This window comes from Mauremys reevesii, linkage group 9, assembly GCF_016161935.1.
Source record: "Mauremys reevesii isolate NIE-2019 linkage group 9, ASM1616193v1, whole genome shotgun sequence".
Classification (NCBI taxonomy): Eukaryota; Metazoa; Chordata; order Testudines; family Geoemydidae; genus Mauremys; species Mauremys reevesii.
The window spans coordinates 37,668,151-37,956,508 of NC_052631.1; positions in this window are offsets into that span (position 1 = coordinate 37,668,151).

Here is a 288,358-nt window from a genome sequence, read left to right on the forward strand (position 1 = left end):
GTTCTGGATAGGAAGAGAGTTTCTTGTTCTTCCTTGGTGGCTGCATGTCCTCTGAACAGTCTGCTCTATGGTTAGACAATTTGTCTATGGCTAGCCTAGACTAGACAATTTGCATTTAGAATATTAGCATATATAAAAGATTCATGAGTGCCCAACTACATAATATTAGAGTGAAGGAAATATTGGAATTTCCAAGCCATGGCAAATTCTTATGTTTCAACATTTTGTTTTTGGTCTGACAAAAGGCTGAAATATCAAAATTTGTCATACAATGAAAAGTTCCAAAAAACTTCAATTTGAAAATGGTGAAACATTTTGTTTTTGCATTTTTGATTGAAATGAAGCATTTTGATAGTCCCAAATGTGTCATTTCAAGTCAGTTCAACATTATATATTGCATTTTCCTATGGTGGTACAGTACCCCTGGAAGTTGTAGTTCAGGTGCTTGATACTCTCCCCCTGCCTCCGCTATAGTTCAGGCTGTCACTTGGCTCTAGTTGAGCCTAGTGCAAGGCACACTTCTTTGACCTGCCTTCTCTAACAAAAACTCAGAATAGCAGGCACACTAAACAACAAAAATAAACAAGACAATCCCACCCAGAAACAAAAACCTGCCAGAACAAAACACTATAATGTGCACACAGTTCTCTCCCTGGGGACAGGATGAGAGAGACTATGTGCTGTTTTTCACAGCATACAAACAGAGAAGTAGATAAAAACATAAATATTCTTCCTGGAAGGTTGCAATGTAATACTACATTTTTTCTTAGAATTCAGAACACACAGTAACACAAAAACAGAGGGAAACAAAACAGGCTGCTCCCTAAAACAGAGAGACACAACTCACCCCACCTTGTTTTTAGACTGATGACTGTGTCTGCTCCACACATTACTACAAAGCCCTCTGCAAGCAGCACTCAGACCCCGTCCTCCGCACATGCAGTCTTAAAGTGATAGCTTGCAATTCCACAATAGTCCTCAATACTCCACAAAATGAACCATACATTACATATATTAATTATGTCAAATGATGAACTGCTGGAAGGAGCTCAGGTACTACAGATATGAGTGTGGTATAAGAATCTAGAATAGGATCTCTTTGTAAGAATTCCAAATCTTTATGGCAACTCCATATAGGGATTCATAACACCCTTGCTGTACCCTATTAAAAAAAATCCTCCAATAAAACAAATGTGAATTTCCACTCTCCTTTAAAATGAATTTACCATGAATGGGAGTCATTAATTCATTTTAGAGGTGAGTGCCATGCTTACCACTTAAGCAAAAGGAGCTGGCTGACAAAACCTTCCATATTATGGTTAATTGCATGCACTACTACTACATAAAATTCATGTGAGGCTCCCGGATGTTTGGCAAATCCATTGTTGATCTGTTTTCCAGTCTCCCTGCATATTATATTATTACATACCTATTTGTACGTGATTGTGTTTTTAAAAGTGCATAATTGCCTACATAGCCCAGTGCAGTAATACATTGAAATAAATATATAAATGCTTTCTTCTTGCTAGTAAATACAATGGAAGCTTTATGAGGTGCAGCCACTCTTCTAACACTTTGGGGGAAAGTGTCATGTTACAATCTGACTGTAACATAGCCCCCAAGAATTTTCTAATGCTCCTAGACAGGGACTACTGTGGGGGAGGGATAACTCTGTGGTTTGAGTATTGGCCTGCTTAACCCACAGTTGTGAGCTCAATCCTTGAAGGGGCCACTTAGGGATCTGGGACAAAAATCAGCACTTGGTCCTGCTAGTGAAGGCAGGAGGCTGGATTCAAGGTCCTTTCCAGTTCTAGGAGATAGGTATATCTCTTACTATTATTATTTTATTATTACTACTGTCTAAAAGATGTGGTTTGCCACTCTTTGCAAAGATCCAGTGCATAGTATAGAGAAGATGCAGTATGCTTTCTGCATGGTGGGAAGGGAATAACGTAGTCTTCGCTTTTGTTTCTGTTAGTCAGATGATAAATCAGAGAGAGCTCAGAAACAATCACAAATATTTTTCCAGTCTAGGCAAAATAGGTGGATTCAAGCTCATTGAAGTCAATGGGCATCTTTCCATTGTCTTCTTCAGACTTTGGGTTAGGCTTCAAGGGCAATTTTTCTTAAGTTTCATTGACTTTGCATTAGTCTTAGGCATCTAAGTCACTTTTTAAAATGGGATCTAAGCTCCAAGGTCACTTAAGCACTTTTAAAATTTTTCTCTTATCATTCTCTTTGTCCTCAGTTGGAACTGGATTAGGGCACTCTTCTTAGGCAAAATTAAGTTGGTTTTATATCATGATAGCAGCAAATGCCTCCTGCCACCAAGCTCAGAAATTGGTTCAGATATGGTATTCGTCCACAGGAATAATTTCACCTAATGATTTGCCAACAGTATTTCCTGTAGTAACTGAGTTTTTAGTAGAGGTCTCTGAGTCCTGACCATGCCCAGCTTATTAAATCTAATTTGCTGTCTAGCACAAGCTTCATTAGCTATTGTAACACAAGCCTGGTACTTAAGTAAATGAATTGATAATTATTTCTAATGTGGAGCAAAGTATTTACAGGAAATGTGAATTGTTTTCTTTATTGTTGCTAAAATGTCATTCAAGAAATTTAGCAGGCACTAATTTAAATTAGGAGGATATGATTCAGGAATAATAAAATACATGAATAATAATGTTCTGTCAGTAGTAAAATGAAGGTTTGCACTGAATCCTTGAACAATCTTTATTTAGTTTTTGATGTGTTTTTTCCATCTAAAATATTATTTAGTATGATCTGTTAATTTGATTAATTCCTTTTATACAGTGTTTTTAATTTGATATTCCCATTTTAGGCACAATACTCAGCTCTCTTATTCATAAAAATGAACTAATTTTTAAAAATGTAAGAACTAATTTAAGGCCAATGCTTTTACCAGACCATTTCAGAGACATGAATATGCCCAATTTCCAGTGATTTAACAATAGCATTAACTTTTGTTGGCTTCATTGCTTTGTTGGACAGGTGAATTGGGTGGCGATGTGTGGCTCCTATAGGCCATAGTACAGCAAAGTACATGAACATGTGTGTAAATTTAAGCATATCTTTGAAGTCAATGGGACCACTCACATGCTTAAATCTATGCATGTGCTTAAGTGCTGCATTGGGTCAGGAACATAATTTCCACATTAAGTAAGGCGGTAGAGGCATTTAGTGAAGTGCACTGAGATTTACTATAATTGTGAATGAATCTGGATTTTGGAAAGCCAACTTCCAGGACTTGAATTTTCCCCATCATGATGAGAATGGCACAAAAGAGCCTTTTCTCGGTAGGCTAATTAATAATTTTGGCTGTCCTCAAAAGCTTTCTTAGTTCATTTCAGATAAGGTCCTAAACATCTGTAAGTTTAGCTGAACCATAGCAAAATTTATCAGAACTTTCTAAGCCTCCCAAATATCCATCCTTCTCCTTCTTCCATCCTACTGCCTTACATCAGTATCTCCAAAAAGATGCCTATACCTGGATTCCATCCTTTCCTGTATGATCAACTCTTGGTAAATCTCCCAGGGCCTGTCCAGCAACTTCTTTTATCTCTTTGCTTATATTTTTCCCATTTTACACTATTATCTTTACTCTTCCAGCCTTCCCATTCCCTCTCTAAGCTGGTGGAGTGGTTTCACCAGCCAAGGAATAGAAAAAAGCCTCCAAACCTCACTCCCTTCAAGGACTTTTTCTAAGGGTTTGTGTATTGGCTCTCAAACAGTCCAATCCAATTTTATTATTAAATCACATGTGACATATGTCTTGTGCGAACACCAAAAGAAAAACATATACAAATGACGCTGTCTCTATAATACATACAATACATTAAAATGTCACTTAGAACTTAGTAAAAACTCTTCTTCAGCACAGCATTAAAAGGGCAAAAATTGCCACAGATTTAATTACTACTAGGGATTAAGAAAATACTAAACAAAAATTGAAATGGTGATAAAGATTCTTTTTTATACAAAAGAGGTAAAATCCAGCGCAGTCTCAGAAACTGGAAAATTCTACAGTCCAAAGGATAATGAGGTAGCTCTTCAAATGCTTGAGATTTATATGAGCAAAAAACAGATGTAAAGGACTTTTCCATATCTACCTTTAAGGACAGAAGTTTCCATGGTTTGGAATATAACCCTTATATAAATGAAGATTTGAAAACTCATTCAAATACAGTTCAAAAACATGGGCCATCTTCAAAGCAGAAAACCAAAAAGGCAAACGTAGAATTGCAAATCATAGCCAGATCTTTTTGTTGGGTAATCTCTGTCACTCTCTGTTTTGGTCAGTTGATTACATTGATTAAAAGATATTGAGAAAAAAGTGAGTAATAGAAATAGCCAACCTACTTATAATAAATTGAAAGGTCTTATGCCATGGAAATAAGGAGTACACAGGTTGTTCCTCCATCTCCTGAAGGCAAAAATGGGGCAAAAGAGTACAGATCTTAGACCAAACTTTAGGAAACACAGTACAAGCTCTACTACTTACAGAAAAAATACTTACCTCATCATTTTAAAACAAGGCAGAGGTAAAATTGGGGCCTGAATGATGGAACTTTATCCCTAAACAAGTAAAAGCAGATACTTGTTCTACAAAGTGGGATTCTATCTTCCACTCAATTTGAGGAGCATGTTACGGGTTTGGTCACAGAGACCCCCTTGGGACTGTTACCTGATGTGTTGAAACTACCTCTGAGCCCGTTTTCCCTGTCAGCTTGGGACTCCAGAACCCTGCCTTTTTTGAGCCAGACACGCTAGTCTGCTGCAACACAGACCCACACCCCCAAAGCTGCAGACTTTAACCAAAAACTGCCCAGCAAATCACTTATCTCCAGCACACAGACACCCAGCTCCCAATGGGATCCAAACCATAAATAAATCTGTTTTACTCTGTATAAAGCTTATACAAGGTAAACTCATAAATTGTCCTCTCTCTATAACACCGACAGAGATATGCACAGCTGTTTGCTCCTCCAGGTATTAATTACTTACTCTGGGTTAATTAATAAACAAAAGTGATTTTATTAAGTATAAAAAATAGGATTTAAATGGTTTCAAATAATAACAGACAGAACAAAGTAAGTTACCAAGCAAAATAAAACACGCAAGTCTAAGCCTAATACATTAAGAAACTCAATACAGGTAAATCTCACCCTCAGAGATGTTCCAATAAGCTTCTTTCACAGACTAGACTTCTTCCTACTCTGGACACAATCCTTTCCCCTGGTACAGTTCTTGTTAGTTCCAGCTCAGGTGGTAACATGGGGATTTCTCATGACTGACTGCCACCTTTGTTCTGTTCCACCCCCTTTTATATTTTTGGCACAAGGTGGGAATCTTTTCACTCTCTGGGTCCCTACCCCACCTACTAAAAGGAAAAGCACCAGTTTAAGATAGATTCCAGTATCACGTGACATGTTCACATGTTCTGTGAGACCCCAAGCCTCCATTCTTCCTGGCCTGATTTACAGGAACACAGGAAGGCTGCAAGTAAACAGAGCCATTTACAACCAATTGTCCTAGTTAATGGGAGCCATCAAGATTCCAAGACACCATTAATTGCCCACACTTTACATAGTTACAATAGGACTTCAGAGTAATACTTCATATTTCTAGCTTCAGATGCAAGAATGATACAAATCGGATGAACACACTCAATAGATTATAAGCTTTGTAATGATACCTTACAAGATACCTTTTGCATAAAGCATATTCCAGTTATATGTATGAGTGTAAATATAATGTATTTCCATAAATATATGGAGTGCAACATCACAGAGTGTTCTTCCCGAAAATCATGACCTTAGTCTTATAATTGAGAACTAGGTCTTGAGAATTACAATAAGAGGAAAAATGAGATAATAACCGTCAGAGGCCTCTGGGAGTTGACAATAAAACAACCAAGTCATTGGCATATAACAACACTGGGATGGATTTAGGCTTAATTTGTGGCTTAGAGAAATTTTCTTCCTTTAAAACATCCACCATAACATTGATATATAAATTAAACGAAGGAGGTACTAGAAGGCATCCCTGGTGTATGCCTGTAGAAATAGGAAAAATGTTAAAACATTCTCCAAAGAGTCTGAAAAACAAAAAACAAATCAACTGAAAACTATTGGGAAATAATCCCACAGAATCTTTCCTCACTTCAGCCAGCCACAAGAGAAAGACCACACTTTCCCTTTATTTTATATTCTGTCCTGAGCAGCCATGTGACCCACAAGCACTTGTTTAACCCTTTACAGAATGCAGCACATGTACTTTGTCACACTCTCCCTAATTCTACAAAGCTCCCTTTTTCTTTGGTGATATTTCCATAAATGTGTCAGGATTTGCTGAGTAATTCTAAATTGTTATAGCTCCAAACTTCCAACTGCTCCCTGACCCCTGAAGAGCTCCAGAGACCATGAGATATGAAGATAACAGAAGGTTTAGAAGAGACTGCTGAAAATGGTAAGGCCTCACCAATGAATTGTGCAAGATTTCAGCAAAGGTAATGGAAGCAAATGAACTGTTGATTGGAGAGGGAATTACTTAGTCAAACATTTCAAGTTTGGGTTTAATTCAAATATTTTTGGCTAAAGTTCAGAAGAAATTCCATTTTTTTATTTGATTTGCCTATCCCTACCACAATGTACTGTAAACATACATTGTTTTTCATTTCACATGCTACTTTCTCCCTTCTCGACCAACATGTAATTTAAATTGTTCTGTGTGATTTCATATAGAGGAATTTAGAAAGTTGCATGAAACATAGCTGCAAAATATAAATACAAGTGTCGTAATGCAGCTCCCACATTCATACTCTTTTCGTGTGTGTGTGTGTGTGTGTGTGTGTGTGTGTGTGTGATTCAGTGCTTGAAACTATATTAAACTCAATGTTGAATTTGAGGTAAATCTTCAAAATTTAGAAATTCTCTGTCTTCCTACATAAAGACATGGTTTTATTCTCATTGAAGGAGGTTGATCTGGTCCTAAATGCATATAATACATCTTTTAATTACATTGCTATATCCTACCATCCATTTTTTGTCTAATTATTGTATCCCTCCTATAGAAACCCACGGTGGGGGGGAGAGGGTTCCAAAAATCTATATCACACTTTGTTAAATTTCTGTAATCTCTATTTCATTCAACTGGAGCTGCAGCCAGTGGTTGTGCAGGCATTAGAAATAACTGAAGAACTGTCAGACATCAGAAAAAAATATGTTTTCTCCTTGATAAGAAATGGGTGTCAGGAATGTTGCTAGTCTGCCTCCGAGAACCTCTCCTCCCTCATGTATTGATGTGTGTGTTTTCATTGAACACACTCACTTGAGTTAAAATAATATTATCAGTGTAGGTCGCCGTCTGTATCTGGGCATGTGGAGGGAGATACATTCTTGCTTCATGCTACAGTAGTTAGAGGAATGTTGACAAAGTTCAAAGTCTGAGTGCTGTTGAAACTCATGGCTCCTGTATCTTGCATATGCTTCACAGATGCTGAGTCACTGAAGCCTCTGGAGACTCCCAAGCAACGGCACACCAGGGTTTTGCTCAATAAAGCCTCAAGTGATGTGACACTGTCGAGATGATGGTATCTACGGAAAGTATGAAGATTGGGGACTGATGACCTGAAAACTTCATTCCTCCAATGTGAACAATCTTATTCATTGCACACATTGTGGCTTATAATACAGTTGCTGGATTATAGATAAAATTTTGCTTTTCAACAAGATGCCTGCAAAAGCCTGCTATCGGGCAAGTGACCTTGCTTACGGTTGATGTGATTGAAAACAGTTTACCAAAGTTTGCAGCATCATAGGTCATTATATTTCCATTTTATTTAAATTAGAGCAGTGTAGTTCAGGGGTTGGCAACCTCTGGCACGTGGCTCGCCACGGTGCTTACCCTGGTGGGCTGGGCCAGTTTGTTTACCTGCCACATCGGCAGGTGCAGCCAATCGCGACTCCCACTGGCCGCAGTTTGCCGTCCCAGGCCAATGGGGGCTATGGGAAGCGGCGCGGATCGAGCGTTGTGCTGGCCACGGCTTCCCACAGGCCCCATTGGCCTGGAGCGGCGAACCACGGCCAGTGGGAGCGGCGATTGGCTGAACCTGCTGACATGGCAGGTAAACAAACTGGCCCGGCCCATCAGGGTGCTTATCCTGGTGAGCCGTGTGCCAGAGGTTGCCAACCCTTGGTGTAGTTTATAACCTATGAAGATCTCATGCTAGAAAACTGAGGATTTAGCCTCAGAGAAAATACACATCATTTTTTCATTTCCTTACTCTAGTGCTGTAGGTGGTCAGTTCCAATTGCTGGGTTTGGCACTGGTGGTTTGTTTAGTTTGAAGCCAAGTAAAACAGACAGTGGATAGCTAAATTGAAAAACCGAAATTAATATGCTAAGTATTATGGTGCAGTTTATATAATCTCAGCATTCCCAAGAGTTATGTATTATAGCTGCATTGTTCTTTGAAACAGATTGATATGAACCAGAAATGATTAAAGGGCAGGTAGAAAGATTAGACTTTACTCCTGGAAGAAAAAAATACCTTTAAAAACATTACAAAGCTAATCTAGTCGAGGAAGATGCTAGTGCAGAAATATGTTAATGCATCTGATGGCGACTATGAATTTCCATATTGGCATGGCAGATTGTATCATAATTCACAGTAGTTTCAGGATTGCAAATGGCTTCTAGGTTTTAGTTTACCAATGAAAGACTTAACTTTCTTAGCAAGGAAAAGAGAGAGGAGAAAAAGAACACAGAGCGAAGAAAGACATATTTTAATATAATTGACTTGTGTCATGAAGTTGGAGCTACATAGTTAGGCTATATCCAGTGGAACCAATGATATATTGTAGAACAAGGTAGTAAAGGAAAATGGATCAATGCAGTAGTTATTTGTAATTACAGAATAGCCTCTCTACGAATGAAGCGAATGGTGTTATGTAGCAGTTCGCTGGATACCCTTTAAGACGTGAGCCTCCATCAAATTAGTGTTGTGTGATGATATGTGCAGCAACCTTCATATCATTCAGGCTGTGTCTTGGGCCTTCCTGCTGCTAATGAGTTTTATAAAACATTGCACAGTTTGTTTTGAGCTGCAAGAGATTGCAAAAAGGCATCCAGTAAGCAAAGCTCTGTGTTATAATTTAACATGTTTTGAGGGCGAGATCCTCAGCTCCTGAAAACTGGACTAGCTCCACTGACTCCAAAGGACCTCAGAAGATTTACACCAGCTGATGATCTAGACCTGATTTTCTATTACTTGTAAGCTCTATTACTCGCCTCCGGCACTAACTTTGGTTCCAACAAACAGCGTTCCAGGAATCCTCTTAGGCCGGTTCTACACTAAAGGGGGGATCGATCTAAGTTACGCAACTTCAGCTAAGAACATAAGAAACATAAGAACATAAGAAAGGTCGTACCAGGTCAGACCAAAGGTCCATCTAGCCCAGTATCTGTCTACCAACAGTGGCCAATGCCAGGTGCCCCAGAGGGAGTGAACCTAACAGGCAATGATCAAGTGATCTCTCTCCTGCCATCCATCTCCATCCTCTGACGAACAGAGGCTAGGGACACCATTCTTACCCATCCTGGCTAATAGCCATTTATGGACTTAGCCACCATGAATTTATCCAGTCCCCTTTTAAACATTGTTATAGTCCTAGCCTTCACAACCTCCTCAGGTAAGGAGTTCCACAAGTTGACTGTGCGCTGCGTGAAGAAGAACTTCCTTTTATTTGTTTTAAACTTGCTGCCTATTAATTTCATTTGGTGACCCCTAGTTCTTGTATTATGGGAATAAGTAAATAACTTTTCCTTATCCACTTTCTCAACATCACTCATGATTTTATATACCTCTATCATGTCCCCCCTTAGTCTTCTCTTTTCCAAGCTGAAGAGTTCTAGCCTCTTTAATCTTTCCTCCTATGGGACCCTCTCTACACCCCTAATCATTTTAGTTGCCCTTTTCTGAACCTTTTCTAGTGCTAGAATATCTTTTTTGAGGTGAGGAGACCACATCTGTACACAGTATTCGAGATGTGGGCGTACCATGGATTTATATAAGGGCAATAATATATTCTCAGTCTTATTCTCTATCCCCTTTTTAATGATTCCTAACATCCTGTTTGCTTTTTTGACCGCCTCTGCACACTGCGTGGACATCTTCAGAGAACTATCCACGATAACTCCAAGATCTTTTTCCTGACTCGTTGTAGCTAAATTAGCCCCCATCATGTTGTATGTATAGTTGGGGTTATTTTTTCCAATGTGCATTACTTTACATTTATCCACATTAAATTTCATTTGCCATTTTGTTGCCCAATCACTTAGTTTTGTGAGATCTTTTTGCAGTTCTTCACAATCTGCTTTGGTCTTAACTATCTTGAGCAGTTTAGTATCATCTGCAAACTTTGCCACCTCACTGTTTACCCCTTTCTCCAGATCATTTATGAATAAATTGAATAGGATTGGTCCGAGGACTGACCCTTGGGGAACATCACTAGTTACCCCTCTCCATTCTGAGAATTTACCATTAATTCCTACCCTTTGTTCCCTGTCCTTTAACCAGTTCTCAATCCATGAAAGGACCTTCCCTTTTATCCCATGACAGCTTAATTTACTTAAGAGCCTTTGGTGAGGGACCTTGTCAAAGGCTTTCTGGAAATCTAAGTACACTATGTCCACCAGATCCCCCTTGTCCACATGTTTGTTGACCCCTTCAAAGAACTCTAATAGATTAGTAAGACACGATTTCCCTTTACAGAAACCATGTTGACTATTGCTCAAGAGTTTATGTTTTGCTACATGAATAACATAGCTGAAGTCGACATACTTAGATCAGCTTACCATGGTGTCTTCACCGCAGTGAGTCGACTGCTGCCGTTCCCCCATCGACTCCAGCCTGCGCCTCTCGCCGAGCTGGGGAGTCAATGGGAGAGCACTTGGGGATCGATTTATCGTGTCTAGACTAGATGCGATAAATCGATCCCCGCTGGATTGATTGCTGCCCACAGATCCAGCTGGTAGTGAAGACATACCCTTAGTATATTCCCACCAAAATCCTTCTCTCTGATTACTGCTTCACGCTGACCAATGGGCATTACCTAATGGGAATTCTTCCCCCTACCCTTCTGACCAATCCAGTTTTGTATATTTTGTTTCTCCCTGCTCAGTAATGGCTTCCTCATATTCTGCACCCATTCTGCCCTAAATTTTTCTGTCTCTGCTGACCCCACATTTGAGGCACTGAAAGGATTGTGGGCACAGCTTTCTTTTTCTTTCTTTCTTTCTTTCTTTCTTTCTTTCTTTCTTAGCCCATTGCACAGGGTCACAAACTTGATAGGAATTTTTTCCTTTTGAGTCTAGGCAACTAAGAGCCCAACATGTGCTTAATGAGCAAATGGAAGGTTGAACTTGGATTTTTTTTAGAGAGCCTTGAGGGGCTCTTTTACTAGAGTTTGAATATCTGGCTTGCAGATATGTAACAGCCAGCAAGTTCAATGAGTAGGAAAAGAGCTGGAATTAAGACTTGGCCAAATTTTTCGTGATTTACACTAGTGTAAACCTATGTTACTCCATATTTATACTAGTGTAAACGATGGTAGCATATGACCCTGTGCATTTTCATCTGCTTCATATTATTTATTCAATTTTGTTTAAAAAACTAAGGGTCTCACCCTGCATATCTTGAATTCAAAGGCAAAAATTCCCATTGACTTCAATGGGAGCGGGATTAGGGCCTAACTTTGCTTTGTCCGATCGTTATTTAAATGTTAAGTGTTATAAAGCTTTTCTTTTTGACATCTAAGCAGAATAAGAGGATGAGCAAATGATTATTCCAATCAGCTTAGAATAATGCTTTTCTGTTTAATATTTGAAAGTGACAGCTTTGCAGTTCTATTCTCATTTTATTCATCATTCCTAATTGCAGACTAGAACTCCTCTTTCTCCACTGCTCTGCCACTTATTAGATCATTTACTCCAGGCAAAGTGGGTGTAAAACTACCAATTCTGAATGGCACAATGATCTCTCTCTCTTTCAACACATAATTTTCTCTATTGGAGGTTGATTTTTATTTTCCTCATCTTGGTTTACAAAGAGTCTTAGCCCCAGACTGATCCATTACCTGAACACATTCAGTGGCAACAAGACTAAAGGATATGAAAGTAACTGCATTAGTTAAAAAATCAGAAATGTCAGTTTGAAGCACAATGTTAACAGACTTATGCTGTGGCAGCTCTAACTGTACTCAGAGCTATTTCTCTTTTAGTTAGATTCATGTAATGACCCAGTGATCATGTTTGAGCTAAATATCTCCTATGATTACAAAGGAGAATGCACATTCCAAGTACATAAATGGTCATTTGAAATATAGACTTTAAGGTCAGATAGAAACAAACTAAAATTCTAACGTCCATTTCTACATTTTGAGTCCCCATCCAAGGAACCCAATGAATTTTGAACTACCAAAGAGCAAGCAATAATAAGTTTTTAAACTTATTATTTAAAGTCTAAAACTATTTAAAACCAAAACCACCACATGATCTTAAAGGAAATAATTGTCACCTTTACCATTACAATGCTGCAAAATAGAACACACCAGATCCTCAGCATAGCTCAATCAAAGCTAGTTCACACCAGCTGATGAGCAGGCCACATATCTTTGTACTGTAGACATCACAATGGTGTGTGTCTTGTTTCTGCTGTTCTGGCCCAATGTGTTCCACAGAGCGGTCACACTGCCCCATAATCCATTCTTTCCAGCACAGTGGGAATCCCTACCTAGAACAGCTGGCACCACCAGCTCTCTGCTGCCTTCAGAGACGTCTCAGTGCAGAGGAGCATTCCAGGGCAGGGCCATAGAGCAGATGGGGCAGGGTGGGGCATGAGCAAACCAATGCACCAGCAATTTCCCACTGCCACAAGTCACATAGAGTCTATGGCAGTGGAAGGTACAAGTTAGAGTAGCCCCAGAGATTTCCTAGTGGGCACCTTGATAGAGATGGGGAAGCACAAACATTCTCCCTGCTATCCCTGTACCAGACCCAGCACTAACCAAGAAAGAAATGTGTGCCTATATGCAATAAATAAATAAATAATATTTCTCCTTTTGCACCCACAGTCAGGGGCGGCTCCAGGCCCCAGGACACCAAGCGTGTGCTTGGGGCGGCAAGCCGCAGGGGGCGCTCTGCCGGCGCCGCGAGGGCGGCAGGCAGGCTGCCTCCGGCGGCTTGCCTGCAGAGGGTCTGCTGGTCCCGTGGCTTCGGTGAACCTCCCGCACGCAAACGGGAGGTCCGCCGAAGCCGCGGGACCAGCGGACCGTCAGCAGGCAAACCGCTGGAGGCAGCCTGCCTGCCGTGCTTGGGGCGGCAAAATCCCTAGAGCCACCTCTGCCCACAGTTGATGGTATTTGCAATAGTCAGATTTACAGTGAGTTAATTCCCTTCCCTTTGTGGTTTTGGTGGCTGAATGCATTGATTACATACAATGCAATTGCATTAACTGTCGCTATTATCAGGATTCATTGAATTGATCTGAAGTTGTCCAGATGCTATGTTTTCACAAATTGGTTGGAAATATTCTTTGGGTTTTTTTATACTTAATATGTATGTTATGTAGGGGACTCTGGATCAGATTTATTGATTGCAGGAATTGTGTCACAGTATCACAATGTCTATTTGACTTGTTTGAGTTATCCCGGTGAGTACAAATCTGCTTCTGTGATCAGAGATGCTGAACCAGACCAATAGGTTGAAGTCAGCGGTTCTGCTCTGAGCAGCCGTCGAGTGTAAATATTTCTTTTAAAGAAGATTGGGATGATTTGTCACTGGTTATGCAGCAAATCTGTTCCCCGTGTGAGCTGGTGACTGGGGATCTATGCTTGGGAATCCTCTACAGCAGACCTCAGAGCAACTAGTGTAGTCTCAGAACTAATGTAGCCTCCATGGCCTTTGTGCCTGCCCCTTTTTTGAGAGTAAATGACTGGTGAATCTATGCACTGGCTGACTAATCCACTGTCGCCACATCCCTGCTCACCCCAAGAGAACCACTCTTCAGGAGGCCCTCAGTGAAACCCCCTTAATAGTATGCAGAGGATGAAAACACCCTGCATGTTCTCCCAAAGTCTTGCCCCCAGTGTTGAGGGAAATCAGTTGGATTTCACTGTAGACAGAGACTCCAAACGCAGAGTAGAAAGCGAGACAAGGTAGGCGTAGAAGTGTCAGAGACTTGTCTGCTTCATTTGCAAAATTTGCTCTACATCTTACTTTTCCCTTGGTTCATGTTGATGAGTTTGCACTTCTAGAGGCCTGATTTGCATTTGAGCCTTCAATAAATGTTAAACTCAAATGTGATACTCTGCAATTTGGGCTGAATGTCATTTGTTTCAATTTAAAATCATAAAGAAAAATTAAGCTTTTGCACGGTCCATACTCAAATCCACTAATAACTCCCCCCGGAACATGTAACTCAGGTTAGGATCACTTAAACCACAGCTTGGTTTCACCAAATGGTTCACAAACTTTGGAGAATTTTTTAGCAAACCTAGTTCCATTTTCAGTTTCACAGCTCTAGTTATAAGTGTCTCTTTGTTTCTATTTCTTAGCACTAATAGAAAAAAAAACTTCATTGTTCATGTTTACCAAGGACTCAGTCAGCTGAATCCTACCTGGATGCTCATAGACAAAGAAAACTCGTCGTTATCTTAGGGTACATCTACAGTGCAACTGAGAACATGCTTCCCAGCTCAGTTACAGAGACACTCACTAGCTCTGGTCAAGCTAGAATGCTAAAAATAGCAGTGTAGCTTGGGTGAGTGCCCAAGTACATACACAGGGGTTTGGGTGGGTTTGTACTCAGGCAGCTGTTCTGAGCTGTTTCCTGTGGTACCCCCACCTACATTGCTATTTTTAGCATGATAGCTTCAGCAGAGCTCACAGGTGTTTGCCTACTTGCGCTGGAAAGTATATTCCCAGCTGCAATGTAGATTTACTCTTACACAGTTATAGAAAGTTAAAGCAAGGTCTCATAGTGAGGTAGCTGAAGTAGATAATAAAATCAATAAATATGTTAGATAAAGGTTTCTGTTCTGTATTTGGGGTAAAAACAGATGATATAGTCTCATCTTATGGTGCTATTAGACATGTTAAAATCAGTAGGTCCAGATAACTTGCATCCAAGAATTGTAAAAGAGCTGGCTGAGGAGCTTGCTGGACCATTAATGTTAACTTTCAATAAGTCTTGAACTGGGGAAGTTCCAGAAGATTAGAAGGAAGCTAAAGTTGTGCCAATCTTTAAAAAAGGGTAAATGGGATGACCTGGGTAATGATAGGCCTGTCAATCTGACATTGATCCTGGAGAAGATAATGGAGCAGCTGATATGGCACTCGATTTAATAAAGAATTAAAGGAGAATAATGTAATTAATGCAAATCAACTTGGGTTCATAGAAATAGAGCCTGTCAAAGTGATTTGGTATCTTTTCTTGATGAGATGGGTTTGGTTGATAAAAGTAACAGTGTTGACATAAATATACCTAGACTTCTGTAAGGTGTTTGATTTGGTACCACAAGACATTTTGATTAAAAAACTAGAGCAATATAAAATTAACACTGCATACTTTAAATGGATTAAAAATTAGCTGTTAGGTCCCAAAATATAAGAAACTTTAAAATCATCACTGATAAAGTTTTCAGATGACACAAAAATTGGGGAATGATAAATAATGAAAAGGAAAGGTCACTGATTCAGAATGGATCACTTGGTAAACTGGGTGCAAGAAGACAATATGCATTTTAATATGGCTAAATGTATATATCTAGGAACTAAGAATGTAGGCCCCATCCTTACAGGATGGAGAACTGTATCCTGGGAAACACTAACTGTGAAAAAGACTTGGGGGTCATGGTGGATAATCAGCTGAAAATGAGCTCCCAATGTTACAATGTGTCCAAAAGAGCTAATGCAAGCCTAGAATGCATAAACGGGACTCTCAAGTAGAAGTAGAGAGATTGTTTTACCTCTGTATTTGGCACTGATGCAACTGCTGCTGGAATACTGTGTCTGGTTCTGGTGCCCACAATTCAAGAAGGATGTTGATAAATTGGAGACGGTTCAGAGAAGAGCCATGAGAATAAGTAAAGGATTAAAAAATGTGCTTTCTAAGGAGCTCAATCTATTTATCTTAAAGAGAAGGTTAAGGGGTGATTTGATTTGAGTCAAGATGTATCAACACAGGGAACAAATATTTAACAATAGGCTCTTGAATCTAGCAGAGAAAGGTATAACCCAGGGGTAGGCAACCTATGGCACAGGTGCCGAAGGCGGCACGCAAGCTGATTACCAGTGGCACTCACACTGCCCGGGTCCTGGCCACCAGTCCAGGGAGCTCTACATTTTAATTTAATTTTAAATGAAGCTTCTAAAACATTTTAAAAGCCTTATTTACTTTACATACAACAATAGTTTAGTTATATATTATAGACTTATAGAAAGAGAACTTCTAAAAATGTTAAAATGTATTACTGGCACGTGAAACCTTAAATTAGAGTGACTAAATGAAGATTCGGCACTCCACTTCTGAAAGGCTGCCCACCCCTGGTATAACCGGAAGTTGAAACTAAACAAATTCAGACGGTAAATAAAATGTTAATTTTTTACAGTGAGGGTAATTAACCACTAGAACAATTTACCAAAGGTCGTCGTGAATTCTCCATCATTGACCATTTTTAAATTGATAGGATGTTTTTGTAAAAGATCTGCTCTAGGAATTATGTTGGGGAAGTTCTATGGCCTGTGTTATACAGGAAGTCAGACTACATGATCACAATGGTCCCTTCTGGCCTTGGTATCTATGAATCATAATAAACATGACTCTTGGAAAACTAGATGTGGATGCTACAGGTTATGTACACCTTATTACCATTAGTTGACTGGCGATGGAACATAGTCTTTATAGGGTTAATTGACCATCTGAAGGTTTATTTGAAAGAGAATTTTAAAACATTCATCGACAACCTGATTTATACCTTTTGACAATTATTTTTGTCTTTTTCAGAATATTTTTCCACTGCTAAAAATAGGCTCTAAAGATCTGATCCAAAGTCCACTGAAGTCAAGAGGAATCTTTCCATTGACTCCAATGATCTTTAGATTAGGCCCTAAAAGGCTAATAAAATATTGTGCCCTGAGGGACCAAAACTTCTCTGAACTTGAGGGCTTGTCTACACGGGCAAGTTATTGCATAGCAAGACTGGGAGTAAATTGACAGTGCACCATATTGGCATGATGTAATATCTCATGTGAGGATATAGTAAGCTGAGCTGCACTCTGGGACTTTCAGCGCACTATATCAGAGTTCACACAGGTCATTATTGTGCAACAAGCCGGTGCACTGTAGATTTACACCCTGGCTTGCCATGCAATAATTTGCTGTGTAGACAAGATTTGAGTGACAATGTGTATCACTGAGCTTCTTTAATATTTACCTGTTTATTTCTTTTTCTACTGGCTTTAACTTTTTTATATGAGCTGTAACCTGGCATAGAAATCTAGAAAATGACTTTGCAATTACTATGAAAAGAGATAAATTTCTCTAATTGGTTTGCAACTTCAGCAGGTGATCCTGCCCCTTCTCAGTTTAATATTACAGTTACCCTAAAAGTGCTTAGTTTTCTTCATGCATTGGCTGCTGATAGCACTGATCGCCTACTGATACGCAGCTTGAAATGCTTTCACTGTAGAAAGCCTTAGTGATTTTCAGATGGTAATTGATATACAAAGGTGCTTTTCACTGGTTATCAGTTTGAAATTTTATTAATGATCCTAGCAGGAATTTTAGTATCGTTTTAGACTTCTAGCTCTGAAAAAAAAAAGCACATTACTGCTGCCGACAAAATATATTTTCCTCATTTGAAAGATGTGGCCATGAGAATTATCCAGCATATGTTAATCATGAGTAGACACCATTAAAATAATGATACTGTTGTGGCCTTTCCTGTGGCTTTTGCTCCTGTTTCGATGTACCACATGATGATGAAAATACAAAAGGAGCGCTTAAAGATGATAAAGTCATTGCGGAGAAACTAAATGGATTCTTTGCTTCAGTCTTCACGGCTGAGGATGTTAGGGAGATTCCCAAACCTGAGCTGGCTTTTGTAGGTGACAAATCTGAGGAACTGTCACAGATTGAAGTGTCACTAGAGGAGGTTTTGGAATTAATTGATAAACTCAACATTAACAAGTCACCGGGACCAGATGGCATTCACCCAAGAGTTCTGAAAGAACTCAAATGTGAAGTTATGAACTATTAACCAAGGTTTGTAACCTGTCCTTTAAATCGGCTTCGGTACCCAATGACTGGAAGTTAGCTAATGTAACGCCAATATTTAAAAAGGGCTCTAGGGGTGATCCTGGCAATTACAGACCGGTAAGTCTAACGTCGGTACCGGGCAAATTAGTTGAAACAATAGTAAAGAATAAAATTGTCAGACACATAGAAAAACATAAACTCTTGAGCAATAGTCAACATGGTTTCTGTAAAGGGAAATCGTGTCTTACTAATCTATTAGAGTTCTTTGAAGGGGTCAACAAACATGTGGACAAGGGGGATCTGGTGGACATAGTGTACTTAGATTTCCAGAAAGCCTTTGACAAGGTCCCTCACCAAAGGCTCTTACGTAAATTAAGCTGTCATGGGATAAAAGGAAAGGTCCTTTCATGGATTGAGAACTGGTTAAAGGACAGGGAACAAAGGGTAGGAATTAATGGTAAATTCTCAGAATGGAGAGGGGTAACTAGTGGTGTTCCCCAAGGGTCAGTCCTAGGACCAATCCTATTCAATTTATTCATAAATGATCTGGAGAAAGGGTAAACAGTGAGGTGGCAAAGTTTGCAGATGACACTAAACTTCTCAAGATAGTTAAGACCAAAGCAGATTGTGAAGAACTTCAAAAAGATCTCACAAAACTAAGTGATTGGGCAACAAAATGGCAAATGAAATTTAATGTGGATAAATGTAAAGTAATGCACATTGGAAAAAATAACCCCAACTATACATACAACATGATGGGGGCTAATTTAGCTACAACGAGTCAGGAAAAAGATCTTGGAGTTATCGTGGATAGTTCTCTGAAGATGTCCACACAGTGTGCAGAGGCGGTCAAAAAAGCAAACAGGATGTTAGGAATCATTAAAAGGGGATAGAGAATAAGACTGAGAATATATTATTGCCCTTATATAAATCCATGGTACGCCCACATCTCGAATACTGTGTACAGATGTGGTCTCCTCACCTCAAAAAAGATATTCTAGCACTAGAAAAGGTTCAGAAAAGAGCAACTAAAATGATTAGGGGTTTAGAGAGGGTCCCATATGAGGAAAGATTAAGAGGCTAGGACTCTTCAGTTTGGAAAAGAGAAGACTAAGGGGGGACATGATAGAGGTATATAAAATCATGAGTGATGTTGAGAAAGTGGATAAGGAAAAGTTATTTACTTATTCCCATAATACAAGAACTAGGGGTCACCAAATGAAATGAATAGGCAGCAGGTTTAAAACAAATAAAAGGAAGTTCTTCTTCATGCAGCGCACAGTCAACTTGTGGAACTCCTTACCTGAGGAGGTTGTGAAGGCTAGGACTATAACAATGTTTAAAAGGGGACTGGATAAATTCATGGTGGCTAAGTCCATAAATGGCTATTAGCCAGGATGGGTAAGAATGGTGTCCCTAGCCTCTGTTCGTCAGAGGATGGAGATGGATGGCAGGCGAGAGATCACTTGATCATTGCCTGTTAGGTTCACTCCCTCAGGGGCACCTGGCATTGGCCACTGTCGGTAGACAGATACTGGGCTAGATGGACCTTTGGTCTGACCCGGTACGGCCTTTCTTATGTTCTTATGTTCTTATGTGTGTTTGAAATGGAGCAGCTAGCTGCTTTACATTAATTGCCCACTGTCTGTCACCTAACTTTTAAAATAAAAAGTTGCCTTTCCTTCCAGCTACATGTTTATTGTGGAATTCTTGTAATTATAGTTTAATCCCATTGTTGGTTTGCTCTGAAGTATGAGGCCTTGATTCTTCACTGCCTTGTAGCTTGTGTAGCTTTTGAACTCTTCACCACTTATTCCAGTGGGAGTGTTTTACACCCTCTTTGCATTCGTGTAGTGACTACACAAGGAGCACGGCAACAGAGTCAGAGACCCAGTGTAAGTATTTCATATTGCACTTCCCAGTCAGCTGAGATTATCTCTGAGTCCCCAGCTCCAGGCTTTTACTGATGGCTGGGTGTTAGAACTCCTTTCTTCAGGATCATCAGCCTGCTGTCTCTGTTAAGTGCTTCTGAAAGTAAAAATATAGGCTTTCTGTTTTAATCAATTGATATGTTATGGTATTTATTTTTAAATTCACTCTAAGTTATCTTGTTGATGTTTGTCTTATGAGGTGACCACAGTGAAAGATCAATAGATATTGTGGAAGGACCAAGCGAATTCATTTAACATTTCTCTTAAGTGAGAACATAAGTGGTCTGTGTGACAATGTATCCCATAAGGCTTTATGGAAACATGCTTATGAATCTATATGACATAACTGGAATATGTAAAAGCAGCAAAGAGTCTTGTGGCACCTTATAGACTAACAGACATTTGGGAGCATGAGCTTTCGTGGGTGAATACCCACATGCATGCATCCGACGAAGTGGGTATTCACCCACGAAAGCTCATGCTCCCAAATGTCTGTTAGTCTATAAGGTGCCACAAGACTCTTTGCTGCTTTTACAGATCCAGACTAACACGGCTACCCCTCTGAAACTGGAATATGTTCTGTGCTACATATGTCATGTATCATATCTATGTAAAGGTTATGATCTACTGAATCTATTAATCCTATTTATATGCTTGTATCATTTTGTACTCAAAGTTATGAATATTGGCCATGTGGTACTGGCTTAATTTCTAAATAACCTTAGGCTTTGGCTACACTTGCACTTCAAAGCGCTGCTGCGGCAGCGCTTCTGCGGCAGCGCTTTGAAGCGCTAAGTGTAGTCAAAGCGCCAGCGCTGGGAGAGAGCTCTCCCAGCACTGTCACCTCCTCCCTCCCTGGGGGAATACGCTGGGAGCTGGGCCCCGCTGCCTCCCAGTGCTGGGGGCTTGACCACCTGCGCGCTGCGCCGCGCAATTTGCGCTGGAGGGTGTGTGCCTGCTGCAGCGCTGCAAATTTGCAAGTGTAGCCAAGGCCTTAGTGGAGCATTTGGTCAGTTCCTGGAGAAAGGAATTGGCAAAGTTAAGTGCCCAGTCAGGAAGCCCTTAAGGAACAATGCATCTTGGAATGCTCCAATCCACATAAGAAGTCTTCCTGGAGACATTCAAGATACCATGTGGGCAATGGCTTCTGCCTGTAAAAAACTGTGAGTCATGCATGGACATGTGACTTGCCCACGTGACTCCAGAACTCCATCTTGGAGCTGGACTTTGCATAGGAGAGAGGAGAGGGTCTCTACCCACAAGAGAAAGTCTATTTAACCCTCTGGGAGACGCCTCCATTTTGTCTTCAGCTGGCTAAAGAGAGAGCCTCTCCACCCCCAAAGATACCTGAAAGAAACTGGAACAAAGGACAGTGACTGCAAGGGGTGTGAATGATTGCTGGCAGGGGCGGCTCTAGGAATTTGGCCGCCCCAAGCAGGGTGGCACGCTGCAGGGGGCGCGCTGGCGGTCGCTGGTCCCGCGGCTGCGGGGGACCTCTTGCAGACGTGCCTGCGGAGGGTCCGCTGGTCCCGCGGCTCCGGTGGACCTCCTGCAGGCATGACTGCGGAAGGTCCGCCGGAGCCGCCTGCCACCCTCCCAGCAAAATGCCGCCCCAAGCGCGCGCTTGGCGCGCTGGGGTCTGGAGCCGGCCCTGATTGCTGGACCCAGACTAGAAGGAGATTAGTCTGTAAAAGGAAGCATTCTGGAACTGGCAAGGATCTTATCTGTATTCAGTGTCTTACGGTGTTAGACATAGATTTGCGTGTTTTATTTTATATTACTTAATAATTCACATTGTTCTGTCTGTCACTACTTGGAACCCCTTAAATCCTACTTTCTGTATTTAATTAAATCACTTTTTACTTATTAATTAACCCAGAGTATGTATTAATACCTGGGGGTGGGGCAAACAGCTGTGCATACCTCTCTATCAGTGTTATAGAGGGCGAACAATTCATGAGTTTAAGCCGTATAAGCTTATACAGGGTAAAATGGATTTATTGGGGTTTAGACCCCATTGGGAGTTGGGCATCTGAGTGTTAAAGACAAGAGCACTTCTGTAAACTGCTTTCAGTTAAGCCTGCAGCTGTTTGGGGCAAGTAATTCAGACCCTGGATCTTTGTTAGAGCAGACGGGTGTGTCTGGCTCAGCAAGACAGGGTGCTGGGGCCCCGAGCTGGCAGGGAAAGCAGGGGCAGAGGTAGTCTTGGCACATCAGATGGCAGATCTCAAGGGGGGGTTCTATGATTCAACCCATCATAGTCTGAGTGCCTCCAGAATTTGAAGTGATCATTAAAGTCTGACTTTCACAAAGAATGTAAAGAAAGGGATCTAGGAAGAGGTAGCTGAAGGAATGACCAATGGGTAACTTTCTGTGAAACAGCATGAGAAGAACATTGATTATGGGAGCAGAATAACTAGATGAGAAAAGAGAGGTGTGAAATATGATTGTCTCCATCCACAGCCTGGACAAATCTTTGCCAGGTGCAAGAACTAATAAGAGGAGAAGTATGAACAAGTTGTTGGGCTTTGTCTATACTACAGATCCTATGCCGGCATAGCCCGCTACTGTAGACACTGCATATGCTGATAGAGGGAGGAGTTCTATGGTAAAGGAACACCTCCTCCCTGAACATTAGCTATGCCAGGGGTCCTCAAACTTCATTGTACTGTGACCCCTTCTGACAACAAAAATTACTACACTATCCCGGGAGTGGGGACCGAAGCCTGAGCCCGCCTGAGCCCCGGGCCAAAGCCCAAGCCCCACTGCCCTGGGTGGGGTGTGGGGGGAACCAAAGCTGAAGCCTAAGGGCTTCAGGGGGCTATAACCTGAGCCCCGATGTCTAGGGCTGAAGCTCTCAGGTTTCAGCTTCAGCTCCGGGCAGTGGGGCTCGGGCTTTGGCTTCAGTCCCAGGCCCAAGCAAGTCTAAGCCAGAACCGGCAACCCCATTAAAATTGGGTCGCGACTCACTTTGGGGTCCTGACCCACAGTTTGAGTACCACTGAGCTATGCCAATAAAATCCCTCTGCTGACGACATAGTTGCATCTACCCTGAGGAATTTGTCTTGATAACTATGTCGCTTGGGGGTTTGTGGTTTTTCATACCCCTGACTGGCAGAGTTATATCAGTAAATGTTTTAAGTGCAGACCAGGCCTAGAAATTTTATATCCATATCTTCCTAGAAAGACAGAGTAAAACAGATACCATGATCTCCATTTTACTGATAGGTTACCTAGGTTATCCATAATGTCTGGATATCTCACAATGTTTAATATATTTACCCGCACAACAGTCTATGAAGTAGTGAGAGAAGTACTAATGTTTACATATAGTGCACTGAGGCAGAAAAAAACCTCAATGATTACCTAAGGTCACACAGGATAATCTGTGGCAAACAGGCAATTGAACCTGGCAATAAGTCCCAGTCTTTGGCCCTGATCACTGGACCATCATTCCTCTCCTGTAAAAGGAAGACATTTTTAATAACTTACCCAAGTGTCCTGGAACCCAAGCAAAATGGCAGGAAGGTACCATAGCCTGCTTTACATCAGAGTGAATCCCTCTGGAAACAAGGAGCCCGACTGGCAAAGGGATGGAGGTGTAAATTTATATTTCACTTCTCAAGTAAGAATGAATCTAAGGCCAATGTAATTTGTTATGGGTTTTTCTTCAAGAAACAAATTTGACGCTGTCACTGTCTGACTGTGGAGTTAGCACACTATGCCAGATAAACCAGACAATATAATTTGCAAACATATGAGTTAGAGTTAGCATATCAGGCCAATGGGTCACCACTAGATTGGATTACAAAGTGACATGCTACTAGTACAGCTTGCTGAATTGCATTAAATATTTGGAATGTGTTGGGTTTTTTTAAAAACAGCTCCATTTTCAAATCCCTTAGAATTGGGTGTTTTCCCTGTAAGAAACTTAAAATTATAAACTGTTTGCAATTTTTCTATCCATTGGCAGCTCTGTAATAAACATGTAATTCTCTGTAAGACATGGGATACTCTGTTTATGCTAAGTATCAGAGGGGTAGCCGTGTTAGTCTGGATCTGTAAAAGCAGCAAAGAGTCTTGTGGCACCTTATAGACTAACAGACGTTTTGAAGCATGAGCTTTCGTGGGTGAATACCCACTTCGTCGGATGAAAGCTCATGCTCATGCTCCAAAACGTCTGTTAGTCTATAAGGTGCCACAAGACTCTTTGCTGCTGTTTATGCTAAGGCACTCTATGCTTTCCACGCCAGAAAATCAGAAAAGTATGTGTTGGCATCTGGACAGAACATACAGTGCTGATCATGAAAGGAATGTATCAGAGACTATTCTTGAACTAGTGGGGCTTCTGCCTGCATCCTGTCTACCCATGAGAACATTTATCTGTATAATGCAAAGTGTTTCACGTGTAAACCAAAATAAGCACAACTTGGCTTTTCCCATTTTTGGGGAGGTGGCCTGGGGGTGGGAGGAAGGAGAAAAAAGGAGTAATTGCTGTTGTGGTCTTTCCCCATAATACACAAGTAAAACATGTGCATCACAAGAAAGCTTGGGCTGAATGTCACAGAAATTCTAAATGCTGCATTCATTTTTTGCCAGTTCTTACTCTTGTGATCATGAACTAGGAGTCATCTTTGCCTCCTTCCTCTCTCTTGACCTACACATGCAGGTTGTGTCCAGATCTTGCCACTTCTTCCTCTGTAACATTCCTAAGCCCACCATCTTCTTTCTGCTCAGATAGCCGAAACTATCAGATAGGCCTCCATCATCTCCCACCTTGATTACTGTGCATGCTTCCTCTCTGGCTCTAAAGATCACATCACCCTCTCCCCGTCAATGAGTTCAGAACTCCAATACCTAAATCATTATCCCTGTCCCATACCCCCTTTCCTCAGATCAGTCCTTCTTCCCTTTGCATCACTGGTTCACCCTATTTCACTACAGTTTAGGCTTCTCATCCTTACTTTCCAGGCCCTTCACAATTTTGTCTCTCTCTACTTTGTCTGCTTCTGTCTCTTACGGATAGCTCTTTAGAGGTATTTAAGTGCCTAAAGTACATAGGCACCTAATTCCCAATAGGAGTTTGAAAATCTCACTAGGCACCTACCTGCATCTTTAGGCACCTAAATAACTTTAACAATCTAGCCCTTACTGCTTCAGTCCATATGGCAGGCTTGTCAAAAACCAGCAGGTTTTTGTGATCAGATCCCCCCTACCACATTCTGCACCAGAAACACTGGCTGTTGCATTCCAAAGATCTGTTCATTTGAAGGAAGCACATAATCCACCCACTTTGGGCCATCTGATAATCTCCTGTGCATATAGAACAACTGCAGAAATACAGTATCTACATAAAAAAATCCTGCATGTATCCCCAGCAAAATCCTGTCCTAACCACTCACCCAGATGCTGGATTGAGAGGAAGGGAATATATCAGGAATGGCAGAGGAAGATCCACCATCCCTCCACCCTGGGGCAGGGCAACATGATCTATAATACTCTTTACTGATCACTTTAAAAAAAAGCAACCATGTACATTGTCTTAGAGTATGTCTGGACTGCAAATAAATAAATGCATAAAGCCTCACAGAAGCAAGTCTCAGAGCTTGGGTCAACAGACATGGGCTTACAGAGCTTATGCTGTAAGGCTAAAACTAGCAGTGTAAATTTTTGTGGTAGGGCTGGAGCCCAGGCTCTGAGACCCGCCCCCCTCACTGGATTTCAGACCCAGGCTCCAGCCTGAGTGGGAATGTCAATGGACTCGGGCTCTGGGACTCATTGCCATGGGTCTTGTTTTGCAATGTAGACATACACCCTTAGTGTCTGCTGCCCACTGCATGCATTATGTGTCTGGAAGTCTGGATGTAGAACTGATTGCATATGTGCAGCATATGGATTGCCAAGGGGCATTTTAACCATAGGCCTCTCCCAGCACTCCAGTGAGTGCTAAGCGCATATACTGTCCTCCTGTCCTCTTGCAACCTCTTCTCCCATTCCCAAGTGGAATCTTTTTTAAGGTTTACCAACTAGCACAACTAAGGAATTGTAAATAAGGAAAAGGTTAGCACCTCAGCATAGACTTAATATAGCCCCAAAGCAGCAACTTTAATAGCAATGGATGAGGATGAGAGTTGGCCAGAGGATGACAATTCCATTTCAGAACAACTTTTGAGATTTCAAAATTTGTTTTTGTTCCACATTGGAATGAAAACAAAACCTTGTGAAGGAGTTTGTGGAATGGAATTGTCAAAATGTCCATTTTGGGATTGAAAAGATCAGGTTTACGATCTCTTGCTCATCCTCCAGAAAGTCCACTGTGGACCTGATAAACCTGCCTGTCGAAACTTTGTCAAAATCAACACATGTTTCTGAAATGTTTTGCCTTTGACAAAACTGTAGATTTACTGCCCCTCCAACCTCCGCCAAAAAAGGTTTGAGCCAACTCTACTGTGGACATTCATTTAATTAAGCCATATATGCATCTACATATGAAACAGTAGCTGAATTAGACATCTATTTACATATATAAAGTCAACTTAAATATAGACTAAATTTATATTATGAAGTCAAACAGGACTCAAAGGTTGGTTGAATAACAAAGTTATACATTATAGTAACAGGATTCTAACTTGATTCTCATTATACCACATCTATTAACAAAACGAATTGTGGTCAGAACACAAATGAATAACATTACCAAAAATTAGAAAGTATTTTAATAAATTTTCAATAAATGTGTTAGCCATTTATTTCCCCTATCATCCTATCTGGTGACCTAATAACCTCATCATATTCAAAACCAGAAAATAATTATTTATCAAAAGGATTCATTTTCTGCTGATTGTTAATATTAACCTTTATGAAACATATGAGAATCTAAAAATGGAGTAACCTGGGCTTGATTCTGAACTCACTAACACCAGTGTAATGAGGAGTAATTCCAGTGAAAGCAATGAAGTTACACCAATGTAAAACACATGTAAAAGAGACTGGAATTAGACCCTTTAAGTTGTTTCACTTTGATTAGTCTGCTACTGTAAATATGGTGTAGTCAAGGCTCCCTATTCTCAGTAAGGCCATCTGTGAACAAACACATGGAGTTTGCATCCATCTCCTGCCACATTTTTGGCAGAGTTCCTTCACCATTCTCTCTCTCTCTCTCTCTCTCTCTCTCTCTCTCTCTCTCTCTCTCACACACACACACACACACACACACACAGAGCCACTTTCTGCCAGTCTGAGATCCCCTTCCTCACCTGTTTGTGAGGCTCTATAATCTTTTGTGGCCCTTTCCCTCTTATTTGAACCAGAAAGGCAGATGATTAAGCTGGAGCAGCACTCTCATGAGAGGAATGCTCAGTCTTTCAGAATATGCTGTAATTCCAATAGGCTTCTCTGTTCAGTCTCTCAGGTGGCAGCTTTCCAATCAATGGAATGAATATCTGAGACTTCTAGAACTGCTTCAGACTGTCTTGGAATATGCTCAATGTAAGACAAATAGAAGCAATGGCGATGTTGGTCCCTACTGCAAATCTCAATTCTCGGACCATTACCTGCCTACCTATGCAGCAGATACCATTTTGCTTTACAAAAGCATAAGTAGGGTGTATTCTGGCTTCACCACAACTGTGTTTGTCCCCAGGGACAAGTAACTGGGGACCCCTGCGATTGCATGGGTTGAAGTCCCTTCTTGAGGGATTACACCTCTCTATCCCTCTTGCCCTAGCAGCAGCCATGTGGTCAAATTATCCATGCGGTCCCAGGGAGCTCCTGTGTGTGCCTGGCAGAGGACAGCACCAACAAAAGCTTTCTCTGTCTGGCAGGAAGGGGCTAGGGAGAGAGAATCCCCACTAAGGCAGAGGTGAGTGCATAAAAGTGGATCACCATGTATCCAGGAGAGTGACCACAGATGTAGAAGAGATGTCTGGGGCTGTAGAGCATGAGTACTAAATTAAATACCCTCTCCCATTCAGGCAGGAGCAATAGCAGGGAGCCAGGCTTGATCTTGCTCCTCCACTGTCAGGATCAGCTGCTGCCTGGAATCTAATTGCTCCTTCTCCACTGTGCAGAGGAGCAGTAGCAGAGGAATGGACTGGAGACTCAATCATCCACTTCCAGCATATAAGAGGATCTGACACTGCAAAGGGGACAGGGACTGACACTGAACTCCCTGCCCTCTACCCAGGGATGGCTCCAGGGCTTTTGCCACCCCAAGCGGATTAAAAAAAAAAAAAAAGCCGTGATCGCGTTCGGTGGCTGCTCCACCATGCCGCTTTCTTCTTTGGTGGCAATTTGGTGGCAGGTCCTTCCCTACGAGAGGGACCGAGGGAGCCGCCACCGAATTGCCGCCGAAGAGCCCAACGTGCCATCCCTTCCCCTTGGCCGCCCCAACCACCTGCTTGCTGAGCTGGTGCCTGGAGCCGGCCCTGCCTCTACCACCACTAAATGAGGATCCAGAGGTGAGCCAGGGTCAAGAGACAAGCAGCTTTGCTGCAGCAGGTACTGAGGGATCAGTGGAGTGAGGAGAATCACTATTCTGCTGGTAGGGAGCAGAGCATCTCCACTGCCAATGAGAGAATGGGAGAATGCCTGCTGCTCTTGGTGGGAAACTGCTAGGGCCTGCAGACTCAAAACCCCATCTCGTCAGAGCTGTTCATCCAGAACCTTATTCAGACTGGCTTAGACCTGTATAGAGGGATGAGTCAGACTGGATCAGACCCACCTAGAGAGGAAGAGCAGTCAAAGACTATATGTTCCAGAGAGGAGAAGCCTGACTTTTTGGGATTGGACTAGTGGAGCAACCCTGCATTTGTTGGGGAGCCAAGATATGCCTGTTTAGAGTCATAGACTGTAAGGTCAGAAGGGACCATTATGATCATCTAGTCTGACCTCGTGCACAATGCAGGCCGCAGAGTCTCACCCACCCACTCCTGTAATAAACCCCTAACCTAGGTTTGAGCTATTGAATTCCTCAAATCATGGTTTAAAGACTTCCAAGATGCAGAGAATCCTCCAGCAAGTGACACGTGCCTCACGCTGCAGAGGAAGGCAAAAAGCCCCAGGGCCTCTGCCAATCTGCCCTGGAGGAAAATTCCTTCCCGACACCAATATGGCGATCAGCTAAACCCTGAGCATGTCGGCAAGACTCACCAGCCAGACACCCAGGAAACAATTCTCTGTAGTAACTCAGATCCCAACCCATCTAAAATCCTATCACAGGCCACTGGGCATATTTACTGCTAATAGTCAAAGATCAATTAATTGCCATCCCATCATGCCATCCCCTCCACAAACTTGTTACGCTTAGTCTTTTGCCCCCACTGCTCCCCTTGGAAGGCTGTTCCAGAACTTCACTCCTCTGATGGTTAGAAACCATCTAATTTCAAGTCTAAACTTCCTGATGGCCAGTTTATATCCATTTGTCCTTGTGTTCACATTGGTACTGAGCTTAAATAGTTCCTCTCCCTCCCTGGTATTTATCCCTCTGATGTATTTATAGAGAGCAATCATCTCTCCCCTCAGCCTTCTTTTGGTTAGGCTAAACAAGCCAAGCTCTTTGAGTCTCCTTTCATAAGACAGGTTTTCCATTCCTCGGATCATCCTAGTAGCCCTTCTCTGTACCTGTTCCAGTTTGAATTCATCCTTCTTAAAGATGGGAGACCAGAACTGCACACAGTATTCCAGATGAGGTCTCACCAGTGCCTTGTATAATGGTACTAACACCTTACCTCTACTGGGAATACCTCGCCTGATGCATCCCAAGACTGCATTAGCTTTTTTTATGGCACATTGGCAGCTCATAGTCATCCTGTGATCAACCTGTATGTTCATACCAACTATGTGAACCTTTTAGGTGTGCAAAATAGATCTGGAATTGGCATGAGAAGATCCTTTTTGCTAGCATTTTGATGTTTCTGCTTCAGTTCCCAAATAATTTATAATAAAATTAATTGAACTTCTTCAGATCGCAAACCTTCAGTGAAGTGTTGAATTTCTTTTTTTTAATATGAACTGTAAGCCCCATGGGGCAGATTCTCAGCTCGTGTAAGTTGTCATCACTCCATTCGCAGCTGAGACTGTGCCTCCATAAACGTACATCATGTATACAGCACAGAACATTGTTTATACAAAAGAATTTAATTTGCATAATTTGAGGATACAGTGTAATTTTTCAGGAAAGAAACTGTGACTAGCCAGCAGCAATCTAAACTGTTGTTGAAACGGTATCCTAAAACTGGAAATCTATGGAAGCTTAGACATTTACTTCAATAATCACAGGATTGGGACCCAAGTAAATCTTTGGCCAATGAGGTTGAATCTAATTGTGGATAAGTTTGTGTGTGTTCATGACAAATTGGGGAGGATATTCTAAGACGATGTCAGGATAAAGGGAGAAAAAAAGATGTGCCAAAAGATTAAGTTATGTACCTACATAGAGTGTGTCCAGATTTTTCGGCCCACTGCTGGTATTGATATGTTGTTTTGATGCTTTAATAAGGCTTCTTTAAAGATTGTAGGACTGACATTCCCCATTATGTAGTCATTTATACCCTCAGACTACAATGACTTCACATGGGTGGACTACACAGAGTCCTTGATGTCGGTAGGGCTCTATGCAGGGGCGGGAATCTGCCCACAAGAAGCACATTGCCAGATTGGGCCTTTACACCCAGGCAATGTGAGTAAAACAGTTCTACCAAGTCAGAACAAAAAGAGTTTTACCCTCACCTTTGTCTCAGTTTTCACCAGAGTAAATGATGGCACAAGGCACAGAGCAATGGAGAATGAAGCCCTATGTAACGAATGTGTGCACGTCTGGCATGATGTCCAATTTTGTACTAGATATTGTCACAGAAATTCTTCCCAGACCAGCTCAAAACTGATGAACCTCATTCCTGTTGAATCACTGCAGTAATCAAATTGTTATCCCCAAAACACATGGTGCCTCATGATTTTGGCAGTAGATCCTGTGCTGTGGGAGATTCTGCCATTAATGGGAGCACAGATACTTCAAATGGGCATATAATAAACAGAAAATAAATTACCCCCTCTCTCTTCAAAAGAACTAATCAAGTACTACAGGAAAATGAATGTAAATAAAATATTGATTAAGAACTAAAAGGATTTTAATTATATTACTTACAGAAATAATTTAATTTAACCTAAACAGACAACTGGGAGCAGATATTTTGCCTAAGCATTCTTCAGATCACTAATTAAAATTTCCAGGAGGAAATTTGAGTTTAGTGTCTGGATCTTAAAGATAAACAGTGTTTGTGTTTCTTTTCATTACATTTTTATGAAGGTTTATGCAGGGATGAAATGTAATTTTGCTTGTGCTCTCTTTAAAATAATATGATGACCTGGATGTTTCATACTCCATGCTTACCTTTTAATACGGGAAAGTTGAAAAATAAAACAGGATTTGGATTGGAGATGTGTCACACATATTTCCTTTTCATGGGGATTTATATCTACATTGTTTATGGGATCATGGATGTAAAGGCTTTTTGTTTTGTTTTGTTTTTGCAAGAGAAAAACAATTACAGCTTTGGGGGCCCACCCTTGTTCCCAATGACACAAAGTGGGCATTTTGCCACTAACTTCAGTGAGAACAGGATCAGATCTTTTACTTTAAGCCTTAAGGACCTGATCCAAAGCACACTGAAAACTCATATAGACTTCAGCAGATTTTGGGTCAGGCCCCAAGTGCCTGAAGTATAATGAAGGACATCAGTGAATCTATATATATAGCATTTGGCTTTCCATGCTTCCTCCTGCTTTACAACAGGTTATTTACTAGACTTCTGATTATTTATTTCTACATTACTAAATGGGAAAGAGAGTCAATAATAAACTAATAAATAGAATAGGAAAGAGTCACATAAAGAGGCATCTCATTTTCAAGATTTCTTTAAGAATTTTCATAGCTACCAATTCTGTAGAGATTCTTTAACTATTTACAGCTGTAATTTTACAAATCTGAATAAATCTCTCTTCTTCCTCTCAGGTGGGGAGAAGAAGTGCTCTGTGGCCTCTCATGTGAAAGGTGAATGATAGGCTTCTGTTGAGTTATTCCACCACTACCTCACACATGAAGAAGAGGTGAATGAACTCCCCCTTGTTACCTCTGAACTTCTTTATCCTCAGATTAGGAAGGAGGTAACAGAGAGATTCTTCCTCCCTGTGGATGGGAAGGATATAAAACTGAAGCCCTTCTGGAGTCCACCTACCGTGGGGAAGGAGAATGTGAAGAGGAGAGGGAACAAAGATGAAGAAAGGGGTGGGATAGAAGACCGTGAGGGGCTGCGGAAGAGAGGAGGGTACAGAGAGAGTGAACAGACAGTGGGAAATATGAAGAGAAGGATAGACAATGATGAGAGAAGATGGAGGAAAAAGGGACTCAGAAAGGAGGACAGAGAGAAGAAAAGTGGTGAGAGAACATAGGGAAGGAAAGAGGAAAAGAGCAATAAAAAAGGAACACAAAGAAAAGAAACACAGGGAAGGAGGGGGCTGACTGTGTAATCTTTTCATACACTGGGGAACAAACGAGAAGTACCCAGGGAAGTTAGTTCCATTGAGTAAGTGCTCACTAATGTAAGGACCAGGCACTAGAGCTCAGGGATAGAAGAGATGGAATGTGGAGAAAGTGATTAGGAGAGAGAATCAGGATAGGGAGAGATGACCAGGAAGGAGATGGAGGGCAGCAGTAGAGGCCTATTAGTTTGGTTTTCTCTCTCGAGGTTACGAGATGGCCCACCAGTTTTTTTGCTTATTGTATAGGTTCACACTATTTGTTTTTGGTAGAGCTTCTTTGTAAGGCTTGTCCTGACTTGTGGGACACTGACAAGGATATGGGTTTTTTTATTTGCTTTTTTAAAATAGAAAAAGTAGGTCTTTGCTATAGTGACTAACATTTTTATTACAGTAGCGCCTAGGTTCCCTATTGTGTTAGGTGTTCTGCAAACAAGTAGTATGAAACAATAATCTCTGCCCCAAAGACAAGACAAAGAAAGGGGGGAAGGGGAAATAGAGGGGTGAAGTGAATTGACTAAGGTTTCACAGCAGGTCAACAGCAGAGCCAAGTAGAGTACCTGTGGCCTTCCAACTAACCCAGTGCCCCATCCTCTGGACTACACTGTCTCCCACTAGCCCAAACTTCCTCCATAGACTAGATATGGGTAGCATATGCCATATTGCAGTTGACACATAGTGTATATGTTGTGCATTTTTTAACCGAAATGCATAACTGTCTCAGGCATTATATGAATCAGTAAAATCAATCAATTAGTAGAACAAAGGGCATCTTTTCACCATTTTATCTGAACATGTTTAAAATAACTACACTGGTGTAGTTATATCAGCTATTCAGCCTTCTGTGGTTTATAAACTAAATTCCATGAAGTCTTCTCTGTATGATACTGTCACAAAAAGCTTTGTAAACTCAGGTCCTCTCTGTTCTGCATAGGCATTAAAGATCTCAAGGCAGTTTTTATTGATGAGAATGTGGGCATAGGAGGGGTCACATTGTGTCCATGCCATCATCTGTCCCTCCGCTCAGTGTAGCACATTTTATTTTATGCTATTAGCTGCTGTCTTTGAACTCAAAAGGGGTTGCATTTCAGTTCTACTGGGTGTATATAGTTTTATCTCTCTTGGCAAACTTTCAGAAGTAGTGTGCCGAGTCTTTATTTATTCACTCTAATTTAAGGTTTTGCGTGCTAGTAATACATTTTAATGTTTTTAGACGGTCTCTTTCTATGTCTATAATATATAACTAACCTATTGTTGTATGTAAAGTAACTAAGGTTTTAAAAATGTTTAAGAAGCTTCATTTAAAATTAAATTAAAATGCAGAGCCCCCCGGACCGGTGGCCAGGACCCGGGCAGTGTGAGTGCCATTGAAAATCAGCTCGCATACCACCTTCGGCATGCGTGCCATAGGTTGCCTACCCCTGCTCTAGATGAAAGATACTACTAAACTAATACCATAGTGTTGTGACTGTAGAATTAATGCCGATTGAACAATACAAATAGGGGAGCTGCACCAGTATGCATTAGTACATTGCATGTAAACCAAGTGTGTGTGTGCTGACATATGTGAAGAGGTATATGAGAACTTTGGAGAAAGGGAGAGCTGTGTAATGTGTTGACTGACTGTTTGTTGAGTGTGGTGCATGTACGTGAAGCTGCAATGTTAAGAAGTTGAGAGTGAAGTTGAAACATGAAGTGTAAGTTAAAGGAAGTGTTTGAACTGCTAGATATTTAATGATGTATGGGGAGTCTGAGGTGACATTTGCAAATGTAAGTTGTATAGTCTCTTTTCTTTTCTTGACCCTGTCTGAAAAACAATATTTTCTACCACCAGCCTACCCCAGGCAGAAAAAAAGAAGAGGCAGAATTCTCATACTTAAATCACATTTTCCTTTCTTCTTTGGGTCAGCCCCACTCCATTATTGTAACCTTTATCCGCCTCCCTTTGTATGTGTGTTCTATACACACTGAAAAACATAATAGACAAAAGATAGACATACATAATATAAAATATGGTTTGTATTTAATCATGTATGGACTTTTGTTAAGAAAGGGTTGAAGAAATATGTGGGGTCTTCAATACTCCTTTTTTATTCCATGTAAAGTGAATATCTGTATAAACCAGTCACATTCTTCACTATGATTTGTGTGGCAAATTCAGCCCCATTTTTTCTATCCATGAAAATTCCTGATCAACTTTCTAATGAATTTGATTTGGTTGTTTTTTTGTGGAGAAAAATTGTTCCGTTCCAACATTTACTAGTGTAAGTGGGGGAAATGGTCCCACTATTGTGGGGAACTTTCCTGTCTTATACACTACCCCGGTGAAATGGAATAGCAAGATTCTGAGTCCTTGCTCCCACTTCCTTTACCCAGAGGTCTGCCTGACCTCAAGGGCTCCCCTTCCATTCTCCTGTCTGGCAGAGTCCTCGTAACCCCAACAAGGCTGGGCCCAGAATTTCTGGGGGGCTCAACCCCTAACCTTGTCATAGTCAGGGCAGGGGCTAGGGTGTCCCCACTCCGGGGTGCTCTCCCTGCACTGGATGCTTCCCTAACCCATTGATCATTACATGCAGTTCAAAGCAAATATAATGTATTAAACAGCAATCAAAAGAAAAAATGGGAAAGGTTAAAGGAAAACACGTGACCTCCCCCCCCCCCCCCAGTGGCATGGAGACATCACAACCAGCGTCTCTGGAATGTAAGGGAAGTTCAGTCTGTTCCTCACAAGTCCCAGGCTTCCTGCCCAGGCCCTGGCTGTGCTGCAGGGATGCTGTGGGTTGGACACTTGCTCTGGCAGTGGCCACACGCTCTCGCAGTGGCCACACGCTCTCAGACTCTAGGTGGCAAGACCCTTCTTCCCAGCATCGCCCCCGCACCGTCAGGGTTACGATCCCCCTCCAAGTGTGGCCTGCAGGGCCTCTTGGCTGGGGGCATCTCCCTGCACTGGTCCTGCTGTCCAGGGTCCCCTCGCTCTCCCCAGCTGCTCACCGCACCCTGCTCCAGACTGCTCCAGCCTCAGCTCCAGCTCTGCTCTGCCTCAGCACTGCTGCTGTTGCTGCTGCCTCCAGCTCCCTGGGCTGCTTCTCTGGCCCCTCTGGCTTTGTGGCTGCAGCCCTGCTCTCAGCACAGGTCTGCTCTGTGGGCTGCTTCCCTGACTGCTCCCAGCTCTGATCTGCTTCCTGGGCTGCTTTTCTGGCCCCTCTGGCTGGCCTAGCTCTGCTCCCCAGCTCAGCTTGGGCCCTGCTTTCTCCTTAGCGAGGCCCCACTCTGTCTGACCCAGGCAATTCCATGGAGGACGGGACTGCCCCACCCCAGCCTCCTGACTCCTTAATTAGCCTACCTGTCCTGTCAATCAGGCTGACCTAGAGCATTGGCCTCTTCCCATTGTTTCTGGGGATTGTCAGTCTCAGGATCCTGATTTCCCATTGACTCTTCTCCTTTCTTGTAGTATAGGGAGCTAGCCAACCAAAACACCCCCCTGAGTTTTAGTAAGGGGAGAACAGTTACCTTACAGAAGCATTCATAAGAGCAAAACTTTCCTCATGCAAAAGATCATTAAACATGAACAGAGCTGAATCAAAATGCCATTCTGAATTCACAAAAATGTCTGCGAATGACTTCTATGCCCATTATAGCCCAAACTATGTCCTTAAGTGCTTTTGCTGAATCGGGGCCTAACTGCTGAGCTCTAGTATAAAGCTTGATGGGAGAGAAGGGATGGTCCTGTGGTTAGGGAATCAGTCTTGGATTTGGACAGCTGAGGTTCAATTAATTCCCTGCTCTACTACAGACTTCCTCATGATCACCTGGGGGCAAAGCACTTAGTATCTTTGTGTTCAAGTGCCCCATCCTTAAAATGGGGATAACAGCACTTCCCTATCTCCAGAGGAACACCCATGTGTATTGTGGTGAGGATAAATATATTGAACATTGTAATTCAGCCCAAACATGTACCTAAAATAGATGACCAATGACTCTAACTTGCACTGCTAACAGAATATCACAGTACTTCAAAGAGTGCTTAAAAGCAAATGATGCAGCACGGTGGCTTGTGTTCTGTCCTTTGAACCTGATCAGATATAGCATGGAGATCATTCAAAGGGCCAGAACCTACTCAAGTTAAAGTAGCATTGACCTCAGTGGGAATTTTGTCTCATTGAAGAGAACCTAGAACAAACCTATGTATGCGATTGAGTTCTAAAGTGATCTACACATAGATGGATTTTATTTTAAATCAAGTATGTTAGGGATTACAAGTTGGCTAAGAGAGACCGTAGCATGGAAGAAATCAGATACAAAATACAGTTTAACTGGCTGGTGCTGCAGGATAAAGCTGTGTACTTGAAATAGTACCATTTTATTAACAGGATTTGTGGGTTTTTGTACCTTTGAATTCTGCTACCATTCTGGTACAGCCTCTGATTCTGCTTATCTCTTGCTACAGGTTGGTGGAAATATGTTTGTAATTTTTTCTTTGAAATATTTGCACTTACGCACAAAAGTAAATCCAGAATCCAAATAAATCACTACAAGGATGTACTGGTTAACAATACGTCTTATCTGAATGTGCCTAGTTTGCCTGCATATTTGCCCCTTCATTTATATGGCTGACAACATATCCTCTCAGCAGCACAAAAAAGGTAGCCTTTGTATTGTGACCCTGATGTGGCCTTTCCATAAAGACTTTGCCAATTCATGACTTTCCTAAGTAAGGTGACAGAGGGCATGACCATAAAAATCATCAGATTGGGTATTTTCCCCATGTTTCTAGTAGTTTATCACCATACAGTGATTGTTTGAAGGGAGCTGGGTGGATACTGAAAAAAAAAATCCCCATTAGGATTCATTCACTCTTTTAAGCCAAATTGCTGTGATTGTATTTGCCTGTTCTCTGTAAATATCCTAGTGAGTGATTTTACTATCAGGGATATTATCATAACAGCAGACTTTCAGAAATATTTCAGACTTTTCCTAGGAAATGTAACAGAAGCCTGTCTGGTCTGGCTTTGGGCCTATCCACTGCCTCAATTTCCCTCTCTGTCAGGTTTTCCCAGCTTTCAGCATGTTTATTTTACTCAGGTGCCTTAATCACAGGCTGCTTTTATTTTCCCAGAAGGCCTGTTCCTAGCAATGTGCTCCTCTGTCACGTAACCACTAATTTCCTTCACCCGAACAGGTGAGCTACATCTGGCACAGGTGCAGCTGAGCCCTAGACTACTGGGAACTGGGAAAATATTATTATGTATTATCTGTATTCCAGTAGCACCTAGAAGTCTCAGCTGAAATTAGGCCCCATTGTGCTATGTGCTGTACTTATCCATAGTAAGAGAGAATCTCTGCCCTGGAAAGTTTATAATCTAGGGGCTAGTCTACACTTATGAGCCGGGTCGACCCAGTGAGTTCGACTTCTCGGAGTTCGAACTATCGTGTCTAATCTGGATGCGATAGTTCGAACTCCGGAAGCGATAGTTCGAACTCCGGTACTCCACCACTGCAAAAGGCGGTGGCGGAGTCGACCTTGGAGCCGCAGACTTCGATTCCGCGGCATCTGGACGGGTGAGTAGTTCGAACTAGGGTACTTCGAATTCAGCTACGCTATTCACGTAGCTGAATTTGCGTACCCTAGTTCGACCCCGCTTCTTAGTGTGGACCAGCCCTAGGGCACCTAAATAAGTACTTTCAACAGGATTTAGATACTTTTGAAAATGCCGCCCTAGACTATCTTTCCAGCTTGAGTCAAATGGTGTAGTTTAGCCCTGCTTTAATGGCTGTGCAGAGTTCACTCCTCAGAGCTCCCACGATCAGTAATTGTGCCCATTCTTTGCAAGATGGATGAAGGTGGGGAAGGGAGTTTCTTTCTGCCCCTCTTACACCATGCACCTACAGTGAGGTCAGACAGAAGCTGGTCCTCTATATCCTGGACAGATCCAAGCACATTGCTGATGCTTACATAGTACATAATGATGATAATGTATTTAAGATTGTGAGTGTTCACACTAGAACTCTCATTCTGTGGTGTATGCTAATCCAATAAGGTGACAGAAACTTACCATGTAACATGTGTCCACTCAAAACAGGTTGAATGTTAAGTACTGACTATTCCTGAAGGAATGCTCACGAACAAGTTGCAGTTGAAAAAAATATTTGCAGAAGTTATTCAGAGCCTAATTTCAAATAAGACATGAATATGAGAAAGCTATTATTTGTTGGTACACTATTTACAAACAGGAAAAGAGCTAAAAATAGTTTAATAAATTACTCACCCAGCTCTAGTGTGTTGGCCTTAGTTATTTTGTCATCTTAATTCCCTCTGCTCTCTCTTTTGCTGTTGAAAGTCAGTTTTCACATCAGGTAAGGCATGTTCTGAGATTTTAGCCGCCCCTGTGGAGCTATTATCTGATTCCTCATTGTTGCAGGTATGAATGGGGAAAAGTCAATTATTGTATTCATGACTGTAGTGGCTTTTCTTTCTGTCTAAATGTCAATTAGTCCAGCTATATAGACTTTTTCAAGGATTTCAGTGCTTGCTCCTTAGCTTGTGTGGTTGTCCTAGAGATCTCCCTCAAGCTGTGTAGGCAAAATCCTCAACCATGAAGGAAAATTCCAGAATTTATGAGGTAAAGAGATTAAAATTTAGTTTGTAAAATAATGACCAGACTTAGATACTGTGATTTCTTGTAAGGGAACCATCAACCCAGTTTTGTAGCAGTGTGGTTTGTTTATGACCTCCTAATGATTTTACAATTGGTTTCAAATCTCCTTTTTGTGGAACAAGATGGCTATTCCACATTCCTTATTTAAGATGTGCGAGAGAAACTCACCCATGCTCTTTAATCTCTTGCTGTAAATGATGCATTTCTTAAACATTGCCTTCCATTTTCTTAGATTTTTTTTATGGGACTGTTTAGTCTGTTTACCGCTTTGCAGTGTGTGTGATTGTCATTACATTTTGTCATTACATTTTCTCTGTGCTCTTATCGTTGTGTTCAATCGACAGTGATTACCATAAATAAGATAAGAAGAAAGGAAAATTGATTTGAAAAATAGCAGCAAAGACAGATACAGTATTGTATGAAATGGAGATAGTTGATCATGAAGGTCTAGTAAAACATAAAGCTGAATAAGAATCACTTTCAGAACATTCAAAGCCATGTCCTTCTGCTATATGGGGGTCAGTGAATGCAATTTTAACTGCCATATTTCATGCCATAACATTATAATGGTCCCGAATCCCCTTTGTATGCCTGAGTGATGAAACAATATAATTATATTATACAAGTAGTAATTATTCAAGATACTAGAATTTTAGAATGCTAAGCTATTTCAAGGAACTTAAAATAAAAAGAGGGGTTTTAGTTATGTAAATAGAAAGAGAATAAGGAAGGACAAGGTTTGGCAGCTATGCAATGTGGATGGGAAGGAGTTTAAAACTAATCTAGGTATGGTCCAAAAACTAAATCAATACTTTGCTTTGGTTTTCAATAAGAATGATAATATGGAACATGTGCATGAAGGCAGTATAGCTGATGGAAATGAGTGTCTAAAAATATAAATTTGCACACCTGAGGTAGAAGTATAGCTTAAAGAGTTCAAACTGGGTGGACTGGATAATTTCCATCCCAGAATACTGAAAGAACTGGCCTGTGAGATCGTTACACCAGTATCAAGGATTTTTAATAAATCTATCTATTCTGGGGAAGTATCATATGATTGGAGAATAGCTAACATCATACCTATATTTTAAAGAAAGGGGAAAAAGTCATGTAGGTAATTGCAGATCTCTTAGTCTGACCTCAGTAGTGAGCAAGGCTTCAGAACAAATTGTGAAGGAAAAAATATTTAAATGAATGGAGGTAAAAGGTAAAGGGGATGTAATGAAAAATGGGTTTACCAAAAGTAGGTCATGCTAGACTAACCTGATTTCCTTCTTTGAGAAAATAACTGATTTTTTAGATAAGGGAAGTTCAGTGGAACTAATATACTAGGGGTATACACTGCAATAAACCCCCCCAGCTAGCCTGTGCCACTGGGCTCAGGCTGCAGGGCTATAAAATTGTAGTGTATATGTCCAAGCTCTGGGACCCTCAAGGATCAATCTTAGTCAATATTTTAATTAATGACTGTGGCACAAAAAGTAGAAGTGTGCTAATTAAATTTGTAACCATACAAAGTTGGGATCCATTGTCAATATGGAGGAGGATCGGAATATTATACAGGAAGCTCTGCATGACTTTGAAGACTAGCATGACAGAAATGGGATGAAATTCAATACTAAAAAGTGCAAGGTCATGTATTTAGAATCCAATAATAAGAATTTCTGCTACAAGCTGGGTCTCATCAGGTGGAAGCAACAGAAGGCGAGAAAGACCTGGGTGTGTGAGTCAATCACAGGATGACTATGAACTACTAATGTGTGGCTGTGAAAAAGGAAATGCCTCCAATAGTATATAGGTATTTCCAGGTATAAGACACTGAGGTAAGACCTCATTTGGAATATTCTGGTCACCCATGTTCAAGAAAGATGACTTTAAATTGGAACAGATAAAGAGAAGAGCTACTGGGATGATCAGGGAAATGAAAGGCCTATCTTATGAGAGGAGACTAAAAGCGTTTGGCCTGCTTAGTCTAGCAAAAAGAAGGCTGAGAGGTGATATGATTGCTTTTTATAAATTGATTGTGTGAGGTGGGGATAAACACAGAGAATGTGAAGAGCTGATTTAAATTAAAATACAATGTTGGCACGAGAACAAATGGATATAAACTGACCATGAACAAATTCAGACTGGAAATTAAAAGATGGTTTCTAACCATTTGAGGGGTGAGGTTCTGGAACAGCCTCCCCCCCCCCGGAATTGTGGGGACTAACAACTTAATGAGTTTGAGAGACAAATATATGAGTATGATGGGGTTGCTTTTGGTGGTAGGGGGAAGGGTTCAGTAGCCCTAGGATTCACTTCTGATTTCTGTCTTATGTTTCTAAAAGCTCATGGCGTGGTCAGCAAGGGATTTTCTTACCACCCCCCAATGTATTCTGTTGTTGTTGGTATTGCCATATCTATGGTAACCTCTATCTTTCATAGCTATGTCTGACCTTTGACCATCGACTTGGCTAGGATGGTTAGGGATTAAATTGAAGTGGTGCTATTTATAGGAACGGGGCGTGTCATTTCCCAACTCCATACACTGACCATATGATTATATTTCTGTTTGGTTATCCATGGGCCTGTTTAGAGTTATGGTCTTCCTTCAGATCCATTTCTTCTCTTGTCCTCATTTATAAGAGGATATTATGTTACACCAATGAATGACATCAACACCCATAATGACAGCTACCAAAATTGGTGCACTCCCCTTCTATTTTGCTTAGCTTTAATCCAGTCGTAACAGGGTCAGCCACAATGTGGCCATTAATAAGCTGCATACAAAGTGCCCATTTACACCCTATCCAGCAAAGTACTTAAGCGATGCTTAACTTTAAGCATGTGAGTAATTGTTTATTGAAGTTCTGCTTATAGATGGAAAAGATCTGTCAGAGTCTCTCCTTCCATGTAAATGTAGGGTATAGGGCCTGACCCAAAGGCTGCCATGGGTTTCAGTGGGCTTTGGATCAAGCTCAGAGTCTCCTGTGAAAGGCTGTATTGGATATTAAACTAATACTGCAAGTAATAAAACAGGTCTTTCAGCACGTTGTGTCTCTCACCAGTGAAGGTTAGAGCATGCACATATATATCATACAAATATCTGGTAGTCTTTTTTTTTTATTTTTCTTTTACTCAAAAGCAGATTAATCTTCTACCAATTTCTGCTCTTATTACAATCCTGAATTTATCATAAGCATTAAAAATGCAGTATGGATATTTTTCTTTTGTTGCTATAGTCTATCATAAACAGGCATTAATGTTGTGCCGTTCTTCACTCTATTTTATATAGTATATATATTATGGTATATCTATATTGGCCCTAAGAATTCAGTTTCAGACTGTGAACTCAAAATAAGAAAGAAAACGGATCCAGGAAAAATAAGTTTTATGAAAAGGATCGTAATGGGAAAATGGTACAAAATTACCCACCCTCCTCTATGGCAACTACTGCACAGAAGAATCTATTATTGTAGTTCTCCTTCAGTGCTGTAACAGGGTTCTTCTCAGCAGTTTGTATGAAAGTATGTTCAGTTAGTTGCTAAAGAAGAAGCAGATTATAACATTCTTTTACTAATCTCCTGCCTTTAATCAACACAAATTGAAAATGTAATTAAAAAAGGCCATGCACAGAGGAAGCCAATACTATCGTTCATTTTCTAGGGTCTTATCTTAAGCTTCTGTGTACACAGCACAATGAGGTGTAGCAATCAGTAATTCAATATAATTTTCTGTGGTTTCATTCTTTGACTAAGAGAAAGGTAAATTAATAACTGACGGGGGTGGTGAAATTGTTGCTTTATATGGAGACTCTGGAGGGACTGTTTTATTCAAGTAAAAGATGGCAGAACAGTGATGCAACAAATGGTATATGTGCAGAGCTAAGAACAGAAAGATCTAAACAAACATTGCAAGGTAATTTTGCTCTGTTAAACCAGCATCTAATACTATCCATGTACACTATGTGTCACAGTCACGATCCTTACGGTATGTCTACCCTGCAGTGTAAACCCAGGCAGGGCCAGCGCTACCATTTTTGCCACCCCAAGGGAAAAAAAAAAAAAAGCCGCCCGGACTATGCTGCCCCAAGAACGGACGGAATGCCGCCCTTTAGCATGTGCCACCCCAGGCACATGCTTCCTCCACCGGCCCTGAACCTGGGGTTAGTAGAACTTGAGTTAGCAGACCCTAGGTTTGTTAACACAGGGCTTGAATATCTACACTAATCTGTAACCCCAGATTAGGAATTGTTGAACCCTGGGACCCATCCTGGGGCTCCAGGATCTATACTGCATTATGGGGGCACAAGTCCAACCACTCACATCTAAGACTTCCTAGTGACCTCCCAAAATATGGCAACTCTAGCTCTTTGTTCGTGGTGCAGTGTGGGAAAATTTGACTGTCCAGAGGACAAAGAAAGTTGGCCCTTGATTGTGGGATACTTTTGTTGGACTTCCAGAGCATGAGTTCAGCGGTCTGCATCTATATTGCAAAGCAATAGGACTTGAACCCAGGGTCCCAGCTTGACTCAGGCTCTGACCCAGGGTCTGAACCCTGGGTTAGCACAATTTGCATGTAGATGGAAGGGGAGGGTAGGCTTGAGTCTGAGTTTAAACCCTGGGTTTACACTGCAGTGTAGACATACCCTATGTATTCTGTTGTATGTTGGGGTAGATTCACTCTCTCTCAATCTGCAACAAAATATAGCCTGTGTCATTTTGAACTGAAGAATCTTACTCACCTTTTAGTGTAGGTATATAAGAATACACTTATGTACAAAAAACGGTGTGTTAGAAGATCATATATGGCCCTTAGAATTTTCTTTGTTTAAACTACAGAAAATGGGCAATATTCTCTGCTTGATTCCACTGAAGTCAATGCAGTTACACAGCAGAGCACTATGTATTATATGACTAACCAATATGGTTCAGGCTGCAAGAAAAGTGAATATGGTAAATAATGACCTTTTTATTGAATGTACAATTTTCCTGATTGCTCAACCACATCCAGTCAATTTTGAGGCTAGCTGTCCAATTTAATCTTGCAGCGGACTTTGCTGTAACCATCATGTAGCTTGATCTTGCTCCCATTGGAGTCAACAGCAGTTTTGCCAATGGAAGCAAAACTTGGAACCATGATGTAAATTTCTCTGTGTGTTGCATCAATGAAAATCACAGCAAAAAGGCCTGTAAATATTTTATGTACTTTTTATAATTTGTCAGCAGCTGGAGAGATTTTTTGAATTCATTTTAATTTTGTAAACTCATGCACCTCTCCCTCCCTGCTATATGTTAGGACTGTGGAGCATAAAATATGAACATCTAATTTTTGATTAAGCATGTGCATGGGCACAATGAAAGCAGCTTCAGTGCTGGGTGATCTTCTTGATAGAGGGGGGCAGGTGTTGATTGCTGCAAAGCAGGTTCTAGGAACATTGTAAAGTATTTCAGCCCTGGCTACTGTCTGAATAATTCATTCAAGGAGGCCCCTTTTGGAAAAAGTGGTATCTAGGATCTGTGACATAAAATCACACAAGAGGACAAATGAAAATATTCAAAACATCATAATAACAGTGAAATCTATGAAAACAAGGATGTGCTGCATTTGCAGTTTAGAGGGGCCCTGACTGCATTATAATTTAAATCAGATTTTTTTTTCTGCCTAAGCAATAGGATACTATAGCCTGTGTGATCGTATTAATTAAATGAACACCTCTGGTGCAGGGGGTAATTCCAAGTTTTTTTCGATACATCTGAGAAGCTCAATAATCAGCAGTTTCACACAGCCTGAAGAGTCTAATTATGGTGGTGGACTACAGCCAGGATTTATACAGTGCTTTTATCAAAGATGTGTCCAAAATGGACCACTGCATCCAAACTACTCTAAAGTCCAGGGAAGTTCAGATCCAGATCTAAACATCATGTCTTGTCTTGTGTGTAGAATGAGTCAGAGCTGAGAATTGAATGCAAATACCTCTGAATTTTGGATAAATTTAGATTTGGATCCAAACTTTGCATGACTGGGATTCTCTCTTGTCATTATACACTGGATCACACAATACTCTGGAGCCAGAAGTAGTAAAGTAGGGTGGCACTATAGAGTTGTGTACTATGACATTTATATGTGGGGGAAATGTGTATGAGGATAGAGATAAGTAAAATTAAAAAATGAAATTAAAAAGCAGTACAGTTGTAATTAAGCTTGAGTGCTTAGCTAATATGGTAATGGGTATTCTATAAATTGGAGATTGTGTGTGTGTAAAAGTTCAATAACTGGGAAAGGAATTGTGGGTGGTGCTTGGTGTCAATCATGGGACAAAGAGGAATTTTTTTTTCTTATTCTTTAAACTTCATCTTTGGGTGAAAAGTAAGAAATAATCATGCACCAAGGGGCTCTGTTTCCCTTAACCGAGCACCACTAAACATTCAGATCTATATAGTGATTGCATAAAAGGATGTCCCTCTTACAGTCAGTGGAGTGGTATTTCCACTCCTTTTAGTTTGAGTGGTTTAGGCTAAGTTTTGGGCTCAAGTTTAATTAATGACTCTGTTCGGATTACACAGTGCTGGTCACTTTAACTGTTCACCTGATATGTCTCCAGATGATGAACATCTTCCTCTTAAACACTGGAAAAATGGAAATTTGAGCTTTATCTAAACTAGAACTAGCAAATAGACCCCATCTGGATTTGGGTCCAATCTGGAAGCCAAATCATTAGGTTGAGTTTAGATCCAGAGATTCAAAACTTTAAATGCCTCCAAACTCTAATGGGTAGAGCTTTGGCAATGTGATTTTGGCTCATCTCTGATATTTTCCTTTATATCATCTGAGCTCTGTTATTTAGGATTAAGTAAACATGAAGCTGTTCTGTTATTTTGCTCAGAGTTCATAAATTGTTGGTTTTTTAATCAGCTTAGAGAAATTTGTGAACCTGAATTGTAATAACATTTAACCAAGCTGTAAGAGTACACTGCACTCCAGAGCAAAAGGCTTGTGTCTCATACAGGGATCACAGTCCATTAAATATTATTTAACTAAGAACCATAGGCAGCAAAAGCCAGTTAATGAAACCCCATGCGCATTTCATTTTTATCCACAAAAACAAAACAAAAGCCACCTGACAATACAGCAGCCTGTAATTATCAGATGAGCTGAATTGTAAGATTTTCAAATATACTTAAGACTGGGTGCAATTTAACTGCTCTAGTCTATCACGCAAAAGACAGCCAATTAGCACCTCTTTCAAAGTGCTAAGTGAATGTGTTCCCTTTGAAGTTAGAAATATTAGGGGAAAATTGGCTAATTTAATCTGGTTTCATACTTTCCGTTTAAAGTAAAATATATACAAATGGAGAGGAGTCAATAAAAGGAAACCTGGTACGTGCTGAAAATGCAACTCCAGATCAATCTCTGGCACACTAAGCATCCCTTATTGTTAGGGAAAAGAGAGAATTAAAGGTATTTGTGATCTGGCAAATTTTTCAGCACATTTAAAATCCTAAACATTTGGGTAAAACCTTTTGAAGTCTACCAGGGCCAGTTAGTAACAACATTTTAAAACTTTATTTGGAGACCCCAGAGAAGAATTCAGCACAGACGCAAACACGGCCAAACCACATGGCTCATTCCCGAGCTCAGATTCCAGCACTTTATTTGAAGTCCATAGTTTCCAAAATAATAATAATACTCTGAGAACCCTAATTTACACATTGCCAGTGAGCCACATTGTGTTATTCCTTGTAGCACCAGGGTGCATTGTTCATGTCACATTGCATTTTGTGATACAATTAAAGTCATGGGCTGAGTCTGATGCAGCTGTGTGTGATTGTCACAGAGTACCTCAAGTATTTAAAAATTTATTAAATTATTATTAATAAATAAAGTTATTAAAAATTTATTTAAAAGGTTAATGAAAAGAAATCTGTGGGTTTTTTTTCTCACGTTGGGATGCGTTTAAAAGAATGGTTTTTAGTTAAGAACAAACACAGCCTGGGTCTCATGAGATTTTCTGCATGTTATTTCTTGAGTAATAATGTTTTACTCTCATATTACACTTTCACCAAGGATCTCAAAACCATGTACAAATGTTAATTAACAAAGTCTCACAATATAAGAATAATCTGATGGAATTAAGAAAGGGAAAATATTGGTATAATATCAAAGACACTATCTAGCCTGTGATCAATTAGCCTCTGGAATAGTCTCCTAAAGGAAGTAGTGGAAGCCCATTGCTCGGTACATTTAAAACTAGATTCGCCACAATAGTAGTAAATGTACAATAAAGAAATATCTCACTGATGATCTGATGCCTAATTTTCATAACCAGAGTCTGATTCTATAATTAACTCTGAGAGGTAGAAAAGAATCACTTCCCCCATTTTACACATAGAAACCAGAGATGTCCAGGGAATTCTCCAAAACTGGATGATGACAACACACATAAAATATGGATTTTAGTAATAATAAGTACTGGTAATTAATTATAGTTATGTATATCAGTCGTTATTATAGGCCTGAATCCCTGAGAGAGCCAGAAGAAGCTACTCCTGTGCTTTGCAGATATATGATTTCATATTGAAAAAACAGCTATCTGACAGACAGCAGATTACTGAGCTGAAATGCTGGACTCACTGAAGCCAATAAGAGTTTGCCATTGATATCAACAGGGTCAGGATTTCACCTCTGGTGTATTTGTGACAGAGGAATTACCCCTTTACCTCTTTGTGTGCCAGTTTAAACTGAGGTATAAATGTTCTAAACTTTTAAGATATATATTTCTTATATGTGTTTTACTTGACACAGTAGCTTGGTGAGACAATGTACACATTTCATAGGAAATCAAACTTATATAAAGAACAGGAATAGATCAAAGTTACATAAACTATAAACTATATGGAGTATATATTTATTTTTTTAAATTAGACACTATCCTTTGGATACTATCCTTCCAAGGATTAATACAAGAGGAAATGTTGCTGTTATAAGATCATAACGACATAGTGCAATAAAATATAATCGTTCATTTTAAATTATGACTGGACTAAGATATAACGTTGGTAAATGAATACACTTAACAGATAATGACCATTTGATTAAAACCATTTGAAGTCAAAATATCTTTCTCAAAGGTATGCTAAATCAAACGAGGTGAAACTTTTACCCTGTGTTAAAATCTTCAAGGTAAACCCAACAAAAAATTATTGATAGAGAAGTTGAAGATTTATATAGCTGTTTCATAGTGTTGTAAATTGGTAGCGTTGAACCAAGCTTTGGCATAGGTTGTGATTCCCTTACTCACGTTGGACAGTATCATACACCAGGAGTTAGGAATGCTTGCGCAGTCAGGTGCAACTCAACGTGATCAAGGGCATCACAACCTTAGTCTGCTAGAGAACAGATGATATAAGCGCCTTATAACGGTTATGTTACTAGTGAAAATAAAGAGGCATTAGAAATAGCTTTGAATCATCAAAAGTGACCTACTGAGAGGTGAAGGCTAGGGAGAGGGGAGCAGCCTTGTGTTGTTTCAGAGTTTACACAATTTATTTTCATATTATCTTTCAAGACTGATTTCCATTGTAAATAATCACATGTAACATGTTTCCCCAGCATTTCCCCTTTGCACCAGAACGCTAAGTGGCCCTCTTTTGAAAAAGGAGGGACGGTCTCTAGAACTCAGGGCTGAGTTGGACCTACTTAGAGGAGCTAGTACTAATCCGACCCATTTCTGGCTTGTCAGGAGCCACCGCCACTTTCTGTAACCTACATGTGTCACAGTGCAGTGATTTCAGAACTTATGCTCTGTAACTGATTAATGAAGTCTCTACTGGTAGGCCATCTCCTCCCTTGTGTTGGGAAACAACAGGGGGAGGTGGGGCAAAGAAGTAGCATTGGGAAGGAGTTTCTGGCACTCAGAGTGACTGCGTGCACATAGAGCAGACGTGTATAGGGAGCATGAGGCTCTCCGCTCACTTGGGGTGGTGAGTGATCCAGTGGATTCAGGGTGAGACTATGGGCTATTCTTTTTGAGGGCAGAAGGAAGAGTGGGGAACAATGGAGTGGAAGGAAGGGCTCTTTCTTAGGATTAAAGTGAAATACCCAGGATGAGTCTATTTAGCTACAGTATCTCAGTATAAAATTCTGAGCCCTCCATATCCTAAGCAGTCCTCACCTGCTTGAAGCTGTTAGGAGAAACCTGACATTGTCACTGATTTCATATGGTTCTGCCCTAGTGTATGTGGGTATAACTCCACTGAAGCCATTGGCGTTGCATCCATTTACACTAGCGCTGAATTTAGCCCATTGTGTCAAACAGGCATGACATATGGAAGTTTTAAAAAAGAAAATCTTTCAGAAAACCCTAGTTAGATGCAGTCATTCTCATGCAACATTTGCCTATAAAATAGTATTTGCTAACTATTCCTGAAGCCATTAACCTTGAGTTGCATATCAGATAATGAGCAATTGGATATAAAAATAAACACTCTGCCCAGAGATTGGCAGATATCGTAGTTGTTGGAGGTAATTGGATTTTGGACCAACTATTTGGTTTCTTCCTATTGTTAAGGTACTGAAATATGCTGTCATGTTTAGGGATAGTGAGTCAGCTAATTATGACTGTCTCAGATGCTAAGTGAAATTAATCATACTTTCTATTATAGTAGCTTTGAATTACAAAGCACAGACCCAGTCAGTGTTTTTCTCACTGAAGTGTCTTTCACAAACTATATGGATACAAGGGGTTTGGTTTTTTTGCCCAGAAACACTTTTTTTTTTAAATGCATGGATGTTTAACTTTCAGATATCGTAAAAGGAACAATCAAATACCTGGCTTCCAGAATGTGATACAATTGTCCAAAGGAAAGACTTAAAACAATGTGTGATATTCTAATGTGTATGCAAATTCCTAAATCTTGCATGATAGTAGATAGACTTTGTAGCTATATGAACCAATTCATATATTCAGGTCAAACATATGAACCTGAGAGAAAGAGACTTAGGCAAAAAAATTGCAATTGCAAGTACTGTAAGTCTTATCCAAGTTAACGGTTTTGTCACAGGGAGAGCAAGTTGAAGACTAGGTTAGACATAAAACAGTTCTAGTCTATTAATCTAATTTAAAGGTTTTCAGAGGAAATGGGAAAACACTGATGGATTTGTTTGGAGGATACCAAATCTAAATCCCTTCCATTCCACCCCTGTTATCTTAGGCTCAGTCTTTAAAAAATATGCAGCAGACTTTCAGTAGTTTTGATCACTGTGTCTTGTCTCCAAAGTAGCTATGTTTCTATAAAATTCCTGAGTCTAATTCGACAAATAGAGAACCAGTGATGTTCCATAAAGGGAATACCCACTGACCTGTTGTTAAAACTGTGTTTTGGTAAAACTGTATGAATTTGTATCTCTCCAACATCTGACATGGTGTAGACTTCATTACTTAATAAAATTAGACAATCAACTCTGCAAAGTTATAACTCGTGTTAAAAAATTCATTTACCCTTTTATTCCTGTACATTCTCTTTAGTTAAGCAAATGTTGATCTCAACAGTGTAATTGCTGAGGATGTTGTGGCTAGGCCTGATTTGGCACGTCATTACTAAACTCTCATTTCAATGGATTTACACCAATATACATCTAAAGTGTTACAGTGGTGAATCAGTGCTACTGTATTTTGTGCAACATGGCAACATTTTGTAGGCCTCCAAATTTGGAAGCACATTTCTCAGTTCAGTTTACTGAGGACAGGGTAACTGGTTCTTAAAAAAATAAGGGTTAAATGGTTAGGATAGTTCAGACAGGCATACAGATTTTGGGAGATTTAGTCAAATTGAACTCAAACTGCAAGTTAGGAGTGAGCCTGAACCAAAAACCTGGATATAAATAGAAAAGCTAAGGTGGAAAGGAAGGTTTGGCATTCAAATCTTGATCCAGGTTCTTTTGCCATTTGGGACATATCCAGTAATTCAGATCCAGATTAACACTACTCTGAAATTTTTGAGATTTGCTCACCCATCCCTTTTTAATTACCAGTAGCAATATGATCTAGTCACTAGCAGGAGGGACTGTGACTTTAAAGACCCATGTCCTAAGTTGAGCTCTGCCATTTAACAATGTGTAATCTTGAGCAAATCTCTTGGACCCAAATTCTCATAATATAGTCACTGTGTTTCACTTATTGGAAGCCCAAATGGGGAGACATTTCAGAGGTGCTGAGTCTCAGCAAATTCCACTGACTTCAAAAGGAGTTATGGGTATCCAGCAATTCTGAAAATCAAGACTCCAAGGTTTTCAAAGTTGGGTACCGAAAAATCAATATCCATTCTTGCCTCAGTTTCTTCGTCTGTAAAAAAGGAACAACAATAATGCAGGTGGGTTGTGATGCTGTTTGTAAAGTGTTTTGAGATTTCCCATTGGAAGATGTTATTGAAGGGAAAACTATTTATTATTACTACTAGAATATTCAGTCTTCTTTCTTCCAACTGCATTTTGTGAGCAGAGATCCTGAATTCCATAGGTGGACAGCTTTTACCTATCACCTGCTCTTCAGTGGTGATATGCCAGGGCCAGCGGCAGATGAATGATCACCTCTCTCTGCTTCTTCTGGTCTACAGATGGGTTCTTGGAGATCACGTTTCTTTTGGTCCAGCCTGAAGAAAGCACCTAGCCCACTCCATTTTCATAGGGAATGAGGTGATGACATTTATGCACCAGTGTCATGGCACTGTATCACAATGGCCTGAAAAGTTCCATCTAGGGCTTTATACCATGCCCCAAACTGTGGTGATGGACCAAAGGTGATAGAATCATAAAGTCTAAGTCCATAAGGGATCATTAGATCACCTAGTCTGACCTCCTCTAAATCACAGGCCGCCAATGCTCCCCACAACCAAAATTACACCAAAGTATGACAATCCTCAGGAGACCAAGCTCATGTGATAACAGCCTTGGTCTATGTCTGCCAAAGCAAAGTCAATGTTTAGTGGGAGGTTAGCAGATCTGAATGCAGCTAATTAAGCTGAGCTCAAATTTGCACTCAAACCTCTTCCCAGACTGGCCACTTACACACAGCTAGTTTGTTTTTCCTCCAGTGCAGCCAGGTTATTCAGGTATTGAGATCTCATTACACTGTAAATGATACGAGCAACTTTTGCTGGTCCCTGCATTAGGGACTAGTTTTAAAAAACAAAATCAATTTCTGCCTTTGCAGGGGTTGAGGTCAGTACTGATATAGTACAAAAGATTGTGCTTTCAAGAGCAATTTAGTTCCATTAAGTCAAATACAGTAATGAACTAGAACAAGCTAGTGAATGATTTTCCAGTTGCATTCTTCTCTTTGGTAACATTTTTCTCTCTCAAACTTCCGATTCTCAGAACAACTCTTACCAGCAAAACTCGAATTCCACTGCAAATGACAACTGCAGTTTCTCGATTTCATTAGCGTCTCCAGCCAGCCAGCCAAACTGGCCACTTTGTAGTTTGTCATCATCCTGGAAACTAATTTAATATTGCCCCTTGCAAGGACCCTTTACTAGAATGCATTGCACACCTGCCATGGCTTTTCCATTACAGATACAGTAGAGATCATGTAATCACAAAGGAAATCGTGAGAGCATTGTCAGTGTCAGTCACGGGGGGCATTTTATACTAACTCATGCCAAAAGTGCTTTGAGTATCCAATAAAGAACAGTGTTTCTCCATGACATAAAAAATACTCCAGTTTAGAAGAGAAACCAATTATATAAACCCACTGTACATTAGTTGTCACCTCATCATTGGGCAAAATTAATTTCGGCAGTTCATCCAAACTCTGCATAGGGCAGGTTCTGACATTTCAAAATCCCTAGGAAAGTAAAACATTCTTGGTGTTAAAAAGACGACATGTAAGGGGCAGAACTTTGGCTCACATAACGTGGGAAAGTTGCTGCTACTATTTGAGGGATACATGTTTGTAACATTCGTATATGGCAAACTGAGAAGAGGAGCAGATGCTTATGATTCATCCCTACATTTCCACAGAAATCTGTTCTCTCTGACACTATATTGGAAACTTAGTTTTGAAACTTTTTTTGGTGCAAAGCGCTGAAATTGTACATTCATTATAAAAGCTATAAAATTACATTGCCAATAGAAGATGATACAGAGGAATGAGCAGGCAGTATCCAGAGTAAAAAATAATGATAATTAAACTGTGCACTGGGGCCTGATTATTCAAAAGTGATGAGTGATTTCAGGTGCCTCAGTTTCTGAATAACTAACTTGAGATATCTCAAAAAAGGGTCTGATTTTCAGAGGGCGGGAGCTCAGAACTCTTAAAATCTAGTCCCTTTAAGGGATGCCAAGTTTGGCACCCCAAAAATGGAAGCATCCAAAATCACTAGCTTCTTTCACAAGTATAGGCAAAGAAACATAATTGAGTAGTTTTTCTATTATTGAGTATTATTACAGCATATCAATATGTATAGAGAGAATACATAGTATGGCGGAATGATATAAAGGTATTCCCTGTATGACTTTGGGATCATCCAGCAGCTGCTATTGGCCTGATGGTGTTCTTGAAATCAGTGGGAGGTGCTGGATGCTTGGAATGTATGAAAATCTGCCACTTATTAAAGGGTCTAAATATGGATTTCAGAATCTAATTTTAGTCACCCCCTTATGAAAATTGTTTTTAGATTTGTGGACTGAAGTGACTATATCAAGTGAAATGCTGACATTTGGGATTATAGTGTTTTTCCAACATTCCATTATAAATATAAGGGTAATTTTTATATATATTATTATATATAAATAAATAAAATCGGCATCTTCAGTTTTGTTCAAAAGCATTATAAAAGACAGTGGAGTAAATTATTCTAACCAAAGGGTACATCTTCTACATCTGCATTCACTGAATTGCAACACATCCTTCTGTAACAAAGTTATTTAGTAAAATATGCTTCTTTCCAAAGAGCGTTACATCTGCTAAAGTGAATCTATCCTCAAATAGGTAAAGGTAATGGCAATCTGGGGTTCAGTAATCAGCAAGATGCCAGTGGAACTGACATTTGAGCTGGAAGCTTTGCCAGTGTACATTTTCTACCATAATCTGGAAAGCTGCAGGGGAGAAAAACCTGGAGAATATGATCACATTTAAGTGTAGCAGTTTTAGTAAAGCAGAAGTGCAAAAAGCATCTGAATAATGAATTTTATAATGGAAGTGACAACAGGCTGAATGATAATGGGGCAAACGAAATTATAATTAGTCATCCCAGATGTAAAATGAGAAGCTCATTAGACAATGCAATAAAGGTTAACAGATATAGTCAAGATTATAAATATTTTTGCACAGGTTAATATACATATTTAAAGCAGTTGTAGAATGCTTACCTACCTGTAATGCAGACAGGGATCAGCAGCACAGTAATTGAGCACTACTTTGTGATGGTTTCCAATGAGCATTTAAAAGAGTGTTGATTGACCTTTCAGATATTGTCTGACATTCCATCACTGTGCAGCACAATTTAACCCCATGCACGAGGGTATTCAGAACTACTAACGCTCAGGGGGGAAAAAAAGCATTGACATTTAGGATAAGAAAATCCTGATTGAAGGCACTGCAGAGTGATGGAAATTTAGTTTGGGTAAAAATGTATTTGAAAGTTTTGAAAAATGTTTTCTACCTCCAAATATGGACTAGGCAGAAGGCTATGGCTGAAATTTGCAAACGTGGCTATGTCCTATTGAAAATCAGTGGGATTTAGGAGCCTGAGCCACTTAAGCACTTTTGAAAATTTTACCCTACATCTCTGTTGATTAAATGGCTAACTAATTCAGAATAGCTTCAAGAGACTCATTATTTCAGGTTGATTTTAATAGTTTAATAGATTTAAAAGTTTGGAGGCTTATAAGAATCTCCTTAACTTGAATAACTGTGATCACAGCCAGAAACCAGAAATGAACAAAAAAATCAAATTCAGATGTTTAATAACTGGAGTAAATTCCCTTCACACAAGATAAGTACTTCTTGCTGGTATAGACAGAAGGAGGCTTTTAGCTTTTTATTATGGTATATTGTACTTCTCTTGACATATATGGAATCACAGTCCTTAAACAGGAGACATTTATTAAAGGAAACATCAACAAGTACAGACACAAAGAGGCTTCCACGCAGCTTGAGTTTCAGCTTTGTCTGCTTTGTTTACGAATGACGGCCCTTTATTTGGCCTTCTATGCAGCACACAGAGTCATCTATTGACTGACTAATATACAGCAAGTAAACACAACTGTAGTATTCTGTGGCCTAAATTGGGCCAAAGCTGCAGTATCCAAGACATGAAATTGGTGAGCCCAGCAGAGAGGAGCAGGCGTGAGTCCTGCTGCATGAGACTGAGGAAGGTTTTTGGGGGGACAATAGGCCACAAAACTGCTCCTGAAGAAGGTAGGAGGCTGGGTTGGGCAGCAGTTGATCACTTCAGAGAGCTACATGAGCCTCTAGAAGGGGCTGCCTGCCCAGTACCTATCCTAACCCCAAGAGGAGGCCAGACAGAGATGGAGTGGGCCTGGTGGGAGTTTCATAAAGGTTCAGATCATTCATATAAGCAACAGTTTGGAATGCACCTCTAAAATGATGCAAATCTCTGAACTTGTTGAGGTTTGCCCATCCCCAAAGCTAATCCCACTCAACAGCTGTGATGCAAGAACAAGCACTACAGTGATTCATGTGAGCGAGGGAGACACTGTCAGCAATAAAGTTCAGAGGGTTATTTTTTTCCCCTTTTGATGAAAGCATGGATAGGTTATGTAAAATAATTCAGCTGGTGCTACACTCATGGGAACATATCACTGATGCATCACGACCATTTTACAACAGGCTTTACAAATGCTATGAGGAAATGGGTATTTTGTTCTTCTGCTTATGGATTTATCTTTCCCACAGATGTTTTAGCCAGATATGAAGTAGGGCTCATATACCCCCACCTTCCTTTTGTCCAGGAATCCCTATTATAAACTGGACTTAGTTAGCTAGCCCATGCAGAAGCTGGGCACTTTTTAACTATTAATGACATGTTGCAAAGGTTTATTTAAAATAATGGCTGCACATTAAACCCTAAAGGAAGGGCATGCTACATACGGGCTTAAATATAGTGAATGCTGCTACACCAGGCTAAAATATTTCAGTGCCTTTGTTATACCATATACAGTTTAATTAACCTTTCCCTTTTCAGTAGAATCTTTCATTCAGATTTAGCATCATTTAACTAGCATTTACCAAAAATCCCTCTCATTAAAGACATCCTCCTCAGATTTATTTTTTCACAACACAGAGAATAAAAGGTAAATGTTAACAGTGTGCAAATTAATCTAGACCGAGATTAACATGAAAAGAACCCTGTTGTCATCCCATGCTTTCTGGAAAACTACAAAACCCTATTTTTAATACAATAAAACTTTTCTCTTTTCCCAAAATTTAGTTGACCTTTCAGCTGAGAACAACTTTTGCAATGACTGTCAAACCAAAAGGAGGAGGGAGCTCGTGTCTGAAAATAGAGGCTGATGGTGATTTATGCTGCACTGAAATAGTGTTTGCTACAGAGGCAAGGTGGCTTGTGCCTAGAGATGCTGGGGGATGAATCAGCCCCCAGCACAAATTTAGGAAGCCCTCAGTTGTGCTCCTTATGGGCCATTACAGCATCCCAGAATTGCCAGGGTGGAAGAACACCCTAGACATTTTCCCACATGTTCCTGTTATGCCCCATCCCCTGCATCCAGACCTCCTTCTGCTGGGGCCAGGGCCCTCTGTGACCACAGAAGAGGGACAGGACTTTGCTCAGCATTCGTTTGATATTTTCTCCTTATAAGCATTAGTAATTTGATAAATGAGTCATTTAAAAAGACTTTAAATTAACTGAGTCAGCTCTGGCCAAAGCTGCATTTTGGTTTTCAGCAGATGTCTCTCTGCAATATTGATTGTGTCAGCTTACTAAGTTACACACGTTAAGATGCTAAAAATGATGCATCATAATGTGCCTGGTTATTGGAGCTGTGGGGAAAGTTTTGCCCATAAAGCAAAACTGTCATATATTTTGTTTTCTGCCGAATTTGTGAAAAGATGAAGTGAAAAAAATCAGCTTTTGTTGCCACATTTTTACCTCATGGACTGACAGTCAAAGGATCAATTCCACTAGCTACAACAGGTTTTCATGAGCTGAGTCTTGCCCATGTTATCAGCAGTGCTTATACTTACAACAGAAGAGTTAGAAAGGGAGGGAGAAATTATTTTATAATTAATACACAACAAATATGGGAAAGGACCAACCCTTTCCCCTCTCCAGAAAACCCACACCCCACATGGAGGAGTGTGACATGAGAAGAAGAAGAAGAAGAAGAAGAAGAAGTTCTAATTAGGCTCTTAAAATACAAATATCCTTTACAACAAGAGAACAAAAGACAGTGCAGTTGGAAGCTGTTTACACGATCAGAAGGTTGGAAGGCAATAACAGAACTGAAACCATCTTTTTGATATATCAGCATATGCACAATGTGTCCATCCTTTTGATGGTGTCATCATTAGGCACTCATCAAGGATATGCAACATAGTCTGACGTTGACCGCAGCTGCATTGCGGGTCATTAGAAAATGACCCATTGAAGAGATTGGCTGCACAGTTCCTGTTCGAAACTGGTTCAGAGATGACTGGAGATGTATTGGCAGATCAAAACCTGGTGGACAGATGGTTGAGTAAGTGAAGAGAGAGAGTGATTAATGATTGTCATCACAAACCACTCATTGCAACAAGCAGATTCCACCATCATGTCCTGTGGTGGCATAAATGACCATAAAGGACTAGAAGACAAATGAGCTGACAGGTGGTTGAAGATGTCTGTGTGCAAAGGCAGGTTGCTATTGTCATGAATCTTAGCCAGCAGCATGACAGAGGCCTTCTCATCATGAATATGGGGCAGTGCTATGTTACTAAGTATTGGTAGCCATGCCAACAGAGTTGCCTGTGAAGTCCCAATTACAATATGCATAGCTTTCTTAAGCTCTACATAGACCAGCCTAACGTGAGACAAGTGTCACCAGATAGGAGCGCAGTAGTCTGCTGTTGAATAGCAGAGGGCAAGGGCTGATGTTCTAAGCGTCCAGGCACTCCCACCCCAGGTTGAATCGGCCAATTTTCTGAACAAGTTGTTTGAAGTGCTGACTTTGGCTGCTGTCTTCCTCCAGCAGTTGCGGTATGTTAATGGCCTATCCAATGTTACACTGACATAAACCGGATTTGGATCATGCTGCCAGCATTGGCCGTTGAGGAAAATGTTGAGGAAAACATTTAACTCTTGGCTTGCACTTGCATTATGCAGATTAGATCCACTAGAAACCATCTTAAAAAAGATCGGTTACAGGCACCATCAACTACAATAGTCTGCCATGCGCTTCATATAATCGTTCAAGACCTTGTCAATTTCTCAGAAGGACTGAGCTTGGTAGCTGCAGCAGATGTTGTTGGCATAGATAAACTTGCCTGAGAGCATAGCTGGCAGGTCATTAATGTACTCATTGAATAATATTGGTGAAAGAACTGAGCTTTGAGGAAGACCATCGATCTGTCACTGCCAAGAGCTACAGCAGTTGCCCATGTGTAGTCTAAACCACTTGTTTCGGAAAAAGAGCTTTACTACTTCGACCAGAGAGTTTACGCAAAAGGCCTCTGTGATAAATAAGAAGTTTGAAAGGTGAAGTGAACATTTATCTTGTGTGACAACCTCAGAACAGTTAACTGAATAGCACCTCAGTCTTGATTCTGCATGTCCTTGGGTGCTGCACAGCAAGATTCTAACATAAGTGTGAATGGAAGCTATCTGAGGCTGCAAGGTTGGGTAAGGATAAGGTGCAGTCTTCCATACTAATCAGTAGTAGGTCTCATGCTTCAATGTGCTTGCTTCTGTACTTGTGAGCCTGCAGGGTGGTGAGGAAAAACAGTGGACATGGGTGGAGAACTGGAAACCATCTGTAATGAGGTACTTATTTTTGACTTTCTAGGCCCCAGTCCTGCAGGCAGCTCTGCATAAGTAAACACTTCCATTTGTGTGGATCCCCGTTGACTTTGATCATTGTATAGTTCACCCATTCTAGCAGCTTGCAGGATTGGGGCCTTAGTTCTACTCATTGGCTGGAAAAACTTGGGTGACAGCACTCTCATTAATGCAGGCTCAGGTTTCTCACAACTCTTTTTACCTTGCACCCTCAGGCTTTATCTTCAGAAGGAAATAAGTTGTGTCCTTATATTTGAGTCAAGGGAAAGTCCAAGGTAGTTTGTAGGTTTCACACAAGTTAGCAGGACAAATTAGAGATTATGGGGAAACCTACAGTTTACCTTGACCTGCCAACTCATGTGAAAACTCAAACTCCCTTGTCTAATTTTCCTTCCAGTTAATTGACTCAAGTTAAGATTACTCCATTTTTTTCCTAGTGAAGGCATAGCCAGCATGTTAGCTGTCATTTTATTTGGTTTCTTACTTTGATTGTGAAAGTGCCCAGTGTTTTTTCTCTGTTTTAATGCAATTTATTATTATTATGGGTCAAGACAATCTTCTAGGTTTGGGTCAGCCATGTTCAGAATCTCCAAGTATAGCCGGTCTGTAAGTGTGTGGACTCACCCCTGCAGCGCCTCCTGCTGGTCATCCACGGGAATTAGATCTTCTGGAGTGCCCCCTGCAGGCAGGTGATCCACCTTACCACTGGCTCCTGTGTCCCTCCCAAGACCCCGGTGCCCCTTTCTCTAGGTTGCTGCCCCCTAACAGTACCCCCACAATCTCATGTTCTGGGTCTCCCTACCCAGGGGAACCCCCACCCCACCCCACCTTACCTCAGTGTAAGGCTACTGCCAGTCACCATCTAGCCCCACTCCCTGGGGCAGACTGCAGTATATGCCACTCATCACAGGCAAGGTTGAGTTGGACCTGCTGCCTCTCTTTATAGCTGGGCTGCCCCTCTGCAGCCCCAGTACTGGTCTTAGGCCCTCAGCTAGGCCTGCAGCCTGGGGGTTTTCCAGGCTGGAGCTCCCCAGCTCCTCTAGCCTTCCCCCAGCCCTGCTCCACTCTTAGAACCCCGCTCAGCTCCCTAGCAGCCAGGCCCTTCTCTCTCTACAAGCAGAGAGAGACTGTGTGTCCACCCCTGGCCTCTGCCTTTATAGGGCCAGCTGAGTCTGTTTGGAGCGTGGCCTCAGCTGCAGCCACTTCCCCCAATCAGCTCAGCCTAAGGCTTCCAGCCCTAGCCCTCTTCAAGCGCTAGCTTTTAACCCCTTTCAGGCCAGGAGCGGGTGACCACCATACTACAAGGTCCAATTTATTTATAGGAAAAACCAGTAATTTAATACTTAAACATCCCTAGCCACAGCTGACTGTTTGAGTAGTGTGGATTTTCTTCTGAATTAATGCTGAAAAGACAGCAAAGATTTTATGAGCTGTAGATTCTGTTCCATCTCTTGCCTCATTGATGAAGTGGAATTTTCAAATGGGCGGAAGTATTATTGACTGAAAGTTAATGAGAACCTAAATCCCTTAGGAACTTTTGAAAATCCCAATCAGTGAGACTGTGTAAACCCACTGAAAGCAAGGGGGGCAGGTAGGTATCACGGGGAGTCTAATTTGGGGATAGGTATCAATGAGAGCATAATCTGGTCAGTAGGACTTTTATTTCTGTTGATGTTGAGCCAGGGGAAAAAGAACAGTTTTACTCTCAAGATTCCAGACTGAGTTTTCTGGGCTGGCATTTAGGAAAAAATATATTTTTACTTGTCAACTTAGTATATTTGTCTGGAGTCACTGAGAGACAATAATCATGAAGTCTCAAAGAGTATTTTTAAAGTCACTTTTTGGAGTAAAACTGCATTTTAAGTAGGCTTTGTCCTACTGTTTTCTGGTTACCAACTCAATGCTCCCTTCTTATGACATCCCTATGATAAAAGGAACATTAAAAGCATTTGCCTCTACCATGACAGGAAACTGATTACTGGACAGTTAATAATCCATCCTTTCACTTCTCAAAAGAATTCCAATCTCTTCAATTCTCCTTTCAGGAAAAACACCACCACCAACAACTAAATTACAAACAAATAATAATTTTAAAAAATGCAGGGTAAAGTCATATGACAGTGACATTCTCTGATAAAATCAGTGACTCAGATGAACAACATAAAGAGCCTTCCCCCTCCTCCTTTGAATTGATTGTTAAAAGATCAAGACACAGAACCATCACAGAGTAAACCAGATCTACAGAATTTTCAGTAGGTGTACCATCTGCACTGAACTAATGCCACCCTAAGCAATCTGCCACCCAGCTGTGCAGAAGGGCTGAGATGAGAATGTGGGTTATTGGCTGCTTGACTCTGTTAAAGAGGATTATTATTATTATTATTATTCCAACTAGCGCCAGTGGACATGGCCAGCTCCCCAGCTCTCTGTTCATATTGTCTACATTCTGCCAAGTAGCTGGAAAATGCCAACTAAAGCATGCATGTATGCTACTGTTGAAACATCTATCTCTGTTGAATTGCTGAAGGGGACTCCAATCAGTGAAAACTTGTCACTTAGAAAACCTATCACAAAATGATGGCCAAATATGTAGCACATGCTGTACCAGAATGATAGCACTGGCTAATGTACAAACATACCCCTGTCTGCACACTGCTTATATTTGTTCATCACAGTGAAACTCTGCTAAATGGAATATTCAAAGGAGATCCATACTTATCTTGGTAAATAATGCCTGTTACCACCTGATGCTGCTACTGATTTACCTCAAAATGTTGCATTGTGAGTTAACACCGTACTGGAAGCTACATTCTATCCTATGCACTTTCAGAAGCATCAACATTGACTCTTCAGAGGTCTGTTTAGGCAGCTTGTACCAGTGCACTTGGTGCACCAGCCTTGAAGTGCAGATATGTCCAGCCAGCACTATGGGCCAATCGAAGCAGAACTATGACAGTCCCTTTTTTCCCATCCTTCCCAGTCCCAGGCAAGCATCTAGTACTCACATGTAGATTACAAAGGTATTCTCTGCATCAGGATTCTGGCTAGCCTCTGTGAAACAGTGCAAGAAGGATGGAACCCCTTGGTACCTGTCTCCTCTTGTGCCCTGAGCAAAGTCTTACCACAGTATGGTAGTGGCAGATGAGTCTTACATTGGACTGAGTTGTAATGTGAGCGCAGTAAGACCAATTGGAGCAGTTCTTGTTAATGGGCTGCAAAAAGGACAACAGCCCTATACTCTGTGAAGGCACACATTTATTCTGAATCATTAGAATACTCTTTCCAAAGCTAGCATAGTTGGTGATGGGTGGATGGGCTTTTGAGGGTCATGAGTTATCAATTACGGAGTAGTTTATATGAGTATTGTGCATTTACCTGAAAAATTGGTTACCACACTGGGAAGACATAAACTTGTCCTCACCAATCACCAGTCTGGAATTCTAAGAGCTACTTGGGAAAAATCTCTTGGCAAAATTAGGCCCTTACCCATATGCTTAACTTTGCACATCTGAGCAATCCTGTTGAAGTCACAAAGTTTAATATATGTGTAATTGATTACAAGCTCAGGACTTAACAGTGCTTCAAAACATTGGTCAACCCAGGATGCTGACTTATGAGGAGACAATGCAGTCATTTGCAGCAAGACAGTAACTTTGTTGTAACTACAATGACAATTATGTGGTCACCAGCTTCAGTCTCATTGTGCTCTATACTAAACATGCTCAGTGACATTTGGCATAGCTACATCAAAGTTAGTTCATGTCAATTCATTGTGCTTCATGCTATGATGATGGCAGCATTATATGCAGATGGGAACACTTTCTACAGACCCAGCAGGTCATAATTTGTGAGTTGACCTGGACTTTTTCAGCTGATAGATCACTTAGTTATCTGATAAAATACCCACTTTTAGGCAGTGGAAATAGGGGAATTTTAGTCCAGGTCTTATTTCTATAAATTATTCAGAGAAGAAAGGAGCATGCATGCACCAGCATGATCTTCCTGGTGATTGCCTAGATTATATGGTTTTGATTTTAAAAAATACTTAGGTCATAACCGGGAAAGCAATTCCAAAGGTATTAGTATAAAAAGATAATAGTTTTACCCTAGGAGAAATGTAGTTAGGAGATGAACACATCAGGTAAACACAGCAGGTGTCAAATCTATTATAGACAAAAAAGTAGATGAAGGAATTGAAATAAGGGATTCATTATATTTAGATTACATGGGTGGAAATTTCCTTTCTTGTATGATCTCATGAAATAGGCCAATCTAATAATCTTTCTAGATAATCACAAAAGCACATTGCATTCTGGTTTTACCTTCTCTTACTTGTACAGTTTTCCAGTCCAATGGTTCTTAAAAATGTACACAATTATCTACTTGGTTATCTGAACTAATACATTGGATACAGTTAATCAATTTCTAATTCTGTTTTCGGGGGAAATTACAATGCCTTTATGCCTTAGCTGTTCACATATGGTATGTGTCCCGGCATAAAGAAAGTGCAAATAAGAAAAATCAAGTGTGTTCCTGAGAAATGGGCTATTGGTCGGTGTGCAGTTGTAAGCACAAGGGACTGATCCTGCAGCCATTACATAGGCAAATTCCCATAACTTCAGGCCTCCACATTTCCCTGGTTTCTCATTGTAATCTGATAACAGATTACACCACTGGCATTTGTAGCTGAAGTAGTCACCTGTATGATACACTGATGAAAATATTGTGATTAATTTGTACAAGCAGCTGTATATGAAACTGCACATTATAATGCATGTGAAATGTATTATTTGATGATGTAGCCACATGAATATAACTTTCTTTATTCTGACTATGGTTATTTGAAATGATGCCCAGTTCTTTAAAAGAAACTAAGTTAAGGAGAAAGTATCTTTTTCATCTTTGTAAGGGCACAACGTGCCTTATAGTGGGGATGCTCCTGTACTGTCCCATACTGTGTTGGGAACAGCCCCTACAGAAGTTCTGCTCCCAGTCCAACACAGGTGAGCAAGGGGTGGGCAGACAGATTCAGGAGGTGGATGGAGTTGGATTGTTCAGAACTTGGAAAATGCCAATCTGTATTGCAGTGTTAAGGGTAGTTGTTATTAATATATGCAGTCTGGTAGTACACAAATGCACAAAGACTACCCAAGCATTGACCTTTGTCCTCCTCATCTCCTTTGGGAAGGCAAGCCCACAGATTCCTCTGCACTGGCCAGTGGAGCTAGGCTCACACAAGGAAGAGAGTGTGCTACAGTTTTCTGCAAAGAGCTGCTCAGCTCATGCAACTCCACCACCCTTCAAAGGTTTATGCCTGTCTGAGATTTGTAGAGGTATTTCAATGGATTTTTAAGGGATCTATGCACCTAAAGATGCAGAAAAGTGCCAAGTATGATTTTCACAAGAGTTTGTTGAATCCTAATATTTTGGCTGAGGTTTGTGAGGTTGACTTGCTTTCAATCACTTGTTAGTTGCTTTTTGCAACTGTCGCTTAAATATTTCCTTTACTCATTCTGTGGCATTTCTCAGCACTCTTGCCTTGCTTTAGAGTGCTCCAAAAGTAACAGTCCCATAATTTGTATTGTCATCTACAGCTGTTACCTCCATGAGGCATTTCCATAACAAAAGATTATTCCAAAGACCAAAAGAATATAACATTTTAATCTCAGCTCCCACACTTCACAGACAATGGTTTGACCTGTTCACCAGAAGTAATTTTAGTGAGTATTTATGGCAGGCACAAAAATTGTACAGACCTATTGAAAGAACAGCTCCTCCAAGTCCAGGTGATTGGCTCTTTCCCCCAGCAGAGCAAAGAGAAGTTCAGGGAGTCAAGAAGGACCATCCTTGAAACTATGGAATCTATTCAGTGCAGTGATACTTTGCGTATTTATATATTCAAATGTGAATTGGTGGTGTGGCTACTTGACTCATATTATACATGAAAAAGTAATGTGCCAAAAGTATATTTTGATTCTACAATTAATACATTATTTGCCCTTATACATTGACTTTTAACTGAGGATTTCTAACCACTTTACAAACTATTATGTGATACCACAGTCCCTAACCCATCTGGGAACAATTCACCCAGCACTGAAATTGAGCTATTTCTGGATTAGCAGAATACAGCGACAGTCTACAATATTGCAGCAGCATGTACCCACAGAGCATTACAAATAGTCCTGCTCCCATCAGTAGTCTTGTTCAAGTCAATGGGACTACTCATCTGAGTAAGGACTACTCACATGATCAGAAGGCTGAGACCCAGAAACAGCAGATGCAGCTGGGGGCAGGAGGGAACTTTGTTAGGCAAAATATATTTATGTGCCTCTGAATTTGGCCCCAACAGCAATTTATGAAAAATGCTATGGGATCCTTGAAGATCACAAGGAGTAAAGACCTTGTTTTTACATTTCTTTGGAAAGGTAGCATCTCCAGCAGTGCAGTGTCCCCTAACTACATGGTACCGCACTGGTGTGGTACTGACTCAGTGCCACCTATTGAATTACCAATACTGTTCTCCATTAGATTGAGTGGCACTTCGGAGGACTCATATCCAAGTACTAATCCATCCTAGAGTGTATGAACTGACAAGATCACAGCAGAAAGTAATAAGTCTGAAGATATCTACCATATCTTCCTGCAGGAACTCATCTTTGTTGTATTTAGTTTAATCTCAAGTGAGCTACAGTACCATACCACATTAGTTCACAAAAGTCACACATCTGATGCTAGGCATACCTGCAGAAATGTATCTCACAAGTCCTTTTAAAGATTGAGTAGAGCTGGATAGATATTGAAGTGCTCCAATCTCATGGGGTCTCTGGTGGAACCAATATATAAAATATGTAACATGACCTGCTTGGTACCTGAAAAAGTGTACCTCTGATGTTCTGATGTTTATGTATTTGGACATTTTCACAATATTTTGCTGAGATTCAGCATCTCTTTAGGCAACAGTATTGAAAATCGCATTATGCCAAACTCCAGTAATTCATGTAAACTAGTGTTTCGTATTTTGAATGATAAAATACAGTGTTTTCAAAAAGTCAGGTGTAAGCAAGGTAATATAACTTATTTCCAGGCTTCCAGGTACTGGATTTGGTCCAAATATATGAAAAATGCAAAGCATATTCTTAGCCAAAACACTTCCTAAATTTGTCTTTTCACCAAATGAGGCCACCTAGAAGATTAAAAGCTTTCTCCTCTTCTCCCTTAAAAAACATAATTACATTCTAATTTCAAACTCTAATTGAGTGCACTTGTATTGCTAAGATATTCATTTTCCCTTTAGGGACAGTATTCCTATTAGTCACACAAGCTGTCTAATCATTTCATGGTAAGTCTTTTTTTCAAACCTTATACCTCTGCTACAAATGAGAAAGCAAATGCCTGTCATTTTTAAAAAGAGTATCTCAGTTCTGTCCTTATAATGATCAAATGCTTGAATTAAAAACAATAAGCCAGATCTTTAGCTGGTGTTCATAGCTTCAATGGACTGATGACAATTTACACCAGCTGCAGATCTGGACCAATATACTTAGAATACAGAAATTCTGAAAGGACTTAAAAGATGGTTATTTTATTCTGTTCAACCTAGATTCTCTCAAAAAATGTTTCCTGAATATAAAAACCACAACAATCTATTGTATTATTTATTTATTAGTGTTTATTCATTAATCAACATTTTAAAATGGTTAGCCAAGGTGCATGCTACCCAGGCAGTATGATGTACAATGTAATGGTGTGTTTTTACTGGAGAAGAGATTGTATATCATCTCAATCTCAAAACAGCATAACATGGGGAAACATTGTCACTGAACTGTCCTTTGGAGGGATTGTTGAGTTCATTTGAGCTCTGATCCCTCGAGCAGACCTAGTAATGCAGACTTTTGTGCCAATGCAGTCCATTGCTGTTATGTAGAATGTAGCTCACTAGTTCTTCCCTCCAATTACTATTGTTTTCAGTGAAACTCCACATAGGTGCAGGGGTCTGTACTAACCAGGCTGAGGGTTTACTAAGTTCTTTATTAAGGTGACACAATTCATCTGCAACCGCAAGGACATATTAATAATAGAATATTAGTAAACTGCATTGTTTCCTTTGTGCCAAATACCTTTAAAATCTATGTATCCATAATTCCACGATAGTGAAAAGTTTAGATATGTCTTTCTGATTTCTATAGTCAAGAGATGAGTTCTGGCCTCTATATTCATTCCCTGTTCTTTTGAAAGAGAAAAGACATCTTAACATTTAGGAATTACTTTTATTATTTTCAGTACTATGCCTGGAGGTCTTAATTCATAAACATCATCTTTGTTGTAAGTTTAAAGCTTTTAAGGAGAAACAAACCTAATTACATACAGTATGTAGAAAATTCTGCTCTTAACCACTAATCAGTGGCTTGTGATGCATTTGGATGGAAGGAATTTAAGGCTGTAAAGTGTCATGTTTCTCATCCCTAACTGCATTGACTGCAGGAGTTCCAGGATTTTTGAGTGAAACTAATCATTTAGTTAAATAAAAAAAGAAAATTATCTGTCAAGGGTCTTCAAAGCTTTGGAGATCACACATTTTTATTGTGTTTTTCTATTTAAACACTGTGGATGAGTGGGGTAAAAATCAAGAACACAAATCGTTTTTAGAATAAAAGCTCCAGCTAAGAGATTTTTTTTTAATTCAACACTGATCTATATTCATCTGTAAGAAATCTGAGGTTTTTTGTTGGTGGTGCTTTGATTTTTGTTATTGTTAAAAAAAAAGGCAAAAAAAATATTTTTCAAAAAGCAGATGCTCCTGGGGCGAGATCCTCAGCTGGCATAAGATGACATAAACTAGTGTAAATGGAGCTATGCATATTTACACCAGCTGAGAATCCAGCCCGGAATATATCTGATAGTTTTCTATCATGCTGCAAGGATGCCAGCAATAGCTATCTCTGTTTGGTCAGATTTAGGGGTATTTGGTCTTATCTTAAATAAGCACATCTGGCAATGAATCTAAACAATATGGTTTGTTTCAGAATCTGAACCCTCCTCACTAGCATATATGGACCCTGAGGATGTTTAATGCTATTAAGGAAAAATTTCAAAGCTGTAAGAGAGGCTGAAAATGAATAGTATTTTAGATTGTTAGCCCAGGGCTGCAGCATTTAATAGAATTCATAGAATTTCAGCTAAGTAGGCAACTATCTTTCTGACCTGGGGGACGCCTGGATATATCAATAACATACAGTGTTATTAACAAAGAAGCTAATGTGGCACTAAAGACACATTAGCAAGTTTTATCGTTGTAGGAAAAAAGAATACTCTTGAGTGATGTGACTCCTGATCAGTCATTTAAAGCTTACTGTTGTGACCTCATACTCATAGTTTTGCTTGTTTAGCTTTAATTGCTATAATGTATAATTGCCATGTGCTGCATACCATTGCCTATGTTGTACAATGACCATTTAAAGATGAGCATGCTTCATTAACATTAGAAAACTCTGTCTTTATAGAAACCTGGGACTGATTCAATTCACAAAGAATCATTTGCAGGTTAGTTAGTGTAACACTGTTCAGATGAAAAATGCTGGCCATTTAGAATCATTTGCTAGAGAGCACTATGTGTTGCTCTATACTAAGCAACAGGCATTTGGCAGATGAGTGGCGGGGTTTAAACTTTTGCATGGTCATAAATTGAATATTATTGTTGTCTCCAATAACTTCCAGATCACTATCATAAAAAGCTATCAGGGGCATAGTTTAATTTTTACCTGTGAATATGCTCACTTTGGTATGCCTATGAAAGTCAAGATATGTAAAGTTCATTTAAGTCTGATAGAGAATGAATTACCTTCTGAGCTCATCTCATAGTAAGTGCTGGGTTGGGAATGTAAAGAACAAACTGACAGGTGCTAATTTTCCAGAATACTAGTGACTTCCACTAACTAAATTTGTTAGTCTCTAAGGTGCCACAAGTACTCCTGTTCTTTTTAGTGACTTCCAGTAGACTTCCATGAGAAACACTGCATATGCATAAAAACTGTAGCTCACTCCACCTTTTTATGTTCTCTGTATGTATAAATATCTTCTTACTGTATATTCAGTTCTATGCATCCGATGAAGTGGGCTGTAGCCCACGAAAGCTTATGCTCAAATAAATTTGTTAGTCTCTAAGGTGCCACAAGTACTCTTGTTCTTTTTATAATTGACTAATGATGATGATGCCTCTACTCCCCATTGGGTTCTGGTTGCCTTAAAGTATTACTGCCCTCACCAAGGATTTGAGAGACTGCATCAAAGAAACAATTGAGGACCAAGTTACAGAGATGTTCCCAAAAAGCTATCTTCACTCCTGTGCGTCCAGTCTTAGGGCTAGTCTACACTTACCAGCCGGGTCGACTTCTCGGAGTTCGAACTATCGCATCTAATCTGGACGCAATAGTTCGAACTCCGGAAGCGCCGCGGTCGACTCCGGTACTCCACCACTGCAAACGGCGGTGGCGGAGTCGACCTTGGAGCCACGGACTTCGATTCCACGGCGTCTGGACGGGTGAGTAGTTCGAACTAGGGTACTTTGAATTCAGCTACGCTATTCACGTAGCTGAACTTGCGTACCCTAGTTCGACCCCTGCCCTTAGTGTAGATCTGCCCTTAGAAGAAGGCTGCAGGCTTTTTAAAATCTCCTGCAGAAGGCTCTATTAGGAAAGGTCACTATTATTTTGACAAGGGATATGCCTGCGAATGAGATATTTAGACATGATTGTGAGATGTAGGTTTCGTTTTAGAAATACACTGTTGGTTTGAACTATGGAATATAATTGGTGTGTACAATAACTGCACAGTGGGTATCTCTCAAGACGACAGGCTTAATTTTTACCTGTGAACTTGATCCATTTGGAATTTTAAAGAAGCCAGCAAAGGTAGCTGCTATTGGTATAGTTGATGGAGAATCTATCACTGATTGGGCAGTGGAGACATAAATAGACTTTCACATATTCTTTTTGGTCCAGAAATTTTGTTCACTTTTACAATAATTTTTAAAAGCAGAATAAATTGCATTATTTGTTGTTGAGAGTTTTGAGGGGAATTTTTTTAGGGAGGAACAAACTCCATTTTTCTTATCCTTGTTGTATACTTTGTGTTTAACAATGAACTGTTTCTATAAGTTGTCAATATAAGTAGTAGTTTATGGAAGGGCATTTTCTCATTACATTAGCATCACTATGTGGGAGTTATGTCATAAAACTCTGCTTATTCTTTCTGCATAACAGAATCAATGATATGATCGTTCAGGATATAATTTATAATTTGCTTTAAAATAAATAGGCTATTTAGCCATACTGAGCAAAACTCATCCCAATGTCGTAAAATGGACTTAAACAAACATTGTTTGGCCCAATTTCTTCTTTTTATTCATGTGAGTTAAATGGCCATGCATTTTATTCATGTGAGTCAAATAACCATTCATATTTATATTGACCATATTTGAAACCTGATGGAACATCAGTTCTGTGATATTCAAAGTCAGCAGATAGTACACAGGAGATGTGAGGCTGGAGACAGTATGACCTCATGTGAATCATTCAACTTTCCTGCACTTCAGTTGCCCTAGTAAGAAAATGGCAATAATTTTGTCTACCTACTTTTGAAAAGTAGTTTGAAATCTTTGGCTAAAAAGAGCTTTCTTTATGTACTGTTTATATTATCATTCAGTATGATAATCACAGTTGCCATCTCCTTTAACTATAGCATAGAACACTCTGTTATCGTTCATCTAGATGACAAAATAGGACTTATGGATCAACATGGACATTGCAAAACAGCCCCATGTAAGTTGGTTGCTAAAATATTATTGCTTATGCAGAGCCACAGGCTGAATTATGTCTTGCTGACATTGGTTTCAATGTTACCCTTTTTTGTGTTTATGATCAACACACACACCAGTTACATTTCTTGTGGTAGATTGTAGATATTTGCAAGGATTTAGCAAATATTTTATGCTAACAATTTTCAGTCTGTGGGTTTTTCATAAAATATTTGCTTTGACCATTTGTTATTCATGGTGGTTGCCTAAGTAACATGTGACTGTTTCAGTTCCCTAGGTGGATTGGACTGAAACCGAAGAACAATGAATGCAAAATAGCACATGATAAACAATTGTACTTTCTGGATGGACTTTTAGGCAAACAGTCATTACCGCTCAAATTTGTGAAGCAAACAATGAATAGTAGAACAAATGACAGCAAATCAAATGTATTGCTTTTATTCATGAAAATATTTGTGGATCACTTTTGTGTGTGGTGCATGTGTGTATTAATTGACGAGCTCTACTTAGAGATCATTTCTTTTCTGAAATGACTTAGATACATTCAGATACCTGTTGTCATCTCTCTCGTTCTGTCTATAAAAGTTGAAAGAGCTATGTTATTCCCATTATTTTGCAATCTTAGCTTACAACTCTGCCTAATGTTTACATATTGGTGTATTGCATCCACTCATCACCTGAATATTAACTATGGCTGTCAAATAATTAAAAAAGAATTGATTAATCACATGATTATAAAAAATTAATCATGATTGATCATGCGATTAATCACACTGTTAAAAATAGAATGCTATTTATTTAGATATGTTTGGATGTTTTCTATATTTTCAAATATATTGATTTCGATTACAACACAGAACACAAAGTATACAGTGCTCACTTTATATTTACTTTTTATTACAAATATTTGTGCTATAAAAACAAAAGAAATAATATTTTTCAATTCACCTCATACAAGTACTACAATCTCTTTATTATGAAAGTTGAACTTACAAATGTAGAATTATGTACAAAAAATAATTGCATTCAAAAATAAAACAAGGTAAAACTTTAGAGCTTACAAGTCCACTCAGTCCCACTTCTTGTTCAGTCAGTCACTCAGACAAACAAGTTTGTTTACATTTGCAGGAGATAATGCTGCCCACTTCTTGTTTACAATGTCTCCTGAAAGTGAGAACAGGTATTCACCTGGTACTGTTGTAGCCGGCATCGCAAGATATTTACGCGCCAGATGCATTAAAGATTCCTATGTACCTTCATACTTCAACCAGCATTCCAAAGGACATGCGTCCATGCTAATAAGGGGTTCTGCTCGATAATGATCCAAAGCAGTGCAGACTGACACATGTTCACCTTAATAATCTGAGTCAGATGGCACCAGCAGAAGGTTGATTTTCTTTTTTGGTGGTTCGGGTTCTGTAGTTTTCACATCAGAGTGTTGCTGTTTTAAGACTTCTGAAAGCATGCTCCACACCTCAAACCTCTCAGATTTTGGAAGGCACTTCAGATTCTTAAACCTTGGGTTGAGTGATGTAGCTATCTTTAGAAATTTCACATTGGTACCTTCCTTTGCGTTTTGTCAAATCTGCAGTGAAAGTGCACTTAAAACGAACAACATGTGCTGGGTCACCATCCGAGATTGCTATAACATTAAATACATGGCAGAATGGGTAAAACAGAGCAGGAGACATACGATTCTTCCCCAAGGAGTTCAGTCACAAATTTAATAAACACATTATTTTTTTAATGAGCATCCTCGACATGGAAGCATGACCTCTGGAATGGTGGCCGAAGCATGAAGGGACATACAAATGTTTAAAATATCTGGCACGTAAATACCTTGCAATGCTGGCTACAAAATGCCTGTTCTTACTTTCAGGGGACATTGTAAATAAGAAGCGGGCAGCATTATCTCCCATAAATGTAAACAAACATGTTTTTCTTATGATTGGCTAAACAAGAAGTAGGACTGAGTGGATTTGAGGGCTCTAAAGTTTTCCATTGTTTTGTTTTTGAGCGCAGTTACGTAACAAAAAAAATCTATATTTGTAAAAATCTACATTTGTAAAGTAAGCACTATACATGTTGTCAAGTATCAGAGGGGTAGCCGTGTTAGTCTGGATCTGTAAAAGCAGCAAAGAGTCTTGTGGCACCTTATAGATTAACAGACGTTTTGGAGCATGAGCTTTGGTGGGTGAATACCCACTTTGTCGGATGACTCTTTGCCACTATACATGTTATATTCTGTGTTGTAATTGAAATCAATATATTTGAAAATTTAGGAAAACATCAAAAAATATTTAATACATTTCAATGGGTATTTTATTGTTTAACAGTGTGATTAAAACTGTGATTAATCGCAATTAATTTTTTAAATCATGATTAATTTTTTTGAGTTAACTGTGATTAAGCGTCAGCCCAAATTAATACCCCTCTTGATTTTTCAAACAAAAACAATCTGGTTCACTAGATAATTTAAATTACTCACTCCCACCATGTCTGATTCAGCTGACATATTAACTTATATATTGATACTTTTCATACCTTTTGAAATGAAACCAGGCTGACGAAGTTATTAACTTTTTTGAGACAATCAGTAGAGCTTTTTTTTTTTTAAAACTGTTTGCAAGGTACAATATTTGTTATAAAAATGCAGTTCAGCCAGTTGTCTGATTTTTCTACTTGATCTCCAGCTTGTCAATAACAATGCCAAAAAGCATGACTATGATTACTAATTCAATTTTCTTTTTCCAGTCACAAACCAGTCTGAGATTCTAATTTCTGCCGAACAGCTATATTACTGAATTCCTGGAGAGGCTCAGTGTCTTTTCATGTAATTCATACTCATGCAAAATAATGCACCACATTTTGACAAGCCAAGCAGTCAAAAGCTCGAAGAAATTAAATAAGACTGATGAATAATGGTTTGGAGAAGCATGGCTTAATAATCTTTCTATGAGGTTTCTTCAGCACAAGGTCTGATTTGATAAAAACCAGCTTGCCCTTCTTTTAAACATATTTAGCCAAACCCTGAAGCCCTTACTCGATGATAACTCCCATTCTCGTCAATGGCAGTTTGGAATAAGTATATCAGGATTGGGCCCATTGATTCTGTTCAGCATGATAAAAGAAGTGGCATCAGATCAGCTAACTGTCAATTTAGCTCACTTGCCTTTGTTAGCTCTCCCTTTTATGGTCTTACTATGTTATATAATTTCAACCTATTTTATCTAAATTAGCAGAGTTCCTTAAAGTCCAGTTTCATCACTAAGGCCTGGTCTACACTGGGGAGAGGGGAGGGATCGATCTCAGATACGCAACTTCAGCTACAAGAATAGTGCAGCTGAAGTTGACATATCTTAGATCGACTTAGATTGACTTACTTCATGTCCTCGCGGCACGGGATCAATGGCCGCCACTCCCACATCGACTCCACTTCCGCCTCTCGCCCTGGTGGAGTTCCAGAGTCGATGGGGAGTGCATTCGGGGATCGAGCTATCGCGTCTAGATGAGACGCGATACATCGATCCCCGATAGATCGATCACTACCCGCCAGTCTGGCGGGTAGTGTAGACATACCCTAACCTTCAACATCTCTTCTCAGAAAGAAAAATTCAGTTGCTTTCATATGCAAGAGATTTAATATATAATAAAATCAAATAGCTCTGACCAACTGCTTGTTCTAGTTACTGTTTGTCTGACCTCAGGACTTCTTGGGCAGGAGGTGGACAGATTCTGAATCTCTAATGTTTGTCACTTCTCATTCCCTTGAAAATTTTCTGGGTCAGTTTTATCAATATTAATTTTCCTTATGACTTTCTAGTAGTTTTTCAGCATAAAATCTAACTGGATGTTGAGCAAAATTGAGTGTATTTATTACTTAATTGTTATTGAGTATATTTGTAAAATTTCAGGAATTGTTTACTTTTAAAATTTATTTTCCTAGTATCATTTGATATTTGAAAATCTATTCCCATCCAGTAATGATTGTATCTTCTGTTACATATTTGCTCCATTAACTCAACTGTCCATCATGCCGATATGAAAAGCCATAAAACAGTCCCCAATATATGCTACAAAAATGTTTTCTTGCTTTCCTCATCCTTCCTGCCTCATTTCTAGGGAAGCCTGATCCAAAGTCTATTGAAGTCAATGGGAGTCTTTCCACTGAATTCAGTGGTTTTAATCGGGCCCTGAGTGCACAGTACATGAGATAATGAGTGACATTACATTTGGGATCATAGTGTGGTTCTTTTCCTAATGAGAGAATCCTAGACAATACAGTAACCAGATTCAAATTCAGCTCTCAAGCATTGTAAATTGATATTGTTCCATTGGCTTTAATGGAAGTATGCCAATTCACACCAGTTGCGAACCTTCTCTGTAATTATACTCCTGGGGAAGAACACTGTCACTTTAACAACACAAGTTGCCCACAATAAAGATATGGCTGGTACATGATATTTCTATAAATAACAGCTGAACCTTGACATTTATTGTCTATTTTAAAAAAAGAAATATTACAATTTGTAAGATGGAGAAAAATTATGTGACATAGAACAAGGGACTCACAGTGCAGCTATATGAGAAAGAAGAGAAATTAAAATAGAATAAACTGATTTATAGGCAAGTGTTTTTGACTGTGCAGTCAGATCTAGTAATGCATGCAACCACAATACAAATTAAAATATGTCCAGTTATCTGGAAAATATAACTGAATACAAATTCTATAGCATATGCAATACTGATCTGTTTAGTTCAAGATTTGTTTAATTTAAATTAAACTGGAGTTTACAAGTGAATTCCTAATCCTAATCAGATCTGACAATGTGGCATATTAATTCTCTATTGTAGGCTAACTGATCACAAATGGAGTGTGGGAGTATAAAATAAGGGCCTGATTCTATCAATAATGCAGGCATACAAGTATCCATAGTCTGATTCGAAAAAAAACATGCCAAATCCATCTGACTGACAGCAGAATTCCTGGGCTTTTGTGCCAAGACGAAGGCCTGGTCTACACTGGGGGGAGAAGGGAATTGATCTAAGATATGCAACTTCAGCTACAGAATATCGTATCTGAAGTCAACATATCTTAGATTGACTTATATTGACTTACTCCGCGTCCTCGCCGCGCAGGATCGACAGCCGCCACTCCCCCGTCGACTCCGCTTCCGCCTCTAGCACTGGTGGAATTCTGGAGTCAACAGGGAGCACGTTCGGGGATCGATCTATTGCATCTAGATGAGACGCGATACATCGATCCCCGATAGATTGATCACTACCCGCCAATCCGGGTAGACATACCCTAAGAGTGTACTCCCACACAACTGGAAGTACAAATCATGGATAGCCTCCATTCTGGTTGCATACAATTTCATTCTGTGTCATAAAATAAAAAGCCCTCCCATTCATTTATTATCTTATGTAATCATGAAGAGTTCAAAGAATGGTTTGTCCTTGTGAGGCTCTTAAAGGTTGCATTGGGTATATTCTTAAACTAATCAGAGTTATTATTTATGGAACAGATCCATTACTGTGCCACATAGTTTCTTCTTAAAAGTCCTACCTTTTTCCAGTCGTGTACTATAAACATATTGTTCACAAACTAAGCTCTGTCAAAATATTTTCTTCAGAGATATGATGGGGAGGGTGATTAGCTTGAAAAGGGAGAATTTAGTTGCTGAATTTCTTTGCAACATCTACATTCTTAAGCTTCTAAGTACTAGAAAGGTAGCTGGGTGGAAAGAAGAAAAGGACAGACAGTGATTAAAAGACACGACACAACACCCCCCCCACACACACACAACTCCATACATAACAAGAGGAAAATGAGATTCCAGGAGGATGTATTGATAGCTGTAATATGTGTATCCTTGTAAAGAAAACATCTATCATATAAAGACTGAAACTGCTTGTTTCACTGAGTGAAGTTAAATTTCTGTGAAAATTTGGAGGAAAATACTTCATTAGAAAGCATACAAATTCTTTGCTCTTAATTACTTAAATGGATTGCAATATGCAAATTTGTCCTCAGCATTATTTTGTTATGTCAACTTACATCTGTGTGGTAATGTCTTTTTTCCCCTTTTTTTGGCAGATGAGTCCAAACAGTTATGTTTAAAGAAGCATGAGCACCTGGAGGCTAGAGCGCTAACTGAGTAACAATGGCAGAAACTACCTGTGTAGCTGAACTTAACACTCATTAAAATAAATATTTCTTTATACAAATGTAGGTGTGAAACTAGGGCAAGGACAGCCCATGCAGAGCTTCAGTTACACCAATGGTACTTGGGCACAGGGATCTGCCTGGGAAGGTCAGATTGTAGTACAGGGCAGAGCCTCTATGTAAGACATTGTGCAATGGATTACAACACCAAACAACCAGTGTATGAAGGGAGACACAGGCTGAAGGGAGAACAAAGTTAATATGACAAGGAAAGGAACTGTTGTATCTCCATGTCTTAGGTTTGGATTAAGTGTTCCTCTAAAACTTGTTTATAAAAACTACCCAGTAGCTTTAGATCAGACCCAAACAGAGCTCTTATTTTAGATCCACTTTGTTTTGCAAATAGATGGGGCATCCTGCAAACTACCTTTCTCTAACCAGCCAGGTGGGCTCCTTTTATCTCACTGTGTTAATTCCTGGCATAAGCACTTTACTAGAGGCTCCATGAAGGCATGTTGGCTGCCTCCAACTGGCTGCTCCTGTTGATGATGGGTGCTCTGTCCTTGAATTGTAGGGGGCTACGAAGCAGGGCCATGCAACCCCCCCAATCCCAAGAGTTTTGTGGAAGCCAGGGTCATCAGAAAGTCCCCAAAATGGGCTCTGCACTAATCCCAGGGTCAGTGAACTACCTGGGTAACCATCAGGGTTCTCTGGAACTCTGTGCTAAGAAGTGCCATGTTAAGAACTGTATCTAAAGAGCTATACACAACAAAAAAGAAGTTGCATTGATCCTGCACAACCCAAGAGTTATGCTGCATATTCTAAAGCACCATCTATTGGCACCTTATTCATTAACTATTTGCATGTATACAGACATCTGATTTATAGACCATTTTTGTAGCATACAGGCCAGCTTTACCTCCTGTCAGGCAGATGCTGATGGTCCTCTAGGTATCACACAAAGTATTATCTGTACCTGATTTTCATATAGATCTGATTGTCTGCAGAGGCTGAGTGTTTCATTTTCTCATTGACATCTCTGGAGATAATATGGATGTTAGGCCTCTTCTTGGACCTTTCCAAAGATCCTTGAGAAATAGTCAGCAGGCATCCCCTGAAGATCCTGCGGCAGAAACCTCAATGAGATGGGATGAGGCTCTGGGTCTCCCTGAAGTGATCAAAGACGATTAACCCAGGGAAAATATGCTGAGCATGTTTGCTGAGCATGAGTGGAATATATCCCACATATGAAGTAAATCTGAAAGGGAGAGCTCACAGCTAACCACTGTAGGCTGAATTGCAGGCTGTAAATCTCAATCCCAGCCTTTGCACTTCTGTAATTGTAACTGTTTTAAAATACTCTTGTATTATTTATTCTCCAATCAAGAATATTGGCAGTCACATTATACAGAAGTTTGACCCAATTATGTGTCATTTTCTATCTGTCCATTTAAAAAAAATGAATTTGGTTTGTATGTCACGTGTCTTAAATTTTTTTTACATTGAAATCTATATTTATTTTTTCCTTTTGGAAATTATTGCATAAAGAGTTATGAAACCCATTGAAATATTGGAAAATGGATTATGTAAATTTGATCAAGCTTTTTACATTGCATGCAATGAGCTGCAGAATTCTTCAGTTGTATCCGCTATAATCATGGTAAATTCTCCACTCACTTCTTGACATATTTCCCCATAAAAACATAATCATAGCTAAAGCTGCGAGTCTGTTACAGAACTCATGGATTCTGTGACTTTCCGCGACCTTCGTGATTTCTGCAGTGGCTGGAGCAACTGACCCCAGGGCCGCCCATGCAGCTCAGGCAGTCTCGGGCCACTGTGTGTTTCCCTCCCCCAGCAGCAGTGGAGGTCTCGGGCTGCATCCCCACCCCACCCTGAGCACCAGCATCAGTCTAGGGCTGCACATCGTGTCCTCCCCATGCCCTCCCAAGCACCAGAGGCATCCCAGGCTGTGTGCCGCCACCCTCCCGCCCCGCCAGAGCACCAGCGGTGCAATGGTCCCGGGACACACGCCACCCTCCCTCCCCCCAGAGCACCAGCAGTGGCCCCGGCTGCCCCTTTGCGCCAGAGCACTCACAGTGGCCCTAGAACCTCCCTCCAGAGAAACCAAGATTTAGTCATGGGGTATATAGAATAAGTCATGGACAAGTCACGGGCCATGAATTTTTGTTTACTGCCTGTGACCTGTCCATGACTTTTACTAAAAGTACCCATGACTAAATGTTAGCCTTAATCATGGCCTTGAAACCTGAATATATGAGACAAAGCTACAACTGTGAGAAATACAATGTTTAATGAAGTCATTCATGCCTGGTTAATGAATCACATTGAATTGTCAATTATGTTCCTTTTTCCCTAACCTCTCCATGTCTGCTCTTAGATTGTGAGCAGAGCCCATCTTTCTTGAGTGTTTGGAAAACATGTAGTGGGTAAATAAATAAGACAGTAATAATTATTAATGATTTGTGTCTTTAAGGGAAGCATTATTTGATTTTGTATTACTGTTCAATACTGAATTAGGCATATTTTATGAGAAAGGGGGAAATAATTTAGCTAATGGATATTTTAATATTTAGCTGAGAGGCACAAACAATGATACATGATATGAACTTAAATGGCGCAAATGTGGTTTCCTGGAAAAAGTTCAAGTTGAGTACTGAGCCTGCGTAAATTGTTCATCTGGATTTGTAAGTGGTATATCCTGGATAGCTCCTGCCAATTTATCTTCTGAGCATATATTACAAAGGATACAATAAACATCATAAGTCAATGTAACTAAAGCTTATTTGGAATAATTCAGTCCAGTCTTGGGGGGAAGGGGGAAAGAAGAAGCAGAAGAAAGAAAACAGCAATGAATTTAGTGCTAGTGAAATATGCCAGACTGAAACCCCTTGATATGGCAGTCCTCTTTTCAACTACAGAACAGACACAACAGACCCCATAGCATGCCAAGCTTTCCCACACTGCCCGAAATGGTCCCCAGCCCTTTCTGGAGAGACCCCCCCTTACAGGGTCAGTTCATTCTCAATGCTTGACCTCATGCCTGACATTGCCAAAAGTATGACAAATTTGTACAAATTATAGCGTTTTTCATGATGTGGTCACTATCCATTAGAAACCACCAATTCGTTTCACATAGGTGGACAGCTAGCTGCCAGATATTACCTGCTAGACACTAGCAATATGGACTTAACCGGCATCCTAAAGCCAACAAGCTCTTTAGCCCATTTTCCCCGTCAGCCAATCCTTTCAATTATATTTTATATAAATGTAAGCAAGTTCTTACAATTTGCTAAGCCTGTCCTTGAGACACCTGGAAACAAGATAGCTGTGGGCTTACATCATTATTGGTAGGGTCACCAACAACACTGCAGAATGAAAATTAGATGCTTCGCTTGTGTTCAAAGTTCAATGGAACGATTATATATGGTACATATATTATATATTTTAGGTTGTTTTGACAACATTAAAATGTTTTATTTTAATTTTAACCATTTAAAAATGTTTTTTTATTTTAAAAAAATCAAAGATCTTTTCAGAGAAACTCAGTTCAAACAAAATAAAATCAAACCCATTTGTTTATAAAATGCTGAAATGAAGCATTTTGATATTTTTGGAATGTTTTGAGACAAAGGCTTGATATGAACAATGTGGTGAAACGGATGCCTCTTCATTAAATATTTGTGCCACCAAATCACCATTTTTCCTTAAAAAAAAAAACCAGCTGAAAAATGTTGCCTAGGTGTACTTACATATTACTATTTAATCAGGTAATTTATTTGGAGGAAAACCGTTTTTGTTGATTGCTGAAAACTAATGTTTAAAATGAAGAACACCCAGTGTAGCACAACTTTCTTCATTAACAGTTTTCAGCCCTTCTCATAATCAATTTTTTCTAGGAAAAGCATCAGTATTGGTTTAATCAAAATAGCTTTTAATTGATTAATACATACTTTTTAAAAATGGTTTTGCTCATCTTTTGCACATCTGAAAGTTGTGCATGTTGTACTGTACTGTAAATTTGAGTATAAACTGTTTGCTGTCCTACTTTACTTTAATGCTTCTGATTAAAAATGGTCTGCTGAATAATGAAAAATACGGGTTTAAACAAACTGGAAATGAATGTTTTAAAATGATGTTTATTAATTGTGATGAAACAGCTTGTATTTAATTTATATTAAAAATTGATTCCAGAAACAAATCATGATATGTATGAATATTTAATTACAGTGAAATACATGAGTGTAATCCTAAAAAAACTGTCGGACTTTGTTTTGAAATATTTACAATGATATTTGAAGGACAGTGTTACAGACACAAAACAAGAGCACAAGAAAATGCTTTAATTCGGTGCTGATTTTAGGGCAAACCGTATTACAAATTAATATTGAAATTAGCTAAGCTCATCCATGCTTTAAAGTGTGTTTGTGTGTGTGTATTTACACATGCTATATACATATATTTCATAATATCCACTTTCCCACCCACGCACCCATCCACCCATCCCCGATCTTTAAAAGAATATTAAAATTGCACTGTGAGGCCCTGATAAGTTAGAAAATGCCAGAATTAAAGCTGCCTGTGCAACTTTAATTCTGCCTTCTTATGCGTATCCATTTTTATACAGTTTTAATTATGTGATCACATGATATTTTTCCACAGGTCCCCTGCATCAATCAAGGCACAGGAGCAACTCAGTGCTCAATGAGTGAGACAGCTGTTCAGTACTTCTTTTTATCCTCAGTGTTCAAATGTGTTGTTCTATACTTTATTTATTTCACACTGGACTGACTATAGATTTTTAAAAATGTCCTTATGAATTTTTCTATTGAGCATGTCCACTGTGTATCAGGATTCCTGAGGACTAGTTATAGCTCTGGGTGGGGGGTGTCTATGTGAGAACTCTTGGGTGCTATTTATTTGTTATTGATGCTTCAAATTTCTAAAGGGCTAGTTTGTGACATGCCATGCAAGAGAGTGAACATTCTTCTTACACAGGCTTTGGGTTTGGGCATGCAGGATCAGTGGAGCTAGGTGCATGCTTACTTCCTCCCCAGAGTACATGGTCAGCAAATGTGCAGAGCCAGGATTCCATCTCCCTTATTCATTGGCTAGAACAGCTGAGCTGGTGCAGCCGTTGTCATAATTTGCAACTGGCCTATATCTAAACCTGTTTCTTCACACCCTGCCTTGGAGCAGAGGAGGAAATTTGACTTGGAGCGTCTCCCTCATTTAAGGCTGTGTACAAAGTCACAATCTAGGACCTAATGCTCATTCATATGTGCGTCACAAGGAACCATGTGAAGTTGGGTATGCAAGAGTAGTCTAGCTTTATAGACCTTATAGTCAAATACATGTATAGGGTTTATTTTATTCTGTGACAGAGTGGCTAAAGGGATTATGAAACTGGGGCTGGGGCTAGATTCAGTCATATGTTACAGGCCCTTTGTACCTGGGCTAGGTCCTGAACCATCGCACTGTTCTTCTTCCTGGTATAGAGGGCTGGGACAAGTCATGGCAGAGCAGAGTTTCATTATGCCTGTCTTCTATTGGCATAAGGCCCATTAAGAATTAACAGCCATCCCAAACTCATGCCAGTAAAATCTTTGTGCTAAAGCAAGCCATCTTGTTCTCTCTAAATATGTGTAGAGGGGGAGATGTGTACATATATGCATAAACACCATTGAGGAAAACAAACTAATTATAAGTAAAGTGTAATACAATTTGTATGCAACATAATCACTTTAACCTCATTCCAGTTTCTTAATGCTGAATCATCATGGCATATTTTGATTATAAAGTAAATTATACTCTGCCCAATCAGACACTCATTAAGACAAAGATGCTGCAGTTTTTAAAGTTACTTTTCTATTAATGTAAGACAACCTCACCAATCTATTAGAATTCTTCAAGGGTGTAAACAAAGATGCGGGCAAGGCTGATCCTGTGGATATGGAAGATAGTTAAGTCGAAAACAGACTGCAAAGAGTTACAAAGGGATCTCACAAAACTGAGTGACTGGCAAGAAAATGGCAGATGAAATTCAATGTTGATAAATGCAATGCAATGCACATGAGAAAACATAATCCTAACTATGCATACAAAATAATGGAGTCTAAATTAGTTCTTGCCACTCAAGAAAGAGAATTTGAACTCACTGTGGAAAGTTCTCTGAAAACATCTGCTCAATGTACAGCAGCAGTCAAAAAAGCTAATAGAATGTTAGGAACCATTAGGAAAGGGATAGATAGTAAGACAGAAAATATCATATTGTCACTATATAAATCCATGGAATCCCATACCTTGAATACTGTGTGCTGTTTTGGTCACCCCATCTCAAAAAAGAATTGGAAAAAATACAGAGAAGGGCAACAAAAATCACTAGCGGCATAGAACAGTTTCCATATAAGGAGAGATTAAAAAGACTGGGACTGTTTAGCTTGGAAAAGAGATGACTAAGGGGGGATATGATAAAGGTCTATAAAATGGTATGGAGAAAGTGAATAAGGAAGAGTTGTTTACCCATTCACATAACGCAAGAACCAGGGGTCACCCAATGAAATTAATAGGCAGCAGGTTTAATACTAACATAAGGAAGTACTTCACATGTGGAAGTACTTCACAAGTCAACCTGTGGAACTCAGTGCCGGGGATATTATGAAGGCCAAATGTATCACTGGATTAAAAAAAGAATTAGATAAATTCATGGAGGATAGGTTTATCAATACCTATTAGCCTAGATGGTCAGGGACACAACTCTTAATAATTGTCTTGTTCTGTTCATTCTCTCTGAAGCATCTTGCACAGGCTACTGTCAGAGGACAGGAAACTAGGCTAGATGGAACATTGTTTTGACCCAGTATGGCCATTTTTATGTTCACCATCTATGCCACCATAGATAATTTTCTCATATGTCAACCTAAGAGATTCATCTTCAGAAAATCTTCAGAAAGTTTAGATTATTATAAGCATGGTTAATTGGCATTTAATTCTGAAAAGTGAGTAAGACTCTCACACTCCTTTAATCACACACTTTACATGTATATAAACAAATTCAAAAACACATTTCCACCAAGAATATTGAGAGCTCTCTGGTAAAGCCCCTCAGCTGGTTCAAACAGGTGTCTCTCCACAAACGTCAGTGAAACTATGCCTATTTACACCAGCTGAGAATCTGGCCTTAGAGTTTTAGCATGTTTTTACTGGTAACCTTTTGGTGGAAAGTATGCAGAGCCAAATCTTCTAGTCCTTGCTCAAAGATAAATTCTCTCCTGAATGGGAATAACTCACAAAAGAGGCAGGTAAGTGAGAAATTTACAAATTTCAAGATATGATGATTCTTCTGTTCAATAGGTTGCGCCACTGTGATGCTGTCTGAAGTGGATCATGACCGTGAATGCCAAACTCAGGGCAGATTCTCAAAAAGCAGCAAGGCAGATATCTCAAACTGGTGACAGGTTCTATAATTAGATTCCACCAACCCAGTAACAAATACGAACTCCGGAAGTACCATAACTGTCTTAGACAGTACCCATCAGGCACTCCAGTCTATCTTGCCACTCAGACAAGCTGGACTTAGTAATAAATGGTCACTTATACCAAAGATCACAACATATTCTGGTTGCTTCCAGTCTCAAGAGCCCAGTCACTTACCCCAGGTGAATTTGTACCTTAGATCTCACTCACCAAAGATAGCACTTGTAGCCACTCCTGTAATAAGCTAACTAAAGGTTATTTGACTAGAAAAAGAAATGAGATTTACTTACAGATTAAAGCAAGCAACATATATACACAAGTGAGTTTCAGTGTATGATTTAAAAGGTGACAGTTGTAGTAATCTGTCAATTCAAAATGTCTTTCAGGGCTAACCCATGCCAAGCAGCATCTCTTTGCCTCTGTTTAGGACTCTTTGTCCCGAAAGTCCAGACAGAGATAAGAGATCCAGTTTCCCCTTGACAAGGATTTTTATCCCCTCCATTCCAGAGTCCAAAACTGATTGGATGAGTTCATGTGTAGGTCCCTCCTTCCGGGGGTGGGGTTAGGAATGCAGTCAACAGTCTGTACTTTGATGCAACACAATATCCCATCCTCCTTAAGTTTCCATTCCTCCCACCACACTGATATTCCGTTAAAACAGCTCAAAAACTGTTCCCACAGACTCAAATCCTCCTTCATCCCTCAAGTAACTTTTATAAAATGGTAATATCTAGCTATGCCTGTGATGGCACCTGCAATCCAGGTGCAAAATACCTGCTTTGGGGCTACCACCTGACAGTCAAAGTTATAATGGTAGATTGAGGCTCACAGAGTGTACCTTATCTGAAGGAATAGAGCTATCCCCACCAGATTGTTTACTTCAGTTTCTAGGTAAGTCAGTGTAGTGGAGAGCTTCTCCATTTTATCCTCCACTAGAGGTACCCCAATTTTTCTGACAGGACTTGAAAGGCATCCATCAGGTTAATAGACTCATCTGTATTTGCCCTGCCTATAAACAAAAAGTCACTTAAGTAACATACTAACTCTTAAACCAGCTTCCTGCATCACTGCCCAGTGTAGCATTGTACTAAATTTCTCAAATGTCAAAGAGGATGTTGCACAGCCCATGGGCTTAGCTTTATCAAAATAAAACTGTCCTTCGAAAGAGAATCCCAGAAGGATGCACGGCAGCAGCTGAAAAGGCGACTTAATATCACACTTGGCCATCAGCTCCCCGGGCCACAAGACCGAACCAGGCACACAGCCTCATCCAAGGAGGAATAGTGCACAGAACACAAGGCTGTGTCTGTCCATCCTTAACTGAGCTATCCTGTGGGTATGATAGGTGGTGAATTATGCTTGTCTGGAGCCTTCATAGGGGCCAAGTCTCGGGAAGAAACCCATAAATTCTGTATAGGTAAATGATTATATGGCCCTGCTACCTTATTGTCTTTTAGTTCTTGTGCAATCTTTCTTTTCACAATATGACCTATTCCCACTAAGGACTTCACATTTTTGGATATTACATGACTTCTTTCTCCAGTAAAGGGGATTCTAAACTCCTAAGTAAGCCCACCCTACAAACATGTCCTATCTCTCTTGTTAGGGTAATCTCAAAGGAGCACCCTTAGAACCTCAAGCTTAACTGGAGCTGGTGATCTTATCCAACCCCTCATTTTCAGCTCATCCCCACACCTTATACGGTTCCTGAACCCAGGGTCAGTGAGTGCACCTGACTTACTTCTCACACTCTTCCCCCATTGTGGCCTTCTCCAACTGCTGTCGCAATCGGGAGTTGTATAGGCCCTCCAAAGCACATTTTGCAAGCATGCCTAAATTTGCAGAAGCTACAAAAACACCCGCTTTCGTTAAATGCCCAGCAAAGTCATTATGATCCTTAGGTCTCTGGTGGGCTTGCTGCAGAATGAACAGTTCACTGTCAGTGTGAAAACCTGTCCCCCATGGTGGCATCCAGTCAAACCACAGCATGTGATGAGGTATGTCCCACCAACTTCTGTCTTGTGTTGCTGTCCACAGTCTAAACTGTTCTTCATAGTTAAACCAAGCCATGGCCTCAGACATATTAGTTGCCCTCCTGATTATATCCATATATTTGAATAATACTGGGCTTCTGTCTGGTAAGACTCCCTAATAATGCTTGTATAGATAAGGAAGGTTGCTTCCTGATTTTCCCATGTTCTAGCCACACTTGTTGGCCACATGGGCATTTCATTGCTCTGCTTAGTCTCTGTGCAACGGTGATAATATGCCTATATAGTCACCTCTCAAATTTTTATCTTTAAAAGTACCAAAAATGTGAACTCCCATTCAGTCACCGCAGCATACCCATACTTGTGACTGGCCATCGTGTCATCCTCAGTGCCCTGTTACCTTTGGGGCAGCAGTTCTATCCCACACATTCCTATTCCCTAACAGTAGGTGCGTTGTAGGGTGCTCAGCAATCTCCCCTGCCCCCCCATAAGGGCTCCCACACTGATAAAGTAACTCATGGTGAAGGGCACATTTCTCTCTCACTGTGAATAATCTTACTCCAATGAGTTAAATGAAAGTTCTTGTCAGTGTAGAGACTTCCATTTCTTTTTCCAGATTATGTGGTGTAAGCGTGTATTTGTCTCTCTCCTACACTGAGGAAGAAGTGGAAAACCAGGGGGAAATATGCACAAGGAAAAACAGCAGCAAGTTATAATGTCACACAAATGAGATTTCCTATATTACTTGTCACAAATGCTGTCTTTACACCTGTTAGCTAATTCTGAGCTAACCTCTACCTAAGTTAGACAAACCCTTAGACAGTAGTAAAAATCATTAATCAATGTTGATAAAGCAGTAAAAACAACATTATAAGCTGCTAACTGAATTAGAGAAACACATTTTGAAGACTAATCACTGGATAACTGACACACTTAACCTGTTCAAATGTCATGCCTGATGGAGACTGCAAGCACATTCATAATAGTTAACAGGTCTGAATTAACTTTTGCTTACAAAAATTTTCTGCTATGTAGCCTTTTATTCACTTCAGGTCAGATCTAAATCCTACAGAAGTTAATAGGAGTCTTTCCATTTACTGTAATGTGCTTTGTATTAAGCCGTACATACAACTTCACTAAATCTGATACAAATGTTTAATATTTTCTACTCTGTTCATTTTTAAAAGCAATTTATGAAACAGAAGTGGATATAAAACAGTGGAATTTATCCTATCAGCCCTGTAATTAGGTTACTTTTCATGCTTTTGTTTACACTAGGGTCTGTTATGTAAGAAGATTTGACTGTATTTAAAAATGTAAAAATAAGATGTTTATTTATCGGTCTCTGTGTAATTTCCATTAAACTGTATGGATGAAAATATTATTCTAATTGTTCTTTAGAAAAAACTGCTTTTAAAAATGTTTGATTTAAAAACAACCCCAGTCCTTGCTGGGCCAGATCCTCGGCTGTTTTAAATCAGTGTAGCTTCATTGACTTCAGTCAGTGAGCTGTGCTGATTTATAGTTGAAGATTTTATTATTTAAATTGTCTGCTAATCTCCCAAACTGGTAGGTGGCCGGTGGTATGTGTTCTCCTCTCTGGGGGCAGAAGTAAGAAGAATAGAGTTTTGGTCTCTCTATACATTTCAAAGCTTGGCATCTGGTTTGAATAGGCTCTTCTAACTGTTCTAACTGTGTCCCTAGCCTCTGTTTGCCAGAAGCTGGGAATGAGTGACCGGGGATGGCTCACTTGATGATTCTGTTCATTCCCTCTGGGGGCACCTGGCATTGGCCACTGTCGAAAGACAGGATACTGGGCTAGATGGACCTTTGGTTTGTCCCAGTAGGGCATTCTTATGTTCTTAGTGCTAAGGAGTCAGCTGTGGCTTTTAAGCTTCATCCTGTGGTGAGGGCTGTGAGAGGCACACTGTCCCGGTCCCATCCCCCCAGCATTTCCTAAAAACATTGTGTTTGAGGTAAAAAGTGCCACCAGGAGTGCTGAGAGGCTCACAGGGAGGTAGTCATTTCTACACCTTTTAACAGGGTATAGGTTGCATTCCCCCTATGTATGCTCAGCTCCAGCTGCATGGTACAGAAGGAGGAGGGTCCATAGCCCAGTTCCTCCTCCTCTGCATTTTACAGCAACCTCAAAACCAGCATGCTTTCCTGGTCTTTGCTCAGGACTGGCAGAATAGTCCAGACCTGTGCAGTGGCAGAAGAGGAGCAAGTGCCCTCTTCTCATTCCCTGTGCAATGATTCAGGGCTAGTAACGATCTAGCTATAACTAGATTGTTAACTACAACAAGTATCTACCATCCTTCTTGCTGAACATGCACGAGAAAAGGAAGTATCATTTTCAAATAACCAGTATCAAAACTAATGGATGGATATTATAAATAGCCATTTCTTGCACATTCAGCACTTAACCAGCTCTCCTTCGTACAGTGTAGCAGGAACTATTTTCAATTACAGAACCAGTGTGATTAGTGCATCCAACCTATGGGTGGGCCTGGTATGGGCAAGAACCCCAGCTATGCTTGCAACCCAAGAGCATTTCTGTTGGCAAGACCCCAAATTTAAATCACTCTAGTTCTAGTAAACATTTTAACTAAAGTTCCTAACTAATACTGCTGATTTATTACATTTTCCCCTCATGAATGTGTGAAAAACAAACAAAAAATTGAATAAAATAAGAAACTCTGAAGAGTAATGGACAAAGTTCCAGCATCTCTATAGCATTCAGTGATTTCCCTAGTGGTCTCTGAGGTCACTTTGGGTGGCATGTTTTAAGTTTATGGCAAGTCTTCTGCTGGCAGTCAGGTTTTTAATTTCATATTGCAACTCAGTTCAATGTACAGTGGGGCTGTTTTATCATGTAAACTTCTGTTAAGAACACTGTATGTTGTTACTGTTAAAAATATGTTGCTTGTGGATATATAATGTATAGAATTCCTGTATAAATGTCTGTGTAGCTTGAGGTGTTGAAAATGTGGTCCAGTTTGTCAAAAACACAGCTGCTTTCCTTGGGATTTCAGAATGCTCATAACAAATAGATTTTTTTTTATGACCTTGTGAGAACACCCTGAGGAAAACAGCTGCATTATGGTAGAACCCATGAAATCTCAGATGAGATTGAACTATTGTAATTTAAATAAGAGTGCTATTTTCAGGCATATATATATGTTACACAGACAAATACGATGGCAAATATTTCCAAGCTGGCTGGGACTAAAATACTAGCACTTAAAGGTTCTGATTGTCAGTGTCAATAATTAAGCTTCACCTTTTGATACGGTTCCAAGATCAATATTTGTCAATGTGCTCTGATAATTAAACAGCAGTTGTTTGTGCTATGAGGAACAAATCCTCTGTCCAGCACCCAAATCCAAGTAAGCAGCCTGGGTGTGGACAGATATAAGATGTTGTGAGGTTGGTGGAATTACCCGTTCATTGCTCCACAGGCCTGTATGTGTTCCTCCATTTGTTTACTCATTCTTCTCTCCTTCGATGGCACAAGAGGGGAGGATCCATGCAGATGTATCCCACCTCTCCTCAGCCCACCAATGTCCTACAGAAGAGTTTCGACAGTGCGTGAGATTGGGAAAGATGCTCCCTCATTTCTTTTGCTTTCCTCAGCCTTCTCCTCAGCCTCGCCAGTTCTGCAACCAATGCAATCTCCATGCCAACAGAGTATGGCTGGATCTGGCTCTTGGGGCAGAATGAACCTCCAAAACTGAAAATTGTCCAGCATTCCTCCCCTCCCCCCAGTCTCATTTGTTACTCTCCAAATTAGGTGCATTATTATAACAAACCATTGACCATAGAAATGTAGGTTCGACCATGCAAATGTTTATGCATAGACTGTCTGCAGATGAGTAGATGGCTGCAGTGGCTTACTCTACAGTGGTGCAAACCCAACCCCTGAGACACTCCCTAAGGTATTCTTTTTCAGAAGATGTCTTTTCCTATGCTCCCTTCCAAGGTTTTACTACAGGAGGACCAGGCCCACTGTTTTCTCTAGATGCCTAATTAAGTCTCTCTCCCAGAATCACAGAGTGGCACTACTGGTGACTGGTTAATAAAACAGGGGACTAAGAACTAGGAGTTGTAGGCTTTCTTTCCCACCTCTGCACTGACTTTTCCTGCATTCTTGGCAAAGCCAGTCACCTCTGTTTAGTCATTTGTAGAAATGAGCATGATAATATTTAACAATTTTCACATGGGACTTGTGAACCTTAGTGGGCTATGAGGTGCCGATTAATCTCTACTCAACAGTATATGAACCCGAATAGAAGAGGAGTAGTTGAGTCTGATCCTCCAAACGCATATTCAAGTGAGTTTCCCCATTGTCTTGAAGTTGGCAAGTTGCATGAAGACCAATTCAGGTGATTAAAGATTTGCAGGATGGGGCAATATGGTACTTAGTTTGTAAAGTGCTTGGAGATTCTTGGATGGAGGTTGCTGCAGAAGGAAAAAAGTATTCTATGCAATGAGGAATTATTTTCCCATGGTTTTGAACGGCCTGGTATGGGGTTTGGCAGGTAGCATATTACCTGACAGATATTATGCCTCTATTTATAAATCTACAGGCTCTCTGTAGGCACAGGATGAAGAATGATGAAGAACAATGAAATCACTTCTTCTTAACCAGGTCCTAAAACATATCTGACAGGAGCATGATGCAGTAATTACAAGCTATCTACAAGATAAAGATTAGGCAAGAAATAAAATTAATGTTGATTATTTTATTTATTTGCAACCTATTTAATTAATTTACAGCCAGCAGAAGAACTAAATTGCTTTAGGTCTCTTCGCCATGGCAAGCATTAAGCTATTCAAAAACATCTACCCTGAGTCTGCCCATTAAGAGTGAGCCAGCAGTAAATCAGCTTGCACCATTATTAAGTATGGCATTATATGGGTCTGTTGTGCTGAGGTGTTAATTTAATCAGTCTGATACAGAACTTGGCTCCAGCTAGCATATATTTGGCAGGTACATCTGTAGCTGCTTGTGGGTGAAAGTTCCATGACCTAAACTGCTAACGTAAGTTACTGTAATTCACAAGCTGACAGTCTTTTCTTTCCGCAATAAACTCTATGGCCATGCATCTTTTTGTTAAGGAAAGGTGGGTACACCACACTTCCACTGGAGGTTACATGTGCCTTACCTGAAAGTGAGCCTCTGGGGACAGGCCCTCAAAGAGGGGAAAATCTTAACTCAGAGTGTTTTATTTTTCTCTTTGACCCTGGCTAAATACAAGATAAGACAAATTCAGTATCCCAGTTGTGCTAAGCTACCCGAGCATAATTTTCACATTGCAAATTATTATTTATTATAGCTGAGATCAGGGCCCCATTCTGCTAGGCACTGTACATATCATGCACATAGTAAGAGACAGTTTCTCTCCCAAAGAGCTTGCAATGTAAATAGATTAGACAGACAAAGAGTGCAAATAGAGGCACAAAGTAGTGAAGTGACTTATCCCAGGATCACACAGCTGGTTAGTAGAAGAGCCAGGAATAGAACTCAGAGATGAGATGATTCTGTGCTGTGTCTCTAAGTGGGGGGTGGGGGGGGCAGTACAGAACTCACAGTCCAGGGAAAGGGAAGTGCTAGAAAGACTTTAAATCACCTTTGCACACTCCCAATCCTGGACTGCTCTGGGAACTGCAGATGCCTCCAGTGTAATTCAGACAGTCCTAAGGGCTGCCTTATGAGCCACAGTGCTGTATGGAATCTCTGATGTGTTGGGCCTGTCCCAACCCCCAACAAATATCTTATGTAGGGCTTGCAAGCAGATCCTTAGGGTACATCTACCCTGAACTAAAAGACCTGAGACATGACTGCAGCTGGCCCGGTTCAGCTGACTCAGGCGGTGGGGGCTAACAGTTGCTGTGTAGACATTTGAGCTTGAAGTGGAGCCTGAGCTTTTGGACCCTTCACCTCATGGTGTCCCAGAGCTGGGGCTCCAGCCCAAGCCCAAATGTCTACACAACAATTAAACAGTCCCAGGAGCCTAAATCAACTGACTCAGGCCATCTGTGGGTGTTTAATTGCTGTGTGGACGTACCCTTAGAGGACAACCTTACTCCTGTCTTCCAGAGTGTATGTGCTGTGGGAATCCTTCTTTGGCTAGACCTGGGGGTTTTAGGGTCACTTCTATTATGCAGCGTCAAGGCTCTGGAGCAACTGTGAGAATCTCACTTCAGGTATTCTCAGTCCTAGTGCAGGGCTGTTTGAATTAGATCACACTGCCTTTTGAATTCTACTACTCACCAGCTAGTGGAGACATACTGATCAGAAATGGCTTCATAAAGGTTAATCTTAAGGGAAATAATACAAACAGGTTTTATTTATTAGGCCAAGGTGTTTGTGCGGTTGTGTGCCTTTTTTTGGCAGTGTCTTGATGTAATCAGATACTCTGAGGTGGTGGCTGTAGCAGTATTTTGATCAGAATTCAAACTAAGAGGCCTGGCTTTATTTTATTTTAAATATTTATTTCAAGCCACTTCATTTGGCTAAAAGTATGTTTATACAAGAAGTCAGCACTATCAAGATGCACAAACTCAATATGAACAGCAACATATGGGATAATAAAATTACATACTACAAGAGTAAGAGAAAGTTCTGCCTAATCATCTCTTGCTGTGCTAGTGAGTTTGGCATAGCTTAGTGCTAAAGAACAGAAGAAAACAAGGAGATGGGAAAGAAAAGATTCTTTTATTGCTGTGCTATTGGTCTGCTTTCTGAATGTACTATAAGTAGGATTCTAGCACTTCCTGTCATAACTGCAGTTCATCACTCACCATGGTCCCGATCCTGAAAAGCACTTAAGCACATGTGTAACTTTGGTCACATGAGTGAAGATCTCCCTCGCTTAATTCAAATCCATTTCTCAAACCCCACGCTTTTTTCTGCAACAATCTTCAACCATAATCCTTCTAAATCAAAGAGATGATTAAAAACATCTGCACAGCTGGACCTTTAACCTGCAAGGTAACAGGCCAGGTCCTCAGCTGGTGTAAATCAGTGTAGCTCCATTCAGTTCAATTGCCAGAAAGCCTGCAAGAAAAGTTCTTTTCATGCTATTTCTGGTTCAGACCAGAGCAGAAGTGTCAGAAACCTCATGAGAGAGCCTGTTGTCACAAGATTTCTAGTTCAGACTGAAGAGGTTCAGAAGGATCAGACAGCTCCAGGATCAGAAGAGCCACCTTTGAACCTCTTCCTGAGCTGCATTGAACGCTCGTTGGCCATAGCCCAAGAACAGGCACTATCTATTTTCGGTAAAGCCCTGTAGCTAATTTAATTTCTAATAATAATATGTCCTATTACTGCACTTTCCCCCCTAGGATATCAGGTTCTTACAAACATTAATTCAGATATCACAGTTCCCCAGGGATGTAGGTAAAGTGAGAACTATACTCATTTTAAAGACAGTTACACTGAGGCAGAGAGGGGTTAATTGATTTACTCATGGTTCACTGCCTGGACAATGACTTTGGTAACCTGAGGAAAATGCTTTTAGAGAAGAAAGAAAATAAAGATACCAAAGAGGATTCAGCCAGAGAGCACTGGGGAGAGAGAGCAAAGCAGTGATGAGGCATTAGTGACTCCACTTCAGTGAGTCCCTCAAGTAGGATTGGCCTAGTGCTAGACCCAGAGCAAGATTCTGAGGTGCAAGCAGAAAGCCCCTCTGGGCTTTGCCAAGCTGAAGTCAGTGTTTGCAGTCAACAAGGTTAGTCATTTTGTTTACTGAGAAGTAGGAGCCAGGATCTCTCACTCTCTTTCTGTCCCCATAAAAAAACCTCAACATAATTCTATTGCAAATACCAGAAAGAGTACTCAGTGGAGCATAGTGTGCTAGGCAATGGAGTGCATCATTCAGCTGGCAGAGGCTGGAGGCAATTTATCTGCATAGGACAGCAGGCAGAATGTCTCTAGGACACTGGGAGAGTACACTCCCCACTATCCCTTTACTACACCTTTAGAAATGAAGTAGCTTTTACTCATCCTAGGACTATCTTATGTGCAGGGAGGGCATATTCATGTCTTGTGCCTCTGGTGGCCATTCTAGTACCCCCCCCACACACACACACTTGTTCTTGGAGATTTCAGCATTATGACTGCCTCTTTCACTGGAGTGTTGGGTGGTAGGGAACCCACATGTAGGAACCACAATTTTGCTCATCTTCACGAAATATGACTCATTTCAGCACTGCAAATAGCATAAACCACTGAGCTGTTTGTGCATGCTGGCATCTCATTTAAAAAGAAACTAAACAGAGCACACATCCTTGGAAGAAGCCAGCATCAAGGCCAAACCTACCACTACCAGTGAAGTCCATGAGAACCATTTTAGTCAAGCCAAAGACTTAGCATATGCTATCCAAACAGATGTGAACACGGTTTTGCTTCTGTGGCTACAGGTGCTGCTAAACTCACAACTTATATCTCCTCCAAGGCCTTGACATAGCCAATGGAATTTGAGGCCACATTCCAGGGTTAGCTTGACATTGATTATAGCAACACACTATCATTTCCTTTCTTTACATGGCTGCTATTTTTAAACTCAATATGTTATGATCAAGACCTAAATGGCAGATGTCCGAGAATCAGTGCACAGCCCTACAAGCAGGTGCTGTATAAACAGAACTATAGTATGCACGGCACTGAGACTAGGATGATGTGTACTTCAATGCTTTCACCTCTGTAAATTCTAGTTGGGATTTTAAATTCAGTCCCCCTTAAGCTCCTGTTCCATTTAAAGAAACATTCTTTGAAGATGAAGTAATTAGAACAAAACTTTAAACCAGTTTGCCAGCTTTCAGAATTATGGTGAAACTTCCTGAGCAATTAAAAACAATGGGATTTTTGCTTGAGTAAAGCCTTCAGGATTTGTCCTTTTCAGTCTAAAAATTCTAAGGTTTGGGCCCACCAGTTTCAGTTGCAGAGTTCTTGTAACATTAACTACAGCTACAATGATGGCCTGTTTTATGGCTTGTAAAGGTATGAATTAGAGAACCTGTTTTGATTTGAGCAGGAACAAGAGAGTAAAACAAGGAAAGATGTATGACTAGTTAAGATATAGAGTATATTTGACACAAGTGCTCATATAGAAAATCCAACAACAGCCAGATCTACATTCTGCTCACATCGGCCTGTGATAGAGCTGAAATGATTTAGAGTGGTAGCCATGTTAGTCTGTATCAGCAAAAACAATGAGGGATCCTTGTGACACCTTAGAGACTAAGAAATTTATTTGGGCATAAGCTTTTGTGGACTAAAACCCACTTCATCAGATGGAGTGAAAAATACGGTAAGCAGTATATATTTACAGCACATGAAAAGATGGGAGTTGCTTTACCAAGTGGGGGGGTCAGTGCTAACGAGGCCAATTAAATTAAGTTGGAAGTGGCCTATTCTAAACAGTTGACAAGAAGGGGTGAATATCAAGAGAGGGAAAATTACTTTTGTATTGCTAACGAGGACAATGCAATCAAGGTGGATCTCAGCCATTTCCAGCAGTTGACAAGAAGGTGTGAGTATCAGCAGAGGGAAAATCACTTTTTGTAGTGACCCATCCACTCTCAGTCTTTATTCAGGACTAATTTCATGGTGTCCAGTTTGCAAATTAATTCCAGTTCTGCAGTTTCTCTGTTGAAGTCTGTTTCTGAAGTTTTTTTTGTTGAAGAATTGCCACTTTTAAGCCTGTTATAGTGTCCAGGGAGATTGAAGTGCTCTCCTACTGGTTTTTGAATGTTATAATTCTTGATGTCTGATTTGTGTCCATTTATTCTTTTGCATACAGACTGTCCAGTCTGGCCAATGTACATGGCAGAGGGGCATTGCTGGCACATGATGGCATATATCACATTGGCAGATGTGCAGCTGAATGAGCTCCTGATGGTATGGCTGATGTGGTTACAGCCTATGATGGTGTCCCTTGAATAGAGATGGCAACGGGGTTGGTTGCAGGTATTGGTTCCTGGGTTAGTGTTTTTGTTGTGTGGTGTGTAGTTGCTGGTGAGTATTTTCTTCAGGTTAGGGGGCTGTCTGTGAGCGAGGACTGGTCACTCTCCCAAGGTCTGTGAGAGTGAGGGATTGTCCTTCAGGAAAGAACATAAGAATGGCCATACTGGGTCACACCAAAGGTCCATCCAGCCCAGTATAACATCTACCAACAGTGACCAAAGTAAGGTGTCCCAGATGGAGTGAACAGGTAATGATCAAGTGATCTCTCTCCTGCTATCCATCTCCACACTCTGACAAACAGAGGCTAGGGACACCATTCCTTACCCATCCTGGCTAATAGCCATTAATGGACTTAACTTCCATGAATTTATCTAGTTCTCTTTTAAACCCTGTCATAGTCATAGCCTTCACAACCTCCTCGGGGTAGGAGTTCCATAGGTTGGCTGTGCAAAGAAGATCTTCCTTTTATTTGTTTTAAACCTGCTGCCCATTAATTTCATTTGGTGACCCCTAGTTCTTATATTATGGGAACAAGTAAATAACTTTTCCTTATTCACTTTCTCCACACCATTCATGATTTTATATACCTCTATCATATCCCCCCTTAGTCTCCTCTTTTCCAAGCTGAAAAGTCTTTAATCTCTCCTCAGATGGGACCCGTTCCAAACCCCTAATCATTTAATTGCCCTTCTCTGAACCTTTTCTAACCCCAGTATATCTTTTTTGAGATGAGGAGACCACATCTGTACACAGTATTCAAGATGTGGGCATACCATGGATTTATAGAAGGGCAATAAGATAATCTCTGTCTTATTCTCTATCCCTTTTTTAATGATTCCTAACATCCTGTTTGCTTTTTTGATTGTGCTGTACACTGTGTGGACATCTTCAGAGAACTATCCACGATGACTCCAAGATCTCTTCCCTGATTAGTTGTAGCTAAATTAGCCCCCATCATATTGTATGTATAGTTGGGGTTATTTTTTTCCCATGTGCATTACTTTACATTTATCCACATTACATTTCATTTGCCATTTTGTTGCCCAATCACTTAGTTTTGTGAGATCTTTTTGAAGTTCTTCACAGTCTGCTTTGGTCCTAATTATCTTGAGCAGTTTAGTATCATCTGCAAACTTTGCCACCTTACTGTTTACCCCTTTCTCCAGATCATTTATGAATAAGTTCAATAGGATTGGTCCTAGGACTGACCCTTAGGGAACACCACTAGTTATCCCTCTCCATTCTGAAAATTTACCATTTATTCCAACCCTTTGTTCCTTGTCTTTTAACCAGTTCTCAATCCATGAAAGGATCTTCCCTCTTATCCAATGACAACTTAATTTACACAAGAGCCTTTGGTAAGGGACCTTGTCAAAGGCTTTCTGGAAATCGAAGTACACTATGTCCACTGGATCCCCCTTGCCCACATATTTGTTGACCCCTTCAAAGAACTCTAATAGATTAGTAAGACATGATTTCCTTTTACAGAAACCATGTGACTTTTGCCCAACTATTTATGTTCTTCTATGTGTCTGACAACTTTATTCTTTACTATTATTTCAACTAATTTGCCCAGTACTGACATTAGACTTACCAATCTGTAATTGCCAGGATCACCTCTAGAGCCCTTTTTAAATATTGGCGTTACATTAGCTATCTTCCTGTCATTGGGTACAGAAGCTGATTTAAAGGACAGGTTACTAACCATAGTTAATAGTTCGGCAATTTCACACTTGAGTTCTTTCAGAACTCTTGGGTGAATGCCATCTGGTCCCAGTGTCTTGTTACTGTTAAGTTTATCAATTAATTTCAAAACCTCCTGTAGTGACACGTCAATCTGTGACAATTCATCAGATTTGTCACCTACAAAGGACAGCTGAGGTTTGGGAATCTCCCTAACATCCTCAGCTGTGAAGACTGAAGCAAAAAATTCATTTAGTTTCTCCGCAATGACTTTATTGTCTTTAAGTGCTCCTTTTGTATCTCAGTTGTAAATCCTTGATGATGCTCTGGAGAGGTTTTAGTTGGGGGCTGTAGGTGATGGCTACTGGAGTTCTGTTACTTTCTTTGTTGGGCCTCTCCTGTAGTAGGTGACTTCTGGGTACCCTTCTGGCTCTGTCAATCTGTTTCTTCACTTCACCAGGTGGGTATTGTAGTTTTAAGAATGCTTGATAGAGATCCTGTAGGAGTTTGTCTCTGTCTGAGGGATTGGAACAAATGCAGTTGTATCTTAGAGCTTGGCTGTAGACAATGGATCGTGTGATGTGGTCTGGATGAAAGCTGGAATCATGTAGGTAAGTATAGCGGTCAGTAGGTTTCCTGTATAGGGTCATGTTTATGTGACTGAAATGTTTTGTTTTGCTTAAGTTGAAACATTTCCTTTGAACTTTATTTACTCAACTTTTATGTTACATTCAACATTACGAGTTTTATATTAAAATAATGTATTATTTTTATTTTAGTTTTGTATTATTTTATACATTGATAATTGGTTTTGAAATTGGTATTTCATTGGTACTTATTGGGGTGGTAATTGGTATGCATTGATAATAATTTATTTTTGTAATTTCTATAAGAAAAAAATAAAAATATATAAAAATAATTTTAGTTATTATAAAAATTACTATAGGACATTACCAATTAGTAAACCAATTCCCAGTTAGAATACCAATTGCCAATTTAAAATAAAAATATAAAATAAAATACAACAGGCAAGCTAGGCAGCCAGGGTACCATCCACCTGGGGATCCAGGGTACCATCCAGGAGGGAGCCCTCCTGCTTCCCAGGCAGAGAACTCAGTGAACTGGCCACCCAGGGAGTCTGGCAGCTGGCTAGTCACTCACTGTCCGGCAAGTGGACTGGCAGGAGAGCAGGTAGCCTGCCTGCCTGGTTTCTACCAAAAGTATTGAAAGCACTGATATGTTCCCTCAAAATGTTTTGATTCCATTGTTCCTCTAGAGTTTGGTGAAAATTTTCTAATCTATGAAAAGCAAAGGGAAGGATTTGGTAGATGCTCTGTTGCCCTTCATATGCGTGGATTCACCACAATACCTTCTTCTGCACTTTTTTCTTAGAGGCCTGTGCTGCTTTCCACAGCTCCCACTGGCCAGGAATGGCAGACTGGGAGCTGTGGGCAGCCATGCAAATGTAAACAAACTGTCCGGCGGCCTGCCAGCCAATTACCCCCAACGGGCCGCGTGCATCCTATGGGCCACGGGTTTTCATAGATTCATAGATTCTAGGACTGGAAGGGATGTTGAGAGGTCATTGAGTCCAGTCCCCTGCCCTCATGGCAGGACCAAATACTGTCTAGACCATACCGGATAGACATTTATCTAACCTACTCTTAAATATCTCCAGAGATGGAGATTCCACAACGTCCCGAGGTAATTTATTCCAGTGTTAAACCACCCTGACAGTTAGAACTTTTTCCTAATGTCCAACCTAAACCTCCCTTGCTGCAGTTTAAGCCCATTGCTTCTTGTTCTATCCTTAGAGGCTAAGGTGAACAAGTTTTCTCCCTCCTCCTTATGACACCCTTTTAGATACCTGAAAACTGCTATCATGTCCCCTCTCAGTCTTCTCTTTTCCAAACTAAACAAACCCATTTCTTTCAGCCTTCCTTTATAGGTCATGTCCTCAAGACCTTTAATCATTCTTTGTTGCTTTTCTCTGGACTCTCTCCAATTTCTCCACATCTTTCTTGAAATGCAGTGCCCAGAACTGGACACAATACTCCAGTTGAGGCCTAACCAGTACAGAGTAGAGAGGAAGAATGACTTCTCATGTCTTGCTCACAACACACCTGTTAATGCATCCCAGAATCAAGTTTGCTTTTTTTTGCAACAGCATCACACTGTTGACTCATATTTAGCTTGTGGTCCGCTATGACCCCTAGATCCCTTTCTGCCGGACTCCTTCCTAGACAGTCTCTTCCCATTCTGTATGTGTGAAACTGATTGTTCCTTCCTAAGTGGAGCACTTTGCATTTGTCTTTGTTAAACTTCATCCTATTTACCTCAGACCATTTCTCCAATTTTTCCAGATCATTTTGAATTATGACCCTATCCTCCAAAGCAGTTGCAATCCCTCCCAGTTTGGTATCATCTGCAAACTTAATAAGCATACTTTCTATGCCAATATCTAAGCCGTTGATGAAGATATTGAATAGAGCCAGTCCCAAAAAAGACCCCTGCGGAACCCCACTTTCCATCAGGTTTGGGAACCATTAATAACTATCTCTGAGTACGGTTATCCAGCCAGTTATGCACCTGGTTACCCACCACTGATTTACACTGTGAAACTTATCTTTCCAAGTAAGGCCCCATCCAATTCACAAAGGGAGTATTTATAGAATTGGGTGGAACTTTCAAAAAAACCCGAACATGTGTTGTAGGAGCAGAAGTCTCTTTGGCTTTCAATAGTACTCGAGCTCCTATATCACTTAGGCACTTTTGAAAATCTGATTCTACAGTTGTAGTTGGATCAGGCCCCAGAAAGAAAAGGACGAAACAAACAAAGAAACCAACCCTCAGAAATTTGGACAATTGAATGAACTCCACAGGAAGTCCCTAAATCTGCATATTCCTCAGATCTGTATTTCTACTGACCATTCCCATTGCTTTTGCATTGTTAACGTCTTTACAAAATTTAGAGACAGCGAGTGTAAATTGGCAAATCCTCACTTCTAGAAGTGCTGGCATACAGTTCAGCCTCTAACGGGTAGTACATCGATAACCCTGGGGTCTAGCAGACCCAGATGCTTATCAGAGATTCTGAAACTTCGGCATTGGCTGACACAAAAGAACTGGCTTCAGTAACAATCAACACTTTGGCTAAGGCAAAGGAAGCAATCCTATTTTGAGGACTGACATGGGACGTAGGCTAAGTTCTGGTTGGCTATAGATGAGTGAGTTTCATCCATTATGAATTTTTTGCAATATTTAATTGTCAACGCTCCTTGTATTTTTAAATGTAAAGATAATGTAATAAATCAATAATTATTAAACACATCTCGAGCTTGATAGATAACCCTGGGAGGTGGATCTGGCCACTTCTACTCATGGGACAGAGAGTAGTGGCTCAGCAAAGTTTCCTCTCCGCTTTGCATTGTGGCAATATGGGCAGCCCAGGCATGAGTGCAAAGGGGCACATTATTCCCCTCTTCTTCTCTCACCTGGATGTGCAGGCCTGCTCCTGGATGAGCCCACCACGACTAGGGAGTTGCTACTCTAAATAAAGGAGGCACAATTTCATTTTGAATAAACAAATGAAGCTGGGGCAGTACAAGAGATATGGCACCATGAATTCACTCTGAGGAGTTGATATCAGGCAGCCTATGAAGTAATCAGGAATGGAGTGTAAAGTAATTGCTTCATTTCTCCTAATAGGTTCTGTTCTTCATTCGTTACTCTCTTCAGTACACCTTGCTTTTTTTGCCTATAAGTAGATGTTACACAATTCAGATTTTCAGTATATCCACACATTCTTATTGGTCATTCATGCAGTAATCCAGATGCATCATATGGATATTTTTATGTAAGCTAGGCAAAAATAATTTTTTAAATAATTTCTACCAATAATATTTATTTTAAAGCATTTTTATTGTTGACATACATTTTCACAATTGTGAAAAATTATGGATTTTAAGCTATTTTTAATTTTTATTGGTTTACATTTTCACAGTGTGGGAAATTATGTGGAGTTCGGACAATGGGTGGGGTGTGTCACAATATAATTTAACGATACTGAGTTTCCAAAAGTTAAAGCTTTATAACGATTAAAACACAAAATTGTCAACATCATATGTCAAAATACACAAAGTATCTATACTAAAAATTGAACTCTGATATATTCTCAAGCAACATTTTTCTTACTTCAACTATCTGTAATTTTTTATTATTATCAATGGAAATATTATTTTGTGTGTCTGTGTGAGTGTGGTGAAATTGAAGTTTACCCATAAAAATCTATTCCTTCCAACCCAATTTTTATAATAGAAAGAGACATTTTTTCTTGGCTTTACACAAATATTTTATTATAAACACATCTTGTGATGATAAACTGGTCACAAATAGATCTCTCTACATTTATCAAGCAAAATAATCATTTTTTAGGCAAACTCTATAAACTCTGTGCTTAAAAGGAATTACTAAGTTAAGCACTCTACATTAATGCCTAAAGAAAGGATTAATATAGCCAACACATGCTTTTATAAAGGCAAGGAGAACATAATGAACTACTCAATAAATTGCAATTTGCTTGACCTAGGAATACACTGAACAGGAAGTTTCAAGGGATTGTGGGAACACATTGGTTCTTCCTTGGAAAGGTGTGCTAGGAGACAGATGGGGTGAAAGTGTAAAAATTCAAGTTCTCTCTTTGAAGTACTGGATGGTCCAAGGGAAACCCATTCAGCTCTCAAGGCCCCTTTTCAGATTAGGACAGGGGAAAAAAAAAGATGTTTCATTTTAATTCTTTTCATGCTGTCATAATTTATGGGAAAGACTATAATGCAAGTTCAGGGTCAGTGATCAGAAATGTAGACATGAGTTATGGTCTCAGCTTTTACCCTGGCTGGCCCTAATTTAACATGGCCTAGCAGTCACATCCTCCCAAGCACTTAACTTTTAACCATCCACCTTAAAAGTCACAGCAATTAGTAATATAAAAAAGAAAAAGAAGAAGGGGAAAAAAAAAGAGAATGACTACATTCCTGAAACATCTGGGGAACAGGAGAGGCCTCTACTCAAAAATATTTACAGACAGTGGGATGCCTAAAACTGGAAGGAATAAAAAAATATGGGTTTCATTTATATAAAAATAAACTTAACAAAACAAATTTTGCAGCATTAACAAAAAGTCTTTCATACCACGAATCTTCCAATTTCTCCTAACTTTAAATTGTGAGCCCACTTGTAGGGACAAATGTTTATGAAAGCCTTTATTTGATTAACAAAAATGATTTTTAAAATTCATTTTCATTAATCCAGAAATCTACCGTTATTAGGACTAGGAAAGTTAGGTCTAGGAAAGACAATTAGATCATCAAGACCAGTTCCGTGCAAACATAGAATTTATCCCTGCAGTACATTAATCTAGTCTAGCTTTAACTACTTCAGGACTTCCACTACTTTCCTGAATATATTATTCCACAGTCCGGTAGATCTGATTTTTTTCCCCAGACAATCTCCCTTCATTTTCCATTTCTTAGTTTAAACCCATTACTCTTACTGTAGCTTTATTCCCACATGCCACACTAAATAATTCCTCTCCTTCCTTGGTACTCACACCCTTTGAATATTGGTAGACTGTTACCCTGCTGCTCTTCTCCTGATAGAGAGGGAGTTATCATATCTGTGATTCCTTTTGAATCCCCAAATTGCATTCATCATTTTTATAATCATATTCCACCTGAAACTTAGTTACTTAGTTACTCAATTTTGACATGCGTTTTCAGTGGGCCAATATGATTTTGGACTACATTACATTTTTCATTATTACTAGATATGTCGTGCTTTTTTCCCTGTTCAAGTACTCCAACATAGCACATCAATTAAAATGAACAACAAACACTGTTAATAAAATAGCAGCCCTGTCAATGAGTCAGAAAGAACAAATTTAGATTGGCAGGCATTGGAATCTTCTCAGCATACATTGATAATGATATGAAGATTTAACCAGCATAGACAAAAGATCATGTGTTTGTAACACTGAGTGAAATTTTTCATACAAAACTTTTTTTTCTGCAAAAAATGCAGATTCTGTGACATTAAAGCATTTCACAAATTTGTGTCAGTATCACCAAACAATGATGGTCAGGAAAAAAAATCTAAAAAAAAAACCTGAAAAACAGAAGTTTCATATTTTAAAAACAAAATATTTCAAATTTTTTGGTTAAAACAACTTTGTTTCAAATTTTCCTTATTTTAAAAAAAAATCAAGAGTTTTTTTAAATGGTCAAAATTGAACTGAAAACAAGTTTTTTGTTTCAACACTTTTCCCCAGAATTTCTACCAAACTAAAAAAAAAAACCATATTATTCATACACCATTAGTTGTGTCTAATGCAGCATGAGGACTTGATCATGATCTTTTTCTTAACTAAATTCTTTCCATAATAATAATTTCTGAGTTATCTGGTTAAAGTTGATCAGAATACAGGGAAATCTATGACATATATATGCTGGTGCACATCCATTGACTTCATACCTGGGTTTAAACCAGAACAAAATTTAGCCCCAAATAACTGTTCACTGATAATGACAAAAAAATCAATGTTTTACTACTGTGTGTTTTCAAATAGTACTACTATGAGAGAACCCTCTAAAATGAAGATGGAAAAATATTTGCCTATTCATCATATTCAAATCAATATTTTTCTGTTATCATGTCTGCTTATTACATGAAAAGGGTGAGAGAAATGTCAAAAGAATTGTTATGCCAAACAAAATTAAGTTATTTTGACAACAGTTTAGTTTTCTGGGGTTAAAATGAGAATATTAAATATACTACTAATGTGTATCTCAACTAACAGCAGGAAGCCAACTTGCAACTGAAATTTCCCAAACATTACCTGGACTGGGCCAGATTAAACTGATTTCATTTTAGAAGTGTCATTCTCAAAGGACTGACAAATTACTGCATTTTTAATTGTTTTGGTTAATCTATGCAGTGGAATACTTTCAACATTTTACCCATGCATCTAAAGAATGAAAAAATGTATGCACTTTATGTTTCTGTGTATCTTATGCTGAATTTCAATAACAACCCTTTAGAACACTAAAAATGTAGGGTTTTATTGTAGCTGTCTTTTGGGGTTGCAAATTGTTAACATCTGTCTCTTAGTATCATTTTTTACAATAGTCTGCTCTCTAGATATCCTTGTTAATGACTGTAATTTTCTAGTCAGCTGCTATCTGTCAAGGTAGTTTAAAGGTCACTTTTTGCTATGTTTAAGAGAACCTCGTGAAGAAAATAGGCATGCATTCTTTGTAGCAAAGTGAGCTTATGTTTGGATTTGGTTTTGTATTTGAAAACAGTGCTCAGCACAGCTAGGCCATGTCAATATCTGTATTTTGCGCAGCTTTGCTGTTTGATCCTTGCTCAAACACATTTCAATCCATATTTCTTCTAATGGCCACCTTGTTGTTTCTTTGTTATCCCTGTTATATCCATGGATTATCCCTTACTCATCTATGTTGAATGGCGGTGCTGGATTAAACTGAAGAAGTCATTAATTTCTAACCCATACCCCACTTGCCTAACCTCATTTTCCTGTCAATTTCATAATGTCATCATTTTGCAAATAGCACTGAATTTATGTAATAAAATAATTAATAATAATTATTCAGCAACACCTGCATTTTAGATCCTAGTGAGTGCCAGCTACCCACTAGGACTGCTATGAGGGGAAACCCAGCCTAATGCTCTGGATTCCTGGTGTGTTTCACGCTACTAGGGCCTCAGAAGGCTGCAGCACTGGTTCCCCCCTCAGCCTCTCTGGCATATTTCCCAGGCACTGATTCTCAGTTTGTTATTGCTTCTCAGAAATGGGGTTCCTCAGCCCACTTGCCTGAGGACCCAGGAACACCCCAGTTACTTAAACACGTCCCTGTCTGAGAACACCACCCGGAAGGTTTAAAGGTTCTAGTTTACAAAAAACTCTCTCGGGGCACACTGGAAATACAGTCAATACACACATTCATTATTTTGCACAGAATCTAGCACCTTCATCCTTTTTTATACTGGTTATGTAAAGCACAGAAAAGTACAGATCATACCAAAAAATAAACACATGTCCCTGCCTTAGTTTCCTCCAAGGTATCTTTTTGGGCTGGAGTCTTGAGTCCCTTGAATTATTCAGAGGAAAGCAGGCAGGCCCCCCTTTAACCATGAGGCTGCTAGATGCTGTGACCTCTCCTCTCCTGAACCCCTCACCCAACTTCTGTGATCTTGCTCTCTCCTGACCTACACTTCCTCTTTTAATGTCAATCCCCCTATTCCTGTCTGTTTCTTTTAAACCCCTTCTAGTCACTTAGTCCTTTTTCAAGTCCTTGTAAGTTTCAGCCACTCCTACCTTCCCCACTTCCCTTTAAATGAATCAGCTAAACTGGTTTTCTAAGTATCAGAGGGGTAGCCGTGTTAGTCTGGATCTGTAAAAGCAGCAAAGAGTCTTGTGGCACCTTATAGACTAACAGACATTTTGGAGCATGAGCTTCGTCATGCATCTGACGAAGTAGGTATTCACCCACGAAAGCTCATACTCCAAAACGTCTGTTAGTCTATAAGGTGCCACAAAACTCTTTGCTGGTTTTCTAAGGAAGCAGCTCACCTGTTGTCCCAGACAACCTGAATAGGGTTAAGTCCCAAGCACCTTCTATTCTATAAGTCTGATAAGTCCCTTCTACAGGGCTGGTCCACATATAGGCACTCCTAATACAGCAGTTTTTCATAATTCAACTTCACAAGAGCAATCAGAATTCATAAATTGTACAGACATAGCCCCAACTCATCATCACTTAAAATATCCTTTTTTTCATGGCATAAGATTTACAAGTGTGCTAGAAGAACAGGTGTTTGTTTTGAAAGATCTGGCTTGTATGTATCATTATTAACTCCAATGAAGTGTCTGGAGTTATACCAGTGTAAAGCCAATGTGAGATCTGAATCCAACCCTTATTGTCCTAGTCTTGAGTATTTGATACTGCAGCAGGAGAAGAAAGAAGGTGGCCACTTAACCCTTCTCTAGCAACTGCAAACTTTTGAAATGTGAGCCACTGTGCTTGGAAGGAGATTGAAACCCTTTTGAACATAATTATTTAACATAAGAAAAAGCTGATCACTGATTGAAAGGGGAATAAATATGAGCAGGCAAGACATGAGTGTTAGAAGAAATAATGTTTTTATAGCTCCCTATTGTGTTTTAAAAAATCCACTCATTAGGAAAAAAACTGTTTTGGAGATTCACCATTGTGTAATCCTTATCTGAATGGACCACATCTATGAAATGGTACTTCCATCTCCATGCTCTTTAAAATTTTGGCCTCTCAGCTATAGAGTTGGTTCTGATTGCTCTTGCGGTGGTTTGTACGATGTGGACAGCTGGCCACTGGGAACTAGTTATGCAACCACAACTTCACAAAGATCACTGTAGAGAACTTGCAATCACTACTGAGCCTAGAGAGATACTCTTAATTCCAGTAGCAATTCCTTAAAACAAAGACAATATTTTCAAATCTGTTGATTATTTTTCATTTCCATTTTCTACACATCTTATTTCAAATTAATATACAAACCCAGGAGAATTAGGAAAGCCATTGACCAATGCCCAGCATTCATACACACTGCCTTAAAATAGACAACATGTTACAATTGCCTCTCATTATTGTATGGATATGATCTTAATCATTTATTCATTGCAACTAATCTACAGCATAAAACTCTAAATGTCATATGTGTTATTGTTTCCAAGAGCTCCAATTAGCTTAAGGTTACTGTACCTGGGATGGATCAGACTGAGAATACCACATTCAGGACAGACTGCAAGAATCAGGGCAGACAACCCCCCCCCAAAAAATGGACAGAGGAAACTAAAAGAAAAATCTCTCTTTGGGAAAGAAATGTGGAAAAATATGTCTTAGTATACAAGTTCTATTTTTGCCATATAGTAAAAAGAGTAACCACTAAAATCTAGTAAAGTATCATTGTTTATTCCAAACTTGACTACTGCAGATAATCTATGTCTATCCCACTTGTTATGGGAAATGAAATAACCCTTATACACAAATACCTATTTTATGTGGCATGGATACTGGTGAAACAGTGGAATTTGTATATATTATCACTCATGGAAAGTGAAACTGTAAGCCTGGTTATACCTACTTTAGGTCCTGATCCAGCAGAGTCCTTTAGCAGGAGTATAACTGTAAGCATGCTAGTAGTACCATTGAGACTCATAACGTGTTTGAAGTTATACAAGGGTCAAAGGGCTTTTGCAAGTAAACCCATCACTACACCCTATGATCCTGTAGGCATTAATTCACTTGGAACCTCTCCATTGTGTGGAATCTCCTGTAAAAGAGTGCTCCATGGGCAGAAGCAAATGCGGGGAGTCCTGGCAAGATCACTTTCACAGGGTGTTGGAAGCCTATTCCAATGCTTAACTATCCTTACAATTAGAAAGTGATTTTTCCTAATATCTAACCTAAATCTCTCTGGCTGCAAATTAATCTGATTACTTCCTGTTCTACCTTCAGTGGACATGGAGACCAACTGATCACTGCCTGCTTTAAAATATTTGAAGACTTTTATCAGGCTCCTTCAGTCTTCTTTTCTTAAGATGATCCATGTCCCGTTATTTTTTAATCTTTCCTCATATATGAGGTTTTCTAAAACTTTTGTCATTTTTATTGCTCTCCTCTGGACTCTCTCCAATTTGTCCACATCTTTCTTAAAGTGTGGTGCCCAAAACTGGACAGAATACTCCAGCTGAGACTTCACTAGTGCTGAATAGATTACCTCCCAAGTCTTACATATGACATTCCTGCTAATAAACCCAAGCAAAATATTAGCCTTTTTCACAACTGCATCACACTGTGCACTCATATTCAATTTGTGATCCACTATAACCATCAGATCCTTTTCTGCAGTACTACCACCTAGCCACTTATTCCCTATTTTTAGTTGTGCATATGACTGTTCCTTCTTAAGTGTAGACTTTGCATATGTCTTTACTAAATTTCATCTTGTTGAATTCAGACCAAATCGGAAATTTATCAAGGTCATTTTGCATTTGAATCCTGTCCTCTGAAATGCTTTGCAATCCCCTCCCAGATTGATGTAATCTGCAAATTTCATTAAAATACTCGCTCATCCATTATCCAAGTCATCAGTGAAAATATTGAATAGTACTGGACCCAGCACAGACCACTGTGTGACCCCAGTGGACATGTTCTTCCAGTGTGACAGAAAAGCATTGATAATTACTCTTGAATGCTTGAATGTTTGTCAACCCTTTGTGCACCCATCTTAGAGTAATTTCATCTAGACCACATGAGAATGACATGTGGGACTGTGTCAAAAGCTTTACTAAAATAATGATAAATCACATCTCCTGCTTTCCCCCTACTCACTAGGCTAGTAACACCGTCAAAGAAGGAAATTAGGTGATTTGGCATGATTTGTTCTTAACAACCATGCTGGCTGTTACTTATCACACTATTATCTTCTAAGTGCTTACAAATTGCTTGTTTAATAATTTGTACCAGTTCTGTTCCAGGTATCAAAGTTAGGCTGATCGGTCTATAATTCCCCAGCTTCTATTTATTTCTCTTTTTAAATATAGGTACTATGTTTGCCCTTCTCCAGTCCCCTGGGACCTCATCCATCCTCCATGAGTTGCTCACTGTTCCAAGATTGCTTCAGCTAGTTCCTTAAGGTCCCTAGGGTGAATTTCATCAGGCCCTGCAGATTTGCATACATCTAGCTTATCTAATAGTTTCCCTTAACCTGTTCTTTCCTTATTCCGGCTTATGTTCCTTCCCCATTCTTGTTAATATTAATTGTGTTAAGCATCTGGTCACAATTAATATCTTTAGTGAAGACTGAAGAAAAAGAGGCATTAAACACCTCAGCCTTGATCGTGTCATCTGTTATTAGTTCTCCTTCCCCACTCAGTAGTGAACTTCCACTTTCCTTCATTTTCCTCTTGCTCCTAATATAGTTATTAGGGCTGTCAAGCAATTAAAATAATAATCACAATTAATCATGCAATTAAAATATTAATTGTGATTAATGACACTGTTAAATAATAATAGAATACAAATTATTTAAATATTTTTAGATGTTTTCCACATTTTCAAATATATTGATTTCAGTTACAATGCAGCATTCAAAGTGCTCACTTTATATTTACTTTTCATTACAAATATTTGCACTGTAGAAAAGAAACAAAAGAAATAGTATTTCAAGTCACCTAATACAAGTACTGTAGTGCAATCTCTTTATCATGAAAGCTGAACTTACAAATGTAGAATTATGTACAAAAAATAACTGGATTGAAAAATAAAACAATGTAAAATTTTATAGCCTACAAGTCCACTCAGACCTACTTCTTGTTCAGCCAATCGCTGAGACAGACAGATTTGTTTACGTTTGCAGGAGGTTATGCTGCCCACTGCTTGTTTACAATGTCACCTGAAAGTGAGAATAGGTCTTCGCATGGCAGTGTTGTAGCTGGCATCACAAGATATTTACATGCCAGATGCACTAAAGATTCATATGTCCCTTCATGCTTCAACCACCATTCCAGAAGACATGCATCCAAGACACTGCTGTGATAAGATCAATGCTTCCTTTATAGTGTCAGCCATTTTTCTTGGTAGTTCAGTGAGAGAATGTTTGAAGAAGAAAAAAATGGCTGACACAGTCCAAGACAATAGGGCAGGTGTGGTGGCAGAGTCACTGGAGAGGCAACCTGGGCTAATATCCATCAAGAAATTCACATGCATGGTAAGAAGCTGATCAAATCTTTCAATATAATGAACAGAAGCAGTATGTTGAAGAATCCTTTTCTCAGCAGTTGTCTGGAAATGATGAATGATAATAGATTTTGCATATTATAACTAATATATGCAGGATTCAGTGTTCTGGGACTAAAATGAATTTCATAAAATTGCTCAGTTGTTAGCTGAATGGCATTGATGGCTGATCTTCTCAATCCATATTTAGAAACTCACAGATTGGAAAGGCCATGCTTTGTAACTGTCACCTCTCATTTATAAGCATATTCGACATCACACTTACAAATGAGGTTGTTGTTTCCAGATTAATAAAAAACTGACAACAATGACCTCACTGCTTCTGGGAATACAGTATCTTGAGAATGATACAGATCTTTTGAACTCTTTGCATAATAACGAGTATTTGAATATTCCTTGGAATAGTATTCAGTCTTCAAAACCTGGTCAGTAGAAAGCAGCATAAATTGAGGTTTGTATCACATAATGTGCCTAATAAAAATACCAACCTCCAAGTGTAGCATTTTACTAGATTTTAGCAGAACAGATATCCATTTAAAGTTGTTTAGAAATACAATATTAGCCAACTCTTGGCAAAATCCAGTACTGTGTATTAATGTGTGCTGATCCTACCTATCTACTTTAAAGTTTCTTTAAAAAATAGTATCCCACTATATTATTATTAGTTGATTAATTAGTCTACAAGTAAACTAGATTTTTTTTATTGATACCGTAAGTAGCATATAAGGTAATAACAGCAAGGATAGATTTAATTTTTTCTGTAAAGTGTTTTAAATACCTGTTATAAATTATCACTATGTTTCAGTAGCACAAAAAAAAGTAGTAAACTAGTAATGATTTTAATAAACCCTGAAAATGCTAATAGATACAGTAAGTCCAAAATGATAGTATCTTTTAACATATAGGACTGCAAAGCCAGATTAAAAGCAGATGTTTATGGGTGAAATAACCCTTCATAGGAATTAGCTATTAGGTTCCAGTATAATATTAAATTTATTGTGGCTCTGAACTTGGCAAGAAGTTTTTTGGCATGGAGACCAGCTGTTGTTTATTTATCTTAAACCTGGGAATTGATGTATATATTGTAGAGAATTAAACTAAACTCTGCAGTCCATATACTAGAACAACCAGTAGTGGAGCAGAATGTAAAACAGGATTCAGACTAGAGAGGAGATAGTATCTTTGTAGCTTAGAAATCACACTGTGTTGTACAAAGGAAGCATTAGCCTTTGGCCTATTTGACTTCTCTCTCTCTCTTATGCTTCTATTCCACGTGGAACATATGACCTTCACCACTGCTTTCCATCTTTGCCTGTCTCCTGCTGTAGGCTTAGCTTCTTCCCATGTCATTTTTATAGGCTTCTATTGTGTATTTCCATGTATCCTTGGTCTGTCACATTGCTATTTGCCCTAGGGGCTCCACTCCAGTGCCTGTCATTTTATGTTATTCAGGTCTTTTCTCCATGTATGTCCTAGCCATCTCCATTTTCATTCTGGAATTTCCTGTCCCATCAGTGTCTGTTTTGTCCTCCTCCACAGTTCTTTGACTGTGACATTTTCTGGCCCTCTGAATATTGAAGATTTGTCTAACACAGCTGTTTATGAAAATTTTAAGTTTAGATAGTAAGGTCTTAACTCTCCAAATTTCAGCACCATATAGTAAGATTGACGACAATGGTATTAAATATTCAAAGTTTAGCTTGGAAGGCAATATTTCTGTTTCTCCAGATCAGCTTTAGTGGTAGAAAGACATGTCTGGCTTTTACTATTCTGGCTTTAATGTCTTCATCTGTTCCACCTGTTGTATTCACAGTGATGCCAAGATATGTGAAATATTTGGCTTCTTTTATGTCAATCCCAGAAAATGTTATTGGTATTTTTTTCTATGTGTTGATTGGTTTTAGTTTTATTGGTGTCGATTTTCAACCTACAGCCTACAGACCTGGAGATAATTTGTTTTGGCTTCCATGTCTCTATGAGTATGGGATAGCAAGTTGATGTCATCTGCAAAATCAAGGTTCTCTAACTTCTGTGTGAAAGTCAATTGCATGCCCTTTGGATGTTTTGTCATATTACCCAATCCACTACCAGAAAAAAAGATCATGGGTGACATAAAACTGCATTGTCTGATATCCATAGTAACCTCGAATGGCTTACTCAGTTCACTATTAAGTATTAGTTGGCATGGTATATATTCATAAAAGCTCTGAATGATGTCCACAAATTTCTGAGGGATTCCATAGCAGTATAGCAACTTCCATAAAACTATTCTATCTATTGTATCAAAGGCTTTTTGGAAATCTATAAGAATCATATAAAGCAGTCACTGACATTCAATTGACAATTCTATTGTAATACAGAGCATTACTGTTTGATCTATACATGATTTCTCCGATGCAAACCCTTTCTGTTCTTATTATAACTTTGAATCTACCTGTGATAGGTTGGGTCACAGAGACCCCCTTGGGACTGCCACCTGATGTGCTGAGACTACCTCTGAGCCCATTTTCCCTGCCAGCTTGGGACTTCAGTACCCTGTCTTGTTAAGCCAGACACGCTAGCCTGCTGCCAGGGGCAGCTCCAGGCATCAGCACGCCAAGTGCGTGCTTGGGGCGGCAAGCCATGGGGACGCTCTGCCGGTCGCTGCGAGGGCAGCAGGCAGGCTGCCTTCGGCGGCTTGCCTGCGAAGGGCCATGACTGTGGGAGGTCCGCCGAAGCCGCAGGACCAGCGGACCCTCCGCAGGCAAGCCGCCGAAGGCAGCCTGCCTGCAATGCTTGGGGCGGCAAAATGCCTAGAGCCACCCCTGCCTGCTGCAAACACAGACCCAGGTCTGAACCACGTCACCCAAAAGCTGCAGACTTAACTGAAAATGACTTAGAAAGTGATCCTGTCTCCAGCACCCAGATACCCAGTTCCCAGTAGGATCCAAACTCCAAATAAATCCATTTTACTCTGTATAAAGCTTATATAGGGTAAACTCATAGATTGTCCAGCCTCTATAACACTGATAGAGAGATATGCAAAGCTGTTTCCTCCCCCAGGAATTAATTACTTGCTCTGGGTTAATTAATAAGCAAAAAGTGATTTTATTAAGTATTAAAAGTAGGATTTTAGTTTTTTCAAGTAATAACAGACAGAATAAAGTAAGTTGCCAAGCAAAATAAAACATGCAAGTTTAAGTCTAATACATTAATAAACTGAATACAGGTAACTCTCACCCTCAGAGATGTTCCAATAAGCATCTTTCACAGACTAGACTCGTTCCTAGTCTGGGCCCAATCCTTTCCCCTGGTACAGTTCTTGTTAGTTCCAGTTCAGGTGGTAACTTAGGGATTTCTCATGACTGGCCACCACCTTTGTTCTGTTGCACCTGCTTTTATATCTTTGGCACAAGGCAGGAATCTTTTCTCTCTCTCCCTCCCTATCCCGCCTACTAAAAGGAAAAGCACCAGGTTTAAGATGGATTCCAGTATCATGTGACATGTTCACATGTCCTGTGAGATTCCAAGCCTCCATTCTTCCTGGGCTGACTCACAGGAACACAGGAAGGCTGCAAGTAAACAGAGCCATTTACAACCAATTTTCCTAGTTAATGGGAGCCATCAAGATTCCAAGACACCATTAATGACCTGCACTTTGCATAATTATAATAGGCCCTCAGAGTTATATTTCATATTTCTAGTTTCAGATAGAAGAATGATACATTTATACAAATAGGATGACCACAGTCAATAGATTATAAGCTTTGTGATGATACCTTAAAAGAGACCTTTTGCATGCAGCATATTCCAGTTACATTATATTCATACTCATTAGCATATTTTCATATAATCATATGGAGTGCAACGTCACACTACCATTGTCTTTATTCTGTCTAGAATAATACATGCAAATACCTTACCTGTGATAGACAGCAACTGAAGGCCTCTCTAATTCTTACACAGACTGAGGTCTCCTTTCTTTGGCAGTGTCACTATATGATGCATTTTCCATGCTTTTGGTATTTTTTCTTCTTCCCAAATCTTATGTAAGATCCTATCAAAATGTCTACTATATTCTTACAGTCTCCCCTAGGAGCCTCCGTTTTAATGTTATTTGACCTACAGTATGTTATTATATGATACAGTCTTCAACATTCAAGGACCTTTTGTGCACAAGCACAAGCCACCAGCTATAACTCTACCAATATCACTTCAGAATGCACCACAAGAGTTGGGCTAGGCAGGCTGGTCACCACTGAGAGAGATCTGGATGCTGTTCCACACATCTTGGGCCCGATTCTCCACTGCATTACACCAGTTTTATTGTGCTATATTGAGTGGAGTTTGTACCCAAGAATAAAATAAATCATGTATAGTTAGGAGATAGAGGTGAAATATAAGAATTAGTATTGTAACACAGGCGTTACAGGCTGCAGGCTTGTGAGATATTTAGCTTAGCCAAACAAGGCCTCAGGTCTAAAGATGGGTTGACATGAGTAGCTAACCAGTGAGTGACCCTATATCACAAGATGAAACAGTCATCAAAATAGAAGTGTTAACTGCTGATATTTAGGAAATATATATTGAAATGTACCAGTCAAAACAGATTAGAGGAGTTTCTGGTATTTTGCAGACAGATGGTGTCAGTAATGAGCTAACCACAAGTTAGTGTGTTTGAGTGATGTAAATGTTAATGAGCATAAGGGGAACTAACAAGCCTAGAAAACCAGGGCACCCCAAGGTAGTAGGACATGGAAGTTCAAATAAGGAAAAGGAATTGAAGCCTTCATAAATATGTATGAACCCAGTAGGCGTCAGCGTCACACATTTAAAAGCTGTATCATTGCCTACATGCCTGAGTAGACGCCAGGATGACAACCACTGGTGATGATGATAATAGTGAGAATGAGGAGGATGATGACTGACACTTGGGAGTTCTCTCCAAAAGAGAGTATGAGCAGTGCAATGCTAGATGTTCACTATTGCTCTCTTTCTCCTTTACCAGATTGCGGTGTTTGTATTGTTGTTTGGCTGACTAATAAAAGTAACTATGACAAAAGGAGCACACTGTTGTCCCTGTTGTGCACCATGGGGTCCACCTTCTATTGATAACCTCTCCACTTGCAGTCGACCTCACATTTCAAGTAGGTATAATTCCTCACATAGGGGTGGATAATTAGTTAAAGTAACTCATGACTATAAATAAGGCTATAAGCTACACAGGTGTACAACCGAAATAATACAGCTGAGAATTAGATCTTGTACATTCATATAAGGGGTCTATGTGGCTGCAGAGGGTCAGTCTTATAGCCAGCTGGCCTAGTGGTCAGGCAGTGGCTTCACTGTTCTTTCCGACCTTGTCATTCTAGAGGGGGCCCTGGCTGAGTCATATGTGGTGGGCCTCAATCCATTCTGAGTCACTCTTCCAAACTCTTAATAGTCTGCCATAGTCAAGATACATGGGGAGGATCCAACCGGGTTCCAACCCAGGGCCCTAGAGGGACATTGCAGTATCTAACCACTTGTTAGTCCATCCCAAGTTATACTGCCCCATGGGTCGCTTCCTACCAGGCTGTGATTCCTCTGTTTGGGGCATAGTCACAGGCTCAAGAGTACCCACTTAGTGTGTCAGTGGGACAATGTCCCATTCTTCACAGACTCTTGTGAGTCTCCAACTCCCAAAGTTGGGGTGGGGTGAATCTGGATCACTGCTTTCTGAATAGCCTTAGGAATTCTGCTGTCACTCCTCTCGCAGCTCCAGGCATCAGCCTCACTTCTTAGTGCAACCTGTAGCTCCTTCCTGCCCTGCCCCGCCCCAGGCCCACCAGTGCCTTTTTAAACTGTCCCTCCACATGGAGCTTGCCCTGCTGCTGGTGAGGGGTGGGGTTTCCTAAGCCCAGTGCTTCTCTATGCCTGGCCTTGATTTAGTGTGGGTCTGTAAACCGCATCACACAGACACAGGGCGAGCTGTGCATATAACTTTTTATATTTAGATTTTTTTTTCAAAGTTGCTTATCAGGAGGCATTGTGGCCTGCTGGAGAGAGCACTTGGCTTTATTGCCCAGTATTGCCAAACCCAAGTGTTCAAAAATCATGAGTCAGGACTCAAAAAATCATGAGATTGGGTTAAAAATAATAAATGTTGGGTTCTTTTCATTTGTCTTCTAATTTGTTAGTCTATAGGATGCCCATGGTTCATGTTTGCAAACTTACTTCCACAGTGATGAAGGCTAGAAACTTACTTAAAAAAATACAGTCAACAAATAACTGCCCAGTCAAATTATCCAGGGATTGTTTCTTCTTCAAGTTATGATCATCGCCAGGAGGTAGAAATTGTTCTGATCTGGTGTTTGTGCTTGCATTCAGCAACAGCAGGCATTGGGCACAGATTGTCTCTGAAAAGAATTTGCTTTAGGTCTAGAAAGAGAATAACAATCTGCAGTGCCATACAATGTTTAGCAGACTTACGGGCCGTGTTTTTTGCAAAGAAAGGAACTAAGTGCAAAAGACCACTAGTATAGTATTGTAGAGGTGAGCAAATAATTCACAAAAGAATTATTTATTTGACAAACTTCCTCACTTTTTCTGTTCACTGTCCACAGGCACCTCGTAGATTTTTGAAACAATCATTATTCAGAATAACAATGAAATGGATCACTAGTTTCATTTAGTCTCTGGCTTCCAGTTCAATACATAATATTTGAAATTTGAGATTTGCTGCACACTAGGGCTAGTCAGAAAACAAGAATTCAGTATGCAAAAAAAAAAAATTAAAAAGTTCAGTGCTTCAAAGTCTGTTTTTGTTCTACATCAGAACAGAAATGAGACTTTTTGAAAATTTTCAAGAAAGAGACACACCACCCCAGAATAGCCAATAGCCCAACAGTTAGAGCACTCATTGGCCATGTTGGAAATCCAGGTTCAAGTCCCTGTTTTTCCTGATTTAGAGCAGGGATCTGAACCTCAGGTCTCCCATATCCCAAGCAAGTGCTCTAATCACTGTGTTTTTCTCTCTCTCTCTTTCACCAGAAATTCCATTCTGGAACCAAGAAACCTTCCCGATTAAATTTAAAGCTATATGTTTTTTCAAAAAAGATCTTGTTTCAAAATATTAGTATTTTACAACAAAAAAGCATTTAATCGAAAAATTTCCAGCCAGCTCTACTGCATAGTTGGAATTGGTCACATAAGTCACATGGGTTTGGTTTTGTCCTCTGATTGGATGAGTGTAAGTCCCATAAAAAGAGTATCTGATGCAAATTCTTATGGAAAGGAAGTTAAGGCCTTCATCTGCAATGAGCTCAGTTTGTCAGTGGGGATCTGTATGGGCACAGAGGTCCACCTGTGCAGATCTTATTAAGAGATTGGGAACTAACTTTGTTTCTTTTTTTCATGAATATTTGAGCATGCAGTCTGTGAAATGTATGCTATTAAAACTCAGCATGGTGTAGCGACTAGGGCAACAGACAAGGATACCTGTGTTCAATTTCAGGGTTTGCCACCTGGGCAAGTCATTTTATCCCACTGTGCCTCTGTTTTCCTTACAATCCTTTATCTGCCTTGCCAGTAGACAATGAGCTCCTCTGGACAAGGAAGTATCTTGCATGATTGTGTTTGTATAGTGCCTACCACAATGTAGTGCCAGTCTTGGTTAATGTTTCTTTAGGTACTATTGTGATATAAATAAATCAGTCATGATGTGATGTACCTGTATGGATTTCTGAACATAAGTTTTGAAATATGCCTTAATGAACACACTTACAATTTTCATTTATTTCATTTAGTTAAATTGCAACCTCACAAGTCCCAGCTTTATTATAGTGCTTGACACCATGGGACTCATCTGTAATCCCTTTGATTTCCTAATTGTGTGCATTTTCTTCTTCCAGTACTGAGGCCCTGATCTGAAAGAAAGAGTTACTCTAAGTATGTAAGCAGTTCCTCTGAAATATATCAGACAATTCACATGCTTAAATTTAGGCACATGCTTAAGTACCATACTGTATCAGAGTCTGAGTATCATCTGGCTTTTTAAAACTGATATTCTAATTAGGCAAGAGTGCTCAGTGTATGACATGGTCCTTGTGGCCTGGAGAACAAGCCAACCATTCTGTAGCCAGACTCTCCATAACTTCTGTGCCAATGCTATACTCAACAGCTAAAAACTCAGCTTTCATTTCTGCCTATCCTGCCTAATATCATTCATTTCTGTTGCACCACCTCGATCCAGCCTGCTTTGGTACTTTTGACTATTTCCCTTTGAACAAATAAAGCTGAAGAAAGATTCATATCCTAATATCTGGGAACCAAAAATAAAAACATTTACTACAGGATGTGGTGAGATTATTTTCCCCACCACAGAACTAGTATAGATTTTATCCAGAGTACAGTATGCTATTGTAAAATTCTTGTTTATTTCTCACATGAGACCTATGGATAAATCCTACAGAATGACAAACATTTCCATAGAGTTTTAGCCCTACTTACAGAATTCTAAAGCAGAATTCTAAATACACTATTATTACATCTTATTACATTATATAGGTTGCTTTAAGCATGATAGAGATAAGATATCACTGCCCATTAAATTCTATCTTTTGAAAAGTAATCTCTATAGAACTCTATTGCTTTCATTCCTATTAAACTTTATAGATTTTTTTCCCATATGAGCATCAAACAATAATAATTAAAATCCCACTAAAACATTACTACACTGATCATCGCCTAAGAGAATATTATACTGATACTATAGTGGACTTTGTCAGCATGTTTCCAGTTTCCTTTCTGCCAAAAGAACATTGAAAAACTATAAAGTGACAAGAATTACACATCTTCCAATAAATAGCTCCACTCCATTTTGGGAGTTAGTTTCAGTAGCGCTCACCAGAAGTAAGGTGATGAAGGGCAGATTGCCAAGCAGTCGTACAAGTTTTTACAATCAATAGCCCTTTAGAGAAGAGAGGGTTTTTTTTTCCCTTTAAAAATCCTTTCTTCCTGAAAGAACTAAGCACCTAGAAAGGTGACTTTTCCATTCTACGACTCAAAATATAACAAATTTTACAATGCTTCTGTATGATAAAATAGGTAATAGACTTGCCTGGTTGGGATCACTCCCAGAAGCCACTGTTACCGAAACAAAACACATTGCTGTCTTGTTTTTTGAAATCACAACCATGTTTTGGCTTCTTTTGTAATGTTATCTAAACTGTAGGGATACTAGAAAATATACCCTCAGTCTGGCTTGCGGGGTTGATCACAAATGGAAGTTAAAAATCTGCTAATCCAAAGGAGCTGAACCATGAATGACAATGAAAGCCTCTTTCTTTCTGAATGTCATAAGTATTAGAAGCTAATTTATGGACTTCTTTTCCTGAAGTGTAGACACTTAATCTGAATTCACTGACAGGCTGGCTGTTTTAACAGTGAGTTGCATTTCAAAGTTCCTGTAGAAATAGAGGCAGTAGAGTAGTACCTTCCCTGATTGCCTGATCAATATTCCACTTGAGCTAAGATACCAGTTACTGGTTATTGTGCCTCCTGACTAAATGTTGCAGCTTCTTGCTTAACATGTAAGCTGTGCACATGTCTATTGCAAAGCTAGATGTCGAGAGAGATATTGATTTTTTTCAAAGTCAATGTATGTACGGCATTTAGGACAATATACCAATAAATTGTTTAAATTGTGAAAACATAAAAGGCACTCAAACTCTCTTATCTCTCTTTGTTTTGAGAGGAGTCTCTTATTCATGAAGATGAGAACCAGGGAGTCTCCTCAGTCTTAACATGCTTGGAAGAAGGAATGGTAGTTTTGGGATTAAAGCAAACAGCTGGGAGACAGAAGGCCTGCTGTCAGAGATATGGATGTATACCTGAAGCATTCTACCGAAGTCAATAGATACAACAAAGAACAATTTGACAACCGGGTTCTATTCGTGGCATAGCTACAGACTTCCAGGGTGACGTTGGGCATGTTACCTCAACTTTCTGGGCCTCAGATTCCCAGTCTATAAAATGAAGAGATGAATTCTGACCTCACTCACAGAGGTGCTGTGAGGCTTAATTCATTAATATTAGGAAAGGGTTACAAGTTCTGAAAAGGGAAAGTGCTATAGAAGTGGAAATTATTACTACTACCCTCTGGCAAGCTTTTATATTTTCAGATATTGAAATATCTTGGAAGTTAGAGGGTGGTTTGTCACACTGGAAGTCTCTGGACAAGCATGGACTTTTGGGACAATACCTATTAAATGGGAATCCCTGGGGAGCAGTTAATGCAAATACCACAAAAATCCCATTTTAGGACCAGTAAGCAGCAGCAATGTTGCATATTATTCTTTTACCCTGGCACTAAAACCAGGGATCCCTTTGCAGGATCAGGGGCTTAATAAACAGACATCAAATTACAGTCATGGTGAGCAGAATTTTTCTAGTTTTCATCCTGCTGGGTAAAAGGAGACATTCTTGGAATTTCTGAGGTTAAGGGGAAAATAGGGAAGATAGGATTGGCGATAGGATATTTGAGTAAGCAGACTTGTTTTGTAGTAAGTTATGTGGATATTAGATCAGTGCTGCTCATTGCTGATACTAGAAATAAACAACATATGGTGATGTCATCACTGACACCCGTCGACACCATTGAATCTCACCGAGTAAGTAGCCTGGGGAGAGCTTGAATAAAAATATATGGGAAGAAGGAAAATGAAGAAGAAGATGGACATTCCAGGCAGTTAGTTGACAAGGTTAGAGGTGACAGTCATACACATTTTAAAAAGCAGATAAAGATTGCATTGTCAGGAGTGCTAACAGATTCTGAAATGCTTTTTGCTAAGAGTCTGCCACATGTCTAAATAAATCAACACACACTGGGGCACCACTGGTCTAGATTATTTTTCTGCTATAACAAGCATGCTTGATTGCCAAGGCCTGCCATTCCTGGGGCCAAATCAAAGATATGATATTAACTTCTTTCAAAGATGCAGCAAGCAAGGCAATAGAAGAATGCAAATAAATCAATTCTGCATGCTTAAGCCCATCTCCGTTTCATGCATGTCTGGTGATGGAAAATGATTTTTTTCCATCCTGCCTTATCATTCTGAGGTATGAAAAATAGAATTTGTCACAGTAATGAAGCACAGGAAAAGGCAGCTTGTTATAAACTGATTACAGTGTAGATTGAAGGGCTGGTTCTCATTAGCTTTGTTAGATTGGACATGATCCTTGGACTGGAGTAATTATTGCAAGTAAGTTTTGAAAGAGAGGGTGGGCCTTCTGGTGCAATGTACTATACACAATTGCAATAACAAGAAAGAATTTTTTTTCCTTATTGAACAATTCCAAAGCTGGATTAGTTTAAACTTTCTAAATTTCTTATTAAGCTACCCAACAAGGAAAACAGGCCTTTGGTTGGAGCATAAGCACCCAGCAGTTTCGAACTATTAGCATATGCTCTGTGTGACAGATGTGAGAGGTAGGAAGTGTAAAGAATTCAGATGACTATATTGAAATGTGCCAGACAAGCATGGACTTTTGGGACAATACCTATTAAATGGGAATCCCTGGGGAGCAGTTAATGCAAATACCACAACCCCGGTTATGCAAAACTAAACCAAACCAACCAAACAAAAAACCTACCACCTTTTGTAGCTATATCCTGAGGAGCGTGGCATCGACTGGTGATTACCTGTTCCCAGGGACTGGAGATCAAAGGCCGGAGTATAAAGAAATGGCTGATCTGCCTGGCCTTGGTTCCTGATCTAAAATCTGAAATGAACTTGTAACCACAGGGAAAAGCTAGTTGTGGGATTTGAAAGACCGACACCTACCTCAGCCCTAGGTTGGAGTTGGGGGTGACCTCTTGTAAGCTTTTTAGCCTATGTGCAGGTTCCTCTTTTGTTTTTAGAGGCTTTCTCTGTAGTGCTTTTACCTAAAGATGCTTTAGGAGCTGTGTGGTAACTTGTAACTGCTGGCAATACACTGTCATACACTGGTCTCAGAAAGTAAGTAAAGCCCAGGTGCTGGCCTTTTAGGCAGACTGGCTTGCTAGGATATCTCAGTATAGATCAGGGAGCTGTGGAGCCTTAAAACACTGGGCAGAAGCGAGTGAAATGTGTCTCTCCGCCCAAGAGAAGTGATGGCTGGGAGCCAGAAACCTTTAAGCAGGTGCCCTTGAGGGACCACAGAGGGGGAAATACAGGTGCAGTTTCCCTCAAACTGTTACACTTTGTATCCCTGTATCCTTTGTATTCTGTCATTCAGCATGCATTCATTCCTTATTGGAAAGTCAGACTTGATTGTGATGCAAAGAAGTTTCATTCTAAGCTGTATGGATGGTGCTGGCAAAAAAGAACAGTTGGAAATAACAGTCAAACAGCCTATTTCTTGCTGCAATTAACCATTCAGTCTTGAATGCATGAAAATGTCTATAGTTCACCTATTTTTGCATCTCTACTTATTCATCTCCTCTGGCAGGGGTAGATTATAGGCCATTGTCTGGGTGGACTCTAGAAGCATACTCCATTAAGTTAACCTTCAATCAGAAGCAGAGTGCATGGTTGCATCTGGCCTCCAGTGAAAATGTTTGCTCTGCAGAGATTAGTCAATTTTGACTGTTATAAAACTAAAGAAACAAGTGTTGGCTGCTGGCCCCTCCACTTCTCTCAGGAAGAGACTTGACAAAAGATCTCCATTTCAAACACTTAAAGAAACTCTTTAAAAATTTTGCTTACTCAGAAATATTAGAGAATTCATTCTTTGCCTAAAGGACAAATTGTTCATAAAAGGAGAAGCAGTTCTCAATAAAATAGATTAAAGGCGCTAATGATGGCATCGTTAATTCTCCTACAATTCAATCTCATCTTTATAGAAAGCACCAGCCCTCTCCACTCTATTATGTTTTAAGGCCTGATTTATGAATCAATCCCAGAAGCATTAATGATGCCACAGGTAACTGTTGTAATATTTCAGGTGGTTTCCAGCACTGCTCTATCAATAGAATACATTTTGGTTCAATTCCATTACATTTTAATCCTCATTTTGTAAATACTTGCTTTGGGGAGTTCTAAGCAATATAGGCCTGGTTTCAGTCACAATACTTCAGACATTCCTCTTCCTCTACACTTCATCCATTTGCTTTATTTTCTAGTCCTCTCACTTTACTCCTCCCTTTGGCTCCTTTTTCACTCACACCTTCTATCATGCTGCATGATTGGAATAGTCGTCTTTTTCCTGTGACTTTCTCCAAGTCCTCTACCAATGCTTCCCGCCTTATTCTCTCATCATTAATAACCCCAAACAGCCTCCTTTTCCTGAAGTGTGGTTCTCTGTGTGTCTGTTATGTTTAGGCTGCACATTATTTCAGGAAGGGACCATGGTTTGGGAGGCAGAATGATGACCTAGTGGACAGGGCACTGACTTGGTTCTAATGCTGGTTTAGCCTCTACTCTATTACAGTACCTTCTATTACCTACTGTGTGCCATAGAGCCTGTCACTGTACCTCTGCATACCCTCCCATCTTCTACCTGCTCTGTCAGTAATCTCTGCAGGGTAGAGACTGTCTCTTACTATATGTTTGTACAGTGCCCAGCACAATGGAGCTATGACTTCCGTTAGGACCTCTACACTACTGTACTAAAACAATATATTATTAAAGTTTTATCTGTGTTTATAAAGCACAAGACCGTGTCAAAATGATGGTACTGTATCAACGTTTTGTAAAGAATCACTATTTTAATAAATGTTACAATTGTTTTACTGTTTCTATTTACACTTGACAAAAGCCTGGAACGTGGAAGTGAACATTAGTTTCACAGCTGTATATATGCTGCGTTATATCTGTGAGAATGTATATTCTCAGGAACAAAAACTGAAAACATTACAGGATGAAAGACACTTACTAGCTAACATCCAGTGACTAGTTGCAAACAGGCCACTTTAGGCCTGCAGCCACATGTCTGTGTCTCTGCCAAATTTAGTGAGAGCCAGCCACAGAAAGGCATGCTGGGAAAAAGTTCCTCTGAAAGGGCAATGCTGCACTATGTAAAATTCCTCAGCAGTTGCTTTCCCAAGCAGTCCCAGGGGAAGGTTCTCCTGGGAAATCAGTCCACTTTCTTTTCACCTCCTTGTGGATGTCCAGCCTGCAGCTTAAGGTCAACTTGGCCAAAACAGAGCTCTCATTTTTTTCCCTCCAAGCTCTCCTCCTCTCTCTTTCCTCAGTTGTGGTGGTAAACACTTTGTCACTCAGGCATGTAACCCAGGTGTTATCTTTGACTCTGTCTCTAAATTCCCAGGTGCAGGTCATATCTAAATCTTGCTACGTCTGCCTGAATTAATGTCTTTAAGATCCAGCCTTTCCCCACCATCTACACAGCTAAATCTCTTATCCAGGCCCTCGTCAGCTTAAGTTTTGACTACTGCAGCCTCCTTCTCTCTGACCATGAGAAGTACACTCTTGATTCACTACATGCGTATTGCATCAGCTATATCACTGCTCTCTTTGCTTTCCTTCAGTGGCTGCATCTTCTATATAACATGAATCAAAAACTACTTTTCTTCACTTTTAAAGTCCTTCATAGTCTATCCAAACCCTACCTATCAACTCTCAGATGCTGCTAAGATGTTGACTTTCACAACTCTGTTCTGCCAATGGTGCCAGCTTTCATCACCTCCTTGTTTAATTTTCAAGGAAACACCTTTTTACTTTTCCCCATAGGCTGCTCCTCAGACATGGGAGAGGTTCTCTGTAAATATTTGCAAAGTTACCTCTCTGTCCTCCTTCAGATCCTTCCTTAAAACTCTTCTTTTGTGGTGATGCCTACGCAAAACCGACAACATTTTTTAAGCAGCTGGTATGCTGTGATTGCTGCTGTAATGCATATTGACGAGTATTGTCCATTGAGAGGTCCCTGTCTCTGTGATGTCCACCTGCTGCCTCTTGTCTTATGCATAGATTGTAGGATCTTTGGGACAGGGGCCATATTTTTGTCAAGTATTTGGATATGGTGGTCCATGATTGGGGCTCCCAAGTGCTACCTCAGTATAATAACTATTATACTAGTATAGGCTGCCTCTGTAGTAGAGATAGTGTTTCTACCATCACTAAATCATGGTATCATCACTATTATGCTATGTATATCAATGGAGAGTAGGCACCAGGATGTAGCTAGGTAGCTCAATGTTTCAATGTTCACTATCTCTAGTAATTTTCTACAATATATAAAACATGACAATTAAGACATGACTATGGTCTTTAAAATCTATACAATTCATAGCCCTATACTGCATCTAATATGGAAGATACATTCATACCTTTCAGTTCTATAGAGAGATGGTTTACAGCAGGGACATTAGTTAGGCTTCCATACTGAAGTCTGACTTGAAAGTCAAAGGCACTGCTTTAAATCAGCTGATCAATGGCAACAAGTCTGAAATAAAGCTTCTGGCCTACCAAGAAGAGACAGGATTTCTGTGCAGATTCAATAGTGAGACTTTGCCAAACATGGTGAGGCTTTTGCCAAACCAGCACCAGGAGCAGCGGCGTGCTAATGGCAGAATAAGAGCTCTTTCACACTAGTTTTTAATCACTTAACAGCCCTAATTTATATCAAATCTAGATCAATAGATAGATATATACAAACACATACACAACAGTCCTGTTCATTGATTTAGATAATGGCATAGAGAGTACACATAAAGTTTGCGGACGATACCAAGCTGGGAGGGGTTGCAAGTGCTTTGGAAGATAGGATTAAAATTCAAAATGATCTGGACTAACTGAAGAAATGGTCTGAAGTAAATAGGATAAAATTCAATAAGGGAAAATGCAAAGTACTCCACTTAGGAAGGAACAATCAGTTGCACACATACAAAATCGGAAATGACTGCCTAGGAAGGAGTATTGTGGAAAGCGATCTGGGGGTCATAGTGGATCACAAGCTAAATATGAGTCAACAGTGTAATGCTGTTGCAAAAAAAGCAAACATCCTTCTGAGTTGTATTAGCAGGAGTATTGTACACAAGACACGAGAAGTAATTCTTCTGCTCTACACTGCGATGATTAGGCCTCAACTGGAGTATTGTATCCAGTTCTGGGTGCCACATTTCAGGAAGGATGTGGACAAATTGGAGAAAGTCCAGAGAAGAGCTACAAAAATGATTAAAGGTCTAGAAAACATGACCTATGAGGGAAGATTGAAAAACCTTGGTTTGTTTAGTCTGGAGAAGAGAAGACTGAGGGGGACATGATAACAGTTTTTAAGTACATAAAAGGTTGTTACAAGGAGAAGGGAGAAAAATTGTTCTTCTTAACCTCTGAGGATAGACAAGAAGCAATGTGTTTAAATTGCAGCAAGGGTGGTTTAGGTTAGACATTAGGAAAAACTTCCTAACTGTCAGAGTGGTTAAGCACAGGAATAAATTGTCTAGGGAGGTGGTGAATCTCCATCATTGGGGATTTTTAAGAGCAGGTTGGATAAACACCTGTCAGGAATGGTCTAGATAATACTTAGTCTTGCCTTGAGTGCAGGGGATTGGATTAGATGACCTCTCAAGGTCCTTCTAGTTCTATGATTCCACTTGAAAGGCTGCCATAGAAAAATGGAGAAAAGTTGTTCTTTCTTGCCACAGAGAGCCCAACAAGAGGCAATGGATTCAAATTAGAGCATAGCAAAATTTAGATTAAATCTCAGGAAACTGTAAGAACAGTAGGACAATAGAACAGACTATCTAGGGAGGTTGTGGAAACTTCTTCACTGGAGGTTTTCAAAAGAAGTCTGGGTAGCCATCTGCCTTGGATAATTTAGACACAACAAATCATGCATTGTTGCATGGGGTTAGATTACATGACCCTTATAACCCTATGATTCTATGATAAAGAAAATTAGTTAATAATAGGGGGAATACTGCACTTGTGGGAATTTGATTTGTGTGTATTCCTTGTTTGCTTCACTTTTATTTTCTCCCCTCTGATAATATGACAGTATTTGTTATGCAGAAGTTGAGTGCTAATGACTGGAAAAAGGCATCAGGCTGAGCTCCTACTGCTTATTAATTCTTTTTATTATTCAATTCTTCTCAGGAATAAAAATGTTATAATATCCCAGGCAGTGGATAAGCATGTCACTCTTCCCCTTCATTTAACAAAAAAGATAGCAGAAATGTTGACTGTTCTTCTATCACAAGTTCAAACACCACTACTGATTGGGGAAATGATTACAGTTACAATTTACATCACAGAAGAACCAAAGGTGCTGGAAGAATTTAACTCCAAAATATCAGTCGACCACACTTCACCTTTTTTCTGGTCCATCATTCCCATAGTGCAAGACATTGTGAAAACAGAGGTTAGGGTCTTATTAAAAGTTCCTAAGGAGGCTGAAGAAAGCAGAATTCATACCACCATTAACATTAGAGATGATGACCATATCTGCCTCTCACTGCCTATTGCTTATGTCAGACTTTGTCACCAGTGCCACAATCAGAGCAATTTCGGTGCCACTTTGTTTTGACGAAGAAGAGTGTAGATTTGCCCTCTGTATGCTATGTCATAAATCTGTTAGTTGTTCTCACTTTAATATTGATTTAAAGTTGCATTCAGCAAAAAGTTGGCTCTAAAACATAAACCTGAACTTATCACACCTAACCCAAAGGGAAAGACAAATGCAAATCAGCGGTGTTACCTCTGCTAAGAAGCACCATGTCTCAGAAAATGGACTTTGTGCCCATCGGAATATTAAAAAACAATGAACAGAGAGCTCAAGACTGAGACGTTTTGTCAAGGCCTGCATTATTAGCTGCACCACCCCATACCAGTCTGTAGAAGAAGAGTCACAATTCGTTCCATGGTTCCCTTGTTGCTCTAGCATGGGAAGTAAGCTGATACTGAGTCATACAATAATTTACTGGCTCTTATTCTCCTGCATGGTTTACCTGCATCATCAATCTGTACACGGGGAGGACAGGTTATGTGGGGCACCCACCCTGCCCAGGTGAGACGGGAATGGGTAGAAAAGGTCAGGGGAAGGTTGAAATCTTGGGTCTGGTCTCCAGTACACCAGATATCCCTCACCCGCTAGTTGGGAGTAAGGAAGGAATTATACCCTGGGATGTCAGGGAAATGTCCAGGAAGAGGTCAGTAGTATCTTTGGCAACAGCAGTTTCAGTGTATTAGAGAGTGGAAAAAAAGCAGACTGCAGAAACCTAGCAGAGTACATGAGAATACATTGGACAGTGGGAATAGATTGCAAGAAATGAGTGGTTTCAGAGTGGTAACTGTGTTAGTCTATATTAACAAAAACAGCGAGGAGTCCTTGTGGCACTTTAGAGACTAACAAATGTATTTGGCCATAAGATTTAATAGGCTAAAACCCACTTCATCAGATGCATGGATTGGAACATACAGTAGGGAGGTATAAATACATAGGATATGAAAAAATGGGAATTGCTTTACAAAGTGTGGGGGGATCAATGCTAACAAGCCAATTTAATTTAAGTTGGAAGTAGGCAATTCTCAACAGTTGACAAGAAGGGGTGGAAATCACTTTTGTAATGTTAATGAGTCAATGTAAACAAGGTGGCCCATTTCAAACAGTTGACAAGAAGGTGTAAGTAAGAAATGAATGGTAATTGGAGAGGCATATGGGGTCAAAGGTTTTCTTTTTGCTTTGTCTGCATAAGGTCTATTTATCTAAATTCTTATATGGCCCCATGACTGTAGTACCTGAGCAACCCAGGGGTTACCAACTATAGAAGATAATAGACAGAAACCAGGACAAGAAGGAGCAAAAGAGTAGACAAGTAAAGTCAGGATTCAGGAGAGGGCAGGGCCAAAGTGATAGGTTGAGGGCTTAGAAGTTGATAGTAAAAGATGCTTTATGCTTGTTCTTCCTCTTCTCTTGGAACAGATCTTTTTTGTTTCAAAACCTACACGAAGATGCAAAGTTTAGATGCAAACTTGACAAAATTGGAGATGGATTCCTTCTATTTACATAATTACTATTTCAATTAAGCAACGGTTATTGCTATTACTTGGAAATCAATTCTCTGAGATTAAGCAGATTCCTGATTAGGCATGTCCCGATTAAGTGGAATATATTATATAAGTATTTTATTGTTATGTAGCAGTGAATGTTTTGAATTGCACAATTAAAAATGATTCATAAAGAAACTTCCTCAAGAGTAACAATGAAAAGGTTTTAGTAGGATGCCACTTCCTTTTGTTCAATTTACAATATTCAAAATAATGTTCCAATAACTGCAGTATTTGCAGATAGAATTAACAAATCAATGTTGAAGTGTTAAACATACTGCTAACAACCCAGAACACTTTTCAAGCAAAACCCATTTTAAAAGGATCTGTTTGAGAAAGATACCCATTGTTTCATATACATACTACACTGTTATTAGTATATTGATACTGTACCTCTTGAAACTATTCTTTCATTCTCATTTATGTTTTATCATAATATTTTATTCTTGTTTGCTCTGCTGATACTGATTATCTTGATTTATGATCACAGCCAGAGCAGTTGGAGGAGTCAACTATTTTTGTTCTCTATTACAGCAAGGAAGCTAAATAAGCAAAAACAAAAACAAAAAACTGCTGGATGAGGAAAATAGATTTTCTCAACCAAAGCAATGATTATAGACTTGGTTTCATAAAACAGCAAGCAATATAATGACCTCTCAGCTATCATTCATTGAAAGAGATCAACATTTTCTTTAGTCCCCAACAGTGCATTTATAAATGGTATTGCCATTTTAAAATAGTTTAAGAAAAAATAAAAGGTAAAATATGGAAACATTTTGCATAGATTAACCAAATGGAAGAGGTGGAAGTTATGTTCACACAGGTTAGATAATGAATGTAAAAAAAGAAAATGTAATGTCACTTACATTTTAAATATATGGGCCAGATCCTCAGTCTGAACAGGCATAGCTCCATTGCAAATCTGGCCTGTGTATTGTACCAGTATAGTGACTGATATGTAAATTGTAGATTATATCATTATAAGTATTGATAATTTAAAAACAATACCCATATTTGAATTTGGATGATTACATTCTGCCTATCTAAAACTCCCTTAAAGAGTTTAAGATGATTAAAATATTAACTGCTTATCTTAAACTGTTGTAAAGTATTGTTGCGTGGCCTTAAATAGTTGCTGTATTTTACCCCACAGATGACAAACAAATTCCTATATAGCTCTTAACTTCATCAATAACATTTGTATACCACTTTAATTTCATGATGGAATCATTTTGAAAGAATGGCATTATGGCCCCAAATCAGCAAAGCATTTAATTTTAACCTGGTGAGCAATCCCATTGAAGTCACATGCTTAAATTTAAGCATGTATTTAAGTGCCTTGTTGAACTTGAGTCTATATAGATAACAGTCCACTATGCAATGTTTTGGATTCTGTTGCTCATGGGATTGATTCTCTTCTCATTTACATCAATTTTACCCTAGTATATTTCCACTTATTTTATTGGAGTTATTCTTGATTTACACCAGCATAAGTGGGAAGAGAATCAGGATCCATATTTATAATAGGGATTTAAGATTATTTGCCATTTCCATAGGAATAAAGACTATTGGCATTGAAAGTTTGAATCTCAGTTATTGAAACAGAGGATGTTTTCAGTTCTTCCAAAAGCAGAAGGAAAGTGTGCTGAATAAACCCATTATCTTTTCTGTGTGCCTATTTTCACTTTGATGTACAATAAATAAAAAATGAACTGACAATTGTAAAATACGAAGACACCATATTGTTATCACTCTGCATTCTTACAAATCTGATCCACTCATGCTGTTTAAGCTGCTGAACTCTTTGAAGTCAGAAAATACTACCACATGATCTTCTAGCATTGGTAATTAAGACATAGTGTGGCAAATCAAAAGCGACGTGCTGCCTAGTATCTGCAATTCCTTCCTAAAAAAAATGCGAGCTGGGAGTCATGATAATAAATCAATTGGCTCTGCCTTTCAGTAGGAAAAGACCTGTAACTTGTTATAATATAACTCAATCCCATCTTGTATCCAAGATCAATTCCTCTTTTTCTTCATGCTTTATGATCTTTGAATTTCTTTTTCTCATGACTAATTTTTCTTCCTAAGAAAGGGAGGGGAATCCTGTTGTTTTGGAAAGAGATCCTCATCATTTGTCTTCTCAGTGGGGAGAATGGGAGCGTTCCTCCCACTCCCCCATGATTCTTTTTCCTCAAGCTGCTGTTGTTTTCCCATAAATTTAAGCAGGTTGTGCTTCTGCAGCTCTGCTATCAGCTGAACAGGCAAAATATAGTATATAAAGATTTACTAGCACAACTGGTTAAGTAATGTGTTTGAGCCTCAGGAGCCTTGTGTTCCAATTAGTAGACTCCCTTTACATGTCATAATATAATTTTAAATATAAACTATGCAACATTTACATAAAATAAATTGATATGTGCTCTAATTGGAAAGATACTGAAAGCTCACTGCCATATTAATTAATTTCCTTACTACAGTAAACCATCACATACTGTATGGATTCTGGCTGAGACTAGATCATGGGAATCATTAAAATGTCTGGACTTTCTTCCTTTTTTTATAGTTTTGCTTTTACTTCTGGACTGGTAGTGGTATGGGATATATCTATCTATCTATCTATCTATCTATCTATCTATAAGCAAATATTACATACACACACGTCCCAGTGGAGCAAGGGAGGTTTTGTTTATTTGTTTCTAAAAAAATCAAAGCAAGTTGCAATGCTTCAATATCAGCCAACATTTGCAAACCTGTGTGCCTATTCTTGGGCTCCTATATTTATGTTTAAGTACCTAAATGAACATGATTGATTTTCAGCAAGTACTGAGCACCTGCAGCTCTCATTGACCTCAGTGGGGTTTATGGGTGCCCATCATTCTTTAAAATAAAATTAGACCACTTTAAACTTATGTAGGAACCTAATTGTAGGCATGCAGGCTTGTAAATGTTCATTTTCTCCTCGTTTTCTGTTCTTACTGTAATAGAAAAACATATTGGTCCAGATCTTCAGCTAGTGCAAATCAGTGAAACTTCGACTTGTAGCAATAGATTTGGATAAAACTTCTGATTTTATAATCCTATATTTTGCCCGACTTGCTACCCTTATACGTGTTGATTGTGAGGTAAGGTACTAATACCATCTATATCAGTGTTCTCAAACTTTTGTACAGGTGACCCCTTTCACATAGCAAGCCTCTGAGTGTGATCCACCTTATAAATTAAAAACACTTTTTTATATATTTAACACCATTATAAATGCTGGAGGCAAAGCAGGGTTTGGGGTGGAGGCTGAAGCTCGTGACCACCCATGTAATAACCTCGCGACCCCCTGAGGGGTCCCAACCCCCAGTTTGAGAACGCCTGATCTATATGTTAATGGCAAAAGTCACTGAAGGCTATTAGTCTCCAGGAATTAAAGATTATGTCATGTGATGAAACCTCCAGCAATATATCCAATCAACACTGGCAACCCTATATGAGCCCCTTACTGATTCGGGTGAGCAGTTGCTTACAGGTGTAGTCTTATAGTCTAGTGAATAAAGCACTGGACGGGCAGTGAGGAGCCTTGAGTTCTATTCTTAGCTCTGCCACTGATCGACTGGGTGATCTTTGAGATGTTCAGGCCAGGCATTGTCACTTATTAAGAATGGAGATTCATTCTTGGCTGGGGGTCTCTAAGCACTGCTATAATAGAAATAAATATTAAAAGGCTCAATTCTGCATCTTTTAAAGCATGTTTGCATCACAAAATTCATCAGGTTTACACATATGGTGGTAACTTCAATATTTTTATTCAGTGTTCCCACAGTCTCTGGCTTAAAAGCAGTGAAAAGTGTTTCAAGAAGCCAGAATTCACTCTCTCCACTTTAGATATGAATTGTGCTAATGGGTGCCCATTGTTAGTTGACCTTTGGTATTAAAGACATATTGCAGCATCTCTTGTGTAAAAAATGCATGGAGAAAAAGTTAGTACAGAATTTTGCTACTAGAAATCATATAGGGTAATAATTCTGTCACCTCTATTTTAGAACTAAATATTAAGCACTAATAAAGAAAAAGAAAATGCCTCATGATAAGTGATGGGGCTAGCACATATATGAAATAAGAACTTCTCTGTTGTCCTCAATATATTTCTAAAGATAGGTGGCTGTTTTTAAAGGAGACAGTGTAATAAATAGAATAAATAGAAATATTTAGACAAGTTCTGGCCAGGGCAAAATGGCATAATAGTTTCACAAATGAGTGTTCACTCAAGCTACAAAGTCAACATAGATTCTAAAGAGCCTCCCACATCCACTGCAGATTATTCCTGTTGCCAGCAGAATGGGTTGTGCATAGGAACTCTGTTACCATTTCATGGGTGTTCCCGCATGAGCGACAAAATCCTCCTTGGCAGGTGTTGTCCTGGTGAGCCTGCAGAACAGGCTTGGTGTGGGGATCCAGAAGATAGGAGGGTAACTTCCTCCTTGATCTCCCGGAATTTGGTTCACAAATCTTTAAGAAATTTATAAATCATTAAGTATAGCCTCAAAATGACATTACATCTTTAGAGTCTCTGTCCAATCCATTCCTTATATTTCTCAATCAGCTCTCCAATTTGGAATCCAAAGGATCCATACACTTGTGATTCAGATGCATTATTTATTTAGAATAAGTTCTTGATTCACGGTCAGCCAGGAAGATAAGTAAATGGAAATGGGCCTAAAAGGTAGAATAGACACCATGCTATATAAACATGCACATTTAGTATTGCGGGATGCAATATTATTATAGTTGTGCTGGGCCCGGGATATTAGAGAGAGATGCCTTGATTCACCTTGAATGGTCCCTTGAAATACGTGTTAACTATGTATGCTAAAAAATTTGCTCCACTTAGTATTTAGCTGTGACACTGTGAGTACATTTCCCAGAACTGAAGATGAGCTCTGAGTAAGCTTGAAAGTTTGTCTCTCTCGCCAACAGAAGTTGACCCAATAAAAGATATTACCTCACTTGCCTTTTCTCCTGCTTGGTCTACACTAGGAATTTAAGTCAGTACACCCACATCTCTCAGAACTGTGAAAAATCCACACCCCTGAGAGACGTAGCTATACCAATCTAACCCCTGATGTAGACAGTGTTAGGTTAATGGAAAAATTCTTGCATCAACCTAGCCACTGCCTCTTGGGGAGATGGTTTCCCTACACCGACAGGAGAACCCCTCCGATTGGTGTAGGTATTGTCTACACTGAAGTACTATAGTGGCACAGATGCAGTGGAGCAGCTGTGCCATCGTAGCATTTTAAGTATAGACAAGCCCTCACACAGTATTGTAGACATATCACGTTTCTGACATGCTGTTTCCATTGACTTTGACACACTTTTAGACAAAAGCAACAAACAAAACACACACAAAAAATGAACTAAGGGCTATCAGCAGACTGGTCTGTTAAGACTAGTTTTCTATTTTCGGCCTTCTCAACACACAAAAGTTGTAATATTTTCAATATAATGATATAGTTAAAGTGGTATACTCCTACTTCCCAGTGTGGATATCAGTATGAAGGTCCCTATACCAGTAAAGCTTATTCCTTGTCTGCAGTCCCAGATTAAAACCAGCCATTCTAATCCCTTTCATAAGGAAGTATTTAAAATACAATTAAATAAAGAGGCCCAAATAATCCAAGAAACATACAGCAAGGCTTGAACTAGCCACTACCTCTGTAGCAGACCATATCAAGACTAAAACTAGTGTGATTTTTTTTTAAAACCTTCAGCATTGGCCTAACTTTGCTCCCATTGAAGGCACTGGATGGTAAAACTCCCATTGGCTTCAACAGGACCATAGTTAGGCCAATGCTGGGTGGTTCTGAAAATTCCAGACCACAGAGTAGTCAGAATAACTGAGCTCTGGATTTAACCAATGGAGCACCACTGCATTGGTATCACTGTTAAAGAAAAATCTGTGCTAATTAATTCTATGAAGTTTACATGTTCCAGGAACCTTAAACTTCAGGTTATATTATTTTTGAAGGTGATTGCTGGCTGCATATTAAGATTAATGTAATAGAAAACCCAGGCCTTAAAATATTTGGCAGAAGTCCCTGCATCTTTTTTCTTCCACAGCATGCAAGGGACACCTGTGCTTCTTTACAATGTATATAGCATTTCTTTTCTTCTTTATTAAGAGGTGTACATGGTTTGTAAGTGCCAAGCTACTTGTATTCACTTTCAAGGTCCGTCACAGTCAATCCCTATCCCACCTATAATCTCCCCTTTGCTATTGAGTGGTTGATGCTCACCTGTGATCGGCCATGATTCCAGCCTCCACTGGCCACTTGTTCAATTATTAAACAAACACCTTTGTGCTGTCTCTCATGGCACCCACTTGGGAGGTGCTCTCCATACACATCTGCAAAACTACCTCATTATTCTCCTTCAAGACTCTCCTAGTATGCAGAGGCCACTGCCTGTCATACTGACCAATACTAATGCATTTGTTTACTTGTACTCACCCTTCTTTTTGTATCCATCTGGTGTCTCTTGTCTTTTACTTTGATTGTCAGCCCGCTGGGGCAACGGCCATTTTATTGTTCTGTGTTTGTATTGTGCCTAGCACAATGGGCTCCTGCTCCATGACTAGGACGCATAGGTGCTACAGTAATACAAATAAATAATAAAGTATTAAGACCAGTCAGTGGTAAAGCTGGGATTAGACCCAGAACCTCCTAGTTTCCAGCCCTGTGCTTAGTCATCTCCATGATCTAGTTTTAGACCAGGTGTGGCTTTTGGCAGTTTTTGCCACCACCAACACAGCTCCTCCTAAGCTCCAAATTCACAGGAGTGATTTATGGGTGAAAATGGGATTGAATGTTCAATTCCTCCTTGCATATAATTTCCATTAGCCTGAGTTTTCACTAATTCATTTGGGGGTGGGGGCATGCATGTGTACAACATCACATTAAACTGGTGACAATTATTACCTGCTTTTTTAAAAAAAAAATGTACTCAGCCTTAGAAAAGCAGGCTTTTCTTTTCTTTCTCTGTCAAAGGAGACTGCTGTAGTTTAGGTCTGATAACAGGATGCTCATTATGTAGGTCTTAGCAGATAGCCATAGTCTACAATGAGTGGGAGAAAAGCTAGGGAGTCTAAAGCTCCAGTAGGAAATCCAGTGCAAACCAGATAAGAATCAGGAGGGTAATATTCACAATCACACTGAAACACAGAAACCCCCTGAATCTTGACAGCACTTATGGTAACATGTCAAGGTTAATGAGAAGAGAATGTCGGAAGAGAAAACAGGGAGACCATAAAGGTGAGCAAAGTAAATTCTAAAGATGGTGCTAGCATTCACCTAGAAGAAATAATATTTTTGTGGGTATTATATTAGCTAATACTATGGAAGTGATTTCTTACTTCCGATGGAAAGTCCTTTGTTACTTTTGTCAAAAAAGGAGAATTCCACTAACATTCATATTTAATCTGCACAAATGCCATCGTGAACAAAATCATATAATGACTTGTGAAATATTTTTCTTAGTGATCCCTCCATAGGATCGGAAAACAAGATCTTGATCCTGCAGTAATCTCTGCATGTGCTTAATTTGTATGTCCATGAGTTTCAATTAGTTTCAGACTATCCATGGAAATCAAATTGCATACGTACAAGTGTTTGCAAGATTGGGGTCTACGATATGAACTTTAACTGGAATAAATTCCTGGTCTGTCCTTATATCCTTCCAAATAGTCATCCCTGATTTGCATATGTTGTGGAGATTATTTTTTCAAACCAAAAACCTCTCTGTAGAAAATGAAAAGAAAGGGAAAATAAAATCCCCAAGACTTTGATGAACTTTCCTGAATTCTTTATTTTTTCCTTCTTCTTTTCTATATCCAAGGAAATCGCTTTAAAAATATCCACTTTTTACAATTAACCTGCCCTTGTTCTCTTGAAATCACAAGCTACGATGGGCATCTCATACCCAAGTGACATGACGGGTGTTAAATCTGACAACACTTCTTTTTCCCACAAGAAAATATTCATAAATGTTTCCTGCCCCAGTGATTCATTTCAATTTTGATATCAAATAAATTTTGCTTTACACCTTGGGCTGTCAGATACATATGATGGCCTTGGGTCTAAATTTAAAACCCATCAAGGGAACGAAAGAGATAACACCTCTTTTATTACAGTTTTGGGAAAACAATAAAAATTGCTTTGGATATTGAAATGGGCAACTGAGCAATTCGTAGGTTCCCTTTGTACTTAGAAAGATGCAAAGAAACAGATGTCAACTAAATACAGTAAGGATGCAATATTACTAGTGCAAGTACAGAAGTACTTAAAGATGTTAAATTCTGTCTTTAGACACACAAGTGATCAAAAGAAAAGAATTATAGTGCTTAAGAAACCACCTCTCCTCCTCATTCCCCAACTTTATCATTAATCAATCATTCTGCAGTTGGGGTTTTGTTAATTTATTTATTTTACCACAAATGCAAACTTTGGGGAAGCTCACCCAGATCCCACAGGAAATCTCAGTCCTTAGCCTATGCCCAATAGTTAGACTTCTGCTGAATTTATCAGATTCTACGGAAAAATGTGTCTGTGATTGCAAATCTTTGGATTAGACTAGCTGGGAAAAGAATTTTAGGTCCTGATTCAGGATGCATGTGCTGAAGTCTAACTGAAATCAATGGGATCTGCATATCCTTAAGTGCTTTCCTGAATAAGGATGGACTTAAGCATGTTCTTAAGTGCTTTCTTGAATTGAGGCCTGTGACAAAGTGGGAGTAGCCTAGGGCTGTCTCACCACTCTGTGCATGTTTTAAGCATCTCTAAATGGACAAAATTGGGAGACAATTAATGAGGACTCAGTGATTAACCAGTTAACAGGAGGATTCAGTTCTTCAGCTGGGACTGTTATGTGGGAGACAGGAAAGGAGGAAAAAGGACTATTAGAAGGAAGGGCAAAGAAGCCCAGGATCTCAGAGAAGTGAGACCTCTCTCCTACCCTCTTGTCCTATGCCTGGGGTCATATTGAAGCTTGGGAAAAGCTTTAAATTGATGGGACATGAAGCTACATATGACATGGTAAATAAAGTACACTCCATTGGTGAACTTACTTAAGAGTGCATGAGGTTTGCTTTCAGAAAGACATCCTGGGTGAGGGAGCCCACCCTGTGACAGGAGCTAAGCATGGTAAAGTTTCATGGTGAGAGAGTGAATGAAGTGGGGTGTGAAGGAGATTCTGCTGAAGACAAAACACAGGTGAACCAAATCCCTACTTTGCACTGGAAGGTAGAACCAAGAACAGGAGGAGCAAGGAGGAACAAAAGTCCCCCAGGTGGTTTTCAAGATCTGTTGTGGCTGCTAGTAATAAGTGGTGGCACCGCTGAGGAGGAGGGAAGAAATGAAATAAAGTTGCTCTCAAATCAAGTGCAGAGGAGGCAAAACACAGAAGTGGGACAGTGAAGAGATTTCTACAACTCCACAGGAAGACCAAGGGGATTGCCTGTGGGAGAGAAATTTTATGTGGAGGGGGGCATGTATAGAGGAGAGTAAAGAACAAGATGAATTCAGAGAGCCTGCTTTTTTACTTAGGAAAAAGGGAGCTTGCTTGAAAGATGGGTTTGTGAAGATCCCACAGCTCTAGTAATTAGCACTCTGCTAATTAAATTAACACATCAGTGAGGCTGATAAAGGATGTGTTAGCAGGATTAAAAGGCAGCTATACCAATGGGTTTTTTTTGCTGTTTGCCAAGGTTGAAGCAGCTATTGATTAAGTGCTGCAAACATCCATAGTAAATACTTCACTCCAGTGAACTCTCACTTTCTCTCAATGTCACAGACGCAGTAAGCAGAAGTTCGTGTACGACATGTGTATGGCTTGGTAAGAATCTAATGATGTAAGGTTATATTGCTTTGCTGGAAATGTCTGGCTTTGCCCAAAATACACTTAATTGTATCTATGCCTTAAAGGTACACTGAATATTGGAGAGAAAACACAGAGATAGAGGAAGAGAGAAAATGTAAAATGGTGCAAGCAGCACAATCCAAAACTTACTTACAAAATCAGTGAGTATCCAAAATGTGCAGCTATGTGAGACTAATTAGCAAAGCTCTAGATTGAAATAAGCATTCATGGGGCTAAATCTGAAAGCCTTCCGTAATAAGAAGAAGCTGGCAGAATATATACAATGCATACAATTTTTAGCCTGATCATGAGGCAGGCCTAGTACTTGCAACTCTTACTGATGTCGATGGGAGATGTGGGCACTCAGCACCTCTCAGAATCAGCCCCCAATATGAGGGGATGGAATTGTTCATCCTTAACTGCAAGTGGCCATTCAGAAGTCAGCATTTGCCAGCTGCTACTGCACAATCACCTCAATGCCGAGTTCTCTGCTGGCTCTGCACTGAACTGAGGATCAAATTTAAAGTCCTGGTCCTGATCTTCAAAGTCCTCAATGGGATCAGCCTGGGATACCTTTAAAATTGGCTTTTGCTGTCAAATTAAGATCTGCTGAAACAAGTGTGCTCATTGGGAACAGTGTGAACTGTATGTTAGGATGATGCTTGTTACTGTGGTAGACTTACTTGGGAGCTGGACCATGTTTATGGAACTCTATTTCCAAATATCTGAGAAATGGGTTTTACAAAAAAATATTTTTACGTGGGGAAAAATACATGTTGACTGATGAGTAAATGAAAAATTTCCATGATCACTTCCATAACATTAAAAATAAATATTTGAAGTGGTCTGCTTTGAACTCTCAAAACAGAAACATCAGTTTATTTCACAAAATCATTTATCAACCAGTTCTAGAAATAGCTATGAGGTAATTGTTTCACATCAGTTAGTAAATGCAGATATTTTAATGCTGACCACTAGGTATATCACCAAACAAACACTGTCCACTAAATTTCCAAAAGAGGATATGAAATTTACACACCCATCTCCTCATTCACTTTCATCTCCAAGATGACAAAATCAAGATGTTTTGACACAACACAGTTTGCTAGTTAGAAAGGGAAACTACCCATGGGTGGGTAGCAGGTATTGTGATATGTAAGCAACACTCCCTAGGATCTTAGGTTACTGCAGGTGAGAAGAAGGTAATAGTCCTCTGGATGTCTCTCTTGGGACTCTAGTTTGCATAATGAGACTAATGCATTGCAACACAGTTCATCAATTCTTTTCAATCAGATACTTTGAATCCAATATGATATTTTGGTGCACTTTTAGCATGGTAATTTAATTAGAATTATCCCCGGCCATTTTAAAACTGAGTCTGTAGATCATTTATCATCAGCCCATATTTACTGATGCAGCAACAAACCCATCTGGATAGGGTTTATTCCCTAATTAGTTCATTTAACATTTTTGTCTAAACTGAAGGACTACAACTACTAATTATGCATAGGGCATAAATCAGATGCCATGCAGTATATAATCAGAAAAACTTCAATTTGAGTGTTTCTCTTTTGAGCCAAGTTTTATGTATTCCGCTCAATGTGCCAGAATTGTTAGTGTGAAATTGTGGTAACAGCAGGCGAAATGTGAAGGATTACCACCTCCTCACTTGTACTTCAGAATGATGACATGTATGAGCCCTCTCTCTTCCAGCATTTTAACATTATGATCACCACCGGCAGTGAGTGTGGGTGGGGGCCTGGACCAGACAAACATAAGAGGAAAGAGATTTCAAGGACTACAGATCAATGGTTATCATTGCTAATCCATAAAAATGGTTTTTAGCTCCCACATTTTAAAAAACAAAAAGTTCAATCTAATTACCAGTATAGTTATTTTGTACGCTAGAATGAAGTAAAACAAATTGTGAGACTGTAACATCCATCCGTACATTCTATGAAGACCCTAGTATATTCATTTCTTTCAAAGTGCTAATTTTTCCCATTGATCATTCAAAAAAAAATCTCTTCTATGGTATAAGTAATGAGGTAGATCATGTTTCTTTTAATGTTACAGCATCTTTCTTCTTGATGTCATTTTATCCTCCCCCCTCCAAGCATTTGCTATAGTAAATATTGATTTGTGCTTCTTGAAAATGACTTGTTCTTGTATCTTTCTCTACTCTGCACACACCAGTGTGTATGTTTGATATTACAAGTTCTCTCTCCTGGGAACCTGTTGTTCTGCCACTTTACAGTTTCTTACAGAAGAATTCTTTTCTCACTTTAAATGGCATTGCACTGTGCCAGTTGTGAAGAAAAAAAAATCTTGTTTGTTTTATTTTATGCATTTAGTTACATTCAAAACCAGCAACCAGAAGCCTGAAGGCCAGATCAGGCATTAATTCATCTATGAATTAGTCATATCTCTTCCTACAGGTTTATAGCACACTAAGTTAATACATTAGCTATAAAGACCCTCATATTTGTGTGATGATCAACAACATAGGAAACGTATTAATTTACACAACACACTCATCCTGTCCAGATCCGTTTGGTAGGGCAGTGGACACATGGAAACAAAACAGCTCTTTGGTCCTGTTTCATTAAGATACTTAAGCACAATCTTAACTTCAAGCATGAAAATGCTCCCACTGACTTCAAGGGGACTATTCATCTGCTTGAATTTAGGCACTTGCTTAAGAACCTTGCTGAACTAGGGCCTAACTCTTCATCAGGCAGCAGAAGCTCACACTCCAGATTATATTTATATTAGGGCTGTTGATTAATTGCAGTTAACTCATGCGATTAACTAAAAAAAAAAGTTAATCGCGATTAAAAAACATAATCGCGACTCATCGCAGTTATAATTGCACTGTTAAACAATAGAATACCAATTAAAATTTATTAAATATTTGGGATATTTTTCTACATTTTCATATATATATATATATATATATATATATATATATATATATATATATATATATATATATATATATATATATATACACATACATATTGTATTCTGTGTTGTAATTGAAATCTAAGTGTATATTATCTTTGAATACATATATTTGCATTGTAAAAATGATAAACTAAAGAAATAGTATTTTTCAGCTCACTTCATACGAGTACTGTAGTGCAATCTTTTTATCATGAAAGAGCAACTTACAAATGTAGATTTTTTTTTGTTACATAACTGCACTCAAAAACAAAACAATATAAAACTTCAGAGCCTACAAGTCCATTCAGTCCTACTTCTTGTTCAGCCAATCATTCAGACAAACAAGTTTGTTTACATTTACAGGCTATAATGCTGCCTTTTTCTTATTTACAGTGTCACCAGAAAGTGAGAAAAGGTATTTACATGGCACTTCCGTAGCTGGCATTGAAAGGTATTTACATGCCAGATACGCCAAACATTTATATGACCCTTCATGCTTTGGCCACCATTCCAGAGGACATGCTTCCATGCTGATGATGCTTGTTAAAAAAATAATGCATTAATTAAATTTGTGATCTCCTTGTATGTCCCCTGCTCTATTTTACCCACCTTCTGCCATATATTTCATGTTATAGCAGTCTCGGATGATGACCCAGAACATGTTGTTCATTTTAAGAACACTTTCACTGCAGATTTCACAAAATGCAAAGAAGGTACCTATGTGAGATTTCTAAAGATAGCTACCACACCCGACTCAAGGTTTAAGAAGCTGAAGTGCCTTACAAAATGAGAGAGGGATGAGGTGTGGAGCATACTTTCAGAAGTCTTAAAAGAGCAACACTCCAATGCGGAAACTACATAACCCGAACCACCAAAAAAGAAAATCAGTCTTCTCCTGGTGTCATCTGACTCAGATAATGAAAATGAACATATGTCGGTCCACACTGCTTTGGATTGTTATCGAGCTGAACCCATCATCATCATGGACGCATGCCCCCTTGAATGGTGGTTGGAGCATGAAGGGGCATATCAATCTTTAGTGTATCTGGCACATAAATATCTTGCAACGCTCGCTACAACAGTGCCATGTGAATGCCTGTTCTGACTTTCAGGTAACATTGTAAACCAGAAGCAGGCAGCATTATCTCCTGCACATGTAAACAAACTTGTTTGTCTGAGTGACTGGCTGAACAAGAAGTAAGACTGAATTGACATGCAGGCTCTAAAATTCTACATTGCTTAATTTTTGAATGCAGGGTTTTTTAAACATAATTCTACATTTTTAAGTTCAACTTTCATGATAAAAGAGATTGCACTACAGTACTTGTATGAGGTGAATTGAAAAATACTATTTCTTTTGTTTTTATTACAGTGCAAATACTTGTAATAAAAATAAAGTGAGAATTGTACACATTGTATTCTGTGTTGTAATTAAATATATTTTAAAATGTAGAAAACATCCAGAAATATTTAAATAAATGGCATTCCATTATTAACAGTGCAATTAATTGCAAATAACTTTTTAAATCACTTAACAGCCCTAATTTATATCAAATCTAGATCAATAGATAGATATATACAAACACATACACAACAGTCCTGTTCAATATCTTCATCAATGATTTAGATAATGGCATAGAGAGTACACATAAAGTTTGCGGACGATACCAAGCTGGGAGGGGTTGCAAGTGCTTTGGAAAATAGGATTAAAATTCAAAATAATCTGGACAAACTGAAGAAATGGTCTGAAGTAAATAGGATGAAATTCAATAAGGACAAATGCAAAGTACTTCACTTAGGAAGGAACAATCCGATGCACACTCACAAGATGGGAAATGACTGCCTAGGAAGGAGTACTGTGGAAAGGAATCTGGGGGGCATAGTGGATCACAAGCTAAATATGAGTCAACAGTGTAACACTGTTGCAAAAAAAGCAAACATCATTCTGAGATGTATTAGCAGGAGTATTGTACACAAGACTCAAGAAGTAATTCTTCTGCTCTACACTGTGATGATTAGGCCTCAATTGGAGGATTGTATCCAGTTCTGGGTGCCACATTTCAAGAAGGATGTGGACAAATTGGAGAAAGTCCAGTGAAGAGCAACAAAAATGACTAAAGGTCTAGAAAACATGACCTATGAGGGAAGATTGAAAAAACTGGGTTTGTTTAGTCTGGAGAAGAGAAGACTGAAAGGGGACATGATAACAGTTTTTAAGTACATAAAAGTTTGTTACAAGGAGGAGGGAGAAAAATTGTTTTTCTTAACCTCCGGGGATATACAAGAAGCAATGGGCTTAAATTGTAGCAAGGGCGGTTTAGGTTGGACATTAGGAAAAACTGGCAGTGGTTAAGCACTGGTATAAATTGCCTAGGGAGATTGTGGAATCTCCATCATTGGGGATTTTTAAGAACAGGTTGGACAAAGACCTGTTGGGGATGGTCTAGATAATCCTTGGTCCTGCCTTGAGTGGAGGGAACTAGACTAGATGACCTCTTGAGGTCCCTTCCAGTTCTATGATTTTATGATTGCAACAGACTTAAATATCACTCAGTATTATAGCTGATCAGGAAATGATTTTGTTTTGACCACAAGCAAACAACAATTTTTGTCAAAATTGTTTATTTTTCAATTTTCAGCAGTGGCAAACTGAAAAAGTTTGTCTGGTTGAGTAAAACTGTTTGGTAAAACCAGAAAGGTTTACCTGGACAACATGCATTATTTTCAGTTGTGGTTGCTGAAAACTGACATCTTTTTCCTGGGAAAACTCAAAAAACAAAACAAAACAGAAAACTGACATTTCTCAAATTTCCATTTTGAAAAAGTGTTCATTTTCCATTAAAAAACATTGATAGAAAATTTTCAGCCAGGTCTATTCAGCACTCTGAAGTCATGCAGTTTGAAGGAAATAATATATTCAGTTAAAGGTGGAGGTCTTATCCAGTGCACAATGACATGGGATGGCCCCAAATAAATTAATTTTCCTTGCTTTTAGGGAGAGCAACTAGCTTGACTGACACCTCCAGTCCCTTACACTACTGAATTCACCCTGGACATTCAGAGGTAGGCAATTTGCTTTTCCCACCCCACAGCCCAGCTTGGCAAGTTGATTAATGCTGTACATTAGAAGGGAGGGTAATTCAATTAAAACCTTGTAATCATATTACAAAGATGGTGTATTTATATCTATCTCTATCTCATTGGGTTATTGCATTAGGTTTTCACTCTTTCTTTGAGAAATTAGTTAAATGGATGCTATCGACTTGAAATCTAGTCACTTTAAAACAAACACAGAATTAAGTGGTTTTAGATACTACACCTGCCTCCTAGTTCCCCTGCCAATTTTTTTGGGTTTACCATTATTTTCTCCTTTCTTTTAATATTCTTAATGCTTTGAAAATATTGTGTATCTATTCCTTAAAACACCTGGCTGAGATAGGTAAATAAGATAAGTATTATTAGCACCACCTTACCTCTAAGGTCACACAGTGAGTCAGTGGCCAACCCAGGAGTAGAATCCAGGTCTCTGACTTTGAGCTTGACCACCTGGAATCAGGCTGATAACCAAGTTTTTGCTGTCTGAAATTGTTATGCTTTCCACAGGTACTCAGGGCTGTGAGGTATGCCACCATCACCTGCCCTTAGATCACGGGTTCTCACCACAAATTTTTGGTGGCCTTAGAGTTTGGTGACTACTCTGACAATTTTTCCTAAAATACTTAATTAACTTTAGGAAAAACAAATAAATATGCACAAATTACTGTAATTTATTTATGTAGGGTTTTTTGTTTTTGAAGTCTCAACAAAAATAATGTATAGTCGTCTTTATTCTTTACTGGATCAAAACAGAATAAAAAACACAAATAAGGTGCTTTGAATATTCTTGTCTTTTTTCTTGTTGTTTCTTTTGCTTTTGGGGTTTTTTGTTTTGTTTTATATTTGCTAGCTATAAGTAAGTCTGCTGTGAAAAGTGATATTTGTTTGTTTGTTAATATCACTTTTCACAGCAGACTTACTCAGCTCTGCCAAGGCCGGGGACAAATTAAGCCCTGGATGGGGAGGTGGGTACAGAGGAAGAGCATGGCAGGGATGATGGGGCACTGGAGGAGGCAGTGGGGTCCAAATGTGATGGGGGGGTTAAGCTCAGGGCTAGAGCCCCCCGCCGTGCCACCAGAGAATGGAGCCCAAAGCCACACACACAGGGGACAGGGCCTAAGGACAGAGCCCGAAGCTCTGTGGCTGGAGCCTGCCGCCCACCACCTCAGGGCTGAAGCCCAACCCCACCACCCCCTGGAAGGTGGAGATCTCACTGACTGCCTGCTCCTCCAGCTTGTGTGTCTCCAGAGGGAGGCAGGGCCCATCCACTGCTTTGCCCCCACCCTCAAACCACTGCCCAAGAGGCTGTGACTGCAAGAAAAGCCCCTGGTGGCCACATGCGACCATGGTGGCCACATTTGAGAAATGCTGCCTTAGATTGTGGAAGTCTTGTCTGTGCCTGCTCTGGGTCAGTTCCTAGAAACCACCAGCCTCTGACAACACAAGCACTGCCTTCCAGATCCACCTCTCGATGTGCAGGTTAGCGATAGGCACACACCAGCCTCCGAATCCTCACAGTTTCCCACTGTCTCCAGACCCTTATCAACTGAACACTCACAGAATTAGCTGGCCTCCTGCTCCCAAAGGAATAGTACACACAGCTGATCAGTTATATCTTATAATTCTGCTCTGTTCAACACACAGCACTTAGCTATATTTATAGTGAAACCAGGGGTATGTTAATTATTAAAGAACAGAGAGTTTTGAATGAAAGTCAGTAAGAATACTGGAAATAAATGGTTACATATAAAATAAAATCATAACATGATGTCTAGAAACTAATTGTAACTAACAGGGTCTTCCCCTACCTCCTATAAGAAAGGTCTTTCCACAGCATTTTCTACCAGTTTGACTGAGACCCCTTCTCATAAGATCAAGCCGATTGACTGCTTGTCTTCACAGACTGAAGGATTCATCTGTACCACAGTTATAGTTTCAAAAGCCCATTGTACCACCCATAAACAGGGTAACTCTTGCTGTATGCCTCTTCCTGTTAACTTTCTCTCTTTGAAGATTTCACAGTACCTCATTAGCATTTGACTTGGACTTGTGAGGGGAGGCCCATTGTGAACCTTATAATGTTTAATTTGCATGTAAGCAGACAGCTGGATAAACATTTCTCGCCTGACAGCAAACCTGATTTTCACTTTTGCTGGTGACCACTCCCTAGAAACAGACCTTAAGAACATTATTTTCAGTGTATATACATAACCAGGGCCAGCTTTAGGCTGATTCCCCCAATTCCTTGGAATTGGGCCCCGCGCCTTAGGCGTCTTTTAAAATTTTTTTTACTCACCCAGCAGCAGGGGGAGGGAGCGTCCGCTCCGGGTCTTCGGCAGCATTTTGGCAGCGGGGGGTTCCTTCAGTGCCACAGAACACCCGGAGTGGACCCCCCGCCACCAAAGTGCCGCCGAAGCCTCGGACCGCCACCGGATATTCGAATCGGGCCCCGCCATTGATAAAGCTGGCCTGTACATAACACCTTACACAACGTCTGTACATGTGTTTCACAAAGTTATTGATGATCTTTGTGACACAGGCTTTTATTACAGACCTCACAGGATCCCTTTGCGTGAAGTAGAATAGAAATGCCAGACCTAGAGGATCCCTGTAACCCTTATGCTCTCTGTCAGTTGGCATCAAGAGAACCTTGGTTTACAAAAGTGTACTAAAAAAAAAAAGAAAAGGTCCTGACAGGCCTTCAACCCTAGCAGAGCTAGCATGGGCTGCTATAATACTAAACAATGCCTTGTAATTATAAAGTCACAGTATCACATATATATTAGAAAATAGATCTGTGATTTCTGTATGTGCAAAATTCCCTACAAGCTTAATAACTAAATTGGACTGACATCTATTCTGCTGTGTTTAAGATTTCTCTGCTTTTGGATTTGCATGAATCGGGGTTATCATTTTTCATGATGGAGCAGGCATTGGCATCAGGATGACACTCAACAGCCCCATCACTATGGATCTGCCCAACCCCAGCACAATGATGCAGACTCCCATCAGGCCATGGGGCAGGTCTGCAACTGTCATGTTATGGGGCGTCTGCCAATCACTGTCTGCCTGAAGTGTCTACTTTATCTCCAATCTATTTGAGTATAAATGGATGTTTGCTGGGCTTTAAGACCACACAAATCACCTCAGGCGGAATAATAATTGCACTTGTAGCAGCAGCCAGGCTATTTCATGGACATGTTGGGTTGGCAGAAAAGTGAATCAATTTATAAAAGTGTGCAGCATTAGATAAAGCCCAAGCCCTGACGGTTTTATCTGATGGGTTTAGTTTGTTTTTCAAAAGTGAGTTGCCTTGAGGCATTTTGCTGAGTTTTATTGAATAGTCATTTTATTTTAAGCAACAACAGAGGCTTGATATGAAGGTACAACTAGTTGAAAGGTCCCCTGTAGTTGGGTATTTGTCTAAGTGAATTCAAACTTTGCATCATGCAGATAAATCGACAAGTCTGCAATACACCTCTCTTCTTTATCTTTTTTGGTTTTTATCCCTTTTTAAATAGCTACGGGATCTTCTTGACTATTTAAGCATCACCCCCTAGGCATTGAGAGTCATGCAACCTACCAGTGTACTATACTGTGATCATACACTTAAGAAAGTTATTACAATAGCTGTGGTGTTGTATCTGGGAGGTAGGATGGTCTTGTGGCTAAAGCCATAAGGAGATGGGATTCGGGAGATATGCTCCATTCTCAGATCTTCCATAGACTCCATGTGTGATTCTGGGCAAATCACTAATCTCCAAGCCTTCCCATCTGTCTCTGTCTCTCCCCCTCCTCCTCCTGAAATGTTCATATGCTTACACGTTAAGATCTCTGTTGCAGGGACTTTCTCTTCCTATGTGTATATGCAAAGCCTAGCATAAATGGGCCCAAATTTCTATTGGGGGTCTCTCGGTGCTACTATAATATACAAAATAAGGAATATTCTTAGTGTGAAATTTGCCCTGGGGCAGAGCATCAGCACAAAGTCTATGTAATACTTAAGTCTGGAGGGGGTTGTGTTTGTGTTCGCTTTCTGCACAGTGGTGAATTCCACCCCCAGGTTGCTTTCATTTTGGCTTGGTCATGTTACACCATTTATTTCACAATGTTGTTTCATAACATTGTCTATTCACAGCAAAACTTTGTGACAAGGGTTAGGTTGCTGGTATGCTGACCAGTATTTTCTCATTGTTTCCTTGCCCCATCTGTCTGTATTCATCTGTTGTTTCTTGTCTTATGTTTAGGTTGTAAGCTCTTTGGGGCAGAGGCTTCCTTGTTGTTGTTTGTACAGCACCTAGCACAATGGAGTCCTGGTCCATGATTACAGCTTGTAGGCACTACAATAATACAAACAACAAACTTATTTGGCTAGAAATTATTCTTCTTTGCACTTCTTTGATTTAGATATTAAACTTTCCAGTGTGGATCCTGCTTTATGGATCTACAACCTTCTCCTTAACAATATGCAAATACTTTCTTCTTTTACGGGGATTACCCTGCTTTATACTGTACATGTATTTTACTCCCACTGATGCTAATGGGAGTCATGCATATATATTTATGACAGAATGGATTCCTTAACTGCTATTGGAGAGGGAGAAATTGAGAGGAAATATGGCTTATTATTAACAGAAACTCATTAGAGATAAGAAAATAGATATATTTACTCTACCCATCTTGTAATTCTGTTATAACACTTGAAGGGTCTGATCCTATGGTCCTATTCAGTTAAAATGCTCACTGAAGTCAGGATGAGACCACAAGTATATATTATTGGACCTAATTATCCCATATGTGGAAAAAAGCCTCAGAAGAATATGTAATATTCTTATGTGCATTATTATGTGTGAGAGAGTTAGTAGGAAGGTGCTTATTCTTTTCAAGACATTTGAGGTCAAGGTCTGTCCTAGCTTTTACACTCTTTGTAGTTTTATTAAAACCGCTGAACTAAAAGTGGGAGCCACAAATGGACTATCAACCACAACTGCCTAAATGGCCAGATCAATTATCCCCATTAATGAGCCATGCATTGTGGGAAATACAGGTTTGACAACATATCCTTTTTATGGAGCAATGGGGTTAGAGAGAGTGAAGTCTCTAGACCCATCAGGTATATAAGCATTAGCAAACTCAAACTGCTGAACCTGAACTAAGTTAGTTAACTAAATGTACAAACAGATCATCAAACTAAGATGAACTGAAGGACAGATCTCTTATCAGAAACAGATCATGGGAAATATAGGTTTGCCACAGATCGCTGCCAAAACCAATTGTCTTTAACAAAAAATAAGTGAGTGTAATCTGGCCAATTAATAGAAACTGTTAATCTTAGAAGTCCCTTTGTGATGTATTTCTGAAATAGGAAATTAAGCAGGCACACAAAAATTGTATAAACCTTTGATATCTTATGATCACACAAACTAATTACCATTAACACCAATCTCCATCACTGATAATAAGAATTAGAATTAAATATCAGAGCTGGTATAAAAATGGATGTAAAAAAATCTGAAATGTTTGGGATATTTTTCCCCAAATTTTCTCTTTAAATTAAAGATTTTATCAAAAAATTAATTAAAAATCAAAGATCAACTCTATTAAATGTCCAGAATTTAAATCAGACATCTATACTGTAATCAATTAACCAATATACTAAAAATAGATCTTAGAACTTGGTATCAATGGGAGGTTTTTCTCCCTGATTAAGGGTTCTGGGACTAACCCTTGTCTTGGAATTCAAAATCATTTCTATTTACTTAATTTTATTTATTTAAACATAGCATTACAAAGACATAAAATGTAATGATCTCCATAAAGATAAAATGTACATATAATTTCAAAGCAAATGTACACCTCAGGACTGAGACCACCTTTTTCCTCAGTACCTCTTTAGTACCATTCATATGAAATGTTACTTTTCTATAGATTCGCTCCAAAACTTGCACCAATAACGCAGTCACTGGTACTTTGAGGAATTCCATTTACAGACATTTAAGCTGTTAAACCACAACGATTTGAAAAATAAAAAAATCTTGGGACTTGTATCCAAAGGCCAACATTTTCAAACCTTGGTGCTTAAAAGTTCACCTTTTAAATCTGTATTTTACTGACCAAAATGAGGTCACTTATTTTCAGAGTTATTGAGAACCCAGAAATCCAAATGAAGTAAAGGGGAGTTACTGGGTCTCAGGACCTCTGAAAAATAAGGATAAATACATTTAGGAGCCTAAACGTAAAAAAAGCCTACCATTAGGCACTAAGAATTGAAACATTTGGCCTGTGTCTCCTAATAAAGTTTACTATCACCTCAGACCTATCAGTCACTTGCTCCCAAGCATCAAGGAGCAACCTTCAAGAGAATATTATCTGTATTGGTATAGTGCCTGGGAGCATCATTCACAGACCAAGGCCCAATTTAGGGAACTGGTGAGCTAAGAAATCTTCCAATCATGCTGACTGATTTTGTTTCATTGTTTCCTTGTGCTCCACTACCTGTCTGTATCCACCTGTTGCCTCTTGTCTTATGCTTAGACTGAAAGTTCTCTGGGGCAGGAACCATCTTCCGTTCTGTGTTTGCAAAGTGCCTAGCACAATGGGGCTCCTGGTGTGTGGCTGGAGGAGCTAATATGCCATACAAAATAGTATTCGTTTTAGACTCTGTGCAAACTCCCCTGCCCCAAAGAGACCAAAGTAGTACTTTCCATCTCTAAATGACTTTCAGCCAAGGATCTCAATGTACCTTACAAACATTAATAATTATGCTTCCCAACACCCCCATCCATTATATAATATTCCTTTTTTACTGATGCAGAAACTATGAAACAGAGATCAGACAGCAAAGTTACATTCCTCAAGTCTTTGGCAGTGCTGGCAATGGAATCCAGTTCTGATGGTAATATAACCCACTCGATTATACTCCCTCATACCTTAGCCAATGTAAAGAAGTAGAGCTGTGTATTGTAAATTCACAGATCTGTATTTTAGGCAACGAAATCTCAGAGTAGAGAGGGGTAAAAGTCAAAATCCTAACACTCAGAACTCTGGGAAAATTACAGTCTGAGCTCTGCAGCCATACTTGGGATAGCCATGCCTACATTGCTGTATTCCAAATAATCAGTGTGCAGTAGAACAGCATTCCATATGGCAGCAGTGGCTGTGTGCAAGCAGCATGAAACACAGTGGTTTTAGGTTGTGTGTCTGGCATGATAAAACTGATTCTGAACCTGGACTACTGTCTTTTGATTACATGAGGTCGCTGTGCACGATATCACATCATTTGCAAACTGTCACATGACAGATCCACTGTATATTATTCAGAGTCCACAGCAGAACACTTATTATTTCCAGGCATCTTAACACAAGCTCAGAAATGGGTATGAGGTTCAGTATGATTACCATACTCAGAAGCCTTTTGTGGTCTGGATTGGTTCCCTTTTTAAGGCATTTATTCAGGCAGCCTGTATTTCAGAAGCCTTCACTTCATTCCCTCTGGAAACTGCCCACCTTTAGAGAATCACAGAGCTCACACTATTTGGAAAACAAATTAGACTGGAAATATTATGGACATTTCCTCAAACAGGGGGCCAGATACTAGCACCCTTACATACATTGAGTAATTCCTGAGCTCACAAATAGTCGAACTGAAATCAATAGAGCTGCCTTTGGAGTAAGACACTACTGAGCACCTGGCAGAATCTGTCTGAGAAGATTTTTGCTCCAATGAACACCTTAAATTTTGAAGCAAAGCCTCTGGATTTTGTGACACTCCAGTGCACTAGACAGTGCAAATTCTGTGACAGCTTCAAATAATAATTATGATTTGTAATAAATTAAATATAAAAATGATACAAGGCACACAGAATTCCTTGTTATTTAATAACAGTTAATACAGAATTTGTCATGTTATTTAATTTGATATTAACACCTATTTATTTTACTGATACCCCCCACTACATTTTTAATATAAAACATGCTGCAGATTTTGTTTTTTACTGAAAACATATAAAAGCATTGTAGACATTGTCAGGTTGGAAAATGAAGGTTTTGGCAACTGGCCAGAGGACTTTTGTCACCTGGGAGGTGTAGGAGGCTGTTTGGGATTGGGGAGTGAATGTTTCTCCTAAAATGAAATGCAGTACCATTGTTAATAATGTTGATATTTAAAGTGTAAACATTAAATTCCCGAGCTTGTTGAGTGAATGGGGCTGGTCATGTCCATCAGAGCTATTGTCTCAGGCTGTCTGCAGATTCAGGAAGAAAAATTGCATCAATTGTTTCATATTTACAATATTAATTTCACAACCAGGAGGTCTAGAAACATACACAAGAAAAAAGAAAGCTACAGGGCAACCTACGGCCCATCAGGGTAATCTGCTGGTGGGCCGTGAGACAGTGTTTACATTGGCACGGCCTCCCGCAGCTCCCGGTGGCTCTGCTTCACCGTTCCCAGCCAGTGGGAGCTGCAGGAAGCAGGGTGGGCTGGCTGCTGCGTCCTGCTGCTCCCATTGGCTGTGAACCATGAACCACGGCCACTGGGAGCTGCAGATAGCTATGCCTGCGGACAGTCAATGTAAACACTGTCTTGCGGCCTGCCAGCGGATTACCCTGACGGGCTGCAAGAGGCCCAGGGGCTGCAGGTTGCCCACCACTGCTATAGTGGATCAGGGGTCCTCACACAGATCCACGGGTTTCAAAGGCCCAAACACTAATTTAATGGGAAGGCAAACCCCACCCCCACATCCCAAAATTCACTTCGGTTTATCCTGGGTGAGTATTATCTGGACTAGTAATCTTAACTACAGTATGATAACCAATTCTTGCAGTACCACAACATATTGTGAATATAAATATCAGGACTCAAGGAGAGCAATTTACATGTTGGAGCAAACTGGTTCAATGCATTAGATAGATTTCTAGCAATTCTGACACCATACCTCATTAGATTAATGAATACATCTAATTTCCCCATTCGCTAATATTTAACATATTTCACTGGATAAATTCAGCAGTGCACCTCCCCACAGCTGCACCAGCCTACCCACGAGGGAGTCCGCTGGAGGAATTTTTGATTTCCATGTATCTAGAGTAACATTTGTTTGCAAAAAAAGTTAAAGAGCACAAAAATAGGATAAAAATATTCTCTTATCACTGGAAATATTAGGGTGACCATGGCCAAACAAAAATAAAAGCTGAGATTTGATTGTATGATGGGGAGAACCTTAGTGATGCAATTCCCCGCTTTAGAATTTATAAGGTAGCTTTGTTCAGTACATTTAGAAACATTCCCATCCAATGTGTGCACTGGAGGCCTAGAGACATGAAGCATCAGGACAGAATATGTTATAGGTTAAGAGCAAGGAAAAATAAAGCTGCTGTGACAAAGTTCCTCCTCTACCTTGGTGGGTCCTGTGCTTATTGGCGGATTTGCTCGCCTCACAGATTCACCCTGTGTGCCGGGAAGCAGCCCAGAGACCTTCCCCTCTGGTAGAAGCCACAGTCCAGGTCAATTCCTCCTGTGTTTGATCAGGAGTTGGGAGGTTTGGGGGGAACCCGGGCCCACCCTCTACTCCGGGTTCCAGCCCAGGGCCCTGTGAACTACAGCTGTCTAGAGTGCCTCCTGGAACAGCTGCACAACAGCTACAACTCCCTGGGCTACTTCCCCATGGCCTCCTCCCAACACCTTCTTTGTCCTCACCACAGGACCTTTCTCCTGGTGCCTGATAACGCTTGTACTTCTCAGTCCTCCAGCAGTATGCCTACTCACTCTCAGCTTCTTGCATACCTTTTGCTCCCAGTTCCTCACACATACATCCTCTCCTCTGGCTCCCTTTAGCTTGACTGGAGTGAGCCCTTTTATAGCATCAGAGAGGCCTTAATTAGAGTCAGGTGCTTAACAGCCTCACCTGACTCTTAGCAGATTAATTGGAGTCAGGTGTTCTCATTAGCCTGGAGCAGCCCCTGCTTTGGTCACTCAGGGAACAGAAAACTGCTTATCCAGTGGCCAATATATCTCCCTTTGACTACTCTGATGTTCCCAACTGGCCTGGGTCTATCACACTACATAGAACAAAACCCAAAGATCTCTATTAATAAACTTAACAAAAATAGTTTTTTGCAACTGTATCTTTATTAAGGCTCAGATTGTGAGCTCCTAACAAACGTTTGTGACTTCACTGGGTCTACTTATGGAAGTAACTTTTCACCAATGAAAATAAGGGGTGCTACAAGCTGGCCCTACATATGAAATCCAAATATTTTCTAATTACCCTACCAATATTTTGAATCTGATTGTGAGGTTCAGCCTCTTGCCATTCTATTATTGTGTTAAGAATCAAACCTTTATAATCAACACTGAATAACCAGAAATATATTTGATGCAGTGATTGTTGCTTTCCCATATAATAAATGGGAAATATCCAGTCTCAGGAATGAAAAACAGACTATGTGCAAGAGACCTTTAAAATATGTACATTGTAAAAGTTTTGTTTTGTGTTAAATACATTGGTTACAATAAAAAAAATTAGAACAGTGAAAACATTAGTAATAAAATCTATTCAACCCAGGCTCTCGCTGCTGGAAGTTGAGAATCTGCCAACTCATATACAAAAATTAGCATTTCAAAATGAAACATGAAATCCCACTCTACCTGTTTGAAATTAAAAGAAACCCCACAGGAGCTTGTGAAATATATGCCCATTGTTTAATGACCTTCTAATACTAGTGAAAGAACATCCAAGAACATTGCAGATAATTCTGGTCTAATCAGGTTAATGATGGAAGCCAGGCCTGGAACTATAGCAAGCTGTTCATTAGCATTTCATATTTCTGGTGAATAAACTCACTGCTGTTCACCCATTAAGTTCTCATCCAACAACCAGGAGCAACTGCTCCTGATATACACTACACAGCATTCTGATCCCATATTGAACTAAACTGTTGTGATGGCATCATGCTCAGATGGAAAGGGGCAGTTTATTTTTTATTATTATAATTATTTTCTACCAAAGGCTTCTGTAAACTGGACTGCAGGTGATCCCTATTTATATCATAGCTCAATGTATTAAGCCAAGGTTTTGGGTTACTTTATTCTCTGATAAGACAAGGGAAAGGAGAGAACAGCATTTTATTATGTTTTCAGCATTCAGAATGAGATCATGGTGCAGTGATCATGTTCTGAACGTGTTATTATTTTTCATCAGTGCTACTGAGTCCACCATGTGCAAGACTTTACATTTCTGTTGCCCCATAGGCGCCAGTTTTTATGTCTTCATAAGAATCAGTATTTCTGGCGAACTTAAAGGACACAAGCAAGAGTGCCATTGACGATAGCTGACCAGTTTTAAAAGGCCCTGATGGGCAGTTTTCTCCTGCTGGATTGTCAATTAAAGCTATGGTAGCAAACATGGTATACATGAAGTTTAGATACCTAGACACTTAGCAGGGGCATGTAGAAAAATGAAGGATTTATGGAGGTGGGAATGAGAGGAGTATAAAAAAAAGACGATTTGTCGGGCGTAGTATGTGATGTTATATACTAAGGAACAGTTCCTGTTTTGCAGCCAAGCAACACTCATTATAGCTTGGAGCTGCAATGGTGCCTCAGATTCCCTCAGTAGCTCAGCACACGTCTAGTTCAGCCTCCTGGCACAAATAAGAGCTGCCTTGACAGATCCCACAGGCTGGGCTGGTAGGTGGAGGTGTCTGGGATGTAGGGACAACCATGGCCATGCTCCTTTCTCTGTGGCTAAAAGTCCTTCACTGAGTATGAAGGTCTGGAGTATGAAGGTCTCAAGTTCACCAGGGCAGCTCTGCTGAACTTGAGACCACACACTGTCTTTATAGCAGTTTGGGGATACTGGAATAGTTCAAAGCTGCTGCAGTATCACCAAGGATTTACCCCCAAGGATTTTCTCGTATTTTACCAATACAAAATTAATAGCAGCAAATCCACAGGAAATAAAGAGAAGAAAGGAAAGGGTTGTTTCTGAGCAGCATTACAAATAGAACTTAAGCAGTCTGTCTGATTTCATAAGACCTTAAAAGTCCCCTGTCCAACACACCTGCAGGCATTAAGGCCCCAATTTGGCTATTCACACTAAAAAAGTGTGTAAGACCCAATGACATCAATTTGATTCAAGCATGTGCTTAAATGATTTGCTGAATCAGGACTTAAACTTGTATGGGTCTATTAACATACATAATAAGTAGAAAAAAGATAAAAGCAGCAAGCAGCCAATACAAAATGTCAAACAATATCAATTCAGGAATGGGGTGGGGACAGGGGCTGTTAAGTTACGTATGGTTTTCTCAACCTTTGTCTCTCTGATTCTCCCCTACAATACAGAAAAGTATCCTCATGGGAAACCTTAATAGTTTTAAAGATGGCATCTTGTGGGCGGAGTGGAAGAAATCTGCACATTTCATTAGTCTATCTTAATTCAATGAGTGGATTGCATGCCCACTTGCATACTTGCTTGCAGACTCATTAATACATGGGAGTCAGCAAAAAACAAAACTGTTTGCAGTCAGTACAAATAGATATACAGTTTTTTGTTTGTTTGTTTCCTCCTGTCTGAGGAGGCTCTGAGCTCTTCTACTACTAGAAACAGAGCCCAGAGCCTCCTCAGAGAGGCCAGCTTCAGAGTAGACCAATATATGGCCCGTGCTCCAGTTAAGTCCCACTCAAGCCCTCAGTAGCACTGCTTCTATAAGCAGTAGAGCTATGGGTAAGTTTTAAAGTATGTCTTCTTGGATGCAGCATCAAAAGAACATACAAATAACCCAGACCTATCTAGAACCACCCACCCTGATTTAAAAAAAAAGCACAGCTCAAGTTACTGTTATCAGGTCCTTGCATTTTATTCCAATCTTTGTGATATTTAGCAATCTTCTGAGAGCTCCAGCAATTAGAGTCAGGGGACTCTGAAAATCTCAGCTTTCATTAAAAAAAAAAGTAACTTTCTAGTACTCCTGGTTGCAGAGAAAATCTTGAAAACATGGCAAGAGTACACCCTGAAGGCTCAAAAACCATAAGGCAAAGAAAAAGAACATCACAGGTATTATGGTTTTTTTTATATCACTCATGATTTTTAAGCCAATTTCATGACTTTTGGGGGGACTGACTCATGACATTTTAACGTTTGGGTTTGGTGATACTGCATAGATGTGCCTGACTTTGTATCATTAAAGTTGCTAGGAGATTTGCCACTGGCTTCAATGGCCTCAGGATCAGGCTATTTCTTAGGAACCAAGAGAGAGAAAGAGAGAGAGAAGAGGACAAAGGCCTTGTTTACATTAAAAAATTCCCCGATCTAATTCTATAACTTCTATAGTATAACACTCACTATTCCTACTGTCTGTAAATGACCTAATCACTAGGCTGATGGCCCATTTGTATAGTCTTTTTGTTCCCTGTGAGAGCTCTTCAATCAGCTTCTCGATACACTTTAAGTGGTTAGGGAGCCCTACAAAAAATTACACTGCCAGCAAGCCATAGGTGCATGCCATCTGAGCAGGTGAAAAGGGGATTGTGAGGGGAGTTCTGAACACACAGAGTTCTGAACACTTAGTGCATTCATCAGAAGTGCAGTTGTGAATCTGTTATGTGTTTTATTGGAGGGTGGGTTGTTGTTTTACTAGCAGTTTTAGAAATACTGAAGTAGGTAAACATGTATACCTAAGCATCTAGGAAAAGGAAACCGTTAACAAGGGGCTACATATCCCCAAATGGACAAAATTGGAAGGTGGATAAACATGGATCAGGAGCATTCTAGAGAAAAGCGAGTCTCTCTCCTTCTCCTCAATATAAGTAATATTGTTTTATAAGCAAAGAAATTAGAAATTATTCCAGTTCCTAAATCGTGTTCATAGATATAGTGCCAGTGGGAAGCAGGGCGGTTAGTCAGCTGATTACAGCTGCCGAATTCTCTGCTGCAGACCAGTCTAGGCTAGAGCAGCCTGGAGGCTATTCTAAGTGAGGCCAGCTACCTATGGTCCTCGGGCAGGCTGTATGTCTGCTGGTAATTACCAGAGCACAGCATAATCTGGCCACTTCCCCTTCTTGGCTCCCAAAGGCCTCATGTACTAAGAGTTGAGGGTAGGTAGGTAGGAATAGGAACAGGCTCTGCTTATCTGATGCCTACTGAGGACTACCATACACCAGAGCAATTCCAGGTAGAGGGCTTTCAAGTGGTCAAATGGGAGTGGAAACTACTCTCGTGGTTCTAAGAAAGAGGAATATGGCAAAGAATTTGTCCCACTAAGCTTTTTAGTACGCAGTCGAGACAACCTTAACTGCAGTTTATTTCTGTTGAGATAACCATCCACCAACTCTATTGAGAAAAAATGTCCAGCGTTGAAGGTCAAATCTCTATCCCTTTTACATCCTCCTCAGCAAGACCTAGAGACAAACCACTTTCCTTCCCCTCAAGATACTCTAGACCCCTCTTTGTGACCACCGAGTCTATTGTCTCCCAGTGGCTTCTTCTGTAAAGGTCTCTACCTTCTAAAGTTTTTAAGACCTGAGAGTTCTCTCTTTTCTTGGCTCTGGGCTTCTGTTGTTTCAGAAATATGTCAAACCATCTGAGATTTAATTAAGGGAGGCCCATAATTTGGAAATAAGCAGCAGCCTGGTTCCTAACAGACTGCCATGCTTGCTGGCCTAATAGACAATAAATCGTGTGGGGAAGAAGGCAGCAGTGGGAAAAGGGAAGAGGATTAGGGATTGAGCAAGGATCAGTTGCACTGGGCATGAAATCAGGTGGGAGTGGTTGGAAAGACATGGGAAGAAGGGATGGGATTCTATTGGGGATTAAATGGAAACAGGGAAGAGAATTAGGGTAGTGAGATTAGATGGATGTAGCAATGTTCTTATCTGCACCAAATTAAACAAATATTTACAGTTGGGTTTAGCTGAAGGTTTGGACTAATGTCAAATCTTTTCAGTACTTCTTCAACTACCCGTACGGAGAAAAGTATAAAAAAATCAAAACCCATAACCCAGAGCAGCCAAGATGTATCAAATAATGTAACCAACCACAATTGGCAAGGTGCTAAAGTTTGGAAAAAATGAAATCTAAAGAGAGAAAAAAGAATATATGGAAAATAAGAGTTGTAAAAGAAGGTGGACAGGCACTGCAATGGCATGGAAAACTCACCCCTAATGTGTACGGCCCTACTAAATTCATGGTCCATTTTCATAAATGTCATGGTTATAGCATTTTAAAAATCTATAATTTCATGGTTTCAGATATTTAAATCTTAAATTTCACAGTGTTGTGAAAAAACATGAATATGTATTTAAAAATGGCAAAATATAAATATGTAAAGGCCTTAAGACTCTGCATTTGTCAAACTAAGGGTTCCGACCCAAGAGGCTATTGTGAGTGTGGGAGGGGTCATGGTATTGCCACCCTTACTTCTGTGCTGCCTTCAGAGCTGGGTGGCCTGAGACCAGTGGCTGGTGGCTGGGTACCCAGCTCTGAAGGCAGCGCTGCCACCAGCAGCAGCACAGAAGGGTGGCTATCCCATGACCCTCCTACAATAGCCTTGCAATCTGTTTTTGGGTTGGAACCACCAGTTTGAGAAATGCTGTGTACTTTTGTATACTTTTACCTTATAGTATAGTGTAAAAGTACACAAAAGACCAGATTTCATGGTCTATGACCACAGTTGCCAACTTTCACTCGGTAAATAAGCACACCGACTTTCACAATAAGCCAAAAATCAAGCTAATCCCATTTCAAAACAAGGCCAAAACAAGCCAATCCCTAAGAACCCCAACACTCTATGTGACTAGATCTCCCTGGCATGCAGTATGGGACTGTGACGGGCCCTCTGTGCACCCCTGACTCTCTCCCCCCCTTACCCCTGCTTGCCCCGGCTTGTCCCCCCTCCCCCACCAGCCCTAAAACAAGCAACAAACTGCAAGCCAAACAAGCAACAAGCCACTCACAAGTCAATTAAGCCAAAAACAAGCCCAATTTCTGTTCTTTTTTTCGCGGGTTTGGCATGTCTGTCCATGATGCATTTTTCATGACCATGAATTTGGTAGGACTGTGTAAACATTTCTAAAACAGAGTTAATTTGTGAAATTCAAATTTCTGAAAGTAAAGTGAAATTACTGATAAAGTAGGTTTAGGATTTTTCTTTCAAAAATAGGGTACAGGGTTTTTACAGTTTATAGAAAATGCATCATGCTGTAGTCTGGCATACCAACTTTATCTTCTTGTACTAAGGTTTGTAACCTGTCCTTTAAATCGGCTTCGGTACCCAGTGACTGGAAGTTAGCTAACGTAACGCCAATATTTTAAAAGGGCTCTAGGGGTGATCCTGGCAATTACAGACCGGTAAGTCTAATGTTGGTACCGGGCAAATTAGTTGAAACTAATTAGTTAGTTAAGAATAAAATTGTCAGACACATAGAAAAACATAAACTGCTGAGCAATAGTCAACATGGTTTCTGTAAAGGGAAATCGTGTCTTACTAATCTATTAGAGTTCTTTGAAGGGGTCAACAAACATGTGGACAAGGGGGATCCGGTGGACATAGTGTACTTAGATTTCCAGAAAGCCTTTGACAAGGTCCCTCACCAAAGGCTCTTAAGTAAATTAAGCTGTTATGGGATAAAAGGGAAGGTCCTTTCATGGATTGAGAACTGGTTAAAGGACAGGGAACAAAGGGTAGGAATGAATGGTAAATTCTCAGAATGGAGAGGGGTAACTAGTGGTGTTCCCCAAGGGTCAGTTCTAGGACCAATCCTATTCAATTTATTCATAAATGATCTGGAGAAAGGGGTAAACAGTAAGGTGGCAAAGTTTGCAGATGATACTAAACTGCTCAAGATAGTTAAGACCAAAGCAGATTGTGAAGAACTTCAAAAAGATCTCACAAAACTAAGTGATTGGGCAACAAAATGGCAAATGAAATTTAATGTGGATAAATGTAAAGTAATGCACATTGGAAAAAATAACCCCAACTATACATACAGCATGATGGGGGCTAATTTAGCTACAACGAATCAGGAAAAAGATCTTGGAGTCATCGTGGATAGTTCTCTGAAGATGTCCACGCAGTGTGCATAGGTGGTCAAAAAAGCAAACAGGATGTTAGGAATCATTAAAAAGGGGATAGAAAATAAGACTGAGAATATATTATTGCCCTTATATAAATCCATGGTACGCCCACATCTCGAATACTGTGCACAGATGTGGTCTCCTCACCTCAAAAAAGATATTCTAGCACTAGAAAAGGTTCAGAAAAGGGCAACTAAAATGATTAGGGGTTTGGAGAGGGTCCCATATGAGGAAAGATTAAAGAGGCTAGGACTCTTCAGCTTGGAAAAGAGGAGACTAAGGGGGGATATGATAGAGGTATATAAAATCATGAGTGATGTTGAGAAAGTGGATAAGGAAAAGTTATTTACTTATTCCCATAATACAAGAACTAGGGGTCACCAAATGAAATTAATAGGCAGCAGGTTTAAAACAGATAAAAGGAAGTTCTTCTTCACGCAGCGCACAGTCAACTTGTGGAACTCCTTACCTGAGGAGGTTGTGAAGGCTAGGACTATAACAATGTTTAAAAGGGGACTGGATAAATTCATGGTGGCTAAGTCCATAAATGGCTACTAGCTAGGATGAGTAAGAATGGTGTCCCTAGCCTCTGTTCGTCAGAGGATGGAGATGGATGGCAGGAGAGAGATCACTTGATCATTGCCTGTTAGGTTCACTCCCTCTGGGGCACCTGGCATTGGCCACTGTCGGTAGACAGATACTGGGCTAGATGGACCTTTGGTCTGACCCGGTACGGCCATTCTTATGTTCTTATGTATCTGCCTGCATTTTCACATGGGTCTCATGTTTGCCTTGGGCCTCTCACTGACCCATGTATTCAGACCATCTCTAAGACTTGCTGCCTTTTTGTATGCAACATATCTGAAAACTGACCTGTTCACTCAGCTAAAATGCTCATCTAGACCCCCATCAGTGGTTTCCCCAGGAATTGAAATTAGGGGGGGTGTTCGAATTTTCAGGGGGGGTGTCAGGACCAATGAGATATATAAAAGAGATATGAATAAAGTAAATGTTTTTTTAGGATTATGCAAATTTAACATAAGAATAATGCAAGTTACACCAAAACACATAACAGGTCTAGATTTCTAAAAAAATATACATTTTAAAAAAAAGTATTTAATTTAAATTGACTTTTGAAAAGTAAGCCATCATGGGGTAAGAGGAAAGTCCTCTCATGGATCAGTAACTGGTTAAAAGAATAACCAGTAGGAATAAATTATCAGGGTAGGAATAAAGGGTAGGAATAAATGATCAGTTTTCAGAATGGAGAGAGATAAATAGTGGTATCCCTGAGGGGTCGGTACTGGGACCAGTGCTGTTCAACATATTCATAAATGATCTGGAAAAATGGGTAAACAGTGAGGTGGCAAAATTTGCAGATGATACAAAACTATTCAAGATAGGTAAGTCCCAGGCAGACTGCAAAGAATTACAAAGGGATCTCAAAACTGGGTGACTGGACAAACAAAATGGCAGATGAAATTTAATGTTGATAAATGCAAAGTAATGTACACTGGAAAACAATCTCAACTATACATACAAAATGAAGGAGTCTGAATTAGCTGTTACCACTCAAGAAAGATCTTGCAGTCATTGTGGATAGTTCTCTGAAAACATCCACTCAGTGTGCAGCGGCAGTCAGTGATTCCCAACATTCTGTTTGCTTTTTTAAAAAGAACAGGAGCACTTGTGGAACCTTAGAGGCTAACAAATTTATTTGAGCATAAGCTTTCATGGGCTACAGTCCACTTCATCAGATGTAGCCCACGAAAGTTTATGTTCTTTTTGCAATACAGACTAACACGGCTGCTACTCTGAAACCTTTGCTTTTTTAAGAAAGGGATAGATAAGACAGAAAATATCATATTGCCTCTATATAAATCCATGGCACACGTACACCTTGAATACTGTGTACAGTTCTGGTTACCCCATCCCAAAAAAGACATACTGGAAATGCAAAAAGTACAGAGATGGGCAACTAAAATGATTAGGGGTATGAAACAGGAGAAGAAATTAAAATGACTGGGAATTTTCAGCTTAGAAAAGAGATGACTAAGGGGGGATATGCTAAAGGTCTATAAAATCTTGACTGATGTGAAGAAAGAGAATAAAGTAAATGTTTTGTTAGGATAATGCAAATTTAACATAAGGAAAATGCAAGTTACACCAAAACACATAACACATCTAGATTTCTAAAAAAAATATAATTAAAAAAATGTATTTAATTTAAATTGACTTTTGAAAAGTAAGCCATCATGGGGTAAGAGGGAAGATCCTCTCATGGATCAGTAACTGGTTAAAAGATGGGAAACAAAGGGTAGGAATAAATCATCAGTTTTCAGAACAGAGAGAGATAAATAGTGGTATCCGTGAGGGGTCAGTACTGGGACCCCTCAAGGGGTCCTATTCAACATATTCATCTGGAAAAATGGGTAAACAGTGAGGTGGCAAAATTTGCAGATGATACAAAACTATTCAAGATAGTTAAGTCACAGGCAGACTGCGAAGAGCTACAAAGGGATCTCACAAAACTGGGTGACTGGGCAACAAAATGGCACATTAAATTCAATGTTGATAAATGCAAAGTAATGCACATTGGAAAGCAATCTCAACTATACATACAAAATGATGGCATCTGAATTAGCTGTTAACACTCAAGGAAGAGATCTTGGAGTCATTGTGGATAGTTCTCTGAAAACATCCACTCCATGTGCAGCAACAGTCACAAAAGCAAACAATGTTGGGAATCATTAAGAAAGGGATAGATAATAAGACAGAAAATATCATATTGCCTCTATATAAATCCATGGTACGTGCACACCTTGAATAGTGTGTGTAGATCTGGTCACCCATCCTGAAAAATATATATTGGAATTGGAAAAGGTACAGAGATGGGCAACTAAAATCATGAGGGGTATGAAACAGGAGGAGAGATTAAAGTGACTGGGAATTTTCAGCTTAGAAAAGAGATGACTAATGGGGATATGATAGAGGTCTACAAAATCTTGACTGGTGCGAAGAAAGTGAATAAGGAAATTTTATTTAATCCTTCACATAACACAAGAACTATCAGTCACCCAATGAAATTAATAGGCAGCAGATTTAAAAAACAAAAGGAAGTATTTCTTCACACAATATAAAGTCAACCCAGGGAACTCTTTGCCAGGGGATGCTGTGAAGACCAAAACTATAACAGGATTTTTAAAAGAACTAGATAAATTCCTGGAGAACAGGTCTATCTGTGGCTATTAGCCAGGATGAGAGGGATGCAACGCCATGCTCTGAGTGTCCCTAGCCTGTTTGCCAGAAGCTGGGAATGGGCAACAGGGGATGGATCACTTGATGATTCCCTGTTCTATTCCTTCCCTCTGAAGCACCTGGCCTTGACCACTGTTGTAAGACAGGGTACTGGGCTATATGGACCATGGGTCTGACCCAGTATGGCCATTCTTATGTAAAAATTAATTATAATAAAAATGTTTAGTACAGAAACTCCCCAACATAATGACCTCTCAAGATAGCAACAGTGAGATAACAACCTTGGCAAATACTGCATTTTAAAAATCTTGGCCTACTGGGAAACATATTTATATAAGTTTCCATTCCCAGTCACAAATCCAGCATTCTGGAGCAAAGTGACTAAACTATAGTCCATCAAACAAATGTTTATTTAACATGCCCCTCACTTTTCCCTCCACCGCACTCCACTCACCGGTGTTGTCCTTAGTCAGTGGAGACTCAGAGTTCAGAGGTGCTTTCACGTGAGTACACCTTCCAGGTGAGGGACAAAAAGGCACAGTTCGCTCTGGCCACGGCTGTTCGTTGTGCCACAGTTCACTCCACCACTCTGTTGCTAATGGCCCTGCACAGTCACCTTCTGATGTCACCTACCACTGTGATCTCTGCGAGTTGGTCTCTTGAGGTTCCACCAGCTCTCAGTGATTTCAGCTGAGCTGTCAGTGCGGGAACCTCACTGCTAGTGCAGTCTGGGCTGTCTCTTACACAAAAACACTGTACCCACAGGAACACTGTCCCCACAGCAGGACTAAGTACTTAGACCTGATTGTCAGTGATTTCAGCTGCAGTGGTCACTTAACAGAACAAAAGACTATCTATGGAGCCTAATCAGCTCTGTCTTTAAACAGTGGAGAGGGACAGGTCCCCACCCTCTCTCGATGCCTTCAAATCATCACAGACTAAGTACAGTTCTACTGCCCTTTACTCATATAATAAGAACAACATTTCATCCCCTCTTCCCCCTACATTCAAGTGGTTTGTAACCCAACCCCAGCCAAAATCTATCACTTGGACAACACAGCTCCGTTTGCTGGATACCTACGTAGATTAGGTGTGAATGTAAATATAATCTGGCCCTGAAGCCTTAGCCCCCAGCTCATCACTAGCTGTCAGGGAGAACTCATTCAGACTTTGCTTACAAATCATTTGAAATTATTAGGTTGGCCAACATCACCGAAATGAATGCACTGACATCATAAAAAACAGCGGGATAAGGAAGCTAGTCTATGTTCATACTTTTAAGAACATAAGAACATAAGAGAGGCCGTACCGGCTCAGACCAAAGGTCCATCTAGCCCAGTATCTGTCTACCAACAGTGGCCAATGCCAGGTGCCCCTGAGGGAGTGAACCTAACAGGCAATGATCAAGTGATCTCTCTCCTGCCATCCATCTCCACCCTCTGACGAACAGAGGCTAGGGACACCATTCTTACCCATCCTGGCTAATAGCCATTTATGGACTTAGCCACCATGAATTTATCCAGTCCCCTTTTAAACATTGTTATAGTCCTAGCCTTCACAACCTCCTCAGATAAGGAGTTCCACAAGTTGACTGTGCGCTGCGTGAAGAAGAACTTCCTTTTATTTGTTTTAAACCTGCTGCCTATTAATTTCATTTGGTGACCCCTGGTTCTTGTATTATGGGAATAAGTAAATAACTTTTCCTTATCCACTTTCTCAACATTACTCATGATTTTATATACCTCTATCATGTCCCCCCTTAGTCTTCTCTTTTCCAAACTGAAGAGTCCTAGCCCCTTTAATCTTTCCTCATATGGGACCCTCTCTAAACCCCTAATCATTTTAGTTGCCCTTTTCTGAACCTTTTCTAGTGCTAGAATATCTTTTTTGAGGTGAGGAGACCACATCTGTGCACAGTATTCAAGATGTGGGCGTACCATGGATTTATATAAGGGCAATAATATATTCTCAGTCTTATTCCCTATCCCCTTTTTAATGATTCCTACATCCTGTTTGCTTTTTTGACCGCCTCTGCACACTGCGTGGACATCTTCAGAGAACTATCCACGATAACTCCAAGATCTTTTTCCTGACTCGTTGTAGCTAAATTAGCCCCCATCATGTTGTATGTATAGTTGGGGTTATTTTTTCCAATGTGCATTACTTTACATTTATCCACATTAAATTTAATTTGCCATTTTGTTGCCCAATCACTTAGTTTTGTGAGATATTTTTGAAGTTCTTCACAATCTGCTTTGGTCTTAACTATCTTGAGTAGTTTAGTATCATCTGCAAACTTTGCCACCTCACTGTTTACCCCTTTCTCCAGATCATTTATGAATAAATTGAATAGGATTGGTCCCAGGACTGACCCTTGGGGAACACCACTAGTTACCCCTCTCCATTCTGAGAATTTACCATTAATTCCTACCCTTTGTTCCCTGTCCTTTAACCAGTTGTCAATCCATGAAAGGACCTTTCCTTTTATCCCATGACAGCTTAATTTACGTAAGAGCCTTTGGTGAGGGACCTTGTCAAAGGCTTTCTGGAAATCTAAGTACACTATGTCCACCGGATCCCCCTTGTCCACATATTTGTTGACCCCTTCAAAGAACTCTAATAGATTAGTAAGACACAATTTCCCTTTACAGAAACCATGTTGACTATTGCTCAAGAGTTTGTTTTTCTATGTGTCTGACAATTTTATTCTTTACTATTGTTTCAACTAATTTGCCCGGTACTGACGTTAGACTTACCGGTCTGTAATTGCCGGGATCACCCCTAGAGCCCTTTTTAAATATTGGCGTTACATTAGCTAACTCCAGTCATTGGGTACCGAAGCCGATTTAAAGGACAGGTTACAAACCTTAGTTAATAGTTCCGCAACTTCACATTTGAGTTCTTTCAGAACTCTTGGGTGAATGCCATCTGGTCCCGGTGACTTGTTAATGCTGAGTTTATCAATTAATTCCAAAACCTCCTCTAGTGATACTTCAGTCTGTGACAGTTCCTCAGATTTGTTACGTATAAAAGCCAGCTCAGGTTTGGGAATCTCCCTAACATCCTCAGCCGTGAAGACTGAAGCAAAGAATCCATTTAGTTTCTCCGCAATGACTTTATCATCTTTAAGCACTCCTTTTGTATTTTCATCGTCAAGGGGCCCCACTGGTTGTTTAGCAGGCTTCCTGCTTCTGATGTACTTAAAAAACATTTTGTTATTACCTTTGGAGTTTTTGGCTAGCTGTTCTTCAAACTCCTCTTTGGCTTTTCTTATTACACTCTTGCACTTAAGTTGGCAGTGTTTGTGCTCCTTTCTATTTGCCTCACTAGGATTTGACTTCCACTTTTTAAAGGAAGTCTTTTTATCTCTCACTGCTTCTTTTACATGGTTGTTAAGCCACGGTGGCTCTTTTTTAGTTCTTTTACTGTTTTTCTTAATTTGGGGTATACATTGAAGTTGGGCCTCTATTATGGTGTCTTTAAAAAGGGCCCACGCAACTTGCAGGGATTTCACTTTAGTCACTGTACCTTGTAACTTTTGTCTAACTAACCCCCTCATTTTTGTATAGTTCCCCCCTTTTGAAATTAAAGGCCACAGTGTCGGGCAGTTGAGATGTTCTTCCCACCACAGGGATGTTGAATGCTATTGTATTATGGTCACTATTTCCAAGCGGTCCTGCTATAGTTACCTCTTGGACCAGCTCCTGCGCTCCACTCAGGATTAAATCTAGAGTCGCCTCTCCCCTTGTGGGTTCCCGTACCAGCTGCTCCATGAAGCAGTCATTTAAAGTATCGAGAAATTTTATCTCTGCAAATCTTTTCAAATCTATTATACTTTTTCAGATACACATATTTTATCATACACTGTATAAGCTTTTAAAGTGTGTATTAATGTTTCAGTTTAAATTCAGATTTCCAAACAGTCACTAAATTGGTATGTAACTAGCTCACAAAACTAGGGGGGGGGTTGGGAAAATTCAGGGGGGGTGTACACCCCCCCTGGGGGGGGGTGTAGGGAAATCACTGACCCCCATTACTTTTTGATTTTAGCAACCTCCTCTTTTCTGGCCCTGACTGTTGCGGTCTTCCCTCCCTCAACTCTATTCAGAATGCTGCTACTAAAGTTCTCACCTTGGCTTATCTCCCTGACCATGTTGGCTCCCTATTTCTGGCTCCACCTTCACTCCCACTTCAAATACAAGCATTCTGCCTTTATTTTAAAGCCCTTCATAACTTAGTGCCGCACTACCCAACTGATTGAGTAACCCATACTGACATCAACCTCTCCCTTCACTCCACCAGCATTCCCAACCTTCACTTCCCACCTCTCCTATATTGCCCTTTATACCTGGCAAAAATATCAGATAAAATCTCCAGAGCTATTGCCTTGTCTTCCTTCAAATCCCTCCTTAAGGTTCACCTCTGCCATAAGGCTTACAAAACCTAGCCTGATGCTCATGGCTAAAAAAGGACCCAGCTGTGACTAATTCCCTTCTTTCCTTTTCCTAGTTCCTCCCAAAATCTCGTTACTTGCAATGAAATAATGAGATTTGGCAGCACTGTAAAAGCTACCTGCAAGCTACATTTATATTGTCTGGTATTTACTTTCTCCCTTCTGTTTCTTGGATAATCATCGGTAGCCACAATTTGGAAAGTTTGCAAGGACCATGTATGCAGTTGCAAATGCACAAGATTATTGCATGCATACTAGGAGATTATGGGTTTGGTTACTCCTGTATGTGTGTGAAATGTTTGAAATGAAGCCTGAAATGAATCAAAGCTAGTTATTTTCTTGCTTTCTTCATAAACTCCAGACTCGGCCTTCTCAAGTAAATCTGAGCTGATTTATTAGATTGCAGGAAAACCATGCAAAATTTGTGGTTATGGCATGGAAACAAATAAAATTCTGTGCTTTTTCTGAGGATTCCTTTGAGACTGAACTAAAAAGACAAGAGGCTGAATCCTAAGCTATGCTGAGACTATATCTGGTGCATACAAGTGGTGCGGGGGAATGGTCACAAAGGTGGCTTTCTGCCATCTGGAAATTCTTCTTAATCTCAAGGAATCTCCTGGCAGCTAGTTATATCAGCTACCTGGCTAAATTGTGGCACCAGAGCAGTACAAAGCAGCCTTGGGGAATAGGGAGATGGATCTGGCCTTTAATGATACTCAGATGGTGAGGTGGGGGTGACCCATATGGACTGAAACAAACAGCAATATTTTCATGAACCCTTGCAGCCTGGAACCACCAAGTTTCATAAAGGTCTATCCTCCTGAGTACTACTACATGTTATGTGTAAGCAGCTGAGACACGCATCACCTTGTATATCTATCTATTTTCTCTCGTGTACTCTTGATTTTTATATCTTATCACCTCTGGTTCACATATGCATCAGGTGGAATATTGTAAAGATAGGACCATTTTTGGCCAGTAGTGAGTGTTCTGTTTTGAAAATCAGCTCTGCCTTGACAATTTGAGATATACCAGTGGTATCTCCCCAATTATAATCCCAGTTCATTCAATTATTTGGGATTTGTACTAATTTGGGACACATCATGCCATCAGTTTTTTAAGCAAAAGTCCCTTTTAGCTTCAGTGAGGTGTTCTGCTTAAAAAATAGTGTCAGAATAGGTACGATTCTTCAAATTTGATCCAAGCCTACTGAATCAGGGGATGACTTTCAGTTGTCTTTGGATGACACTCTTTGAATGCCTCATGATTGGAATGGTTAAAGTTGTTTGAGTGAATATTTTATGTTCCCAGGTTTCTGGATGATTGTCATACTATCTTTCTGGATTATGTCAGCATGTGGCAAAATCTTCTCTCCTTGGATTTTACTTAGAGAGTTTTTTTCAGCAAAATCTAATATGGTGTTTAAAAATCCAACTGACATATGAAGGCATTAACGAGCTGAGGAATATCAGATTGCTTGGTAATTGGAGAGTAGAAACCAAAGAGGACAATGACTTGTAAAGAGATGAGCACAGAGGAAAGTATATAATTCACAAAGCACAGCATCAAATGACTCCACCACATGTGCACATGTACACACTCCACCTCTATAAAATGCTAAAGCTATTCTTTTCAGTTCTGCTAAAACCACACAGATCTTTCTATAGATGAATGTACAGAATTAGAGAGTTTAAAACAATCACCTGACCCCTGAACACAGATAACTCATGCAGTGTCTGATTCATTGACAAATCTTCCAGTTTGGGGACGCTTTTGCTTATATAGGATATTTTCTGTGTTTCTCTTCCCTCATTCTTTAAAAAGCAAATACCAGGACAGTGTAACAGGGTCTGTGCATCCTGAATTCATCTGTTTTGTGTTCTTGCTGTTCAAAACAGATAGCATAGTTATAGGATATGAAGAGTTATCATTACTGACAACAATTTTAGAAGGGATATTAAACTTTGTGCTTGAGGGAATAAACCAATCTCAATTTTTAGAGATTAGGATGAAACCGATATGGGGGGTGGGGCAGACCATTAACAGTATTCTATCTCAGATAGTGGTCTGGTATGGCAATTCCTATGTTCTTAACAGTTCTTTAAATGATATCATAATGGAGTTCCACCTTTTTTAATCACTACAGATTTTTAGATAATTATTTATATACTTGGATTTTCTAGGCTGAAATATTATGAAACTATGTTAATTATATATTTTCTACCAGTAAACAGTGCATTACTTTAATTAATTAGTCCTGTATTATGTGCCAAATCTTTCTCCTCTTATTCACTTGAATTCAGTGGCTTTGCCATGCACCAATAGGATGAGCAGGACTTGTCCCTATAACTCCTTAACAGCTCGGTCAAAGTCCATTCTATAATGAAAAGTAAATGGATGCATTTTAATTACATTAATTATAAAGCTGCTATTTTTGATCTCTAAGCAGTCAAGACAAGAATAGGTAGGATTTTTCAAGAAAATATGGCAATTATACTGGAAAATATTATAAACAGGGTGCACTGGGCCTTGGATAGGATACCTCATACGTTTGATTGTGGCCTAATTAGTTTATGCCCTTGAACTGCTTGGAATTTAGAGCTGGATTGGACCTCTAAAAATATAAATAGCCAGAGAGACCAACCCCTCATCCACGGTGTTGGCCAGGGACTCCCAGGGTACAAGGAGACCTGGTTTTTGACCAAAGGAGATGTATTTAAGGCCTTCCGAACATGGACTTTAAGTGAAGTCACTGAGTTGTATTAACCCAGCTCTAAAGGAACAAACAGATACAGCCAGTTTCTGCCTTGTTCAGATTTTTTATGATAAACTACCAATATTCATTTTGTAAATTTTTGTGCATATACCTGAAATGCCATCAGATTTGTGAATTTCACTCAAGGAGAAATTTTAATAAATGAACACAGATTTTACTGTGAATGTAGCAAAAATGTTTTCACAGCATCATGAATGTTCTCCCTATTTTCATATCTACTTCCCTGATTTTCCTCTTCTAACCTCCCTTCCATGTGTAAGATAAACACCTGCCGTGTTTTGCAGCTTGCATGGATGGCACCTCTCACAATTTTATCACAAGCCCTTTGATATTTGATGTTTTTCTGTATTCATGTAAATACACCAGATTCTGAGCTTTCATTAAAACAGACATAAGTTTCTAGACCTGATGGTTGTGTAGATAAACTTAAAAACATGAACTTTAAAGGTTCCAAAACCAGAAAGCAAATAAAAAGAACCCAAATGTATTATTAAAATCTCATGATTTTAAAGTCAATCTCTTGATTTTGGGAGTCCTGATGCTTGAATGCTTGGGGTGGCAATACTGAAATTGGCAAGCTGTTGTATCAGCTTATGTTTGACTATCAGCCACAAATCCATTTTACTGAGTCATTCCTAGCAGATGTTTGACAGAGAAAGGAAAAAGACTTGATATTCTCTGACATTAATCTGTATTATAATATGCTATTTGTGTGTGTCCTTATATAATCCCTCAAAATGTTATTATTCCACTACCATCTGCTGAGTGGAATATTATCATTTGATATGAGTGTAGTGTTATGTCGCCCTCTAATGGATGCCACCAACAGAACCTTTACTATACTATTCTACAAACATGAACCTGGGGCAAATATTCAGAATCAGTCAAGACCTTTGGTAAGGGGCTGGTGCTGTGCATATACTAAAATATTCACTCTGTTCATGGTATCTGTTCACTCTGATGCTCAGCCAGACCTTTTGTCCATGATAAAAGGCCATATACTGGGTATATTTGGTAAAAAAAAAAAAAACAGTATTTTTCATTCAAGTTTGACAAATACACTATCATTGCAGCTTAATTTTTTATTGTTGCCAAATATACTTAAGAAAAATGGATGCATTTGATTATTTTCCCAAACTGAAAAAGCTCTGTAGTTAAATGCCTTTGTTCCAGTTGAATACTCATTTCTAACAATCAAATGATTCAAGTCTGAAGACCATAACAGTGCAAAGTCTGTGACTTTTCTTCACAGCATCAAGCTGCATCTGAAACTATGTAGTAATTGGCTTGAGATTTCTATACATTGACTGTCACTTATTTACAGATTTTCCTTTTTGGGTTTTACTGTCATATGGAATTTTCTTTTATTTTCTAAAAAAAACACCCAGTCAGTACTTTGAGTACTGACAGTACATAGGAAAGAATAAACATAGGTTTAAAGGAAATTAATAATTTGCACTGATAAGGTGCTATTTACATGAGGATGCTAAGAAGTATTTTTTTAAGTTTCATGATACCCCCTCTCAGTCATTGTAGGTAAATTGTATTATCCTGATAGGCAGACTGAGGCACAGAGAGATGAAGTGATTTACCCAGCAAGACAGTGGCAGTGTCAGGATTAGAACCAGTGCTTGAGTCCTGCCAGAATGATCCAAGACACCATTCTTGGGAGCCAGAACATCTTACAGCACTCATGGTGCTTGTTTTCCAGCACTTCTCAAGCGCAGCTGATTAGAATACATTCCATCACATGCTTTGTCCACAAGACATTCCTCACTTGGAGTCAGACTCCTTCCACCTAGGATCCCACATGTTATCCCATCCTCTCCTGCTTTCCATAGTGAAACAGAGGGCTGTGATTGTAAGTACAGCATCTCACCACATACTTGTGTTAGGATCTCTAATGGTAACAAAATGAGAGATGCCTTTGGGGGTAAGACAAACCAAATGAGATCAGTGATGAGAGTGGGGCAAGTATTCTGTGAGTATTCACTGACATTTTGAAATTCATATATCATCTGTATTCAAATTCCTTTTTGTGTTCATTTTCAACAAGCAGTTGAATGGTCAAGTTTACTTTGCATGAACGTCTATGAAAAATGAATTTTAAGTCTCCACATCCAAGTATGCACACTGGAAGTGGTATAGTTTCAGATGGGCTGGGGCACTTGAACACAAAACCACTCATCAGAACTCTAGCACAAAGTCAAACTGGATAAGAATCTGCAGCTAGCACTACTTGACTTACAGATCAGTAAGGACGGTGCACTTGGTATGTTTTATATATTTGACACTACTTAGCACAGCAGTCAGAGAATTCTCCAAACCCCTTTCCAGAACCCTGACACAAAGGATATTAAAGTAGGCACTTTTCACAATGAAGGCTGCACATAACCATACAGTTACTTTGCATGCAATTTTCTCGTTAGCTAAATGCTGTAGCCTGTCAATAAATCTCAGGGTGGCCTAAGTTTCCTAGCAAGGATGTCTATGTCATCCAATTAATGCCTACATAATAAAAAGAAGCAGCTTCACATTTTCTAATATCCCCCTAATCCTTTTTGCTACTTCTCCCTAATACAAACTCCAGTGGTAAAGTAAACTCCGGTGGTTACCAACATACATTGAGCTACATTCACCTCTAGGCTCTGGCAGCACTGCAGCACGCTAGCCGCAGAAAGTGGTGGAAAACAATGGGTTTATGGCTGCTTTGCAAGGCAGACAGGGCATATCAGTAAATATGAACCCTTAACTGTAGACTTAGATGTTTCTACTTTTTGTTTGTATTTTTTCTACACAAAATTATTATCCACCTGTTTGTTATTTAAACAGCAGGTAGGTAATAATGATCTCTCTTCAAAGTGGAAGCAGTATAATAAATTGTCCTTTTGCATCACAATAAATTAAATGGGCCAGATCTTTAGTGTAAGCCAGTGTAACTTCACTGAAGTCAATAGAGCTAGCAGTGCAGATCCCTTAAGTCAATCAAGCTACAGCAGTTTATGCCAACTGAGGATCTGGTCCATCTATGGAAAGACTTTTACTTCATTTAGTGCTTTCACATGAGTGTCTGACTAAGTTAGGATTATCACCAGCAGAAGTACATTACATAAAAATTATAGCAGCACCTCACAGAATGTACATCACTCAAGCATGTGGTTTTGGTTTGGCTTGGTTTGGTTTGGTTTTCTTTTGTTTGTGTTTGGAAAGAGGGACATGGACTTTTTGTCCATGCATTCATTCTTCCATATTTTTAGACTCAGTGGTTTATGACTGAAAACATGTTCAGAAACTCCCCCAAAAGAAAAAGAGTTAAGTGGATTCAATATAAAAATAGTTTTTGAACAACAAATCATATTTACTATGTGCTGATGACTTGTTACATTTTTATATGCATATGTTTTTGTCATGACAAGACCATGCTTTGTAATTAATTTGCCAATGTAATTCAATGTAACCTAATCCAGGTATATAAAAAAGTACCATACATAATGCAGAAAAGTGCTTAAACAGAACTCTTCTGTAAAATCATTTGGTGCGATGGTGAAACATCAGGAAACTGAAACAGAAATCTAAAGCAGGAAACAGAAATCTAAAACAGTGCTACAAATCCCTAAGGGACAACCGTTTTTAGATGTGAAGTATTCCCACCACAAATCTTGGTATTCATGCATTACATAAAATTAAGTGTTCTTCTGGGAACAAATAAAGGAGAAATAAAAGAATCCCAGATTGTCCTGAAATATTATAGCATTGCTGTTCGCTTCCCTGTAGTTAAGGTTCTGTGAACGTTCACACTTAATGCTGATGCTAAATATTTAAATATGTATGTTTAGCTGCAATTTGGCATGCAAGGTGTTAGCTCAGAAGTGAAATTATTTTAGTTAATTTGAAGGGAGAGTATATACAATCAGTTGATTCTTTTTTTAAATTAAAAACTGAAAAAAAATCCTAGTGATTTCTTGAATAAAATAGTCTCAAATCATATAGGGATACAGGGTGCATAATTCAGATCTGCATATAGATTAGGAATCCCCCTCCCCCCATGGTTTTGGTGTATTTGGATCTAGGTTTTCAGCTGTGGACAGTTTCTTCTTAAACCAGCTTAAACAAATAATTTGCACACACTTATTGTCTGGCCTGGTGCATTTATGAAATTTAAAACAGATACTTTGCTAAGATGACTTACTATTATCTTTGTGGCTCTTTCATTAAAAAAAATGTGACCATGCCAATGTGTAACTACCTTGTTGATAATAGAAACGTTCCATTATTATTATTGAGCTATATTGTACGCTGGATCTGCACACAGAGAAGAGAACTGTGGTTTTAGTACCTTTTCCCCCAATCTCCTTACTCAGATTACTATGAGCAACCACAGTCAGGAGAGGCACGCCTGCCAGTGCAGAGTCATGGGATGTCAGTGACTACAGAAAGAATACAGGTCCTCTTTCACATACCAGGGGTTCTGCCAACTTTGAGTGAGAGTCCTGTGGTCTTTATTATGGGGTGACAACCACACTTCTACCTAAATGGTGTGAGGAATCCCTGTGACAGGATCCTTTCAAAGATTTCCTCATAGGAAGTCTCTAGGCAGAAGGGATGATCTGTCACATCACTATTTGCATTACAGTATATCCTAAAAGCTCCACCTGGCCAGAACACCATGGTGCTAGGTACTGTACAAAGTACAGTCTTCATTGAAGAAAACATAGAGCAGGTGGGCTTTATGAAAAGGAAGAGGAGGGAGTGGAAGAGGGTAACAATAATAGAAGCCTTTGGTTTTTTCCCCATAGACTAATTGAGTGCAGAGTTTGTAGATAAAAAAAAAGTCTGGTTAAGAAATTATTAATTGTATAAGTAATCCATGAATTACAAAATTGATGGATTTACATGATTTTCTGAATGTACTAACATAAATCACAGAAGCAGCCCATATTTAGATTTTAGTAGTAGCAGCAGTCAGAACAGAATGAAAATTAACACACCAAAGATCTCCCTTTATGGAGGTCAGAGAAACTCAGCAAACTAAGGAGATGGAAGGGAGGATGCTCAGTGCTAGAACTGGGCAGGATAAAAAATTTTCCATCCTGCAAATATTTTCAAGCGTTTGAAATTGTTTCCTGTCTCAAATTGGCACAAAGAGTTGAACTGCTTAAAATACTTGCAAACTGAAAAACCACAAAGTTGTTGGTTGTTAGGTTTTTGTTTGTTTGATTTTTGATCATCTCAATTGAAAGGTTTTGTTTCAATCATTTCAAAATATTTCTTTTCAAGTTTCAGCTTTTTTTCCTTTTTTTAACCATTTTAGTCTAAGGGGTTTACATTTTAAAATCAAAAGTTATTTCAATCTGGAAAAAAACTAGAAATTTTCATTTCTGAAGCACTGAAATGAAACATTGACAACTTTGAAACTTTTTCTCAAACATTTTTTAGTTGGGAAATTTGTCAAAAAATAACCCTGTTTTGCAAATACAACAAATCAGCATTTTTTCATTGAAAAACAATTAATTGAAAAATTCCCAACCAACTTTACTCAATACTTCACAGGAGAGCCCATTACTGAGGAATTTCTATTCTACCTGCCAAGGGGAAGGGGAGACCTGTGGCATAGCCTGCATTATACCTTGTTCTGAGACCTATGCAGGATTTTGGGTTGAGAGCCTGGGGTATAGTAAAAATCTACAGTGCTTCTTGTAAACTTCCTCTTCTGCATGTCCTGTCTCCAGAAAAATGTTTTTTGGTGTGCCGGACTACAGACTACTGTCACTCTTCAATGGACTTGCACCTTACATCTCTTCCTCCTCAATCCTAACTTTTTTTTATTTTCAAGTTCGCAGGTTGGGGGTCTTCAAGTTTTCAGGTGCGGAGTCTTCTCAGAAATTTGCTCCATTGACATCAATGGGAATTTAAGGCACTGAGCACTTTACTGCAATTGCTCAGCACTTTCGGGATTAAACCCTTGAAGTCTAGATTTTTTCTTATTAGAAAGTAATTTGTACTTCACCAAGAGGCAATTCTTGTTGTACCACAGTCACTGAACAACACTTTAATGTGTATGCAGCCCACTGACTTTTATTTATTATTTGGCTTATGGTGGTGCTCAGAGGTGCTAGTTGGGGATCAGGGCCCCACTGCACAGAGTATGTAATAGATATAATCATCACAACCTCAGGTGTCATGGAACAAATTTAGACACTAATCTGCAAAATACGATTCTGGCTCAAAATGAAACTCTGGAAAGTTTCCTACTCATCCCTTTATAAAATGATAATAGCAGCCACCGAATGACACTAGAGAGGGCTACTTAATTATATTTGGGGTGTTTATGGATTCTGTATGCTTTGAAAGCTAGAATTTTGGAAAGTTTCTTCTGAAACTTAGCCACTAAACCTTCATTTGAGTCTAAAATCTAAATCTGGTGTGGACCAATGGAAGCATAACCTGATAAAAACATTTGTTAAAAATAAAATAAATAAAACCTAGAGTTAGCACAGATTAGGAAATGTGATCAGTTATGTCTCACCCAAAATCAGAGCTGAGAGGGAATGCTCTACAGCTGGCTTTGAAATAAGTGACATGTTGATATGTTTAGGTAATTTTACTAATTTGTTAACTTAAAATTTTTCATGGAATTTTTCAAAGCTCTGATTTATATCTAACTGAGGCAGGGGACTTTTCTCTATACCTCTAAATCCAAAAAATATTTGCAGGCCCATCTCTAATTTGCCCAAGATTTTACAGACAAATTATTTAAAAGCCCTGGGAGATTATCACTAATGGTTGTCAGAGGCGCGTACACTAGAATATGGCATAACAAATGATAAGGTGATGAAATTATATAGTGTCTGAAGTGCAGAGTATTTTTTTTAAACAATGCATGAATGAATATCACTACAGAATATTCTGTCCAGGACACCGGATAAGTCTCAAGGGTTTAGAATCAGAGTTTTCCTGATAATATAAACTTTACTGTCTGTGCTCCTTAACCCTTTGCACTGTCTCTGAAGGGCCCTTATGTACTTTCGTCTTGGATCCATATAGCCTTTGAAGAAAAAAAAATTACAATAATTATTTCTGCATCTAGCATTGGAAGCATATTATTTTCTCTCCAATAAAAATGGTCAATTTGATAATTCAAGAATTAATATAAAGTACTGCTGAGAACATCACATGTGAATGTCCATCTGTAGAGATTATAGAGACATGTGATCAGAGTGGATCAGATGATACATCCCTATAGTCCAGTATCTTGTCTCTCTGACAGTGGCCAGCTGCTTCAGAGGATAGCATAAGAACCCTGCAATAGGCCGATATGGAAAACTCTTCCCCTCACATAGAGATTAGTTTAAACCCTGAAGCATAATGTTTAATATCCTAAAATTTTATTGTAGCTAATTATAAGTGGATATTCATCATATTGATATAAATAAGATTCAAAAAAGTGATTGGTAAATTCTTGGTCTCAACGACTTCCCATGCCAATGAGTTCCATAGATTAATTACACAAAGTGTGAAAATGTATTTCCTTTCACTTGTTTTGGATTTCCCTCCTTTTTAATTTCATTGAATGTCCCCATTACATGCTGCTGAAGCTCACCCTTTAAAAGTCAGCAGTTTCAGTGCATTGGGCCAGTAGAGTTTGTGGGGTGGCATTTGAAAACTAGACGGCCAAATCCTGCTTGGCTTACTCATGTAAGTATTCCAGTTGATCTCAACAGATAATATGGTTCTCGCTTTGCCATGGTGGTGCGGAGGGATAGCTCATTGGTTTGAGCATTGGCCTGCTAAACCCAGGGTTGTGAGGAGGGTTGGACTAGATGACCTCCTGAGGTCTCTTCCAACCCTGATATTCTATGATTCTATGCAGAGAAGGTCCACAAAGAAAGCTGGCCCAGGAACAATATGGAAGAAGCAAGCCAGGCAAAGGAAACAGCATTAATATTATCATCTTCAGAATGACATGTGAAACTCATTCTTCTCAGAGAGAAGAAGAGATACTGTAGCAGGGTGCTGGTGCAAAGCCACCTAATTAGCCCCTGCTCAGCCAGCCCCAATCAGGGGAAATAGATTGGGGCTGGGGAGAAGTCTGGTGCCTGGCCTTTAGAACTGGCTGCACCTGCGGGCCTGAGGGTTCAAGGGCTATAAAGGCTGGCTGGCAGCCAGAAGAAGGGGGAATGGCCAGGGGAAGGGTGAAAGAGGAGACTGTAAGGCCTGCTTTGTATGTAGTGTATGACTGGTGGTGGGAGAACATGTGTAAATAAAGCCACGGGTGCTGCAGAAGGAGAAGCCTGTCTGTGCTTTATTGGGGCAGTAGAGGGCCCGAGGAAGAGGGGTGGGCAGAGGACCATGTTACAGATACCTCCACCTCTTCAAAAAGGGGAAAGAAGAGGGAACCAGAAACTGGTGATTTAGAACCTTTAGGATTTATAAGACACTTAGAAGCAGCAAAGAGTTCTGTGGCACCTTATAGACTAACAGATGTATTGGAGCATGAGCTTTCGTGGGTGCATCCGACAAAGTGGGTATTAACCCACAAAAGCTCATGCTCCAATACGTCTGTTAGGCCTGGTCTACACTGGGGGGGGGGGGGGTTCGATCTAAGGTACGCAACTTCAGCTACGCGAATAGCGTAGCTGAAGTCGAAGTACCTTAGTTCGAATTACTTACCCGTCCTCACAGCGCGGGATCGACGTCCGCGGCTCCCCTGTCGACTCCGCCACCGCCGTTTGCGGTGGTGGAGTTCCGGAGTTGACGGGAGCGCATTCGGAGTTCGATATATCGCATCTAGATGAGACACAATATATCGAACTCCGAGAAATCGATTGTTACCCGCCGATATGCACACCGCTACAAGGCCCACTGTGCTGCTAGAGGCTACTGAAACATGCTGACACCTCCTGTGACTAAGATAAGCAGGATAGTGGCCCTCAGTACAATGAGTCTTGCTTAATTATATGTTGTAAAAAAATTGCTTTTAAAGCAATAGAATATTAGAAAAAGCAGACCCACTTAAAAAAGCTCTGTTATCTCATCCATTAATTTCTTTGTTTTTAGAAAGGAAGGCATGATTTAGCCTTGGAACAAGAAAAAAACAAACAAACACCAATCATTTTGGTAATAAGCATATTTAATATCTTGCCTATTTATATCGTAATTGTTTTATAGGGAATTTAATTCTTTTGTTCAGTCTTATCTTTTTTCCACTCTCTTGTCCATGCAGTGTATTCATGAATTATGCATAGAAACATAATTAAAAGTAACAAATGGCAATTGTACTCTAGTGACATTGTTCTATTTTTCAGGTCTGTTTCAACTATAACAGTACTGAATTGATGCAAGCAGAAAAGGTTCTCATTTTATTATCAGAACTATCCTCTCTGAGAAGGATTCCTGCACTGCGTACTGGAGCCTGGTTTTGCAATTGTCATATTAATAAGCTGTGGATCAACAAAATTCTTAATTTTAGACATTTTGACCAGCTCTAGTATCTGGTCAAAAATCAAGCAGATTTTTTTTCAGGAAAATTTTTGGAAATTAAAAAAATAATTGCTCAATAAGCAATAAGATTTCAAGACCTGGTGGTCTACACTGTGTACTTTAAATAAACAAATAAAATTTATATTAATTCATAGATTCTAGGACTGGAAGGGACCTCGAGAGGTCATCAAGTCCGGTCCCCTGACCTCTTGGCAGGACCAAATACTGTCTAGACCATCCCTGATAGACATTTATCTAACCTACTCTTAAATATCTCCAGAGATGGAGATTCCACAACCTCCCTAGGCAATTTATTCCAGTGTTTAACCACTCTGACAGTTAGGAACTTTTTCCTAATGTCCAACCTAAACCTCCCTTGATGCAGTTTAAGCCCATTGCTTCTTGTTCTATCCTTAGAGGCTAAGGTGAACAAGTTTTCTCCTTCCTCCTTATGACACCCTTTTAGATACCTGAAAACTGCTATCATGTCCCCTCTCAGTCTTCTCTTTTCCAAACTAAACAAACCCAATTCTTTCAGCCTTCCTTCATAGGTCATGTTCTCAAGACCTTTAATCATTCTTGTTGCTCTTCTCTGGACCCTCTCCAATTTCTCCACATCTTTCTTGAAATGCGGTGCCCAGAACTGGACACAATACTCCAGTTGAGGCCTAACCAGCGCAGAGTAGAGCGTATCAGTTGATACTGATAACAAAAATACATTCAAGTAATAAGACATATAGACCAAAACACAAAATACAGATTTCAACCTAACACCAAAAGAGGTGTAATACAGTTGATCGGAACTATATACCACTGAAGGCATTAATCTTGCAAAGGAATCTGAATGTGTAGACTCTTATACATGTGTGAAGTAAACCATGGCAAGATTGGGACCTTATACATATTGTGATAGACCCAGGCCAGTTGGGTACAGCAGAATAGCAGAAGGCAGATATACTGGCCACTGGATTAACAGTTTTCTGTTCCCTGACTGACCAGAGCAGGGGCTGCTCCAGGCTAATGAGAACACCTGACTCTAATTAACCTGCAAAGAGTCAAGTGAGGCCATTCAGTTAATGTGACCACCTGACTCTAATTAAGGCCCTGCTGTTACTATAAAAAGGGCTCACTCCAGTCAGGCAGGGGAGCCAGGGGAGAGGAAGTGTGGCTGGTTACTGAAGACACCCTCAAACCATTGTTAAAGGAGCCCTAAGGTAAGGGTGAAGAAGGGAAAAGCAGGAGAGCTGTGGGGAAGTGGCCCAGGGAAATGTAGCAACTCTGGCAGTGAAACGTTGGCTGCCAACAACTGCTACCATTAGGGTCCCTGGGCTGGAACCCGGAGTAGAGGGTGGGCCCAGGTTCCCCCCCAACCCACCACTACAGGAACAGCTCCTGGAAGGGGAAGTCAGGTCCCTGTCAGGACAGGAGGCTGAACAGAGACTGTGGGAGTTTTCTCACCAACCTCCTTGCAGCCTATGATGAATAGGGCTCAGTAGACTGTAACCCTGGCCCTAGAGAGAGAAGGGCTACGTGGAGGGTCACAGTGAGTCACTGAGGCTAGCATAAACCGCCTAGAAGCGCAGGACCCACAGGAGCAAGGTCAGAGCTCTGCCACAATATCATTAATAAAAGCAAACACCAACAAAACAAGAGTAATTGAGAATCTCAGTCTGAAGCATCTTTTTTGCAGAATAGCGTCAGATGTTAAGATACACTGTCCTCTGCACTTTGATAAAAGTTTCATGTGTTGGCAAGATCGATGTAAACCATAAATTGTTTTTAACCCATCCAGAGACTGCAAATGGTGTAACATTCAGCAGCTTGCTTTTTAAGCAAAGTTTCCTTTCATGAGGAAATTAAACCTGTGCTATGCCATCTACACTGACTGCCTATTAGTTTCTGGCTTGATTTTAAGATATTTTTGGCCTGTAAGCCCTAAATGACCTCAAACAACCTCCTGCTCTTCTCTCCACCCCCCACCCCATGACATACTGCCACAGTTGTAGTCAGCAGTGACTTCTGAGCCAGATATAAGGGACTTCTGGTAGAGATTTATCCATTAGGGCTCTGGACCGTTGCATTTTACTTCCCCATGTTGGTTCATAACAGCCTGAGAACAACAAACTTCAGGACATGATTTGTTTTCTCTGTGTATGAAATGTTCTGTTATTAAGCCAATAAACCCATTATAAGATATTATAAGCACTTCGGCCCCTCCTGTTCTCTGCTTGTGACACAGAGGAGTCTCATCTCCTGTGTCTGTAATACTTTGGTTGAGTTTTGATTATTGGGTTTAATGGGAGCATGCTGGGTTATAAGCATCCTATTGAATTTTTGGACTATAACAATATATAAAGATCGAGTAGCTACTTAGGAAAACATCTAATTACTTATTAACTCTTTACAACTTTTTTTTTAAGAACCTTAATATAAGTGCAACGCTGTGGCTCATAGGTGTCTGGGAAATGGGTGAGGCTGAAAAGTGGTCCAATAGGGAATCCAATTGTGATTTTGTTGGTGTGGTTTATTACATTTCTAATATTTATGTACCTGCCAGGGTAATATATTTTGTGGGCAATTGCTGGAGTCTGTTTATTTTATTAGATGTATTTCTTCCAAGGTTGTCAAGGACTCCTAAAACTTAGGAGAGGGGCTCTTATTTGCTGTAGTATACATTTGATTAAATAAGTTTTCCTATGCCTTTTCTTTTGTGAATTTCTCCCAGGATGCACTATATTCTGGTGGTTAATTTTGTGTTTTCTGAATGCACGTTCTGCTAAATCAATGCACTAGTCCTGAACTGCTGGAATACAATTAAAGTTCGATTTGGCCAACAATAACCTATTTTCAGTAGACAGTCCTGTGGCTACTTTTTACATCTCCATATAGTGGAAGATATCAAATAACAGACATGCAAAAAATTAATTGTGCTTGAAGGAATAATTCAGAACTCCAGATTAAATAACTGGGGTGCTTTATGTTGCTCTAGTGAACACAAATTCTGTATTCTAATAATATCAAAGCATGTTGTGTAGAATCTAAGACATGACAGATGGAAGAGACCTATCAGGTTGCCCTTACCAGTTCACACATAGAAAAAAGCTTCTGAAACTCTCTGTGGTCTTACTCCAACTTTCCACACAGACCTCCTTGGACACTCAACAAGTGACACTGAAACCAAATGGCACTACTTAATAGCCATAATAAGTTAAGCAGATTTTGACCCTAGTCTATAACTTTCCTCCTTCACCCTTCACTTATCTAGTACCAGTCAATTCACTGTTTCTCCCTATAAACCTGCCATTGTTCTCCCTCTTCAGGCCTTGCTATCTGCCACATCATTCCTGTGTCCCTCTGCTTCGCACACTCAATATCTTTTCAAAGCTCACCTGAAAATTTATAAGCAAACAAGAAAGTTTGTTTCTCTAGCTCTCTCTGCGATTACAGGATGGAGCTCAGAGTACAGAGCATTATGGGATATGGTTTTATAGGAAATGCACTGTGCTAAAAATGAAAGCTACATTATTGTATTGTACAATCACTTATTATGCTGCTGCCAATACAACATTGTTCTTTATAGGGGGATATCATTTATTTATGTGTCAAACCTACTGCACTGTCTTCTCTGTTGATGGAAAACCAGATATTAAATGAATTCAGAATTGCCTGAACATGACTTGAATATGGATATAGATATGTAGATCAAGACTATCCAGTTATACTTAATGACAACAAAATATTTGGAGGGGATATTAAACATTAGACTTTAGGGTTTAAGATAATCTTGGACTATTAGACCAGGATAACACCTTTGTGGGGGGCCGATTAAACCCACATCTTCCTATGAAGAGGAAGAGATTTGTATACCTCGCTGCAACACCTGGTGATGGCCACTCTCAAAAGACAGCATACTGGACTATGTGGATGGTCTGAGCCAGTGTAACAATTCCTGTCCTGATTTCTGATCTGGATATTCTGTCTGGATAATAAAATGTGGTTTGTGATCTTCATGTTTTAAAAAAAATAATCTGATTTTAAGGGACTTTGGCAGGGAGGTGGAGCCATCCAGTCTATGTGTCATCCCTCCGCTCAGCCTTACTTCTTTTTCTTTATTAAAAATAAGATATTTATATTTTTAAATGAAATGTGGAGAACCTTGTTCTGATTGATGACTTCTTGTTGTCACTACTCAGTGGTACTATATTATCAGAGAGAGTTTTTTGAGCAAGTAAATGCTACTCAGTTATAAAATACTGTCAGGAAGCTATCACTCACAGACATGCACTTTGGGGTTTATTTAAAAAAAAATAAAAACTGTTAATTAGAGAGATAAGTAATTAATATAGGAAGTGGGAAGGAAGGATGATGACAGATGCTGTTCATCAAGACTTGTAAAGGCTTTAGGCAAAATAAGAAGCCTCCTAAGTTATCTCATACCTTTGCATGGGTGAGTAAAGTCACTCATCATGAAAGCCCTGGGGAAAATAATATGAAATGGCCTTTCATCCTCAAAATCATGTAAGTTTCTGAATTCTAACTTTATTATGAAATGAGCTTTATAGGTAAAAAAATTTGAAGGTCTTATCTATGCACAAAAGTTATACCACTTTAACTATACCAGTATAGTTAAATACTATTCCAGTAAAGTTAAAGAAGTACAATCCCCCTAGAGTGGATGAAATTACAAAGGTGCTTTATACTAGTATAACTATGCCCATTCTAGAGGTTGTACCAGTAAAACTACACCCCTAACCAAATTATACTGGTAATCCAGGGCTAACCCATTGTTGCTCAAAAACAGAAGATGGGAGAGATGAGAACTGGAGCTGTATTAACTCTGCAGTTTGTTTTGTGAAGGCATTTATGTATTGAACCCTGCAGTGTGGCACATGCGGACAGCTATAACAACAATCACAATCTAACATCACCAAATACAAAAAGGGAGATGTCTGGGATACTCAGGGCAGATAACTTGACCTTTCAGACAGATGAAAGGATTAGTCTATGTCTTACTGGGCATATGTCAACACCTAGTCTCACAGAGCCTCAGTGGTGTTCTGATCACACAGTCACTTGTTATACTCCAAACAATTCCTGCTATGATGGCCTGTTCAGCTCTGAGGTACATTTGCCACCAGAAGTCAGTCTTAGGTGCTCTTGAAACTCCAAGCCATGATGTTACCATGTCTCATGATTATATTGCCATAAAAACAAGACAAACAAACAAGAACACTTTTCCATGCTCTCGGTACTCCTGCCTTCCATCTTGCAATTTTATACTTATTCAAAATGGCCCATTACTGTCAGTGAGACTGAAGCCAGGCTCCCTATAGGAAAAAATGCCTTCCACTCTATGGCTCAAGGGCTAGCTGGGACACCATTGGAAGATAAGGGAATACAATAACGGAAGAATGAAAAGAGGCTGAGATTTCAAGGGAATATATGGAATATAGAGAGAAAGGGCTCATCTAAAATGCTGCTGGGTGAATGCTTCCTGTCTCATGCAGACAGATATGCGCTACTCAAACGAATGGGCTACAAAATAGCCACATAGTTGGGGGTAGTACAGAGAGCAGCTCAGGCTAGAAGCCTGAGTACAAACCCACCTAGGCTTTCTGGGAACATATGCGGGTGGCTAGCCCAAGCCGATGCCTATGCTGCCTTGGCTACACCACTATTTTTAGCACACTAGCTTGAGCACAGCTACTGTGTCTCTCTGTCTGTCTACTCATGCTGGGACGTATGCCTCCTGCTGCATTACAGAGGTACAGTAACTCCTCATTTAAAGTCGTCCCGGTTAATGTTGTTTCGTTGTTACATTGCTGATCAATTAGGGAACATGCTCGTTTAAAGTTGTGCAATGCTCCCTTCTAACATCGTTTGGCAGCTGCCTGCTTTTCCACTACTTGCAGGAAGTGCAGCCCGTTGCAGCTATCTGGTGGGGGCTTGGAACCAGGGTGGACCGGCAGCTCCCCTATCAGCTCCCCATTCCTCTAAGTTTCCTGTGCAGCAGCTGTCCAGAAGGCTAGCAATTGCAGCTGTCCCTCTCCCCACTGCCATGTGCTGCTTCTGCTCTCTGATTTAGAGCTGTTCCCCAAGACTCCTGCTTGCTGTACAGGCGGGGAGGGGAGGAAGAGCGGGGCTAATGTCAGGGTGTCCCCCTCCCCCCTGCTCCTGCACCCCACTTACCCCATCTTCCATAGAGTAGGGGGGACACATGACAGGGCTCAGGAGGGAGTGAGCTTGCTGCAAGCAGCTGCAGTCTCAGCAGGCTGATCTAATTAACAAGGCAGTGTACTTAAAGGGGAAATGTGCATCTCTCTCTCTCACACACACACAGTGTGTGTCTCTGTCTGTCTGTGATGCTCTCCCCTTCGTCCATTACTGCTGCCTTGTAGAGTGTGAGAGTAAACCCTTGAGGGCTCAGCCAATTGCTAGTTCATCATTTAGCAGTAAGGCATTCCCTGGGAAATAGCCCACCCTCTGACTCCTCCACCTCAACCAAGCTTCACAATCATCACTGTGTTCCAGTATTAAATTGTTTATTTAAAACTTATACTGTGTGTGTATATGTGACTTTAAGTGAAATGATGTTAAGCAAATCCAATTTCCCCATAAGAATTAATGTAAATGAGGGGTTTAGGTTCCAGGGAATTTTTTTAAATTATATTATATATTATTATAATAAAAAAAATTCCCTGAAACCTAAACCCCTCATTTACATTAATTCTTATGGGGAAATTGGATTTGCTTAACATCATTTCACTTAAAGTCACATTTTTCAGGAATATTACAATGTTAAGTGAGGAGTTACTGTACTGTAAAAGGAATGGGAGAGTGTGAGGAACAGGAGGGAAACTGAAGAAGTACATGAGATGGTGGAAAAAGGCAGAGGGTAGTGAGGATGGAGAGGGTGGAGATAGATAGAATGGCAGCTTCCTATGCCCCAGAAGATGATAACTCAAGTCTTCTTTTGAGGTCCAGCAGAGATTCTTGCACTTGTGTTTACGGCTGAATCTTGAACCCAAAATATTTTCTCACTCACACTTTGGAGGCAGATGTCTTCCCTCTTACATTCAAACTCATGATTTTGGATGATCAGACTCATGATTTTTGAATGCTTGGGATTGGCAGTACTGCATGCATGATGAATATATGTTTCTCTGTGGAGATGATGCATATAAAGCATCTCTGCAACTGATTTTATCTTCAAAAGCCTTTCTCCTTTCAGAACTGCAGCTGATACAAAAAGAAGAAAAAAAGAGCAGAAGTTTGAAAAAACTGCACTCCAAGGCTTGTGAGAGTGTCAAGAATTTGGGACATGGCTTGGCACCAGAGTCATATTCCTCTCTAATTATCCTGTCATGCTACATCTCAAGACATGTCTCCCCCTCAACTCGCCTTTTATAAAACAAGGTTCCACAATGATGGTGCTTTGAGAAAGATTTATCCTGGCCATGTAATTTCTGGCATGTTTAGAGCTTCAAAGCTGACTCAGTAAAAGCTTCTTGAAAGCTCTCAAGAACCCCTCTTAAAAGAGAAAGAGAAGTGCCATTGGAGCCTTGAAAAGTATCCGAGTAACTGTCAGAGTCATAACATGTTTGCAGCCTATTTGTTTCTAGATTCAGCTGAAGTTTCTCCAATGAGACATTTATCTCAGTAGCAAAGCAAAAAGAGTTTACAGTTGCAAAGTGCTCAGCACACAACTGTATTTAAGACATCAGCTCTAACTGGAGTGCCAATAGTAATATTTAAAAATAAACTGGGTTCATTTAGCTTTATCAGATTTCTTCTTCCCTTTACCCCAGCACCTGGAGTCAGGTCATAGTGCAAGCATCTGCCATATTCACCCATCTAAGGCAGTACTAAGAATCATTTTCTTTGATGCTATCCATCCATCTTTTCATTGGCTTTTCTTGGCATTGCATTTTCTACTAACCTGTCTTGCCACACTATCACCAGGTCCTCTTTATTCATCCTCTGTATCATCACCTTTGTCCGTCTTGTCCTCGTCGTCCCACCACAAATGCAAACTGATGCCACACCATTCTGTTTTGTTGCGAGCATGTTCTTTCCATTTCTGGCCAAAGAGATTTGTCATGGGATTGGCCCAGCATGTTTTCGGTCTTCCCAGCAGTCGCATGTGGTCTCTGGGGATACGGTCACTGATGCAGCTTGTCCACCTATTGTCTTGCCTGTGGACTACATGACCCACCCATCTCCGCTTTGTGTCATACATTGCCTGTATTACATCGGTCACCTCTGTACGCCTTATGATCTCCTCATTCGCTATGTGATCACGGAGCGATGTCTTACACATTCACCTTTCCATTGCTCTGTGAGTGACAGCGAATTTTTCTTCCTCCACTTTTGTTGTTGACCAGCTTTCCACTCCATATATTGTTGCTGGCAGAACATTGGAGTTAAACAGTTCTTTCCTTTTCTTCATGGGCAGTTCATCATCCATTAGAGATGTCTTTCTTTTGTTGAAACTTGCCCACTCGCCTTTCTCCTCCTACTGCATTTCCCTCTCTGTATTGTCCAAAACAACCAAAGTCATACTTCCTGAGGTTTTTGAGCCGTATCACAGACTGACTTCCATGCTAATGCTTTCATTTTGAAATCTATCTCTTCATGTAACTCTTTTTATAGCACAAACACACCTCATCTCATGAAGACCTGGAGGCACTGAACCTGCCCTTGCTTAACTACCCATGCTTCTGCACCCTACAGCATTTCTAGGCACACCATTGTTCTATACAGTTGGACTTTCAATCTCAGTGTCATATGTTTGTCATATGGAACGCCTGAGATGTTATTCCACACGCTTCCAGCACTCCCCGGTCTGTAGCTCATGTTCACGTTCACTGTCTTCCATAACCCAGCTGCCAAAGTACTTAAACTGGTCAGTCTGCTTTAGTCATACTCCATCAATCTCTATATCCAGTTTCCCTGTGGCATCTCTACTGATCCACATGATCTCAGTCTTAGTTATGTTCATTTCCATCCCATGCCTGCTTAGCTGGCCATGCTTCTGGTTTACTATTTTTCTTAGATTTTCTTTGGAGGACACTTTTATTGCTATGTCTTCTTCATCTATCACCTTCTCACCCTTTTTCCCATTGGGGTCCTCCTGCGGACATAGCCCATCAATATGATAAATAGCAGAGCACTTTTCACTTCAAAGGGACTTGTCATTCAAAACATTTTGGATCACTGTTGTAGGTGCTCTATACAGTAGATTTACCATACTCACTGAATACTCAGGCACTCCATATTTGCTCAGAGGATCCTTCTGTCCTTCTATATCACTTGCCAAATCAGCTTTGTCATATACAGATACTATTTGGAAAATAGCACAGTGCATCCTGCTAAGAACTGTTTGCCCCCAAGCCACATTTGAATCCACATCATGGGGCCCAGTTACAGAGACAAATCCAGATCCTTAGCTGGTGTAAATTCATGTAATTTCATTGCCTTCACTAATTTACCTCAGCTGAGAATATGACCTACTGAGCATCTTTCAAAAGTCAGAGGAGTACAACACATTACCATACTGCAAGACAAAAATGTAGTTTGAAAATAAGAGATGGAAATTTGTGCTTTAGTGAAATCCAATTTATACCTAAAAATGGACACCTTCAAAACTAAAAGTTAAGAAGCCTGAAAGTGAATTCGGGGACTCAGTGGAACAATTCAGGGTTTCAGCCACTTTCCCACAGCAATATAATTCTTCACCACTCACTATCACTCCACAGATTTATACCACACACCAAACTATAATTTAACCTAGTCTGTAATTGAAACATGGCTCGAGAGTCTGAATGCAGTGGTTAAATGTGCTTCTTGGGGATGCATATTATATATGTGCGCATGCATGCATGCACACAGCTCACTTTTCATTTAGATTTGTATAGATATTACATTTCTTAGCGGAATACATGGACTACCAGGAATCAAGATTTGGAATTCAGGTTTGCATGTTCAAGAATTCCAGGTAATTCAGATACAGACTTTTGGGTGTTTTCCTTCAAACTGAATCAACCAACCTTTTGAGGTTCATCTATCACACAAAACAAAACACTTATTATAATATTAGTGAGATATTTAATCTTAATAGATCTCTAGGCAACAAAAATCTCTAATAACTATTCTCTCCTTGTGTGTGTGTTTTGAGCTGACTGCTATGAGTCCTTAAGAAATCATGAGGGCTTCATTTATAGAAAAAAAATGCAAAAGCTCTTCATTCTGGATTTGTAATGTACAAAATAATCTATCAGGAAAAAATTAATCCATTAAATCCACTAAAATCTTCAGAGGCTTCTTAAAAGAAAACTTCAACAACACTAAAATGAATTATAAATGGCTCAGTTGGAAGAAAGTTTTAAACTGTAATTGATAATGGTGCATTCCCTTAAGCTTGAGAGAAAAACTGGAATGGTTTGGGTCTGGTACATTTATGAGGTGCTTTACATAGAGCTATTAAACAATATTTACCATCATTGGAGGAGTGTATATTTCATGTTGACTTAGACTTTTTTTTAAAAATGCAGATCCTATACGATAAGCACTTTTTACAAAACCAGAACCATCATCATTATAGCCAGTTAAAAAGGCAGAAATTGAAGATGTGTTTTCCATTTCCCCACCCCCCGCATAAATTTCAAAACCCAGGATTTCAAATTTTGAACTTTTCAAATTCAAAAGAATTCCAACCTGCTCCGTACACAGTACATCTGTGAATTTAGCAACATGTTGCCATCATCACATAACAAAATATGCAACTAAACAAGTCCTCTTCAAAGTAGTCTTGTCACTCCAAGCCAACTCTTTGTAACCTGCCATCTCTCTAAGAATCACAGAAACAGCTCCTTGAAACATGCCGGGAAATTCAACACAATTGGGCTATTTCAGACCAGGAGATGAGAATGTCTTTCCAACAGCTCTTTCTTATATGCCAGAGTATCTCTGCTGATTGCAACTGTGTCAGTAGCACATGGAGGAAGAAGAAGCCTCTTGGATAGAGCGGTTATAGGTAATTTAGGTTTTATAGATCAAATTCTAGTCCAAGATAGAGGTAAAAAGGAATCAAATTAGGCAACAGTGCATTTTACAGTGGCATTCACAAAACAAAATTGGGTTTATACTTTGCTACAGACACACACTAATGTGTGACACATGCATGCTCCTAATTGCAAATGGTCAGTTAATTATTATCCAGGTCGGTTAACTGACTGTTCGAGGACCCTGGCCAGAAATGTTAGGATCCCTATGCCCCCGCTGTGATATGAAAACATACCATTTCTGGTGCAAATGCTGAAGTATGAAAGCTTCAGATCCATTTTCCATGAGTATTTGTGCAAACAAAACAACAGCATGAGTGTTTACAGAAAGTGAACACAAAAAGAGAATGATCATTGACAAAATAAATTCATTTTTAAATGTCAACAAATATTTACAGAATATATGTAATCGCCCTGTTCTAGGTATAGCTCCTCCACTACTAGCCACTAAGCTCTTGATTCAGTGTCTATTTAACTCTCTGGAATGGGCACTAGGTCAGGCACTAACAGGAATTTTCCTTTAATTCAAGTGACATGAGTCTTGTCCTTTTGGAACATGAGAATCTGAATCTTATCCCTCCTGTAACTGAGAAATGCCAAGTGCCCATACTATGCAGCATAGTGAGAAATGTGTTAAAACAAAACAAAATGCAACAAAAACCAGATCGCCTTCCTCTTAACCCTGAGAAATCCTGTATTTACAGCAAAACTCTTTTAAACAAATGCAGATTCTAGAAGTCAATACATCACATCAATAAAAAAGTCACATACCAAATAGTAAAAACTGAATCTAGACCCCTTAATAAGCCTGCTCTGCCCCAGTTTATGTCAGTGTTTTTCATACAATAAAACCCTCTTTGAGCAACTAACTGATAAAGTAATAAACCTGTCAAATGCATAAATTGACTGTTCACTAGGGCTATCTGGCAGTTTGTTCATACAGAGGCAGATGCTCTATTATACCACACTTGCTGCAGGAAATGTTTGTCTGTTATACGATAAGAAGGGAAAATAGTGAGCAAAAATTAACTTTGACTTTACTGCAAGCTAAATATTCATAGGAGAAGAAAAGAAGATGTCATTTAAATGTATCTATGTGATGTCTGAAAAAAATGTATACACAAAATTATTTTCATTAGATTTCTACGTTATATCCAAATGTTAAGGGGTGTGATATGACTACAAGAATAGCAGTTATTAAAACTGGAATAATACTTTGCACCTATTTTATCTAGAACATTTCACATTGGTGAAGTCACTTAATTCACTGGTAGAAGGTGCTCATATACTAAGGTGACAAGGGCAGAATAAGAACCTACATAGAAAAGACTGGAGAACAGAATGTTAAGTGCTCTAAAATATTAAATAATTACAGTAAGCCCCACAATATCCTTGTTAGATCAAAAAATATTATTGTACCCATTTTACAGATGGTTCAATTCAGGCACACAAATGTTAGATGACTTATTTTAAAAAAATCACACAATTAGGCCCCATCCTGCAAGCTCTTCCACACTGGAGGGCTCTTACACCTGTGCAGAGCCCTACTCAGATCAGTGGGGCTTCACATTGGCACAGACTGCATGGAACTGTCCACAGGATCAGCACTTTTGTCAGACAGGAACAGAATTAAAAGTCCTAATGCCTTTTCATCTATGGATGAAAAAATGCTAGGTAGTATAATTATTAGTATAGTATATAAGAGCTAGGTAGTATAATTATTAACTTCCAGTCCACTGCTCTTCTGGAGAACCCACATCTCCAAATAGCTTGTTATATGGCTCACTAAAAGTGCCTTTTAAAAAGTTAGGGTTCATATATTAAAGAGGCTCCAAATATTAAGAAACATATATGTTATTACATTGGTGCCATTTTACCAAAGAACCCTTACAAAAATCAAAAGGAAGAAATCAGAGAGCACTTGCAATCAACTATTTTTTCCACAAAACCCATAGCTATATGTAGCATACAATTGATACAATAATGGAAAAAGTATTGATTGTTTGTGTAGGATATTAAATCACCAGGACAAAAATGTTATTCATTTTGATATTTAATTTCCAGCTATATTCTTCTCCTTGAAATATGCCCTATATTAACTCTTGTGCAGTGAAACTAATCTGGAGAATGATTGTCAGAATGCAGGGTTTGAGAGGAGATTTGATCAAATGAGAAATAATGCAGGCTTTTGGAAGTTTCTCTTATCCCCTGCTCTTTTATATAAAATAGAGGACTATATTAAATCAAAAACCATTAAAAGAAAAGCCAGCACTGAAATAGAGACTACCTTTCTGAGGAGATTTCGATTTCTTAAAGCTGAAATGGTTGTTATAAATTTAGAGACAATTAGGAGTACGGCTCCAAAATAAAAGAGGCAGATCTCCACTTCTCAAACTTTAGGGAAGTGAGATTTTTCAAGGAGTTCGAAGTGATAATTGCCATGGAAGACACCAACTATTTGTATAGTTTTGTCCATTTGGAAAAGCCTATTTTCAGCATGTCTGTTCCTGATGTACTATGGATGAATGTGCATCGAAAACAGAAAAGGCAAGTATGGTCCTGATGGAAGATGAGATAGAGGCTTAAATATAAGAATCTGTCAGAGAGTCAACAGGAAACAGTTGTGTTGTCCACAAAAATTTGCAGCGCTAAAATTGATCTTGTGCTGAGCATATATGAGTCTTAGATTCTCCCACTCAGAGCTTAGTGAATGTATTTTGCAGGAATTCACGCAAAAGAAGAAAGCTGCTAGCCACACACATGCACACTGGTTATACTAAAATGTATTATCTTTCACATTTACTGTACCATTTTATATTATTTGAAGTTAAATCCAAAGCAATAATTTCACGTGTCTTTTTTTTTGTTGTTTAGCTGTAATGAAAAAAAAAAAAAAAAAAAAAAGAATTTAGGGAGGAGCATGAGCATGCTGTGTGTGTAAGCAGTGGTTTGCATGATGCCTCTACTATTTCAGCACAATGCTAATAGGTAAATTTGCTAATATTGTCTCATTCCTTCATTTTGCTTTGGATTCCCACCATATTTCAGTGTCGCTCTTTTAAACTCTGTCTCTAAGTGACGAAGTCAGCTAGGGAAAAAACAACCACTACCCACTAGGTCATTGAGGGAGGCACCAAACTGTTCCAGGCATGACAGAGCTCAGGTGTCAGCAGTGAACAAATGGAGAGCCTGCTATAGCTGCAAGGTCCCATCACTGCTTGCACCCATCAGAAATGCTGCTAGCATGGTCAAAGCAATGGGATGAGGGCTCACAATCTGAGTTTTGTATGACTCCTGCTTTTGCCAGCATCTAATAGGTTTGGATGAGAGGTGTTCCCCCTCTTTAAATATCTGTGTCCAATAATGGATGCATAGCTGCTCCTCTCATAGCACTGATAACACTCATAGCAAATAACCTAGGTATCCTGTGACCCATTTTTGTTGGATACAGCCAGGGGCGGCTCCAGGCCCCAGCATACCAAGTGTGTGCTTGGGGCGGCATGCCGTGGGGGGTGCTCTGCCGGTCGCCGGGAGGGCAGCAGGCAGGCAGCCTTCAGCGGCATGCCTGCGGAGGGTCCGCTGGTCCTGCGGCTTCGGTGGAGCATGCCTGTGGCTTTGGTGGAGCCGCGGGACCAGCGGACCCTCCTCAGGCACGCCTGCGGGACGTCCACCAGAGCCGTGGGACCGGCAACCAGCAGAGCGCCCCCCGTGGCATGCCACCACGCTTGGGGCGGCGAAATGTCTAGAGCCGCCCCTGGATACAGCAGTGAGAGATGCCAATCAGAGAGCTGGTTACAGCTCACTGATTCTCTGCCTGGCCCCTGGCACAGCTTAGAGTAGACTGCTCTACCTTCCATCAGTCAGCTATAGTAATTCCCTAGGACCTTATGCCAAATAAATGCCAGCATGTATTCCACTTCCCCTGCCCACCTCTTTTCATCCCAAAGCACCCCTCTGCCACCCAATGGCCTCAGCTTCAGGGAAGGAGTCATAGGACCTGGTTTTACTGGTTTTATACATGTTTGATGCACCCAACACACACACACACACACACACACACACACACACACACACACACACACACACACACACACACAAGAACAGCCCTACTGGGTCAGACCAAAAGTCCATCTAGACCAGTATCCTGTCTTCCAACAGTGGCCAGTGCCAGGTGCCCCAGAGGGAATGAACAGAACAGGTAATCATCAAGTGATCCATCCCCTGTCGCTCATTCCCAGCTTCTGGCAAACAGAGACACCATTCCTGCCTATCCTGGCTAATAGCACCAGAGCAGTATCCACAGGTGTAGGTTTGGGGTCGAAGAGTCTGTTCCTTTTGTGATGTCTGAGTTGTACAAAGGGAGAGGGGTGAGGTACAGAATCTGCCCCAATACATCTTTGGGCAACTCTGTGACTTATCAACTCTCTGGCTTACACAGCAGAAAGAAGATACACTCAAAACATAAGACATCTGCGATATTTGAAGATCCTATTAGCTCATAGCTGTATCTGGATACAGGTTATCTCCCACCAAAACACTCACCTGCTAAGGGCAGTGGACATACTGTAACACTGAAAATAGATACTCACTGTATTTCATATATAGGAAAAAAAGACACAGAGACAGATTCTCATTTCAGTTACACTAGTTACACAGTTACACTAGTAATCAGGAATAACTCCAATCAAGATAATTGAGTTAAATGGCACAAAACTATTATCTGAGAGATCAGCCCATGCTCTGATTCTTTAGGGGCTTAAAATCTAAGGAGCTGGTCCTGAAAACCCTGACTTCAATGGTACTACTTATGTGAGTATAGCTAAGCACATGCATAAGTTTTTGCAGAACTAGGGCCTGCATGAATATGTTGAAATGGTGGGGATGGAGAAAGAAACAACAAGGCTATGACAATATTTTACATGCACTAAATAATACTGATCCCATTGACGATGTTGTGATGGGCATGCTCACATGACTAAGGGTTTTCAAGACTGGGCATTGGCTTAGCTATTACATGAGAAGACTTATGAACAGATGTGAGACAAGACAAAGGAAGGCTGGAAGAATGCATAAAATAAGGTTGTGAGGTTGCTTATGTTTGCGGTGTATGCAAATTTATCATAGTATCAGAGGGGTAGCTGTGTTAGTCTGGTTCTGTAGAAGCAGCAAAGAATCCTGTGGCACCTTATAGACTAACAGACGTTTTGCAGCATGAGCTTTCGTGGGTGAATACCCACTTCTTCGGATGCAAGTAGTGGAAATTTCCAGGGGCAGGTTTATATATGCAGGCAAGAAGCAAGCTAGAGATAACGAGGTTAGTTCAATCAGGGAGGATGAGGCCCTGTTCTAGCAGTAGAGGTGTGAAAACCAAGGGAGGAGAAACTGGTTCTGTAGTTGGCAAGCCATTCACAGTCTTTGTTTAATCCTGAGCTGATGGTGTCAAATTTGCAGATGAACTGAAGCTCAGCAGTTTCTCTTTGAAGTCTGGTCCTGAAGTTTTTTTGCTGCAGGATGGCCACCTTAAGATCTGCTATTGTGTGGCCAGGGAGGTTGAAGTGTTCTCCTACAGGTTTTTGTATATTGTATTTATCATAAATTGTTATTATTGTCTTATGTAATTCGTTTAGAAGGTAAGTGAATTATTTTGATCCAGTTCTTATTTGAATCATGAATTCTTGATTTCAATGGTCGCAGCGCTATCAGGGGCTGCTAACAGGGAGTTTCGCAAGGGAGTTCTCCAGGTGAAGGAGGAGCAAATACAGCATCTGTGGGGTAAGTGACTGTCTGTAGTGTGTGTTTGTTTGTGTTTGGGGGTTACTTGCTGTGTGCTGAGCTTGTGTTTGTCAGTCTGTTTGTTTGTTTGGTTGTTTGAGGGACCATGTGCTCTGGCTGGCAGTTGGAGGCAGGTTTGAAAGCTCGAAGCCTCTGGTAATTGGCTGAGCCTTAATCAGTGGGCGGGGCATTCACTCAGGCCAGGGCTTTATAAAGCCGCGCACAAGCGACCAGGGGCTGCTAACAGGGAGTTTCGCAAGGGAGTTTAGAAGGGGAGTGGGAAGGGAGTGGAAGTCCCTTGCTGGCCCTAACCCCTTCCCTGTAGTCCCCCTAAAACCTATAAACCAAACCACATTTCAAAACCCCTTTCTGTAAACCACCCTTCCATTAACTAAGAGACAATGCAGGCAGAAGCCAAGCAGCAGAGTGGGGGCTATCCAGTTTATTGTGCTGAGTGTTGCATGTATGATTACCTGCCCTGTGGGCGGGTGGCGTATGTGTGCAGTTGGTGTAAGGAACTCCTGGCCCTCAGAGACCATGTACGGACTTTGGAGGCCAGGGTGGCGGAACTGGAGGACCTAAGAAAGGCAGAGAGGTATGTTGATAAGGCTTTCCGGGACACTGTAGAATTGTCCCACCTCCGCTCAGACAGCCCCTGCGCTGTTGAGGAGGATGAAAGGCCCAGGGAAGCAGAGCAGTCAATGGGAGCAGAGGGAAACCTTCCCGTAGTTGGGACCCTCCTTCCAGATGGTGCTGGGGTTGCCTCTCGCACTGAGGTTGCCTCTCCGGGGGAGGGAACTCCAGTTTCTAGGAAAAGGCAGGTGTTAGTAATGGGAGATTCGATTATTAGAAACGTAGATAGCTGGGTTTGTGATGACTGGGAGAACCGTATGGTGACTTGCCTGCCTGGTGCGAAGGTTGCGGATCTCTCGAGGCATCTAGACAGACTTATGTGTAGTGCTGGGGAGGAGCTGGTGGTCGTGGTACATGTAGGTACCAATGACATAGGGAAGGGTAGGAGAGATGTCCTGGAAGCCAAATTTAGGCTACTAGGGAAGAGACTGAAATCCAGGACCTCTATGGTGGCATTCTCAGAAATGCTCCCAGTTCCACGCGCAGGGCCAGGTAGGCAGGCAGAGCTTCAAAGTCTCAATGCGTGGATGAGACGATGGTGTAGAGAGGAGGGGTTCACGTTCATTAGGAACTGGGGAAACTTCTGGGATGGGAGGAGCCTATACAGGAGAGATGGGCTCCACCTAAACCAAAGTGGAACCAGACTGCTGGCACTAAACATTAAAAAGGTTGTAGAGCAGTTTTTAAACTAGGAAATGGGGGAAAGCCGACCGCTGCAGAGGAGCGTGTGGATCGGACACAGACTTTTCTTAGGGGACAGTCTGATGATAGAGAATTTCCAGGTTATAGTCAGGAGCAGAGGACTGAAGAGTATAATGTAAGGGCCGGATCAGATGATAAACAGTCACATAAAAAAGAATCTGGCACATCAGAAAAAGGCAGGCTAATAAACAGGGACAAGTTTTTTAAGTGCTTGTACACAAATGCCAGAAGTCTAAATAATAAGATGGGTGAACTAGAGTGCCTTGTGATAAAGGAGGATATTGATATAATAGGCATCACAGAAACCTGGTGGACTGAGAGCAATCAATGGGACACAATCATTCCGGGGTACAAAATATATTGGAAGGACAGAACAGGTCGGGCAGGGGGAGGAGTGGCACTATATGTGAAAGAAAGTGTAGATTCAAATGAAGTAAAAATCTTAAGCGAATCTACATGTTCCATAGAATCTCTATGGATAGAAATTTCATGCTCTAGTAAAAATATAACATTAGGGATCTATTATCGACCACCTGACCAGGACAGTAATAGTGATGATTAAATGCTAAGGGAAATTAGAGAGGCTATCAAAATTAAGAACCCGATAATAGTGGGGGATTTCAATTATCCCCATATTGACTGGGAACATTTCACTTCAGGACGAAATGCAGAGATAAAATTTCTTCATACTTTAAATGACTGCTTCATGGAGCAGCTGGTACGGGAACCCACAAGGGGAGAGGCAACTCTAGATTTAATCCTGAGTGGAGCGCAGGAGCTGGTCCAAGAGGTAACTATAGTAGGACCGCTTGGAAATAGTGACCATAATACAATAGCATTCAACATCCCTGTGGTGGGAAGAACACCTCAACTGCCCAACACTGTGGCATTTAATTTCAAAAGGGGGAACTATACAAAAATGAGGGGGTTAGTTAGACAAAAGTTAAAAGGTACAGTGACTAAAGTGAAATCCCTGCAAGTTGCATGGGCCCTTTTTAAAGACACCATAATAAAGGCCCAACTTCAATGTATACCCCAAATTAAGAAAAACAGTAAAAGAACTAAAAAAGAGCCACTGTGGCTTAACAACCATGTAAAAGAAGCAGTGAGAGATAAAAAGACTTCCTTTAAAAGGTGGAAGTCAAACCTAGTGAGGCAAATAGAAAGGAACACAAACACTGCCAACTTAAGTGCAAGAGTGTAATAAGAAAAGCCAAAGAGGAGTTTGAAGAACGACTAGCCAAAAACTCTAACGGTAATAACAAAATGTTTTTTAAGTACATCAGAAGCAGGAAGCCTGCTAAACAACCAGTGGGGCCCCTTGACGATCAAAATACAAAAGGAGCGCTTAAAGACGATAAAGTCATTGTGAAGAAACTAAATGGATTCTTTGCTTCAGTCTTCACGGCTGAGGATGTTAGGGAGATTCCCAAACCTGAGCTGGCTTTTGTAGGTGACAAATCTGAGGAACTGTCACAGATTGAAGTGTCACTAGAGGAGGTTTTGGAATTAATTGCTAAAATCAACATTAACAAGTCACCGGGACCAGATGGCATTCACCCAAGAGTTCTGAAAGAACTCAAATGTGAAGTTGCGGAACTATTAACTAAGGTTTGTAACCTGTCCTTTAAATCGGCTTCGGTACCCAATGACTGGAAGTTAGCTAATGTAATGCCAATATTTAAAAAGGGCTCTAGGGGTGATCCCGACAATTACAGACCGGTAAGTCTAACGTCGGTACTGGGCAAATTAGTTGAAACAATAGTTAAGAATAAAATTGTCAGACACATAGAAAAACATAAACTGTTGAGCAATAGTCAACATGGTTTCTGTAAAGGGAAATCGTGTCTTACTAATCTATTAGAGTTCTTTGAAGGGGTCAACAAACATGTGGACAAGGGGGATCCAGTGGACATAGTGTACTTAGATTTCCAGAGAGCCTTTGACAAGGTCCCTCACCAAAGGCTCTTAAGTAAATTAAGCTGTCATGGGATAAAAGGGAAGGTCCTTTCATGGATTGAGAACTGGTTAAAGGACAGGGAACAAAGGGTAGGAATGAATGGTAAATTCTCAGAATGGAGAGGGGTAACTAGTGGTGTTCCCGAAGGGTCAGTCCTAGGACCAATCCTATTCAATTTATTCATAAATGATCTGGAGAAAGGGGTAAACAGTGAGGTGGCAAAGTTTGCAGATGATACTAAACTGCTCAAGATAGTTAAGACCAAAGCAGATTGTGAAGAACTTCAAAAAGATCTCACAAAACTAAGTGATTGGGCAACAAAATGGCAAATGAAATTTAATGTGGATAAATGTAAAGTAATGCACATTGGAAAAAATAACCCAAACTATACATACAGCATGATGGGGGCTAATTTAGCTACAACGAGTCAGGAAAAAGATCTTGGAGTCATCGTGGATAGTTCTCTGAAGATGTCCACGCAGTGTGCAGAGGCGGTCAAAAAAGCAAACAGGATGTTAGGAATCATTTAAAAGGGGATAGAAAATAAGACTGAGAATATATTATTGCCCTTATATAAATCCATGGTACGCCCACATCTTGAATACTGTGTACAGATGTGGTCTCCTCACCTCAAAAAAGATATTCTAGCACTAGAAAAGGTTCAGAAAAGGGCAACTAAAATGATTAGAGGTTTGGAGAGGGTCCCATAGGAGGAAAGATTAAAGAGGCTAGGACTCTTCAGCTTGGAAAAGAGAAGACTAAGGGGGGATATGATAGAGGTATATTAAATCATGAGTGATGTTGAGAAAGTGGATAAGGAAAAGTTATTTACTTATTCCCATAATACAAGAACTAGGGGTCACCAAATGAAATTAATAGGCAGCAGGTTTAAAACAGATAAAAGGAAGTTCTTCTTCACGCAGCGCACAGTCAACTTGTGGAACTCCTTACCTGAGGAGGTTGTGAAGGCTAGGACTATAACAATGTTTAAAAGGGGACTGGATAAATTCATGGTGGCTAAGTCCATAAATGGCTATTAGCTAGGATGAGTAAGTATAGTGTCCCTAGCCTCTGTTCTTCAGAGGATGGAGATGGATGGCAGGAGAGAGATCACTTGATCATTGCCTGTTAGGTTCACTCCCTCTGGGGCACCTGGCGTTGGCCACTGTTGGTAGACAGATACTGGGCTAGATGGACCTTTGGTCTGACCCGGTACGGCCATTCTTATGTTCTTATGTTCTAATATGTCAGACAAAGTGCCCCCATCTTGGTACTTCATAGGTATAAATATCCTGAAGCTCAGGAATTCTGCTTAAACTGTAGAATACATCTTCATAATCAGTGAACATACAACTGCCCTCTACACCTTAAGAAAAAGGTTCACATGACAGTTATATCTTAATTGTCCTTCCACATATTTGCTTATTTATTTAATGATTACTATTCGCACTCTTCTGGGACAAAAATAAGGATTTGGCAGCTACTTGTGGAATATGAGCTCATTCAGATACACAAAAGTGTTCCTGATTGTTTCCTCCCATATTGTTTCTCTATTTTTTGGCGTGTAGCAATGTCACCTAGTTTGTGATAGTTGGCCATGCTTCAGACACAGACATCCTTAGGATTCCGTACCTGGTTAGACTGTGAGCCAATAAACACAGAAGGATGACTAGGGATTAGGAGAGGAATGGTCTCAATTTCCATCTCTCCAATATGTGTGTGATGAAGTGGAACTGTTCTTAATGTTTCCTCTGAATACTGTGTGGGTGCCTCAGTTTCCCCTACGCATTTCTTAAGTCTTCAGCATGCATAAATTCCCGACACTCTGTCTCCTGGCAACAAATGGCCGGGGCCCTTCCCCGCCTGCAAGGGGATGGCTAAAAGTGAACAAAGAGATCAGGTGACCTCCTGGCCTGGGAAAGAGACAAAGACCAGAAAGGAGGGGCTGGAGGGGGTTTCAGGTTGGAAGCTGGCTGGGGACAGGAAATGAGTGCAGATGGGGTTGTCTGTCTCTCTGGGCCTCAAAATGGACCCAGCTGAGGGGTCCTGTTTTCTGTACCTACAAGCTCTGTTTTAGACCGACTGTGTTCCTATCATCTAATAAACCACTGTTTTACTGGCTGGCTAAAAGTCATGTCTGACTGTGAAGTGAGGGTGCGTGCAGGACCCTCTGGTCTTCCCAGGACTCCGCCTGGACGAACTCACTGTGGAAAGTGCACAGAGGGGCATATGCTGAATGCTCCAAGGTCAGACTCAGGAAGGTGAAGCCACGTGAGCTTCTTGCCCGGAAGATAGTCTGTTCCAAGGGAGAGGAGGCTCCCCAAAGTCCTGACAGGCTTTGTGGGGAGCAGTTCTAAAGCATTGCCCGGGAACTCCGTGACAATGTGCCAGGTGTTTTTTCTCCCTCGTGGAACTGAGAATTCCAGTATTCACCGGCATAGCTAGTGTAAGCCAGCAGATGAATTATTACAATTTGATTACAATGTTTAAAATTATGATCCCCTTTTTCTTTTGAAAGAATCTGAAGTTAAGCAAATATTTATGTAATCTTCAGTGAACATAGTATGACAGAGCTGTTCCTGACAAATTATTTTAAGAGTTGGGGCACAGAAGGGATACATTCAGATCTTATGCATCAACATTCTCCTCCTAATTACGTTTAAGGACCCAGTCTAGCAGCATGTGAGCAGTCCCATTCACTTCAATGGTACTACTTAACGTGAGCAAAACTAAGCATGTACATTATTTTTTTTCAGGACTGGGGCCCGCATGACTATGTTAAAATAGTGAGGATGGAAAAAGGCTATGGCAATATTTTATAGATATTGCAACATTCTCTGGCCTTTTTATAAGTCAAATACAAATTCTGATTTCCGGGTAGCAAAAAGTAGTGAAAGTGGAGATGGTCACAGTATCTAGAAAATGAATGCCATAAAGGATGTATTATTCCAGAGATGTAGTAATTATTTTTTCTTGAGGGACCTTTTCTAAAGAGCTGTGTGAAATACTGTCTCCGTAGAAGTCAATGGAAGTTTTGCCACTGATTTCATCTCTAGTTTATACATACATAGAGTAAAGAGTAAAGACACAAGCAAAGCTACATGTTTCTCTTGATCAGAAGCCTCTACATTAAAGAAAACTGGAAACCAGAATGGAATTTGACAAAAACGAAAACACATATACTCACCCACAGCCCTCAAAAAAGGCAAACTTTGCTGGGTTCCAAAGCAATCATAAGAGTTCGGTATCAAAGGTTTGTATCCCTGAAGTGAGTACAAGGACTCATGTAGCTAAAGTCTCTTGTCTCCCATGGTGTCTAATGTATCCAGGAATATTTTATATCTTAACCTCTGGCATTTCAACAATGGCTTTCTGCAGGATCGTTCAGGGAACAAACAGAATTCACACAATCCTCTACAGTGACACTATCATTTTAGCTACTTCCATATTTAAATTTTCTCTGAATCAAAGGCAGTACGTGTGTAATCTCACATCATCAGACTGGTCCAGTAAATTGTTAGGCTTTAGTTGTTCCACTGAAATACCTATTGCTTTCCCTTATTGACTGGAATTTGTGCTAAGGTGTCTCACATGTAATGAAAGGGAGTTGAAATGAAGACAAATTAAACTGATGAGAAAAACCAATAATAAAATACATGGGGTAAATTGAAGTCAATGAAGCTACACTGATTATCTTCAGCTGAGGATCTTGTCCCAAAACGTTAATGGTCTATGATCTATTCTTCAAAATAGATGACTAAGCTTTAGATAAAAGAGCAGTTTGCCAGTAGAATAGCCAAGTATGGCAAACATCATGCAACTTCTCCTAATCAGCAAAACAAGACACCAAACAACCACAATTTATAGCATCACAAGCAGTCAACACTTCAGGTTTGTTGTTCTTCACAACCAAATACTCCAAGAATCATCTCTGCAGAGAAGAGTTTGCTTTGTTTCACACAGGGCCTGTGTTGTGTTTAAGGTCTCCAGTTTGGCACACAGCAAATAGTAATAAATTGGAGGATATATATTTCCTTTAGATAAATCTATTTTTTAAGACAACATATAATCCGTGCTTTCATCCTTAACTTAATATTCCATTTCTTTCTAACTGAACCAAGTGGTGATGTCATTAAGGTTAGCAATTTACATTAATAGATTTCTTCATCCAATATTTTAATGATGACTGAATAAATAGTTGGAAAAAATCTCTGTAAAAGAAATGACACATATAGAATGTATTCTCCCACAACCGCCAAATCTAATACACAGATGTAAGCACACCTAGTTTAAGCTGAGAAACAAAGCCATGACCATCTAGTGTAGAGACCTGATACATTAAAATGGAATAAAACAAACCCTCTTCCCTTGCAGCTGCTTCAAGTGCACATCCCATTGTCTGTATCTCAATTAGGAGCTCATCCTTTGTAATTCCATCTCCCTCTCTCTCGGAGAATGATTTGATCAAATAACCTATTGTTTAAGAAAAACATTGTTTTACCAAATCAGCCACCCTATTGTTTTGCACTCGTCACTCATTACATTATTATTCATCAATGTGTATGATCCTAATATCTCCAAATGGGAATAGAACCTCAGATAAAGCATTTCAAATCCACTCAGCTAGGAATAGGCTGTATGCAAATAGTGAAAATTTAAAATATATATATAAAAAGAAAGTGTTGCAGTATTGTGTAGTTAATGACAATGCTGAACAGATGTAAATTAATGTTATTAAACTGATGTGTCTTATTATTGGAGCATTGCCAAAAAGCTTCCCCCTATCCCTCCATCAGCTATATATGATTATTCTTCTGTGCAGTCCATTCATGTTCTTCTGGTTTGGCCCAAATTTGAGACATATTGGGTAGCAGGATGCCCAGAAATTGAGTTGCAAGACAGGTGGTGACACAATCCCAGATTGGTCTCGGTTGAACCCCAAAAATCACAGTATGAAATCTCATCTAGGTACAATGATATAAAACAAACTATGCCTAACATTTTCAGATGATCTTTGAGATGAGGTGCTGGCAAAGACATAGTGGCAAGTCATCATAGTAGGAGATGACAAATGTGGAGTTGGATAGATGGTGTGTGGCAGATCACTGGGAGGTCAGCTTCTAAGTGTGAAAAGTTAGCAATAGATAAAGAAGGCTTCCAAAAATTCTGCTATGATGTCATCAGTATTCAGAAATGAATAAATGGATGATACATTACAATATTATGAGAAATGATTAGTGATTTTGTTGCTCAGCTTAAAAGGTCCTGATCATCAGAGGGTAGGTGCTGATCACTTTCTGAAAAATCAGGACCCTTTAAGACATCTCAGGTTGGGCAATCAAAAATTGAGGTACCCAAAAATCACTAATCACTTTTGAAAACTTTGCTCATATCTTCCATTGTACTTACTATGATCCTGTTCCTGCAATGGGATTCATGTGAGCAGGTGCTTTCAGAATTGCTTACATAGAGTTTCAGTGAATTCAGTGAGACTCTGTGAAGGCACAAGGTCCTATCTGTGCAGCTCCCATTGCAGACCGAGGCTTGCATTTGAGAGTAGAAGTTCTAACAGAGTTAGCAAGAATGCATATGGACACTCCTTGCACTCATTTTGATAAAGGAATGTTTGCATTATTTTTAAACATCTATATAAACAGTAGTTTTTGAAAAATACACAGAGATCTCCTTGTGTTCTGGTAGTAAGTTTGTAAGGCAATAAGATAGCACAGTAGTGGGCAGTGATGAGAGAGATAATGTCTGGCTATATAAAACTGGGTATGGTATGGAGATAACCTTTATTGTTAATTACAATTAATTAACTAATCCCATTAGTTCAATGCTTTTACAGTTTCAATTTTGATCTTGTCATTTACTTCTTTGTTAATTGGTCTTGATTAAGGATTGCCCTGTAATTCTGAAACTGACACAGAGCGGAAGTACAGATCAGATGCTGAATTTTTCTCTTTAATCAGTCCTACAAATCCACTGTCTTCACATTGTATTCACATCCACGTAACAGGGTTGCAAGGGAATAGCAGAGGGCATTATTTGCCCTAGAGAATCTTTGTTACTAGTGATGAGGCAAGAGATGAAAAACATGCAACTTTATAGGCAGAATTCAGAGTGAACTTGCTGAGCTGACTGTTACCCAATTTTACTTACAAACTGAACAAATTTGCTATGTGAATGAGTGAGGTAAAATGAATATAGAACCCCACAATACAATTTTTTACCAAATTACTCATTAGGGTTGTACCATAAGTGAGATATTTTGATTATAGATATATAGAGGCTATGAACACCATGGTATCTGATGGGAGGCTAGAAAAAGTGATTAATCTAACCAGGAGACTGTCACACATTGTAAGATTCATGTCTGTGACTGCTGTGGTGCCACAAAAGACTTTAAGCATTGTCTGATGTTTGCAATATGTTACCCCTTCAGAGAAACATGAAACATACATGTAGCACCACACAGAGCATTTGCAATTGGAATATGTACTCAGTGTCAGCAACTCACACTGCCAACTTGCCTTTCTGTATGATGAAATAGACACAGTGATAAAATAGCTGAGGAGAAAGGCAAGGAGCTCTATGTATGTTAAAGGGCTGTGCCATGAACCAAAATGGGAAGCATTCCAATGAAAATTGTCAGGACAGGACATTAAATTAATAAAGCAACATTACACCAGTTTGATTAGTTTATCCAGGCAAGGGAATCTGATATTTCCTGTTCTTCACTGATGAAGCATGTGACTGTCTGACTGTATCCAAGCCATTACTTTCAACCTTGGAATTCAAACCACAGTCAAAGCAGGAAAAATCAGCTTGGCATTTGCAGATTTAAACCTGAAGCCAGGCTAAATAGGTTTGGAAAATATTGAGGACTTTCAGATTCAGGAGTGAGGATTGTAAGTGGATTGGAACCAGCACTTCAGGGAAGCTGGGTTTTACAGTGGTTAGAACAGGGGGCCTGCAGTTGGGCTCTTGAATCCTATCCCCAAATCCCATTTTTCATACTCCCACCATTCTCAAAGAGGCTGTAGATGAAACTATTCCTTCCAGTATTCTAATCAACTCCAGTGCCTTCAAGTCGTGCCATATTCACTGTACAAGCCTGCCACAATGCCTACAGACAGCATAATTTCCCTGCAGAATCTCTGTTGCTGACGATAAGCTCCAAGATGGAAAGGACTGGCTGGTCTGATCCCAGGGTGAGTGTGAAGGGCTGGCAGTGAGAAATACAAAACAAAAAACATTGCTTCATTTGGAAGCTGCATTTGGAAACCATGGAGCCTCAAGGACTATGAAACCCCACAATGCCATATTTACAAACTTCTTGTTCAGTGTAGAGCCACACTTGAGATCCTGTGCCATAATTTCTAGAGGTATGAGAGCCTCATAATATTTTATTTTACACAGAATTTAAACAGACCAGGATATATTCTCCCCTATTGGCACAAGGATGTATGTGGACAGCACAAAGCATTTTTGGTGCAATGCTGACTGGCTACAGGTCCCCACAGCAAAGCCGGGGTGAGGGTCTATGCACTGCCATAACAACTTTCTGGTAGGTGTTTTGCCACTTGGGCTCCCCCGAACTGGGTTATGCCATTAGAAGGAGGCATAGCCTGGGAATGAACTGAACCCCTTAACTGGAATTTTAAAATCATACAGGGAAAGTGGTTTCTGCAATCCCAGTATTAGTACATAATAGATCTGTTCATTCATAACTGAAGGCAGCAGGAAAGGTGGTATTTTTATGGAGCATTTGCACTATAGGTGTTTGGAAAGTGCCTAGTGTGGAGATCATTAGACAACCTCATTCTCCACTTTCTATTACTGCCAGCACCTTCACTCAGCAAGAAGGACGACTCATTGACAGGCAAGGCCTTTTGATATACACCACATGATACTCTCGCCTGTGTGTTGCCTGATTACTCTGCTTTGACTGCAGAAGATTTAAGGGACACTTAAATAACCCACAGACAGCTGGAAGCACATGCAATCCCTCCATAAAGAGAGTCACCACTGGACAAGCATGTACCTATTCCTTTCCTCCTCAGTAGGGTTATGGCTTTGCATGATGTTTTGCTCCACCCAGAGCCTTTTTTGTGTGAGGATTTCCCATCTCAGTTAAAACCAGCACAACTCCTCAGGTCACAAAAAGGGTGGATTGTGACAAGAGATGTGTTCCTGTCATTTTAACTACCGAGTTGTCTAAACTGTCTCAGAGCACAATACACAAACACAAGCAGCTGATTTGTTTACAACAGGAGCTCCAGTAACATTACCACTTATCACTGGAGGAATTGAAATGGTGTTCACAGTGGTAAGAAATCATTCAGGCTCGTGGAAGTAAGGTCTTAGACACTCATAACTAATTATGAAAAGATACTTAAAATAGAAACAGGCTGATTTTAGCAAAGGAGTCTAAAGGGCAGTTCAGCTTGAGTATGGCTAAGAGCTGGTGGGCTGACTCCATTGCTTTCTGTTACTTTGGGCTCCCCACCCTGTTTGTCTGCTGTAACCACCTGTTGTCTACTGTTTTATGCTTAGATTCCAAGTTCTTTGGGGTAGGGACCATCTCTCTGTTATGTGTACAATGCTTAACAGAACAGGGTCCCAAATCTCTAATTGGGCACCCTTGGTGGTACCCAAAATACAAATAAATAATAATAATGAGAATTTGAGGTATTTTGTCATTGTACCACTAATGCAACATCTGCCGTGATGAGCATCATTTAACTTTAGAATGTAAGTGTAACCCCTGCAGCACCTCCTGCTGGTACCTTCTGGGAATTAGCTCTCCAGCTGTCGGAGCACCTTCTGCAGGCCAGTGTCCCACTGTTCCTGGCCCCCATGTCCCTCCCAGACCTAGTGCCCCTTGCACATTGGCATACTGCCCCCTGGCAGTACACCCCTCAGTCTCTGGGTATCCCCTCCCAGAGAACCCCCACCCACTATCCCTGCCTCAGTCATAGGCTACTTCCAGTCTCCAACTAGCCCCCCGCTCCCTGAGGCAGACTACAGTATAAGCCACTCATCATGGGCAGGTTGGGTTTGGACCTACTTCCTCTACCTATAGCAGAGCTTCCCCTCTGCAGCCCTAGTACCCTCTAGTGGGCCCTTCCTTCGGCCTGCAGCCTGGGGCTCTGCTAGACTGGAGCTCCCCAGCTCCCTAGCCCTTCCCCAGCACTGCTCCACCCTCAGTACCTTCCTCGGTTCCCCAGGCAGCCTGGCCCCTCCCTCTCCAAAGGCTAGAAAGTGTCTATGCTCCTAGCCCACTGCCCTCTTATAAGGGCCAGCTGAGCCCTGATTGGGGCATGGCCACAGCTGAGGCTGCTTCCCCGATCAACCTGGGAGCTACTTACTCCAGCAACAGCCCTCTACTGGCCAGAGTGGATGACCACTCCACTACACAAAGGAGTCTCAATACGTGAACTTTTATATACAAATGCTCCTAGACTAATAGGAGAGGAAAATTATGGCATGTGTCATCAAAAAATATTTTCCCTAAATGGCAATAAGTTCTGAGATCTGACCTATGGTGTCCTTGATGAACATTAATACAGCTGGCTGAATTAATAAATTATTTGACAAATGGTATTGGACCAGCTCTAGTCATTAATTATACTCCTTCAAAAAGTCATTTCCAAGTTGGTTTTAAGAACAGAAAAATGTAACACTGATTTCTGAATTTTAAAGAAACTCATTAGGGTTATAGTGCACCAGTTCCCATACAGACATGCTCCCAGTACTGTGATACCATGGAGTCTCATTAAGCAGAATACAGACGAGCTCAGTACTTGGATAGGAGAACTACAAGGATGATGATACAATTAGTATCACCCTCCCCTATCATTAAGTACAAAGCCAATGGGCGTGGTGCTGCTGGAGGTGCCAGTCTTCAAAATATATATATATATATATATATATATATATATATATATAAAACTAACATCTCACAAATAATTGAGGTCATTATCCCATTTTATTTTTTCTAAGAGTAGAGGTGTATCCAAACCAAGTTCCAATACGGGTAATAATATATTCTAGTGACCAAAATTTCCTATGAAGTTTCAAGTGGAAAAGATATTTGTCTTCACTTCTTGCACTAAATTGCTGAGGCTACATAGTCCTTGCAGCATGCCAGAAGGTCAACAAATTTGAGTTTTCCCTCACCCAGGGTGGAACAAATTCTAAAGTCAAAAGCCTTCCACTAAGAACACCTGGAAACTAGCTCTCTGACATTTAAATGTAGGGGGGCAAGGTGTGTGAATTAACATCTTTCATTAGACCAACTTCTGTTGGTGATAGAGAAAAGCTTTTGAGTGACACAGAGCTCTTCTCCAGGTCTGGGAAAGGTACTCACTCTTAGTATCTTTCCCAGACCTGGAGAAGAGCTCTGTATGATTCAAAAGCTTCTCTCTCTCACCAGCAGAAGTTGGTCCAATAAAATGTATTGCCTCACCTACGTTGTCTCTCTAATATCCTACAACACTGCATACATTTAAATGAACATTCCAGCTGATCTTGACTTTCAGTATACGGCACTGTCTTTTCCTGATACAGGGGAGGGATAGCTCAGTGGTTTGAGCATTGCCTGCTTAAACCCAGGGCTTTAAGTTCAATCCTTAAGGGGGCCACTTAGGGATGTGGGGCAAACATCAGTACTTGGTCCTGCTAGTGAAGGCAGGGGGCTGGACTCAATGACCTTTAAAGGTCACTTCCAGTTCTAGGAGATATATCTCCAATTTCTTTTTTATTATTATATAGGTCCCTCTATACTGCAGCTGGAGGTGTAATCTCCAGCTTCCATAGGCATACATATGCAAGCTTTGACTGAGCTAGTGTGCTAAAAATAGCAGGGTAGCTACACTGGCACAAGCAGCAGCTTGGTCTAGCCACCCAAGTACTTACCTGAGATGTCAGATGAGATTGTACTCAGGCAGCTAATCCAAGCCACCACCCCTGTATACAACCGCCACAGTCACACTGCTGTTTTTAGTGTGCTAGCTCGATCAAAGTTAGCATGTGTATGTCTACATGAGCTACACAGGATCTGAACCATAAAGGGATTTAGAGGTCAAACCCAGCTTCCTGAATAGCTCCCAGAAATTAAATGGAAGTCAGTGAAATCGCCAGAACATGAGTAAAATGTGTTCCCTGAATAAAAATAACCTACCAAATAAACAAACAGTTGCAATACTTTTTTGGGGAGAGGGCCAAAATAATTGTACTAGCTGACTTTGCTGAATGGTTTTCACATAGGGTCTGCATTGATATAATCCAAGCTGGAGATACAAAAGCATGCAGAGCAAAGTTGGTCAAAATGTATTTTAAAAAATGACAGGTTATTTTGAAATTTCAAAGTTGTTTCAATTTCACAGGGTTTGAAAGGCATTTTTATTTTTTTCTTTTGAAATTGTTTTTCATCAACATTTTTTATTGAATGTGATAGAAACCATTACTGAAACAGTTATCAAAACTATTCATTTACTGAAAAAGGGGCTTTGGTAAACAAAAACAATTTTAATAATGTTTTAATAACATTTTTGGTCAACATGTCAATAAATGTAATGAAACTTTAAATGAAAAAAAAATGCAGAGAAGTCAGTTTTCCCAACAATTTTAATTAAAAATGTCATTTTCTGACTGACTGTAAAAGTGAAGTTCTCAGGAGCCAGGAAAGGTAGTAAGTACAGCTGCATGGGAAACAGTTTTTCCATCCTAGGAAAATTTTTGAGATTTGGAAAGAATTTTCTATCTTAAATTCAGACAAAAGCATGAAATCATGAAAATTTCCATAAATTGAAAAACTGGAAAAAATAATCAGTTTGGCTCAATCGTTGTTTTAGTAATTTCAAAATGATTCATTTATATTTTTATACTATAAAATAACTTACATTTCTAAACAAAATATCATTTCCATAAAAATAAACTTTTTAATTTCAAAAATGTGAAAATGGGATGTCCAACAATTTGAAAAAAGTTTTTTTCAAAGTTTTGTTCAACACAGGAAAATAATCTAAATCAACACTTTCCCACAAAGAGCTTTGGTCTTGGTGAATTAGCATTTTTAACAAGAAAATATTTTACTGAAAAATTCCCAACCAGCTCTAGTAATAATCTCCTCACCAAGAGAAGATGACGGGGAAAATCTCTGCCAGCTATTGTTACTCTTAGAATATGCAGGAACAGTTCAAAATACAATTAAGACTGTAAGGGCTGTTTCTATTCTCCAACCCCAGTTCCTGTAGACAGCCTACAGGGCCCACAAAGGAGCTACAAGGAATTAGGGTGGTATTCCTGTACTGCATGAACAGCTTGGGGCTGATGCAAGGTAAGGAGGATGGGAGACAGAAGATGAGGTAGGCCCACTCAGTGAAGTGTAGCCCATAGACAGCCATGGAAAAGCTGCCATTTTGCCTTCCCCAGTAACCCAAAATCTGAGAGATATAAAGATGGTTTAAAGCTACCCTTGACATCTTCCATCCTCTGGGCTGCGCTTCTTGAGCTTCATCTTACAGAAGTCACAGCTCAGAATCTGCCCTTAGGCTTTTATAATTCTATATGACACCACTCATTTTCTCTATCTTTTTTTTTCTATGTCCATAAAGATACCACAGGACTTTAAAACTACCACAATATTCCAACACAATATTAAAAGTCATCTTTAAAAGGTTAGCCACTAAATCAGTCACACTACCAATATACTTCCATGGTAAAGTACTGATCTGAGAGTATTCACTCATACCATTAGTCTGAAATAAAGCAACACATTGCAATGAGATTCCCTACCCCAACTAGATAGGTTACAGATATTTGGGGTTAGAGACAAAGTGGGTGAATAGAAAGTGACTGTGACTGTGTTCTTGGGTCTGGTGCTGCTGTGGCCAGCTAAAGCAGTGACTCTCAACCTTTCCAGACTTGTGTACCCCTTTCAGGACTCTGATTTATCTTGTGTACCCCCAAGTTCCACCTCACTTAAAATCTACTTACACAATCAGACATAAAAATACAAAAGTGACACAGTACAGTATTACTGAAAAATTGCTTACTTTCTCATTTTTACCATATAATTATAAAATAAATCACTTGGAATATAAATATTGTACTTGCATTTCAGTATATAGGGCAGTGTAAACAAGTCATTGAATGAAATTTTAGCTTGTACTGACTTCACTAGTGTTTTTTTATGTAGCCTATTTTAAAAGTAGGCAACTATCTAGATGAGTTGATGTACCCCCTGGAAGACCTCCATATTCTTCCAGGTGTACACATTCCTGGTTGAGAACCACCGAGCTAAAGGAAAAGCATGCCCCTGTGAAGGTCAGATAAAGTGGGATCACTTTTTTCTTTCATTCAGATACTTATGATAATGCACTGTCTAGTTTTACCCCACTGTACTTTCACTGGTTTGATACAGTGGCTGATAACTTTCCATGCATTTGACAGACAACTGAGGAAGGCAAAGTGGGAACAGAATCAATTTCAGTTGTTAACTCTTGAGGACAGAACATCATAGAAGCTCTGAGATCAATTAAATTGTTTCTTGAATGAGTGTTTAAAATATTCCGCCTCCAGAGACAGAGCAACTCAGAAAATTGGTTATAGGATGTGGAGCTTTTTGTCTTTTGGTTATTGGTTACAAACCCAACCAGGTCAGTAATATATGTAAGTCATTTCCACGCCGTTCTGTAGTATATGTGAAATGATTAAGGGGTCTCGGTCCAGTTTCTGGATAACAAGTGTAAACACATCAAAAAATTGCCATCAGAGTTGATGAGTTTATTGACTGTCTTAGTGGGAAGGCCAATGACTGAACATAGAAGCTGAACAAAGCTCTCATAACTACCTATGACCCAGCCAAGTCAGAGCACATTGATAGCACAACACATTTATTTATTTAGCATATGCATAGTCGTCTAGCCAAGCGATGGCATCTTCAGTGGCATGATGCAGTTCTTCTAGGCCACTGCTGAACCTAGTCAGCAGGCATTCCTCGACAATGTGCGTCATCGTTTGTGTTGCATCACAGCTGCACAAAGGGCTCACCGATACTGGTTGGCTGCACAGAGACCTTGCCCGTTCCGGTACCTTTTCAACCTGGACCATTGGAGATGGGTCAGGTCAAAACCAGGTAGGAAAATTGTAGGGGACAATGGATCAGCATCCTTGTTGTGCCACCAGCAGTACCTGACAGCAGTCAGGGAAGCGAATGATTCAACCAGTGAGCTGAATTCCATGAGCACTAGCGCAATGAATCCCAGCACTGTTGTCACTGACAACCCCAATGTGCAGCCTGGTGACTTCTATGTCATTGGTCCAGCTCTACTCATGTTACAACACAATGTGGAGGATTTGTCGGCAGCCAAGCATGATTTACTCAGTGTTACAGCACAACACAGGGAAGCTTCCTCTGTTCTGGGCATAGAGGATTGCTATCTCCAGGGCTGTCTGTCTGACACTTTTTCAGGGCACTAAAAAGACATTTAAACCCCCTCACAGATATTAGAAATGGAGGGGAAACACTTATTCAACTGTCCAGTCCCATTCTCAATGAATGCAGGTTTGTTCCTTACTCTACATTTTCTGCTGATTTATTGACAGAGAATATACAAACTTTCTGTGTTTTAAAATGTTAATCCCTATCTTGAGGTGCTTTCTGGGATTTTAAGAAGAGCTGTAGAAAGTTACACATCAGAATTTCCTTATCAGCCTCCACTGCATATGCCAGGGGTGGGGAACTTTTTTTCTATCAGGGACCACTGACCCACAGAAAAAAAATTAGTTGCGGGCCACACACAGCCCTGTGTGTGTGGCAGGGGAGGGGGGGATGCAGAGGATCTGGGCTTTGGGGTGGGGCCAGAAATGAGAGATTCGAGGTGCTGGAGAGGGCTCTCGGCTGGGGCAGAGGATTGGGGTGAGGGAGGAAGTGAGGTCTCCGGCTGAGGGTGTGGGCTCTGGTGTGGGGCTTGGGATGAGGGGCTTAGGGTGAAGGAGAGGGCTCCGTGCTGAGGCCAAGAGGTTTGGAGTGTGGGAGTTAGCTCAGGGCTGGGGCAGGGGGTTGGAGTGCAGGAGGAGGTTCGGTGTGCAGGAGGAGGCTCCCAGTCAGTGGCGCAGAGGGGTTAAGGCAGGCTCCCTGGCTGTCAGGGCTCTGCACTGCTCCCAGAAGCGGCCTCTATGTCTGGCTCCTATATGGAGGGGTCAGGGGGCTCTGCACTGTGTATGCTGCCCACGATTGCAGGCGCCGCAGCACAGCTCCCATTGGCCACAGTTCCCAGCCAATGGGTGATGCAGAGCTGGCGTTGGGGGCAGGAGCAGCACACCAAGCTTCCCTGATTGCCCCAGTGCCCAGGGGCCGGACTTGCTGGTTGCTGCTGGGAGCTGCGAGGAGCAGACCGTTCTTCTGGCAACCCAGTGAGCTGGCTCATGGCTCCAGCCTCGGGGGGGGGCGCCGAGGCTCAGGACTTCTGTCCCCTGGCATGTAGACTTGCTGCGGGCCAGATTAAATGAAGCAGCAGGGCAGATCTGGCCCACGAGCCATAAATTCCCCATCCCTGGAATATGCCAATATGTTAAAGAGGGAACAGGAGACTATTCTTTTTCATGCTATAGTGCAACTTTAGTTATCTGAAATAAGGTTATGTCCCTTAACATTTATTATTACACTGAATCCTCCCCTGATTATCCAAACATACCATATTCAGTGTCCCTCCTGACATTCAGAAAATCAAGACTTTATTGTGTTTCATGGTGGAAAAAATTGGAAAAATTAGAAACTGCTTCTTACCAGTATGTCCTACTTGCTCAAGTATTCACCTTAATCAGAGCTGACCTGGAACAAGGCAGGAGAGATTCAGAAGTCTGGATCCCACTTCTGAAAATGACAGGGCCTCTGAATATTGTTTTGGTGGTTCCATTAGTACATTGAGACCCCCATTCAGGAAAACACTTAAGCACACGCTAAAGTCCCATTTTCTGAATAAGGATCGACACAAGCATGTGCTTGTGCTTTCCTGAATTGGCACCCTGGTGCAGAAGGCAGGTGGCTTGAATCTTGTGTGAGGAGGCATCTGAAAAATGGAGATGTGAACATGCAGGCTAGGGATGCGAATAGGAACAACCCAAGGAGAATGACCGGATTGTGTACAGGTGGGAAGGGAAAAGATGGTGGAAGGGGCTGACTGACAAAAGAGGAAGGGGAGGGTGGAGTGACAACGTCGAAGGAAATGAGCCGTAGGGAGTAGAAACAAACAGAAGGAACACAGAAGAAATAAACAGAAAATAGGAGCAAAACAACAAACAACAACAATAAAAAACAGGGAGAAAAGAGAAGAGACACACAGAGCAAAAATCCATCCCACCAAGAGCAGCGTCTCTGATTAAGGCACAAAAAGACCAGTTTCCAGAAATGCTGACTCAGGGATGGAAATTGAAAAAAATTCCTTTTCTCAGACCATACCATAAATAAGAGTGTGAAAAGCAAACTGAAAATAAAAGGATGAGTGGAAGGAGAGAGGGCAGGCTGCCATGTTCTTTTTGTCATTAAAATACTTCCACAATTCTATTTACTTTCAAAAGAGTCTGGCAGGAGACATTCTCTAGACCTGCCGTATTCCCTGATCATTTGTGAGTCAAAGCCTCCAGCAAATCCAGTTTCTCTCTCTCTCTCTCTCTCTCTCTTCTCACACTCTGTTTCAATCAACTGTTTCAATCTGATTTCTGCCTGCCTGTGAAAACCTGCCCTAACTTCATTCGCTTTCAGAAGGTTCTGTGCAGTTTGTACTGGAATTCGTAAATTTGGATCATTTCAGAATTCCCCTATTTGTTATGCTAGCCCTAAGATTTATCTTATTCAGCCTTCTGGTTATGGTCTAAGAAGAATACAATAGAATAGATTAGAATAGAATAATATGCATAAATTAGCTGCAATTCTTAGACTGAGCAGGTAAACCTCAGTCAAATGACTTATAAATATTTCTAGAGTCCAGTTAGTAGGAAATTCAGTCCAGCCAACACATCACACATATTGTTAATGTTACTGAGTTATCAGGTGTAGCTCCATGAATTTAGCTAAGAATATTCTTTTGTCCTCATCTTTTTCTCAATAATCATTCCATGCAGCCTGACTGAAAGCCCAGCATATTTTTGTTGCTGTAATTTATAGGCTTAATGTCATACATTAACAAGAAAAGAAAAGAAAAAGAAAAGAAAGAATTACTGATCCACTGAAACCATCCAAAGATCTTTTTTTTTTTTGGAAGGAGGGATGCAGTCACTCTAGGTCTCAAGGCTGCTTTGACCCTTGTTTGATTGAAAGCAACATCTGTTTTTCAGGTTTCCAGCTGGTTTTCTGCTATCTAGAGGTAGCCAATTACAGACAGATGTGACATTTCCTCAGTATATTGTGCTGACATTATTGAAATATACCTTATTATAACAATGGGCAACAAAGCTTCTCAACACCCTTAAATCTCAAGTAGTTCCATCCTAGGAAAGCTGAAGACATATCTGTTGTTTTTCTTCCCTTGGAGGTGTACTGAACTCATACAAAGTAATCACTTATTAGCCACTGTTTCAGAACTGCAGATGCAGAGGCCCAGATTGACAAAAGCTGGCACAGGGACATGTAAATTACACCACCCTGTAGCAGTGATGGAGGCACTATACAGCTTAGAAAGGAATTCACCATTGTGTAAGGGCAGCCTACCCTCAATCACCTCCTATTAGGTTCTCTTCCTGGGGATAGTTAATATCCAGTACAATAGGAATAAAAAAGAAAACACGAATTCAGGGAGATAGCAAACGTCCCATATATTTCCAGTCCCTGGGAGATCCCACAGGAGCAGCACATTTAGTCAAAGCCATGGATCCATGGAATTTGGGCCAATAAAGAGTTAAAAGATCAGTACAATACAATCGGCTGTGTGGTTCCTTGTAATACATTATTTTAAAATCAGTGCAGTACTTTGTTTTACAGACCACCAACAGAGCTGTTTCTAAACAGGGAGAAATGTGAGACAGCCTCCTTTTCATAAGCAGCCTCATCACAGCCCCATTCATGATGTGAGATCTTACCAGGCAAGACAGCAAATAAAGAATGACAATAGCTTGTAATTTTGAAGTGAAAAAAAATGTGATTATTTTAAGATTAGCGATGGGTGAATCTCAGACATCTGGTTCTCCCTATCCTATCCATCCACAGCTGCAGTCTCTAAAGGCACCACTAGCTGGCTCTCTCCCATGATCACAGTAGTTGACTAGCAGCAGCATGCACATGCCATTATTAACAATGGCCACTATCATGTTAATACAGTGTGTGAAATTCACCCCTCCTGCACAAGCCCAATTATTTGGGCTCTGTATGGAGTACTACTCATGGGTAAGGAGGATGAATTTCACCTATCCCTGGATTCTAATTCCTTTACTATACATATATGTATTCTCTGGTTTAAGAGGTATATCTCACTGCATTCCCCCTCCAGGCAGAAAAGGTGCCAGCCCAGCCTACCCCAAAAGAGAGGAGAGAGAGAGAAAGGAGAAAACCCGGCAAAATAAGTATCAGGCCACATTTAAGAAAATTGGTTGAAAAACCCTTAGCAAAATGAAAATGTAACACAAAATCAAGTGTTCTGAATTGATTATATTCAACTCACTCTCCTGGACAGGCAAATACAACTATCTGATCAAATTCTAGCAGTTCATGCAATGTTTGGAAGGAAACATATAATCTAGGCACAACCTGCAGTGAGGAGGAAACATGAAACTACTATGCAAAAGCCAGCTCTATTAGGGGACTTGTTCAGCCAGAAGGAACATCCAGTGCTTTCAAGTTAAATGTGTACTTCACACCAATGTAAATCCTTCTTCTACAATATACTACAGTGAGTCATAATGCCAGAATCTTTAAGTCAGATTGCTGATTTTTTCCAGCTGAGGATCTGGTTCAATATTTCCTTCAGTCACTAAGGAATACCTGCTGGCAAAGCAAAACCCTCCTTTTATTTCCCACCCACAATACAGTACATGTCTCCTGGTTGATAATGGACCAAAAATGCCTGGATAAAGATCCATTATATGAAATGATGTGGCAAAAGTTCTAACCCCAAAGTCTCAAGCTTAGCTTAGGGTAAACCACAAATCTTTGTGGTTCTGGAACAAATGTTTGTGGAGTGCCCAGACAAGTATGTACTAATATGTTAGTTAATTTGAGTTAAATGGACATCAAATTAAAAATAACTCTAATGTGGTCATAGTCTGACTGCTTTAGTGCCTCAACCCATCTATCTAGACAATCAGATACTTCTGAGATTGTGGAGCAGCCAGGCAGGAATAATAGGAGATATCTGATTTTAAAAATAAGCATGTACAGCACTGGGAATACTATTTACTCATGTGTACCTCATTCTTCACCCCGAAAAGGGCTCCTTCTTTGTACTGGATTCATACAGTGGCCTACTCAATGTTTTAACACAGCTCAGGGTTCTTGTATTATTGTGTTATTGATAGTAATAGCTTGCTACTAAGTGTTGAATCACTATCAATAATACAAGAACCCTGGGCTGTGTTAAAACATTGAGTAGGTCACCATGATTTAGCCCTATCAAATGCTCTGGACTGGTTTAAAACCAAATCAGGAGGTGGCATCCCTTACCTAGCTCTGAGGTCTGAATAATAAATAATCAGCCCTCAAAGAGGGTAACTAAAACTGTGCATAGGAGTTAAAAAATGGAATTGAATAAAGTAATGGAATAAATATGACCCTCTAAGCCATTTGAATTATACAGATATGTTAAATTTTCGGCTGCTATTCCCAACAACAGAGCCATGATTTTCACAAGGCTCTTATTATCTGTTAGCTTTACACCTTGCCTCCAATTTTTAGCCTCCAAATAGTCCCCCATCTTCCCAAATAATTTATTATAGTGCTTCATAGTAAGTTGTCCAAACTCTAAAGTGTGTCTAAGTTTCTGAAAGATGTAGCCAATAGAGTGCTGGTGTGTGGAAAGTCAGATCTTCACTTAGGTGTGCATATGCCTATCAGAGCATCCAAGTGCATAATTCAGATTTCTTATTAAGATGTACAAGTTTGAAAATTGGGCCATGTATATCTCATTTTCTCTTTCCACTTATATTCATTTCTTAACTTTCCATCACTTACTTCCATTTAACCCACACAATACATCACCTGAGTCACACAAACAGGTCCAAATGCCAAACAAGCAGAACTCTGTATTCACTCTTTCCATTTGGAGAGAGGCTTTAAAACATTATTTGTACTTATCTCCACAATGCAAACTAAATAAAAAATTTCCTGTCATTTATCACCCCCTAAAATCTCAAATGATCATTATTCCAACATGTTGGTGGGTAAAATTTGGCAGAGTTTCTGTGAGGACTAGATGTTGATAGGCCAGGAGTTCACTCCTGAAAGATATTCCTACTTACTACATTATTATTACCTAGGGTATATTCCAGCATTTAAACACAAACAAAGGTTTTCCTGCTTTTTGATTTTTTTCCTGGTGAAATTTCCAGTCACCCTTTTAAGACCATATGTCTCACTGAAGGAGAAATACTTCAGTCATTCTTCTAGCATTTTCAAAGTCTGTATTAAAATTAAACAGTATGCCCAGCTGCACACTCTGCAGTCCCAATTGTTGCACTTACATCTTTCACCCATTAGTTCAGAGAGCGAAGCCTGTGTCTTCAATTTGAAATACTATATTTATGATACTTTAAAGTATTTAGTAAAATATATACAGGCAAATTTTTCACTTATATTAGAAATGTATTGCTCTTGGGTTGAAAAAGTAGCTTGTGGCCTTGGTATTATACACTATAGTTGGTCAATTTCTCAACCTGCCAGGCAATACCTTTATATCATAAACTTCAATATATTGTGCCTTTCTACTCAGAAACCTGTTTTCTTTCTTTCTTTCTTTCTTTCTTTCTTTCTTTCTTTCTTTCTAGATGCTAAAATAGGAATGAGAGCAATGTAATCTCAGCCAGGTACAGTTAAAAACAAATATTGAAATCATGACTTTTTAAAAAAATGATGTAAATATTTTTGTTTGGAGGACATTTTTTTTTTAAAGTGTGGTGGTTATTTAAAAGACCAAACTTTACTTGGACAGCTTTTGATTTCAGTAGGGCTCCATGTTGGCAGAAAAGTTTCCTTGCTTGGAGCTGCTGCAGGATCAAGGTGTTGGACTTTATTTAGGGAAATCACCAGGGAACAAACAATCAGAAGAAAAACGTACCTGAGGAAAATGCCGAACTTGGTAGTTCTCTTTGCTGCTTGCAGAGAAGTCAGTTCTCTGAATTCTGGTTAACTGAAACTCTTTAGTTAGCCAAAGTTCACAAGATTTGCTACTTTTGCCAACTAACAAAAGAGGAAACAAGGAAGTGCTACAGTGGCTGGCTTTCTCAAGGCAGGCCAGTTGAAGAGGGCGAGAAGATAGAAGTCTTGATATTCAGCAATGTCTCCTATAGATAAATCCATAATTAGCCAACGTTGTTTGTTGCCTATTGTGTTATCTATTAAAAGTTGGTTCAATAATAAAAATACAAATTCCAAATAATTTATTCCTTGAGACATGTAGCCATGCTTAATCACTAGACCACAGGGCCTCCAAGGCAAGCTTCTTAATCTCACTTTTTCCCCATCTGTAAAATAGATACTAATATTTACTTAGTTACTTTATGTGGGTACTCACCATGTGGTCCTCTTGCTTAGTGGAAAACTGGCACTTGATTTAACAGGATTGCCATTTAAATTGGGGAGGTATTGGGAAAACTAGTTCAACACACAATAGATTTATGGAAGAGTTGTATGCAGTGCTGTAGCCACGTCGGTCCCAGGATATTAAACAGACAACAAGGGTAAGGTAATATATTTTATTGGATCGACTTCCATTGGTGAAAGCAGCAAAGAATCCTGTGGCACCTTATAGACTAACAGACATTTTGCAGCATGAGCTTTCGTGGGTGAATACCCACTTCGTCGGATGCAAGTAGTGGAAATTTCCAGGGGCAGGTATATATATGCAAGCAAGAAGCAAGCTAGAGATAACGAGGTTAGTTCAATCAGGGAGGATGAGGCCCTGTTCTAGCAGTAGAGGTGTGAAAACCAAGGGAGGAGAAACTGGTTCTCTAGTTGGCAAGCCATTCACAGTCTTTGTTTAATCCTGAGCTGATGGTGTCAAATTTGCAGATGAACTGAAGCTCAGCAGTTTCTCTTTGAAGTCTGGTCCTGAAGTTTTTTTGCTGCAGGATGGCCACCTTAAGATCTGCTATTGTGTGGCCAGGGAGGTTGAAGTGTTCTCCTACAGGTTTTTGTATATTGCCATTCCTAATATCTGATTTGTGTCCATTTATCCTTTTCCTTAGAGACTGTCCACTTTGGCCAATGTACATAGCAGAGGGGCATTGCTGGCATATGATGGCATATATTACATTGGTGGACGTGCAGGTGAATGAACCAGTGATGGTGTGGCTGATCTGGTTAGGTCCTGTGATGGTGTCACTGGTGTAGATATGTGGGCAGAGTTGGCATCGAGGTTTGTTGCATGGATTGGTTCCTGAGTTAGAGTTACTATGGTGCGGTGTGCAGTTACTGGTGAGAATATGCTTCAGGTTGGTAGGTTGTCTGTGGGCGAGGACTGGCCTGCCACCCAAGGCCTGTGAAAGTGTGGGATCATTGTCCAGGATGGGTTGTAGATCCCTGATGATGCGTTGGAGGGGTTTTAGCTGGAGACTGTATGTGATGGCCAGTGGAGTCCTGTTGGTTTCTTTCTTGGGTTTGTCTTGCAGTAGGAGGCTTCTGGGTACACGTCTGGCTCTGTTGATCTGTTTCCTTATTTCCTCGTGCGGGTACTGTAGTTTTGAGAATGCTTGGTGGAGATTTTGTAGGTGTTGGTCTCTGTCTGAGGGGTTAGAGCAGATGCAGTTGTACCTCAGCGCTTGGCTGTAGACAATGGATCTTGTGGTGTGCCCGGGATGGAAGCTGGAGGCATGAAGGTAGGCATAGCAGTCGGTAGGTTTTTGGTATAGGGTGGTGTTAATGTGACCATCACTTATTTGCACTGTGGTGTCTAGAAAGTGGACCTCCCGTGTAGATTGGTCCAGGCTGAGGTTGATGGTGAGGTGGAAGCTGTTGAAATCATGGTGGAATTTTTCCAGAGTCTCCTTCCCATGGGTCCAGATGATGAAGATGTCATCAATGTAGCGTAGGTAGAGAAGTGGTGTGAGTGGACAGGAGCTGAGGAAGCGTTGTTCCAGGTTGGCCATAAAAATATTGGCATATTGTGGGGCCATGCGGGTGCCCATAGCGGTGCCACTGATCTGGAGATATATATTGTCATCAAATTTGAAATAGTTGTGTGTGAAGATAAAGGCACAGAGCTCAGCAACCAGTTGTGCTGTGGCATCATCAACAGGGATACTGTTCCTGACAGCTTGTATTCCATCTGTGTGTGGGATGTTTGTGTAGAGAGCCTCTACATCCATGGTGGCTAGGATGGTGTTTTCTGGAAGGTCACCAATGCATTGTAGTTTCCTCATTGGTGAGAGAGACAAGCTTTCGAGCTACACAGAGCTCTTCCCCAGGCCTGGGAAAAGTACTGAAAGCATCACAGCTCTGAGTTGGAAGGGATTTTAATTCTGTATTGGAGCAGGTTCTCTACAGGTATTAGCGTGGTCCATTCCGTGATGTAAACTACTTCTCTGGAGTGTCCTTCTTTGGCGATGGTGGTTTTGAGTGTAGTAAGGTATATATCCCAGATCTCCTGGGAGTGTATCCTATGGTATTTGAGTTCCTGGCTGTAGATAACAGATTTCTTGGTATGTTTGGGGTGGTTACTGGATCTATGAAAATAGGTGTAGTGATCCTGCTTCAATAGAGAAATTGACCCCCAACCTCACTCCCCTAGTTGTCACCTACTACCCCATACTAGAATCCATATGGGATAACATCAAACAACTACAATTCATACTCAGTGGGGACCTCATCCTGAAAAAAATATTTCCGGACCCCATCTTCTGTCTTTCAAACAACCCCACAACCTCATAATCAGACAAAAGCTCCCCACAGATCAGGACACAAAACTGAAAAAGTGGCACCAGACCCTGCCAGAACAACAGATGTAAAACCTTATCTCCACTGCTACAATGATCAGCACCCTCCACTACACACCTTTCAAAATCCATGGCCTACAATAGTTATCAAAACAGAGGGTGTACCTCATCAAGTGCATTAAATGCCCCAATATCAACTACGTGGGTGAAACCAGACAATCACTATGGCCTCAAAGGAACTCACATAGGAAAAGTATAAAAGAAAAAAAATCACCATATCACAAAGCAATCACACTCTATCTGATCTATCGGTCCTCATCTCAAAGGAAACCTGAAGTACACTTTCCAAAGACAAGCTTGGGAGCTTATATTCATAACTTTGCTAGATGCTAAAAAGCATGGTTTTAATAAAGACAGTGGATTTATGGTTTATTACAACAATCTTGTAACCCACTAATCCCCCTCTTTGTCCTATGACTACAGGGATGTTAATGGGCCACTTGATCTTGAATGTCCCCTTAGAACAGAGGTAGGCAACTTATGACACACGTTCCAAAGGCAGCAAGCGAGCTGATTTTTAGTGGCACTCACACTGCCCGTGTCCTGGCCACCAGTCCGGGGGGGGCCTGCATTTTAATTTAATTTTAAATGAAGCTTCTTAAACATTTTAAAAACCTCATTTACTTTACATACAATAGTTTAGTTATATATTTTAGACTTATAGAAAGAGACCTTCTAAAAATGTTAAAATGTATTACTGGCATGCGAAACCTTAAATTAGAGTGAATAAATGAGAACTCGGCACACCTCTTCTGAAAGGTTGCCGAGCCCTGCCTTAGAATATGTGCTAACTACCTATGCTAAACAATATGATCCATCTTGTATTTGACACTCTAAGATTTTAGGGCTTGGCTACACTTTCAGCTGTAGAGTGTTTTGGGTTAAACCAGCCTTTGGAGAGCACACTAGGGAAAGTGCTCCTGTCTGTCCACACTGACACACTGTCCACACTGACAGCTGCTCAACTACTTGGACTGAAGTGGACTTGCAGGTGGAGAAGATGAGAGGAGAGGCACTGGCAGCAGAGCTAATCCCTGTGATGGCCAGCAGGAGGTGCCACTGTGGTGAGTGGATCCCATCACACATGGATATTGAAATTAGGAGACATATCTTCTAATCCTAGTTCTGACATGGATTTAATATGTGAACATATAACTCACTTAATCTATTTGAGTCTCTGTTTCTCCATGAGTAAAATGTGAATAATGATATATAGCTACCACACTCGAGTGTTGTGTGGCTTAACTAAACAATATTTGTAAACAAGTGCAAGGGATTCAGGCCAGGTCTCTGCTGCATAGGTGGAGATAGAACGGAGGAGTTGCTGGCTCCCTGTCCTGTGCTAACTCCTTCCTATGGAAAGCAGATCTTAGCTGTTTCTGCAGCTCTGTGGAGTTTCATGACTTAAACACAGGTAAATTGTCTTTCTGTAATATTGGATGAAAAGAATTTTGAAAGTTCCTATGGTGCAGTCTGAATACATATAATTTGTTTCTTGTTGTTGGCTTTGTATGTTACATTATAAAGGTGAAATACCTTCCTATTTTAATCCTCTTTTTAGGTTATTGTTATGCTAATGAGGAGGGATGTATTATTTTGCCCATAAGTATATAAGTCTTTATGTTCCTTTAAACAAATTGGGTGGTTAATCTTTTAGTTGCCTGATGGGAGAGTCTGGCATACAGAGTCAATTTTCATCTTTTAAGCTACACATTTTGAAGGTCACTGCAATGAAATATATGATAATGGTCCCTGCCTTCTTTTATTTAAAAACAAAACAAAACAAAACCCTGAGGCATGGAGTGAAAAACTTGATGTAGAGGGAGCTGTTGTATGGAGTAAATCAGCATTGCCAATCCCAAGTATTCAGAGACCTTGAGTCAGTCCCCTGCCCCTGCAAAATAAATAAATAAATATAAATAAGAAAATTTGGATTCTTTTTATTTGGCTTCTTTTTATTGAATTGAGCCTTTCAGGTCAACATTTTCAAGCTGTTCTCTGCAGCTATGAGGGCTAGAAACTTTAAGTAAAAGTGAGCTTCATATAGGAGATAGGACTTTAAAAAAACATCAAATATGTGATTAAATTGAGACAGTTGGCAACACTGAAGTATAGTGATGAGTTACAGGAAGAAGATGGAAGTAATGGTGGCACCAAAGGGAGTCATAAAGCTACATGATTCCCTCCTCCCATCCCTCCCAGGAAAGGAAAAAATAGCAAATTGGGCAGTTCTGCTTCATGGGTATTTACTCTCTATGAGCTTTTGTACACTGTTAGAGATGGGATACTAGATTTGATTTACAACTCTTCCAATCCAGTATGGCATTTCCTATATTTATAACTACACCCTCCCATCATGTATTCTGTATGTGCCTTATGCTTTATAGAAGAAAAATCAGAAATATTGTAGAGAAGTCTTTTAAAATAATTGGTGGTATTAGTATATTCCTCCTATAAAGCCAGATGCCAAAGTACCAGGAACCCAATGCAAGAGGTTTTGGAGTGAAAGAAAAATTGTAATTAACATGTTCCTGAAATTTCTTAAATAGTTACTGTAAGCTTTATAATGTAATGATTTTAAGGGTCAAAACTTGTGATTTACTGCAAAGCAGTGGCCTTTAAACCTGCCATTGGTCCAAGACACAATATTGTCTATGGACTTCAGGCCAATGTAATTTAGGAAGAGAAACTTTTTTTGTTTTGGGGGATGGGAAAGGGGAAAATATTATTTGTGGTACAATCAATTTATTTAAAAATAGTGTCTGCTTGTTGCTGCTCCGAGGTTTGGAATTATGGCTAGAGATCCAGGGAAATGAATTAGTTAACAGAGTTCAGGTTAGGTGATCCCACTACAGGTGAGACAGTCAAAGGTCCAGGTTAATGCAATTTATTACAATACTCTGCAATTTATCCCTGTCACAAATGATTTGGTTTGTCAATGTAACCCCTCTGCCAGGCTGAATTGATAGCAGCAAGGGCCGAGTTCAATACATAGGGGTCCCTTCCCCACAACGTAATGCAAACCAGCTCGAGCCCCCACCCAGTGACCTGGGAAAATCTTACACACACCCCTGGGCGCCTCGAGGAGGCAATACTTCCCCTCTCGCAAGCACAGACTCTTGGTGTAACAGAAAAGGTTTAATTACATGAGATAAACAACAAGCATTAAATTGGGAAAATACCTCAACTAGAGTTCACAGGTCAAACTGTGAGCAAAGACCCACCCCAGCAAATTGGGCTGTGTCCTTCTCTCTGGGCCCTTGAGTCCAGCAACCCCCAAATCACCCACAGTCCCAAAGTCCCACAATCCAAAAGTCTCTGTCCCAGGTCAGTGCAGCCCCAGAGTTCAAGAGTCTCTCTGCAGAGGTCCCTCTCCCCAGCCTGGGTAGAAAGGGGCACCTTACATGGTTCGGGGCCAACTGCCCTGCCTCTTCGTGGGGTTCTGCTTCCACTAGTCGTCCCCACAAACTGCTCAGCTCCACTTGCTCTGTGGGCTGCTCCACTCTGCCAGCTGCTCTGGTCCACCAGCTGTCCTGTGATCCACTCCAGCCGTCCTCACGAGCTGCTTGGCTCCACTCACCCAGTGGCTGCACAAACTGCTCCACTCCACTCTGCCAGCTGCTCTTCTCCACGGTATTGCTTCAGGCTCCCCCACTCATTAGCACAGTACTCAGTGCTCTCAGCTCAGCAAGTCCAGCTCTTCAGTGATTTCAGCTCTTAGTGATTCCAGCTCATAGTAGGGGAGCCCCAGTGCCAGTGAATTCAGCTCAGTAACCTGTATCTAGATTCTTAAGGGAATCAAAAATTAACTCTGACATTCTACAGTGGAGAGAGATATAGGTGGAACTGGTGCTTCTGGCTCACACAAGGAGCTTATAGCACCACATACAGATATCTGTCCCCAGCCTCTCTCCTTTCAATGGGTTTTGGAACCCATGTCCCTTGTCTAGCAAGTGCTATTTAGTTGATAATGAAACCCTCTATCAGAAGACAGTTTTGTAGTTCCTCATTTACTTAATCAGGGTGACAACATTTCATTCCTCCTGCCCCAATAACAATGAAATTGGGGGTCCTACAGCTGTGAAAATAACCATCCCATGCTGCTTTGCGGTATGCTAAGTGGGGTGGGAGTGCCAATGCAAATAACTGAAATACCAATGCAAACACTTGAAACTTCTTTCCGCACTCCCCATAATTTACCACCAGATGTCAGGGTGGGGCTCATCCTGACTCTGCTTACATCAATAATTCATTTTTCATTATGAAGGAATGATAACAATTCCATAGATAAAGTTGGGCTCCATGTTGCACTTAAAGCAGGAATTTGTTTTGTATGAAGCTTAAACCGCAGATTTGTAGTACTTAATTTATTGGTAAAGATTTGATTTTATGAGGATTTTCAAATCCGCAAATTTTTGAGTTATAATTAATTGTAAATAGACCCAAAACTCAATATTTTGAATCTTGATATTTTGGGCTTCTCTATCTTAAAAACTTCAGACCATAAAAAGCCAGAAATTTGTGCTCAATAAGGTTTATGGTGTATCTAATTTTTCTATTAATTTACTAAACTATCTGTATAGATATACACACCCATTCACATTTTTGTCATGACTGAAAAATTGTATGTAATGGGTAGTCAATTCATGAGATATTATACATTACCTATTCCTATTTGACCAAAAAGCCAAAGAGGCAAACGTCCGCTCCAGGTCAGACCCCAGACATGCCGCTTCTACGATGAGCCGCGTGCAATTCTGGTGGGGGGCGGGGGGGGCACCACTACCCCAACCCTGTCCGTGGACACCTGCAAGGGGGGAATCTCATGTAACAGGGATGAGGATTTTGGGGATGAGGAAGATGATGTAATGGAGGAGGAGAATAGTGCACAACACACAAACCAGGGCCGCCCAGAGGATGCAGGGGGCCCTGGGATCCTCGGCAGCGGGGGGTCCCCCGCTTCTGTGGTCATTCTGTGGCAGGGGGTCCTTCCACTCCAGGACCCGCCACCGAAGTGTCCCGAAGACCCGCAGCAGGGGGCCCTCGCCGCCGAATTACTGCCGAAGACCCAGCTCTTCGGCGGCAGGTCCTGGGGCAGAAGGACCCCCGTCACAGGTTTTCGGGGCACTTCAGCGGCGGGTCCCAGCGGAAGGACCCCCCACCGCCGAATTACCGCCAAAGACCTGGAGCGGAAGAAGCTCTGGGGGCCCAGGCCCCGCAAGAGTTTTCCGGGGCCCCCAGAGCGAGTGAAGGACCCTGCTCCAGGGGCCCCAAAAAACTCTCGTGGGGGCCCATGCGGGGCCTGGGGTAAATTGCCCCACTTGCTCCGCCCTCTGGGCGGCCCTGACGCAAACGGAGAAACTATTCTCCCTGACAGCCAGGAACTGTTTATCATCCTGGAGCCAATACCCTCCCTGGCTCACTTGGGATGCATTTGTGGCCAGTACAGCCCCTCCTTTTAAATGGACAACCCAACAGGTGCTTGGTATGGGAAAGGAGGGCACTGCTGTTTGAAACCATTCCCACATGTTGAAGAAGCTGAAAGACTGTCTTACCATGGCTGCCTGCAAGATGAATTCTGTTGCCTGGCCCTGCATGTGTGATCTCTCACACCAAACCAGCAGGCCCTCAATATAAGAGGCAAAATGCAACCTTGTACTGAAAGCACATGTGCTATGTAATGTTAACAGCTTGGTTCATCATGAAAGAGTCTACCAATTGTTCTCTAAAATGTGTCTTTTTAAATACTAATCTCCCTTTTTTTCCTCCCGCAGCTGCATATGTTTCAACGCTCCCCCTGTCATCTCCATCCCAGAGGCTAGCGCAGATAAAAAGGCAAAAAAACGCACTCGTGATGAAATGTTCTCTGAGCTCATACAGTCCTCCCGCACTGAAAGAGCTCAGCAGAATGCATGGAGGCAAAAAATATCAGAGTCCAGGAAAGCAGAAAATGAATGCAAGGACAGGAGGGATGAGCAAGATGAAAGCTGGTGGGAGCAAGAGGAGAGGTGGTGGCAGCGCGTGACAGGAGACAGGATGCAATGCTGAGGCTACTAGGGGATGAAACCCACGTTGATGTTGGTGAAACGTCCCTTGTGGTCCACCAGTGCTTGCAGCACCATTGAAAAATACCCCTTGCAGTTTATGTACTGGCTGCCAAGGTGGTCCAGTCCCAAGATAGGGATATGCATTCCATCTATCACCCACCACAGTTAGGGAATCCCATTGCAGCAAAGCCATCCACTATGAGCTGCACATTTCCCAGAGTCACTACCCTTGATAGCAGCAGCTCAGTGATTGCACTGGCTACTTGGATCACAGCAGCCCCCCCAGTAGATTTACCCACTCCAAATTGATTCCCGACTAACCAGTAGCTGTCTGGCATTGCAAGCTTCCGGAGAGCTATTGCCACTTGATTCTCAACTGTGAGAGCTGCTTTCATCTTGGTATTCTTGCACTTCAGGGCAGGGGAAAGCAAGTCACAAAGTTCTATGGCTGGGAGATGGGTGTTGGGGTTGGGCCAGAAATGCGGAGCTCAGGTTGCAGGAGGGGGCTCCGGGCTGGGACGGGGGAGTGAGGGCTCCAGCTGGGGTTGTGGGGTCTGGGGTGGGGCTGGGGATGAGGGGTTTGGGGTGAAGGAGGAGGATCAGAGCTGGGGGAGGGGGTTGGGGCATGGGGAGAGGCTCAGGGGTGCATTCTCCGGCTCCTACACAGAGGCACAGCCAGGCAGCACTGCACGCTGCTCCGTCCGCAGGCGCTGCCACATCTGCAGGTGCACTCCTGCAGCTCCCATAGGATTCGGAGGGGGACCATGCCGCTACTTCCAGGAGCCGCATGGTGCAGCCCCCTGACCCTGCTTCTTGGCTGGAGCACTGGACCGGGGCCATGCTGCTGTTTCCAGGAACTGTATGAAGTGGCCCCTGGCACTGCTCCCCAGCTGGAGCGCCGGAGTGGGGCAAGGTCCAGACCCCTCTCCCCACTGGGAGCTCGAGGGACGGATTAAAATGGCTGACGGGATTGATGCTGCCCACGGGCCATAGTTTGCCCACACCTTTTTACATTTAAGGACAAAGGAATAATATTAAGATTCATCTATAACTCTACATTTCCTGACTTTTGAGTGCTTGATTTCTTAACCATAGCATTGCATTGATGCTGGGAAGGGGGAGGTGTTCTATGAAATTTCCTAGGAAAGAAAAACACGTGGAGAATTGACTTAATAGTTTCATCATCTAAACTGTCTGGCTGGCTGCTTCCTGAAATAGTGCAAGGCTGTTAGAGGGGGCTGAAATTTTTCCAACAGGATAGTTTGCTGTTGGAAATGCTGATTGGCTGAAATCAAAATATTTTGATTATCATCAAAAATGTTAATGAAAAATTATCAAAGCACTTAATTCCAAGGGCAATTCAGATATGAGTTTAAGTAGAGGGAGTCTAGAAAAAAGTAATGCAAAACCAAGCAACTACGTGGAGGGCTTAAGAGTTACATAGACCATCCTTACTGTGCCTTGGTTGGTAAGATCACTCACTTTGACTATGCTTCACAAACGTACACAGCAGTAAGTGGGTCTAAGAGAGAGATGCTTTGCAGACCCTCTTTAATTTGGTATGTGGACTAGAAAGGCTTAGGAGTCCAAGAAATTGGAGAAGATTGAAAATACAGACACAGTAGATCATTGAGGACATTAGAAGACAAATCGACCCAGGAATTAGAGCAACGTAGGCTGAGTTGAGTCCTGATTTGACTTGAGTGAATTAAGAGCTGATCCTGATCTGAAACTTGGAGAATGGAATTCTCAGAACTGTTGCAGAAGGACTGGTATATTCTCACTGTGATATACTTTGGCCTATAACATTCTAACTTTAACTGATTCACTTACTGCCATCTATTTTCCAATGTTTTAATTCAAGCTGTAGGTGCAGTTTGGATATTTGCTTTCTATGACAAAAGGATACACTGGACCCTCTTAACAAATGTTAAAAAGATTATCAGCTCTGTCATTTTCTTAAAAAGAGATGAGGTACTTTTTAGCTCCTATGTGTCAATAAGATTTTATTCAGATTATCTGATAAGAGCAATCACTCTAGAATACAGTCAGACTGAACACTGTGATCATAGCTAATAATTTACAACAGACACACAATATGAATGTAAAATCCTGTGAGTTTACTAAGGCAGAAGTTCAGAGCAATAAGAGCGGTGTGACCTTAGAGTGAATCTCCCTTTCTCAGTATGAGAATTCCCACTCCTACCAGGACAGTGGCCAGCCGCCCCCCTTCCCATGTTTTCTTTCCTGTTGACTTGTTCTGCTTGCTCCTGAATGTTTAATATTGATCAGCTCTCTCCCTTACTCTGGAATTTCTGCCAAACATCTCACATCGGCTATTCATAGAATCATAGAAGATTAGGGTTGGAAGAGACCTCAGGAGGTCATCTAGTCCAACCTCTTGCTCAAAGCAGGACCAATTCCCAGTTAAATCATCCCAGCCAGGGCTTTGTCAAGCTGGGCCTTAAAAACCTCTAAAGATGGAGGTTCTAGCACCTTCCTAGGCAACATATTCCAGTACTTCACCATCCTCCTAATGAAATAGTTTTTCCTAGACCTCCCCCACTGCAACTTGAGACCATTACTCCTTGTTCTGTCATCTGACACCACTGAGAACAGCTGAGCTCCATCCTTTATGGAACCCCCATTCAGGTAGTTGAAGGCTGCTTCACTCCCTCAACTCCTGCCCCCTCACTCTTCTTTTCTGCAGACTAAATAAGCCCAATTCCCTGTTTCTCCTCATAAGTCATGTGCCCCAGCCACCTAATCATTTTCATTGCCCTCCACTGGACTTGCTCCAATTTGTCCACATCCTTTCTATAGTGGTGGGCCCAAAACTGGATGCAATACTCCAGATGCGGCCTCACCAGTGCCAAATAGATGGGAATAATCACTTCTCTCGATCTGCTGGCAGTGCTTGTACTAATGCAACCCAATATGCCATTAGCCTTCTTGGCAACAAGGGCACACTGCTGACTCATATCCAGCTTCTCGTCCACTGTAATCCCAGGTCCTCTTCTGCTGAAGTGCTAAACTAATCCTATTGTAGGATTAGAGAGATATTGTCTCCATGGAAGATGATTTTTCAGCCTTTTTTTGCTCCCTGGCATCTAATTTAAAAGGGATGTTTTCCAGTTCCTAGCCTGGGAACAAATCACCCTCCTCTTGCCGCAAACTCCAAGGGAAGACAACCAGACCAGGGCAGACAATTTCATTGATCACAGTGCTGAATTTTCTAACACGCATCGCCTCAAAGAAGGAGGATTTGGGATGGGGGCACTCATCCCTACACATGCAGGGAATTCACAAAGAAGGATCATCACCTGGTCTATGCAGATTGCAGCATCCTTCGTGGAAAACTACTACTCCATGTTGCCTTCCTGCCCCAGCCTCCCCTTGGCAACACATCTCTTACAAAAGCCATCCTGCTGTACTGCCCTGAGGTAAATCTTTTTTCAGCTTCTCAGTAATATTTATCTAGGGGTTGTGTTGCCATTGGCTATATGGCTGGAGAACACCCTATGGTTCCTCAATAATTTAATACCATTTGGACTATGTACTCAGAGGCTGGAAGTTCCCCCTCCTACCCCAAATCTCCAATGAATTTCTTTGGGGAACATCAAGGTGAAAGAATATGGTCTGGTGGCGGTGATGTTCCACACCTTCCACATGGTCAGGAAGAACTGAGCCCACACAAGCTCCCCTCTATCCACAAAAAGAGAGAGGATACTTCAGCTCAGGGGAGTAGGACATTCAAGTCCTAACTAGATTTTCCAGTCATTCGGTCAGTGGGTGGAGTGCGCTACAGAGCATCTGGCATAAAAGCATTGGCTCTAAGCCACAACGTCTAGAAAGGAAATATTACAGCCTTTGCCAAAGCACTGAGTCACTAAGCTGGCCCACAAGTTCAGGTATTTGAAAGTTTGGACAGCTCTAATTTTAATTAAATGCCTTGACGTGCAGCTGCTGGCTGCCTGCTATATTCAGTATCTTGCCTCCTAAATTCAGTAAACTCTATTTCTGTATGCTAATGCACAGTCTTAAGTAATACTTTTTGTAACCAGAAGATCAGGCATACAGCCCTAAGGGACATGAGTCTATCTATTTCCTACACTCATTTTAGGTGCTGTAGCAACTGTACATGTGAATAAATTGAAACTGAAGTGTTAGCTCTCATAATTGTTTTCATTATTTGTGTAAGGACGGTAATTTCCAAGTTAATGGCAACTGTACAGGATCAGATCCTATTTGCACTTGGTAAGGAGGGCATGTTAAAGGCGTGGCCAGAGTGTAGCAGTTCTTTGGTGATCACAATTACCTGTTGCAACTTAAAGCAACACTGAGGCTGCTCTCAGCTGAAGCAAGGGGCAAACAATCTCCTGTCTGACCACTGTACAGGGAGGCTGTGAAGGTGGAATAAAGCCACCTGCACTCAGCTCAGCACTGTTGAGTGCAGCTGAAGATATTGCCGTAGATTATAGCTCAGTGTTTAGGTGTTATAGCATATTTCAAACCCTGGTAAATCAGTGTAGGATACTGTTCCTTAAAACAGGTTCCAAGAGGCTCTATTTTTTTCTCTTCTTGGTAGTTCCAAATACTACATACTAAAAACATTGACATAGAATCGTAGGACTGGAAGGGACCTCAAGACCATCTTGACCACCTTGACCATCCCTGACTGGTGTTTGTCTAACCTACTCTTAAAAGTCTCCAATGATGCAGATTCCACAACCTCCCTAGGCAATTTATTCCAGTGCTTAACTACCCTGACAGTTAGGAAGTTTTTCCTAATGTCCAACCTAAACCACCCTTGCTGCAATGTAAGCCCATTGCTTCTTGTCCTGGTCTCAGAAGTTAAGGAGAACAATTTTTCTCTCTCTTCCTTGTAACAACAGTTTTCAAGTACATAAAAAGTTGTCATGTCCCTCTCTATCTTCTCTTTTCCTGAGTGAAAAAAATGGGTTTGTTTAATCTTCCCTCATAGGTCATGTTTTCTAGACCTTTAATCATGAAGAAAAATAAGCTTCATTGTGCCAATGTAAAACAATTCTCTGGAGGTTTATGGCATCTTGCTCCCTTCCTGTCCAATAAAGGTACACACAGCATATTTAATCCGATTAGAAGAGTTGCCAACCTGAGCATCATGCCTTTTCCCCCTATCTCCTTCCACAATAGTTCCTGGGGGGCTGTGACCATCCTGCCCTTCCATATTGCTAAGTTGGAGGGGGAGCACAGATAGGTCCCAGCTAGATGAAAGAAAGGCCATAGTGTAGAAAAGACTGAGAACTCCTTGGTTGGGAGATAGATTTACTGGGCTCAGCAATGGTCTCTGTTTCACTTCAACCCCACACTGAATTCAATGGTTTTATTCTGGATTTACAGTGTTACTGAGAGCAAAGTTTTGTCCTGCTTGCAGTGGGGGTTTTTTTGGGTCTCAGATGGGCAGTGGCACATGGCATGTTGTGATACACATGTATGACTTTACAAAGGGTAAGATAATGTAGCTCAAGGCAACATTACCCTAGAAATGTTATAGAAGATTTGTGTTTCTGGCAGATTGGGAGGGAGTTAAAATGGTCTCACAGCTAACATACTTCTTCTGCCCACAGGCTGGCTGCTATTCTTGTCCAGCTATGTGAGTGAAATTGAGCATTTAATAAAGTACTAATTAAAGTAAATACTGTAAAAGCACTAACGTCCATAAGGTGTTTAAATTGAATTCCTGGGTACTTTGGCATATTTCCAATTTAAAATAAGTTCCGATCTAACTGTATCAGATCACCAATTCAAAGGGTCTGATTTTAGTTTATGGAATATTCCCGTTAATAATGATACCTTAGACATCCATTAAGTCTGGAACATTAATTTTATGGAAAACTTCCAATACAACTCCATTAGATTTTTTTTAGCTAAATTAGCAATATAGGCTTTTAACAAATGTCATAAATAGCTATATTTAATGGGAAGATTACCCAAATTAAAGCCAGACCAAAATAGAAAATACAGCTCCCTCCGTTTAAGTCATGACCTTCAGAATCCATTTAAAAGTTACAACCGAAATGAAACCATGAGTGATTCAAACTCCTTGTTGTTTTAGTGTTGCTTGGTGTAAGAGTGGAGGGGGTGATTTATTAGTCATTGAGGCTCACATTTTCTATAAGGAGACCCTTTTGCACAATCAGAATTGCACACTTATTTTTTCATATGCAATTATCTTAATTGTGTGTGCAAATTGAGTAATGCAAATGGCTATTTAGATTTGCATAATGACCACCCAAGAAGTCCGTGGAAGAGCCAGGCATATAACAGATCTGCCAGCTCTAATTTTTATACTTAGACCATCCTTATTCCTTCCAACTCTGAACTTTGGGGCATAAAGCACTTATCTGGAAGGCCAATTTGAAACTAAAGCCCTCCAATCTGCCCCTTCAACATTCTAAACCAGTGCATGTTAAGCCAACCTTTAAAACAATCAATCAATCAATCAATAAACATTTAAAAGGTCAACTTGCCAAACTTCAATATTTATACCTTTAAAAATTCCTCCAAACTTGGTTTCTTTAGTAAACCTGAATGAGATTTAAAAATCAAGCGAAGTCTGAGCATGAGTGTAGGTATTTTATTATATGTACGGTTGTATAAGAAATTCTAGTGTGCTTGATGGGTATAACCTGAATAAACTGTCAACTAATTTATAATTACATGAACACACCATATTTTAAAATATAAAAAAGAAGGGGGCAGCGTTAACATCAAACTTTACTACCTTCCCAAGTGTTTGCATTCTTAGCTTTGATGTTGCATTCCTTGGTTTTTTGTGTGCTTCATTTCTCAGCCTTAACCTTCCAATAGTGCTAAATATATATGGAATACATTATTCTTTCACATGACTAATATTTATTTGTATTCTGTAGTGTGGTCGTTTTTTATTCGGACTCACTTAATAATCCTTTTCCTTATCAGAAGGTTGTGCTGCCTTTCTGTTACAGTCTGACACTTAAAAAGAGCCAAGTATTGCATTTGCTGTCTCCTTCTGGTTTAGAGGTATGCATCCCTGTGTGTACTATTGGGAAATATGGAGGCACTGCCGGATTAATACACAAAACAAAAACATCAGCTGGTAACACTGGACCCTGGGGACAACTAAAGCACTTTGGCTGTCATTAGTACAAGACTAGGCTACAATATCCCCCTACTGAGCCAATGTGCTCCATGTTTCCCCAAACCAACACCAATGATACACCTTTAAGAGAGAATTTCTATGGAAAATGGTCCAGTTTTGAAATATGGCATGGCGGGGGCATTTGTTTTTTTCTGGAATACAGCTTTCTTAATGGGACACAACTTCCTCCATTTAGAGCTTCCTCTTAAGAGAAGCCAAATATTATTGATGCGACTTTCCTACTTCTGAGATACAGAAAGCCAAGCAGTCTGTGGTCCCAGAGTATAACTGAAGAAAATCTAATAGGAAATTGTTCATCACAGACACTGTAGTCCAACTTGTCCTATGTTAGCTTTGTGGCTGTAACTTGCCTTTGAATGTTCAGCTCCCGCCCTACTGGATCTCAAGTCATCCTTAGGAGCTCAACTGTGCCTTGGAGTCACACTGGCTGAGGGATCTTCCAGGCATACCATTACTATACCCCTTTATGGATTGTAGCTTACTTCCCCCATGCAACAGGTCATCTTCACTACTTGGTGCACAGAAGGGAGAGCAGCAAGCCATAGCCTCACCTGCTTCCCACTTCTGCTTCCCCTCTTTAGGGTGTCATGCACCCCAGGGGAATAGAGATGGGACTTAATTCTGGTGCCAAAGGACAGGAAGCTCTTTATACCTTCTGCACATTGTTAGTCTGTAATAGGGCTAGGTAGAAGCTGTTCCTTTTGTAGAGTTTAAGATTTTAAACTCTTGGATCTATAGTGACTTGTGTTATGACAGACAATAATACTCAATATTAAATAATCATATTTAATATTTATAGATATTCACAAACAATTGTATATAAGAAAAAAATCTAAGGCACTTAGAACATTTCAGTCTAGATCTTTCTCGACTAAAATCAGTGATACTTACCTAGAGACCAGGGGCCTGATTCTGCTTTCACTTACAGTGGCCCAAGTCAAGAGTAACTCCAGTGAAGTAAATGGAATTGCATCAATGTGTGTATGTACATGAGTCATTGAGTTTAATGACAGAAGGAATCACTAGATCATCTGGTCTAATCTCCTGCCTATCACAGGCTACCAATGCCACCCTGCACCCACACCCTAAACCCAACAACCATCAGTGTGTGTATGTGAGGTCGGATTTAGGGCCCTTGTATTAGAACCAGAAAGAGACTTCATACACTTATGTAGTCTGTTAAATCCCTAGCTACCTTCTGACCCATTTCAATGGGAAAGGTAAATATATTGTCCTCAGGGCTGCCTCTATCCTGTTTGGCTATTTAAAAATACACTGGGACAACTTTTTTTCCCTTTAGAATTTGCCTGTATCTGCCCAAGCTGTTGAGCTAATGATAATTGTTCTTTGCTATCTGGCCTACCAGAGTTAGTCATTGTCTCTGACATCTGATGAAAGGCAAAATAGAAATTTGGAATAAACACACACACTATGCAAAACCAGTATTCCTTTTCACATTTGCCTAGCACTAGCAGCAGGGGCGGCTCTAGACACCAGCGCGCCAAGCAGGCGCTTGGGGTGGCCGTTTCCCGGGGGGGCGGCATTTGGCTCCGGTGGAGCTCCCGCCGGCATGCCTGCGGCAGGTCCACCGGAGCCTGGGACGAGCGGACCTGCCGCAGGCATGACTGCGGCGGGTCCCGTCTTCCCGCGGCTCCGGTTGAGCTCCCGCAGGCATGACTGCGGCAGGTCCGCTTGTCCCGGGCTCCGGTGGACCTGCCGCAGGCATGCCGGCGGGAGCTCAACCGGAGCCGCGGGAAGAGGGGACCCGCCGTGGGACTGGGGAAGGGCGGCGCAGCGCTCCGCGCTGCTTGGGGCAGCCCGATTTCTAGAGCCGCCCCTGACTAGCAGTGAATCATTTTATGAACAAATGTGAGAAGCAGTAGGATATATCACTAGACCTCCAATCTTTCTGTTTTCGACATATATAACTTATATGGCCCCCATTATTATAGCAACGGAGCACCTTGCAGAATTAATGTACTTGGCCTTACAACATCTGTGTGAGGTAGGGAAGTAAAATTATTCCCATTTTACAATTGGGAAACTGAAGCTAAGTGACTGAAGCTAAGAGAGACTGAGTGACTTGCCTAAGGTCACACAGGAAGTCTGTAGCAGACCAGGGAAGTGAACCCAGGCTCCTATCCTAGTCCCTGGACCATCCTGCCTCAGATAATCTGCTCTTGTGAATAGATATTCACCCTGTTTAATTTTCATAAAGTAGAAGCTTACAAAGCTGCTCGGAACAAATCCTGGGCAAAGTAAAATGAAGTTTTCAATGTTTGTTCTGTGAATAGACAACTATTTTGATCCAAGAATGAAATATTAATCACAAACAGGATTAAAGCACTAGACTACACTCCTACATATACCAGCAATGGATCATTAATAAGAAATCTTAGTGGCAATAATAACTTGTTAGCTTCAAGCTGACTTGCTGTCTTTTCAATAGAAAATACTCATTCCACCTTGCATGAAACTTAATATTACCCTGTGAAGGGGTGTGTGTACCCCACATGTGCACTCCAAACAATCCCTGAATGGATTAATGTGGGTCTGGGATGCCAGTTATGTTCCCTGGCTGCACTCGGATGGAGAACCAGGCTTAACTGGAGAGGAAGTTGCAGCTGGCTGGTGTACGTGTGTCTTGGGAGAAGAAAAACAGAAAGGGAGGTGAGGGGGAAGGAAGGGGAGAGGAGGAAGCCCAAGGGAGGATAAGTTCTGGGATCTTAGCTGGGCTACAGAAGGCTGGCAAGCAGACCCTGAGGGAGCAGGCCCTGGTAGTGTGCCCTGAAAGAAAGGCAGGGTTTGGATTGTCAAGGAGAAAGAGCCCAGGAAGGTGCCCCATGGAGAAACAGAGTAAGGGGTGCTTAAAAGGGCAAACATAAGAAAGGCTAGGTATGAAGGAGTCCAGGGAAACAGTGGCAAGGCAAGCTTATACAGTCCCTGGGCGGGAACCTGGTGTAGTGATAGGGCCTGTGTTCACCTACCAACCACTGGCATGGTGGTATGAGTCTGTGCCTGGAGAAGGGAACAAGGTGATTAGAAAGCCCCAAGGAAAGTTGAGAACCAGGGTCTGGAGCTGAGGCCAAAGACCCTCTTGTGAGGATGTTGGACTGTTTTATGTTGGACTTTGTTACCCTGGAAGGGGTGACAAAATAGCAACTTTGTTGGAGAGCTGAGTTATAACTAGAGAGACCACTACAGCAAGGCAGTTACCATTGGCAGGGGGTGACACATGGAGAGAGCAGTTACAGCATCCCTAGACACAAGGAGGTGCTTCTGCAGTGTGTGAACCCCTTCATATGCCCATAAAATCTAGAGAAGCTGCAGCTTTTCCTAAGGAGCTGAGCATCTAATTACCTCTGAGTGTGGCTTGTGTCCTGTCTTTTGAGAAGCATTCAGCTTCAACTCTGATAGGCTTTATTTTTTTCTGTAGGTGTGAATACCCAGGTCTCTTGAGCTCAAGATCGTCTAAAGATATCTCTTTGCTGCTCATTTCTTTGAGGGATAATTCCACTATTTTTTTTACTCCAATCTGCACTGTTCTGTCATTATTGCCTCACTTTTTCCTAATCTAATTGCCTAGACAAACTAAATTACAAAACAGAAACTACAAAAGTCTTTGCTTGCCAACTCTCCAAATCTGGTCCAGAGTCTTGTGGTGTTGGGTATTTTTTTTTTAAATTCCTTTCAGACACCCATTGCTTTTTGGCAAACTCAGATTCATAAACCAATACCTTCAGTGCCTCAATACCAAAAATGTTGGCCAGGTAATGACACTTAGATTACTTAGAACTGCTTCAAGTTTCCTGTTCCTGATTTGCTTTGTATGAGTCTCTTTCATGTCTCTCTTGGGCCATCATTATGGAAAATACCACACTGTAACTTTTGTATATTAGCAGGTATGCATGGAGTGAAGTCATAGGATTAAGATTAATCCAGGGCCTACCAGTGTCTAACATACATATAATCAGTTTATTTAGATGTGGATAAAAGCAGTACTTATCCACTAACTTTACTAAGGACAAGGAATATATTCTAAAGCCAAGGAAGGTTCACTGAGATAACAGATTGTAAAGCAATAGAGGTATCCCAATGGCTTTCAGAAAGCAGCCAATGGTTAATCTTGTTAAAATGACAGATTTTTATCTGTTGTTCAGTGAAAGGATTTCTGAGGCAAGCAGGCAGATAAGAATTGGGACTACTCTAAATATTAGCAAAATTCCTTTTCCATTTGCATTAAGTTTTATACCTAAAACTAGGCATTAGTTTCACTATTTGAAATGAATGTACCATGCAATTTACCATGTAGGTAAAGTATAGCTGAAATGTAATATGGCCTATTTTGAAATCTCCAGGTTTGTAGGATTAAGGACATGATCCTGCCACCAATATTTGGGCAAAATTCCCATTCCCTGAGTTAGGACAGCAGGATCCACAAGAGCCTTTCCCCTCCTGACAGGTAATATATCCACGATACAGTAAAAATGCAGCATGTTCAATCAGGGGAAGACCCTGTATGGTGCTTAGTGCCCTCAACTCCCATTGCCTTGGGGAGTGCTTTCAACACCTCATCTTGCAGGACTAGGGCCTTAGTTAATAAAACAAGAATAGTTTGTTAACCTCCAGCCTAGAAAGAAGTTATCATCTGCTTAAGTGTTGTGGCAAAGTGTCAGGAGTTGTGACCAGCCTGTCCTTCCGATATTGCTCAGTGAGGTAGCTGTCTATGTGAAAAGATTGAGATACTGCGTTCTAGCCACTTGGGTCCTGATTATTCTCTCCCTTATGCCAGTGCAAAATCATGATTAACTCCATTCAAGTCAATGGAATCATACATTTGAATAACAGGTGTGAGTGGAGACTCAGGCCAATGCTGTTAGAAAATCTAAAATTAAAATAAGTTAGTATAGCTAGTCAGGAAGCTTTCAGTTAAACATTTTTCACCAGGAACTTCTGATTAATTGAAATCAAAACTGTTCGTGGGAAAGGGTCAGTTTTGTCAAACTTCCTGTTTAGGGGAAGGAGGGGAATTGTTAAACACTTTCTAAATGCAAAAAGTTCTTTATTCTGTTTGAAACAACTTTTCATTTTGGAATTTGTCTTTTTTTTATAGTAAAAGTAAAAATTTAAAAGGCTGAAATGAGAACAAAATGTTTCTACTGACCTGATGCAAAACTTTTGGGGGATTTTTGGTTTGTGAAAACTTTTTGATTATTTTTTTTTGGGTCCCATTCAGGATGTGGGGAGGAATTTCAAAATCTCAAATTCTCAGAACAGGAAATCTGTTTCCCACCCAGTTCTGTTAATAACTAATTTTTTTCTTGAATTTTTGATGGAATATAAACAAAAGTTCCTTCTGCCCCTGTCTGGTGGCTGTCAAGGTGAAAGGTAAAGGTTCCATGTCAATTGCCGCAAAGCAGAGGAAATAAAGCTGTTGTCCTTGCCAACATTCTGCCTTTAGGAAAACCTGTTTCTAATGACCAGGGTACGGAACACGTGAGCAGTTCCTGAGTGAATAATGGCTGCCTTGCTTGCCTGTACAGTCACTGTGCTGCTAATAACTAACTCATTATTTTATAAAGCAGTTTGAGAGATATGAAGTATGAAAAGTGCCACAGAAAGCCAAATTCTATACTATTAAGCATCTTAAAAGCTCCTACAAATGAATAGAAATCCAGGGTTAGGTCTGTCACTCTGTCCTTGATTCAAACCATTGTTCAGTTTTTATGGGACTGTAAGATGGAGATGAATACATGGAAATGATTAGAAAATGAAAACTTAAGTTTGCCCCTTTTTTCTGCCGAAGCTTTTTGGTTTTTAATATTTTTTTTATTGAGAATAGAGTGGATAGAGGGGAAAAGCCTCGGGCAGTGACCTGGGAAAAAGAGACCAAAGAAAAAGAGAGAGAAAGAGAGAGAGAGAGTTTGGGGGAGTAAGTGGTGAATGGAGGAAAAAAAATGTTTGCAGCTCTTACAATAAATGTATATCTCTTCATAGAAAAAAATCTCCATTTTTCTAACAATGAATGGGTATTAAATACCTGTCATGTGACAATAATACAACTAACAAATATTTTCTTCTAACACTTAACAAGAAACTTTGTTCGAATAAGGAAAATACATACTGAGACTCACAGGTAACATTTTATTAAACTTTTTTGAGCTTTTATTTGTGTATCCTTTCCAATATATGATTCTTAACTTTGAGTCTAAAATATGAATGCCATGCTATAGGTAATCCCTATCTAATATTGGTGCAATAAAATATCACATCACAGGTAAAACTTTAGAAAGCACTTACGTTCATTTTCAAAAGAGAGTAAGGCCTCTTTAGTCTTCTGAACTTTCATTTAAAGTCAGTTTAGGTTTCAAACAAAATGACCAGTAGCCTGATGAGGTAATAGCTCTCCCATACATAAAGTATATGCATCATATCTATAGAACTGGTCCTCAGAGGTGCTTATGTTATATACAGAAGATGCTTAAACAAAACCAAGGAGGATACTGGCTCTTTGTTTCTTGAGGACTTCCTGAATACTAATGGTAGTGCCTGTGTGATGTCTGAAGTAATAAATGCCCATTCAATCAGTCTCTGACAATGGAAAAACATGAGGAGCAGTGCAAACACAAGCTCTAGGTGAAAGACACACTTCAACAGACAGCCAAAAGGTCACCGTAGAACCACATGCAGGCTTCCTGAGTCTGCCAACCCCCCACACCCCCAAGTCACTCACTGAAAAAGGTATCCCTACATATTATTGCAAGTCACTTATCTTACCTTGTTCTCAGCATCACATCTTTGTTGCCATTGTCATGCTTAGATACAAACTGAAATGACCAGGTGATAAGCTCACAAAGGAAGTACTTTGTCTTAAATAATTAAATATCTCCCCTCTGATCACTGCTTCACTCTTATTGTTCATTTGCATAAAGGGAGCGTTAACATATAGTGCTACTTGCTAGCTAAACAATAAAGGGGAAATATGGTACAGAGAAGCAGCTCACAGTCATGCCCATAAGTAATCGATCTTCCCACCATGTTTGGGAAACCTCAGTTAAGATATACCTAAACATAGAGCCCCTTTATTATTTGTGCCTTTGGGCTACACACTTTATCTTTCCAGCGCTAGGAGACTGTCCTCAGACATGAGCTATGATTTTAGAGCAATGTAGGTTTCCGAGAGTTTCCTACTGAATGTTTAATACAGAGATCAGTGGCTTTTGGGGGGCTATTGTGGAGCAGAATGCATCTATGGAGAGCTCTGTAAATGTAATTGACAACTGCCAAGACTAATAAAAATGGAATTATGCAGATGTTCAGGTGGGGTGGCAAACTGGAGTGCATAACATTAATACTGGGTGTGATTTTTTAGTAACAGCAGGTATTTTTACTGCCTGAAGGCAAAACTGTTTTATTGAATGCAATATTAACACCTTAGAGCCTTTACTGCAACCTTTTTAAAAGTTTGTAAAATGTACAAATTAGAGCACAAAAATGTTTAGAGCAACTAAACACAGTGTCAGCCTTTTCCATGGGTTACAATGAGATCAATACTGAATAAGACAGCCATAAATTAGAGCTATAAAGTACAGTACCTTGTAGGCCAATGATCCACTAACCTGCTCATATTTTCCTGAATATATTATCTATACCTGACTCTGCACTGCTTCATAGGATAGTCATCTACAGGTATGACAGCTCTTAAATTATTCCAGTCCCTTGGCATCTCCAGGGAATGAGGGAACTCAAAGATTGCTTAAAATTATTTTGCCTCCACCTTTCCTCAGCTGCCTTGGGCGGAGCTCTGATGCACTTGAGGATTAAAGACTCTGAGGTGTTCAGATACTATGCTTGCAGCAGATTTTCTCCTTCCATGTGCTCAGGGGAATCTGTCCTTTTATATGGGATACTATATGTGCATTAATTGCTGAATTTGTGTCATTGTGTTTTAAGCCATTGAATTTCCTTTTCTCTTTGGTCAAACTAGAATTAGCAGCAAGTTTAAAACAAATAAAAGGAAGTTCTTCTTCACACAGTCAACTTGTGGAACTCCTTGCCTGAGGGGGTTGTGACGGCTAGGACTATAACAGCGTATAAAAGAGAACTGGATAAATTCATGGAGGTTAAGTCCATTAATGGCTATTAGACAGGATGGGTAAGGAATGGTGTCCCTAGCCTCTGTTTGTCAGAGGGTGGAGATTGATGGCAGGAGAGAAATCATGTGTTTACCTATTAGGTTCCCTCCCTCTGGGGCACCTGGCATTGCCCACTGTCGGTAGACAGGATACTGGGCTAGATGGACCTTTGGTCTGACCCAGTACGGCTGTTCTTGTGTTCTAATTCTATTCAGGTTGCCACATGTGCCCTACTTTGTAGGGCCTATGAAGTTTTTCCCAGGAGGTACATTTATTGCCTGTTTGGGCAGGGTTTTTGAGAGGAGTATGTATCTCCATGCACTACAGGATTCTATGCCACTGAGGGGCAGAGGAACTCACAGAGACTGTCTCGGGGCAGATCACTGGAAGCTATAACCCTCTTGACAGTGGGGAAGTGTAGGGCCTGGGCTTGGGGACTGCCAGAGCAGTCACTTTACTGCAATGACTACATCCATCCCTTTCTTTGGTGGTTTATATCAATTGTATATTAGTTAAATAAAGTTGTAGTCTTTGTAACATCTTATTTGCATTATGACATCATCTAGGAGCCCCTCTTATGGACCAAGACCTTATTGTGTTACACAAACACAGAACTAAAAGATGGTCCCTATTACATAGAACTTACAATCTTAGCCATACACTATACATAGCCTGTGCAGTGTCTTTTTTCAAGAATATGGCACATTCATAGTAACCAGATACAAACTGTATAAAGAAAAGAATCAACAGGAATGATCAAAAACAAATTTCTTTTCTAGTATGGCTCATTTTTTCTCTAATAGAATACCTGTAATGATCATACAGGCCCTACTTTTTCTCTGTGGTGTGTGGACTAAGGCCTAGCTTCTTAAGCAGAGGAATGAGAGCTATGAACATCCAGGATTTTTCTAATAGGGAGTGAACCAGATATTCACCAGATATTGACCTACTTGTGCCTCACTCAACCCAACTAGAAAATTTGGATTAAAAACTAGGAGTGCAGTAAAAAAACAACAAAACAAATGCTGCATCTAAACTTCCTTAGGCAAGTAAATTACAACAACAACAAAACAAAAAAAAAGGTGGGGGATTGTTTGAGTGATTATAAAAGTGAGCACTTCACAGCTCTAATGTGCTGATCTGTCAAGGAACTAATAACCCAATACTGCAATGAAGATTGAAGTAACTTTCTTAAATGCTGTTTGCAAGAATTTTAAATAACCACTGTTTTTCCCAATGATATGTAGGGTGAGATATTAAATACACTGTAAATCTAACATTTTGATGCCTTATCTTTCCCCTTTCCCTCTGCTTATCTCCTCTACTTCTGTGCAGACCACAGATATACCAAGAGGATCCCAGGTTCCACTGGTACAGAGGCAATTTCCTATTCTGAGAGTACTTCTTCTGAAGAGGTACAAACACAGGGCCTGATTCTCTGTTGCCCTGCACCATGTGTGGCCACTTACATCAGTGCAAAGTGAGTCTGAGATGCAACACAATCAGAATGGCAAAGGACATATAAAATCCCATCAGGGTGTAAATCACTAAAGTCAGTGCAAGGCAGTAGAGAATCAGGCCCAGCATTCTTATTGCCCTGTTTCCAGGGGTGCAGCTTGTCTCTGCCCCACCCAGTTTCAATGTATAATATTCAGGTTCTTGATGATTGGGGAGGCAGAACACCCACTTTGCAGGGGTGTGGGATCTTCATGCTCAAGGGTTCAGTCAGAAGCTTTTCAGGGCATGGACTATCTTTTGTTCTTTGGGAAGTGCCCACCATGATACAGGTGCTACTGCAACACAAATAAGAACTGTATGTGAAAAGATACTAAGCAACATGACTAGCATGTTTCTGAAAGGGGTTCAGGCACCATATATTCTATTCATGTTCTTATACTATGCCTATAAAGTTGTAACAAATTGGCCCAAAGATGACTACTTGTCTGGTTGAGCTGTAATAGAGCTCAACCAGAGATTGTGGTGAGGAGAGGAAGGGGCCCCATTTGAATGAAGAAATCCCCCTTCACAAGAACAACAGAAGGGACCCAGCAGCACTGACTGTACAATCAGGGACCAGTTCTGGGCCCCTTACTTCTCTTGGTGAGTAATCCTTTGCAAGAATCACCCTCAAGACAACTGAGTGCTCACCAAGGTAAGAAGAGGGTTCAACAGTTGGTCCCACAGGGTACACAACCCTCTCCTATACCATCATGAGGTCAGGAAAAGGGGCCTCTTACCACAATTTTGTTAAAAATTAAACATACTCTATCCTCAGATCTGTGGTGGAGAAGCCCAGTGGAGTTAGTACAGGCCTATGGCTGAAGAAACTCTCTCTCTCCTCCTGTGTGTGAGGGGGGGAGGGGGAAGTGGACTAGACAAGCAATGGAGAAGATGGGGCAGATTTTCAACTGTATAAATTGCCATAGCTTCATAGATTTCAATAGCTTTATGACAACTTACACCTGCTAAACATCTATTGCTGAGGCAGTTTGGCCTAGTGGATGGTCACTGAACTGTGACTTGAGTCCTAGGTTCTATTCTCACCTCTGCTTCTGACCCGTTGGGTGACCTCAGACAAGTCACTTCCCCTCCCTAAGCCTCAGTTTCCCCATTTGTAAAAAATGGGGCTAAAGATACTGACCTTCTTTGTAAAGCACATTGAGATCTACAGATGAAAAGTACTATATAAGATATCTGCCCCTGGGATTGGTCACTCCCCAGCCTTTAAACAGCTCTGCCACTCCCACATTTCCAAAAGGGGGCATTCCCACCCACCCTTCAACTTTGCCCAAAACAGGTTAGCTGAATGTGTAATCAATGGTCAGTTTTCAAAGGTTATGTACTATCAAGGCCTCACAGCTGCTTTAAAAACTGTTCAGGAACCTGGCAGAAAAACTACACAAACCAAGCCTCATCTACACAGAAAACAATTAAGGTGAAGTCTCCATGAGCTCTGACATTTGCCGTGAGAAATATTGTACACTATTGCTGCATTAGTCCAATTTCGCCTAACAGTTTTGTCGTTCTATGTAGAGGAAGTACAGATGGCAACTTCTGGCAGGCAGCATTATTGGAAGACATTATGCTGCATGTGTACAGGTTGTTAAGCTGATAGTTTTTACACAGCATAGACTGCAGTAATTATTTCTTTTTAAATCACAATTACTGGCTTCAAGTTAGAGGTCAGCTGTTTCCCTAGGAGGCTTAAAATTGTACTGGTATGACAACGGACCCATATGTTCCTTGCTGGGTTTTTTGCTTTGAAATTAAAGAAGTGAGAATGAAAAGTCAGTTGTCCATATCTCACTGCACTCTGATCACAATAGACATACTGCATGTGAGCTGTGAGATATACAGAATGTAGTGTACAATGGAAACCATTCCAAACCTAATCTGATCAATATAGGAGGAAGCCAGTGAACTTTACAACCATGCATGATGTACCTTGGTACTATAAGAAGGGAATTAGCTGGGCATGGCCTCATTCAGTAACTGAAACTGATCACAGTAAGCATTGAATCTGGTTTTATGATTTGGAAGAAGGAGTAACCAGTACTTTAGCAGCATTTACAGACGATAGTAAATTTGAAGGAATTACAGATTCCAGTGTGGGCAGAGCAGAAATGCAAAAGGTTCAGGAGAAATTGAAAATGTGATCAGAAAATAGCAAAATAAGGCTTAGCTTGGAAAAACGGAACCTAGAATAATGCAGGTTGGGGGAAAATAGTCTGTAACCCAGCGATTCTACTGGGGGAGAACCTGGAAACTAGTGAGACCAGAAAGACCTATGGATGATAGTGGAGAGAGGAGTATGCAGTACTTTAGGATAGTAAAATAGGCCAATGCTTCAGTCAAAAAAAATCCAATTTTTTTTTTGTAAATACTAAATATTCTAAATAATGTTTAGAACATTTTCTAAATAAAATGTTTCCTTTTTTTATATGACTACCTTTCATTTAAAAAATGTCTAATTTTATTTTCAAAAATTTAAACACATAAAAAACATTGAAACTCAAATACAACATTTAAGTTTTGTCTACATGGGGAAGTTAGTGAGGAGTAATCTAGGGAGTGATTTTAAAGCACAGTAGCTACTCCACACTAAAGCTATGTCTATACTACAAGCTAGGAGCATGATTTTTTTCACCCCTCTGGTAGCTCAATGAGAGCTAGTGTGAGAATAAATAGCAGTGTAACTGCAATAGCATGGGCAGCAGCAACGGAGCCACAGCCAAGCCATGCTGAGTACAAACTAGCCTGGAAATGGTGGTAACCTTCTTAGCACAGCTCAAACTTGCCTCCGCTACTGCCGTCCGTGCAACCACAGCTACACTGCTATTTATAATTACACTAGCTCTCATTGAGCTACCATGAGTATGTGTATGCAAGCAGGGGGAAAATCACACCCTGGCTCATAGTCTAGGTGTAGCCTAAGAGTGCCCTCATGCAGCTTAGCTTAGTGCACTTCCAAAGTGCATTAAGCCAACATGCACAAAAACTCGTAGTGCATAGTAAGTTTCCACAAGGGGAGTTAGTGCAGAGTAGCTAGGGTGACCAGACAACAAATATGAAAAATTGGGACGGGGGTGGGGGAAATAGAAGCCTACATAAGAAAAAGACCCCCAAATTGGGACTGTCCCTATAAAATCGGGACATCTGGTCACCCTAAGAGTAGCTAGTGCACACCAGCTATTGCAAGATTTTTCCCTGTGTAGACAAGTCCCAAGTTTCAGGCTGAACAAAATGGGTTTTTTTTTTTTACCTGAAACAATTTTTTTTCAACTTAGATTTACTGAAAAATTCAAAATACTTGGTTTCATTGACCTGAAACAATTTTTTAAACAACTTTTGGAATTGCCAGCAAGTGAAAAAACATTATTCACCCAACTCTACTTGCTAATCCATCCTGCTACTACTACCTGTATAACTGAGTGCAGAATTGGGCCCTTAATATTTATTGACCTCTTGCTATTGTCTTTATGATCTATGTTTTAAATGGCCAAGTCATGGGTTTTGGTAACCAAACTGCTAGGCACAATCTGAATTTGGTGCATCTCTGTACACTGAGTTACATAGCAGCTTCACTGAAAGCTGGCCACATAAGAGAGTTAATGATTTTCCCTCCACCTATCAGAGGAAAGAACCTCAGATGCATTTAAAATATTCATTATATGGCTATCAGCGCGTTCCCTGTGTCCTAAATGCTTTGAAAATTGGTTGGAAACAACCTATTTAACAAAGCGGCCTCTCATTTACTCTACTTCAGATAACTTTAAAAAAGCCATTGCTTTTATAAACCATTTAATACAGTTTATGATAGCAATAATCTCCTTGAAATTGGTTATATTGCTGTAGTTTGTTAGAGTGTTAACTGCCCTTGTCTTCCGCTTGGTCCATTAACTGAAAATCCAGCCATTAACTGATAATGGGATGATTTCTTTGGGATTATCACCTGATTCTTAGTTTGTAGAAGATTAATATTCTTGAAGGGGAGAGAAAGTGACAAAATGTGATGAAAGGTTCCTCAGTTTGGCTTTTGTGAAATAGTGATCTAAGGCCTATCTGAGGCATGTGGTAGTGGAGGTGTTATTTGTTTGAATTATGATAGCAACTTGACGCCCCCATCATGGACCTGCTAGGCTCTGTACAAACAGAAAACAAAAAGACTATCCCTGTCCCAAAAGGTTTACAATCTTCACTGATAGGGTACGATGGTCATTTGCCCAAATCAGTAGCTGGCAGATGCTGCTGCTGCTGATGATGATGATGATGAGAGGAAAGGAGGCTGATTCTGAAGGTGACAGTTTTACCAGTGGGAACTCAGGGCTTGGTCTGCACTATTCAAGTCAATGGTATCAAGCCCATAAAGACAGGATTGTAGAAATAATGGAGGAGAAAATTTTGTTTCTCTTTTAACATGTCCAGTGGGGGTGAAACAGGTGAAATATGACAAGAACAGTTCAGTCTGCATATTCTGGGCCAAAAAACTTTTGTTTTTTCTTGGATGATTGTGCTAGTGGGGTGGGAGGCTCAAGAAACCCTTTTTCCCACAGCAATACTGCACACAAGCCTTCCAAAATTTGGTAGTTTATGCCCTGAGAGCAAAAAGGGAAGGCTGACCAGGGCTGCTGGCAGCATGCACTGTCTCAGGAAATATGGATGGGCTGCATACCCCACCAACATGCGTATTTATGGTTGCGGCACTATGCTGGAGGAGAGCAGTCAAAACCTGTACAACAAGTGGGTAGCAGTCAAGTGGATACACTACGGACAATGGAAAGGTTATACCTCAGATGGTTTTGTTAGATTCTGTTTGAAGTGTCCAAAAATTCACATGTATTATACTTGGCTTGTTGGATCAGGGAAAGGAGTGGTTTCCAAAAGCAAGCATTCCCATTAAGAAGGACCTGTGAGTAGTTTCTTCCAGTTAATAACAAAATATCTTTACCCCTCAAGCATTCTGCTGGTCTTCACAATGGCAGGGGGAGAGAGATGGTCGCTCAGATAGCTGGATCCCAAAAGTCGATGAAAGACCACAAAACCACCACAAAAAAAAAAAAAAGATGTTCTTTGATTGGATCTAGATCAATTCCTAGTTATTTTTCTTTTACGTAACCAGTTCATACATATCTACTTTTTACATGAGAATTTGTTTCTTTTCACCTTGCAATATAATTTATACAAGGCCTTTTGAAAAGATACTAAAGAGCTGTGTGTGTGAAAGAGAGTGTGTGGGGCGGGGGAGAACCTCTTCCCTCCCACCACTGATCACACACTATATCCTATTGAAGTCAATGGGAAAGATTTCCATTGACTTCAATGTTCAGTGCATAAGGCCATAATATCTTTGTTTACTACTCAGACCCAGATCACTCTATTTTTGAGGAGAGTGGGTCAAATCAACTCAGAGAAATCTAGTCTTGTGTGACTTTAGGTGTAGATTTAATCTAACTTCCTCTGTGTGAACTATATGTCTTAAAAATATTACATAGGCTTTGCCATTTGTACAAGGCCACACTAACCACTCTTTCACAAATGTTATTGACCATATCTGACAGAGCAACGTGTATGCTAATATTTTAAAGAGGAAATCCAGTTCATTTCTTAAAGGGTATGCAGTTGATTTTCATCCAACAAATCTGCACTTGTAGTCTACAGGGAGAATTTTCCACCTGTTTTCCTTTGTTACTTGAGGAAAATTCAGAGAAAACTACCTGACATTTAAAGACTGATTTGCTTAGACTTTTGTAAAGGTCTAACATAAACAAGTGAAGAAGTTCAGTAGTTTAAAGGTAAAATACAAAAGTTTTGGAAATAAAATTTGAAAAATGTTTCCAATGAAAAATCAAAAGGAAAAATGTGTGGGTAGGTGTGAAAATTACAAAGGTTATTTACCTTAAAAGACTAACTGCACAATTAGTTTCCTGAATTCAGGTTTTGGAAGGATAAGTAAATGCTGAAGTGAATTTGCAGAATTTGTACCATTCTTATCATGATTTAATTTCACTGACTTCAGTGGAATCAGACCACAGCTGGATCTAATGCATTTTGTTTCCATATATATTTAATTTGCAAGTTTGAAATTGTTTTATTCATTTGGAATCTTATTTTTTTTCTACAGCATTTCATTTTACTCTGAAGGGATTTAACATGAACAAATTTAGCAGTTAAATTGTGTGTGGGTTTGCATTTGCTAGCCCTCCAATATTCTTTTTTTTTGTTTAGTCTTTTTTTGACAATGAAGGGGTTCCTCCCGGGATACTGCATTTCTTAAGGAGTTGCTTCGCAAGAGAGAGACTTAGTGAATGTCTATACAGCATTTGCAGCTTGTGTAGGCATACCCATCTTGCTTTGATCTAGCTAGCCGGGGTCCCTGAAGCCATGGCACCACATGTTTCAGCACAACCTAGCCCTGCGAGTAAGTACCAGATGGTCTTGTATAGCCGATGCCAAGGCTCACGCTGACACAGCATAACCACTCAGGGACCTGAGCTAGTTAGATTAAAACTAGTTTGGGTATATTGACTTGAACTGCAATCACGTCCTGTAATTGCAATCTAGACATAGTATTTCTTTATTAAGCAACTAATGGTAAGATTTTGTTCCTGGCCCTTGTATACTCTACACAGAAGCTAAGAGCAGCTGCCATCTTTGCACTAAGAGGAGCATAGGGGCTGCTCCTTCCTAGTAGAAAATCAACCCTGTGCAGAGGCTAACACAGAAGCCTATGCACCGCTTAGATGCAACTTAACTGTCAAAAGAGGAGTTCAGTGGGAGTTGAATGGTGCATTGGCCTCATGCTGGGCCTCCACACATGGTGACTTGTACCCTTTGTGGAACAAATCACCCCATAAAGGATGAGGAGTTTGGCATGCAGGGTTGAAGAGAAGCAGGCTGTACTATTCTCCTGCATGCTTCTGGCCATCTGTGCTCACTTGTCTTTAACTTAGCCTCTGCTGGTCAACAGCCTATGTGATAAAAACATCACACATACCAATCAATCTCCTAGAACTGGAAGGGACCTTGAAAGGTCATTGAGTCCAGCCCCCTGCCTTCACTAGCAGGACCAATTTTTGCCCCAGATCCCTAAGTGGCCCCCTCAAAGATTGAACTCACAACTGTGGGTATAGCAGGCCAACGCTCAAACCACTGAGCTATCCCTCCCCCATTATTTGCCCTAATTCCCACTCTCTTCTCAGGAGAGCTATATTGGAGCTTGAAGAATTTACTTTCTTCTAAAGGCAGGTGCAAACAAAATAGGAGGTATAAGGTAAAAAAAGACAATGCTGGGAGTGTAATTTTGTGACTGGCACTCTTTCTGGCTCATAGTTAAATACAAAGTACTTAAGTGTCTAAGAAACTACACCATCTGCTCAAGAAACTCCCTGAAAAAGCACAGGAACAGATCTGTACAGACACATGCCTAGAACCCCGACCAGGGGTATTCTATTTGCTACCCAAGATTCATAAACCTGGAAATCCTGGATGCCCCATCATCTCAAGCATTGGCACCCTAACAGCAGGATTGTCTGGCTATGTGGACTCCCTCCTCAGGCCCTACGCTACCAGCACTCCCAGCTATCTTCGAGACACCACTGACTTCCTGAGGAAACTACAATCCATCGGTGATCTTCCAGAAAACACCATCCTGGCCACAACGGATGTAGAAGCCCTCTACACCAACATTCCACACAAAGATGGACTACAAGCCATCAGGAATAGTATCCCCAATAATATCACGGCAAACCTGGTGGCTGAACTTTGCGACTTTGTCCTCACCCACAACTGTTTCACATTTGGGGACAATATATACCTTCAAGTCAGTGGCACTGCTATGGGTACCCGCATGGCCCCTCAGTATGCCAACATCTTTATGGCTGACTTAGAACAACGCTTCCTTAGCTCTCGTCCCTTAACATCCCTACTCTACTTGTGCATTGATGACATCTTCATCATCTGGACCCATGGAAAAGAAGCCCTCAAAGAATTCCACCATGATTTTAACTATTTCCATCCCACCATCAACCTCAGCATAGACCAATCCACACAAGCGGTCCATTTCCTAGACACTACTGTGCTAATAAGCGATGGTCACAAACACCACCCTATATCGGAAATCTACTGACCGCTATACTTACCTACATGCCTCCAGCTTCCATCCAGGACACACCACATGATCCAAGCTCTACGATACAGCCAAGCTCTAAGATACAACCGCATTTGCTCCAATCCCTCAGACAGAGACAAATACCTACAAGATCTCTATCAAGCATTCTTACAACTACAATACCCACCTGCTGAAATGAACAAACAGATTGACAGATCCAGAAGAGGACCCAGAAGTCACCTACTACAGGACAGGCCCAACAAAGGAAATAACAGAATGTCACTAGCTGTCACCTTCAGCCCCCAACTAAAACCTCTCCAGCGCATCATCAAAGATCTATAACCTATCCTGAAAGATGATCCCTCACTCTCACAGATCTTGGGAGACAGACCAGTTCTCGCTTACAGACAGCCCCCCAACCTGAAGCAAATACTCACCAGCAACCGCACACCATACAACATAAACACTAACCTATCCTTGCAACAAAGCCCAATGCCAAATCTGTCCACATATCTATTCAAGTGACGCTATCATAGGACCTAATCACATCGGCCATGCCATCAGGAGCTTGTTCACCTGCACATCTACCAAAGTGATATATGCCATCATGTGCCAGCAATACCCCTCTGCCATGTACATTGGCCAAACCGGACAGTCTCTATGCAAAAGAATAAATGGACACAAATCTGACATCAGAATCATAACATTGAAAAACCAGTGGGAGAACACTTTAACCTCTCTAACCACTCAGTGACAGACTTGAAGGTGGCAATTTTACAACAAAAAAAACTTCAAAAACAGACTCCAATGAGAGACTGCTGAACTTGAATTAATATGCAAATTAGATACAATTAACTTAGGTTTGAACAGAGACTGGGAATGGTTAGGCCATTACACTAATTGAATCTATTTACGCATGTTAAGTATCTTCACACCTTCTATGGGTCATCTTGATTATCACTTCAAAAGTTTTTTTTCTCCTGCTGCTGATAGCTCATCTCAATTGATTGGACTCTTATAGTTGGTATGGCTACTTCCACCCTTTCATGTTCTCTGTATGTATAAATATCTTCTTGCTGTATGTTCCAGTCTATGCATCCGATGAAGTGGGCTGTAGCCCATGAAAGCTTATGCTCAAATAAATTTGTTAGTCTCTAAGGTGCCACAAGTACGCCTGTTCTTTTTGCAGATACAGAGTAACAGGGCTGCTACTCTGAATAAAGTATCTCACTGTCAGTCTTACAGTTTACCAAGACAAGTGGAAAACAAGGCCTGAAAGTTGCTACTCCAGGAAAAACACTTTCATACAAAATGAATGTTTTAAGTGTTTGATTTTATTGTGGCCAACAAAATAAGTTGTCTCCTTAGTATAGCTTGTTGGGATTTATTTTTATTTTCATTTGCTATAGGCTGGCAGAAGATTGCTGGACCATACTGGGCAACACAACGTGTGTGTGTGTTGACATGTCCGCTCAAGGTGGATGGCAATTTTGTTACTTAAATCTACAGTTGTCAAGAGACTGTGCATATGATATCAGCAACCTACTAGTCAGAAAGTATATTACCAAGTTACAAGCAGTAAGTCTTATATTTTATCACAGCATCTTATATGTCAGGCACGAGTCTCCCAAGGGAATAGTTGTCTAATTGTCTGGAAGCATGGATGAAAGGGGATTATATTACATACTGTAGCATATTACATTAAGCTTGGTCCTGAGCCAGTACCAATCTTTGTTAGTTCAATGATTCTTGTTCACTTAGAACTCTTTGAATTTTCTTTCTCCTGGGAAATAATTGCAAATAAAAGACTGGCTTGAAAAAAATGTTTAGAATATTTACCTTTAAAAAAAAAAAGGTGTACAGGACAGTGTATAAACAGTCTTCTCGGTTTAGTTCTCATCTCCTTGTTCATAATTATTACACAGCTATCTCTGACTTCATACCTGGAGTGTAGAGTACTGTATCAGGGTTAAAATGGGAGAGCTGGGAACTAGACATCTGTCCTTTAGCAGCTGAATGTATACAATGTGATGCCCCAGCTGGACACATCCACAGCCTGGGAGCCTCTGAAGTCCTCTCATGACTTCATTATCCAAATTGGCTGAACATCCTGCCACTTGAATAAGTCAGCCAGGAACCAATACATCTATTAGACTAGTTTTAGCCCTTTAGTGAAACGAATAGTTGATAGATACCTCATGTTCACTCCTATACATAGTTTGTATGCATATTTGACAGCCTGTATTTATAATGAATGCTTGTTTGTCACAAAGAGAATGGATGGCAATGTAATACTAGTATCCTTAACAATAGAAATAAATGGACTATTTCCAGAACATTGTAAGCCATCTTAATTAGGGTTCCACAGACCCAATTAAAGGGCAGATAGGGGTGCCCAGGTCAAGACTCCAAGAAATTTGGGGAATCAAAAGGTGCTGAAATAATACTTTCATCTGAGGCTCTCAAAGTTTGATACTTCTTGTCACTTAGTGGTTGTCTGGCATCTATCCCGCCCATCATAAGATGCCTCTTCTACAGTCCTAGGTTTCTCTGAATCCTAGAAAGAGGAACTGATAAAGAGAGAGATATGAAGGAAGAGCCCAAAGTGACCATTGAGTCCTTTCATTGCGACTGCATATGCTGAGTCCTTTGGGATTCACCTATCTCTGAGTCCTTGGACCAGATATCCAACTAGTGTAAATCAATATAGCTCCACTGATTTCAATGGGAGTGGCCCTTATCTCAAGATTGTTGCTGCCATATTCAGCTTGTTTTGTAAAGTTTTTGAGTTTGAAAATAAAGGTAAAAATTGAGAAAGCCGGATCTTCTGGGTATGGGCAAGCCCAGATGGCAGCTAGCTTAACTGATATTATCAAACTGCTCAATTCAGGTCAAATACCACCAGTGCTCACTTATATTCCAAAGTCTCTAGCTTATGTATTTTACTAACCAAGCCTGACAAACTGGCTATCCATTTCTCCTTTCTGTGGGACAGGAATGCTGAAATCATTTGTGGGTTATAGTACTCTCCTTTCCATATGAAAGGATAAAATAAGATGGTTATGGTGTGGTGATAAAGAGGTAAAGTAGCTGAATCTAGAAAGAATGGCCATTTAGTAAGTGGGCTTGTTTCTGTTATTGTAGTCTATTGTAAGGCCTCCCAACAAACTGGCATATGGTGAAGAGAGGCAGACACCACAAAGAACAGATCTCCCACTCTGAAGCAGTGTCTTCCCTGCTGGGGATGGACAACTGACACTCCAGCGTGCCTTGTATAGTAGGTCGAACCAGTTGTTCAGGTAGAAACTGTTTACATGTGTCAACCGGTATACAACTGGTATGTATAATGCCACTTCTGTGAAATTGCTTATAAAGGTACATTTAGGAGATCTTGGAACCTGTTATCTGTATCTTATCCAAGAAACTAACGGAGAAACAGACTGGGGGGTGTCTGTCCCTGACATGGGGTTATGCGTGAGATACTTACAACAGGATGAGCCACACACTGATTCATGTGCACTCTCTTGCAATGAATTATCTTGAGTATCTCATAGGATCCATCCCTAAGCAACTGACTGTGAAATGGCTTTTAATTTGTTCAGGGTCCATCCTGCTACAACCATTCCTTCTGAGTATAGGCAAGCCTCCCAATTTATACAGTTTAGCATTGCTTTGCCTTTTTTTTTTTTTAAACTAGTAACAAATTCACAAGAGAAGGATTGTGAATTTGAAGACCTAAATAGTGCTGTGCTTGGCCATGGACTGTATATTTCTCAGATAAAAGCCTAAACAAATTATTTCTTGCTAAGTTGATGCTTTATATTTTGGAGACACAGAACCAAACCAGAAATGATTGGAAGTAATCATAGCAGTGGAGGTGATTATTGAAATTAGTTTAATTGTCAATGAAATAGGGCAAGACCAAATATAGATTACTTAGAATAGAATATTCAAGTATGATGTACTATTTTGTTTCAATCATGTGTGAATTGAAAATTGAATGCAATCAGTTGATCCTGAATGGTTGAGTTAAAAGGTCACACTTGAGCAATTATAGTAGGATAACAAGGTGTTGTGTGTATCTTTCTCTCTAGCTAAGTGTTTATATGGAGCTGTTACTATAGTATTTAAGCTCATTGCAGACATTGTCAGACTCACCCTAGGACAGAATATGAACCCCTTACTCATATTGGCAAACTGATATAGGCATACCTCCATTGATATAATTGGGGATATTCATGTAACGCATCATCAATATGAGTGAAGAGTTCACAATTTAGCCATAATGAATTAGTCTTCACCACACCTTGTGAGATAGGGCAGCATCACTATCTTCACTTACAGATGGGGAATGGAGACACTGAAAGTAGTTCTGTTGAATTTGATGGGCCCACAGGTAAATTTTAATCAGGGAATAACATTTAACTTCAGAGGGGCAGAACAAGACCTATGCATCCATTAAGCACTTAAAATAAGATTGGGACCATTCATATGAGTAAGGACTTGTCTGCACAAATATGGAGTTTGTGGCAAGATGGAGCTGTGATTCTACCCTGCACTAGTCTGCTGTGGAACAACTGTCTGTCTGGTCCTTGTTGACATGGACTATAAGTTTCTTAGCGTGCTTTGGTATACTCCTGTTTTCAAAGCAGAGTAGATCAAGGCACCCTAAGTAACTGTTAGTCCGCAACTGCGGGTTCCATCGCAGGCTAGTGAGGGGCAGATTCACACCCCAGCTTGCCATGAACTAAATGTTGGGGTAGACAAGCCTTGAATGTTACTGTGTGTGAGAGGGATACAGAATTGGGTCATTTGCAATTATACACAAAATTTTAGAAGAGATTATTTTCAACTTCTCTTCAACCCCACCCTCCTCCCCAAAAAACCCTGGCAAAATGTTTATTATCATAAATTCTGATTGTTGTTGCTTAATCTAAAGTCATACTAAAGCACGAAATGTGAACATAAAATAAATAAGGGCTTATAGAGTAAAGACAACATCAGTTTGGTCCAGCAACTTTGACAATAACGGTCAGAAATTAGGATAATAAACATTCTACCATATTTAAACAAAGCGAGGGCTAAGATAAACTCCTCTGCATGTTTTTTCTTTCCATTTCCAAAGTATTTATGTGTCAATGACACTCTAACTGCAAAAGAATTACCCAAGACAAATATCTTCACTATTTTGTTTCCGGTTCTTAGAGAAGCGAGTGTTATCTCAGTAAACTGTAAAATGTAGCTTCCCTGAAAATAATAATGTCAGACTAATATTACATAAACTATTTTAATGAACTCTTAGAAATCTCTTGGATGAGATTTTTGGGCTACTTAAAAACAGACAGCATCTAAAATATAGAGCAACTGAGCAAACACATGGGAATGTGGTGCTGGCTAATTGCAAATGATTTTGGAGAAGAGTATGATACCCTTAGTCATATAGCTGAATAGTACCTAACCAATGGAATTATTCATGGAATAATGGACAATTTAGCATGAATTAAGGATATCAGAATCTGGACCTTTGTTTTGAATGCAGGAGGTTGAAATAAATTGTGGGTATACACACATACAACAAGTGGTACCAAAATCACTAATGCAGGTATGATCTCAAAGCCCTTATATGATAGCTGTCCTCTAGCATATTTTTCAGAGTCTGTCAATTTTGCCACAGGAACACCATATTTTATGGGGTTTACTTCTTACTTTGGCTGTACATTTGAGTCGACTGAAACTTAACATGTAAGGTTTTAGATGGAGGAACAAATTAAATTGTGTTTACCTATGTCGGTTGAAATTGACACAGCCATTTTAAGTTATAGAATTGCAATAAAACACTAGATTTTTTTCTTTGTACTCCTATAACCTGGTAGTCCATGATTCAAAAGGGGCAGTTCTGGTTGCTCCAACCTACACTTAAATCCAGACAGAGAATCAAGGAGCTGTAACTAGCTAAGATGGATCTCCTGCCTACTGTAACCCATGGAAACTGATGCAGCAGAGAAGCTGGCTATATGTGTTACTTCTGGGGAATTCTGCACCACTGCGCATGCACAGAATTTATGTCCCCTGCAAATTTCTTTCCTTCCCCACAGAAAAATGGCTTTCTGATGGGGAAGCAAAGGGAAGTCAGAGGAGCGGTCATGGGACCCCAGCAGTATGTTTTGGGTATCATGGGCAGCCGGCAGAGCAGTAAATCACTGTGGGGCAGGAGGCGAGACTCGGCTGGTGGCTCCTACCCTGCGCTGGGTTCAGCTGATAGTCCAGGCTGGGCTGAGGAGGCTGGGACTTTCTCTTCCACTGCATGGCATCCAGGGCTAGGTCAGACCCATCCCCAGATTTCTTCCCTGGCTGTATGAAGTTCTGAAAACTCTTCCCCCCCCCCCACCCTGTTTCCTGCACCTATTGCTCCTCAGCTTTGGTGGGGTGAAGGATCCCTGTACAGGGAGCTGCACCCCAACCACCCAATCCCCATGCATACAGACACCCTCATACCCAGACCCTCCCGCTGAGCCTCACCCCCCATGCTCAGAACCCCCCGATGAGCCCCCCTACCCCAGACCTGGACCACCCCAATGAGCCACCCACACCCAGCTCCCCACCCCACCAAGCCCCACTCCCCCAGCATCTGGACCTCTTCACTGAGCCCCTGACTCCCAGACCCCCCTGCTGAGCCCTATCCCCCCATACCCATACCCCCCCATGCTGAGCCCCAACCACCTTCACCTGGATCCCTCTGCAGAGTCCCATTACCAATGAACCCCAACAAGTCCCTGTACATCCAGATCCTCTCTGCATCCTGATCCCCCACTGAGCTGCCTGCACCCAGATTGCCCCACACAGAATCCTCTCAACCAATACTTGGATCCCCCCACACTAAGCTCCTCCACACTTGGATCATTTCTTGCTGAGCCTGCCTGCCCATACCTGGTGCACCTGGCACGCAGGGGCAGGGACCTGGGGAATTTCTGGGGCAGGCACGGTCCTTGAACTGTCTGGGTTGGGTGCAGCCTCACTGCTGAGTCCGTGTCCCAGGGGGGCAGGGGGCTGCATAGTGATCTCCCACCACTGTGCAGCCAGTGGCCTGTGCTCCCCAATGCCATGCTGGTTCCTCCACATTTATTTGACAAACAAAATTTTCCAGAATTTTAAAATCTTGAGCGCAGAATTTTATTTTTTTGGTGCAGAATTTTAAATTTTTTGGTGCAGAATGCCCTCAGGAGTATATGTGTGTATTCACATCACATACCGTACAGTATGACTCTAACATTAACAGAGCAGTTAATGATTATTCATAATGATCTTATTAAAAGTACTTAATATTAGACATGAAAGACTAAACTAGCTCCTTTGGAGTGGTTCAAGTAAACTTTTTCAATGATCCATGGATTATGAGTGTCTCATGCTGAGAACTTTTTGCACATACAAACGCACCTCAGAATCATTAGCATATTTATCCTCACAACATGCCTGTGCTATTAACTCCATTTTACAGATGTGAAACTAAGGGCCAGATTTTTAAAGGTGTTTAGGCACCTAATGCCTAATGATTGCAATGGGAATTAGTGTCTAAATAGCCTTTAAAAATCTGTCCCAAAGTGACTTGCCCAGGGTACCACAGGAAGTTTGTGACACAGCAGGGAACCCTGCTTTCTCGAATCTCAGCACCCTACCTACTCAACCATCCTTCCTCACTGCTTTTAGATTTCTAGGGTTTGCATCTCAAGCTTCCTCCCTCTGCAACCCTAAGTTGGAGGACATGAAGCTTTGAGGAGGTAGGCAGAGAAGCCCTTGTACTGCATGCTCTTGCGAACCTGTGGGAAAATCTGGGCTATGTGGGTTCCACACCAAGAGATTCAGAGGGGAAACAAATAGGGTTTTTGTGGCATAGTCTCTGCATGAGCTATGAGAGTGGGCCATAGAATCCATATGGATCCAATGATTTAACATGCAAAATTGTCAGGGAGAGGTTATGGTCTATTCCAGCAGTTCTCAAACTGCATTGAGCCGTGACCCCCTTCTGACAACAAAAATTACCACATGACCCCAGGAGGGAAGCATGAGCCTGCCCGAGCCCCACCACCCCAGATGGTTGTGGTGGGAGCAAAGCCAAACCCTGAGCCCCACTGCCCTGGGCAGGGCAGGGTGGGGTGAGTGCAAAGCCGAAGCCCTTGGGCTTTGGCCCAGGGCACTGGGGCTTGGACTTTGGCCCCAGACCTCAGCAAGTCTAAGCCAGCCCTGACGACCCCATTAAAACAGGGTTGTGAGCCACTTTGGGGTCCCAACCCACAGTTTGAGAACCGCTGGTCTATTCCAACCCATTGGCTGGTAAGATGAGGATAGTACTGTGCCCTGGGGTGACTGATATTGTCTCTCTTTAACCCCACTTTTCTCCACCCAAGTACTCAGGCTTTATGCAAGTGCAATATCTAGCTCTTTGGGTCCGTTGGAGATCATTTACACCTATGTCCATCCCTGGAATCCAAGAGGGGGCCATAAGCATGTTGCTAGTTGAGGAGGGATGTTGAGGCTCCCAGAGAATAGGAAACATGACAAGGTTTTTCTATTTCTAGTCTTCCATGATATGCTCTCTCCCTTCAAATGGGGATATAGTGCTTCTACATGGTTTTATCTGTAAAGATGTTTACATTTGATGGTACTAGCAGGGATGTGTCTGTTACTAATCAATGGGGTATTAAACCACTTTCTTGACACAATAATTCTACTTAGCACTTATAGTTCCTTTTTAATTTCAAATCACTGAACAAACAATATAACAATGCAAATTTACAAGTGGGCGTGATAATGGAAAACAAGCTTTTATGAACCTCTAATACTGGCTTCTCCTTTGTGTGTGCATGATCTATGCACTATAGGCATTACCTTTTCAATGGCTGAGACCCCTGGACACAAAGCCATCAATCATTAAATGCAGTGGCCAAGATTTTCAAAACTGGGTCCTTAAATGTATGCTTCTAAATACTCAATAGTTAATGGGTGGTGGATCAGGGGATAGATATCCTCAGTTCCTTGGCAAATGTGTACATGTCAGCTCCCACTGAGGTCAATGGGAGCTTCCCGAGGCTCAGTTCTTGGGGAAAATCTGGCCACAAGTGATGCCAAATACAGATTTGGGAACCTAATTGTAGGCTTCTCTCTGCTGAAAATCTGGGGCTATGTGTGGACGGGCAAGCTCTCTCCCTCATTCTCTATTCCCCCTCCCCTCTCCTTGGATGAAATCCTGGCTCCACTGAAATCAATGGGCATTTTGCCATTGATTTCAGTGGAGCCAAGATTTCACCCATGAGCTCTAATCCTGGCCTTAACATTCTGTAGCCTGGGGCACCTTTATCTTTTCTGCCTCAGTTTCCACCTCCTGAACATGAGGCTGATGATAACTCACTGGAGCACTCTGGACAGTTATTAATATTTTTAACTGAAAAGTGCCATATGTGCAAAAAATTACATAAAACTTCTGAAGCGGTAAAACTGCACCCTCTGTTAACTGTTAATTGACCAAAACAGATTTGTACCATTAGACAAATGTATTGTTTTAATTATGCTCATGAACAACATTGTTTTAAATATTTATGTCTCCTAGATAAAGTAAAGTGTATTTATCCTGGCAGAAGTTCAGCCTTGCCTGAATCCGTCTCAGTGTGAGGTTGCCAGAGCTTTCCTGCAACCATTGTTTATAGTGTCTGTGCCAGTTAGGAGAGCGGAACCATCTTTCTTGATGGAAGATCATTAAAAAATGCAAAGACAAGTGCTCAGGGCACTTTCCTAAGATGATGATTTAAATTATTATACTCTCCTGGGGTCCTTGAGAAATAGGCCAGTCTCTGATCACTTTTGAGCAGTTGCCAACTTGCCTGAAATATGGGGATAGGGATAAGATGTGTCTGCTTTTCTAATTAGTTTTTTCCTATAGTAACTTAAATACCCCTCCTTTTAAGTGAGGGAAAAAAGGCTGCTTTAAAGATGTATATTTTCCACTGGGGTTTATATCATCGTTTTATCTAATTATTTCATAATTATGAGGAATAATTAAACCAAAATGGTGATGCAAACTGCAGTGGAAACAATATATCTTTTTGGAAGAACTCCCTAAAGACTTGAGAAGTATATGAGTGGTATACGATGAAATTCTTTGATCAAAGGCTTGATTTCTGCAAGTATAAACCTACTCTCCACAGCCTGCTGCTGCTACACCTTGACCATTAGATGAGAGGTATTATACAAGGGAGGGCACTTTACTTTCCATGTTTGTTTAAGATCTCCTCCCCCACCCGCCCCGGTTTAATCTTAGGGGGGCTAGCTGCTGTACGTATTCTGCACAAGCTATTTCTGTAATGTATTGTCAAGCAAGGTGTCTTTAAAACAGCGACAAAAAGAATCCGAAACCCTGCTTTACTTTATCTATACCTGGGAAGAAATTAACATACTGAATACCACAAATGAGACTGAATAAGTAGTCCACCTAGTCCCAGTATCCTGTTACTAACAGTGGCCAGTGCTAGATTCTTCAGACGAGGTGCAACCCCCCCGCCCCATAGTAGGTGTTCTGGGATAACTGGTCCCCTGAGAAATTCTTCTACTGATCCCCAATAGTTTGGCTCATGCCTTGAAGAATGATGGATTATATCACTTCCAAAATTCTTGTTTATATGTTTAATATTTTATTATATTACTATGGCTATTTTTATCTACATAAATGTGCAGGTTTTTTAAATCCTGATAAGCCCTTGGCTTCAATTTATATATTTTCCTACTGAGTGTCACAGGATAATTGTTCTTCCTCTGGATGATTTTGATGTTAAAAAACCCAGTTACCTAGATCTCTATAACTTCATTCCCTTTTTTAAAGCTCTGAGTGGCTGATATATATTCAAAATGGATTTAACATGTCCGTTATTGAACATTTACCTGTCTTATTAGCCGGGGCCTCTCTTTCCCTCCATGAATATAGGCATTATATGCATGGAATCCTTTTATGGAATCTCTGACCTGATACTCTACCTTTTCTATCTGCTGTATAACTTCATGTTTTAAACTCTGCAGGCCTTTAACATCATATTAAAACAACACAGATGCATACGACTATACAACGTTATCCAAATTCATAAGAAATCTAAATCCAGAAGCCTCAAGCCACAGTAGAGCTCCAAGTTGGAAATAGAAAGCAGAACAATTGAGGATCAAAAATATCCCTTATCCTGTGACTCCATGCCTAAAGCCTAAGAAAAGGGAGGCTATATACTTACTGGCAGGTGCCAGTGAAGCATCTAAATAAAATAAGTCAGGGGAGGCATAATAATGATTAATAATATATTTCATATGGAGAACTTTTTATGCCTGAAAGTATGTATCTTGGGCAAACACAAAGGGTCCAACACACTAAGTGCTCTGCAAACAGAACTCCTACATCATCAGATCCAAAGTATCATAAGGAAATGTTTTTTGGGATATGCGGCTGAGTGGATAAAATTGTTCGCTTAAATGCTGTAATCAAAAGCCAACAGAAGCAACATAAATGTTCTATTTGATCAAGATGCTAAAATGAATATTGACTATACCAATAGGTTTGTTTACTGTCCATTTGGGAGAACAAAAGGACCCAATGGACACCTGACAACTGGATATGAATCTGTTTATTGTTGAGCTTAATGAGAGAGAGTTTTGGTGGCCTGTATGCAACAAATTTGATTCTATTTTCCAGAGGACAGGTGTCTACATGGAAAACTCACCTGCACAACTGATATCAGTTCATACCCAAAAAATAGTTGTAGCAGAGGCCAAGGACTAAAATGTTTATGGAGAGCAACTCATTTCTAAAACTGGGGTCCCTCCAGTTCATAATTGAAGCATGTTGGAGGGAAAATATGGGAGAATTTGCATGCCTTTCCTTATGATGTACAAGTTCTGTTTTAAATGGATGAATTCAGACTCTTGGATTGTCAATTCCAAACTCCAGCACCTTAAAAAGAACTAAATTCACACACACACACACACACACACACACACTAAAATATATAGTCTTATTATTGACTGCAGATGGATGGGAGAAGCAAATTGATTGGTTTCACTCCCCACCTTTGTTCCATAGGTACATTTTTAAAATCAATATTGATATAAATGGTCTAACTTTCCTAACATCTGATTGAAAGTAATCTTTCCCTCGTCAACATCTGCTTCATTGGAATTTGACCTCAGCATTCCAGTACCTCACACTCTACTCTGGTGTGTTTTGGTTGCACTAGGCAAGAACGATTGTGGGAGGTGTTTTTCTTGGTGATGAGGTGCGTAGCAGTTCCTCAGAGGAGAATGAAAGAGCAGACCCAGCCAACTTTTTACTGACCCTTTGACCTTCCAAGTATTCACATACATTGGCCAAGATCCCAGCCTTCTTGCAGCTGGGATGCAGCAGCATACAATATTGTAGGAACTTTTCCTGTGAGAATTCCATAAAAGTGTATGGGGAGTAGACAAACAAAAAAATGAAATTAATGTAAACTGTGTGCTGGGGTATTAAATGAATCCTCCAAAATGGGAACTTTGCCAGTCACAATATTATTCACTCATCTGACAGTTTATGTGAAGAGGGTAGATATTATTTATATGAATATTTACATCTGGGGAAGATCTGAGTTGATAAAAAGATAAAAAATTGTTTGATCTGAAGTGTGAATATGTCCTTTTTCACACAAATATTTTGGTTCATAACTGGTAGGAGTAGTTAAATTGTCATCATAAATCCAATCTTTCTCAGAGTTTATTCAGTAGTGAATAATCAAAATCTCAGTATTTTTTGTTTCTTATACCATTTCATTTACCATTAGGAAGTGCAGTCTCTGTTTTGATATCTTAACTTTAGACTATTAGGGCTAGATGAATGGTTCAAAGCTGGAGTTGGTTGAAAATTTTCAAATAGAATTCTCTTCCACTGGAAAATGTTGATTCAGTGGCATTGAAATCTTCCAGGGGAACACATGGATCAGCGTCCTCATCGTGCCACCTGCCAGCAGTCAGGGAAGCTAATGATACAACCAACAAGCTGAATTCCACGAGCACCAGCTCAATGAATCCCAGCACTATCATCACCAACATGCCCAACATGCAGCTCGGTGACTTCTATGTCGTTGGTCCAGCTGTACATGTGTTACATCTCAACGTGGAGGGTTGGTCGGCTGCCAAGAGTGATTTACTTGGCATTATTACTCATCGATATACTATTGACATCATTTGCTTGCAAGAGACACACATGGCAAAGCAGAAGCCAAGCATTATAGTATCGACAGCTTTGTCCTGCTGTGCCATGTGGAACACTCGAAGCATGACCTAGCCACATACGTTTGGTCCGATATTGCAGATGCCATTCAGCTGATGTCTACTGAATTCTGTGACACCATACAGATTTCTGGCTGGCAAATGTATACAAGCCTCCAAGTGTCAGCTGGAACCATCAGGTTCTACCAAGTTTGCCACACCCAGCTGTCTACGTCAGAGACTTCAACAGCCATCACACAGACTGGGGTTGACACCGACGGTGAACCACTTGCAGACTGGGCATCTCAAAATGACCTCTCCCTTTTACATGATGCTAAGCAGCAAGGCACGTTCCATTCTTCTAGATGGGATTGTGACTACTCTCCTGACTTGTGCTGAGTCAGTTCAGTTCATGGCCATCCTCAGCCAGCAACATGCCAAGTCTTGGATAATTTTCTACGCAACCAACACAGACAGTCACTGATCCATATCGGATACAGCTCCCAGTTGTCAAGAGTTCCAAAAAGAAGCAGAGGAACTTCTGAAAGTCTGACTGGGAACAATACTGGGAAGTGCTGGAGAAGAGTGTGGTGACAGTCCCAGTCTGGCATATCTTGGTAAATGAGACCTACCGTCGCTGCTGCGGTGCTATCTACAAAGCAGCCTGCAGAGCCATCCCACGCAGTTGCCACCCAGTCTACATCCCCTGTCTCAACACGGAGAGCGCTGCCTTGTTCGAGCGGTATGAGGCATCTGATTACCCAGATGTCGCTGACCATTTGATTTAATCATTGGACACTGCTTGCCGAGCCAGATGAGAGGAGATGACTGAGAGGATGAGCTTTACCCGCTCCAGCCACAAGTATTGGCGTCTGCTCCGATGCCTTGGAGCAGCACAGCAGCCAATTGCTGGCTGAGGATGGCCATGAACTGCACTCTGCCGACCCTCAGTGACACCCAATCAGGTAGCCAGAAACCTACTTAAAGTGGCCAGAGCACCTTTGGAGAAACAGGAGCGAAGACAAGTGAGGAACAAATGGCGTATGTTTAAACGTGTACACCAGAGCAGAAGCTGCCCAGAACCATTCAGTGTAACAGAGCTGGAACAGACACTTGGTAGCATCAAGTGTAGAACAGCTGCAGGCTATGACAACATATCTCTAGAATTCCTGAAAAACCTTGGCCCCATGCTTGGCTTTGGCTTGTGAAATTCTTTGCCAGAGATATCAGTGAAGGGAGGCTACTGAACGTATGGCGCACTGCAAGTCATTGGCCTCCTAAGGCCTGGAAAGGACCCACGTCAAGCGTCAAGCTATCATCCCATATCATTATTGGCGGTGTGCTTCAAGGCACTAGAGCGCTTGGTTCTACAGCGCATATTACCCGACGTGGAGAGAATTTTGAGCCCTGACCAATCTGGCTTTCACCGAGGCCATAGCACATGTACTTGTGCTGACCACATTTGTTGAAAATGACTTCCAGAGAAACTTGAAAACACGCACTATTTTTTGAGAAGATATGGGAAGAAGCAGCGATTCCGGCAGACTGGAAAGAGGGATACCTCATCAAAATCCCTAAGAAAGGAGACCTTAGCAACTGTGCCAACTACAGAGGAATCACACTTCTGTCGGTGTCTGGGAAGGTCTTCAATCGTGTCCTCTTAGAGAGAATGAAGGATGTAGTCGATCCACAGCTACGAGATGAGCAGGCAGGCTTCCGGCAGAATAGATCATGCACGGACCAGATAGCAACGCTCCGCATCATAGTCGAGCAGTCTATGGAGTGGAACTCCTTGTTGTAAATCAACTTTGTTGACTATGAGAAAGCGTTCGATAGCGTGGATCGAAAGACTCTCTGGAAGCTCCTTCGGCATTATGGCATCCCAGCAAAGGTGGTCAATTTGATTAAGAACTCATACGACGGCATACATTGTAGAGTGATCCATGGAGGTCAGCTCACAAACAGCTTCCAGGTACGAACCGGAGTCAGACAAGGATGCTTGTTGTCACCATTTCTCTTTCTCCTCGTCATTGATTGGATTATGAAGACATCCACTTACGAGCATAGGAACGGAATTCAGTGGACGTTGTGGACCCAGCTTGATGACCTGGACTTTTCCGACGACCTTGCACTCCTTTCACACAGCAAACAGCAGATGCAAGAGAAGATCAATGTAGTGGCAGCCACATCATCACAGGTTGGCCTCAAAATCCACAAGGACAAGACCAAGATCCTCAAGATTAACTCCATCAGCAACGACCCAGTCACACTGAATGGAAGCCCCCTGGAAGAAGTGCAGTCCTTCACCTACCTAGGCAGTATCATCGACCAGCAGGGTGGCACAGACGCAGACATCAAAGCAAGGATTGGTAAGGCAAGAGCAGCCTTCCTACAGCTCCAGAGAGCTATCTTTGGCAATAAAGATTCGACTGTTCAATTCCAACGTGAAGCCAGTCCTACTGTATGGAGCTGAAACCTGGAGGACAACTAAAACAACCACTAGGAAGATCCAGACCTTCATTAATAGCTGCCTTAGAAGGATTCTTCAGATCCGCTGGCCAGACACCATCAGTAACATCCACCTCTTGGAGAGGACTCGTCAACCTCCAGCAGAGGAAGAAATTAGAAGAAGAAGGTGGGGCTGGATAGGACACACACTACACAAGCAGCCAACCAACATCACCAGACAGGCATTGCGGTGGAACCCCCAAGGCAAGTGGAAAAGAGGCCGTCCAAGAAACACCTGGCGACGCCACCTTCAGACTGATTGCACAAAAATGGGCTATACCTGGAACCAGTTAGAGCAAATGGCCCAGGATAGAGGACTCTGGAGATCTGTGGTTGGCGGCCCATACCCCGACTGGGGTGACGGGCATGAATGAATGAATGACTATTTTCATCATCCTAACAGCGGTGTACGATATGGTATGGCACACTGGCCTGCTTGTGAAAGTATCACGGGTCCTGCTACCTTGGGTTACAGGTGTCGTTGAACTGTTCCTCCGTGATAGGCAGCTCAGAGTCCATAGGGGGGAGAAGACAAGTGCTTGGACACGACAGAGGAATGGGTTACCCCAGGGTCTGTGCTTTCGCCAATCCTGTTAAACCTTTACATCAATGACCTGCCAACAATGGAGTCACAAAAGTTCATTTACACAGACATCTGTTGTGGTACCCCGGCCCATACGTTCTATGAGCTTGATGCCACCTTAAACTGGGACATGGTAAAGTTAGCTGACTACTGTAAGATTTGATGCCTCCAGCCAAGCATCATAAAAACAGTCTCCAATTTGTTCCATCTTCATCATGTCAGCGCAACCCAAGAACTGAACGTTTATCTGAATGGTCAGAAGGTGAAGCATCAAGTAGAACCAGTCTATCTAGGTGTGACCTTAGACTGCACACTGAGTTACCATGCTCACTGAAGAAGACAGCAGCTAAAGTTAAGATGCACAACAATCTTCTTAGCAAACTGGCAGGTTCATCATGGGGTGCTCATGCTCCAACTCTACGGACATCAGATCTTGCCATCTCGTATTAGGTGGCAGAGTACTGCACACCAGTATGGAGCCAATCGTCACACACCAAACTGGTGGATACGCAGTTACATGCCGCCATGCGTATCATCTCCGGCATCCTGCGTTTGACTCCACTCCCATGGTTCCCAGTTCTGAGCAATATTGCTCCTCCTCATATCAGACGAGAGGTTGCCATTGGCAAGTTACTGGAGAAAGTACTCGCCAACTCAAGCCTGCCACTGCACAATAATCTTTTTAAACCACAAGCTACACGTTTGCCATCAGTCGCCTATTATGGTCTCATCTGCCACACCAGGATGTTAGGGCGGAAACGCTCTGGTGAGAGGAATGGAAATCTGTTATAATCCCCAACCAGTCCCTCATCACCGACCCCACAATTTTCCCTCCTGGTTTTGACCTATCCTGTCGCCAATGGTCCCTGTTGATCAGGTTCCGGACCAGGCAAGGTCTCTGTGCAGCCAACCAGTATCACTGGGCCCTTTGTGACAGCTCTTTGTGCAACTGTGGCACAACACAGACGATGACACACATTGTCGATGAATGCCTGCTGACTATGTTCACTGGTGGCCTAAAAGAACTGCATCACGCCACTGAAGATGCCATTGCTTGGCTAGTTGACTATGCACACACTAAGTAAATAAGGGGAATACATCAAATTTTTGGTGGAAACCAGGCATGCAAGCCCACCCATTTCCCTGGGATTCCAGGGCTGCCCAGACTCCCCAGCTATCTGAATGCCTGCCTGGCAGGTGGCCTGCTGTCAGGCTCCCCAGCTGACTGCTTGATGGGCTACCGAGGATCCCGGTTGTTTGGCTGTTTTGGTTACCTGTCTTTCCAGCTGCCTGGCATCCTGTGCTACCTGTTTTCCAGGGTGTCCAACTCCCCAGGTGGCTCACTGCACAGCTTCCTAGATAGGCAGGCATTGGCACCATTTTAGTGATTCCAAAACAAAATATTTCAGAATTTCATTTCTATGAAAAATTTAGAGTTTACTTTTCATACCAATTCAATAATAATAATAAAAATAATAATTAAAAACCCTCAAATTTTGTGGAATGGAAGTTCCATTTCTCAGCTAGCTCTGTCCAGAGCCACTAGCATGGTACCATCTTCTCAGAATCCAAGTGTTTACAAGTTCTCATTTTGCAGACACAGTGTAGCAACTTGTGATGTTTATCACTTCATGCTCATAATCAATAGGAGCCATTACTATCCTTGAAATATCCTATCCTTGGAATTTGAGTTTTGGCTTAGCATGCTTTATGATTATAAAGAACCCAAACTCAAAATTCTTCCAGTTCCACCTATTCTTACCATGTAACATTGAATGTATAATGGTGACTGGTCCGTGTTCCTTTCAATCTAGATGCACTTTGTTTTTTTAAAACACGTTCATGAGACACCTCAAATGAGCATTACTAAAATGGAACAAGAAATCTGTGATTTATTTAACTTGTTGGTCTGAAAAATATTAATGCTGTTTTATCAGCTCAGGAAAACCTACTTTTGATTGAAATTTGGATTTCAGGCTTATATGGATATTATACTGGAACATGTTCTGTTATATAAGGCTATGAATACATAAGCCTAAATTATGCCTAATTGTTAAAACTAGTCTCTTTATTATAGTGCTTAACAGGAAATAGCTTGTGTATATGTCATGAACAGCACATAGCAGCTTACATGATATAACTTGTTGAAGAACATGACATTGGGGTTTGTGTAGTATGTGTGAGTTTTGTGAAATAAGCTCTCTTTGGCTTCCCTTAGGAGAACATTTGTGCCCTGGATTTAATTCAGATTGTTTCAGGGATCTCTAGTCTTGTATAAGACGGTTTTAAGGCTATGGTAGAGACAATGCGTTCTTTCCAAATACATGTTGAGTGCGGGTTTAGCTATGTACAGTGTGTTCCTGCAGTCTAAGAACATAGGCTCCATGAGAGCTGTATTTCTTTCCATGGTGCCTCTTGAAGGGCTTATAGTTTCTTGTTTAATGGCATATTGGCGGCAGTAAAGTGCCAGAGCTACGTTATCTCTTGGGCTGTTCAAATTATTCAGGATCTTGTTTCTCTTTTTTTGAGCCTGCTATTGAGTACTGAAGTGAATGGTATACACTGAGCAGTGCTGAGCAGGGACTGTTGGAGTTGCCCTGAAACTCATTTCTCTTTTGAAATTGTTATCAAGTAGTCCTGAGAACTGGGATGCTGAGCTGACTGCTGGAAACTGCATTATTTCAGGAATTCTGGCAAACTAGTTTGAGTCGCACAGGAGAGACTGTATGTTATTTGTGAGTGTGTGTGTGAGAGAGAGAGAGAGCCTGCCTGCCTGCACTGGAATAGTTTGGTACATTTGCAACTGCCAAAGAATAGCTATTTGATTCTTGCAGCAGAACCTCTGAGAGGTAAGGTGAGTATTTGCTGTAGCTTGTTGCTTTCCAGTTGTAACTGGCAATACACAGCAGTTTCATTTAGGGATACCTGCAGTTTTAGTTGATAGCCTACTTGTACGTTTGGATGTTTTTTTCTCTGAGCTATATGTCTATTTGTGGTGTACGGAGAAGCTTGGCTCTGAGTGCTACTGGTCACTACAAAGATCAGCAGCCTTAGAAAACCAAACCTGTTCTTTTCACCTTGACCGCCCTCTGGGTCTGGTTTAAGAGGGCAGCATTCATTTTTGCAAGCCACGTATCTAAGCCACTGGGCAAGACTGAAATAATTTTCAGAACATGGTCTCCCTCGGGCCAGCCACAGGAAGTGGACGCCCCTAGCTTTTCATGCACAGATGAGCTGCAATGGTTCGGGGCTCTTCTTGGACAGTCATTTCATATGGCTCAGTGGCTCAGACTTTTTCCATGGAGGAGCACCTACATTTGCTTAATCAAACCCATAATATTCAGGTTTGGTTCATTACAGATGGTTCTCAAGGGAACAGATTTCTGCATAATCCATTTGACCTTTCCTGATACAGAGGTCTCAGAATATTTGTATATTCACTATCTCTCATCTAATCAACAGTGGAATTTTGTTTGATTTGGCTTTTGGTGTAATTTTCCACGACTGATGCAGGTCTCTCACATAAATCAGGGCAAGGTGTGATCAACAATTGAAAGGGATTACTCTAAAGAAAACTGACAGTGCTGCAGGCGGTTTACTGGATGACATGATTCCCTCCAACTCAGCACTGAACCCGTTGTTCTAGTAAGATGCATACGGGTGCTGCACTTCAAAGCACTGAACATTTAGGGCTTGTCTCCACAGCACTGCAATACAGATTACAGGGATATAGGACACACCAAAATGTTGCACTCCAACTGCCACGTATGGATACTGCTGGCATGAACTAAAAGGTACCTAGTTCATGTTACATAGTCCTCTTTCAAATTAGTTTGCATCACCAGTCCCTATGGGGCAGTTAGGTTACAATTTGCCATACATACTTTGGATTTAGGAATCCTAGAGGGAGTATCACATTAGTTCTGTGTCCTGTTTAACTTGTCAGATTACATAATAATTGACTTCAATGGCGTTGCTGCTAATTTACCCTACTGTAAGTGAGAGGAGACTCAGGCTCTGAGGGTGAGAATTTTCAATGCAGTCTAAAGAAGTTAGGCACCCACATTCCTTTATATGTCAATGGGAGTTGAGGATCTAATTCCTTTAGGCCCCTTTGAAAATCCCACCCTGTGTGGCTATACAGCACAGCTATAATTTTGCTAACTTTTTTTTTTTTACAACCTATGAATGTTTTGTTCATTTAATTTGATCACCGAGTCACGTGATCCTCTGATTTTTCCAAATAGCACAATGTCATTTGCACCATTTCTAGTCTGTTTTTGACATTTATTTTGATCAGCTTCAACTGTTAAAAGTGAGCAATTTGTTCAGGAAATCCATTAAGAATTGAAATTGACATGTAGCCTGAAAAGTATACCCATGTCATGCTTGTTTTCCTGCACCAGTACACAATGATGTCAGAAAAGCAAAAGAAGAATATGTGTATGAAAGAGGAGACATGAATCCAGAGGATTATTGAGGAAAATAGGGCTCCAGGAAGATTGTTTAACAAGATATCCTGGCAAAGAATTACAGACTGGTACAGTCAATTTGTTTCATGCTTCAGAACAGACACAATTCTTCAAATGTATGTTAACGCTGAGCAGATAATTCATAGTCATGTATTTGATTATTTTAGTCTCTTTTGCGGCTAACATTTATCTCAAATTTATTTATTTGAAATGTGTCAACCAAATATTTTGTAATTTTTTTTAAAAACTCCTGATTGTGAATGTATCTCTGTAAATACTTCATAGTTATGAGCTGATCTATGTGATTGTTCAGGTAAGTCACATGGTGCTGCTCTCATTTCCTAGCTGATGAAGCAGGAATGTAACCCCTGATCATGGTGTGTTCCAGGTCCCTCTCTGTGCCTGATCCACAGAGGATATTTGTCTCTTACAGCTCCAGTGAGGCAGTGGAATGGTCAGCTTGAATTGCCAATAGAAAATATTCAAAAGAGTAAGATCATGGTCTCTGCAAGGCAGCAATTCAGTACAGTAAAGAAGCCATTTCTACAAGGGATTATGATGTACATGTCTCACAAATGTGTTCAGCAAATGAATTTGTAGCATCAGGAAACTGACTCTTCTCATGTTTCAAACAGCATAACAATATGGTGTGCAAGGAAGGGTACGGGACATCATGGGATGCTGTGATGAGGCAAAGGAACGCTATGAGGTTCAGGTTAAAAACCTGCCCATAAAGTCCTCCTCCTCTGTACTTCGATACTCAGCACTGGGGGGTTAGAAGCAGCAGGGAGGTGATTCTGTGAAGGGAAGGATATATAAACACTCGGGCAAGGAGCTTGGGACTAGGCTGAAATAGGGCACTGTAATGAAGTCTATAAACCTAGATGCTGGGAGGAGAATCTCTCCTGTTTACAAGCAAGTAGCTTGATCACAACCCCACACAGCTGCCAGAGCAGCCAGTCATGGAGGCAGGTCTGTAAATTTGACAGGTGTGTAAACTTCCCTCAGGGATGCAGATTCTTTCCATAACCAGCCACTACTCAGGCCTCAAGTGCTGAAGGTGATGGTGCCAATAATGCCAACCTGGAGGGCTGACAACAGATTATTGTGATACCCAATATTAATGAGATGGGGCTGTTTTACAGCGCTAATTCTGACAGCATGCTTTGCTTCAGACATGAAGTGAAGAAATGCCCTGAAGAAATTGGAGAGAATGAGACCATTTCTCAGCGACTTCTCATCTAGTCTTTAATGAGGCACAATGGAGGTGTGGCACAACCACATGATTCTCAGGGGAGAGGAAGTTGCAGCTCAAACTAACAAATTAACTAAGGAAAAAATCAACTTCCACAAAGTCCAAAAATTCAACTTCCTTTTGACACCCATGAAGTAAGACATGCCTCTGATTGGGCTACTGACTTTACAATGTAGAATTGTGACTTGAGCGCTCCTGTTGGAGTTATTTGGGATCCATCCTTTCAGTGAGTAGAAAGAGACAGAATGAGTACAGGAGACAATTTTCCCAGGGGCTGGGTATATTATGGATGACAAGAGATTATGATAAACTCTCAACCAAGCTCATCTTGTGTCTTGACTATTGCAAATTCTTCATGAGTCATGAAAAATTCAGTCTTTCCTCACTTTCATCTCACTGCTGCAAAGCTCATTTTCTTAGCTTATCATTTCAACCAGATCACCCCTCTCTTTTCATCCTGCCACTGGCACCTCTTCTCTACCATATAAAACACACACTATTTCTCCTTTAAGGCCCTTTGGGACCTATCCCTGACCAGGACCCTACCTATCATTACTCAGATGCTACCAAGATGTTAACTCCCACCTTGACCTGCCAGTGACACCAGCCTTCAGGACCCACATGTTAAATCTTCAAATACCTGCACAGTTTCTCCCATGTTGCCCTGGTTCATGGGAGGAAGCTGCCCATAAATAGTTGCAAAGCTACTTGCTTGTCCTCCTTCAAGTCCCTCCTTAAAACTCTCTTCTGCTGTGATGCTTGCTAAAAACTTGACAATGGTTAGACAGCTGTTGCGCTGAGACCACGGCCTATAATTTTAACCCATGTTGTTTCCTCCTTACCTTGTCTTCTCCCCGTCTGTCTGCATTGTTGTCTTTCATCTTATCCTCAGGCTATAAGCTGTTATTTGCACAGTATCTACCACAATGGGGCCTTGACTCATGACTGGAGCCCTTCTCACCTGCAAATAAACAAAAAGAGTCGAAAAGATGTTAAGTGACTTGGCTCAAGGTCAAACAGAGTCCGTGGCAGGGCCACAGGTATCCTGACTCCATTCTTCTATCTTAACACAAAGCCACCCTTCCCCTTAGAAGTAAGAGAAAGGGATTTAAACGTAAGCCAGCACTAGATAAATCTTGTGAACAATGTGAGTTTATCAGTAAATGCTGATGAGGACATAATATATGAAGATTTTGCTGAGTCCACTGGTGTCCATTAAGTCTATTGCTGATGTGCTCAATAATGAAGACAAATTGTGCAGATCCTTCTGTTCTTCAGCTGCATAACGGTTTATGAATTATAAGATATGGTTCAGAGAGAGACATTTAAAGAGATACTGTGGGTAAGTCTACACTGCAGCTGGGAGTAAATCTCCCAGCCCAGATTAACAGACTCACGCTAGTAGGGCTCAAATTAGCCATAGCGGGGCTCTTGCTAGTGTAACACTGACAGACCCCAGTCGTCGGCAGGCGGGATCAAACCCGAGGTCTCTGGAGCTTAGTGCTTGAGTCTCTACCACATGAGCTAAAAGCCAGCTGGCTGTTAGCTAAGGCTGTAGTGTAGACTCATTTTATCTCTCTCTTTAAGTGGTCTCAGTGCCACTAGATGGGTCAGAACATCACACCCAGGAGGCATGTGGGTTACACTATCATGCTAAATATAGCAATGTGGACATTCTGGCTCAGGCTGGAGCATGGGCTCTCAAGCCCGCCTGAGTGAGATCATTTACATTGTTATTTTTAGCAAACTATCTTGAGCCATGCTAGCAAGTGTCTGTCTACCTGGGCTGGGAAACACACTGCCAGCTGCAGTGTAGATGTACCCTATTAGGTCAAATTTGGCCTCAAATTTAGATTTATAAAAATAAGAATGGTTTGTTTTTTAATTGTTCAAAAATTCCAGTGGCAAGTTTTTAAACAAACATTCCTCAGCCCTGTTTGAACCCCAAACATTGCATTAGAATCAGAACATGAAAGACACTAGAAAGTATAATCAAATGTAAAAACTACTAGTTTATTTTTACTGTCCAAGCTGAAATGGGAAACATAAGTAACCAGACTACAGAGTCAAAAGCAAATTTGATTTAAAAATCTTATCTAAGGTGATTTTTAAAACAAAGACAATGATTTTTGTTTTTAAGTATGATTTTTAACTTGATAGATTTCCTGTACCACCAACACTATAGATGTTTTCCAAAACTGGAAAATGGCATCATATAGCACATGCATTCAAGTCACAGCCTTTCCACCTTAATTAATTTAATTACAGTATTTACAAAGACATATATTGATGTTCTAAATACATATAGGGTTGCAAACTTTGGATCCAGGTCCAAACTTCTCCAAAGTCTGACTGTTTGAGTCTGGGGTTTAACTTCAGACCTGTCTCTAGTTATAAATGTGTTAACTTTATAAGAAGGATGAATTGAAGAATTATTTGTATCTGACAGTTTTAGTTTATTTATCACTTTGTGCTCTGGCACTGACAGTCAGTAAAGCCGTTTTCTACATCAGCCACTTAATGTGATGAAACAAAGCAGAATGGATTTGGTCTAAATAAACAGAAGTCAATTGACTGTATAGGCAATTTTTACTTGAAGTGGAGCAATTTTTTTGGGGGGGGGGAACCTACTTCTTTTTCTCCTTCACTAGTGACACATGCAAAGACACAGCAGAAAATGTGTGCATCACGAAAACTTGTACCACTGAGCCACATATACGCACAAGTGAGTGTATAGTGGGTGATCTTCACTCATGACACATAAGGGTTATGCTAAGCTCTCCACAGCATACACTGGAATGAGGGGAATGAGGGTGGGGGCACCACAAAAAGTGGAATTAATGTGATGGGAATGTGCAGGACACAGGCAGGGAAGGGCCATGGGCACTGTGACCACATGGATCCTGTGGACCTAACTCCAAAGATAGATGCTGGCATTTTTCCCACCTATTATTCTACTATATAGGGTAGAGTAAAACCCAAGTATATTCCAAGTGCAGAGTTTAGTGAATGGAGCAATAAGCAGTTGTGAGTGGATCTTGGACAATGATTTCTTTTTCTAGAATACTTGATGTTAAAAAATTGTTCTACAGGTAGCTTGTTAGAGGTGCTGTGAGTATTATGTGACTACAGAGTGCAGCATAAATACAAGGACAATCTGATTTGTGTTGCATGACTGCTTTACATGGCAGAAGTAATTTGAAATATCTGGATATGGGATTGCAACTTATTGTGTGAGGGTAACAGAGACTGTTGATTATCTAACATTTAGAGTGTGATTTGTGTGGCCAAAGTGCCATCTAAATATTCATTAATTAATCTCACAACAGCCCTAGGAGTCAAATATGTAACAGACAGTAAGCCTCCCTGCCTTTTTTTTTAATAGCTGAGGAAAAACACATGGCAGTTAATAGTGACTTACACAAGGACACACTGTTGGTTGAATCCTCAGCAGCACACAAGGCAAAGGTAGCTCTTGGCACAATTTAGAGCAGCCACAAGGCTGAAATAATCCCATGAGAGCACTCCAGTTCTTTTCTCTCCTTCTCCCAGAGGCCTGACCATTTAGGGCTGGTTTAAGGTCACTTTGTGACACTCCAGCAGCAGAAAGGGGCCCTAATAGGGCAGAGGATCTGACTCAATGAGTCAGTGACAGAACCAGGCTTATGAGTCAGAAGTTACTGGGTCCCAGCCTCAGCCTCAATCCACTAGATCATTTACTTCAGGAATGGTCCTAGACTCGAGTATATGGGTATATAGTTTCCTTTATGGAATGATTACCACATTGTGATAAACCATAAGTTATCAGGGCAAAGTTTCAGCTGTTGGGAGAGCAGAAGTAAAGCACCTACTATGGTTCCAATTCTCTATAATACTTGCAATGAACTTAAAGATATTGCATCTCTCTTAGAAAAGAAGGAGAAGGAACATCACTGATCTGTCAAAAGGCTCACAGTCCAGTTATGCACATACCTACAGTACAATGCTCACCGGCTTTACTCATACTGAGCATGCCTTTGGTTGCAACACTTCATAACCCCTTGTTAACTTTCCCTGTTATGGGTCTTAAAAAATTGAAATAGATAAAATGTTCATGGAGGCTTCATTATTCCTGTTAGGAAAGAAAGAGTAATAGGCAATTCAGGCAACACTATTTTGGACAAAGGCTGTTGAATAAATTGAATTACTGTATGTTACCAGCTAAGGACAATTACCAAGTATTATGTTTTATTCATGCAATTTACTGATGTCTTTGACCAGTCTGACATTACGAAGATTGAGTCAGTCAGAATTTATAGACAACAAACAGAGTCAATGACAACTTGCCTCATTAAGAAGAAATGTTGGATCACTAAAGAAATATATTGAGTCATTTGTCTGTCAATTTGAGTTTTAAAAAAATAGTAAGAACTGTGTTCTGATCCCCTGCTCCATATCTTATGGGTTTGATATTGCCTCCCCCTGGTAAGCAGAGTGCACTGGTGGCACCACAGAAAATTAGCTACTATACTTCCTGCACGGTGAGCGACAGTGGTATTATGCATATGCAGCCTATTCCCACAACCTGTCCTGAAGCCAGAGCATCACCCCTGACTCCCTGTGTGGGGTTCCATCTAACTCCAGTGATGGACAAGGAATTACATACCTGGCTTCCTGCATCCCTGTTGTAACAATTGTGCTTTCAGCTCCATCTCCTTAATAGTCTCTCTGTCTCTGCTTGTGGGGAGGGTGAGTCAAAGTACCACAGGACCACAAAAGTAGGTAAAGGGAGCAGTTTGCAAGCTTCAGGCAATTTAAGACAAGCAGAAAGCATATAGGGAGTAGGGATGTTATAAATACGAAAGGCGAGGGGGAAGGTTGTCACCAACTGATAGGTGGGGAGGCTGTCCTGGGCCCATCTTTGGCAGACAGCTGTAGGTGCAAGTTTTGTCTGTGTTTTAAACTGGTGCTGCTTTTGGTTCAGCATAAACAGTAGTGAGGGCATCTGACACCATGGTGAGTCCTGACAATATCTAAGGTTACTGGACAACAGCCAGAACACAGAAGAATGTCAAAGTCAAATGTTTGCTGTGTATTAGAGAGCAGGATGACATAGTTGGGGCCAGTGTAAAGAAATGTTTCCACTATGTTTATTCCCAGACTTTGTGATAAGCAGGAGGACATGTACTAAGAGACACCAAATCAAACTTTGTTGACCCAAAAGAAAGGAAACAACCATCATTAGAATCATTTAAACCTGTGGTTCCCAAACTAGGGGCGCTGCTTGTTCAGAGAACGCCCCTGGCAGGCCGGGCCAGTTTGTTTACCTGCAGCGTGCACAGGTTCGGCCGATCACAGCTCCCAGTGGCCGTGGTTCGCCGTTCTTGGCCAATGGGAGCTGTAGGAAGCAGCGCGGGCTGAGGGACGTGCTGGCCACCACTTCCTGCAGCTCACATTGGCCGAGAACAGCGAACCACAGCCACTTGAAGCTGAGATTGGCCTAACCTGAAGACGTGGCAGGTAAAGAAACTGGCCTGGCCCACCAGGGGCTTTCCCTGCACAAACAGCACCCCTAGATTGGGAACCACTGATTTAAACAAAGTTGTTCTCATTTGTGTGATGTAGCAACATCCCAATTGGTCAATTATTGTTCGCGTTAACAGTACCACATTTAACTTTTGCACTCAAGCAAGTCCTGCCTACCCATGTGAACAGATTTTGATGGACTAAAGCTTCATTTTCCCTAATGATTGTGAAAAGAATATATAGCACATAACAAATGTGTATATATATTGCACATTTAAAATAAATGTGCTCATCTGTAATGAGCTGTAATAATCAATTAGACATCAGCATAGTATCTGAGTATTTCAATGACTAAAAAACCCTGTTATAGCCAACAATCAGCTTGGCAGTGTGGATTATTTTAATAGACAAAACGCTTTACAACTAGTCTTTACCATCTGTTCCGCCTTCTAATTACAAATGCAACAAGAATATAATTCACAATTGCATCATTAAAAAGACATAAGGGATTTAATGTATGTCTATGCTCCCTTTTAACATAACATGCAGCTGTTACGTTTTTCTCTTGTTTTATAGATAAAAATCAAGGAGATAACTTCTTGCCCCCCATAGAGGAAATCCCCTGAATTTGAGAGTTTTTCATAAAACTCCATATGTACTAACATTATTGAATATACATGGAATACATTTAAACACAGGTACTTATTTAGACACCTGTAGTGGCTACTCAGGTATGTTCATATAGGGTTGGGAGCAACCCACAATTCTGCTAAGTGCTTGGCCAACAGACAAAAGGCTTGCTTTTACTCATGTTGGTGTAAATCAACTAGGTACCAACCCCAGCAGTGTCAATGGATTTGCAACAGCTTCCAAATGGACAGTTAAACCAGATGCTGAGCACCCTTAACACCTACTGAAATCATCTCAAGGGAATGCAAGTTGAAGGCACTCAGGACCTAGAGTTTTAAAGGTATTTACTCAGTTAAATATGCAGATAGACACATAATGGGATTTTCAGAAGAACCTAACTCTAATTGGAGTGCTTTTGAATGATCCACTATGTCCTCTAGAAAATTCCACTAGCTGCCTAGGTGCATCTTTAGGTGTCTAAATACCTTTAAAACAGGCTCCTTGGTGGCTCTGGGCATAAATCCCATGAAACTTCAGCTCACAAGCACCTAAATCACTTGAATATAGAGTTTAGGCTCCCGAGGCTATATCTACATTGTGCTGCAGTGCTGACAATGTGGTCTGAATTGCAGAGCGCACCGAAGTGTTGCTCTCTAACTGCTCCATTTGGATGCTGCTGGCATAAACTAAATGGTACCTAGTTTGCATTAATGTAGTCCTGTGTGAAAGAGGACTATGTTAAATTCATGCTGGCAGTGCCCACATGGAGCAGTTAGATGCCAGCTCTTTGTTGTGCTCTGCAATTCACACTTCAGTAGTCCGCACTGCAGTCCACTGTAGACTATCCCAGAGTCACTTAGTAACTTATAAATTTTTCTCTTTGAAAATGTGTGTTTGCCCAAAGTGGTAAAGCATCGGCTCGTCAGATCATAGCCCTTGATAAAGACTGATGACTTGTTTACAAGCCAAAATCTTGAATAGAATGTAAAGAGATGTAATCTGAGTATTGGAAAAGTACAGTAATCCCATCATTCCTCCTCCCCTACTCCACAAGAGGCACAGTGTTTTAAATTGCAACCTTAAATTTCTAAATTCAAATAAACAATTCAGAATAAATCTGGAAAGTATATTTTACACAGCATATTAAATTTAAAAACCCAGAAGTTGAGCACTCAAGCACACGAGCCAGTAAATTAAAAAATTAAAGTTCCTATAGCAGCTCAGCCACATTACACGTGCTGTATATATTCTGATATTAATTTTACAACATAAACTGGTAATACAAGGTATACAGTTACAAGGAAAACAGAAGTAGAAGAAACAGTTCAAATGCAAGCTGTTGTGAAGAACCTTAAACTGAAACTTTATCTTAAAAGTAAAAGTGACATTGTGGGGTGCCATGTTTATTGTCTTTCTATGACTTCCAGATCAAATGTATTTGGCTTACAAGTATTTTTGTG